General features: G+C 42.0%; 5 protein-coding genes across 12 annotated transcripts; all 5 read right to left on the reverse strand.

The window, feature by feature from the left end:
* Nucleotides 1-5,431: 5,431 nt before the first annotated feature.
* C3H3orf52 (chromosome 3 C3orf52 homolog) lies at nt 5,432-38,894 on the reverse strand. The gene is made up of 6 exons (XM_057764635.1): nt 38,757-38,894; nt 33,250-33,379; nt 19,530-19,657; nt 12,305-12,375; nt 8,390-8,571; nt 5,432-5,514 (listed from the first exon to the last, which is right to left on the reverse strand). Exons 1-6 carry the CDS (start codon nt 38,892-38,894, stop codon nt 5,432-5,434), a joined length of 732 nt encoding a protein of 243 aa, XP_057620618.1.
* Nucleotides 38,895-41,221: 2,327 nt separating this feature from the next.
* Nucleotides 41,222-79,268, reverse strand: Tmprss7 (transmembrane serine protease 7). 2 transcript variants are annotated; one of them, XM_057765462.1, is made up of 18 exons: nt 79,221-79,268; nt 76,806-77,013; nt 72,891-73,021; nt 71,079-71,146; nt 70,431-70,624; nt 68,622-68,660; nt 67,667-67,895; nt 66,339-66,469; nt 64,995-65,107; nt 60,673-60,779; nt 54,814-54,950; nt 53,177-53,284; nt 49,778-49,888; nt 48,879-48,995; nt 47,849-48,020; nt 46,006-46,274; nt 43,644-43,780; nt 41,222-41,418 (listed from the first exon to the last, which is right to left on the reverse strand). In XM_057765462.1, exons 1-18 carry the CDS (start codon nt 79,266-79,268, stop codon nt 41,248-41,250), a joined length of 2,490 nt encoding a protein of 829 aa, XP_057621445.1. In that variant the 3' UTR covers nt 41,222-41,247. The 2 variants fall into 2 exon arrangements, with proteins under 2 accessions (XP_057621445.1, XP_057621446.1); XM_057765463.1 differs by lacking the exons at nt 68,622-68,660; nt 76,806-77,013; nt 79,221-79,268 and having other exon boundaries at nt 70,431-70,621; nt 72,891-72,983.
* A 17,039-nt stretch (nt 79,269-96,307) lies between these two features.
* Tagln3 (transgelin 3) lies at nt 96,308-110,344 on the reverse strand. Of its 2 annotated transcripts, XM_057765112.1 has the most exons (4): nt 109,595-110,302; nt 108,318-108,492; nt 97,979-98,081; nt 96,308-96,779 (listed from the first exon to the last, which is right to left on the reverse strand). In XM_057765112.1, the coding sequence occupies exons 1-4, from the start codon at nt 109,772-109,774 to the stop codon at nt 96,638-96,640; spliced, it is 600 nt and encodes a 199-aa protein (XP_057621095.1). In that variant the 5' UTR covers nt 109,775-110,302; the 3' UTR covers nt 96,308-96,637. The 2 variants fall into 2 exon arrangements, with proteins under 2 accessions (XP_057621095.1, XP_057621096.1); XM_057765113.1 differs by lacking the exons at nt 96,308-96,779; nt 97,979-98,081 and adding an exon at nt 98,094-104,959 and having other exon boundaries at nt 109,595-110,344.
* Nucleotides 110,345-119,554: 9,210 nt separating this feature from the next.
* On the reverse strand, nt 119,555-129,948 carry Abhd10 (abhydrolase domain containing 10, depalmitoylase). The gene is made up of 5 exons (XM_057765852.1): nt 129,775-129,948; nt 127,027-127,210; nt 123,161-123,272; nt 122,536-122,673; nt 119,555-120,229 (listed from the first exon to the last, which is right to left on the reverse strand). The coding sequence occupies exons 1-5, from the start codon at nt 129,887-129,889 to the stop codon at nt 119,885-119,887; spliced, it is 894 nt and encodes a 297-aa protein (XP_057621835.1). The 5' UTR covers nt 129,890-129,948; the 3' UTR covers nt 119,555-119,884.
* A 2,504-nt stretch (nt 129,949-132,452) lies between these two features.
* Nucleotides 132,453-230,364, reverse strand: Phldb2 (pleckstrin homology like domain family B member 2). Of its 6 annotated transcripts, none has more exons than XM_057764104.1 (19): nt 230,216-230,364; nt 212,417-213,753; nt 193,923-194,306; nt 185,975-186,118; nt 184,842-184,979; nt 173,006-173,134; nt 165,969-166,124; nt 164,928-165,038; nt 161,499-161,588; nt 158,430-158,504; nt 157,606-157,791; nt 156,155-156,295; nt 154,802-154,901; nt 146,253-146,457; nt 142,611-142,701; nt 141,594-141,740; nt 139,334-139,553; nt 135,475-135,560; nt 132,453-134,155 (listed from the first exon to the last, which is right to left on the reverse strand). In XM_057764104.1, the coding sequence occupies exons 2-19, from the start codon at nt 213,737-213,739 to the stop codon at nt 134,015-134,017; spliced, it is 3,867 nt and encodes a 1,288-aa protein (XP_057620087.1). In that variant the 5' UTR covers nt 213,740-213,753; nt 230,216-230,364; the 3' UTR covers nt 132,453-134,014. The 6 variants fall into 6 exon arrangements, with proteins under 6 accessions (XP_057620087.1, XP_057620086.1, XP_057620089.1 ...); XM_057764103.1 differs by having other exon boundaries at nt 158,430-158,573; XM_057764106.1 differs by lacking the exon at nt 173,006-173,134 and having other exon boundaries at nt 158,430-158,573.
* Nucleotides 230,365-288,358: the final 57,994 nt, after the last annotated feature.

The raw sequence follows: 288,358 nt of genomic DNA on the forward strand, positions 1-288,358 counted from the left end.
AATTTCCCCTCACAATTGTTTTCCTTTTACGGTGCAGGAAGTCATCTCCAGAACCCCATCCATGCTAGGCAAGTGGTCTACCATGAAGAGAGAGTTCAAACGCCTCCACATACATCTCAGAAGAATCTACCCTGGTCTACAGAGTGAGTTCTAGGGCAGCCAGGGCTACACAGAGAAACCTTGCCTCACAAAACAGAACAAAACAAACAAACAAACAAGCAAAAACCTCAGTAGAATCACCACAGTATCAGAGAGTGATGGAGGAGAAAGGCCACCGACAAGCCTATGATCCCTCCATCTTTTTTTTCTGACTGGGAGATCATAATTTGCCCAAAGGTACTTTGTTAGCATTAATGCAGAACCTTATTCTAGCTTCTGAGTCTATGTTCCTGCTATATACTATATAGAGTAGAGTCAATTTCTCCATAACTAACCCAGAATGTGTGAATGTCCACATGGGGAAGATAACACACACACACCTTCTCCATGAGTACCTTCTGTGCCTCGCTTCTTTATTTTTACTCAGTTTTTCTTTAGAATTTCTGGAATTGCATCTACCCTACATTAGCCAATTCTGCATAACCAGCAGACAGACCAAATCTGACCTGCCACCTGTCTTTGGAGATAAAGGTTTACTGAAACATGAGCCACGTTGATTTGTCTGCCTACTGTCTATGGTTGCTCAACCGTGGTAGAGTTGATTTGCAACACAGACCAGGGCTTTGCAAAGCTAAAAATATCTTTAATTTAACCTAGTCTGGATAATTTTGCAGACCTTTGCCCTAAACAAGCACAGTTTGTGATTTACTTGAAATTTACTAGGTTTGGTTATTGAGGCGACCCTTTAGGAAGAGATATCAATGAAATGGCGGGAACATATGAAAACACAAATGAGATGTGCGAGACTAAAGCAATTATTAGCAAATTAGACTATTTCTACACTCACACCTGCATCCTCAAGGTGTTATTGTATTTACTTCACGGCCACTCTCCTAATTTTAGGGTTGCTAAAATGACAAGATGTTTGTTGAGACAAGCTCTGGATGCTATGTATTTAATAACTGCTCTGTTCTCCAAGCTGAATAATTTTCTGCTTAAAACGTCACAAGGCATTAGGGAGGCAGCTCGGTAGTAGGATCCTTGTCCAGCATGGACAAGGCATACACACACGCACATGCACACAAATAAATAGCTAAGGGAATATAAAGCAGCCCTAGTGGCCCCCTGAGAGTAAGCACAGCCGCTGACCGTCCTCTGCATGAGTTTGCTGAGCCGTAAGCCGGTTGATCCCCTGCAGCTGAGGAGCTGACCAGATCCCAGTGCCTTGGTCTCTTTTAACTCCCTTCTTCCAGTGATCTTGCACACAGAAGCCTAACTTTAGACTTTGGCCAGAAGTCCCTTGGGTCGCTCTACAAGATGCAGCACATGGCTTGTGGGAAGCAGTGTGGGCCAGAGACTCAAGATTCAAGTCTTCGTTTCTTTTCTGCCTCTGCCTCTGACCCACTTAGTTGAGGCTCAGTCTGTTGCACCCACACATTGGTGGGGTACACCTGACATATGGTCACCTATTCTAGTTGGCTTTCTACTGCTGTGATAAAGCAGTGGCAAAAATCCATCTGGGGAAGAAAGGGCTTATTTGGCTTATATGTGCCAGTTGTGGTTCATCAAGGCTGGAGCTTGAGGCAAGAAATAAGGTAAAGGTCTTGGTGGAATCTTACTTCTTCTCCATAGCTCTTTTAATTTGCTTTTTATACAACCCAGGAACAGCCGCTCAGGGGTGGCACTGCCCTAGTTGTCTGGGCATCATCAATCAAGGCAATGCCCCACAGACATGCTAATCGGTCAAGCCGATGGCAGTGATTCCTAAGCTGAGGCTCCCTCTTCCCAACTGACTCTAGTTTGTGTCAAGTTGATAAAAAATAAAAAAATAAAAAATAATAAAAAAAAGACTAACCATCATAACATTTATTAAAGACTCAGAGGAGAAACTATAGTAAAGGAATAAAGCCTAGAGCCCCCAACTTCCCTCAACAGATGGCTCTATGTTAGAGTTCTTCACGTGCATACCACACCTTTGTGGCTGGTAGGTGGGGAAGATATTCTCAGTACAATACTATAAGCTGTATTTGTTTGCACCTCATCCAGTGAAGCACTATCTGTCACCCAAACGCAAATATCTTTTATCAGGACCTCACTAAATCTAAATGAAGAGACGAAGAAGCATGGCTGTATGGTAAGCTAGAGGGACTGCACACCAGCCTGTCTGGACGGAAGAGTCGCTGGGGGGTTTCAAAACATCTGCTATGGATGCAAATGCAGTAATAGCTCAGGGAGTAAAAGTGCTTACTGGGCAACCCTGGCAACCTGGGTTCGATCCTAGGACTTCACAGTGGAGGTGAGGACTGATTTCTGAAAGTTGTCCTCTCTCACATACACACTCAGACACACATACACACAAACACACAGACACAGAGAGCTCTAACTGGACTTAGCACGTTATCAAAAATAGCATGAAATGGGTTAGATTATGCTGAAGAGTAGAAGGGGAAAATGGGGGTAAGAATTTTATCAAATGTATGGGGTTTTTTTGTTGTTGTTTTTTGGTTTTTTTTTTTTTTTTTTTTTTGGTTTTTTGAGACAGGGTTTCTCTGTGGTTTTGGAGCCTGTCCTGGAACTAGCTCTTGTAGACCAGGCTGGTCTCGAACTCACAGAGATCCTCCTGCCTCTGCCTCCCAAGTGCTGGGATTAAAGGCATGAGCCACCACCGCCCGGCTCCAAATGTATGTTTTAAATTATAAAAAAAAAAAAAATCCTAATGGCTACCACAGGCTGATACCACTGCCCTTTTCCACACATTTCAAGATTTCTGATGAAACTGTGTAGCCTTGCAGAAAGTACACACCAATATAGATGTGTGTGTGTGTGTGTGTGTGTGTCTCGCTTACAGAATCCCTGTTCTTGAGAAAGAAACTGAGGCTGAGTTTCTAATTTACTTTTTCAAGTCACAGCTATAACGAGAAATGCCCCTCCTTTGTTCAGGGCTTCAAAGAGCACACAGAAAATGGAGAGAGCCGCCGTACAAGCCATGGCAGGCTTTGTGGTTTCCGCTCACATTCACGTTAGCACCTATAAATAAACTCCTATTCTGTGAATAAATTCTTATTTAAAACAGAAGAAAGAAATAGGAAAGGGCGAAAACAAGGCAGGAAAATGTACCAGTGACAAATTCAAATGCTAACATGATTAAAACGGCCTCTTAAATCTCTCAGGATGGAGGGTATGGGGAGGGGTGGGATGGAGGGTGTGGGGGAACAGAATGGAAAAGCATGGGGGTAGGGGACAGGATGGAGGGCATGGGGGAACAGGCATGGAAGGGTAGAGAGAGGGGCAGGACAGATGGGAATAGGTGGGGAGGACTAGGATGGCAGACTAGGAGGGGACAACTGCATTTCCAGGTCACCAGAGGAGCCTACAGGGCAAACGAGATTCTCTCTTGCTGCACGTGGGTGACCCTTTTCCAAACCTAGCCTTTGAAATTCACGCATTTGACTAAATCTGAAGATATACTGGTTCAGCCAACTATTAAATGGATCAATATAAATCAATCCGATTCTTCTGATCTTTTTATTATCGATGTCTGGAGAAATGCCACAGCGTCATTTTCATTAGTTTTCTGCAGCCCGATGGCTACATCCGTCCATTCTTCTCTTCCCCCATCACTTGTGTCCGTGACAGATTCTCTGATGCTAACCAAAGCTGAACTGAGGATGCCCTCAGGGCAACCACCAGGATGGGTGGCCACTCATCATGGGTGACTACCCAGTGGGCTAGGCTTTGTCTTTCACAAACTGTAGGACCATAGATGATCTCTCTCTCCCTCTTCCTCTCCTCTTTTCCTCCCCCCCATCCCACTCTCCAGGCTTTGGCTTCTAGCTATAAAATGTGGATCTGATGTTGTGGATCATCGTCAATAAACACAGAAAAGACATTAAAGAATGCACAGAATACAGAATGAGGAGAGCAGCAACAGGGTCAAGGACTTTATCTCATGGTGGGAGAGAAGGGAGAATGGGATACTGCTCCCACTTTGAACTCTGGGTTCATGTCAAGCATCTGCATCTTTTAAATAGGTGCTGGAGACACAGTTCAGTGGTACAGTGCTTGTCTGACATGTGTGAGATCCTAGGTCCAATCCCCAGTACAGCAAAGAAACAAACAAAACCGTGTTAACTTTATCAGTCTAATGGGCAAGCCAGGCTTGGTTGCCCACGTCTTTGATCTCAGCACTCAGGAGGTGGAAGCAGGCAGATCTCTGTGGGTTCAAAGGTAGCCTGGTCTACCAAGTGAGTTCCAGGACTCTTACACAGAGAAACCTTGTCTCAAAAAACAAAACAAGACAAATGGGCAAAGGACAAAGGACAAACCTGCTTGTTCAAATCTCACTAGCACTTCGGGGTCAGCATGAGTCTACTTCTCACACAAAGTCTGCAAGCAGATGCCACCGGCCATTCTTTTCTCTGACCCACAACCCTACAGTTTGTCTGTATGGTTTACAGTTAAACCTGGCTATATTTTCTCTGCTGTTTCCTGTTTCATACACACAGATCCTGTTTCTCTAATAACATTAGCAACTTCTTTTCTTTTTTCTTCTTCACTGGTATCATCTATGCATGCACAAAACCATATGACTCACATCTACCGGTGGCTAGAGAGACGGCTCAGTGATTAAAAGTGCTTGCTCCTCTTGCAGGGGACCTAGGGTCAGTGCCAGCGCCACTGTGACTTTCACAACTGTCTACAATTCCACTTCCAGGAGATTCGATAACTTCTGATCTCCTCGGACTCCTACACACACATGGTGCACATACATACACTCAAGCACAGATTCATAAATAAAATAAATAAAAAATTTAAAAGATAAAAATTATCTTTGCAAGAAAATTAAATTGCAAATCTATAAAGGTGGACACCTGGCTAGAAGTTTTGTTGGGAGCAGGACAAGTGTTTCTACCCATAGCTAAATGACTTCCTGAAAGCAGCAGCTTTTCATCCTAAATCCTTCAATTATTTTACAGGTGCTTGTTGAACCTTATGATGCACTGGGCATTATTCCTATCATTAAGATATGCGGTGACTGCAAGACTTGCTTTCTATAACAAAACAATGCATATGTGCACGGGATTGTTTTTACCAAACATCTTCGTATGCTTTAGCCACCCATAATGTATTATACCCAAAAGCCAAACTTTGGAAAGTCTTCTCTAGGGTCAAATGGTCAAAATCAAAACTAAGTTATTTTTATCCTAGTTTCTCCTGGAAAAACAAAAGAGGAACAAAACCCAACCCCATCTCCATACATGGACAAACCCATCCTTCCAGCCCCAGCCAAGATGCAATTTCCTGCAGAAAAGATTTATTTTGGTTCATGGTTTCAGCCCATCGTCATAGGGAAAGCAGAATTAATGGCAGCAAGTGTGCGTGGTGGGGAGTGGGAGAATTCCACATTGTGGTGGACTGAAAAGCAGAATATGAAGCTTGAACAAAGTGGACTGGGCTACAACCTTCCAGTGGTTGCCTGTAGCAGTCTCCTGAGGTCAGTGAGGACCACCTCCTCAGGGTTATACAGTTTCTCCAAAGAGTATCACTATCTATAAACAAGTGTTGAACACGTAAGTCAGTGGGGGACATTACAGATTAATACTGTAACACTTTGCAGAAGAAGGACTGCAGAGAAACGAGAGGCCATAGCCAATCCCAGCCCAGCCTGGTCCAATTGGGCTTCATCTTATTCACACAGAAGAGGAAGCTGCCTCCACACACACAATCACTTCTACCCCCATTTTCTACAAGGCAAAGCCCACCTAACATATAGTGTTAGAGAGAGAAGGCCTGAGAGGCAGATAATAAAACAACATGGTTGCAAAAAAAATAATTTATTTGTAAATGCTCCTAAGGCATTATATATTAAAATTCCTCATTACTTTCCAAAAAGTACAGGCACAGAGAGGTTCACATTTGACGTAAAAAATAAAGGGGAAGAAGAAAAATCCACCCATTTCAGTACTTTAAGGAACTATACTGAAAATGAAACAATAAATTACTATATAGAAATTATTATTACTATAACATATAGTAGATAAATAAGAAAGCAAATTCACATTGTTCCAAACCCTACACTTGATGCAGACTCATACATAGCTATCTGTCAGTGACCTGCATCCATGGCTAATCTATCTGAGGTATTAGGCTGGGAAATTTCCCATTCCACAATGAAACTCTCTCCCCCAGAATTTCCAGAAAGACAATTTCCCCCAACAAAACAAATATTCTATTCCCTCATGACAGGCATTCTCTATCTGCAGGTGACTGATACAGTCACTAACTTCCTTGTGGCCTTCCAAAGGACAGGCATGCCTCTTTTGACAGTTTCAAAAGGACAGAGTCTCTGCTTAACAATCATCTGCAGTAAGACGCACAAGTACCAAGTCAAGAAACTGTGTCCTACAGACAGGCTGGTAACACCAGTCAATACAAAGCCAGTATGCGGTATCAGTAGCAGAAATTAAGCAGTCCTAATGATCCTTCAATGAGTTTTACATAAAACAGCAATGATAGTAATAAAAACCTGAACGGCTGGCAACCTTAAAAGATGACAGCATGTTCAAAACTCACAGACTTATGTTTTCAAAAAAAAAAAAAAAAAGATACTGAGGCATCTCAGGAACAATGAAGAGATGAGAAACAAGATGCATCGAACTTATTTCTGTAAGTAACACTCAGTGATATGGCTGAGCGCAGTTGTTCATACACCTAGGTATAGGTGGTGGAGGTAGATGAAGAGTTATGGTCCTTAGGTCTTAGAAACACCTTTCTGTTCCTCCCATCCTTTGCTTAGAGGTCTATCAAGTATAATTGTGAGGGGAGAGAGGGCTTGATTGAACGATTGACTCGGTTCCCCATCCCCTGACTACTTGCTTTTGCCTTGCCCCATCAACACAGGTTAACAGCCAGGTACTCTGCTTGTACTACAGGAAAAGCACCCATGCTCGAGCAGAGGCAGCCAGTGCTTCAAAGGCAGCAGGAATCTTGGGTTGTGGATCTTTGGTTCGCCCCAGACCTCATCTAGCTCCTGAATCCAGCTGGGACAGCTCTCACGAATTCAGCAAATGGAACCAGGCTCCCTATCTGTGCGGCATGAGTGGGAGGACTGTCTCCTTCTGAAACTGCAGAAGATTGCTTTCTGACACAGACCAACCTCCGCCACTTCATTCTAGAAAGAAAACAAAGACAAACCAAAGTTACCACCATGCCTAGCTTCCTCTGTCAGCTTCACCCAAACTGGAATGACCTGGGAAAAGAATCTCAATGAGGGGTTGCCCAGGCCAGCTTGGCCTGTGAGCCTGTCTGGGGGTGGGGGTGCTATGGTGACTGTCTTAATTAATGTGAGTGGACTCTGTCTGAAAGGGGGCAGCACCACTCTGCAGTCTGGAGCTCTTGATGGGGTAAGAGTAGAGAAGAGTTGAGCACCGAGTGTAAGCGCGTTCATTTCTTGACTGTGGTTGTGATAATAAAGAGAAACCTGAAGTTCCTGCTGCCCTGAGTTCCCTGCAATCACAAACTGGAACCTGAAATCAGGTTTTATCCCAGCAACAGAAGTGAAACTAGGCCAGTCACTAATTTTCAGAAACCAAAATAATTTTCAACATTTGTTGAAACATTTGGCTTTCTGGAGTATGTAATAGTAGATCAAATTGGAATAGCCACTAATTATGAATAGAGAAACTTTACTCTCTGTGTGCATGCACAAATACACACATGCATATCGGTAGAATGCATGCAGCACACTGGATCCTCTTCCAAAGGCAAATAGCATTTCCCTTTTTGGATGCTAATTTATTTGCAAAATAATTTATATTTTTATTTGCAAACTAAGTGGATATTCACTTATTTTGGCATGATTGGTGACAAATATGTGATAGTCTTTTGGATAGTGAAGGCATTTTGACATTTGACCCTTCTCTGTACTCCAACTGTGGCAATGACTAATGCATGAGCAACCCAAACCACCTTCAGTGTGCCAGGAGAAACGGACAAGGGACATGGTGGTTTAAGTGGAGGTCCTCACATTGACCCTGGTGGACACTACGGGGAGAGTTTGCTGCTCTGTGTGGGGTGCCCAGTCCCCAAGGCCTACTTTTCCCTACACTGCTTTCTCACCATTCTGTCTGCTTACAGGCTGTAAGCTCCAGAGAAAGAGACCGGCTTGAAGAAGAGTGAGTAGAATAATGACTTGGCACAAGACAAGGCGGCAACACTGCCAAGCCAGGTCATCTGTCCCAGTCCATTGGCTTAGCATTCCAGGTCCTAATTCTTCACTTTCTCTACTTACCATAGAGCAAGAGAGATTCTGGGTCCAGTCCGAGACTCTCACAACTAGACAGATTCTTATCGTGGAAATTCTGTCGCACAATTCCAAGCACCAGCTCTTCACTCATCACGAACTCCATGAAGCCATCATCCTCAGCCGGAACTCCGAACTGCAAGTGGTAGGTTACCGTGGAGTTTTCAACGCTGGAGGCCAAGTCATTGAAACAGACAGACAGACATTACAGTGAACAACTAGAATCACAGTGAGGCTCAGAAGCCACTTTTAGCATTAACACTTCTTTGGCTCCACGTCTTCCTGTAAGCAGCTTCCGAGGGTGCACTGGCCTAAGAGAACACACTGCCCTTGACCCCGCTTCCGCAGGCCATCACACAACCATCACCAACTGCTCACACTTTAGGGGTCCACCTTTGAAAGGGAGGGACACAGCCCTGCTATATAAAGAAAGACTGAGAGTTGACGCAGCACCCACCTACATCAGCCTTTCATCCTGTAGGGCCGAGCAGGAAGCCTGGCCTCTCCTCCTCCGCGATGCTCATCTCCCTGTTCTCAGTGTTGCCACTACGTGTATGCATCAGAGCTAGTCAGTTTAAGGAGTTCTTTAAAAAGGTTATTTATTTATTCTTTCATAAGTTCTCGCACACATACGCACACACACTTTGATCACACCCTCCCCCAGGTTTAACCAGTTAACCTATAAACATGATTATGGTCTGAGCCAAGGCTCATTACCCTGACCTAGCTCCAGACCTCATGATCCCCGCGCCCAAAATGCCCTGCGCTCCAGCAGTGAGTCCTACCTCCTGTGTTTGGGGGTAATACTCCCCTATATCCACTTCCAGAGCCCCCTAAGACATGATGACAAACTATTAATCCTTTATTAATGAGACCTAAGGAATTTCCAACCCCAAGGAGGCCCTAACCTTTTTATCTTTTAGCACACATTTTTCCCCAATTTTTTATAGTGAAAATAATTATAGGCCCTATCCTTAATTAGTAGCTTAAGCTGCCCTATAGAGGCTACCTCACGGTTATTCTAGTTATATGGTTAAGATGACCCCTATTAGGCTCAGCAATAAAAAAACCAATAAGCAGTCACATTAGAGAGATTCTTCTAGGCAGAGTATTATAGAGGCTTCAGTCTCTGGAGTTAATCAGGCCACTGCCCTGCTACGATAGGCAAAGAGCTCCCTCTTGAGGCCAGACGTCACATAGGCTACTGTCTGTACATTCTATAATGCAGGGGAGAACTCAGTTTGCAAACTTTCCCCAATAACAAAGAAGTGTGCCAAGCTCTGTGAACCAAATAAATAATGAAGTTTAGACTCTAACAAAGCCCAGGTATGGGATGCCACTAAAGGCAGTCTTAAAAGCCCGTTTTCTATCTCCAGTCCAGCTACCTGAGTTTGAGAGTGACCTGAATTATCCCCTAGCAATGTGATTTATCACGACAGAGGATGGACAGGCGGGCAGGCAGCAGTTCTGTATGCGCACTGCTAAGGACATGGGCTAGTTGATGAAAAGGGCCTGAGGTGGATTTCATAAGATCAAACTGCAAGGAAAGTGAGAGCATCAGGCTGCCCAACCCAGTCTGAGAACGTAATCCCTGCAACCCCTGTCTCCCCAACCCCAACTGCCACCCCTGACCCCCGGCTGATTTATAAAAGGCAGAAATTTGAGAGATGTTTTTCTGTGGGCTTTACCACAGCAGCCCATCACTGGAGTGGGTCTAGTGACTGATACAGCAAACAGTATTTTAAGGTTCCTGATGGGCCAGCCTGGTCGGAGGTAAAGAACTCTCCGTAGATGTAAATACAAGTACAAGGGACAGGGATGTCATTTCACACCTGCAAGGGCAGCAACCTTGAAAGTTGGATCAAGCCAAGTGTGTGAGGTCCAACTATGCAATTCTTCCTTTCCTGCTTGCATTTTTGTGCCAGTGACTTATGATTGAAGGCAATATAGTCAGAATTGGGCAGTGGGAGCCTACCGAGACTTATAAAGAGAGCACGAGCAAGGAACTCAGGACCGCGAGGGGTGCACCCACACACTGAGACAATGGGGATGATCTATCGGGAACTCACCAAGGCCAGCTGGCCTGGGTCTGAAAAAGCATGGGATAAAACCGGACTCGCTGAACATAGCGGACAATGAGGACTGCTGAGAAGTCAAGAACAATGGCACTGGGTTTTTGATCCTACTGCACGTACTGGCTTGGTGGGAGCCTAGGCAGTTTGGATGCTCACCTTACTAGACCTGGATAGAGGTGGGTGGTCCTTGGATATCCCACAGGGCAGGGAACCCTGATTGCTCTTCGGGCTGACGAGGGAGGGGGACTTGATTGGGGGAGGGGGAGGGAAATGGGAGGCCGTGGCGGGGAGGAGGCAGAAATCTTTAACAAATTAATTAATTAATTAATTTTTAAAAAAGAAGAAGAATGAGGATAGCCTTAGACTGTAGATACTTTCTCGTCCTCCCCCATCAGGTCACCACTGGCGTTAGATGCTTCCCACAGTTCTATGAGCTTGAGTGGGAGAATTTTAATAGATAACACTGACTTTGATGACTACCTCTCAGTGACACCTGAGGAACAATTGACAAGGCTTTGTCGCATAAATCTTGTTTAAAATACTTTCAGTAATCTCTGTGATATAAAACTATAATTAATTAACTGACTCCTTACACACACACAAGCACACAGACCCCCCCCACACACACTTTGGTCTATATCCCCAAACTATTAAAAATTTTATGTAATTAAAAAATGTATATATATATATATATATGTATGTATGTATATACATGCACACTGTGTATAGTAAATATGTACACAGAAAAAATCAAGACCAAATTGTTGGGGTTGTTAATTCTGTAGAAGTGAGTGTAATTAGTCATTGATAGCAGCACTAAAGAAAGGAGGCAGAAGGTAGACTTGACTGACAGGTTTGTCTTTATATTCTTAATATTAAATGAGGAGAATATAATCCTAGATCTCTTTTGTGGCACGTAGATCGTGTCACTTCTGGTCCATCACTCTCTGAGATTTATGCCTATTTCTGACCTAGATTTATGTCTAGGCCTGTCATTTCCATTTTTTCTGTGTTGTGAGATTCCAGCTGAGCTACGGGGTTTCCAGGACCTAGTCCAGCACAGCACTGTGATTCTTTTATTGGCCCCTTCCCTGCACCTCTTGGCAATCACTGTGGGTGGGTAAACAGTGATGGCCTGGGCAGGTGGATGGGTTTCTTCTGAGCAAGAGACCAAGTTCTGTGCTCTACCCTTGTGGAGGCTCAAAATGTGAGCCTGTTTCCACGTGGACCAAAGGTCAGAGGGTTGGAGTTTTACGCTAGTTCCTTAAAGGTTGTGGTGCTTCCACCTCAAACAAAGGTCCCACCTAGTTATTGAACAGAGAGTTCTGCTCTCTCAAGGTTATTGTCAATAGGTGTGGCCAATTGCCAGACCTTGTACTCCAGGAATAGAGAAGTAGATTTGTTCCTACCTCAAACAAAAGTCTAAGGATCCAACTAAGTTCCAGTTCCCTTTATGGAACTTTGGATTCCACCCAGGGAGTGGTTTGCCTGCAGAAATATTTTGGTCTAGGGTGTAAGCATGACTTGTTTTGTTCTAGCAATATAACGTTTAACTGTGAATGTAGCCCGTGACTTTCATTCCCTTGTATCATGTTAATGCAGTCTTTTGTCTTACTCCTACCTTTTGGGGTCAGGGGTATTTTAAACAGGAAATTACATGCGGGCAAAACGGGAGAAATTTAGTATTCACTGGAATTCCCTCTTGACACTATCCTATATGTTCCTCCATTTTATTATTTTCATTTGTGTCTTCATATTCTGTACTTCTAATCCGCACGCCTTTAACCTGGCAAGAGGTATTTTTGCTGTGGCTGGTCCCCAACATTACCTGAAGTCCACGATGTCAGCTGAGGTGAAATAACGACTCAGCGCCGGTGACTGTGTATACACGTCGGTGAGCTAAACACACAGCAAGAAAAAATACACAAGTCACTGGTGATCATCTCACAAGTCAGCTACAGAAGCAAAGGACTTCTGCATTCACTTATCTAGGAGCTCTAGACTAAGAGTAAGACAGTGGAAGCTGACCACAGATCAAAGCTCACTGAACTCAATAAGTTCAGTGTTCAAAATAGAGTCTCATTGAGAGTCAAGCACATGCCTATAATCCCAACATTCTGAAAGCTGAGGAAGCCAGACTTCCCAGGAGTTCCAGGTAAGCCTGATCTTCATAGTGAGTTCTAGGTCAGCCAAAACTGCACAAGACTCTGTCAAAAAAATAAAAAATAAAAATGGGCTTATTGATAAGGTCCGAGTAACTCACTGGGAATTGTCTACATCACTTAGGAATTGAGCTGACACTTGGTATCCTCAGTGGTACTATGGTCAGTGATCCTCAAGCAGAAGCTCACAGAGGCACCACAAACTGCTCAGGGAGTGGGTGGGAAGAAATGGGGAGGGATCAGTTCAGCACAAGCCACTCAGCACCAGGGACATCACTGGTCGTGGGCTTCTTTCTTTCTTCTGCAGAACGTCATTAGTAGGAGAAAGGTCTATCTTGAACATCAGGTCCAGCACTTCCCCAGGCAAGGGAACAAAGTGATGAAGTTCCAAAGATATGGAGGCTTTGCAGTAAAAATTGCATTCATCCTAAAAATGATAACGCCCATATTTCTGCCACCTGCGCTTCATGCCTTCACGTTTGCCATGCAGTAGTCTATGATTGTTTATTATTTCTTAATGAACCAATTCGTGGATTGAAATTACCAAAAGTCAGAAATATACAAATGAGGGTGTAAGGGTAGGTAGACGCTGCAAAACCAAAATGAGGCCCATGAGATTGGGCAAACGAATCTGGAAGAGAGAGCGGATGGGGAGACCAATAGAACACATGTGATAGGAAGGAGAAGGGGAGAATTCTAAGGACAGACCACTACAGCAATGATGGTGGCTAGGAGACAGGGGAGAAGAGCGAGTGGAAGAAAGAGACAAAACTGTGCATATGAAAATACTACTTTTTTACTTTGTATTCTAAATAAAATGGTCGAAATGCATTTGATACACCTACCATACTCAACATCTAGCCTTGCTCAGTCTACTTTAAAGATGCCCAAAATACTTTCTTTTGTTGGCCTACAACTGGACAGACCCATCTAACACAAAGCCCATTTTATAATAAGGTGCTATACTCATACAAATTGTCTAAGTATTACCATTAAACCCCAAACCAGTAAGGATGTATATGTGTGATTTCACACCACCAAAAGTCTGGAAACCATAAATTAAGAATTAGGCATTCTTGGGCTGGAGAGATGGCTCAGAGGTTAAGAGCATTGCCTGCTCTTCCAAAGGTCCTGAGTTCAATTCCCAGCAACCATATCGTGGCTCACAACCATCTGTAATGGGGTCTGGTGCCCTCTTCTGGCCTGCAGGCATACACACTCACAGAATATTGTATACATAATAAATAAATATAAAAAAAAAAAAAAAAAAAAAAAAAAAAAAGAATTAGGCATTCTTTCTCCCTTCTGTGGCACTGGCCAACACCCTGACATTGGTATGTATCCTTTTTTCACTTATGCTTGGAAATCACTACTTTTTATAGAAATTATAACAGCATTTTATTTATGTTCAAATACATTCTTAACAGCTTGATCAAGCTGGTCTCAGATTCCTGACTCAGTATCTTCCTGCCTCACATTCCCAGGTAATTGAGACCAGAGATGTATACCATTGTGAGAAAATTAAGACTTACTTTTTTTTTTCACTGAAAATTACATTGAGAGTCATGTCTAAGAAACATCTCATCCAAGGCCCTTCAGTCTCCCACAGAGACTGCATTACATCATTACCCCAGTTCATCCGTTTCCCCACTGATGGTCATGTGACTTCCTTCCATGTTGTCTTTACCATAAACTATGCTGATGCAATCATCCCCAGACATTTCTGTGCACCTCTTTGTTCATGTGAGAATCTCCCCGAGGCACATGGCAAGAAGTGGAACTACTGGTCCAAAAGCAGCTGCATCTTCAACTCAGCTCATTCCTGATGAACGTTCTCCATTTTCCTCTCCTCCATGCACTCATTCCTATTCAACTCCCCATACTCTTCCAAGCTTTGATTGGTCCTCCCATCAAGGTTCAGAGATACGAATCCTAACCCCTCTGTACTAGAGAACACATGGCAGATGAAATTTACAGTGTTTCTTCTGCATTTACATTGGAAAATTAAAACCTTGTTCCCCAATGCACTAGTTCTAGGGTAAGGCAGCAATGGGCTGGGATCTGGTACCACTCTCAGCATGAGCACAGCTCTGGAATTAAAGTCACAGCTACATCAGAAGCAAGACTGGACCCACTCCTGCTCAGCCCTGTTCTGGGCTTCTCACTTCACCAGTGGTGAGCTTGTAATGAGCTAGCCATCTCCAGGTATACCAGGAAGCCCTAGTGAGCCATGAATTTATCCAGTAGTAAGCACTGTAACATGCAACACGCAGTAGAACCCTATGAAGGTGCACACCTTCTTTCCTACTTAATCTCAAGGAGGTTGTACAACCAAGCACTCCCACCTAACTCAGTGGAAATCCAGTGGTACTCGGGGTGTGTATAGTTCTAATCTTAGAAATGGAACCTTTAAAAGAACTCCACATGAGAGGAATTTTGTTATTCCCTTTCTACAGATTAAGAACCAGTATTCCAAGAAGTTAAAAACTTGCCAGTTTCTTCACACACAGCTCGTAGATTTTGAGGGCCAAATTCACTTTTATATGTGATAGACATGAAGCCCGGGTGAGAGATGTGTCTTTCACTGAAGTATCAGGAAAGGAAAAAACAAAACACAATAAGAGCTTCGGAGGAGGGTGGGAAGAAGTCGTCTCAGCTCTTGAGCTCCAGTATGAAGAAGGTGGATGATGGATCAGGGGAAATTCAGGTTCTAGAAGGCAACATTCACTGCTCAGAATGAAGGGAAGGAGATGGTAGCTGGAAGATGCTACAAAGGATGTTTTCTCAAGCATAATAGTAACCAGATGCCTCTCTTTTTGTAGACTGTGCCTATCATTCTTCATAAAACTTAGGCATGTGGTGTGTGTGTGTGTGTGTGTGTCTATGTGTCTGTGCATGCACCTGCCTGTATGGAGGCCAGAAGTCCTCTTTCTCTGTTGCTCTCCACTCTGTCTTTTGAGCTAGTGTCCCTTCCTGAATTCAGAACTCACCAAACAACTAGACTAGGTGGCCAACAAGCTCTAGGAGTCTTCCAGACTCCCATTCCAGACTCACTCACCCCAATAATAGGATTATAGATTCAGGCATCCATGCCTGACTGCTTTATATGGATTTGGGGGATCCAAATTCAGGTCCCCATGTTTCCACAGCCACTTCCCCTACATTATTTCCCACCTGCTCTTTCCCTACATTCCTTCCGAAATCCACCCTAGAATCTAGCACTCTGCACATAGCAGATGCTCAGCAAAATGTCAAAGCTAAAATTATAAAAGTTGGAATGTGTGACTGGTGCACAGTTAGTGCACACTCTAAGGGTCTCTTTGCTGTTGTATTTAAGACATATAGTCATTTCCTAAGAAATTTCTGGGTAACTTCAGTAACACCCCTAATGCCAAGGTTCTAAATCTCACTGGTGATCTCTTTAAGAGAGATTGCATTCTTAATTTGAACTGATTCATTCCTCAGATGCTAAATGACAGAAATGCTAAACAATCAAGGAGGGTTTATTACCCTGGCTGGCGCTTCTCATTGCACACAGCTATATCTGCATTACAAAAACTCAGTTATAAAAATTAACAACAAGACTACGTGGGTCAGATAGGGAGACCCGTCTATTTCACTCTTTTATCTATTTGATTTTTGTGTTGTGTTCATAGGAGTCATGGTTACAGAGCATATTCCAAGCTCTAGGCACTGTCCACTTGATAGCTAGAATAGCAATGTTTATGGTGTACAATATCCTCTAAAAACTGTTTTTGTTCCTACATTCCTTCCTCCCTGTCTTCTGATGGGTCCCCCTGGTTCCACCTAATGCTTGGCTGTGAGTCTCTGCATCTGCTCCCATCAGTTGCCGGATGACATCCCTCCGATGACAACCGAGCAAGGTACCAATCTATGAGTATAGCGGAAGGGGTTGAAGATACCACAGAACATGCCCCACAGGACTCATAGAGGCTCACAGAGGCTGAAGTGACAAACACGGATCCTGTATGGGTCTGACCTGTGTCTTCTGCATATATCTTATGGTTGCATAGCTTGGTGTTCTTGTGGGACTCCCAGCAGTGGGAGGAGGGGTATCTCTGACTCTTTTGCCTGAGCTTGGGACTCTTTTCCTCCTACTGGGTTGCCTTATCCAGTCTTGATATGAGGGTTTGTGCCTAATCTTATAGTACTTGTTAGGCCATGTTCTGTGGATACCCCCTGAGAGACCTGGGGTTTTTTTTGTTTTGTTTTTTGTTGTTGTTGTTGTTGTTTTTTTAAGGGAAGCAGAGGATCTAGGGAAAGGGGATGTTGAGAGAGGAACTAGCAGGAGTGGAGGGAGGGGAAACTACAGTTGGGATGTAATGTAAGAAAGAAGAACAAAAGTTTTAAAGTGTTTTTGTTTGGATGTTTTTATTTCTTCAGAGTTTGTTCGGTTGGTTGGTTGGTTTGGTTTGATTTTGGAAAAAGGATTTCACTCCAGGATAAGCTGGCCTGAAAATTTACTATGTAGGCCAGGTTGCAATCTTCCTGTCTCAGCCTCCTAAGTGCTAGAATTAGAGCCATTAGCTATCCCATGTACCTACTCATAAGTTAAACACTTAATATTCTGCTGAACATCAAGTGAGCTATCCTTGACTGGAATGACAATATCAGAGAACTGGGTGAACAAGAAGTCTCCCGGAGCAAGGAATGATGTGCTGAGACCCGACTCTCAGAATGGCAACAACTGAGGGTAGCTCTGGTACACTGCTTTTGTCACACTTTCCCTGGAGTGGCCACCCAACCAAAGGATGAGAACTGTCAAATACAAATTATCTGAACGTAGCTTGAGAGGTTGCTCAGTGGTTAGAACCACTCACTGCTCCTGTAGAGGACGCAGGTTCCCAGCACCCAGAGCAGGTGACTCACAACCCATCTCTCTCCAGTTCTGGTGTCTGACACCTTCTGGCCTCCATGGACACTGGCATGTGTGTGATGCATATAAACTCACAAAGGCACATATGCATTCTCATAAATAAAATATTTTAAATAATTAAAAAGTTGCAGGAAGACTTTGCTGTTGTTGTTACACTGCTATGCAAGCTAAGACATCCAACCAAGGTCACCAAAGCCGGATTTCTACGCTACCAGGCTGAAACTAGACTGTGTGTCCAACTATCTGGGAAGTCAGGATTAAAGTGACAGCCAGACAGGCCAGTTTCAACTTGAAAATGATGTTCCCTCAAGGCTTTATATTTTCTTGTAAAAGCCAATAACCTGAACCAATCTATGCTTAACAAACCAGTTATTTTCTGCCATTCTCTCTCTGTGTCTCCACTTTACAAGGACGTCATTGTGGATGACCTAACCACTCTCTTCTCAGTACTCCCTTCTTCAAGCCCTTCTAGTTCTATAAAACCAAGCTCCTTTGCTCAGACCAGAGGATTTATTCCTTTATGAATTAAGGTGTGTCACATGTCTTGGAGAGGAATAAAGCCAACCAAGCTTTGCATGATGCATTTCTGCAGTTAGCACTGGCGAGCTTAAAACAGGAACCTGGCAACCAAGAGGACAGTGTGGGCTACATAGGAGACTCTGCCTCAGAATTTCCCTGGGTCTGGTATGAACTCCCATCTTTGATAGCCAAGAGTGACCCACAAAATTTTCAACCTGTCTGCAGAGCTTCCATCTTGCAGAAGATTCTTCTACATTTCCCATCCCACAGATCATGTAGCCAACCTTCCAACCAGGAGGCTGGAGGTACACTCTTCTTTACCCCTTTCCAGCCACTCAGTTCCTCTGAGTAAAGATGCCTTAAATCTCAACTCTTTCTTATCACCCCCAAGGCTGCCCCAATTGAAACTGCCTTCATTTCTCAGACGCACACTGCTGCACTATCTCAAAACTAGTCTCTTCGAGTATTGTCCAGAACCACACAGGAGGAAGAAAATGAAAATCTAGCCTTGTCAATCTACAACTTAAAATCTTTACATAGCCAGGCGGTGGTGGCACACACCTTTAGTCCCAGCACGCGGAAGGCAGAGGCAGGCGGATCTCTGTGAGTTTGAGGCCAGCCTGGTCTACAAGAGCTAGTTCCAGGAACAGGAACCAAAAGCTACAGAGAAACCCTGTCTCAAAAATCCAAAAAAAAAAAAAAAATCTTTACATAGTCTCCCCAAAGGTGGGGAGATCCAATGACCTACCCCCTACTTTCCTGTCTAGGTTAACCCCTATAATCCTCAATACAACATACTCTAGCCCAGTATACCACTGCACAGACCCTTGAAATAGATACATGTCCTGTTCTTCCATCTTCCTGTCCTTTATAAGGAAAGTGTGTGTGTGTATCCTATATGTATATATATCCTATATGCATATATATCTTGCATATATATCCTGTATGCATATAGATATTGTAGTATCTTTGCCCTTATTTTATAACTATCCTGAGTACCAGCTCCTTCATCTGCTTTCACCCCCAACTCACATAGTTTAGATGTACCTCCTTTGTAGATGTAGAATACTGTGTGAGAGACTGGGGAGATGACTCGTTCATAAAGTATTTGTTGCTTAAGCAGGAGAATCTGAGTCCAATCTCCAGAACTCACATAAAACATCAGGCATAGTAGCACCCGCCAGTAATCACAGTGCTGGGGAGGCAGGGACAGCAGGATCCCTGGGACACACTGGTCAGCCACCCTAGCCAAACTGGGTGTTCTCTGGGTCCCAGGGAGAAAGTCTATCTACACTAATAAGGTGGAAAGCAATTGAAGAAAAGACCTAACGTCAGCCTCTGGCGGTTTTGCCACACAGAAGACCCACTGGCAAGCATTTCCTCCTGCTGCTCACTCTAGAGCTTTGCCAACCGCTCTAACAGAGTTTATAATCCAATGTTAAGACCTCCATAGACAACACACAAATCATAATCACCCTTTTAGTGAGCAAGTGAGGCAAGTCCTCTTCATTAGTACACTCCTCTGGAATCTTAAGCATGACGAAGAATGTTTTGTTTGACGATAATTCAGGCATTTCATTCTCATCTTCATCGATGTAAGTTACTAAAGAGATTCAGGAGATAAAACGAAGGTGAGAACACGCATAAAATAATGAATTGAATAAAGACAGATGTGGTGATGTACACCTGTAATCCCAGAACACAGAGGCTGGGGAACGACTTCAAGTTCCCGGCCAACTTGATCTACAAAGTCAGCTCCCATGACTTCATGGTGAGACTGGATCTCAAAATATACAAAGCCAAGAAAAACATTACTTCTATAACTAAACATAAGATCTGTACTGATGGACGCTGAAGCCTAGACACAGTAAATACAAGCAGGAATTCTTTCTTTGAGCAGCAAAACAGAATAAAAGAGAGTTGCTTGTGTTTATTTTGATAAATGTTTTGTTGGTTTTAGGGCAAAGGGGTCTCTGACACCACTGAATATAGATCAGGGGAAGGACCAGGAGGAAAGAACTGGAAAAGCATCAAGTTTTTTGCAATGCTGAACCTGAAGGTTAGCTGGGTACTCAGGTGTCAGGACAAGGGCTAGAAGACAGCTTGGACCCATACAGGGAATGATCGCAAGCAGCTTCAGGGAACCACCTTCCATTTCAGTGCTGTCAAAGACCGTGAAGAGACAGTGATGTCACGGACAAGCATGGAGGTAAAACTAGAAAATGGGGATATGAGTCTATGTCTCCAAGCATTCTAAGTCAGGGCACGGGCATGAAGTCATCGCTCCAACCACAGAAGGGGGATGTTGACATACTCTGTTTGCAGAAAGGAAGCCAAACTTCACTTGGAGCCCCAGGGCCTGCAGAGCCACTCCTGGGACAATGAGCTCTGTGTAGCTTGTGTTCTAATGACTTGTGCTAATTGATTTTTAAACAGTTAAAGCTGGAGAAATGAAGGAATGCCACCCAAGGAGCCAGGAGCCAGAAGCTGGCACTGGTGTGCTTAATACAGCTCTCCTGGCTCGGGTCCAGCTTCACGGACTTGCTCCACACAGGGGGCTACCTCATCTGGCCTGTGAAAGGCGTGGGCAGCTGAAAAGCTAGGTGCTCTCAGGCGTCCCCCTGAAATCCTGTAGAGCATACGTAACCGACTCTGCCTCTTTTACTGGCCTTTGAAAGACCATGCTGGAATGGATTCAGTGTTTGTGACAGAAATGTGGATAAAATACAGGGTTGTTCTGTCTCAAAAAATCCAAAAGAAAAGCGATTGAAGATGACACCCAATGTCAAACGGTGGCTTCCACGTGGGCATGCACGCACACAAACGACACATGAACATGCTCAACAGTCTTCCCCAGCTGTTAACCCTGTGAACTACAATAGCGCCCAGTGTAACAAAATATGCCCACGGATACAATAGAGGCAAGGATGTTTTGGGAGGAGCCAACTGCTCTCTGATTCAATTTAAGTCCAGTCCACTAGAGAAAGCTTGTGCCTGGTATTCTAAAATCTGTCCAGGAGCCCATGGCTGGGGAACTCATAGGCCACAGGAGTAAACATACTACTATTACTCCGCTAAATGACCAGAGTCACAGCAAACTGCCTCTAAACTCCTATCTCTGCATTCATAGATTAGTGATGCTCCCAGACCTCATCAGAGAAGTTTTTTATGCAAGTGGTGAACACAGAAATTCAGACCTGATCACAGTGCAGAGAATGTGTCTCAGTGTTCAGCCACAACGGGAGCATCTGCATCTATCTCTCAACCCGCCACCAAAGCTCAGGGATGATTGTGGAAGAAGGATCAAGAAGATTGGAAGAACTTGGAATCACACAAGAATGAAGTGGTGTCTTATAGACATGACAGGATGGCTGCAGCCATGAAGTCATGGCCATTGTGGTAGTCTGCGCGAGGCCCACACGAGACCAAGCTGGTCAGCATTAACATGGAGGAAGGGGGGCTCAGAGCCTCCTCCCTCTAGGGGCTATTGGCAGTTAAAAGCTTCCAAGGAAGGGAGAGACAGATTTTTAAATTTCTTTTTAACTTTTTACTGATTTTTTTTGTGAATTTCACACCATGCATCCCAATCCCATTCATCTCCCTGTCCCCTAGTATCAACCCTCTGCCCTTGTAACGTCCCCCCAAAAGATAAAATAAAATATAAAAGAAAAAAAATCTCATCTTGGAAGCTATAGTGTGTCTCAGTGAATCACACAGTAAACCCTTCAGATCATATATCTACTTGTGAGTCTTCATTGCAATGAGTCATTGGTCTGGCTTGAGGCCTCTGGTTTCTGCTATACTGTCAATACTGGGCCCTCAGTGGGACTCCTCTTGCATATCCTGTTTTTGCCCTGTATCACAGAGATCCTGCAGCTTTGCATCTGCAGGACCAGCCCTTTCATGTGCTCTAGCAGTTTGTAGATGGGGTGGATGTTGGGGGGATGGGAGGACAACTCATAGCCCTGGTTCTGAGCCTAGGTGGTAGCTGGCTTGATCAACCCGCCAGCTCTCTTTTATTCTCACCACCAGGATAAGCTTTTCAGCGCTGCCTGGCCAGCTCTCCCAATATTGCAAGCAACAAGGGATGGGGCCACTTCTCCTGCTCAGGCCCTCAGGGCCAGCTCACCTGTACCCACACCACCAGGGCCAGCTCTGCTATGCTGCCAAGGTGAGGCGCAGGGCCCACTGTCCTGAGTGCTGAAACTTGCAAGGGACAGGAGCAGCCCCCCACTAGGAGAAAGAGTATTTTAAGATATAGCCCAAAGTAAGTCAAACATGCTTCAGGAGATGGTCCCACTTCTAGGAGTATATGATCTTCACGAATTAGACGTGATAGATCGTTTAGAAAAACAAATAAACAACAAAAAAGGATATGGAGTTGGGAAGGGTAGGGAGACAGCGATGGATCTAGGAGGAGTTAGAAGGAAGAGGGAAGGTGAATATGATCAAACTATATCGTATAAAATTGATAGAAATATTAAAATTGAAAAAAAACTACCACTTACACCTGAAAAAAACTTCTGTACAGTGACCCACCAAAAAGGGAATGTTCTCTCTGACATCAGACATCAATAATCATAGATTAGCTTTGCTTATTTTGAACTTTAAATAAACAGAACCATACTATAAAAGAAAACAAAGAAACCCAGCATGATGGCCTATACTTCTAATTTCAGTTCCAGGAGGGGACAGGCAGAGCTGCAGGGCTCATTGGCCACCCAGCCTAGCATACTTACTGAGTCTGAGACCAAGGTGAAAGACCGGCTGAAAAATAAAATGGAGGGCCCTGAGGAATAACAGTCAAAGCTATCCTCTGGTTTACAAAGACACACACACACGCACGCACACGTGTGCACATGAAGAATTCTGATAATTGCCAGTCAGCAGTGGCACACATCTTTAGTTCCAGCACTCAGGAGGCAGAGGCAGGGAGATCTCTGTGGTTCAAGGCCAGTCTGGTCTACATAGTGAGTTCCAGGATAGCCAAGGATACACAGAGAAACCTTATCTGGAAAAACTAAATGCTAAAAAATAAAATAAAAAGAACTCTGACATTTATTCTCAAGGAGACAGTACTGTGAGGAATTAAGTGCAAGAATGGTCCATAATTCTTAATTCATAATTATTAGCAAAGCTGTCCTGAGATTACCAGCCTTGGAAAGGCCTGCTCAGGGTGACTTCTGGCTAGCATCTGGAGCTTGGATTTGAAAAAGATTCCCATCAACCCCTGACTCATAAGGGTGACCACTGTGCCTCATCCACTTGTATAAACAGTATAGTCAACATCTCCTTTTCCTTTGAGAGTCTATAAATTTGGTATACTCAAGACAGAGGCTATGTAACCAACACCCAATGAAAGCCTTGGCACTAAGTATCTAGTGGGCATCCAGATGGATTTTGCACTCCTGTAAAACTTGAGTCCCAAGTACCCCGACTGGGAAAGAACTCTAAAACCTGATCCTAAACCCCTGTGGATTCTTTTATAATAAAAGCCTTTATTTAGTAGGTAGTCATAATTTTAAAAATGCCATGAATAATCATTTTAGGGAATCTCACACATGGATGGTGAGACCTGAATTCTTATTTGTTGTAAATATTGTTGAATATTTTTTGTCTAACTTCAAAATGTATGCCATCTTATTCCCCCCGAAGATAAAAACTACAAAAAAATGTAAATCAACCTAAAAATCCAAAGTACTCGTCATATCATCTGTTATGGTTTAGAACTGAAAAACCCTCCCAACGGCTCCTGACTGAGTGATGCTGCAATGGATATCTGGGAGCTCTCTACCCACCACACAGTCATCTCTCAGTGACTCAGAAAGGAACAGGGATGCTGCAAAATGTGTTAGAAATTCCAATAACTAAATGCTATACTCAAGATGCCACGAAGACACAGCGAGTTCAAAATGAACTCTCTAGTACCGTCTCTGATGACATTCACTTAACTTGTAGCATAGAAAGAATTCAATCTCGACAGAGACGTGGCTTTCCATTGTGTTCATTAAAATAAAAATAATAACAGACTTGGCCAGTCAGAATAGCTTTTGTACAACTAATGACAGTTGATCCAAGCAACGCTTTCCACGGAGATGACATGGAATGACTTTCCCAGTATGTAGGAGGAACATGATATAGATCTTCAGCTGGACGTAAGACTTGAAGCTGAAGAGGGAGCTACTAAATGCTAGGTGACATCAGGAGGTTGACAGAGCGCTGTCAGGAGCCTCTCTAGAAGAAGCTAGAGGATGTGCTTGTGCCAGAACTCACACTTCAGATCAGTTGGGACCAGAAGAGCCTGGAGACATCAAGGCTGCTGTGTACAATACTGGGAAACTTCTTTTGCCTGACAGTGCAGGAAAGAAGGAAGGAGGGAGGGAAAGAGGGACAGAGGACAGAGCTGGTTTATAGTTGAACAGACTTGGGTTTTCTTGCCAGACTAGCTACTTACTAGTCATTTGATCTCGAGGAGCTCACCTAAATCAACAGAAATATTAACACCAGTGTTGCAAGTGTAGGTGCAGATGAAGAGAAATGCAAATAAATTATACAGCACAAAACCACAGTGTCAGGGACTGTCGTTTTTAGGGTATGATTGGGAAGATTTGGTTACTACCTAGGGAAAGGCGAGAAGAAACCAAAATGGCTCTATGGTATCAAACCTGTCCAAGAAGAACAGCCACTCTAGTAATCATTAAATAAAAGAGCCTGCTACCATTTTATAGGTTTTACCTCATATCATTCCCATGAGCTCAATGCTATTGTGTTTATCTTAAAAGGCTTAAAGAAAATGTATATTTTTATTCAGGTCAATAGGTTAATATGTATTCTGACCAAGGTACGTTAATAAATTCAGATTTCATTTTTATTTTACTAATGTAAAAAAATTAAAAAATAAAAAGTCCACGTGATTAGAGAATTTGTCTAAAGCTACATACTCCCATGTTAGCAAAGCAAGAGTATTTGGTCTCCCCAGTCACCTTGAAGCTCTAAAAAGTGATAAGGGAGGAGCTATTCTGTGCTCTGAATGTGTGTGTAATCCCAGATTCAAATGTTGAAATTAGTTACTAGTGTAACTTATCAGCATGAATGAGATTACTGTCTTTTTTTTTCAAGCCCCAGAGACCTGCCTAGTCCCTTTAACCAAAGGCTATAAGGAGTCAGCTACCATTCAGAAAATGATCACTACTAATTAACATATCTTCTGACACTTTGAACTTTGACCTCTGAAACTCTGGTTATAAGTAATCAATTTCTATTGTTTAAGGTGATCAGGCTTATGGCATTTTGTTACAGTAAGCCAAGAAGACTGGGGGAGAATATAAATGTATACTAGTTTCACATAGATAATGATGGAAATGGTGAAAGTTCTTTCTAAGTGGAGATATCTTATGAAGAACTGATGGAGGTGGGTCTTGTATTTATATGTTGCTTTCATTGGTTAATTAATAAAGAAAACTGCTTGCCCCTGATAGGACAGAAAATTAGGTAGGCGGAGTAGACTGAACAGAATGATGGGAGAAAGAAGCCGAGTCAGTGAGTCGCCATGATTCTCTCACTCCAGACAGACGCAGGTTAAGATCCTCCCTGGTAAGCCACCAGCTTGTGGTGCTACACAGAATATTAGAAATGGGTTAGATCAATATGTAAGAGCTAGCCAATAAGAGGCTGGAACTAATGGGCCAGGCAGTGTTTAAAAGAATACAGTTTCCGTGTAATTATTTCAGGTAAAGCTAGCTGGGTGGTGGGCACGCCGCTCCTCACAACAAAGAACATCTCTAAAACTCAGCAGCCTGAGAAGGTGTGCACCAAATTTCTCTCCCAAAGGGCAGGCTGCTGCCCATGCTATCAATGGAGCTTTCCAAGTGAGAAAAATTAAGAATATGAAAGGTGAGAGAGTTAAAGAAAAGCCTCATAGACTCACAGTGCAGATACTGAAAGCAAAAGTAACAAAAATAACCCAGCTCCAAACAAGTGGACTAGCAATTATTTGATTGTGAAGTCTGACCTTTACCCTCCTTTGGTCCTATTTGTAGTGTCATCTCTATCAGTTGCGTTGTGCTCCCTGAATCTCTAGAACTCCATGACTACGTGCATACATACACACATATTCACTAGAGGATGGTATACCTTGGTATGATAAAACTATGGACAATAGGCACAACAGGTCTAGAAGTATTCAGAGAGCAGGACCCAAAGGAGACCCACAAGTCTATAATCTCAGTTCCTCAGAAGGCTGAGACAAGAGGATCATCTGTCTGGGCAACTTGGTAAGACCCTGTCTCAGAAAAAAAAAAAAAAAAAGGCAACCAACTGGCTGTGATGGCACATGCCTTTAATCCTAACACTTGGGAGGCAGAGGCAAGCAGAACTCAGCTTGAAACAAGCCTGGTCTATATAGTGAGTTCCAGGCCAGCAAGAGCTACAGATCCTGTATTAGAGAGAGAGAAAGACAGAGACAGGGACAGAGACAAACATACAGAGAACTAAGGGCTCGAAGATGTAGTAGCTCTGTGCTGCAGCATTTACCTAACATATAGGACTCTACATTCTCTAGTGCATATGTGTGCATTCTCTAGTGCATATATATATATATATATATATATATATATATATATATATATATAGTCATGGAGTCCTAGAGATTCAGGGAGTACAACACAACTGATAGAGATGACAGCTACAAATAGGACCAAAGGAGGATAAAGGTCAGACTTCACAATCAAGTAATTGCTAGTCCACTTGGTATGATAAAACTGTGGACTACAAAACAGGTCTGAAAATATTCAGAGAGCAGGACCCAAAGGCAGACCCACCTCTAAATTCTCAGTAAAAGAAGAGAGAAAAAAAACAATACTTCCATGACAGGGCAACTCCCATGAAGGAGAGATGAGGCTACTTCACTTAGAAGACCCTTTGGATGCATGGGATATTATGTAGGGAAGAGAAGTAAGAATTGAGTCTCGGGAAGGTGGAAAATCTCCAAAGATTTGGTGGAAAGACTGAAAAACAAAAAAGTGAAGTAACTTTAAGAAAGTGGGTCTAGGAAATAGCAATTAAGTTTCTGCCCTGAGGGACCTTTGTAGGTGACAGCTGCCAAGGATTTCCCCTGAGTCACCTGTACCAGGAAGTATCTCCCTGTGAAAACAGTATGTCAGGTTCATGTGACACCAGAAACAATGAAAGTCTCACCTTCTGCTGAAGAATTCAGTAATCCACTCAAGGCTGCATGGCCTAGAAAGTCTCTGCTTCAATTGTGTCACAGCATTCCTTTCTAGGAAAGGCCCTGCAAACTAAGACCCTGACCAGCTCTAATGCTGGGGGAGGTCATGTGGGGGTCATTCAGCCTGTTCTAACTTGGCATCACGTTTAAGCATGCACCTGTCTGTCACAAGGCATACCACAGTGTGGTGTTACTCTTTTCTAACCAGGGTCCCGAGTGAAAGGAAGCCCTTGAAGGTGCCTGAGTGGTCTCCCAAATTATCCACAAAGAAAATGACTCAGAGGGAAAGAGGAAGATGTTCTCCACATCCCCCACGTGGCACGGTGGTTTGAATGAGAATGGCCCCCATAAGCTTATATATTTGCATGCTTAGCACCCATTTGATGAACCATTTGGAAGGCATAGGAGCTGTGGCCTTTTAGAGTGAGACTTTGTTGGGGGAATGTGCCAGTGGGAGTGGGGTTTGAGTTTTCAAAAGCCCCTGTCAAGCCCAGTCTCTCTCCTTCTCTCTCCCCACTCCTCTCTCTCCCCGCCCCCCCTTTCTGTCTCTTTCTCTCATTCTCACTCTCTGCCCCAGATCAAGATTAGCTTTCAACTACTCCTCCAGCAACATGCCAGCCTGCATGCTGCCATGGTGATAATGAACTAAATCTTAAAACTGTAAGCAAGCCCCCAATTAAATGCTTTCTCTTCTAGGAGTTACCTTGTACATGGCATCTCTTCACAGCAATAGAACAGTGCTCAAGACACCCTTTACCCTTCACACCAAAGATTTTATAATTCTTCAGGGAGAAGGAAATTGTCTGATGTGGAATTCCCCCTCTGTATGCTGTGAATACCATTGGTTAATAAAGAACCTGCTTTGAACCTATAGCAATGCAGAGCAAAACAGAGCTAGATGAGGAAAACTAAACTGAATGCTGGGAGAAAGAAGTCAGAGTCAGAGAGAAGCCATGTAGCCCCACTGAGACAAATGCTGCAACTATACCTGGTAAGCCACAGCCATGTGGCAATACACAGATTAATAGAGATGAGTTAAATCAAATATGTAAGAGCTAGTCAATAAGAATTTAGAGCTAATAGACCAAGTAGTGGTTTAATTAATACAGTTTCTGTGTGGTTATTTCAGGTTTGAACAGCTGGGACAAGTAAGAGGCCTCCTTACTACAATTGTCCATTAGTAGAATTCTCTCCAGAGCTGGTACAAAATCAGTTAGTTCCCCAAATTCAACAGGCTTCACTAGTCTCCACCCATAAAATTGCCAATTTAGAAAAAATATGTCAGTGTCAGCTGAATCTTGTGGCATGATGGCGTCTTGTCCATATTATGTATGCAGGTGAGCTGCGACTCTGGATTACCCATCATTTCAGTGCACAACAGAGTAGAGAAGGAGGTGAGGCCACTCCAAATGTTAGACAATAACATGTGTTCAGTCTTCAGAGGACTGAGAACAAACATAAAACCAACCACTTTGCCTTAAATATCACCACATACAGGTGAGTGTTAGCAATGACAATCACACCTCTTCACCTGACGCCCTGCCATGGGTTCCTTGTTGCTCAGCTAGTTTCCCTTTGTGTGCAAGGTGTGCTCACTTTTTCTACATCCATTCCAACTGCATAGTTAGTTCCACCTCAATGTCCAGTTTGCCAGGGATCTAAAGAGTCTTGAGATTGGAGTTCCAGAGATTTGAGAGAAGAAAGCTTAGGGAAGGGACTGGGCAATATGGATACTGAGGAACCTTTTTGTCTCACTCAATCTTGACCAACACCTCTCTCTCCCCTATTTCCCAAACAGTGCCTTAAGTTCTGCAAATGTGTGTGTGATTCATATCAGTGGGCTTGGCAGTTGGGCAGTGGCTGATGATTGCCGGTTGTCATCCCAGAACTACTAGCAGAGCAGCTCTGGGTGTGGCTAGCACGACCACAGAGGGCAGACTGCTCTCTCACTCCTTTTTAATCTATTGTGGTCTACAACGACCCCACTCAAATTTAGCCCTGAATTTTTAGTGACTCAGCAAAATATTATCAAAGTGATCTAAAAACCTTCAAGAAAGGCTACTGTCTTCAAAATTGATCTCAGATTATTTCGAAATACAAATCAGAGATAAGAAAATATAACAAAGTATTAATCATAGATGTTAGTGTCTTCATTAGGATTGCTGTTGCTGTGATGAAACACCATACCTAAAGCATGAAAAGCAAGAAAAATGTTTTTGGGTTTGTTTGTTTGTTTTGTTTTTTAGGCTTATGCCTTCATAACACTGTTCATCATTGAAGAAAGTCAAGTCAGTGCAGGAACTGGGAGACAAGAGCAGAGGTCATGAAGGTGTGCTGCTTACTGACTTGTTCCTCACTGCTAGCTAGTCTGCTTTCTTCTGGGCTTTCTCCCATCAATTTCTTTCTTTCTTTTTTTTTTTTTTTTTTTTTTTTTTTTTTTTTGGTTTTTCGAGACAGGGTTTCTCTGTGGTTTTGGAGCCTGTCCTGGAACTAGCTCTTATAGACAAGGCTGGTCTCGAACTCACAGAGATCCACCTGCCTCTGCCTCCCGAGTGCTGGGATTAAAGGCGTGTGCCACCACCGCCCGGCTTCTCCCATCAATTTCTAAGAAAATGTCCTACAGGCTTGCATACAGCCTGATCTTATGGAGGCATTTTCTCAATTGAGGCTCAGTCCTCTCCAGTGATTCCAGCTTGTGTCAAGGTGACAAAAATGCAGCTGGCACATTAACTGAACATGTAATATTTTCTAATTCAAAGTCCTTGCAGTAGTTTCCATTTTTTTAGTCTATCATGATTCTCCCTGCAAGTCTTAGAGTCCAACAGGAAAGATTCCATGTAAAATAAGTACTTCCCAGAAAGGAGGGAAAAAGGTATTTATTTTGTAGGTTTCTTTTATAATTTTAGCATATGTTAAAATGCAAATTTACAACCAAATTAAAGTTTACACTATAATATTAAATAGTTACTTTGGAATTTTATAGTATGGCTTTTCACATCTCCCAAAAAATCTTCCATGGGAAACTGAATAACTCTCTGTAGATAGCTTTTTGTGGTTGAAGTAAGATGATTTCTAAAGAATAGATAGACATCCAATCTTGTGTTTCAAGCCCTGAATATTAAACCATCTGCTGTATGACTAGCTCTTTGGTTGCTACCAGGCAAATCAGTCAAGCTTCAGGATTGCACCAGGCACTTGAGACGGGAGGAGACTGTGTGACTCAGCTTTGGTTGCAGCATCCACCTTTGCCAGCTGATGTGGAGACAGCTAATCACAACAAAGCCATTGTCCTCAACGTGGTGGAGCAGGTACAGCACACCTCAGAGATGTTCCCTGCTTAAAATAAGCTCACAGCCTCAAAGATGTCCCCATCTCACCTAAACAATGTCAACTGAGTAGACAGGGTGCTTATCTGAGAAACTCAAAGGTGGTGAAAATCTTCCAGAAAGGAACAGGCAAATTGGCATTCTGGGAAAAAGTGTACAAGATTCCCTCTGGAGATACTCAGAGCTCCCTGTCCTTGTGACATTCTGTGACCACTGAGAACCAGACTCAGACCTCTTGAAGGTAGCACATTAGAAGAACCCCAGCTCTGGATGAGTGCACCCGTCCCCTCAACCACTGCCATGTACTAGTAAAACAATTCTCCCTCCACCCCCTATTTTGATGTAAAAATTATTTACCTCATGTAGTTTAATATCTTTAAGCATCTTAAAGCTTCAGGGAATAATTTTTAAAATAGTAACAACCTAAAGACTTTAAAATGCTGTAGAAGAATATATATACTGTAATCACTATATAGAAGACTATATATACTATAATCACTATATAGAAGACTATACATACTCTGATCACTATATAGAAGACTATATATACTATGATCGCTATATAGAAGACTATACATACTCTGATCACTATATAGAAGACTATACATACTCTGATCACTATATAGAAGACTATATATACTATAATCACTATATAGAAGACTATACATACTCTGATCACTATATAGAAGACTATACATACTCTGATCACTATATAGAAGACTATATATACTATGATCACTATATAGAAGACTATACATACTCTGATCACTATATAGAAGACTATATATACTATGATCACTATATAGAAGACTATACATACTCTGATCACTATATAGAAGACTATATATACTATGATCACTATATAGAAGACTATACATACTCTGATCACTATATAGAAGACTATATTTACTATAATCACTAAATAGAAGACTATACATACTCTGATCACTATATAGAAGACTATACATACGCTGATCACTATATAGAAGACTATATATACTATGATCACTATATAAGATTATACATACTGTAATCACTATAGAGAAGACTACATGTACTGTAATAACTGTATAGAGGACTGTATTACTAATCACTGTATAGAAGACGATATACACTATAATCACTGTATAGAAAACTAAATATACTATAGTCACTGCATAGAAGACTATATGTACTATATATTCTGTTCACAAACATTTTAATAACCTGTAAAAATTATCTTAATATAACATTAAAATCATGAGGATGGGCTAGAATATAAAACTCTGATCTCAGGTTAAAAGTGCAAATAAGAAAAGAGAAGAAGAACATTCCTAATAATAGGAAGGGGATGACTAAACTGTGTCGCTTTTAATTCAAAGCACAAAGCCATAAAGTTAGATATGATTTATAAAGTGTATAGTTAGTGTCCTGCAAATATGTTTCATAGACAAATTCAACACAGATATAATAGTTATTTCTAAGCCGGGCGGTGGTGACGCACGCCTTTAATCCCAGCACTTGGGAGGCAGAGGCAGGCGGATCTCTGTGAGTTCGAGACCAGCCTGGTCTACAAGAGCTAGTTCCAGGAAAGGCTCCAAAACCACAGAGAAAAGCCACAGAGAAACCCTGTCTCGAAAAACCAAAAAAAAAAAAAAAAAAAAAAAAAAGCCAATCAAACAAACAAACAAAAAATAGTTATTTCTAAAATAAGTTAAAATAGTGACAGCTTATTCAATAAATGGTTCTCAACCTTCCTAATTCTGATCCTTTAACACATTTCCTCATATTGTGGTAACCCCTATCCATAAAATTATTTTGTTGTTACTTCACAACTGTAATTTTGCTACTGTTATGAATCATAATGTAAATATCTGATATAAAGGATATCTTATATGCAACCCCCAAAGGAGCCACAACCCACAGGTTGAGAGTGACTGGCTTATTGCTACATACCTCAGTAAAGATGTTTTTTGATTCTCTCAAATATATTATTTATTATTTATCATGTGAGTACAAAATATACAAAATTATTTCACTGAACAAATTATAAGAAAATTAAAACAATCAGGTATTAAAAGGTAATAAAATGTAGATTAGTGTTCAAGTTCAAATTTTAAGCAGCAGAAAGATGGTTGAGGGTTAAGAGTGCTTAGGGCTCTTCTGAGGGCTCATGTTCAGTTCTCAGCACCCACACAGGGCAGCTCACAGCTTGTCTCTACAGTTACAAATGCTGCAGCACCCTCTTCTGGACTCCGCGGCACCTGCACTCATGTGCACATACCAACATATCACACACACACACACACACACACACACACACACAAAAAGATATGTATATATCTTACACTCACACAACATTATTCCAAGCCAGTTTTGTTCTATTTGATTTTAGCTTCTATTTTTGTTTATTGAGGCAAGGTACCCCCTAGCTGGCCTCAATCTCACAATATAGACCAAGCTGGTTTTTAACTAGAGAGGCCTTCTCACCTTGGCCTCTCAAGGACTGGGATTACAGGTGTAAATCATGCCCAGTTGCCCAACCCTTATTTCAATTCATGCTACAAATAGTAAAATAACAATGAGTACATTTTCCATTTCAGTGTAAGCCACAGCTTTTGACAAGGTCTTCAAGTGTGTCAAGAGAGTCAGTGGAATCCTTACCTCCTATAAGGCATAAGCTTATAGTGATCACTACGACGAAACACAGGAAAATGGTGACAATGACCATCCACAGTCTACACTGTCCAAACACCGTCTTGTTACAGGGACTCCAGGGACTTTCCTTGACCCTCTAGAAAGTAAAGAGAGATTATGAGGTAGTCATTAGGTTTCAACAAATAGTATCAAAGTCCAGCTAGAGACCAGTAATGCAGAATTAAGATCATCAGTCGCCTGGCTCTTCACCTCATGGGTTATACTACACTGAATCAAACTAAGAACAGGGCAAGATAGAGCCTCAAGAGGAAGTTAGTTAAAGGCCCTCTGGGGGTTCTGAAGAGAGACAGGAGACTGGAGACAGCATTTTCTTCTTGGAGTTTTAAAATTTTGTATTTCTTTTCTTTTCTTTCATTTGTTTCTTCATTTTCTTTCTTTCTTTCCTTTCCTGATTTTTTTTTGGGGGGGGGCAGGGTTACTCTGTGTAACAGCCCAGACTTTCTGGAACTTATTTTGTAAACCTGACTGGCCTTAAACTCACAAAGATCTGCCTGCCTCTGCCTCTCAAGCCCTCAAAGTGCTGGGAGCTGGGTTTAAAGGCATGTCCCACCACTGCCTGGCTTGTATTTATTTATCATTCACACAAAAACTGTATATATTTATGGAGTTCAGTGAGATAGTTCCAAACCCATGTGTCAGGTATAATGGTAGATCCATCAGCTCCAATGTTTATTATTTCTTTTGTGTTAGGAACGTGTAAACTCCTCTTGACTACCTGCTTTAAAATGTACAAGGCATTGTCAACCATCATTTCTCTACTGTGCCACAGAACATTGTGAAGCATTTACTCTGTCTATACCTATTGACCACCTGCTCCCCATCCCGCCGTTCCTTTCCCTTGCTGGGATAATGATGTTTCTGCTCTCTGCTTCTATAAAATCAACATTTCAAACTTTAGTGTACAAATGGCAATGTGATATTTGTCATTGTGTATAGAAGAAAGGGGTTTTGAAGGTATTAAAAACCCAGAAAACAGCATTTGCTGATTCATAACAGAACTACCTAAGGATTGTGATGAGGTGCAAAAAGAGACAGAAAATTGAGATCAGAGCGAAAAGCTAGCACCTATGGCAAAGCAGCTGAGTATTAGCTTTAACAAAACTTATCACAAAGATGTATTTGGTCTATGGTTTAATATTTGGTATTCATGGTTTGGGCCTATGGTCAGCTAACTCCATGGCAGAATACCACAGCTGAGGGAATGTGAGGTCTTCACCTCATAGAAATCAGAAAGCAAAGAGAAAATATGTCAAACGAGTTGGGCACAAAACATAACTTTCCGGGACAAACCCCAAAGAATACTCTCCTAGTACACTCTACCTCCTAAAGTATCCAGTATTTCCCAATCATGCCATCAAATTATGAATTGGGGTTGGAGAGATGGCTCAGGGATTAAGAGCACTTGCTGTTCTTGCAAAGGACCCGGGTTCAATTCCCAGAATCCACATGGCAGCTTACAGTTGTTCATAATTACAATTCCGGGGTACCTGACACCCTTATGCAGATATATAGAGGCAAAACACCAATGCACATAAATAAAAACTTTTAAAAAAGAAAAAAATATGAATTGAGCAACAGACAAGCCCGTAAGTAAATTCAAATCCCTCAGGATCCAATTATTTTCCAAAAGCCTTATCGCTATACATTGTTGCATTTGGAAAGCGATCCTTAAACGCGAGCCTAGAGTGATGGCTCAGGTCCAACAACTTAGGGTTTGAGTGCTGTTAAGGTTAGTTGGATCTAATTTGATGTGCACCACTGATCTGCTGAGAGGCCTCAGGCAGGTTCTTCCACAAGGTGCCTTCTATATATGCTTGCAAACTCCAACTTACATTCGGTGATTGCATTAGACAGCAGTGGAATTTCCGAGACTTTTCTATTATTACTCTACAAGAGATTCACCACCTCCCTGGGTAAGCTACTAAGCACGTGACATTCATATACGTTGGCAGGACTGTCTATCTCTGGTCCAAAAAAACTTGTCTTCTTCTTGGCTCAATTAAGAGCAGTTATTGTAAAGACTAGGGGTAAACCTGTGGGAACACGAGAGAGTCTGCATTTCCACCTCCACTGTGGCATTAAATCTAAACACAGCTTTCATCCGAACACAAAAGAATCGGTTGATTCTTGTACTCAATAGAACAATGCACGGTAATTGGGCTAATTTGTTAGCTCAAAAAAGCCTTGGTTGCCACAGAACACTCAGTTTACCTGGTTATTGTTAATACAATGAGGATGCCATCACTTAAGGCATCTCTAGATTGCTGAGTCAGGGCCCTAGTGGTGAGCCGTAAAAGAAATTCAGAATCATCTTATCACCTACAATTTCTTTAGTAATTTTTGCCCAGGGGTATCAACCTACGGTAACAGTTGACAAAGAGGAGTTCAATGGCTCACATTCCTTTTCCTCTACATTCCAAATCTAGATTAAGGAAGGAAGAAAAATTCTTCACATACTCTCCTAACTCACCTTTTCCAAGCAAAAAGACACCTACAGTAATGGGATGCTTACGATCTCAGTGCTATTCCCTGCCCATCTTCCACCTGCAATTCCCCCTCATCAGCCAGATCTGCCACGCTGGTCCTCATACGTCATTTAAAAAATAAATATATTACCTAACTGTATGTATTTATTAGTAATACAATTTGTAAGTGAGGCAACTATAAATGAAATGATATAAATCAGGTCACATGTATTTATCTATGCATGATAAGATCAGTTAGCAGGGGCCAGCAAGATGGCTCAGCAGGTAAAGGCCCTTGCAGCCAAGCATGGCACCCTGAGTTTAATCCCTGGGACATGCATGGTAGAAGGAAAAAATTGACTCCAGAAAGTCATCCTCTGATTTCCATATGTGCAGCGTGGCACATGTACACACACACATACACACACACACACACACACTGGCAGTAAATGCAATATTTTCTTAAAATTGATTGACAGCATAGACCTTGAGACCTTGGATCCCTGGGTCCAAACTTCAGGGGGCTCCACTAAGAGAACCTGAGCAGTTTGGCTGCATCTCAGAGCCTAAGATTTTTCACTTAGTTCTTTCATCTGTCAAACCGTGGAAACTAGCATCCCTCCTCCTCTCCCACTCCAGTTTCGCTTCTGTCACTCTAATAAACACTCTGAGCAAAAGCAGTGGAGGGGAAGAAGAAAGGGCTTGTTTGGCTTAGCCTTTCAGGCCACAGGCCATCACTGAGGGAAGCCAGGACAGGAGCTCAAGCAGGAACTTGAAAGAGAGTCCATGGAGGAATGCTGTTGGCTGGCTCCCACACTCACTCATGCTTAACCAGTTTTCCTATTGCCTAAGGACTACCTCCCTGGGAATGGTAGCCCCCACAGTGGCCTGGACCCTGCAATATCAATGGACAATCAAGACAATCCCTAGCAAACGTATACCAACCCGATACAATTACTCAACTGAGACTCTCCTGTCGGGTGATTTTAGGTTGTCTCAAGTTGTTTATGGTAACTAGGCCAGCTCCTTCTAAGTTGGTAATAATTAACCACATTTATGTGTTATGGTATTTCACATAAGACAGGTACAAAGCATATAGTATGGAAAGAAGGAGGACTTAAAGAAGCATCAAAGTCAGAACCTATTATCACACAACTTAAGACCTGAAACCTGGACTGGTGAGAGCCATTCCTTACTGAGCCCCATTAATTGACCTCTCATGCTGAAATGCATTTCCACCTGTTCTACAGAACCAGAGGATGATTGACATATGGCAGGTGCTGAGGTTTTGTCCACCCTCTCCTTGCTAAAATGCCACCATTCAGGTATTCCTAGAAGTTCTCGGGGAGCCCTTCACCTTTACTCCATTCCATGGGTCACTGAAACTTTACTATTTAGTGACCTACAAAGCCGTATTACAAGGAAGTCTAGCGCATCTGTACCATCTGACTAACAAGGAAGTCACTAGGACCTGAAAGCACAGTCTCCACAAGACAGGTGCTAAGCAATTATAAAATTCTAATACTCAGCATGGATGTAGCATGTTCTCAACTGTTGTCCACGGGCAGCCCAGGGCTCCCAGAAGCACATGGAGCCTATGATGTTATCAGCCTTGTCCCAGATTATGCTTTTTTTTTTTTTTCCTGAATGACTAAATCTTTGGGGTTGTGCTGGGCCTGACTGACTTGAGGCAATTAGCTCTAATTCCCATGCTCAGACCCTGCCCTGGCGAATTATACAGAAAGTTCCTGGCTATGGCTACCTGCACTTGCCTTCAGCCATATTTTCCAAACTTCATTCATCTGTGGTCCCAGTTCATACAAACCTAAGGTGCCAACTTCTTCTCCAAGGTACTTATGAAATAAGATATTGCCACTCTGTTTCCAGTAATCACTGTGGGCCAAGAGTAAAGTTTTCAGGCTTTGAATTTTCTACTAAAATCAGCATTTGGCTGCCGGGCGGTGGTGGCGCACGCCTTTAATCCCAGCACTTGGGAGGCAGAGGCAGGTGGATCTCTGTGAGTTCGAGACCAGTCTGGTCTACAAGAGCTAGTTCCAGGATAGGCTCCAAAACCACAGAGAAACCCTGTCTCAAAAAAAAAAAAAAAAAAAAAAAAGAAAGAAAGAAAAAAAAGAAAAAAGAAATAAAAAAATAAAATCAGCACTTGGGCACAAGAGGGATGAAGGTGGAGTGGGGTGAGAAAACCCAGGCTAAAATGATGCGTCCTGAGAGTTGAGTGAGCCCAATAAAACTCAGCTAACCTTAGGGGTTACTCAGAAGACAGGTTGCTCAGAATTCAAGCTCTCTGGTGTTTTACAAGTATTTGATCTGTGGATAAAGTTCAGCCACTGCCATGGCTGAATCAGAAGAGTTTAACAACCTGCACACCCCCCAAGGACTTCCTCCGAGATGAAAAGACAGCAAAGTTATTTCTGAGGTAAAACTTTGATATTATTTCCCTTTTTCTGAGCCGGTAAATTCGCCAGGGCCAACCCTCAGTTCTTTCCTCCTTGTGTTCTTTGCCTATCTCTCTTCCGGAGGAAGCAATGACCAACTTAGACGAAAATAGTGTGTTTGAAGGTGGGGGAGGGCGGAGGTGGTAGACAGTAGGCCCCCAGTGGTGGTGGTCGTGATGGGGAAGGGAGAGGAGGGAGAGATGGGAAACAGGGAGAGAGAGCGTATAGGATTCAATCCATCACTCTCTATACTTGCGAAAGAAAGAAAAAACAATTTTAAAAATTCTAAACTACCTCTACCTCCTAATCGTCCCTCTTCATTGAAAGGAGCAGCCACGCCCCCACTCCAAGATTCCTAAAGTGTCTCGAGGTGAGGTCCCTGTAGTGGAGGGGTCTAGCCTAAGCATTTTTGCTTTCTTTAGCCTGCCCCCTTCTTTGTGCGTCCTGGACACTAGAAGGGAGGAGCCCTAGCACCCTTAAACGGTGTCAGGCCCCTTTCCTGCTGTCACAGGCCAGAGCCCCAAGTCCTTACCTGGGCTGGGCTAGGGCTCTGGGCGGAGGAAGGCTGAATCTGGACGCTGAGAGGTGTCTGTTCTTCCTGCTCTCTCTCCAGCTCCAGCGTCGAGAGCTCCAGCTCTTCCCGGGGCGATGGGGCTCTGCCCTCTTCCATGGCAGCGCAAAGGACAGACGCTCTGCCGAGAGGCAAGACCCAGGCACCTAAGGGTGCAGAGTCCAAGACAGGGAGAGTCCTCAGCTCACGCTCCACCCACCTGGCGCGGCAGGTAGACCTGGGGCGGCTCCAGATCTACCTGTGGTGGCTGGCGTGGAGGGGAAGGGCAAAGCCAGTGAGAGGAGGCTCTCTGGCCTTGGACAGCTGACCTTACTCCCAAAAAGGTAGTTGCGGGTGGGACCCTGCTGCCTTGGGCTCCAGAACAGAGGAGGGCTGTTTTTCTGGTTTGTTCAGGGTGCTGCCTGCGACGCATTTCCCTGTATATGGACCCAGACTGGATCACATGGCCTGATTGCAAGCTGGACTGTGACAAGGAAGGGATAGGCTGGGCTGGGGGTGGGGGTGGATGCAGTTCCCGGTGAGCCTTCTCCCAGACCACTGTGTTGCTGAGACTTACTTCAGTTCTCACTGTCTAGTAGGGTGCTCATCTACCGAATCAACAAACAGGCATGAATAATCTTCTGTGTGTCGGGCAGCCTTTTGGGTTGTGAGCACAGGAAGATGAGTGATACCCAGCAGCATAATTCCCCTTGCAAGCTGATTCAGCCTTAGGGGCAGTGCCAGTATCGCTGATAGTACTTAGTTAGGACAGCCTATTTGGGAAGTAGCGACGTGTTAGTTCTCCACGCACAGGGTGTTACTCGGGGGAGAAGACAGTGACCGGCAGAAGCAAGGACTCATAAACGTTACTGATTTACTCATTATTGTTTATCTTTGAGAGGAGGGGCCGTAAACACACTCCATCTGGGGGAAAAAAGCACAGGGCCTTTGTCGGTAAGCACACCCATACACACAATGGCCTCCACACCCTATGCATAGTTTACAACTGGCTTAGTGAGTCTGGAATTACATTTGTACGTACACCAAAGTGTGGTTTGGGTGTTGGTCCAAAGACCTTGCCTCTCAACCTTCTGTGTAAGTCATTGCATTCCCTCATTCCCTTACCCCGACGAACACAATTACTAAGACCAATTTGAGGACTCCAGAAGTCTTGGGAATATATTTAAGTGTCGGGGTCCATCCCAGGTAAATGGTGTCTACCTCTGGGTTACAACCCTCGGTACCAGACAGATGCTGTTATTGTGATGCTTATCCTTAATCCCAAGGAAAGTCTTCTAAAACATCAAAATATGTCCTGTGAACTAGAAATATTCATGATCTCAGGGTAGTCGGGATTTTCCAATCATTTTTGCTAATTTGGAAAATAACACATCCTGTTCTCTCTCCTTTCATTTTTGAATTTTCTCTGCAGTTCTATGCAGTATTCTGAGCCCTATTTAATTTCTCCTTTGACTTTGTTTAAGAAAAAATAATATTTTTTTCTTCCATTTTGTTTGTTTGGTGCTATGGTTACCTCTGACAATGAAAATATTGTCCTAGGATATAGAAGCTCTCTAAATTAAGGTAAATCAAGAACTAGGATGTGTTGAGCAGGTACTGTAGACATAGTTATTCAAATCACTGCTAACTTTGAAAATAAAAGAAAATCTTGACAATTTAAATTTTACTAAAACAACCAAAAGCCAGGTGATAACATACCTGAAAAGTTTGACCTTCAGAACACTTACCAAAAATGCCTCTGGCTTTTGCTGTTGGCCACAGTTATCAAGATCAAAATTCCACAGGCGTATTTCCGTCCACCTCTGACCATACAGCTTTCTACCACTCTAGTGAGGATTGCAAACCCATAGCCTTGTGTGGGGTGGATCCATGCTTAGTTTTGTGCACAGGTAGATTAGTTTCTCTGTATACAGCATGCCCCTCTACAGCCATGGTCTGACATGATGTGGGCAAAACAAATTGGACTGGAAAGCAACACAGTCCCTTCCCCCTCTGTCAATTACTGAATTTTGCCTTATGTCTGTTTGTGAGGTACCATTGTTTTGTGCATTGAGTTTTGTGAGAACACTAACAGTCAGGTAAAACTTCCCTGAAGTATCTTAGCTGTGTACTATATTTGTCTCCATCCTTGCAAGCATCTCCACTTGCACTGGAACACATAAGAAGGACACCTATCTTTGTTCTCATTTTATTTTAAAAGCTTGGTTTGTGACATTACTTAAGTTTTCTTCCATCTATGAATCAATAACATGTTGACACCTTAGAATGAATATCATTACATCCTTGGGAAATTTATATGGAATACATATTAATTTGTTTACCTTGCAATGAATATCAGATGAGCTTAATCTGACATTTTTGGTTGAAAAATAGGATTAATTTTATTGATGATAATTACATTCTTTTTCAAGAATCAATCACATAAATCAGTTAAAAAATCCAACTTGTACAGTTACAAAAGAGAAGGGACATACTTATGGATCCAGGGAACAAAGTTTGACACCCTTGTGTAAACACCAGGAAAATTTGGTCTTCCACATCCATGTCCCCAGCTAACAATGCCGGTCAGAATCCATTTTCCATCACTCTTTCTTCGACAAGACAAGGGTCCACCTGAATCTCCCTACACAAAAAGATAATGTAAACATGAAGGCATATGTCTCATGAGCACCAAGTCCAGCATTTAGGTGTCAGATACATTGTGTTCATTCCAACATGGTTTTGCTTGTGTGACCACTATGAAGGAGAAAGCAATTCTCACCAGTCTTCAAAGAATTAACTACTAGTGGCCATTGCAGCAGCAAAAATAGTAGCGATCCTAGGGGCTGATATCTAATTAGTGATGGCTGTATGCCCAGTAGTGTCTGGGTTCATTTCATTATCATACAAATAGTGGAAGACTGACTTCCATTTGTGAACTATTCAGCTTCAGCAGTTGGCTCATTGACCCAAGGCGAAATAAGAAATGACTTAGTCATCCAGATCGACTTAAAACCACCCCAAGAGCTGCTGGCTGCCAAATGTTTGCATCTGAGGATGCCTCTGACATCTCAGTTCCACAGAGCAAAAGCTACAATAATTTAAGGGTCAAACAGTCCCTACATCATGGATCTATAAGTGTAATATCTGAGGTTTTGTGTTTCTGGTTTGGAGGATGGGTAAAGTTACAGCTTGGATATGAAGGTAAGAAAGTATCCCCTGTATCTCCATTCAAAAATTTCATATCTCCTTAGGTAGAGTCTGACTAGTAGAGATGGGTCATTGTTGTTGGTGGTGGCTCTATAGGTATGAGTTAATGCCCAATCCTGTACACTTGTGTAGAACACAGCTATGTAGTTGGCCAGGCACAATGAGCAGCTGAAGAACAGTAATGTTAGGATTAAGAAAAGGAAAGGGCTCCCATCCCACCCAGACACTCACGGTCACTGGCTGTGTAACCTGGAGGGAGGGGCTCTATTTATGCTCTCCTATAGAATAAGGATAAAAGGGTGATGTGAAGGAATTTATATACAGGACCTTGCCCAGTACTTGCTGTATCAGTATAATAAGATGAGGTGCTGGCATCGCAACTAAAGTCGGCAAGATGTGGAAAGGCCCCCACTGCTCTTTGTGCTCTACATCCTCGAGCTGCTCATTGTACATCATGAAGATATCTGCACAGATTGGAATTAAAGGCTCAAGGTAGTATCCTACAGCTATCCTCATTGCTCCCAGGGCAACCGTGGAGCCTGCATGAGTGTGCTCTGACTCGGCCTCCTTCCTCTTCCCTTCCCCAGAATATGCATCAAAATGAACCCTATAGCTTTGGTGCAAAGCGAACAAGTAACAGCACTGAAGCACTAAGTGTGTATCTATGTGTGTATGGTATTTTTTTTCTGTCTATTCTTTTATTTTGAAATTTATTTATTTATTTATTTATTTATTTTACATCCCAGCTGCAGTTTCTCCTCACTCCTCTCCTTCCAGTCCCTCCCCTCAGCCCCCTTCTGTTCCCACCTTCCAATCCCCTCCTCCATTTCTGTTTGGGAAAAGGCAGGTCTCCCATGAGTATAGACAAAACATGGCATAACAAGTTGCAGTAAGACTAAGTACCTCCCCATGTATTAAGACTGGGCAAGGTGACCCAGTATGAGGAGTATGGTCCCAAAAGCCAGTAAGAGTCAGATAGAGCCCCTGTTCCCCCTGTTAGGAGTTCCAGAAGAGGACCAAGCTACAGTTCATGCTGGAGAGGATGTGGAGGAAGGGGAACATTCTTCCATTGCTGGTGGGAGTGCAAACTTGTACCGTCACTTTGAAAGTCAGTGTAGTGATTTCTCAGAAAACTGGAAATCAATCTACCACAAGACCCAGCTATACCACTCTTTGGCATATACCCAAAGAATGCTCAATCATACACAAGGACACTTGCTCCACTATGTTCACAACAGCTTTATTTGTGATAGCTAGAACCTAGAAACAACCTAGATGTCTCTCACCTGAGGGATGATTTTAAAAAAATGTGGTACACTTACACAATGGATTGTTACTCAGCTGTTAAAAACAAGGACACCAGGAAATTTGAAGCCAAATGGATGGAACTAGAAAAAAAAATCATCCTGAGTGAAGTAACCCGGACTGAGAAAGGCAAACATGGTAAATACTCACTTATAAGTGGATGGTAATTTTTAAAAGCTGTTCTTTCTCCATGTTTCCCTGGTCTTAGGCAACTGAATCATAATTAGCATCTGGGCAATTCAGATGAAGGAAGGACAAGGCCTGCCCTAGATAGCCCCAGTATTGTGTAGATAAAATGTGAATGTGTTTACAGCAAGCACAACATGCTAGGCGAGGGGAAGGCGGAAGACTTACTTTGCAGGCATCGCTCTTGCCAGACATAACTCCTGCACAGAGCATCCGGGAAGTGATGATCCCGTAGGTGGAAACACAGACGGTTTGATCGATGAGCTCTACCTCAGCTTGCTGCAATACAGGGGAGCCTTTCTTATCTGAAAGACACATGGAGGATGGATATCGTGCTGATGGTAAGGGTTACATTTCTTCCAGGTTTCACTTGAGCAATCAGCACAGATTATCTCCTTGAGGCCTCAGTGTGAGTCTCTGGAGGTGAATTCTATTAGCCCCGTTTTGCTTCCAAAGAAATGAAGCCTTGTGAGATTCAAGTCTTGCCCAATGGTACACAATTAGCAAGGAATATTAAGACACAGCCAAAGGTCTGGCTTCAGCACCTTGGCCACTGAGCCACCGTGCCACTGTGTCCTGTGGGACTGAGCCCCAGCAACTTTTAGTACCTGTGTTTATAGTCCAGGAGTGCTCCTCAAAGGGAAACACACCGCTGATTCATGGGAATCTCCAAGGAAGCCCTAAAAGTGACTTGCTTTTCTATAGCTTCTTCCTTTCTATCTTGCCTGCCTATAATGAGTCAAAAAACATACATATACACTCGTGCTCATCACGACACCGTCTCGAGTGAGTTAGGTAGTCTCTTCCAATAGAGATAGATGACCAAAGTATTGGTTATATTTTTATCAACTTGACAAAAACTGGAGTCATCTGAAAACAGAGAACCTCAATTAAGAAAACGCCCCCATCAGACTGACTTGCAGACAAGTTTGTAGAGTATTTTAATTAATGATTGATGGGAGAGGATTCAGATACATCCTTGGGCAGGTGGTCCTGGGAGGTATAAGAAAGGCAGCTGAGGCCAGGCAGGCAGAGGCAGGCAGATCTCTGTGAGTTTGATGCCAGACTGGTCTACAGAGCGAGTTCCAGACAGCTAGGACTGTACACAGAGAAAACCTGTCTCAAAAAAATCAAAAAAGAAAGAAAGAAAGAGAGAGAGACAGGGAGGGAGGGAGGGAGGGAGGGAGGGAGGGAGGGAGGGAGGGAGAGAGAGAGAGAGAGAGAGAGAAAGAAAGAAAGAAAGAAAGAAAGAAAGAAAGAAAGAAAGAAAGAAAGAAAGAAAGAGAAAAGAAAGAAGGAAAGAAAGAGAGAAAGCTGAAGAAAAGCCCGAGCAGCAAGCCAGGAAGCATCATCCCTCCATTGTCTCTGTGTTTCGGTTTCAGCTTCCAGGTTCCTTCCTGCCTTGAATTCTTGCTCTCACTTTTTTAAATGATGATCCGTAAAAAATCTTAGTGCAGTGAAATAAACCCTTTCCTCCTCAGGTTGCTTTTGGTCATAGGGTTTCTCACAGCAATAGAAAAGCAAACTAAGACAATAAAATCACCAGGCACAACAACATGTAAGCAGAGTTACAAGTGTGTGAACAGCTGCTGTCCCTCCTTGGGACTCTCAGACCTCAGCAGCCTCCATTTGATAGCGAACATCATTACTTCCGTAAGTTCACAAGGGTGCTGAGAATCTGAGAAACCACCAGAGAGGATCTTTAGAGTACCACACCAAAGCTCAGGAGTAAACTGAAATTTTTCATGTACTATACCTGCCCTTTTGCCTTGGAAAAGACACCAAAGGGATCTGAGATCCCAGGAGCAATACTTGGGCACTAACCCTTGGGGAAACATTCAGGAGGCTTTGGATTCTCTTCCTCACTGCAATTTAAATTCAGCTACAAATCATGAGCCAGGGGAAACCTGGGCAAGTTGGATAGAGAGGCTTCCCAAACATACAGCTTGACCTTTACCTGCCGGAAAAAGATTCCTTTTCTGGGTGTGTGAAGAGATTGCAAAAAGCCATCCCCACTGGGGGCACTGATTCTAAAATGCTGTGATTCCTGGGTCAGAATTTGCAGTCTGAGGTGGCCCCTGGCTGAATTTCTTTCTCACTCCCATCCCTTGGTCGCTAGTCCTGGTGTGAGACATGCTTACATAACCTTCCAGACAGTTGTCTGGGTTGGCACAGTAGGGCATGCATATGTATGCTCTGTCCTTTACAAAATGAATCACTTTTTTAGATGAAAAGAAAGCCTAAAGATAAAGAAAAAAAATTGCCTAGAGTTTGAAACTCCAGAGTTTGAAAAGGGCCCATGACCAGTCCTGCCTTGCTCATAAAATTCCTCTCTCCCTTTAGTAATTGAGTCCTGCTTGTTTGAGGACAGGTAAAAAGGTCACAAAACACAAATAATCATACCCCCTTTCCAGGGGCTCCCTCTTCACTGAGATGTATACTCAGTCATCCCCGGGAATGCCAAAGCATTAGGTCAGCCCAGATGTCTTCCCTTTGTAGGCCAGGGGAGTGACCACCCACTCATACACACCTGCTTCGTGCCTTCGCCCCCAGCCGGTCACCCAGCACTTTTCTCCACCGCGAACTTTCTGGCCAGCTGGGGGAAGACATATTGGCTGAATGATCTGTTTCAGGGTCTCAGGCCAGGCTATACTGAGCTGAAGCAAAGCAATATCATAGTCAAAGGTTTGACTGTTATAGTATTCATGGACCACAATCCTTCTCAGTGGAGAGACGAACTTGGCGCTCCCCTGCACATACATCCCAAGGTGTGCAGTCCATGGAGTGGGGTCAGACAGCCTGGTAGAAAAGGATTGAAGCACAGGGTTAGTAACTGTTTGAAAGCAAGTACTTACAGAGCCATGATCAGGATGCACAGAGGAGGGCCTTACTGCCAAGTCCTGTTGTAACATCATCCTGGTTCTGTTCAGTGCCACAGCAAGGTCCGCAGCCTCCCTTGTCTCCTTGCTAGACACAGCCATGATGTAAGTTGTCTAGTAATAGCAAGTTATAGCTGTACTCCAGAAAATTCTTTCAGTGGTGTTTTGAGGAAATAGCTCAAAAGTTTCTTGCCCTCATGAACCAACCACATACAGGTCAAATATGGGTGACTTCAATTAATTTTTTACTCTTTTATTTATGCTAATAATATAGACACACAAGGACAGTAAGGTATTGTTTGGGGGCCCTTTTTTCAAATTCAAATGAAAAGGCTATCAACAGATTAGACATTGAAGGGCTTTAAGCCTGAGAACATTATTGAAAAACTTTCTTGTAAGCTATCAGAATTTTTGCAAATCAGTGTAGTGGTTGCTCAGACCTTGGCCAATCCATTTGAGAGGGGTACAGAACTCCCTTATAAGGTTTGGTCTTCCACAGAATCAGTGTTGCAACCAGGGAGAATATGGGCGTAGATGACATGGAAAGTTGGGAAGAAAGCTAAGGACATGGTTCAGAGAAAGACTAGCATCATATTTGGAGCAGTTATTTTACTTATTGATGAAGTTACTTCAATAATTAGCATGAATCCTGTAAGTTCCAAGGAAAGCTAAGATTCAAATTGTGTAACTTCACTGTGATACTCTATTTTAAATTTTGGATAAATTGGTGTTTTATTTTACTTAAGATCCAGCAGATCTCAGACAGGCTTAAGATTTTTGTTTGATGGTTTGTCTTTTTTTAACTTTTTGGTTTGGGGATTTATTTATTTTTGTGTTCACTGATGTTTTGCCTGCATGTGTGTCTATGTGAGGGTGCCAGGTACCCTGGAACTGGAGTCCCAGACAGTTATAAGGCATGTTGGTGCTGGAAAATGAACCCAGGTCCTCTGAAGCAACAGCCAGTGCTCTTACTGCTGAGTCATCTCTCTAGTCTTAGGTGTAAGGTTTTAAGTGAGGTTTTTCTTTTTCTTTTTTATTTTTTTAAAGTTTTGCCTTTACCCTTAGTTCAAAGAGAACCTGTCCCTTAATAACCCTATAGGCAAAGGCAAACAGAGCCCTTCTGATGCCAGTCCTGGCTTCTGGTACCCATGCCTCATCCAAAAGAGATCTATGCTCTCCAACTATCCTCCAGTACTGCCCTTCTCTACATTCCGTACACTGACTTGGGTTTGCCCCTGTGGTTTAAAAGCCAGAAAGTCTCCATTTCCTCAGCCTAATGAAAGTATCTCCAGCCTTGGTGATTCCTTTCTGTTCTTTTTCTTTATGTCAATGGTATCTAAAAACAAAACCTGCGTACAACTGGTTCCCCCCACCCAAAGACATAAAGGAACCCAACTAAATTGTTCATTTCCACTAGAAAGCTTTTTCCCCAAACTGGAGGTCAGATATATATATATATATATGGTTTTGAGGGTGAAGACTGGGACGGCCTACCTGTTTCCGTGGAAACAATGGGCTGCTGAGAGAAGCCACTCCCTGGAGATGACGGAGGCACCACAGTAGGCTGATCCAACAAAGTGGAGGCTGACTTGCCATGGCCAGGTCCCCTCTTGGGAGTCAGAACCCCCAACGATGCGGTGGAGGGAGGAAGAGCCCCTGCTACAGCCTTTAGGAGAGGAAGGGTCATATGACTGAAAGGCAGACAGAAACAGAAACACACAGAGAGAACCGGAAATTCAATCACATTATGGCTGTGTTGGGAACTGAGTCATCAAGCCATCAGTTGGCAATCTCCTGCTCATCTAGCAGAGAGGAAATCTATAGGTCTATCTGGAATCAGGGCCAATGCAGCACCCCTCCTTTGCTTCTGAGAGCATGCCCTGACTTGGAGTCTCTACGCTGATGCATACAGGGGAGGAAGGCCCTGTAGTAACTAACAACTGACATAATCAGCAGCTCGTGGAGTTAGGTGATGTGGGAAAGAAACAGTAACTTCCAAATCTAAAAGAACTGAGAATGTCTTTGAAGTTGTGCTAATTGGAGAGAAGGCATTTAGAAGAGAATTTGTAAGTCCAAGAAGCAGACAGCTACTGAAATTTAGTTATCAGAGCCCTTGCTTTTCAGTGTCAATGGCATTGATAAGGATGGATCATGAACCTGTTGCCTCATGATTAATGAAAGGTTACATGGCTGAGGAGGACATGTGGCATAAAGAACTTTGGTGTTGTCCTTACGGAGAGTCATAGCTAAAACTCATCCACTGGAGTCCACTGCTTTACACACAAGTGATTTCTTCCTTGATTGGGATCTTGTGTGTTAACTCATATATCAAGGAGGAAGCTGGAACAAACCTCATAAGTTTTTATTTCTTTGGAATAATGTCAGATTCAGGTCACCAATAAGTATTGTTATTTCCTAGATCCAGAGCAACCTCTGCTTGAGCAATGGTACTCGAAGGCCATGGACATGACCAGTGGATGAAGGAAGAGAGAGACATGAAGCAAAAGAAGCCACTGCTACGCACTGCAGCCTTCTTCGTCACTCCCGTCTGCACAATCCACGATCCCATCACACTGCGCATTTTGTTTCCGGAAACAGATGTCATTGCCACACTTAAAGGTCCTATTGGTGCACGGGATGCCTAAAAATGAGTGAAAAGAAGGAACAATTTGGATTTTTGCTGTTGTTGCTGTTGCTGCTTCTAGCCAGAAACAGATTTGAGGGAATGACATGGAACTCTGCGAAAAGGGTTATAGTCACAGCACCCCTGTTTTCTGCTCTGGAAAAGGCTGGCAGAATAACCCCACAGGGACATGTTTCTTCACCTAAGCAGATCCCTTGGAAGGCAGGCCAATAGCACACAGCTAAGAATCATTCCAACTGCCTCTCCACACTCATGGCGAACACAAGATAAATAAAAAAGTTGATCATATCAATGGCTTTGGGTCATGGCCTTTTAGCTATCGCTTAGTTTTATTCTCTAAGAAAAAAAAAGTCACACCCACATCACATGCTGTCCTTTTAGGAAAAAAATAATGAAGAGATACTCTGAATTACAACGCATTTGTTCACAACCTATGGGGTTAACTTTCTATAGCGGTATTAGCAGGAGTCCTCACAGTGTCTGGCAGGCTTCTCTATGACAGACCTTCATTGTCTAACCTACAGCTAGCATGAAAAGCCAGTAAAACCATGAAAACATGCCAATATTTGCACAGGAGCACATCCAATTCCACCCCACCTACTGTGAGCAAGTATGTCATTGTTTTTTAGGCTGGGTAGGATTCTCCAAACAAGAGATATCAGGGCTAAAACTGAGAACAGTCTAGGGAAACTGGGGCAAGATGATCTCTCTGAAGGCAACAGAGCTTTTGGCTCACTGAGGTGCTACAGAAAGAACAGAGCCCTGTGTGTCTTCCTCACTCCGAGTGCAGTTCTGCTCATCCTGGCCATCCTCACAGTCCCAGAAGCCATCACAGACCAGAGGGCCGCGCTGCCGGAAGATGCTGGCATTGCACGCAGGTTTGGCAGTCACTGTGGTGAGAGACAGAAAAGTCATGAACACAGGACATCGGCTGGTCTCCCTGACGACCAGCAGTGTCCCTCTAAAGCTGTGAACCTCAACGTGGCAAATACAGGGGAGTGACAGAGAGTGTTTTTTCTTGAAATGACACATCCCTGGAAGGAAGCAGAAGTTTAGTGTAACTCCTTTTTCAGGCCTTGTTTTTGCTATTGTGTAAGTGCATTTAAATCGGGTGGTTTATGTCACTTCAACTCATTGCATCATAAAGAATCATATTTTGTTTTCCTTTTGAGATAAGATTTCACTGCATAACCCTAGTTAACCTGGAATTCACTATGCAGACCAGGTTGACCCCTGAACTAGAGATCCTCTTGCCTCTACCTCCTGAGTGACAGGTTTAAAGATGTACTCCACCATGCCTGGCATAAGTAACCCCTTTCTAAGAAAAATAATCCTCCTCATCAGCTACAACCTGAGTTGAACTTGCCTACCCTCCTGAAGAAGGTGCAGGGGACTGAAATGGGAACTTTTCTCTCGTTCATTTCTTTACCTTGGGTCCCTGACCAAAAATAATAGATGTTCACAAAAAGCCTGGTGAATGAATTAATGTGAAACCCCCTTAAAGTTGTTTTATTCTGATAGATGTATACCCTAGACACCACCACTTCCTCTTTGACATGCATCTTGAATTACCTTCACAGCCATGGCAGGCACAGTGCACCAGCAAATGCTAGGCTTCCTGAGTCTCCTTATTCCCCAGGAAAGGTGAGTGTGCTATCACCCCATTCTGCAACCCCACAATGCAGGATAATCAGACTCAATAGGGAGTCAGGACAAAGCAGGAATTCAGTTTATTACTGTGAGCATCAGCTTATATATGTTAAGTAACATCCTGTGATTTGGGGGTACCTCCAGTCAATGAGAGGCAGCCAAACCCTCCCTCTGGCTGGAGGGGCATCTATCCAGTTTTTGCTGTCTCATCCTTACTCAGACTCGAGCCAGGCTTTTTTTCTGCCCTATAGTCCTCAAGGTATAAGCTCTGAGATAATTTTGACCCAGCATCAAGCACCTGTAGAAAAGACAGTTTTCATAGTGATTTCTGGATTGTGAAATTAGCACTTTTACTGTCTCTGCCTGGGTCACCAGAGTATTTCTCATCTTAGTCCCTCTGAAGAGTGAGGAAAGTACACAGCTACCTTGAAATAGTTGGTTGTCTCCAACAGGGCCCAGCTGACAACCGGAGGATAGCTTCAAAATTGATGCAGTGAAATACAATGATAAAAATATTAGTCCTTATAAAGCAATGGCAATGGCTTTCGTCTGGAGCATCAGAGCAGAGAGCAGTAATGAAGAAAAGAGAAACCTTCAACCACTAAAATTGACAGCATCTATTTTCTTAAAAAGATAGAAGCCAGGCTGTGGTAGTGCATGCCTTTATCCCAGCACTCAAGACATGGAGTTAGAAGGGTCTCTTGTGAGTTTGAGGCCAACCTGGAATCTCTGTCTCAAAAAGTACGTACCCCCCGCCCAAAAATAAAAGAAAGAAAAAGAAAACAAAGAAAGAAAAGAAATAGAATATTTTATACATTTAGAGTGCTAATAAGTCATAAATTAAAAAGATTTTTTTTAATTTAAAAGTATACAAAGGAGTTAGGCATATAGTACTCAGTGTTAAAGTACTTGCCTAGTATAAGAAAAACACTAGGCTTGATTCCAGTAACACACATATATACAAAACTGTAGAGAAATGGGCTATTTTTATGAACATAATTTTATATAGTTGCAGTATAATAAATATAATGTCTGTCCAAAGATATGGAAAAATTGCATACCGTCACTATTACAAGAATACTTAAACATGGACAAAAAAGTTGACAATAATTTTATTTTGTCTTGCAAGTTATCTTCTAAATATCATTCCCTGAAACTAGAAATAAATTCAAGGACAGGTTGCAAATGATAATGAAAAACTAAGCTATAAATCCTCTATCTAGAGTAGGACTATCTTGTATCCATTCCTTTGTCGTTACCAGCATGGTATCAGTGTATGTGTGGAGGAGGAGGCAGGAAGAACGTAAGACAGCAGTGTCTTCAGACACGGCAGGCCTAGTGCACATATGAGTTCACAAGACTGTGGTGGCAGGCACAGGACCTCCATAACTTCAAGCCAGACTGGATCTCAGCACTTAGAAGGGGAAATGGACAGGAGCTAACCAAGACGCTATCTCCAATTGGCATCTGCTTGCAAAGGAAAAATTATTTTACTCCAGCAGATTCTTACTGGGTCTATTAACTACATTTAAGGGCTGGCCACAGGCCTAACAGTAAATGGCCAATACAGAACAAACTCAGTGGAATTTTTGTAGATTTTTCTCTCCTATTGCTTTGTTAGGTATTTTTCTTTTTCTACCTTACCGATCTTTTGGTTGCAAATTATGGTTTCCAATTTTGTACTTTTATGAGTTTTATTTTTGTGTCTTTTTCTGTGTGTGTGTGTTTCTTGTGGGGGGTTTTTTCTGTTGTTTTTTTTATTGTTCTGTTTTCTTTGTTTGCTTGTTTTCTAAAGAGAGAGAAAGAGGGTAGAATTGGTAAAGAAGTGGGCAGGGTCTAAGAAGAACTGGGAGAGGGAAAACCTTTATCAATATATTTTTATGAAAAAACTTTTTCAATAAAAGAATAACTATAACAAAAAATATAAATAAATCTAGCTTGTTCACCATGTCTGTGTTCCAAGAGCAACCATACTGAATTTACTTCTTGCAGATTCTGAGCTCTTCAAGGAGAAGGATATGAGCATTCACATAGGATTGCGGTGGCTTAGGTCATTATCCACAAGATGTTAGTTCCCACGGTCAGAGTAATACCACAGCCCTGGGGTATACAAAGTGAATTTCCCTCCCTCTTGACTATGGACACAGCTATGTGACTTCTGAGCTATGGAATATGAGATAAACTTTTCAAACCTAGGCCATATGGGGAGTCACATGTTTCTAGTTACTTTTCCTTGCTTTTGTTACCACTAGTTGCTTGGCTCAATGAAAGAAAAGGCGATAAATACCAGCCATAATCCCTGCCTGGAAGGACTCAGCACAGAACGGCCCAGTGCTTGAACCTGAGCCACTCAGTTAAGCTGTGCCTATGCAACTCATGAAGATGAAGAATAAAGGATGGGGTTAATTACGCCATTGAGTCTTGGGATAGCTAGTGATTGCAGAGCAACTACAGACACTGGTGTCAGCCAGCCAGCAGCAAAGATTCCAAGGAGTGACTTCTTCGTAACGAAGTCATATTCCACCTACCACAGAAAAGCTCGTCACTTTCATCGAAGCAGTCATTTACCCCATCACAGCGCTGGGCCTGGGGGACGCACAAACCAGATGAGCATCTAAAAGACCCAGCAGGGCAAGCTACAGGCAATTAAAACAGAAGAAGAAGAAATAAAGATAAAAAGAAACAGAAATTCTTGGCTTGGTTCCTAAAAGTCATCAGACTACCTTAGTAAAGAATTACAAAGTATTAGTTGATTAGAGATTTGGCAGACAAACTGAAGCAATAATACAATTTCTCCATCCAACCAAGACTATGCATAACTCTTAAAGCATAATTTTCATTAGCAAAGAATAAAAGCGAATCAAAGCTACAAAAGTTAAATATAGGAAGACCAATGTCTGTTCCCCAAGCCCAGAGCTCCTGCGTTTTCCCTCACTGCCCATCGTTCCTTCCAATTTAACTAGGTTACTCATCAAAGATAAAAGCATTGAGCCAGAGCTTATGGGTAAGCATCACACCAATAATAAGTCCTCTCTCCTGTCACATTGAAGAACAGAGAACACATGTCAGATCAGCTACTTTCTCAGGGGCAGTGGGAAGAGTGGGTGGCCTGCTAGACCATCATCAGGGTGTGTGAATCCATTAGCAATGCATAAGCTTTGCTTCTACTGTGTGCCCACTGGAAATTCAACCACTCTGAGTATCAGAGTGCAGCACTGAATCCAGAAGCGGTATGTTTGGAGTTGGCAGAGTGGAACATGTTAGAAAAAAAGATTCTTCTCTTGTCATACCCTCGTGGCATCTCCACTGCATCACTTTTATTTGTCTCCTTTCAAAAGAGTCTAAAATATCTCCAAGTCATTATCTACACTCCGCAGCTTCAACCACTTCCCTCAAATGTTGCCTTTCCCAGGACCACTTCCTGGCTATGTTCTGTGGTTTCTTATACAAATTTTAACTTTCTGAAAGCTGACCTTTGAGTCATCTTAACTAACCATCTCTCCACAGTCACTGTCAGCCAAGGAGAATACAGAATGCCACTCACAGAGCTCCTGTATGTTTGTATAAACACTATGATCACATGGATCTATGGCTAGCACAGAAAACATTACAATGAGTACTGTGGAGGCCGAGCCAAGGGGATTGCCACAAGTTCAACACCAGCCTGGTCTACATAGGCTAACCAAAATTACACAGTTAGAATTTGTCTCAAAGGCAAAAAAAAAAAAAAAAAAGAGAGAGAAAGAAAGTTAGAAAGAAAGAAAGAAAGAAAGAAAGAAAGAAAGAAAGAGAGCAAGAAAGAAATAAAAGAAAGAGAGCAAGAAAGAAAGAAAAGAAAAAGGTGAGGGAAGAAAATTTTAAAAGAGACCAAAATATAGGCTTTTCCTATATTTTAGAAGTCAAATGAAAAAAATGTATTTTAACTCTAAGTAATATCAAAGGCTATTTTTCTATAATTTAAAATATATCACTAATAGATATTTTAATATATCTTTTGTTATTTTGTAGTATACATTACTTGCCTATTTTAGAAGATAAATAATAGCAAATAACAAAAATAAGACAGTATTAATTCCTTAAATTCTCAAGGCCTGAAGTAAAGAAAGACTAGCCTTGCTTTATCATTAAGGGCTCCTCAGATTTTTTTAACTGATCCCAAACTTACGTTGACTGATGTTATAGCTGCCATATTCTACCAAAAGAGGCTTGTCTGAAAGCCTGGAACTGCATCGGAGCTGGATGTGGACCAAGGGGCTGGGCACTCGGAAAATGGTCTCGTGATCCATGTAGGAGCCACAGTACCTGAGAAGACAAGAGTCAGGGGGTCCATGTGGTGTGAGGTCCCAGAGACTCTGTTCCATTCGCCAGTGGACATCAATGATGCTTTGGTCATTCAGGCTCCGTGAACAGAGAGGCTCCCGGCAGAGCTAAGAATGACAGCCACTTTGTGCTGTGGGACTGTGGTGTGGTAAGAGTTCTCCTTCGCTAAAGAGAACAAAGCACTGTTGACCTGCTGCTTTCATTATTAACACTGCAGATTAGAAAGACAATGGCTCCAATTCTCTTGAGTTTTCGTATTTTTACCATCAAAAATTCGTAACAAGAATGGCCTGCTTTTATCCACAAACTCCTCTGTAGAGTGGAGCAGAATCTGTGAGCTCAGGCTGAAAATATGCAAATACTCCCACCCACAGTTGAGACAAAAGACAACAACATTAATTCAATCTTAATTGAAATCTGATTCGCACTGCGGGGCTTGTCCTTGGCAGCATTTCAAAAAAGGAACAATTATCCACAGTGTTCCCTGCCTTGACTTTTTCTCTACTTCCCATCCTTCCACGTGAGCAGGGTTCCCAGGGTCCTCTTGAGTAAATGTCAACCTGGTTAATAATTCTCACTATGTGAGCATTGTAGCTAATGGAGCATAGAATATTACTTTATAGCAAGATAAGTTAGTTTACTGCCTGGTGTAGGCAAAGCTTTTCCAGTGGGAAACCTATGGGAAGTGTCAAGACTCTATGGGAAACACCCGATACAAGAATAGAGGGCGCGATTGCTTGGTACCTGTGAATGCCAAGCACTCTGGACTCCCAAGGCACTTGAGAACTACTAATATTCCATTGCTGTCAGGAGCACTATCTACAAATTTGAAGGCAAAAAAAAAAAAAAAAAAAAAAAAAAAAGACACCTATATTATTAAGAAATCTTTGGCAGTTGGCCGAAACTCAGGAAGTTGAGAGGATATAACCCGCTATGAGGACACAGAAAGAAGTGGCTATTGTGGGGTCTGGGAGACACCTAAGGCCAAGTCAAGCTGTTAGGAGCATACTGTAGCTGGTCATGTACACTGAAAACATGGCCATTGTCTTATCTGTGTCTCAGAGTGGCTGCTTGTGTTTTGTGCCTTCTCTTAGCATCTAGACTTTTCTTGCAAAGGTGAGCTCCTCTTGGTGTATTAGTATGGTTTGAAAGTGAAGGGTCTCCTACAGGAACATGCACTTGAGTAGTTGATCCTAAGATGGTAACACTGCTATAGAAGGCTGTAAACACTTAGGGGACAGGTCCCAACTGGAAGTAGATAGTTAGGGGTGGAGTCTTAAAGGGTACATTATCCTGGCCGCACCCCACTCCATCCCACCCCTGCCTCACCTTCTGCTTCCTGGTTGGTCTCTGCAATGTGCCTAGCTGCCCCATGCCACCAGACTGAGCCACTCCTACTGTGGTGACTCCTCCGTCACAACAAACTAAAATCCCCTGAAACTTGGAGCCAAACTAAATCCTTCCTTCTCTCTGCCTCCTATTTTGTGGAGATTAGCTAGCATACATGCTAAGGAGGAGCTCACGGAGAAGAAAAGCCTTTGCACCCATGCTAGGGCTGGAGTTTGAAGATTAGTGCACTGCAGGGCATGGAGGTGAGTTATAGATTAAAAGTGTAAAAAGTGGAAGATGGAAGAAACCCAGCAAGAGTCTGTTTATAGTCTGTGTACAGTCACATGACAAAGAAGTGAAGGGATTTGTTAAAGTTCAGACAGCAAAGATGTTTCTGCTGACTCAGATCTGTACACCAGTTGGCCTGACGCTAGATTCTAGCACTTTCTTAGACTCCCAAGGCCTGCTTGCTAGGGTTGCACAAAGGCCGCTCTTCACTGCTCTAGGATTCCAAAACTGCATTCAGCTCCCCTGGATACAATTACCCCACTGATGTTATCTGATGCTCCCCAGAGAACCTTGGATTTCTTTCCATCAACACTGGTTTTTGTTGTTACTGTTTTGTTTTTTGTTTTCTAGCTTCCGCATTGCAGACCACATTCCCTCGTCCCATTTCTCAGTTCAGTTTTGAAGAAACAAAGCAGAGCCTTTCTTCTCTAGATGGAAAGGACTGGCCTGGAAAGAGCTGGGGGTGTGCCTAGCGAGGGGACAAGCAGAATCGGATGAGTCTGATAGTTCTTCAGCTGGTCTAGAGGACCAGAAAGAAGCAACTCTGCTTCAGGGAACGTATTAGGGGCAGGAAGTTTTCGTGATATTGGTTGGAAAGAGACTCTTCTACTTGAAGCAAAATGTCCTGGATCATTTCATACTTGTTCATTCTGAGGGGGAAAGTCTTCTCTCCTTTTCTTTCTTTCTTTCTTTCTTTCTTTCTTTCTTTCTTTCTTTCCTTCTTTCCTTCCTTCCTTCCTTCCTTCCTTCCTTCCTTCCTTCTTTCTTTCTTTCTTTCTTTCTTTCTTTCTTTCTTTCTTTCTTTCTTTCTTTCTTTCTTCCTTTCTTTCCAGCATATCAAGTTGAGGCAAGATTAAGGCCCTCCCCCTAGGCTGAGCAAGGTATCACTCCATAAGGAACGGGCTCCAAAAATCCAGTTCATGTACTAGGGATAAATCCTGGTCCCACTGCCAGTGGTCCCACGGACTGCCCAAGCCTTACAATTGTCCCCCACATTCAGTGGGTCTAACTTGGTCTTATGAAGGTTCCCGAGCCATCAGTCCAAAGTCAGTAAGCTCTCTCTATCTTGGGTCAACTGTTTCTGTGGGTTCCCCCACCATGATCTTGACCCCTTTGCTCATATTATCTCTCCTCCCTCTCTTCTACCGGCCTCCAGGAACTAGGCCCAGGGCTTAGCTGTAGATCTTTCCATCTGCTTCCATCAGTTACTGGATGTAGATTCTATGATGGGAGTTGTGTAGACACCAATCTGATTACAGGGGAAGACCAGTTCAGGAACCTTCTCCACTATTGCTAGGAGTCTTAGCTGGGGTCTTTTTTGTGGATTTCCTAGCACCAGATTTCTCCCTAACCCCACAATGGCTCCCTCTGTCAATATGCTTCCTTTCTGCCCTTCCTCCAACTCAACCAATCCTTCCCCTTATGTCCTCCTCTCCCTTCCCTTTCACTTTTCCTTCCCTCCTCCCCTCCCAGTTTACTCAGGAGATCTTATTTATTTTCCCTTCCCAAGGGCATGCATGCCCATCACTCTTAGGCTCCTCCTAGATACCTAGCTTCTCAGGGGTTGTGGATTGTAGCCTGGTTATCCTTTTCTTTATGTATAACATCTACCCTTGAGTGAGGGCTTGCTGTGTTTGTCTTTGTGGGTCTGGGTTACCTCACACAGGATTATTTTTTCTAGTTCCATCCATTTGCTTACAAATATTAAGATGTGATTTACCACTGAGTAAACTTCAATGTGTAAATGTACCACATTTTCTTTATCAGTTCTCTGGTTGATGGGCATCTAGGTGGTTTCCAGGTTCTGTCTATTACAAATAATGCTGCTATAAACTTTGGTCCTGTCTAGCTGGTGTTCTGTAAACTTCTTGTACCTTCATAGGTGTGCCCTTATTTAGGTTAGGAACGTTTCCTCTATAATTTTGTTGAATATATTTTCTATTCCTTTGAGTTGGAATTCTCCTTCTTCTAGCCCTATTATTCCTAGATTTGGTCTTTTCATGGTGTCCCAGATTTCATGAATGTTTTGTGCTAAGAATAGGTTGGATTTGACATTTTCTTTGACCAGTGAATCTATTTTTTTCTATCGTATCTTCAATGCCTGAAATCCTCTCCTTCATCTCTTGTATTCTGTTGGTTATGCTTACATCTATGGTTCCTGTTCTTATACCCAGATTTTTCCATTTCCAGAATGGTTTGTATTTTCTTTATTGACTCTCTTTCAATTTTCATGTTCTGAACTGTTTCCTTCACCTGTTTGATTGCTTTTTCTTCATTTTCTTAGCTTTTTTTAAGCTGGCTGCTGGGGTTTTCTCTCCTTTTCAAGGCACAGTTTGTCCATTCCTAAACTCAAAGCTCCACAGAGGATGGGTATGAGCGTGTGTTCCGGGTCTTTACTTTCCTTACATATGAAGTTTGGTGCTCTTAAAGCTTTAGGGATACATTGTTTGGGGTTCATTTATTTTTATTTTATTTCATTTTTTTAGATGAGGAACTCTCACTATGTAGCTCTAGCTAGGCTGGAACTTGTTATGTAAATCAGGCTATCCTGGAACTGCTTTTGCCTCTGACATGTTGAAATTAAAGGCATGCACCACATACTTTTGACGTTCAGCTTGAATTCTTACATTGAATGCTAACAAAAACAAGTTTAAAAATAGCTGTAATCAAAAAGCGGTAATATTTTTCCTAGTCAATAAACTATTAGAAGGCAGGCAAGTTTTGAATTTGACCCCATATAAGAGATGCTTGAAGCTGGGCATGGTGGTGCATGCCTTTAATCCCAACACTGGAGAGGCAGACATATCTCTCTGGGGTATGTAGCCAACCTGGTCTACGTAGCAAGTCCCAGGACAATCAAAGCTATGTAAAAAGCCCCTGTCTCAAAAAACAAAACAAAAACAGAAAAAACATAATAACATAAACTTATTTCAAGCTGTATTTCAATAATGAATAAAGGTCACATTTTAATGATGGGATTCAGTTAGATCTCTTCCAGTGAAAACAGGAGCATGGATACTTTACAGATTGTCTCTCTAATCGAAAGATGTCTTGTTCAGAAAAACATCTTAGAGGGCTGGCCAGATGACTCAGTGGTAAGTGCTTCCTGTGCAAGCATGAACACCTGAGTTTGAAAACCAACATCCACATAAAAAGCCAGCTGGGATGAATATCTGTAATTCAGCAGTGGGGGGTGTGAGCACAGGAAACTCACTGAGGCTTGCTGGCCAGCTAGCCAAACCCACCCTCCCCCCCCCAAAAAAAAAACAAAAAAACAATAAACTCCAGTTCAGTGAAATGTGGTCTCCAAAAGATACAGTTGAGAGTGATAGAGGATGATACCTTATATCAACCTCCAGGCTGTCAGCATGGGTATACACACATACACTCTCTCTCACGCTGCACACACACACATAGACTCAAAAAAAAAAATTAAATTAAAAAAAATGAGGAAGGAGAAAGGCTTGTCAAAAAGGAAAGTTTCATTCAGAAAACAACAAAGAGAGAAGAACTGACTGGAAAAGCCTTTAATTCACAAGATACTTCTTAGAGTGCAGAGTGAGAAGCTACTCTGCCAAAAGAGATCACAGCTGTTTTTTGAATGCAGTTTTATGGTTTTAGGAATGAACCAACAACAATAATATCTAAGGAACAAGTTAAGATGTAGGATGATAGGACTTATGTGATGGATTCAGGAATCTCAGACACCTACATGTTTGAGATTCTTTCTGGCCAACCATTTCCTAGTGTTAGGTTAGCCATGTCAGCTAAGACTCTTCTACAATGCAAAGCTGGCTATAGTAGTCTCTTATTCTTGTATCTCAGTATGAGAGGCCCTTGTTATTCTTCCCAGTGGCTCCAGGATTCAACAGTGTCTTTGTAAGACACAGAATACCCTCAGGAACAGCGCAGCAGCATAGAGAAGCTGTGGGGCTGAGGATCTGAATTCTACTATAGCCACAGGTGCCAACTGTTTATGTATATGTTTCTGACCCGCTCTATCCTTAGCTCCTTCTCTCAGTAAACTGAAGACTCCCAGGGGACAAGGAACTTTCCATGTGATCCCTCACATAGGGAAATCACTTACATGTGTTCATTAATTTCCCACCATCCATGCTCACAGCCGTTCATACTCTTCTTGGTTAGTGAGTAGTTGTAGAATCTCAGGGCTACGCCAAGAGTTGCTAGGGGAGTCTGTAAAAAGCAAAAAGCAAGTCAGAAAATGCCTCCGTAGAACTCGTTTCAGGTTAAAATGTCCTTGCTTTCCCCATACTCATTCTTTTGAGTTATTGTTTTAAAGATGTTCTGCTCTTTGTGAGCACTTGGTGAGATGTACCATGGGTGGAGGGGGAGAAGGAACTTGGAGAGGGGAATTGTGGGAAGCAGGTGCTATAAAGTGGACTTGGGAAAAATAGGGGTGGAAGAACAGATAATGCAGGGGGAGAAGAAAGAGGGAGAGATAGGATATTCAATAATGTCATAGGGAAGTATTATTTTATGTTTATTTAAAAATACAAATATGTGCACATACACATATATGTATGTGTGTATATGTGTGTGTTTATGTATATATTTTAATGAGGTTACAGCACATGGGATGACAGTGCTCCTCCCAAGAGTCAAGCACTGTGTAACAAAAATTCCAATACCAGTCACAGAAAACTTTCCTTTGTCATTGCTGGTAAAGGAAACAAGATGGGCTATTTCCATTGCCCTTGATTCTCTTCCAGAACTTGAAGGTAAGACCCTATTATTGCTGAAGACTCATTTATCAGACAGAGGCTTGGAGGAATAGGGCGGGAACTGACTTGGAAGGCTCCTCCTTGAGAACCGTTGCTCATAGCATTGGAAAATTCTAGGAATGTTGTCAAAGGAGAAAAGAGTAGATCTACCCAAGTATAAAGTCTAAAAAGCACGAAAATGACTTGTTGAGCAATTTAACCCCCCCTCCTTGGTGCAATAGTGGTGCTTTTATCTTTGAGGTAACCAACAGCTACCTAATTTGACTGAAGGCCTGGTGGATAGCAGGGAAATTACACCTGATACTGTAACCTACACAACTATTCATGATTGGTGAGGTCATCGTCCCTGGAGGAAAGTCTACTGCCATCATTTTCCTATGCCAATATAATTTCTAGCTGTGTTCTAATTACTTATCCTACAGATAAGTGTAGTTCTCGCTCCTCATCAAATCAGCTTCTTTTTGTAAAGATGGATACTATTACATAGACACATGGGATCAAAAGGAAGACTGTGGCATGCCCAACTACAGCTGATAGGTCTGCAACTCAACCCCCATACCAAAGGCTCAGGAAAAACTGCTGAAAAGTGGGGAAAAGATGATAAGTGTGTTTGCTGCTAGACAGTGTCCCCTAGAATTACACTATGCACCCACAAAATATCAACATATGGTTGCCTGAAGAAGACCAGCATGATGACAATACCGGTAGACAGGATTTTGGTGACAATGAAAACTCCGCATGGTCCTGCCCATACGTGAAGAGGTCTAAGTGGTCAGTAGCTCCTGAGAGAGAAGAACAGTTTCTTCCATGGAGGAGCTCCTGCAGAGCTGTCCAGTTCAAAATGATTCATTCTGGATTAGCCTCGTATGTATACATGTGAAACACTACATAAACTCGGTAATTAAATAGACATAAAATAATAATAACATAAGAAGAGATCATGAATCTGGCTAGGGGCAGGGGAACACAGAGTAGAAATAAGAATATTGGCTTACTTTCTATTTTGCTAGAGGTTTAGGGTTGAGGGCTGAAGAAAAAAATCTTTATAAGGGAAAGGTCGTATCATACCAGGGAGAGGGGAGGGGAGAATGGAAGTGATGAAGATGAGATTGACAAATGATAAAATTGTAGGAAAATTGTAAAATTTTTAAAACTTGTAGGAAATGTTTTACCATTCAATCCTATTAGGTTCTTCTTTAGATTGATTTTATCCATTGGCATACTGTTCTGACAGATATCACATTTTGGTTATGCACTAGTGTGTGTGTTGTAAGTACATACATGTATACAGTTGCTTCTTTCTAATGTAAATATAGGCAGTCATTCATTATTACCCACTTTTGAGAGAGACTCACTTAGACATTTACTGTTCATTTTAACATGATAATTATTAACCTGTTAAGCCAGTAATATGATCCCCATTTTACAGAAGAATAAAAACCGTAGCTGACAGAAGATGACTAACTTTCTAGAGGTTAGGAAATGCAGACCAGAGAGTTAAGCTAATCTTTTACTTGCCACTTTCTGCACAATATATCATGAGGGACTCAAGTAGAATAGGAAATTACCCCAACTGAGTATTAGAAATTGTTGTGGCAAAGATGCCTGCACATTTTCTTCATAGAGGCAGAGAACAAGTGAGTCCCTTCCAAGCCACCCCACCAATTTCCTCTGTGAACTTGGAGAGGGGATTTCCATGGCTCACTGTAACTCCACTGAAGGCTGCTGGGCCTTGTCTCATGTCCCTTCTATGTCCCTTCCTCTATTCCTCACTCCCTGGTATGATATGACCTTTCCCTTATAAAGACTTTTTTCTTCAGCCCTCAACTCTAAACCTCTAGCGAAATAGAAAATAAGCCAATATTCTTATTTCTACTCTGACTAAAAATCACAAGTGTTTATGGATTTTCATTTTAAGTCTCTGGATTATTACAGAATCAAAATTTGTTCTATATCAAAAGAATTTCAAACATTTGGCAGAATTACAGGGAAAGGTACATTCCTTATTCTGGTTGTTGAATGAATTCAAAAAGATACGTCTATGTTTTGGAGGAATTAGAGAACGAAACTATGATATTTTCCCCTCTCCTCCTCTTTCCTTAGTTCTTTATCTATTCTCTCTTACCCTTTTAGCTACCCAATCCTCTGACCATCTGAGACACTAAATCCTGAAAATCTGGCAAAGGACAAGCAAGGATCAAGCTTCTTGTTTATAGATGACCGTACTATTAGCAACAAACAACTTAAGGATACTTGTCACCAGGACATTGAAGCAAACATCAGATTTGGTCAAAATAGTAAAATCATTTGAAATATTAAATTTGTATGACTATGTATAAATGATCACACATGTCGAATTTCCTCCTGCCTCAGGGTCCTCCCCTCAACTGTTCCCGTGACTGCAACACCCTTATCCTAGGCACTGATAGGGGAGGTCCGTCTTTTTCCTCTCAGCACCTCTGCAAATGTTCCCCTTGGTAATGAGGCTTTCCTGACCTCCTATTAACAAGCCCTCAGCTTCCTTCCCTTCACACTTCCAGTTTCCCTTCCAAACCCTCGCACCTCCTCAACTTCTTCATTTTCCCCATAGCACCGTGTCACCATACGACACACCACATAGAGTTGTCCCTTAGTATCTTGGAAAGATTGATTTATAGACCCTCCTCATCTCCAAAATCTAAGGATACTCAAGTCCTTTACATAAAAATGCATACTATCTGCAAAACTCACACATGTTCTCTCATATACTCCAAATATCCATTTTGTTCATACTGGCTAATATGATGCAATAATTTTTGTAAAATGCACTTCTATTCTATTGTTTGAGAAATAATATGCTATATATATGTTCAAAATAGGTGCACACTTGATGGAGTAGTTTAACTGAACCCATAGATGTGAAACCCACAAATAAGGAGGATTCATTGAGAATGTAGCTTGTTAGCATATCACCTGTCTCCCCCTACTGGAAGGCGCATTCCATGAAAGACGAACTCTTCACTTACTTTCTATTTCAGATTTTCTGTCTATTTTAGTACGTGGGTCCAGGCCCATAGCTATCATTCAGTGACATATTGATGAATTCAAATTGTATATATTTGTCATTTATATCCAGTCCAATTATGATGCCACACACTAATAATTTTATGCGTATGTACTAAGTGAGCAATAGTGACATCTTCCACTTCCGTATACTAGTATAGTAGGGAAAGAAAATTTAAGACCAAATTTAAGACAGCAAGCAACGCCTTGACAAGCAGAAGAGGGAGATTATGAATTTCATATAAATTTACATTTTGATTTACTCATATACCGAATATAAATAATCTAATCTAATTTATTATTTTATTAATCTCCATTATGAATAGCACTATTTGTAATAAAATAATTTGTTGATTCTGCAACAATATCTTTAGATTTTAAAAGATAAATATAAACAAAATAAATTGGAGAAATAAGATCAAATCAGTTGAGAGCAGTAGCTATCCTGACAGCAGAGGATGTAGACAATGGAAATTTTCATTTTCTAGATAATATATTTCAATAAGGTTTATATCTCCTAACATTAAATGATATTGTTCTTAAAATTTCAGAAACAAAGGGATTAAGACATATTTTGCTAAAATAGAACAATGTTCCCCCTAGATACTAAGAAGATCTAGGCTACCTGAAATTTCCAGGTACACGTGCACTTCGGAGGATAGTAGCTTGGGTAATACGGACTTGAAATTTTCCCTTCAAAGCTGTTGATCTCCTTGACCAGTATCGTGTTTTCACACTCTGAAAGAAGGTATCCACACACAAGGACCCGGCGTGAGGAGACGAAGGCATGGCTGCACACTTTCTCTACATGTGCACATTTACACAACTAATGAACTGGCGTAGTTTTGAATCATTATCTCTTCAAAGAAAGAACCCCCCCATAGATACTTAGCTAATGTCAGGTTAACTCCAGTTCCCAAAATACCCAAGGTAGTCCAGATATCCAGAAATGGGCTCCGCCTGGACTACAGGAGGATTTCTGGAGGTTAGATAGAAGCCAGCATTCCTCAGGAACTCTTCCCCCTCTATCAGAAGAAGTTATGTCTCTTATCATTGGCAGAGGGACAAATTGCTATTTGTGCCACTTAGCGTACAAAGGCTGCTGCTGGCTCCCTCAGTATGCAAGTACCCATGACACATTTCAAAGAGATGCTATCATCCTAGCTCTTCTAACCTCCTCCCCTACCCTAAACTCTCCCCTACTCGTTGACTTCTTTTCCCATAGCTACCCATTCCCCTTATAGCAATGCTGTTTCTCTCTGTGTCTGCCTCTCTCTCTCTCTCTCTCTCTCTCTCTCTCTCTCTCTCTCTCTCTCTCTCTCCTCCCTCCCTCCCTCCCTCCCTCCCTCCCTCCCTCCCTCTTTCTCTCTCCTATAATTCTGTTTCTCTCAAGGCCAGGTCCAGTCTGCTGGTCATGTTCCATCTACTACTGGCCCTCTCTGCTATGGACTCTTGCAGATGCTTCTGACTGTTGAGCTAGCTAGCTTGCTATCTCTTTCTCTCTATCTGTCTTATAACAAAAACAAACTTCGCTTTAACTATATCACAGAGTGATCATGTCAACAGTTTATACAGCTAACATGTTTTTCTCACATTCTAGACTTTTTTTCCAAGCCTCATTTTTGCACAGACTGTAGGACGTGACTACCTTCTTTAAAGCATGGTTCTGGATTCAGAGACACACCAGACCCCTTTCTCCATGTTCTCAATCACGTTAGTTCCAATCTTCTCTTTGCTCTTCCAAACACACTTTCAATTCTCCTTTGCCCTTCTGAGTTACCTAATCAACATGTTTATGCTAACAGTTCTTTACTGAATTTACTATGAACCTCTCTTCTGAGTCAGGGTTAAGGTCCGGTACAACTTCTTTGCCTGGCACAATTAATATGACAGCATAGCCTCAGGATAGAAAGATTACAGTATCTTCACAAGTATCTCAAGTGACGTCTTTAAATTGGAGAAGACTTACTTTGTTCTGGAATGACTTCAAAATATGCCCGGATCCCTGACAGCCTCCGCACATAAGGAGACTTCAGTGTCACCAACATAAGATTATTTGTAGAAACAAATGACATTAGTGTTCTTGTAGGTTCACAGAGTCTGCAACCAGATAACAACACATGAATAATTGCTTGCTTCGTCAATTGGTATCCATACTATACCATCATCTCTCACATTTCCAGAGCCATCACTCAGTTCTTCTGAGGTGGTCTCTGCTAGTTAGAGCTTCATCAGTGAGTAGTCACAGATTGACTACTGCAGACAGAATGGAGCTGGGAGAGATGCAGAAGCATTCCTCTAGTAATGACTACCGAGGGATTTTCTCAGACGGCCATCTGTGGGCTCTTCTGGAGAGCAAACAGGGTAGAAAGAGGATCAGCTGGATGAAAGATGATTGACAGTCAAACTATTAAATTTATGTAAGTTCCACGGTTCTTTCCTTGAAATGGTAAACACTTGCTCTGATGTTGCCCATTGCTCTGCAGTAAGGATCAAAAGGAGATAACAGTTCCATGTGTCTAGAAGGATGAGGAGAAGCTAACAATCACTGAAGGGAGACAGGAGTGAATTTACTTTTCATTGCATATTTTATATTGTGTTTGGACTTCTGATATGTACATTCTTCACCAAAATATAAATGCATATGCACACATATAAAGCACTATGACGCATGTAAATATTGTTAAAAATAAAGTAACTCACATGCCCTTTTAACACAGTACCTAAATAAATCTTAATCGCCATCATTAGCTTATTGATTATTAAGTGTCCACAATAGAAATTTAGTATTAAATTAAGAAATAGGTAAGTATTTGTATACTTAGTAAATATATACGAATGGATAGATTTATATGAAAGTGAAACAGAAATTTGCTGGAGGATAAAATTGTAAAGTAATTCTTATTATTTTTCTGGCCTCATTTTTCTTTATAATGAACATCTTTGTAATTAAAGAAATTTTTAATTGTTTAATGTAATCTAATCATCTTAGGGTATTTATTTTCATGCTCCAGTGATACAATAGACTTTACTGTATTTGAAGTGAAAGCCAAATTACACAAAATATCTGATGCATTTTTATATATCTTGCCCAAAGTCTTTCCTATGTGGACTCTATGAGTCTCGTGTACTACAAACGAACAACAAACGCAAAATCTGACAGACACTTGAAGTATCCGGGGTATCAGGGTCAGTCTTTGACATAATAAATACACTTAATTTTTTTAAGCAAATGATTTGTAAATAAAGAGTATGAAAACCTCTTTTCACCAGGCAACTAGAGAGCCTCCATCTTACCTGTAGAGGGTGGCACTCCGGATTGGCAAGAGGGAGTCGTAAACAGTCAGGGAGTCAGTGACGCAGTTGTCAGCTTCCAATTGGATGGACTCAATTGAGAGACGAATCAGATAACCCACTATGGCCACTAGCTTGAAGTGACACATTAGCTGTCCTGAGGTTGCAGAAACTTCCAGAGGGTAGCGGAGGGTCAGATGATCTGCATAGAAGTAGTGCGAGCAGCCTTTGTCTGTGGAGAAAGGCTGTCCTTAGTCTTGTCCCCTCTTTGCCTCCCTCCCACCCCCCCTTCTCTCAAGGCATGACCTCTCTAAAAATCTCTACAAAAGGGTAGTGAGCAAAACTCCCACACGAAGGACGTTTGTTTTCCTTGCCCATCTGGAGACTCCATGCTCTTCTCTTTCAGTGACTGACAGAGACTATCACTTTGAGAAAATGCCCCTACTTAGTCCATATGTTAGTTGGGGTTAAATTCACCTCTGATTTCCTAAGTGGGCACATAACCAGATTGGCCATTTGGTTCAGGAAGGGGCACATCTGCCAATCTACATAATGGGATTCAGCTCAGAAGTTCTATGGGAACTTTCATGAAGGTGTGCAGGAGTTCCCCACCATAACTGAGACAAATGATCAACGACTAACCCTAAGCTTTGACTTGCTACGAGAAGGGAATCTTTGCATGAGAGCAAAGCCTCAACATATGAAGGCAGAGATAGAGAGTCCTGCAACATCTCATTTTAGGGCTTAGTTCCAACCATGCCTGAAGTCAGCATATTCCATCTTTGTCTCAACTAGTAATACATCAGCCGATCAAGTTTCTTTTGTGCTAATGTCAGCCAAATCTCTGTCACTTGCAACAAAAGAGCATTAACAGATCACATCAGTAGAAAAAGCAAAGTATAGTCAGTATATATATATACCCACTAGAGAGGGGTAAAGAAGAAATTCGTGAATTTACCAGATCCTATGGTTGAAGAGTAGTCTGAGCGGAGCCCAGCTGCATTGAAACAGTATAGAAAGAAGACTGTTAGTTCCAGAAGTTCATTTGTTTAGAAAAACGTTCCTAGTCCCCTTTTAAAATAACCAGACACATCTGACATGGGTTGTACTTAACAATAGTCCAGTGAGGAGCAGAGTTATCTCAGTATTTAAAAGTAAATACAATAGCTAGGAGATACCAGCACTGCAGCTAAAGACCAAGGAGAATTCTACATACTATTTTATTTGTTTCCAAGCATTCATAGTCACAAATTTTAAATGATTTGAGGGCAAGAAAACAGCCATATAAATAATAATAATTAGTCCTATGACTGAAAGAGTAAACATAGTGTGGAATTTTGCACTAGAGATTTTCATTTGTTCAAACCAAATATCAGTTACCTACTATATGCCCTGTGTGTGTGTGTGTGTGTGTGTGTGTGTGCATAATTGGTACTTATACATTCAACACTTATATCAAAAGTGAAAGCTACAGAGACTTTGAGTAATACAATGTTTTGCTGTCAAGACAAATGACGCCACTGTGTTTCCACAGGGCTGAGGCACAGCCTGATTGGGAGCATTGGTGGAGACAAGGTGTTAGGGAATAGGACTTGGGGTGGTCCGATCTCAAATGCAGGCTCTTCATGAGAAAGTAGGAAGCCTCTAGACAGCTTCTAACTGACTGCAAAGCTGAAAAAAAAAAAAAAGCAAAGATAAAGTGGTGGCCATGCAATGAATTTACATATTTTTCTCCTTAGCTCAATAAAGCAAAGAAGATAAGAAAGTGTGCTTAGCTATTTCCACTCTGTCCAAACATACATCTTAATTCTTAGACCACACCTATGTCTGGTCACAAGCCACTGTAGTGTGATCTTCCATGAAGGGCACTAGACCTATAAGGGCAAAAGCAGGCATCTGGCCCACTCACTTGCACATGGTGCAGGATACATCTGATGCAACCTTTATGGCAGGATCTCCCACACTGAATACAGATGTGCAAAGACCTGAAAAGATGGAATCTGATTTTCACACGGTTAGGCTCGTTTTCACACACAAAATCCGTGTTGCCATGACCCCATCTTAACCTCAGAAGTCTCCAAAAACAACCACTCTGGAGCCAGCAAAAGTGTCTTAGCAGGTAAAGTCTCTTGATGCCAGTCCTGGTAACCTGAACTGGATCCTTACAGAACAGAAGGAGAGAAACACCTTCCACCAATGGACCTCTGACTTACACACATGTGCCATGGTGGACAGACACATCTGCAATTTGAGATGTAATGCTAAGAAAGACTCAGGAGAGTCAGTTCTCCTTTCCCCCTCCCTCTGTGCTCACTTCATCTTTCCATGTTATTAGTACTTTCCCCTCACTGAACGCTCATGTGGCCTCTCTTCTATTCTCTCTGGTTTACTTTGCCTAGGAGAGTCTTCTTTCTAGTTTCTACCACCTCATCCGGGACCAAACTAAACTCTCAGTCCCCAGCAACAGCACTCGTAAAATACAACAAAGAAAAAAAAAAAAAAAAACTTCTCTTCTGAAACTTTTTTGGAACACAGTCTGAAGGTGCCTGAGTTTCAGAAATGATGAAGGAACACACTTTAATAAGCATAACTGTGTTCACAAGTCTCCATTTCAGTCAAACTGTGTATAGCACTTAAGAATTTCCCTCACCAGCTAGTCCTCTGCTCCTGGGATTGTGGAAGAGTCTATATTACAGTATTACATGTGATAGCGGTGTCAGAAGTGATACAGGAAGGTATGCCTAAAGGCGAATTACCCAACAATCACCATTTAGTACCACAGAGTCCATATCCACAGCCAGTCCCTGCAAGCTTCCCACAGAGGTGCGGTTTATGATGCTGGTTTGGATGGAGTCCTTCAAGATGGCTGCCACACACTCCTCACAGAAGATGTGGCCCTTGGCGTGTGGCATGACAAACACAATCCAAAAGTGGACCAGGAGACCACCTTTGTTGTTACTGCTATAGAGAAAGAGAGAGAGGAGTGTTCAAGGATGCCACTTAGAAAGTAAACATTCCCAGGAAAATAGAAACGGACAGATTCAAGGCCATTGAGAGCATTCTTCGAATGAACCTAGTGCCTTTCTGCAGGTTGTCTTTGGTGCTGGCATAAGGACTGGAAAGGGAAAATTTCATGCTCTATCCTCCATCATCCACCCACCATGGTGGCCATGTTTGTGGCCATTTCCTCCAGAGGCACTGAAGTCAGGATTCCATTTGGGGGCAAGGAAGACTTGGTAGATATAAAAACAGACTTGCCGTGGCAGCCTGGCAGACGGCTGGGTCGTTAGTTTTGCTAATGGGATGTTCACCAACAGCAAGTGGTTTCTGAGTGGGGGAATCTCAGTCCTTTCTGGCTGTAAGCAGGGCGCATGGCAAGGATGGTAAGAATCCCAGAGCGAGAGTCACCCGTTACCTGACGTCTGCAACCACAGACTGCTTATAAAATTTGGAGAAAGCAGATGTTGTGTAAACCAGGTTAATCTGAAAATAAAGAGATTAAATTATATTAATTATTTCAAACTCAGGGTCTAATTCCAACGGTTAATAGTGGGGAAAGCAGGACTCGAACCAAAGGTTTCTAACTCCAAACCTAGACATTATCTCCTGAATTTAATTAGCTCCTCATTTCTGAAGCATCTCTTAGAACTCTTTTATTCTGATGTGAAGAATAATCAGTTGTTCTTACCTATTTATTTCTGCTTTTGAAGTCTGTCATCAAGTTTAACTTCTGAGTTCTTCCCAGTCCTATATTTTTCTCCACAGATAATAAATGTATTTATCACCTGTTCCAGATCTGGTAATTCCCAGGACAAATTCCAGTATTAGCCACAAGGTGGCGCGTGGTGACCAGGGTCGGGCCAACTGTCTCATCTCAGGTCAGCAGGTCCAAAATTTCATAATTGGCTCTCAAAGGAGACCTTTTCCAGTCAATATACCATCTTTGTTCTTGTTTAGCTTTTCTCCTCTCCAACCCTAAACGAAAAGCACCCACCTAACTGCCCAAATCTTAAAAATTTTATAATATTGTGGAAAAGAATATGAAGGTTAAAATAGCCCTACAGCACCAGAAATATTACGTAAACCTGCTGGGCAATGTTGGTTTGGGTTCACCCTGCCTATCTAGCAGACATAACTTGAGGTATAATCTGTGCACCTATATTTGAGGGGACGAATTTCCTGATGTAGCTATTGGTCATCAGTAGGAAGCCCTCCGAGGATTGCTGTCATTCTCAAAACCCCTCCTCCTTTCCCACTGCAGCCAGGTCCCTGCAAGCCCTCTGCATTGCTGCAGAAGTCCAAATGAGCAGAAACGTCCTCATACTCGCCCTGTGCCAGGAGCCCTGAATGGACTTTTTTCTAATAGACGCTTTTAGGAAATCATCTGGGGACGAAATCAGAGATATGCATAATTCATGGCAGTTTTGATTTTGTATTATGTATGATGAGAAAAAAACCTGGGGAACAGCTTAAACATCCATTAAAAAGGGATTTGTTAACTTTGAGACTATTAACACTTGCTTTTAAAAGAATAATGCTTGCACAGAAAGCATGAAATACAATGCTAAGAGAAAAATACCGCACTAACAGAATAGCTGATAATACTCCATTATTTCAGTGCCCTCGTGTCCTTGCAAGCCAGAATCAGAGCTTTCTCTGGAAATAACATTGAAAAATTGATGATCTTTTTAAAAATATACTTTTCTGAATTTTACTAATTTTCATAATATTTATTATTTGAATAAAAAGGATGTTTTGCTTTTGTTTTTTGTTTTGTTGTTGTTGTTGTTGCTTTTAAGTGAAGAGACGGCCAGTGTAGAGCTGGAATAAATATGTAGAAGTCACAAAATTAATCAGTGTGTTTGAACTTCAAAACTGAAGGGTATTTTAGAGATCACATGATAGTCTCTATTTTACAGAGGAGAAAAACGGGGGGGGGAGCTGTATTCTTTTAGGATAACGAAAAGAAAAAATGTGGCTGTATCTTACAGTGGACATGGGTTAAATAGAGGGCAGAAATGCCTATTTTAAAGCCCAGATGAACTCATCCGCTGTTTTCCTACAGCAGCTTTCTTTTGGGGCCTTGTCCTCTATTTCCTAAACTCAGTGAGCTAAGATGGTAGGCAGCCCACGTACACCCCCTCAGGCTCCGCCCTCCTGTTCCCGCAGGCTCCGCCCTCCTGCTCCCGCAAGCTCCACCCTCCTGCTCCCATGCCCTCAGCCTCACCACTTGCTGTACTGTTTTCGCCATGGAGAGAAATTCCCTGGACTCCTTCTGCCGGTACTCAGGAAGAAACTCAACGTTGGTGATGCGGAACATCCCAACAAAATAAAAGGCATCTTTGCTCTCTGTCTTACCTGCAAAACAAGAGAAAAAGGCAGGCAGTGAGAAGATTGTGTCAGCTAAGCAACACCTGATCCGAGTCAGCAGGACGCTCCTAAAATGATTGCATCTTAGGCAGATACACGCTCCCACACATCGTAACCTGTGAAAATGACTGCATCTTAGGCAGATACACGCTCCCACACATAGTAATCTGTGAAAGTCAAAATAACCCTAGTGACATCTCTCCCGTCACTGTAACACAAGTCTTGATACAGTCTGCCCTTCCTGTTTTCTACTGGCAAATACTTAAAAGCGCTGTTTAAAGGTAAAAAACTACACGTGTTGAACTTTATTCTAGTCTCTCTAGAGAGTTAAGAACATACGCAGATTTTGTGAATTCCATGTCTGCAAGGTGTCAGGTGCTAACACACACACCATCACCGTTTGGGGTGCAATTAGCATGATGAGGAAAGACAGAAAAAAAATCCCCTGACTCTTGGGAGCTTCCACTGAGCTGCGGGATGACTTGTGTGCCTAAGATTGAGGAGTGAGACCATGTTTCTGTTTCTGTCCAACATATGGCGCATTTATCCTTACCAGCATGACCTTCGGCTCAGCATGGACTCACTCCTACTCAAATCTGCTCTGAGAACTGTAAGGCTAGGTTTCTTGGCATGAACTTTGCTGCCAGATGGACAGAGACAAGGCTGGCGGCATCGGCATGGACTCAGGGTCCATGAGAATGAGGAATTGGAAGTGACTGGGGGAATCTAGTCCTCTTGCACCCCTCACAATATCAGGACTTGAACACTTGCTAGGCAAGCACTATAGCACCAGACTACAGTCTCTCTTCCTTCCCAAGGTCTCTCTCCTCTTCCACAGCTCCCCATGAATTTTTTAAATATTTGTTTATTCATTCATGCATTTACTGCGATGCTGGGAATCAAATTCATGGAGTCAAGTGATCGCCACTGCTCTATATTCCCATCTATATACCATCAGGATAATCTCACAAAAACAGCCCAGGCTCTCCTTCAATACCAAATCTTCCTGCCTCTGCCTCTCAAGTGCTAGAATTGCAGCAATGCACAGCCACGCAGCTTCTCAAAGTGCCTTGCAACCCTGTCCCATGTGGCAGTCACCTCTGAGCAACCCTTTCCAGCTCTCTGAGGGAATGCACAGTAAACCATTGTTTTACCTCAGCCTCCAGCATAGTAAGTTCTTGGCTTACCTTTGGACCTTAAGACGTCTGGTGGGGAAGAAAAAGATGGAGGGGTGCAGAAATGATAAAGAGACTATCCCTGTGCTGGGCCCCCAGAAAGAGCATACACCCTTGCTAGCACAAGGCCTACCATCAGGTGAGGCTAAATACAAGATGATAGGACTTAAAAGATGAACTCTATAGGAGTGACAGAAATCAGCCTCTTCTAGAGTCCACTTGGAGTCACTTTGGCCAAAGCAAAGAAGTGAAGCTGTGAAATGATGGGGTACACAAGGTAAAGGCAGGAAGCCTTTTGGGGAAACATATTTTGGTCCTCTGTTGGTTGGACTTTGATCATTCTGTTCCTGACTTTGGCAGATCATCTCTCCTTACCCTTATGGTGCCTCGCTAGATCTCACACTTAAAACTAGTAACTGTTTTTGGTTTTGTTTTCCCACAAAGACAATTTCTATGTACTTATTTATTCATTTACATATTATTGTTTTTAAATAATCAAGGGGCAGAACAGCAGTAATGCAAAAATGATCAGTTTAGCATTGAATCCAATTATATTTACTTAATACTTTTAGCTCAGCCCAGAGCAGAAGAGCCTTGATGCTTTCCCTGATTAACTGTCTACCTCAAGCCTCATGGCCACCTTCTATGACCAAATTGTATATGTCAAAAATAACCTGTGTTCTATTGAACAATTCTTATTCAAATGAGTTCTTGTTTCCTACTGTTGTTCTGTTTCCATGAAATGGCCCTCCCTGTTTTTTTTATACAAATAAGCTACTTTTGTATGTTTTTCTAAAACTTTAATAATAGGATTTTGCAAATATGTCAGTTGGAATGCCAGGAAACCCATTGTTCATATGAAGTGTGTTGTCTTTATTGCCCATTGCCTTAACTTGCCCCATCAGTCTATAGTATCCTTGGACTCAGAAATGGTGTCTGACTTACCAGTTCATTCCGTGTCTATCACAGAGGTCAGCTCACCTTGGCACACCCACAATATATCCAATGAACTTTTAGGAGACCATTCTGAAGGCCTTCCATCTCTAGACCCATTGAGTGCCCCCTCAGATAATTACAGAATAATCACTTCCGAATGAAAACATAACCCACGTCCTTTCTTGAACACAAATTTGTGGACTTTTCAAAAGTAGAAAATGCATCAGTAAGCATTCTGAAGATTGCCTGTGTACTTGGAATATGCCAAATTATTGAGCATCAATTTATAAGGATAAGTGAGTGACCCAAACTGCTCAAGAACATTCATGAAATCTTTTCCAAGAATTGTCTTGCCTTCCAATCACACTTTAATATCCTTGACAACAGATACAGGCAATGTGTTTCTCAACTCATAACATTTTTGACACCAGATGTGTGGGTTTTGTCTCTGCATCAAGCAACTCTCCAATTCTATACGGATAGCAATGAGTATCCAATGACTCTGTGTAACTTAACCAACTATACACTTCCAGCCTTTTTCACATAATAATGTTTTGACTGAAGATGCCAACTAGAAGAAGTGTACCCCTAAGCAACTTCATCTAGGTGAAGCCTAGACAAGCCGGAGCCAAGAAGCTCCTCTCCCTCTGAGGAATTTGGCTCCCATCAAATTCACCCACTTAGAAATCAGACCCCAATTTGGAGGTGTTTTTATGGAGGTCCTATCATGAAAGCATGATTGATTAAATTGTTAGCCCTTGGTGGTTGAATTTAATTTCTAGCTTCTCTCCTCTTTCCAATATGGCCAAGAATTGAAAGATACAGCCTGACAATGCCATGGATCCTCTGTCCATCTGGGCACTTTCAGGTACCAATCATCATTATGAAAAAAACCAAAACAAAAAAAAGCAATATTCTTAGAAGTTCTGTATTAGCAACGAAGATGAAATATGACAACAAAAGACACCCCCATCTCCTATCATTTAGGAAGTTATAAAAATGTCAGAAGCCCCATGTTGGAAAGCAGGAACTGAGACCACAGGACTGTGTCTTTCACTTTATATCAAATGTCTTACACACAAGGGAATGCCAATGCAAGTCAACCAGTACTGTGGTTACCAGGATGAATCAGTAAGTACTCCGTAGGAAAGAGTCTAGTTGTCACATCTGCCCCCAAAGGATCAATCAGCTTGACAAAAGCATAGTTACGGGGGCAAAAACAGAACTGGGAGACAAAGATGTTTATATGAAAGGGGGCTCCAGGAGCCGGAAATTTAAGGTTGCCTAGTAACAGGCTGTGGGTGGAACAAGGAAATAAAACAGCTTAGTGTTCCATTCATTTTTTAAGAGCTACAAATGCATCACATTTATGAGTGAGTCAACTCCCTTCCCATCCTCCACATCTAGGCATCCTCCACAGCTTCTTTCCCATCCGTCATCCCTCCTCCTTTTGTCCACTCATGGGAAGGAAAAGATGGCAATAAAGAAGAAATGACAGACAGTTATGGTGGCTTTCTTATTTGCATCTCAAATTCTTTCTTGGAAGCAATGTGTCTGTCTGGGAAAGAGGGGAATTCTATGGAAGTACTCAGAGATGGCCTAGGCCTGCTGATTTAGGCAGGACTCATTGTACCCCCAAAGGAATTTAAACTTTAACTTACTGATATAGAGCCACAGAAGTGTCCAGGCTATGACTGCCAGGATGAACAAAAACACCGTGAAGACAATGATCTTATTTTGAACGTTCCAAAGGGGAACTGTCTTCTTGGGTTGCTTGCGAGACCTGGGTTTGCCAATGGGTTTTCGAGGCAGCCTTCTCCCTGGAAGCTTCCCCGGAGCACTGACCACCTGAATGGAGATGTTGGATATCTTTCAAAGAAAAGACAAATCATCAATTAGAAGTCATCTCAAGCTTGGAGCGACTCATGCAGAAGACATTGGTGCCAAAAGGCCTATCAGTCAAACCTGTGTGAGTGCAGTAAGTGGTTTTGATCAGTTACAAAATGGAGCTCAGAAAATCTAGACATTAGGGCTGGCAAATAGCTCAGTGAGTAAAGGTGCTTGCCACTAGACCTGGTGACCTGAGTCTGAGTCCTCCAGGCCAGTGGTTCTCAACCTTCCTAACGCCACCACCCTTTAATTCTGTTCCTCCTGCTGGGATGGACGCCCCCAGTATCATAAAGTTATTTCCCTTGCTGCTTCATAACTGTAAGTTTGCCACTGTTAGGGGTGGTAATATAAGTATCTGTGTTTTCCGATGATCTTAGGTGACCCCGTGAAAGGGTCACTGGACCCCAGACGGATCAGGACCCACAGGTTGAGAACCACTGCACTAAACCCACAGCCACAGAAAGAAAGAAAATTCCTGAGAGTTATCCTCTGACCATACACATGCACACGCACTCATGTACTTTAAAAAAAAAAATGTAAAAAGAAAAGGAGGAACTAGACATCGTGTCAACCATAGAGGCAACCTACCAGGTCCTCTCCAACCCTACTGAATGAAGCCAAGGAGCAGAGGTCCGATCACATGGAGGCAAACAGACAAAGAGATCTGAGGATGGGAAATGAGGATGGTGTTCTGTTGCTTGGGTTGGCACAGCCTTCTTTGTGCATTTCTTTGAGGTCTTAGTTTTTAATTTGAGATTCAGAAGGGACTGGGCTTGGGGGCATTTGCTTAATTAGACAAAATCTCACCATGTAGCTCAGGCTGCCCTTGAATTCACAATTCCTCTGTCTGTGTCCTAGGTGTTGGGATTACATGAATGTATTAACATGCCCAGATGTTTTTATGACTTTTAAATGTGTGTGTTATCCTGCTTTTCTCTTGTCTCTTATTACTTCTGTCTCGTGGCAAGATTAAAAATAAGAATACAAGTAGGTTTCTCACAGAAATATATTGATTTCCTCATTGTAACTCTCTGACTGCTGGGCTAGGGAGAGAGAAAGGTGTGGTGATTTGTGTAGGCCTGGAGAATGGGACGCCAACACAGTTGCTTTGTCACAGACAGCCACTAAACTGATCGGTGACTCAGTTTCTCCATCATGAATAAAAGAATAATTTTAAAGTAAAGCAAGGAATGAAGCAGATGACTCATCGGCTGGTGAAATTGCTGGTGTATGTGCATTCTATGGCTTGAAAGGAGGAAAAATACATTATTTAACTCTACCCTTCCTCCTCTTTTATTTTCTCCTCTTTCTCCTGTCATCTGATTCTGTGAATTCTTTAATAATACATATGAGAGTTTAGCTTCTTAGACAAAGAGATTTATACACGTCAGGGTAACTAAACTCCAGTGATGAAAGAACTTTTAAACACACATTCTCTTAAAGGAAGCAAGGGGGGGGGTAATGAGGAAGAAATAAGCTTCCAACAGCTGTGTTAGAGTTTTCTCATCTTCTCACTCTCTCCTTTCTCTTTTCTTCAGAGTGCCATGTCTTCCCGTCTTTAATCCTGCCAATTAATGGGAAAATATGGGGCCAAGTACATTTTGCATTATTCATGATGCCCTCATTCTTTTTGCCAAACTCCTTGTCAATCCTTGGAATGAAATGCTGCTTGTGTCTCTCCTGGTGAAACTGAACTAGATAGACTTCATTTCATGTGGCTTCTTGAAGGGGCGAGTTTGTTCTTTTGGAAAGAAAATAAACCACTGTAGGATGAGTTAAGTGTGGGGTCAAGCTACTTTCAAGCATAGCATAACTCCAAAGGAGTAAAAGAAAAAAACAGAAATGCCAACACATGTAGAATACCAAGACTCGAGCTGGACCTCTAAGTACCAGAACACAGTAGAGGCAGTCTCATTGCTACTAGTAGATTAAAGTTTAAAGTGGAACTTATGTCGAGATCAGTACACTTTCCTTGGGGTTTTCTAAAAACAGGCACTAATCAATTACCAACTACAGTCTTTCAAAACAAGCTCACAGTCGCAAAATCCATTAAATACTGTAAAAAATTAAGCATTTATTTTTTTGTCCTCTTAATTTTTACAGCCACATGAGTGCATTTCACTAACAGGGTCAACAGTACACAGTGTTGACGTGGAGTGAGCAGGGGCTTCCCACTCTGCACTTACTTTCAGGTCGGAGGATTTGCAAGAAGCATCACCATTTTCTTTGTCCATTTTCAGGCATCTGTGTGTGACCACGTAGAGATGTCTGCAGGCCAGCCAGTGTTCACTCACTCCTGCACATGCTCGCTGGAGAAGAACTGAGAGACAGTCACTGTGCCCAGCTAGCTTACAGAGGAATGGAGTCAGCTTACCTCCCTGGGTCCAGTTCGGAAACTGAAGCTGCCTCCTTGCTTCACTGTAAAGTTAAAGGGACCTAGCGCTCAGTATTTCACCCACAACGGAAGGTTTCTGAATGTAAGTCTACGATGAACCAAAGGCTCAGTTCCCTACCAGGAGCTCAACTCAACAGTCCAAATACATCGATACACGTCATTAAGATTGAGATTAACAGAATAGACCTTTTCCTTTTGTCCTCTATGTGTCCTCATCTTAACCGTGATTTCAGAATGGTCATCCTGATGTTGTTTGCCTTTCTAAACCTGTAAGATGAACCTCTTGGCTCAAACAATCGGAGGGAAATTTAGTCTATTTATGCTGAAAAGTCTTTACTGATTATACAACAGAAAAATCAAGTAATTTAACTGGATGGAGTCTTGGGAGATAGAAACTGGAGGAACAAAGTTTGAGGATATCCTCAACTACATACGGAAACCTTGTTTCTAAAGAAAGTAAAAAAAGCCATGAACTTTCTGCCTGGTTAATATATCTCACGTGCTCCTGAAGGATCCCTCTCCTACCCTGCTCTCAGCTCTCCCACCCTTAGAAATCTTCTACCTAGCAGCCTTTCTCCCATCTCTCCCCTCATTGTTTGGGATCCTATGAAAACCTAGGAGCCTTTCTGATGTGAATCCCCTGTAGCCGTCTCTTTAATAACAATCTGGATTAGATCTGCGGATAGAAAGAGCAATGCTGGAAGGCAAAGTCAGAATTCCTTTTGTTGCTGAGAAAACTCAGACAAGCTAACACGTCTTTCTCGGAGAGCCCCATCTGGGCATCATGGGGAGGTTTTAGGCTTTATAATTTAAAGGCACTAGAAGGTTTTAAATTAGGCCTTTTTAGTGGTTCTTTCTGATTATTCTGCTTTTTTCTAGAATAATCTCATATTCTATTAATATAGGCAAAATATCCACACTAGGCAGTGATCCCTAAATAATGGTCCCTAGCAGTGGTCCCTAAGCAATGGTCTCTAGTGAAGACTTTATCTCTGACCCAAGTTTAGTCAGACTCTCCTGAGCTCTCTTTTTAACTAGACTTTGTTCTTGGACTCTGTCCATCACTCATCTATCCCAGTCATGGAAACAGACTTGCTAAGGTGATTCTGTGGAAATCCCCACATGCTTGATGTAGGATGACTCTTGATATTTAGCCACATTCATTCTCTATGCTTCTGTAAGCCTTGGGCTGCCTTGAGCAAGAATCCTCTTAGGTTAGTCTTCAAGGATCCCCTCTACTATTGATGAATTCTCTTAAGCATTTTCTATCTTCTTGATCCGCACTCTACTCATTGGCTCTAATGACTCAACTGTCTTTCCTATGGTGCAGTTGAGCTCATTTCTGTTCTGGTCTCTTTCCCTTGTGGCAATGGTGCCCAATAAAACCAGTCTTTGTAGCCTGAAATGAGTTTGTACTTGCAGTGGTGGTTAAATGAGAAGTGTTCCCCCATAGGCACATGGATTTGAACACTCGGTCCCTGTTTGAGGAGATAATGGAACCTTTAGGAATTAGAGCCTTACTGGAGGAAATATGTCACTGGGATGAACTTTGAAAGTTTATAGCCTTGCCTCGCTTCCCCTTTGCTCACTCTGCTTCAGGTTTGGGGTTGTAGATGTGATTGTTTGTTTTCCTGCTCTAGCCACACAGGCTGCCATGCCTTTCCTGCCTTTATGGACCCTTCCTCTGGAGCTGTAAACTAAAATAAACTGTATTTCTTCTTCACAAAATACTGTTGGTTTTGGTGTTTTATCACACCAATACTTTAGCAATATGAATATCACAATATCACAGCAATATGAAAGTAATGAATACACTGCCCTTCCTCTTTGACATGCCTAAGAGGGAGAAGTAGCAGCCAGATAAGAAGATGCTGCGCTGTAAGTGCCAGATGTAAAAACTATATGACCCCCCACGGCTGCTTTTCAATCATCGCTCCAACAACAGTCAGTGATAAAAAACATCCCATCCTGGAAATTTTTTGATTAATTTAATCTAAATTAATTGCTATCACAATTGAGTTTTTATAATTTGTATCTAAATATCAAGTGATTACATTAATATTCAAGCTTTAATAAATGATGAGTGAATGGAGAAGTTAATTTGCAGAATGCTCAGTTGTATTTAACAAGAAGTCTGTGACACATATTCACTTTAAGTTTTCTTTTCTCCTCCTTCTTCTCTTCCTTCCTCCCCTCCTCCCTTCCTTCTTTTCCTTCTCTCTAACTTTCTCCCCTCCTTCCTTATGTAACCGAAGCCCTGGAGTACAAGTATACACCACCAAGCCCAGATCAAGGATAAGTTCTTCAACTGCTGGAATCATTTCAGCTCACATGGAGCTAGGTGCTTATCTCCACCCACTCCTGAAGGACTTCACAGTCCCACACTTAAACAGAAGATTCGGAACAACTGTAGTCATAGGGACTGCAGAGACAAGAAAATGGAATTTAAATGATTTCATTTCTATCTTCCATGTGACCACTCAGGGTTAATTTGGATTAAAACTTCACTACAGTTATGCAGAGATTGAGCAGTGAGGTATTATGCTTTTACATGTAATTTGTGAGCAATATTTATTTTGTTAATTTTACTCTTACTAATATGGTAATATATACAAAGATGAATAATTTTTTCCCATTTTCTACAGACATTACTAGCCCATTGGAATATACATATACATATATATATATATATATATTGCAAAAGATAATTTCAGAGTATAGAGAAAGAAGGTGTTAAAATATAATTCAGTTTCAACGGATGCATCTACAAAACACTCCAGCCCTAATGCTCTGGGATCATTTACTCAGGAGCAGGTACCTGAGTAGATTTGGGCAAGGTGGCTCTCCCCAGGGAAGAGCACACCCATTGGTTTTCCAGTGCCAAATGGTCAGCCTTTAAAGTACACATACTTAAAATAACATTTTATGGACTCACAGGTTATATTTAGGAATATACAAATACATAAACGCATACAATAATAGTTGATTTAAAAAGGGAAAGACCACGAATTTGAAGGAGAGCGGGAATGGGGGCACAGAGTAGGCTTTGGAGTTGGGAGGGAGGAAAGGGAAGAGGAAAATGTTGTAATTAAAATACAACCTTGGATAGGCAGTGGTGGCGCACGCCTTTAATTCCAGCACTCAGGAAGCAGAGACAGGTGGGTCTCTGTGACTTCCAGGCAAGCTTGGTCTATAGAGAGAGTTCTAGCACAGCCATGGCAAGGCAGTGAAACCCTGCCTCAAAAAACCAAATATTAAACAAACAAGCAAAATATAATCCAGTTTGAGTGAACAGGTATATGACGAAACAAACATGGGTGGCTACATGCTAAGGATAAAAATCTAAGTGTGAATAGATTTATTGATGCTGTTAAGTTCTTTCAACGCAAAGTTCAAATTTTCTCTTCCTAAAATGTTGGTGAGGAAATGCTCATCTTTGGGAGTGAAACACACTAGACAGCCACAGAGCTGAAGAGAAGTGAAGGAGGCTGGGCTGTGAGGCAGACAAGCTTGCAGGCGTCTTGGAGAGCAAGCAATCTTTGACCTCGTTGTTTATACTGTTAAAGTTCTGGCAGACTCCCTTAAATTCCGGAACACATCACCAAAGACAATACAAGGATCAAATGCAGGCTAATGTTCCCATCAGAAGCAGCTTGAAAGACGGTCCTTGTCAGCAGCAAAGGCCCTGTACTGAGGGAAGCAGTACCTGCCAGTCAAGCAGACAGCACACAGTGACCAGAATCCAAGAAGAAATATTTCTCCACTGGAGTCGGCACTGGTCACAGAGAACAGAAACTTAACCTCAGTGTAAATTTGATCTGTGAAAACCTTGCAAGTGTTTCGACTTTCCCCATCAAAGCTACTGCGTGGTGAAGACTCAGAGACAGCACCAAGTCATTCATCCAGCACAAGAAAGGTTCTGAGATCTTGGCATGGAGGCTCCCAGCAGTGGGAGGTGACTCGTCCATCTTTGCCCAACTGCAGGAGAGGCCAGATTTTCAGCAGCTGAGAAGAGCTTTTCCTCTCCTCAAGCTCCACACCCCCCTGTTATGATAAATGCACACACAGAGAGCTGCCATCTGATCGGCACTCACTGCTGAGCCCTCGGGACAGGGGTGGGAGTCTCAAGGTTACTCAGGTCATCCGTAATGTTCTGTAATAAACTGCTGGCTTCCTTTTCCTTCTTATGAGAACTGTGATCTTAATGCTTTGTGTCAGATCCCATGGATCTGATTTAAAAAGCAAAGCATCTTTGATCTGGACTTCCCTGTCTCTTTAACTGGATTTCCTCCTCTAGGCCCCACCCCCACTGAAACTGACCCCTGTGGTGGTGTACTCAATACTGAAAAATTAAGCTTCCTAAAATGACTCCAGGGTCACATTATTCCTTCACAAACAGAAGTCCTTCTTATCTGTTCCACCAGCCTGCTGCTCAAGATCTCTCTTAGGGTGACAACAAAGCCCCTATCTGTGTCCTTCTGCCACAAACACTAACAGATTCGTGAAATCATGCATTTTCAGTCTTTACTGTCAATGCACTCAGCCATCCATCTGCTTATACATTTATTGCATGGCATTCGGGGACACATGTCAAATATTTTTAATGATAAAATATATCACTGTCCTAAAATATCTCTCAGAGGAGGGAAAGGCATGTAGGCTGCTGATTACATCCTGAAGCAATATGTCCAGTCTCAAAGATGTGAAGATTAGCCTGGACCAGAGAAGAGGACGGCATCAGCAGCCCTCCCTCCTGGCCTTGTGTGTCTGGCCCACTGTGCTTTCCATGTTTTAACCATGCTCTACATTCTGCTTGTGGCACTCCTGCAAATTTCTGCGTCCCAGCCTACAACAACCTCTTGTTTTTCCTGCCTCAAAAGCTCTGTGGTGCATCTTGTTGTCTGAGACATGTTATGATCATTCGTCAAGCAGTACTCTATGGAATCTCTGACATTGTCTTATTTACAGATTGTCATGTCCTCTGTCTCTTCAATATCCAACAACGCTTCATTCCCTTCAAGGCAAGGCTCTCTCGCAGTGTCTTCCATGCAATAACCTTGAAAGGGGGCAAGGAAAGAGAGACTTGGCAGAATTTTGTTGAGTCCGAGATTTGGTTTCACTCTATTTACAAGTTAGTAAATGAGCCTCTTACTGTTTCATAGGTGCTGGCAAAAGACATAAGAGTTGAGCTTAGAAAGCAGATTAGCATCAACTCATTTGTGTTGCTTCCCTTTGCCCCTTAAGTCACATGGGAGCATGCCACAACACGGTGCAGGTGGATGCTGCTGTCACACTATGTTCATCACAACGGAAGGAATCTCTACTTGGGGCATGTATTACTTTCCCAGGAAACAATAAACATATGGTCGAAGATGAAGGTAGCACCTAGTTCCCCGAGTTTCACTACAAACACACCCTGAGAAGTGAAGAAGATGGAGGTCAAGACTGGCATTCTTGGCACTCAGAGTGCACCGCCATCTCTAAACTTCCATAGCATCACCACCGCACACCGAGAGTTTGAAAAAGCCACCGCAGAGCCCTACTGTCCCACAGGACTTGAGGACAGAAATCTGACATGGAGCTGTGAGCAGGGCCATGCTTCCTCTGAAACTCTGGATTCCTTGCTTCTAATGGTTTGCCAGCCATCATTGGTGTTGAATTGTCACTGTCCCCATGGGAATCTTGCTGCTTCAGAAGGCATCATCCATGGTTAGCCATTTTAATCCTTGGAAAAAGGCAAAATGAACGTGTGGCGAGCTAGTAGCCCTTTTGTTCTGGTTTAATTGTCCCACTACAATGCTCTGTGTTTTTCTTTAAATTGTTTTGTAGGAGAAGTGCTCAACTCGGTCTGCTCATGTGGTTCGATTAAGGTGCACTGGGGTTCTTCTTATCGACCTGCTGGCTAAAATCAAGTGACAGACCTTGTGGCAGACAGATTCACAACCACTCTGACTCACAGGCTTAACCAGACAAACAGCTGGAGGCCCAGACTGATCCAGAGGAAGCAACAATCTCACAGAAAGCCATGGCTCTCGTAAGCTACATGAGACTGCTGGCTCACAGCAGGAGCTGAACTGGCTTAATCCTTGGCAAAGAAAGATACCTTCCGCATTAGAAAGTACTGATTTTGGAAATCATGAAAAGGTCATATTTTTTAAAGGGTAATGACAGGAAATGACTAAGAACATGAAAAAAAATGATGGAGAATGAAAATAGTTATGGCACAAAGAATGAAATGAAACATGAATGCAAATATGCTGGGCACAGAGAAAGGTCGAGAAAATGAATAAAACTATTCCTCTAGGAGATTGTAGATGTGTGCTCTGTGGCAGATACTAGCTTGGAGAATAACAGCACTATCAGTGAGGAGTCAAGCCCTGCTCAGCCTTGTAGTTGGCATTGCTAACAAGTTCATGGCCATCACACTGCTCCACACTCCCTGCTTTAGTGTGGTTGTCAGGACAACCATTCCATGGACTGTGTGCAGAAGCTGGAATCTGAACAATGCCTCATTCAGCTGCTTGCTCCTCACCCCCAACTGCACCCAGTTAATTGCCTCAACAATTCTGATGTAATTTACACATGGCAAGTAAAAAAAGCATCCCAATGGATATTCTACTTATTTCTTCCAAAGTCCAGATATTGAGATTGAAATTTGTATACCAGTGTCAGCCATGTGTGGAACAGATCATACTCATCCTGATATCTTTTCCCAAAAGATGGTCCATTTCAGAATTAAATTAGATCTTGCTACCATAAACATCTTTGGTTTTGCGGGCTTTTTTGTTTGTTTGGTTGGTTGATTTGGTTGGGTTTTTGTTTTGTTTGTTTTTGTTTTTATTTTGTTTTGTTTTGTTTTTCCCGCCTTCACTAAGAAGTCACATAAAACTTGTTAGTTTTTTTTGTTTTATCTTCGAAGTTATAGGTTCATCTTTGTTTCAGCCAACACAAACAGCATCTCTGTGAGGTTTGTGTTATGGCTACTAAATAACTTTTTATTCAGCCCACTGGCATCTCTTTCTAGTCTTGCCAAAACATTAAAATACCCAGATGAGTATTGACTTATAGGGGTCTCCTGGCTGTCTCGTGCTTGCTGTTCCCCTGAGAATCATAAAATAGGGTTGATTAACGTCATGGGCCTACCAACAAAAGAAGACTCTAGTGGAGTCTTGCTGCTTCTTCAACAGGCTTCTGTCTCTTGGGGGTGTTTGGTAGCAATCCTTCCACTTTCTCTTTAGGTATGAAGGGCATGTGCATAGATGTCTCTGCTAACTGATCCTTCACTGGATCCACAAGACCAGAAGGAAGTCTGATTTAAATGAGAGTTTTCCACTTTCACAAGTTGACTTTCTCTAGAAGTCACGGCGGCATCATCCACCCACAGCCACCCACGGCTGCCAAATCCCTTTACTCTGAGCTTGGGCTCTTGAGACTCACTCATCTTCCTTGGTGTTTGGGCAAAACAGCGGAGGAGGGAACTTGTCTACAAGGCTGGTGTCAAACCTTGAGAGTCATTCTTCAAAATGACTAGTCAGGAGGAGTGGCTGTACAGCAGGGGCCTTTACAGCCCAACTCTTCTCCTGACAAGTCTACACTAGCTAGGGGATGTCGTGTTCCTTATGCTATCTGAAGGGTAGCACAGAATCTGATGCAGACCGAGTGATTAAAAATTTTGGGTTTTGTATTAATTTTTAAACAGTTAGTTATTTTATACAACGTTGTCAAGATCTAATTTCATGGTCCTTGCTTCATTTTGCTATACAGAGGAGTGTTGCAGGCATTTGCTTCTCAAAATTAAATGCTCACTTATCTTACACCAATCTTCCCCTCCGGAAAAGATCCCAGAAGAAGAGATAATTTCCATAATATCTATGTAGCTTTGCAGGAATAATTCTGATCTAAAACCCTATGCTAAATTTTCTAATGTGTTAAAAGCTACATTAAATATTGTCTATTAATATGCACACAGGAAAGTCTTAAATTCATCCCTTGAGCTGAGTCCAGAGAAATGGACACATCTGATTTTTACGGAGCTACAGTTGGAAGAAGTCTTCACTGCGAGTTTACACTGAGGGAAGATGGAGTGCCATCCGAGTGTAAAAACCATGTTTTTACCCACGTACTCCCTAGAGCCCAGCTCCAGATCTAGAATGCAGATCTTTATATAGTGATGCTTATAAAGCTTGGGAATCACAGTATTCCCAATTCAAAATTCTGGGTGTTTTGTTGTTCTTCTTCTTTGTTTGTTTAAAACAGGGCCTCCCTCTGTGGCCTTGGCTGGCCTAAACTCTCTATGTAGATCACAGTAGCCTCTAACCCACAGAGATCTGTCTACCTCTGCTTTTTAAATGCTGGTATTAAAGATATGTGTCACCATGTCTGGCCCCCAAATTTATATTTATTCTCCTTTTCAAAAGAATCAAATTATGTAAGTATACTATAAGACCATCATAATTATTAAATAATGTGGATTATATAGAAATCTTGACATTCATCACATGCTAAATAAATATCTGCTATGGTTTGATTTGAATGCATATGTCACTCTTAAATCCATGTTCATATTCACACCATTGGTAGCTGATGGCTGTTAGGGAGGAAGAATTATTCTTTTTGAGGGTGTTCCCACTGGTAGGTATTCCGTGTCCCAGTAGACAATCCCACCCCCATGCACATAACAGCAATACTAATTTGAATTAATAAGGTTTAATTTTAAAAAATGAAGAGATGAGGTTTGTAGAGCAATGTGTTTTGGGGAATATGGAGAAAGTTGGAGGGAGAAAATGGGGGTGAATATGGTTATGAAATCATAGTATACATATGAAATTCTCAGGAGTAAAGAAAATGATAATAAAAATCAATGCTATTCATTAATGCTTATTACTTTTCCTGTAATAAAATTATATAAAAACAGAAAATTTTAAAAAGACAAAAAGAAATGGAACCTCCGAGATCTGGGAGGGTGAGGTGGTTGATTAAGTTTTCTTCTTGGAAAGGTGGACACATGAGCTGAATTCCCAGCACCTTCATAGAAATAGTACAGTGGTGCACATTTATAGCACTGGGAGAGACAGGAAGATTTCTAGGGCTCGCTGGCCTCCAACCTAGCCTAATTGAGTCCCAACAAATGAAAGACCCTGTAGATAGTATTCCTGAGGGTGACATTTAGGTTATCTCTTGGTTTCCACAAACATAGACACACACACACTCACACACTCACACACATGAGGCGGGGAGAGAGAGAATGAGAGAGAGAAAGAGAGAGAATAGAATGGGACCTTTATAAAGTGATTACATCATGAGGATTTTCCCTCAAGATGGCATTAATATTTATATTGAAAGAAACTTCAGACAGCTCCCCATTCCCCTTCATCTCTTCCACTATGTGAAGACAAAGGTTTGGTCCCCATCCAGGGGACACAGAAATAAAGCTCCATCTTTGAAGGTAAGAACAAAGCATTAAACTTCTAATACCTTGATCTTGGAGGCCCAAGCTCTACACCTGTAAAAATTATGTTTCCATCATTATAACTTAGCCAGGCTACGGCGTTTTGTGAGAACAGCTCCATCGGACCTATGGTATCTTCCAGGTGAAAGTCCCACAGCCAAATTCTTCTTAGTTTGTTCTGAAACAGGATCTCTTCACAAACCATAAGTCATTCTTGAATCTGTGTGATCTAAGACCGTTCCAAGACTGATGTAATACTCTCTCAAAGAAGTATTGATCCAAGAATATGGAACAGAATGAATCTTTAACTTTATCCTACAGAAGCCATTCAATATGTGTTTCATTAAAATAACGGTCAGTAGGGCAATACTTGCTCTAGACAAACGTGTACTCTGTGAGCTTTATCTTTGCCCTTCAAACTGGCATTACCTTCTTAACTCAAGGTTACAAAGCTGTCATATTTATCTTGAGAATATATTATAGGCCAGTGGGCACATCAGAGCCCTGAATTGTGTTGAGAGATAAATCAATTAACCACATTTCACTTAGGTTCTTTTGCCTAAAGCAGTCAAGCAGAATTCTGAAAGCAATAATTTCTCTTCTGGTGCCATGCTTTGTGGTCATTCTCACCAGTCAGTTTTTTTTCCCAACCCTGTCGTCTTCATGGGTCCTTATAAGCATGAATTGCTCACAGATTTAATGCCCTATGGGGCAGACATAAACAACACTGCAGCAGGGCAGTGAGCCTTTGGGAATTCCTCTACAGCTGCCTGTGGACCTCGGATTCCACTAATGCCCTAACTTGATGCCTTTTCAAATAGTCGCAGACTTTTAAAGAATAATCATTCTAATGGGAGTTGGAGAAATTGGTAGAGATAAACTTTGTGGGAGAATCTGTAAGCTGGAAGTGAGGATGCTAACTTGGTAATATTAGTCAACAATGGGTAAACAAGAGCCTCTACAAAGATATTTCTTATGGTTTGATTTTCAAGAGTGAAATCCAAAAATTAGAGGATTAAATAAGAGCTGACATATCCATTCAATGGATTTCCATTTCTGTTCGTATATTGTTTAATTTCAGTTTACTTTTTGAGACAGGGTCTTACTTTTAGCCGAGACTGTCTTCAAGTTCATGGCATCTTCCTTCTGCGGAGCGATGGGATTGCAGATGTGGACCACTGTGTCCAGCATATCGAGTGGGTTTTCAACAGTTGTGCAGTCGCTTCCATGTGGAGGTATTCTTCATGATGAACGGATAAGCTTCCTAATCTGATCTTACTGGGACATGGCACACATCACATTCATGCTAAGAACATGTCTGTGCTCCTTGTTCTTAAGAAGGCTTCCTGCTGAGCAGGTTGCAGCTGGAGGATACATACTACCAAAAGATCATGAGGGCAGAGAGAGTCAGGAGATGCTATGTGTGTTAGCTGAAGGCTATTAAAGTTTGGGAATTTATTTTGAGAATGCATTATATCCTCAGTGCCAAACAGAGCTTTAATTTTGAGTTATAAGCCAGTTAGCCATATTCCACATAAATCTCTCACTTAAACTATTCAAGAGGGATTACAGAAACCATACTATAAGTACACACGTGCTAGCATAGGTAAATTGTATGTACCAGTTATCCCAGACGTAGAATTAGTCTTCCATCAAACACAAATTACTAGATGACTTTGCAGAGTTCTAAGGCAATGGGCACAAAGTGGCTTCTAGAGACAAATGTGCTCTCTGAGGAGAATTAGCTCGGATTCTCACCTCCTGCAGGCTATACTATAGGTCATTCTGAGTGGTCATAGGCCAAAGTTTAATGTTAAATATAGCCAATGCTTTTTCTTCTCTTTGTTGCATATGCTAGAACTGCCCTTTGTTGATGTGAAGACTCCTATTTCTACAATTAGCAGCCTGTTGGCATTGCGCAGAAATCTGAGCACTCACCGCTCGTCTAACGTGTGGTTTTAGTGGCCACAGGAGAGGTATTACTGAGGACACTTGATGTTTGCATAATGATTCTTTAGAATTTACTCTCCAGTAATCACTACCACTTGCAATGGGAAAGGATGCATAGCATGCTAAATAAGAGTACAGTTTAAGAGGGGGGTAAAGATTGCTCTTTTAAAACATAGTCCTGGATCTGGATCTGGTGGTACAGGCCTGTATCACAACTACCCAGAAGCCTAGAGGAAGAGGCCCCCAAGCTCAAGGCCTTACTGAGCTTCAGAGAAATATCAAGGATATTCTGGGTATGACTGAGTGTGACCCTGTCTCAAAATGAAAAGTAAAAAGAAGGCTTGGGTTATAATTCACAAGAGAGTACTTGCTTAGCATGTTAGAGGCTTCAGCACTGCCAGAACAAAGGGCTTACGGGCATAATGCCTGTCGTAGTCAGTGTTCTATTGCTGTGAAGGGACATCATGACTAAGGCAGCTCTTTATAAAAGAAAACATTTAAATGGGGCTGGCTTGCAGCTTCAAAGGCTGAGTCCATTATAATCATGGTGGGAAACATGGGTGGCACACAGGCAGAAATGGTGCTGGAGATGTAGCTGAGAGTTACATTCTGTTCCCATGGCCAAGAGACTCTGGGCTGTTATGGACTTCTGAAACCTCAAAGCCCATCCCCAGTGACACACTTCCTCCAAAGACCACACCTCCTAAACCTTTCAAACACTGACACTCCTTGGTGACCAAGCATTCCAATCTAAGGAGGGGCATTCTTATTTAAGCCACCACAATGCCATAGGCCTGTAATCCCTGCAGTTGGTAGGTGGATGGAGGCAGGAAGATCAAGAGTTCAGGTTTGGCCTAGGCTGTATAAGAACTTGTCTCAGAAAAGCAAAATCAATCAATCCAAAAAACTGGAATACACTTTGGAATCCAGTCCAACAGCTGTATTTTCAGACTGAATAAATAGTCTTCCAGGAACTGGAGTCTCTCCTCTGAGAACCTCCTCATGCTTGGGAACAAAGCATCTTAGATGAGAGGTGGCAGGGCCATTGCGTCCCTCATTGTTTGCACAATAGGAAGACTCTGTGAAAGAGGACCCAGAATCTACAGCACGTCAGAAGTTGACCCTGCCCCCCAAGATTCCAATTTTTTGCCCAGCACTCTTGTCTACTTCCCATAGCCAGGAGGATAACTATATGTTTTTCCTTGGGTTTGCCCTCTTGTTTAGCTTCTTTAGGACCACATATTATAGACTCAGAGGCCCCCTATCCATAGCTAGAAACCAATTATGAGTGAGTACATCCCGTGATCTTCTTTTTGGGTCTGGGTTACCTCACTCAGGATAGTATTTTCTATTTCCATCCATTTGCATGCAAAATTTGAGAAGTCATTGTTTTTTACTGCAGAGTAGTACTCTAATGTGTATATATTCCACATGGGAGCCTAGACAGTTTGGATGTTCAACTTCCTAGATCTGGATGGAGGGGGGAGGACCTTGGACTTTCCACAGGGCAGGGAACCCTGACTGCTCCTGGGACTGGAGAGGGAGGAGAAGAGGAGTGGGAGGAAGGGGAGAGGGGTGGGGGGAGGGGGAGGGAAATGGGAGGCGGGGAGGAGGCGGAAATTTTTTTTTTCAATAAAAAAAATAAAATAAATAAATAAATAAAAAGAAGTTGACCCTGGCCCATTTAATAGGAAAATCAGCCTCCAAAATTTCCAAAGAAAACAGACATAACACACACACACTCGTGATAAAATCTTTTCCAGGGAAAATGTAGCCATACTTTAAGCCTTAATCTTTATGCTTTACAGTAACCATGACAACAAAAGGTCTGAAGTCAGCAGAACGGTTCTTAGTCTCAAGGACTGAATTAACAGTATTACCAGCTCGAAGTCATGGCAACTAAATGTATTAGGAATAGCACTGAATATATTATGCTACTAAAGCTTCCTGTGGATGGTAACTAAAGTGATGGAGCGCAGTCAAGTAGAGAGAAAAGCCTTATGAAAAGTGAGCTCTTCATTGTCATTGGCGTGAGACGGCCTCAGTACCACTTTTTGGTAGGTGGGGTGACTTGAAAGAGGAGAACCCTAGTCTAGTTTGTCTGCTTGGCACTAGGCTATTAGTTTCTCATTCATCTTTCTGCCTGGCTTACCAATGCAGCATGAAATAGGCCAGGTCCTCCCACTGCAGTCCGAGCAGCTGTTAGCAAACATTTCAGTTCCTATACTCTAAATGAACTTTGACCAAGGGCCCTGGACAGGGGAGGGACTTATAAAACTGAGAGTCAGGGTGTGACCTGCCTAAGCCTTTGGCAGATCTACAAACACCACAGTGAAAAGTGTTGCACATTGTGTATCTCATGCTGTGCTCCGGCCAGGCTTCTGGCACCAAGGCTGGTGGAATCCAGACTTTAAAAATCACTTAGTGTGGTCAGGCAGAGGTGGCACATGCCTTTAATCCCAGCACTTGGGAGGCAGAGGCAGGTAGAGCTCAGTGAGTTCGAGGGCAGCCTGGTCTACAAAGTAAGCCCTAGGACAGTTAGGATTGTTACAGAAAATCTCTATCTCAAAAATAAATGAATGAACGAATAAGTAAATAGTGACTTAAAAGCATGTAACTTTTCTATTTTGCTTCAAGATTCTGGCTTTTAGTCTTCCATGGTCCTTTATCACATATTACTAAATAATATCATTTTAGAAGTGGTATTCTAAATTTACATTGTCTAGATCAGCAGTTCTCACCCTGTGGGTCCAGACCCTTCCTGGGGTCAAGTGACCTTTTCACAGGGATTATATATCAGATACTATGCCTATCAGATATTTACATTATGATTCAGAGCAGCAGCAAAATTGCAGTTTAGATGTAGCAATAAAAATAATTTTATGATTGTGGGTCACCACATGAGTTACTGCATTAAAGGGTTATAGCATTAGGAAGGTTGAGAACCGCTGGTCTAACTAGAAAATTCTTTGTTGAAGCTATTACATCATGTACCCAAGGTTATGTTGAAAACTCTAAAGATGAACAAGATTCTCTTTTCTTATATGTGATGACCTTTACTCTTGAAAAGCTTTGGGCTGGAGAGATAGTTTAGTCGGCCAAACATTTTCTCTGCTAGCATGAGGAATTTGATTCCCAGAGTCTGGGTTTTAAAAGGTGGATGTGGTGGCATACTTACAATCCCAGTGTTGGGGAGGCCCAGACACGTGGATCCCTGAGGCTTGCTGACCAACCAGCCCAGCCTATTTGGTGAGTTCAAAGCTTGTGAGAAATCCTCTGCCAGTCTTATGTGCTCTGCACTCTTGTGCATGTGTGCACCCACAAACACACTTACACAAGCAGGCACAGACATACACACACATAGACAGACAGACACACACACACAGAGACAGACACACATACACAGACACACACACAGACACACACATAGAGACATACACACACAGAGACACACACATACTCTCTTAAGCTTTGAAAGTTTTCTTCTTATTTTCAGTGGTCAAACATTTTACTACAATGCTACTCATTAAAGCATTTATGAGTGTTTTAAAACAATTCTTGTCTTAAAAAAAAATCTCTGGTAAAGCCTTAATATTATTTCTTCAAATATATCCCTCTAGCATCCTGTGGCATGCAGACATTCATGCAGGCAAAACATCTGCACAAGAAATAAATAAACTACTTAATTACATTTTCTTCCTTAATTGGCTTTTCTCCTTTCTGAGACTCTAAACCCATGCCTGTTATCTGTTATTTTTACTATTTCTTTTGTATTCACCAGACATCTGTGAGTTTTCATGAGGTGCATTTTCTTGGTATTCTAATTTAGTAATCTGTCCTTGGGTTCCAGCCTCACAAGCCTCATTTTATTCTCTTCATTTTGGTTACTGTTCTATAATGGAGCTTTTTTTCCTCATAATAGATCACCGTTTTGTTTCCAGGGCTTCCCCTTGCCGCTGCTGGTGTATTTTTTTTACTCGGCTTATTCTAAATGATTCTCTCTCAGAGCAAAGTAATGCTTACATCCCTTGGGGGTCTCTACTTGCTCAATGAGTTGTTCCCTGAGGCCATATTATTACCTTGATTGACAGTGAGCACAAATTAGAAAGAGCAGAAAATTTTCTCTCCACAGATACCAGGCTTCCTTCCAACTGCCCCTCCCTGGTGGATGGTATTTCCCAGATCTCCTGAATCCACACTCAAACAGGAACCCAACTAACTTTCTCTTGGAATTTCCTCCTAGGTTTATTTCACTTTGGCGGGGCCTTCAGTTTCCCTCCTTTCTCATACGGCAGCTCCAAGGTGGGGTGTGAGGAAGGGTTTGCCCATTTAGATGGCACCACGGACAACTCAACAATAGATATGAAAGGGCCACAGGGACCTCCTGGGTAGTTGAGAAGGATCTCATAGAAACCTCAGCAAGAGCCTAGAATTGCAAAGAACTCAGTCTGAAAACCTATCACCCAAATATTTAAAGTGGCTATATATATATATATATATATATATATATATATATATACATACATATATATATATATAAAATTTATTTTTTTACCTTTTCTTATTAGTTGATGGTTCATTGTGTGAATAAAGATACTCCATTTCTCTTACTAGCTACATTTTTTAATTAATATATTTATTTATTTAATTTTGAGACAGGGTTTCTCTGTGTAACTTTAGCTGTCCTGGAACTTGCTGTAGACCAGGCTGGCCTTGATTCACAGAGATCTACCTGTCTCTGCCTCCCAACTGCTGGGATTAAAGGCATGTGCCATCACCACCTAGCTACTAACTGCATTTTAAAGAATAGGATGAACTGATAGTCTCCAGACTTATTTTCCCTGTTTTTATTCAATGGAGAAAAAAATGTTGAAAATTCATTCATTTTAGGCAGATATCGATCTTGAATAATCTTAAGAGTTTTAGGGGTTCGGGTTCTATAAACGATGTGTAGAGATCAGTACTACACATTGCATTGTTCCTGGTCGCTGGGTGGGAGGACACTGCGTAAATGTGAGCTTAGATCTGAGAGTCACCCTTAATGAAGAAAATTCATGCAATAAAAAACAAGCAACATAAAAACCCTCTCATTTAAAAAAAATTGTTGTTTGAGAAAACCATCCCTCCATCCATCCACCCATCCATAATTTCCTGGGTAACCATACAAGAGCTTCTGATGCTTTATCTTGTTTACAAAGTCTAACATAAGCACACAGTAGGTACTTAAAGAAACGTGGGTAGGTCAAAGGCGGTGTTTGTGGATGCCTAACTTTAAGATCTCTAGTGGGAAAAACTATTTCTAATTTTTTCCATTGAAATTACTAAGATAAACATAATAATCTCGCAAAAGCTTCCTCATAGCTAATCCATTTTCTATAGTCTATGCTAATTTCAATTTGTCAGCAACCTCTTGAGTGAGGCAGGAAGAAGCCATTCCAGCCGGCAAAGTACCTGACAGAGAATGAAGTTACACTCTGAAACACAGACTAATTTGTTTATTAGGTACGTTCTGTAAGTCAAGGAGAGAAATTTTTGGCAAATAAATAAATAAATAAATAATCAAACGAATGGAGATCCCAGGGCACAGAAGGTCAGAGTGAGGAAGCGGAGTCTTTGCATAGTTCTAAACGAACAAAGGGTGGCAGCAATAGGCAGCGTGGATTCCCAGCAGAAGTGCAGCACTTGCAAGAACAGGGGACAGAAGGCTTTGAGAAAGAGGAGAAGGTGAGCAGGTGACTACCTATTTCTTTGTCACAGACTGTGGTGCGGAGCATTCGTCCTCTCTACCAGGGTGGGCAAGATGTGGCATCTTACATGATCTGCCTGGGCATCCCGTACCCCGTCATGCCCGCCTGGGAGGCACCCTTGTTGCTGCCCATCTGCAGGCCTATGACGTTCTGTCCCTGGCGAAGTTGCTCCTCTGAAAATCCTCTCCGATTCTGCTGGGCTTTCCTGGGTAGAAAGAGTGAGATGGAACTATGTCATATGACAGTTCTAAATCCTCCTCAAGATGTGGATACACAGCTTCTATATGAGGCAATCAAACACACCAGCAGACCATTACCTGGGCTGCAACTCTTACTGAGCTCTGACCCAGCATGAACTACGGCCTACTGAGAGCTATGGTCTACTGAGATGTGGCTGACAAGTACATACAAGTTTTCTATCCCCTGGGAACCAAGATGACTCTTAGAATTTCTAGCAAAAATAAATAAATAAAAATAAAAAATAAAGAAAGGAGAACCCATAGCTGCCCTTCTGGCAAACTCAATCTCAGCTTCTCTTTTTCTCTTCCTCTTCAGAACACCTCAGTTTTTACCTTCTCACCCTCTCAGGTACCTCTGCTCACAAAACTAACTCTTTTTACAAAACATATCTTAAGCCCCGTTCCACTCTTTCCACATAGGACCAATGGTTAATCTCTGTTTTGCTGCCCAATCAACCTAGGAGCTTTCAAGGAGCAATCTTTATCTCCTGACCAGAGGCTGCCAAATTTTGGTAAAGAGCAGGATTATGAATAAATTTGGATTTGCAGCCGTACAGACCATGATGGATCATCAATAATTCTGAGACGAGGACCAGGATTTCAATTTGTTTCTAGGAGGAATTTAGGTCAAGGGCATCTAAAGAACATAAAGTACGTCCCTCTATACTTCTCCAGGATGAGAAAAAAGAATTACCGCGTAGCTGCTTCAAGCATTCCTGTCATCTGCCTCCAGACACCTCAGTTTGCACATCTCTGTCTCTACTCTCGCTTCCATAATGATCGCTTAAGAACAGTTCCTAAAAGGCCTAGTCTACTTCAGTAGACTGAAATAATCATATAATTTATTACCTAGACCAGGACGCTTTTGAGAGTCAAAGTGGGGGCTGTTAGTTAACCTGCTGGGTTACAAACCGAGATGGTACTTGGCAAAGGTACGAATTTATTCTTCCTTAGGTGCATAGGAGAGAATTAAAAAGATGAAAGAAGGAAAAGAACAAGGGAGAGGGAGATGCTACTAGCTAAGAGAAATCCCAAGCATCTCAGCCCTGATTGGGTGTCGGCTGGAATGGCAGCATCGGCCTTCCTTCTCAGTGGCTCTTGCCGTGGGACCAGAAGTGTTTGCTTCGTTGTAGACAGTGTCTGGCAGCTCTAGGGAAGGACTCACCTGTGAAACCAGGATGGCTCTCCCCGGTAGCAGCCGTCATCCTTGGTAACTGCCACGCTGCCTAGAGCCATCAGAGTCCTCTGCACAGCTGCCATGTCCTTCCCTGGAATCCAGTGAAGAGGTTAAAGTCCAGCGTGTCAGGGCCAGCGATTTCGGAAGAAGGGGTTTCTGCACCCGGGAAGAGCGCTAGATAGAGGAGGCTCTGGGTGACTACAATCACGGGAGAACTACTAAATAGCACTTCCCGGGGTGGCTCTGACATAAAACCCTCCCCAATCCTGCTAATTATTGTATTCACACAAGAAGGCCCTTTCTATTTTATTTAAGTGTATGTATAATAAACACTCTAAGCACTAGCCGCTCACATATGGATCCACCCCTAGCCTTGGGCCTGACCTTCATGGCTTTAGCCATGATCTGATGTGATCTGATGAGGAGGTCCTAGGTGACTGCCTGCAGAAGAGCACTTTCCTCATGAGTGGACAGAGAAGGGAAAAATGCAAATAAATTCGTTGCTTAGAGTAATTCTGCCCCAGATCCCGGAGGCTCCTCTCTTTTACTTTATCTGGGTTAGCAGGGTCTAAAATCATCGCTGTTCATCAAATTGAGTATTCGCTCAGTGCTCTGGTCCGCAGGCCAATGGAGAAAGAAATCAACAGAGAAAGCACTCAAGGCACAAGTGATGCATGAAAGGAACTGATGGAGACAGTACATCACTGGCCCATGTGTGAGAGAGAACAAAGCAGGGGAGGGGGCATTGGGTAGTCTCGCGTAAGGGGTGGGGACATGGTCACACGATTGCCCCTAGAGAAGGCAGCTGAGCTTTCCAACCAGCCAGCTCCTTCCGTCCTCTTCCCTCCCTCCTTGTCGGAGGAGGGCAAATCTCAAACTAGAGAAGGTGCTGCCGGTGTGGGTGGATCAAAGGTCTGCACAAAACAGAAATGAGGGAGCTAAAGGCACTGAACTAAAAGAGAGAGAAAGAGGCTGTGGGGGCCTGAGACAGGAGCAGCAGATAGACAAAGGCTCTGATCGGACCCACTGAGTGGTCTGTGGTCTCTTTGGTGCGCTTCCTGCAGCTCAGCCCCTGGGGAATACAGAGTTACAGGGGAAGGGCAGAGAAGGGAGCAGGAACTGTAATGAAATCAGCAATTATGGCCTTTAAGGAGGTCCTGTTCAGGATGCTCATGTGTTCCAAGAAGAAGGGCGAGAGTCTCCTTCCCTCACGTGCTTTCCTCCACCCTATGTCTGACACTCACTACAGGGCAATTGCCTGCAGCTTGAGGCCGGTGGGGATGGCTGTGGGTACAGGAAATTCTGCAGTGGAGACTCTCTCAGACTCATCTGCTGGGGTGATGGTGAGTGGAGTATCCACAATAGATGTCAAGGAAAGGATTTAAAAAAACCCACTAAGAATTTGGAGAGAAGAAAGGCAGTTAGGACAACTTTTCTCTTCCACACACGAAATTTTTTTCTATAAGTGTCACTATATCATAGGCTGCTGTGAAAGATAAACCTGTAGTCATGACATTCAAAGAGATATGGCTGGGTGTGCTCGCGCACAGCAAAGCAATCAAGGAGAGCCTAGAAGAAAGTGAGTAAGTACAAGAAGTATGAGCTAGAGTCTGCCAATAAGCCCACCTCTTACACAAAGCAGCAGGAATATAGTTCTGATAGGTGGAGGGTGTGAGTCTGACATGTACAGGATCTGGGGCAATGTGGAAAACACTCAGCAAGTCAGCTGGAAACATTCTATGAGCAATAGGTAGGACAGGAGCTTTGTTCCAGCACAATGGGGCTTCCTTCAGAAGGAGCTAGCTAATGTGCACATATATACACTCGGAAAGGATGGAGCCGCAGGCAAGGGTTAGAGATCCGGAAACCTAGAGACATAAAACCAACACCACCTACCCTCTTCTCAGTACTGTGGACAAGGAAGTGAATGTATGACTAAGCTAGGCACATCTAAAGGAAGGAGGCAATCTTTCACTTTTCTAAAGAGAAGGTTTCAAAGAAAGAGATCTAATGTAAATCATGGGCTAGATGTTTTATCACATGTGGTCTTAACATTATGGAGTGGAGACTTCTCCCCATCTGTGGACAACAAAACAAATTCAAAGAGATTTGCTAACACCCTCAAAGTCACCCAACAAGTAAACCAGAGCCCAACTCTAGCTCCTATTGGACTGAAATCAAACTTCACAATAGGTACATTCACTTCACTGTTATTCCCCCTTGCTCCTCCCCTTTGTGAAATTGGTGAGGAACCATGCTCCTTGGGAGGAAGCAGAGACCAGAGATAACCAAAAGTGTCAGGGTATTGGTAGCACAAGGAATCTAAATCTGGGCATTGATATTGGGTACCATAAAAATAAGGACACCCATCCCAAAATGGTCATAAGCCATTGGATGTTTTTGTCTGCAATAATTTTGCTATATCTTCACTTACATAACATTAAAAAAAATAAAACTATTTGTAGTCTACATGCTGACTAAGTTAGTTATTAGGATTCTAAGTAATTTAGTGAGTACAAATCTTCTGTCTTAGCCAGTGCATAGCTAGTCCATTTTATGTGTATATTTTTCAGTAGAGATATTTGTGAAGAATTCCAGAATTCTTGGACTGATGACGTGGGAAAGAGAGTTCTTGTCCGAACTGGCTTCTTTCCCGATTAGAAACTGAGATCGAGTGAGTAGTGCTAGATGGAAGAAACAGGTGGCATGAATTGGGGCCACTCCTGGAACCCGATCTGTGTCAACAGGGGTCAAATATGTAAATGTGTTATGAAACAGCAAGGCCAAAGAAGATCTGCACAGCGTGCTGGGCATAGGACATCAAAAACTAAGCTGCTGTGTCACAGCCCGCATAAGATCTTCCTTCTTGTGAAGCTTTCAAAATGATGCAAGTGCAAAAACTTGCCATGTCCAGCTTGCTTCAGAGCTCACCCTCACACTTTGTTGTTTCTTCAAGGAAATTTGCAGAAGAGGATGTCTCTCCACACCTATTATATGAATTTTGAATACTGAGAGGTTTTTCCCCATGAGAATTTGACTTGGAAAGAATCTATATTACAATAAGTTTTGTAAATAATACACAGGTGATAGTCTGAGAAATACAAGCTTTGTCTGGTGACTGTGATGTGCTGTGACCATCAGCAGCCTGAGCACCTGAATTCCAATTCTGGGGTAATCTCCCAGGACAGTCCTTACTTGATCAGATAGACCTGTAAGCCCCACTCTAAACTCTTGGTTCTAGCTGACAAGTGCTAAGAACTACATGCATTTTGTTAAGCAATAACTCCTCCCTTCAGAGACATCTTTCGCAAAGTCCAAAGAACAAAACTGATCATTAGAAGCGCTTTGATCCAAGCTGGAAGTCTGCCTCCTTAGCATCTCTTTGATTCCTGAAAGCCATCCTGGACACTTTGGCAAATGCTATGACTCTTCATGTCAGCCTTATTACTTCCTCTAAATACCATTCTCCCAAGAAAATAAAGAAATACAATCCTGAAAGCAGACTGTTCAGATGTTGACAGTTTTCCACATGCAAGCATAGCAGGAACGAATCAGTCCCGGTGATGATGTAAGAATTTGCCACTGTTCCTGAGAAGGAAAGTGACACAGGCAGAGGAAGGCAAGATTGCACCAACAGGCTGTCTGGGTTCTTCTATTTCTTTATCATGAGAAATTAATGGGTTTTACAGAGCTAATAGAATCTGAACAGACAGCACACAGCATGATGTGACATCTTACAAAGGGCAAAACCAGATAGACAGCAAGAGGAGCAGATCACTGGGACTGATAATGGAAAAAGATAAAATGATGGGCCACAGAAGATTTTTAGGGTAGCAAAAGTATGCTGCACAATACTATAATAATGGACACATTTGTCTAAACTCACTCAATGTACTATTATGGATAAGAAGAGGGAACCCTACAGAGTGTGGGCCTTGGGTGATGCAAGGCTTCGTTGAAGGTTTAAAAATTATACAGGTGGTATAATATCACCCAGATCACAGGATGACATGGAGAGGCTATGTGTGCATCAGGGCACTTTATACTTAACAGTGTAGGAGTCTCTGCTTCCGATTTCTCTCCCTCCACAACCCCCTCATCTATCTATCTATCTATCTATCTATCTATCTATCTATCTATCTATCTATCTATCTATCTAGTAGGGCCTCACTCTATAGCCCAAACAGACCTTGAATTTATGATGACTCAGCCTCCCAAGTGCCATCATTCATACTGTATCCATTCTGTATTATCACAAAATAATAACACCTCAAAATAGCCATAAACCCCAAACTGCTAATCAATAAGCCTTGAGGAATGGAGGGCAGAGTTCTGCCTTGTACTGTCCTAACTTGGTGCTTATAAAGTTTAAATTTACACTCAAGATATCTTATGCATGTCTTACATGGATCTACACCAGGTCCTGTATATGATAGAGAGAGAGAGAGAGAGAGAGAGAGAGAGAGAGAGAGAGAGAGAGAGAGAGAGAGAGAGAGAGACAGATAGATGGATACTGACTTAGTATTTTTATGGTACCCCTGATTGTGAAAGCAAGCAGGCCTCTGACTCTTATGCCTGCTTTGGGACTCTTTTCTTTCTATTGGGCTGCCATGTACAACTTCAATATGAAAGTTTTTGCTTCAACTTATTATATTTCATTTAGTCATGTTTGGTTGCTATCTCTTAGGTGCCTGATCGTCTGTAATGAAAGAAAAGGAGTGGCTCCAGAGGGGAGGTAAAGTAGAGAAGTAGTGGAGGAGTGGAGGGAGGAGAAGCTATAATCAGGATATTGTACAAAAAAACGAATCTATTCTTAATTAAAAACAAAAGAAGAAAACAAATGAGAAGGAAAAGGGAAAAATAAAAGCAATGCAGAAGTCACTTGAGTAGGAAAAGTGAGATTTGACACTATTTTCTATTCTATTTTTAACACGAAAGTCAGGCTTAAATTGTTTGTTTCAGAACTGCTATTTTTTATTAGTCTTGACCAACTCTGTTAACTCTTAGAAGCTGATTTTTAATATACACATCACAGAGATAGCGAGCTGTGATAGAAAAATCACTTCCCACCTCCCTGTGAAACGCTGCTGCAGCCCAGGGAGAAATGGCAGAAGATAAGCTGAGCAGTCTCTCTGAATTTTATGGATTTTTGTTGTTTCCATGCTGGCCAGTGGGAAGAGAAACTGTAAGGTAGGGACTCTCAAAGAGGGGCTCCCAGGAGAGCAGAAGCAGCGCCACCTACAAATTGGTAAGAAATGCACATACTTGTTGCAGACTTAACATGTCAAGGAGCATCTGTCAGTCAGATCACATGCCTGTGATGCATGCTGGAGATTGAAGCTAAAGGAAAAGGTCACAAAATACAATGGCCAGCAGCCCTTCCGAGTGAATGCAGCTGAGGGTGCTGCCATGGGAAAGGAGGGTGGAGGAGTGGGCATTTGTCATAGCTCAGGTCACTGTGGGTACCGTGCCGTATCCCCAAACCCATCTCCGGCTAGGAGAAATGAGTCTTCAGCTTCTGCTGTTGAGGAACAGCACACATCGTGACAGCTCCTGAGAGAGCACACGTGAACCTTCCAGGCTCTACCCTTCCGTGTAAACAACACCTCCCTAACTCCCATCATCAGGAGAAAAGAACAGACAACATAAAACCGTGCACCCATTATCCTCCATCAGTTCAATTGTTGAGAAGAATAATCAGGCTGATTGCTCTTTGAGTATTGTCTGCGCTGACATTTTGGAGTTCTTAACATCTGACACTAAGTGCTTATACAAATAGGCCCCAAAGGTCATTGCTGATGAGCTTACTGAAGCAGAAGAAAAGTCGACATTTATTAGGCAACTAGGAATCATATATTGTGCCGGAGAGTTAACATGTTTGTTCCATACAATTCCTTTAGGGGTTGGGGGTGCTAGGCCACTACACAGAAGAGAACCAAGACTCTAGGCAGCTGAGCACTGTAAACAGAGTCACACAGCTAGGATGCATTGGAAGATGGTTTTCAATGTATCTACTCTAAAACTCACGCTATTTTCATTCTACCGAGGGTTCCCAGGTCTGACATTGGCAATGCAATGTATCATGGGGACAGATGACAAATGCAATGTCTTCTAAGGGAAAAAGTCAATAAGGTAACCCGCATGAATGATTGTCAGGGTGACGGTCATCCAGGCAATCCTATCAGCATTTACGTGGGATAATTAATCAAATCCATTTATAGAGGAGTCTATGACCATCCAGTCCCCACCCTTCCTATTAACCCAGAAAGAGCAGGCCACTGACGATACTTATGCTATTCCTTGTCAGGTACCATCTGAGAGTTTCTAACACATCACTTCCTTTGTTCCCCAGACCAATAACATAAAATAGGTTCTGTTAGGCCCATTTGATGCAGGAGAAATTCAAGGCTAAGACACTTTAGCTGAGAAGTGATGGTGCACAGGCTCGGTCCAGGTTCTCTAGTTTCTGCTTTGGGAGCCTGACTCCACCCCACCTCATAGGACAGTCCCACTGCAGATTTTCTGACTGGACCTCAGACCAGCTTCTCACCTTTCCTTGTGTGTTTTCTCTCTCTTGTACACATACAGACTCGGTTTATTGTTGCTTCCTTTCTCCAGTCTCCCCTCTTGTACTCATAGCAAAGATGCTGCAGGCTTGCCTGTACTATCCTCTCCTAAGTCAGAGCTGAAACAGCCCCACCCCTGCCCTTCGCCAGCATCTGCTCCAGATCTAAAAGGAACCTGTCAGACCATTTACCTTTTCTCTTCACAGAGGGGCTCTTACCGTCCCCTTCCATTCTTTGCAGTGGCCCTTGCCTTTCCTGTCACCAACAATGAAGGTCACTCTGGCCCTTCCCCAGTGAAGGCTTTGGTAACGTTGTATTATCTCCATGATCAAGTTGTCACCTGGATATCTTTGTGAAGACCCTTGCGTCCTTGCTGGCCCCAGGTCTCTTCCAAACAATGTACCTAAAGGGGGTTCAAGAATGGTGGGGACTTCTGAGGCCCCACCTATATGAGTAATGGAAGCTTAAACAAGAAGGCATTTGGCAAGCCTGAGCTCTTGCAGCTTTGCTGATCTGCAACCTAGAAGCAGCTTGGGAAGGCACTGTGAGCAAAAAGAACCATATTTAGGAGACACGTGCCAAACAGAGGAAATGGGGTACTGAGAGCAGCCAGGCATAAACTACCTGCAGAGGAGGAAGGGAAGTGTCCAGGAAGAGTGGGGGCTGGACCCACAGCAGCCACAGCCCCGGCAACTGTGATGCAGGGAATTATGAAATAGCGGGAGGAACTGAAGTGTGAGGGCAGGATTGCAACCTCGGTCAGGGAGCGGAACGGTAGATGTGACGAGCTGTGCACACGGCTAGTCTGATGTCTGATATCTATGTGACAGAGAGTGTGTACATCCTCACGCAGACATGACACACAAACACACGCCAACCCTGCTCTTTGACTACAGCTTAGTCACCAACCACATCATGCAGAAAGGACCAGCGCCTCCCATGCTCAGTCCGCGATCTGAGCCAGCCACCAAGGCCATCCCACCCACCTCCCTGTTCAAAGAAACCTGCTTTCGACTCCTACACTCTTCAGTCCGGGAAACAGCTCTGGTCTGAGCTCCAGACAGGGATCCTGGGAAGTATCAAGTCTCTCGCCCATGACATCATCTTCAATCTCAGCTCCCCGGGGCTTCCAGCAAGTCATCTGGAAACTCCTCAGCATCTGTCTCCCTGCTGCCAGCTCTCTTGCACATCCCCACCTTTGTGTAGTTCTAAGTTTCTGTGATCTGTCAATCACAGTGCCCTGAGAAACAGAGTCTCCGTATTTCATTTAAAGTCCCCCTCTTCTGCAGTGGGGCAGGGATGGGTTGAGGTATGGTGAATGATGACTTTTCTTGTCTGTCGTACTTTTTATCTAGAAGCATTATCATATTCCAGAGCTATGTCTCAGGCTGCCCTGCTAACATATGCCTCCTAGCTTTCTTCTTTCCCCAGGAGTGTCTAACACAGGTTATGGCGGGTGTGTGTAGACTGCCACGCATGCTGTTCACCCACAAGTACTGCTCTTCTCTCTACCCTCTTTTAGAGACCCCCTCCCAAGTATAGAGCCCCTCTCCATGGTATTTGGATAAAGGAGGAAAGGAAATAAAGGTAGCCCTTCCCTAATGTAGATAGGTAGGCTCCCTTTAGACCCGACCTCCCAGGTACCTCCAGTGCCCTTCCCTCTTACGTATGTCCTGCACTTGAGTGCTCACCAAGGTTTCTCTCGTTTGCTCTCACACCCTATCTCTTGGTTTCACACGGCTTTCATTCATCATCCTCCATCCTCCTCTGCCTCCCTGGCATCAACAGTTAGTCACTGCCATGACACAGCAGTACATTCATGGTAGAAATGAAAGATGCTAAGGCCCCTGGCCAAAGAATGGTGTGGCCTGTTGAATAAGGTCTTCTGTTTTGGCTTCAGAGCCCAGGGTGGCGCTCAGGACTGTGAACTATGAATTCTGATGAACACACATAACAAGGGCAGGCAGGTGTCATTATCTATGCAATGAGGAGGTTGAAAAAAATTCCCTTCATAGTTTAGTTGGAAGAACTGTGTGTCATTGTTCAGAAAAGCTCTTATATGTGCTTCTAGAGAAGAGGGATATCAATGAAAAGAAACTGTATTAACTGTAGACAATCACCATTATCTTGACCTGGGAATCAAGCATCAATGGAGCCATCTCATGGAGAATTGGAGGCAGATGCCCATGAGGTCTGGTGGCCTAGCCAGCATTTCAGGTATCTGAGGTACTAGAAAAAATACAAGTTTAGACCCCTGGCCTCTTTGGGTTTGAACTGCTCACTCATGCAAAAAGCATGAAACGGAGCCCTCTTTGAATGGAGGCTTGAGGTCATTGTGAGGATGGAGGAGGTGATTTTTTTTCTTTATAATTATCTGAGCAGACTGTCCTCTGCTTAGAATACCCATGGCTCTTGATCAAAGTAACATTAGTTTACCCTCTGTGTCAGCAAAACCATCCAAGGGGTTCTGTGGGTTGCCCTGTGATGACAGCCAGTGACAATGGGTGTGTCAATCAATCTGGCAATTAGACAACCCCTCTGTGCCTCAGGCAGGCCTAGTGGTGGCTGTATGGACTAACATGCCCATTTTCACTAAAGGGGACTGGACGCCATATGGCTATTGGTCCCTCAGATTCTCCAGCAATACCTCTACTACACATCCTTTTCTCCAATCATGGTGGATTGCTAAATAGTTCCATAGCTAATCTTTGATCTATATAGCTTTGTGAGATATTTCTCACCAAGTCAATTCACAAATGTGAATGTAAAAAAACATCTGGTAGTCCCCCGAGTAGAATACACACCTAGAAGATACTATCACTGTGATCTGGATAATAATCATCTAGAAGATAGAGTCACTGTACTCTGGATAACATCCACCTAGAAGATACAGTCACTGTGCTCTGGATAATGCTCACCTAGAAGATACAGTCACTGTGCTCTGGATAACATCCACCTAGAAGATACAGTCACTGTGCTCTGGATAACATCCATCTAGAAGATACAGTCACTGTACTCTGGATAATATCCATCTAGAAGATACAGTCACTGTGCTCTGGATAATATCCATCTAGAGGATACAGTCACTGTGCTCTGGATAATATCCATCTAGAGGATACAGTCACTGTGCTCTGGATAATGCCTACCTAGAGGATACAGTCACTGTGCTCTGGATAATGCCCACCTAGAAGACACAGTCACTGTGCTCTGGATAATGCCCACCTAGAAGATACAGTCACTGTGCTCTGGATAATGCTCACCTAGAAGATACAGTCACTGTGCTCTGGATAATGCTCACCTAGAAGATACAGTCACTGTGCTCTGGATAGTTTAACAGAAAGATGGAGCTCTCTCTTGTTCTCCCTCAGATTGAATGACAGAGGAGCAGATGGCTTTGTCTGTAAGCCCCACTGCTGGTGAGTCAGAAGAGCACTCACTCACGCCTGCCTCCCTTCTTTTCCACGAAATGTGATTTGTTATGATTGGCTAACTAGAGGAAAAGACACCCGTGTAACCAGTTCACTTCTTCTCTGTGTACACTTCTAGTTTGCTGAGGTACTTGCCATATCCTCAGCACAAAGCACCACAAGCTGGAAGGACAACACTGCCCATGGGGTGACAACTGAGAACAGACTTTCCTCCCGCAAGAGGTGCCAGGAAGCCCTATGTAAGTGGCTTTTACAAACAGATGATAAAGAAAAGAGGAGGTATGGGAACGGGAGTCCAGGGGAAACAGACCCAAAGACAGAAGGACTGTTTACCTTCCCATAGATCCACTGTTTGAAAAATGTCTGTGGTCCTGACACCATAGACCTCGGCCGCTTTCAGGAACTGGGAGATTTGCTCCATCTGCTTAAAAGCCATCTTTGACTCTGAGATCTTGGGGATGGGTTCTTGTCCTGGTGGATATAAACTGTTTATCAGCTTGCACAGGACCTGAAGGGAACGCGGGGACAGAGAATCAGTGTTTGCCTTTGCAATAAATGTCACAAGTCAGAAGTGAATGGTGCATCTACACACACACATACACACACACACACACACACACAGAGAGAGAGAGAGAGAGAGAGAGAGAGAGAGAGAGAGAGAGAGAGAGAGAGAGAGAGAGAGGCAGGCTCCCACATTAAACACAGAAGAAGACCCCAGGGAGCCCATTCTCAGGCTACAGCTGACCACAGTCCTGCAACCGGAATCCGATTCTCTCATTGGAAATGATGCTGAGGGATGAGAACATGATCTCAGACTCTTAATGGAGGATGCATTGGAGGCTGGTGGGGAAGTGGGAGGATTGTGATCTGCTTTCTGGGATCTGCTCTCTTCACTAACTCATCCTATGTGAGTTTATGACGTGTGAAAGAACTGAGTTGGGTCTTCTCATGGACTCTGAGAAGACGAAGCCAAGCAAGCCTTGGTCTACCCAACACATGGATGGGATCGCAGTTATGTAACAGTAAATCACAAGCTGCCAGAAAAGACTGGCTTGCTCGACTGAGCTTAGCTGTTCTCCTGGAACCCAAACACACAGCATCTAGACAGAAAGGAACCCCACTATCAAAAAAGGATTCCCTTTTCCGCTCCAAAGCCCCTGAGCCTCTTCAAGGGGCTCAGCATCCTCGGAGGATAAGAAGTTGACTAGCCTGACTCTTTCCTTTGTTTCACCGTGTAACCAGAGGGTTCCCCTGGGGGTAAGAAAAGCCCCAGAAAGGCTGATGCACCGAGAAGGCAAAGGAGATCAAACGGCTGCACTTAGCTCTATTCTCCGTGGAAATATCCGAAGGGCTTCAATTTTGCTTACAGCTTAGCAGGAAGCTTGATACTCAGATGGGTGGAGAATCCTCTAAACTAGCTAGGGAATTGTACAGGGAGCCCTCATCTCACAGCCCGAGAGAAATAAAGGCATCCCCGGTCCTCCCGGTGAGACCCAGATCTTGGCAACAGAGGATTCCCCCCCACCCCCCCGGGCCCTCACATAGAAAGAAAGGGCCCCAGGAGGGCTTCTTTCCACCGTTCCAGCAGCCAATATCCCTGCCCGGCTTACCGTCCCGTCCATCAACCATTTCTGAAAATGGGCCCTGCCGGGGGGCGGGTGCTCTATATCCTCAGCACACTGCAGGATGATCCAATCCACCAGCTTGTTCTCCAGGTCCGCATCATACTTCTGCTCGATCTTCTCCTGCACCTCTCGGCTTAAGCCATAGCTCGGGCCCCTGTTAGCCATCTCTGGAAGAGAAGAGAGGACACGCGCGGCATCCACACAATAGCAGCCACAGCAGCCCCCGGGTTTCCTGAGAACCCGGCTGGGATGTGGCAGGGAGGCCGAACCCAGCAGCAGCAAAGCGGACGGAAAGCCGGGCGTGGTTTAAATCAAGGAGCCAATGAAGCCAATGGGGTTTCACCTACAAATGGGAAAGAAAAGCGCAGCCACGCGCCATGGACTCTAGAATAAAGCCCCGGCCGACCCAGGGGGGCTGAAACCCCCCTTTCAGTCCTGCCTGTCAGGCAGACTGGATGATGTACACGGACTCACTCGCGAGCCTGAACCCCCAGGCAGTCGGGGGCTGGGTTGAGGGTGGGCGATGGTTGCTTGCTCCCCCTCTCAGCAGCACTTTGCGTGAGATTCCCAGGGCAGGTAATTAACAGGCAGGAGAAAGGATGCCTCGACAATCGCCCGCTGATGGTGTGTGGAGTCTGGAAGCAAGGCGCTCTGATTTGATTTTCTCACGGCTGAGGCGGGTCAAATCAGGGCTGTTGCTAAGAGCCCTCCAAAGACAGCTCTCTCCTAGTCAGGCAAACCCGCCTGCCTCCCGCTGGGAGCCTCTTTCTCTGCACCACAATCCTTTCTCCTCCTCTAGGGATCCCAGCATTGTATCCAAGGCCCCACACAGCTGCCTGAGGGGACCTGGGTCTCTGGGAGGGTCCGTTCTGTTAAGTGCCCATCTGCCAGGAATAGTCAGACCACTTTAACCTTGTACTGAAATGACAGTTGTTACCGGACAGGATGGGGTGGGGGTGGGGAACACTGGAAGCTGCAATCATTTACTTTAGCTGTCAACCCAGTTTCATCCAGAAACTTCCAACCCGTGGAAAACCTCTGTGGCTTGGTTTGGCTCTATTCAAGAAATAAACCTTTTAAATGTTACTTTAAACTGAAAATATATAGGGCAAATTTTGTAAGTCAACACAAGTCAGTGAGTGTTCTAAAAGTTCTGGAAAATCGCAAAGTCTTTGTCTGTTTTAGATAAGGATGTCGAAGGTGCCAAGGACACGCATTTAAGAGTCACTTAACACTGGGGGAGGCAGACAAAACATGAGGAAAAATTATTTGGTTCAAGCTGGCCTAAGCATGTCTTAAGAGCTAAAGAGCCTAGCAGTTTGCTCCCAAGTATAAGGTGTTCAAAGGTAAAGATGACTTCTCACTTTAGCTGTTTTGTGTACGTCCCTGGGCATACCTTCAGTTAACAAATATTTATCAAGTGTTTAAGTCGTGCCAAAGATTGGACCTGAAAAAAATAATTATGGTTTAACAATGTGACAATAAATTGGCTCAAGACCATAGATTAAGTAGTTCTAATGAGGAGATGGTCATTGTCCCTGTGAGGATTGGTTAGAGCTAAACACAAAGTTACTCTCAGACAACACATGTACCCAGAAACATCTTCTGCTAGTTGAGGCCTGTACTAATGAAAACATCCCTGCTTAGCAGATAAGTGACCAGTTTCCTGGTGAGTAGCTGAGAGCCTGGAGAGAAAGAACTGGGAGGTGAGAAACAGACCAGCTTTTAGAACATTAGTTTAAGGAGAAAAAGCAAGCTAACGGATGCAGGCTTTGATGCTTCCTAAAAGCTCAATTGAAGAAGTCCCAAAGACACAGAGCTAGCTCTCTTAGAGATTTGGAGCTTGGGAGGAGAAGGAAATGCATGCTGCAAGAAGATCATCTGCAGAACCATGGAAGTCTCCAGTCCGCATCATGGGTGACAGCAATAATGGAAATTCCAACCTGGAACTCAGGGACAGAAGCTCACAGAGAAAGCATGTGTCTTTTCTTTACTCCTAGCTGCAATTCCAAAGAGAACAGTCTTCCTCATCCTCCTCCTGCTCCTCTTGCTTCTCCTGCTTCTCCTCCTCCTGCTGCTTCTCCTCTTCCTGCTGCTCCTCCTCCTCCTGCTCTTCCTCCTCTTCCCTCTACTCCTCCTCCTGCTGCTTCTCCTCTTCCTGCTGCTCCTCCTCCTCCTGCTTTTCCTTCTCCTGTTCCTCCCTTTGCTCCTCTTCCTCCTCTTCCCTCTATTCCTCCTTTTTCCCCTGATCCTCATCCTCCTCTTCTTTTGAAACTTTTGGGCAGTTTCCTTTATATGATAACCAAATAGTTGGTATGTTTTACGTGAATAATTAAGCCCATTGTTCTAGAAAAGATTCCATGCAAAGAGGAGGCGCAGCAGGATATAAGTGTCCAGATTCCTGGTGAAGCCTTCAGAGAAAAACTGCTTAATGCTGTGGAGAATGACAATGGAAATTAGTTCAACTTTGCATTTGCTTGAAGCCTATTAGCATTATAGTAATTTGCTTCAGTAATCTAATTTTTTAAAGACAGGTTCTCCCAGTGTAGCGCAAGCTAGCTTAGAATTTTGATCCCTGACCACTGGGATTACAGGAATGAAACCATGAGGTCCAGCTTTAACATTTTTAAAAAAACAGCTTATGTATGTACATATGTATGTATGTATGTATGTATGTGAGATGCAAAAAAATTAAATGAAACATACTAAGTAGGTCTAGCACCAAAGCTAACCTGAGGAAACGCCAGCCAGATGGTATGGTGTGTTTGGAGGAAGGGAATAGGGAGCTAGGGAAAATGACTTTAAGCACTGAATGATAAGTAGGTTATTTGTCAGATGAGTGCATAAGGCAGAAGAGCTGTGGATTGTTGCCGGTAGAGACAACTTGTTTATAAAGGTGGAAAAATGGGGCTGCAGAGATTGCTCAGTGGTTAAGAGAACTGGCTGCCCTTCCAGAGAGCCCAGGTTCGATTCCTAGCACCCACATGGCAGTTAACAATTTCCTGTAACCCGAGTTCCCCTTTCTGGCCTCTGTAGGCATTGTGAGCATGCATTGCATGCATGTATTGCACAGATATACATGCAGGCAAAACACTCATGCACATAAAATAAATATTTAAAGTTAATATTTATTTTTAAAAAGGTGAAAATGTTTTAGTATCAGCAAATCGTCGGTTTAATGGAATACACAGAAAACTGGGGCGGGAATGCCAGTCAGGCTCCCGGTAATAAAGTGGCATGATTACAAGGATCCAAGGTTAAGTTTTCAGGAACTTGGAAGGTCTGTTAGTAAACTCTTGCATTATTAGTTGTCAGATTACATAAATAATTATATTACAAAGATTAAATACTCAAAATTAATTGTTCTTTCTTTTAGCGACATTGCCCAATAATTGTTGTTTTCTTGAGGATAATTGTGTTTATGTTTCTACAGGACATAAACACTATGTGATTGTCTGCTCCTGGACACTTCTTCTCAGGTTTGCTTTCAGAGATGTCAGAGAGACAATTTGAAAGCAGTCTTGATGGGAATACATACATATGCCAGGGGTGGTGGCAAGTGCCAGCAGTAAAAAAGCCAGTTGTTAAAGCACTTACCCTCCTGACATTGGTTTGCCATGCAAAGGAGTTTGAGCTTCTTCCAGAGAAAGAAAACCACCAGATCTTAGCTGGGTAAAAGGAATGAGATTCACACTATCTGCTGTTGCAAAGTTCATGCTGCTGTTATGAACCGCAGAAGGAAGCACAGGCAGGGTAGCTTACAAAGGAGAGAGATAATAAAGTGTGGTCCAGCTGCTTCAAGAGTCCTCTGATCCATGGAGTTCACTGGGCAGTTGTTTTGTTGTTTTATTGGTCTGGCACTCAGGTAGAAATATGCTTGAGTCACCTGCTTGCAGGTAGTAGTTAAACCCATAAACCCGGTGATGCTGCTCAAGGAAGCAACATGAAAAGAGCACCAAGGGCAGAACTAAAGGAAAATTAGCATGACAAGCTGGGCAAGGAGAGGGGAGGACTGGGGAACTCAGCCATGTTTGAGGATAAATGATGCCAAGTCCAAACTCATCCGTGCTTTGAAAGCAAAAGTCTGGAATACCTGCTGAGGATTTCAAGACTGTATATTCTATCCACAAGGTACAGACACATGACTCTTACGACAGAGAACCTAGGAACTAGCCTCCTAGAAAAAGAGGGATGGGGCTGAGTCAAGGGCTTCCGAGAGAAACCGACAGGCCCCAGAGGCCTCAGACCTTGTGCTGCTGAAGACAGCTATGAATCAGGACCAAGTGAACTTCTTTAGTTAGGTGAAGAAAGTTAAGCTATCAATATCCTCCTGAAAATTCAGTATAACCAAGATAAAATGAAAAATAATATATTCCCTAAAATATATATTTAATTTAAAACTTGCTTGCATTTTTTTCTAGATATAGTCTTTATAACGTATTTTTTCATAAATCAAGGAATTCAAGTACTGCCTTCTGGCCTCCTCTGGCACTTGTATGCATGCGTTGCACATGAATTCATGCAGGTACGCATACATGAACATGAAAACTACCTTTAGGTCTCCAAAACAGATGGTTGGCCCTCCATTTCTAAAGATTCTGCATTCAAGATCCAACTAAAAATATAAAGAACAGCAACAAAAACAAAAAAACAGAAACAAAAAAATCAAGTCAAATCAAACCCTTGTCTGGAGCCTGGCATAGCAGTACAGTGAATGTCTGTAATCCCAGGATTAGAAGGTTGAAGCAGGACCACGAGTTTGAGGCCATCCTGAGGCAGGGGAGGGGAAGGGGAAGAAAAGAAGAGGTATTATATCTTGAAAATGTAAGTTTCCTTATTGTCCCTTAAGAGATACAGCCTAAGAATCATTTGTCTTGGCGCTGTGTTGGTCTAAGTACTCTAGAAATGAAGTGTTCTGGGTGATGCGCATGCGTTCTAGGCACTATGTGTAAACAGTTCTCTGTCCTCCCTGAGGGACTTAAGTCATTTGCAATTTTGATAGCCTCAGGGGGAGCTGGAACTAATCTCTGAAACAGCAAAACATGGCTGCAGTTAATGTTCACTTACTCTTTTTCCTTCTAGAAAATGAGTTTATACTCTTTTTCATTCTCTTCTTTTGTTTTGAGACAGGGTTTCTCTGGGTAATCCTGGCTGTCTTAGAATTCGCTCTGTAGATGAGGTTAGTCTTGTACTCAGAGATTCGCCTGCTTCTGCCCTCAAGTGGCATGTACACGACCACTCAGTGCTCTTTTCCATTTGGCATCCTCACTCCAGGGACTGCCCTAGGAACGGTAGCGCTTTTCCAGCTCTATCACCATGCTCACAAAACGCAGCCTTACTCAGGGCGCTTTCTTCCCCAGGTTTCTCACTGGCTGCTTAGAGACTGGCATACTGTATAGATTTGCATCAGGAAATATTTCAAAGGCATACATCTTTGACTAGCATTCCTGTTCTTGATAATTTGCCATATCCATTCTCATTGTCCATGTTCAAATTGTTTAGTAGGTGCATGCCACTTAAAAAATCACACTGAAATTCAAAATAAGGCACATGGAGCTGCTGTGTGTTCATACATTTCACATGCCATTGGATACACAGCACAGAGCAATTCAGAAAAAAAATGGTCTGAGTAGAGAGAGAGAGAGAGAGAGAGAGAGAGAGAGAGAGAGAGAGAGAGTCAGTCAATAATGGGCTACAACACACTGAACCCTAGTAATTTTTTATTGAAAGTATTTTTTTCACACGGTGTATTCTGATCACAGTTTCTCCTCCCCATCGCTTCCTAGACCCACATCTAATTCCATACTCCCCTTCTCTCATTCTCTCTTTGGAAAACAGGCAAATTAAAAAAAAATCCAGAATAATAAACAAAAATAAAGAAAAAGCACAAGAAACACACATATCAAACACAGGCACACAAAATAAAGTCAGAAAAATACAAAATTGGAAACCACAATATACAATCAAAAGCCCAGCAAGATAAAAAAAAAATGCCAAACAAAATAATAGGAAAAAAATCTACAAAATTATCATTGAGATTGGTTTGTGTTGGCTATCTATGCTGGGCATGGGACCTATACTTAAGTATGGTTTACATACCCGGTGAGATTCCATTGGAGAAAATGGATTTTTCCTTTGCAATCAGTTACCAATTGAAGACAGCTTTTTGGTTGGGGATGAGAGCTCATGTCCACTTCCTCTCCCACCCACCCAGTGCTGAGACCCTGTGCATACTACCATGGTTTCCAAGTTGTTTTATAAGTCATTCCTGCTGTGTCTACAAGACACTGTCTCCTTGGTGTCATTTGTTCCCTCTGACTCTTACAATCTTTCTACCTCTCTTCTAAATAATTGCCCAAGCTCTGAAGAGAGGGGTCTGATGAAGACACCCATTTTAGGACTGTGTCTTAAAATCTCTTACTCTCTGTACATTGTGCAGTTGTGGGTCTCTTTAATAGTAACTCTATTGAAAGTGGAAACTTCTCGGCTGATGGCTGAACACTTACCAATGGGACTAGCAAAATGTCATTAGGAGTCATTTTGTTGTTATGTTCCCTTAGCAGAACAATAGTTTGGTTTTCCCCTAGATACATGGCCTATGTAGTCTCAGGTTCTTGGTCACTTGAGCAGTGTTAGTCATGGCTTCTATCTCTTGGAATAGGCCTTACATCCAATCAGAGTGGTTGGTTACTCCCACATTTATGCCACTATTGTCTCGGTATATCACGTAGGTAGGTCACTGTTGTAATTTACAGGGTTTGTAGCTGGGCTGATGGTTTATCTATTTTGGTAGTGTGCAGCGCAGCCTCCAGTACCACAAACACGAGTCAGTAGAGATGAAGGCTCCAGCTAGGAGCCAGTTCAACTTCTCCATGTTCAATGAACTATGTAGGTGTTGTCATCAGCAGTGGGACTTTACCATGAGTTGTGGTATAGCGTTGGCAATAGCCTGAGTTGTCTCAGGATTTCCATGAGGCTCCTTTGACCAACAGTTCCTTTAGCTGTATCCTATTCCTAGCACTGGGCACACTGGAAGTTCCATTTGATGGTGAAAATATCAAGTTAACCTCATTTGAATTCTGTTATGTCAACTCCTGCCAAACTAAATTCTAAGAGGTTTTCCTTCTGTAAAAACAAATTTGGGGAGGTAAGTCATTGATTATTTGAACACACATGACAAAAATACATCAATTTAGGATCTTTCTGTTAGGAAATATCCTTTGGTTTCCTTGCTTAGCTCTTTTCTTCTCATAGTATTACGGGTTGATGTCCATCAGCTCCTTGCTGGACCATGTTCCGTGCAGAAGACAACATCAGGAATATAGTACCTCCTGGACATCACTGTTCTAAACACGCCATGCATCTTTACTAGTTCCATCTACTATCTAGGTTTATACCATTTTGCAGATGAGACAACTGAAGCTCAAGGGAAATCTGCTATTACAGATTTAGTCCATGTGCTGGGATGCAGCCGGTCTTAGTTTGGATTTTATTGCTGCATTGACACATGCTGACTCTGCCACTTTATTACATTTTGCTTAACCCTAGAGAACTCCAATGGGCAGGGACCATGTCCTTTCCGTTTTCCAATACTCTTCATGCCTAGCAATGTCTAGCCAAAGGTGCCCCCAAATGGCCCCACTCCTAGCTCAAGGAAACAAGGCTCACAGGATTCATGTTTTGTTGTTTTATGATTTTTCTCTGAGAGAAGAGATAATCGTGGATGAGTTCAATTGCATGGGTATCAGAGGGTCCTGAGACCACCCCAGGTGTGCAGACGTGCTAGAATGCACAGAACTCACCATACAGTTCCTTTCGCTACTGATTTGAATGAAAGGATCCAAAGCAGGGTGAGCAAAGGAAAAAGGCGCATGGGGTGAAGTCCAGGGAAACGGGGGGAGAGCTTCCAAGAATCCATACTGGAGTCACTCAGGCTGAAACTGGGTCTCCAGCAAAGAGCTGTGACAGCTCATGTGATGTTGTCCACAAGGAAGCTTGTTAATAGTGTCAATGGCTTTTATCAAACGACTCAGAGGTAGTCCCTCCCTCACATACACCAATATTCTGGGCACCTGGGAAGAAAGCAGGGTTCAGCACAAACCAGTGTTTACAGAGTTAATGCAAGCACAGAGAGCTACTGTGATCAGTGCTGGCCATAGTGGGAGTCCCTGAAACCCAAGTTCCCAGACAGCCAACAGCCAATTCATAAAGTATGTTTCTCAGGAGGATCTACTCACCAGCTCTACCACTTTCCTGCACAGGAATTTTAGCAACCTTTTCCAATAGCTATAAATACCCATTTCTTAAACTGTCCTTTGAACCAGGTTTACCATCTGCTGATTCTCACTAGTTTATAAGTCTTTATATACTCACTTTATGAGTCATGTGTTCAACTTAATAACTTAGACATAACTCATGAAGACTAAAGTCTAGCCAAAATTAGTAACTAAAAAAACTACAACTTAATATAAAGGCTAATATATATCAATATCAGTATCCCAGTGGCTATTAAGAAGCATGCTTTAGGGCTGGAGAAATGGCTCAGTGGTTAAGAGCACTGACTGCTCTTCCAGAGGTCCTGAGTTCAATTTCCAGCAACCACATGGTGGCTCACAGCCATCTATAATGAGACCCAGCGCCCCCTTCTGGCATTCAGGCACACATGGAAGGAATGTTGTACACATAATAAATAAATCTTTAAAAAAAAAAAAAAAAAAAAGAAGCATGCTTTATACTAGCATTTTCTGTTGCTTTACTGACCACACTTCTGCCACTTCTAACTCAGGTAATCACACGGCTTTACACTTAAGGCAGACTGCTAGAAAGTATTCTCGAAAACAGGACTAATACAAAAAGATCATTTTTTTCTTTTCAGTCTTACCAACCACTCTATAAAAGTAAATGCATCACTAGATGAATACCTAGATGAATTTAAATAGAAGGCATGTTTGCAGGAAAATGGGTAGAAATGAGGTTCTGTAAAGTGAAGTGTTTTTTCTCATACGTAGAATGTAGATTTAAATACACATATGAGATGGCTGGAGAAAGCAGACTATGTACAGAGAAGAGTCTAAAGGGGGAAGGGGAGCACGGAAGGGTAGGTGGGAGAGGGAAAGAGAACTCTCTTATGTTGTCTCTCACACAGAGACATGACTTCAGGGCAGGAGCCTGAGGAAAGGCATGGAGAAAAGCAGAGTGAGTCAGACAAGGCAGAGCAGTGGGATGTATATGAGTGAGGTACAATGACATGACAGTTGTGTCAGAAATTATAATGCCCATTATTTTACATGTAAACTAGAAAAATGTTAAAAACTGGACGACTTCCATAAAAATGAGAATTCAAAATTCAAGAATACCTTTAACATCATTATATAAGTTAACCTTAAAAAATTAAATAGTAATTTTAGTTTCAAATATAGCATGGTATCCTCATTTTTCCAACTATATTGTTTCAGACATTTTAGAATCATTTAAAATTTATTGCAATAAACATCTTTGTTGTGGGAGAGAGGGCCTGCTTTTCGTCCCAGCCACCCAGCTACCTTACACCCAAAATAATCACACAAAAATTGTACTAATTAAATCACTGCCTGGTCCATTAGCTCAAACCTCTTATTGGCTAACTCTCACATCTTGATTCAACCCATTTCTAATAATCTGTATGTCACCACAAGGTTGTGGCTTATTGGGAAAGATTCAGAATGTCTGACCTGGCATCTCCATGGCGGCTCTCTCTCATCTCTTCTTCCCAGCATTCAGTTCTGTCTACTCTGCCTACCTAAGGGCTACCCCATCAAAGGGCCAAGGCAGTTTCTTTATTCAACCAATGAAAGCAACATATAGACAGAAGAATCTCCTACACCACATCTTCCTCTATTTTGTGAGTTGCATTTTAAAATCAGAATTTTACAAACTTCCATATATAATGGTACCAAACAAAAACCAAAATATTCAAGCTTTATTGTAGTAGAAGGGAACACAAGTGCTGGCACCGCTAAAGTATGCATAAGAACGGTAAATATCTCTTGAATAAAAAAATAGGTACTACTTTAATGGGAAAAATATCAACGATAAAAGGAAGGAAGAAATTTTCCAAACAGCAGCTAATACTTTTGTCACAATTTGTGTAGCTGTGCAAAGACATCATTAAATAAATACTTATTGGATATTTACAAAATAAAAGAGATAAACCCTAATGTACCTGGGTCTTTGATTTACTACCATTCTTTCAATCTTCTGGGTGCATTAGAGTGCATAGCAATCACAAGTGTGATTCTAGTGAACTACAGTTGACAGCTTGTCAATCAAGTCATCAATAGTGCAAACAAGCAGATGAATATCTGCTTTTTCCTTCATCCTGTGGTCACTGTGTTTCCGAAGGATGACATCTACATCCGGGCCGACAATTCGGTCAGCGACCTGCAAAGACGTGTGCCAAGGCATTATGTTGTCCTTCATGCCATGGAGCAAGCGCACAGGGCAGGTCACAGGAATGGGGCTATGTAACAAGCAGTGGTGTTCCGCTTCTTTAATGAAACTGTATGGAACGTGGTAAAATCCTTCTTCATTGTATTTAGATGGTAAGGTCCACTCCCCTTTCATTTCTATTTCCTTTTGCGCCTAGGGGGAAAAATAGAAACATGAATATAAATAACCCCAGTAGCAGACTTGAAGAGTCTGAGAAAGGCAGTCCTTAAGCGAAAGAGCAGAGGCAACACAAGAGCAACAAGAGTGATCATCAAACATTAGGCCAGGTGGGGCACACACTTTTAATCTCAGCACCAGGCAGAAGCAGGTGTATCTGTCAGTTTGAGGCCAGTCTGTTCTACAAAGTTCAAGTTCTAGGCCAACCAGAGTAACATAGAGAGACCCCATCAAAAGAAAACAACAATTAATTACTGCATGCAAGGCACATAATTACTCTACTTTTATAAAAGGAATAAGGCTTACAGTTAAATGTCATATTCAATGTCCAAAGACAGAAAGAACTGTTTGAGCTAGCAAACTCAAACTCAGATTTCCCTACCATACAAGTTTTTTTTAAAGATTTATTTATTTATTATGTATACAACATTCTGCCTCCATGTATGCCTGCACACCAGAAGAAGGTGACAGATCTCATTACAGATGGTTGTGAGCCACCATGTGGTTGCTGGGAATTGAACTCAGGACCTCTGGAAGAGCAGCCAGCGCTCTTAACCATTGTGCCATCTCTTCAGCCCCCCACACAAGTTCTTATATCAAGGTCTACTTTACCCCAACTTGAAAGGGAAGCTGGAAGGGGAGAAAAGTACAGCAGTTTCTGGATATTGGTCCCAAGACAGTGATGTTTATACAAAGCAAATCTTAGAGTAATTGTTTTTGAAAGTTCAAAAAGATTACTCACGTAATTTAGGTTGAAATAAAGTTTTTAAACTACATAGCTTCTATCTGTCAACATTCTAGGGATGAGAATTTACTGGTTTTTGGATAACACATTAAGAAGCCTTAGAAATGCTCATGAAAGCTAAACAATAATACTTCTATAGAGTCTGATAAAATAAAACATTAACATATTATTTGAACATTTTTATATTATTTGTGTTCAATAATTTTTCTAATTAAAAATTGGAATTTGGGGACTGGAGGGATGGCTCAGCAGTTAAAAATGCTTCCAGATCTTGCATAAGACCCAGCTGGGTTCTCAGAACCCACAATGGGCACCTCATGGTCTGTAACTCCAGCTCCAAGGGATCTGACATCCTCTTTAGGCCGTCATGGGCACCACACTAACTGCACATACCTGCACACATATGCACTGGCACACACACAATTAAAAATAAAATTTTTCAAAAATTGGAATTTTCTATGCAAAATAGAAAACACATAAAAGTACATTAAAAATCACTATAATCCCACCTTATGGCTATTTCATTATTATTCTGATTTATTTTCTTCCAATAGTTTTCCAAATGTTTTTTAAAGTTTATAACATGTAAAACATATTATCAATTATATATTTACATAGTTTTCTATGCTTTTTACTTATTTAGTACATGTATGTTTTTTAAACTTCCAAAAAAGATTCTAAATGCTTATAAATTCCTATTTCCACAGTATTGAAAAAAATCAATAAATTTTTGTAAATCTTGTTAGTATCACCAATGCAAAACAAGCTTTTAAAGCAAAAATGATAGGTATCTTTTGACGGAGGCTGCTTGTTCATTCTCAGCTGCCAGTCCACGAAACAATCACTCAGAAACTATATTATTTGCATAGTTTGGCTAATAGCTTAAGTGTATTTCTGGCTAACTAATATCTTAAATTAGCCCATTCTATTAATCTGTGTATCGCCATGTTGCTGTGGCTTACCAGCAAGGTTCTGGCATGTCTGTCTTCTGTGGCAGTGGCTACAAGGTGGTGTCCACTGACTCCACCTTCTTTCTCCCAGCATTCAGTTTAGTTTTCCCACCTAGCTCTATTCTGCTAAGTCACGGGCCAAAACAGCTTTATTCATTAACCAATGAAAGCACAGAACAACTTCCCACACCAGTTATTCTCAAACAACACTGTACTGCACTCCAATAATGAAAACTTTGTTCCACCTATGCTAATTATGAACATACTCAATTAGTTAAGTTTCATTTTAAGCATTCCTGATCCCCACTTGTTATCTGGCCTCAAACCGAAGTTCATTTGAAGAACAAAGTTTTTTCCAATTAAACTTTAAAAAGGTTTGGCAATAAGTAAGATAGCATTACCCAGAGAATATAGTGATATTTTGTTTATTTTTAACAAATAAAGCTTGCCTGAAGATCAGAGAGCAGAGCTAAGCCACTAGAGGCAAGTTAGTGGTGGCACACACCTTTAATCCCAGGACTCAGGGGATAGACAGATCTGTTAGCCTTCTAACATTCACTGGGGTTGCCAAACGGCTCATGACTTACCTCAACAGACAGTGCACGGAACTGTGTCACCAGGCCATCTGCAGCAGTAGCTATACCAATAAGAGCTACGACCTTTTCAGGCCGTGCAATTGCAGCGTGCAGCATGAGCCATCCACCAAGGCTAGATCCGACCAGTATCTAAAAACAAATATGGACGGCTTTCAACAAGATTCTCATACTAATCTATAAAGAGAATGGCTTAACAGAAATGTATGGACTTTGTATTTTACATATCCATGTGGATCCTAGACTTTTAATATGGAACATGAAGTAAAATTCAATTATAACTACTGAAACAGTTCTTTGTTTTTCTTTTTTGTTTCTCCTGTGTAGTTCTTGCTGTGCTGGAACTTGCTTTGCAGACCAGTCTGGCCTGAAAATTATAAATCTGCCTACCTCTGCCTCCCAATATAACTTTTGCGAAGCCATTATGTCTATATGTATGAAAACAAACTTTGTTCAATGAGAAGTGCTTATTGCTTACTAGAAAGTAAAATAGAACAATTTTAAATCAAACTTGCTTATCAAAATCGTAACTGACAAAATATTATCAGTTGATATACTTAAAGAAATAAATCAAACATTACTTGAGTCAAAAATCATTCTACTCAACAAAAACAGTTACCTGTGGCCCTTCAGCTACATCATCAAGTATAGAGAGGACATCCTTTCTCCACTTCCCCACTGTGCATTCTGCTAAGTTACCATCTGAATTTCCAATTCCTGAGTAGTCAAACCTGGAAGAAGGAAAAATATATATTTATACCTAAATGTCTGTATGTGGACATTTGTCCATGCCTACTTCTTCGATTTTTTTTTGTTTGTTTTTGTTTTTGTTTTTTGTGACAGGGTTTCTCTGTGGTTTTGGAGCCTGTCCTGGAACTAGCTCTTGTAGACCAGGCTGGTCTCGAATACTTCATCGATTTTTAAAGCAAAGTAGGACATTCTTTATTACTACAGTGACAAAAGCACAGTAGAACATCACTCAACATGCATTCTAGCAAATCCTGCTGGTAACTTCCAAGTACCTCTCACGTCAATCACTTTCTGCTACCCCTAGTACATTATTATCTCAACTGTCATTGCTGTATTTCATCCTCATAGCCTATTCCCACAGTCAGAATGATCTTTTTAAATGAAATATCAGCAAAAATGTTTTGTATATTTAATAAAACTCAAAGCCCTTACCATACTTTCCTGACTACCACTCTGACCTCAGTTTCTAGAGCTCTCTTTCCCTTCCCATTGAATTCTCTCTGTCACTCCTGAAGTTAGAGGGGTGAGCCATTCACATTCCTGCATCATGGACTTTCACCTCTGCTTGGCATACCTCTACCTCCAATTGTCCATTAGATAATCCTCGAATCACTCACTCCTTCAGCTCAAACACTGGAGCTCATGAGAAGCTGCTCTCATCATTCCCACGCTAAAACTGCTTCTTTCACAGCTCTATGCTCTACTACTGTCTTCCTGTCTTCCTAGCAATTACTGCTACGTAGGACTAGAATCAACTTCATCATGAACTCTTCCTTCTAAATTTTCCTAAGGGTCCAAGTTCAAAGGCTGTCTAATCTCTGAATTTTACCTTTTCTTCAATAAATTATGAAGTGCCGTATCATGTCCCCAAGTTATCAAAATCTCGAGTCATTTGGAACTACTCCCAATTCCTGGCTGAACCCCTTTATAACTGTGAGCTTTTGCATGCTATTCCATTGCCTAGAAAACTCCCCACCAAACTTCTCCCCACTCTTTAAGTCACACCCCTTCATTTGGAGAACCTTCCTCATTCAGTTCCTGTGCTGGAGAGACAGACAGGTGGATCCCAGGAGCTCCCTGGCCATTCAGTCTAGCCTACTTGACAAGCTTCAAACCAGTGAGAAACCTTGTCTCTCAATAGGGTGAATGACTCCTGAAAAATAACAACCAAGGTTGTCTCCTGGCTTTCACATGCATGCACACAGGCAAGCATGGTCATGCTCACACATTTGGAAGGCTGCTTTACACTCACCACTATTATAATGCTACACAAAAAGAACTTATTAAAAAAATCTGTGGTGAAAGGGCTAAAGTTCATAAATGCATATTTATATAGCATCCAATATGCAGAAAACTACATTATGCCTGGAACTGGCTATAGCTCAATCTGAAATGGAATTCAAGAACTAGTAAGACAGTGATTTCTATTTTTATGTATGTTTTGCTGTATGTGTTCCCATGTGTGGGGGTGTACACAGCACATGCACACATTTGCAGGGGCCAGAGGCTGACATCCAATCTCTTCCTTGATCACTCTCCACCTCATACACTGAATCAGAGGCTCACTTTGCAGCTAGTTTGGCTAACCAGCTTGCTTATAAATGTACCAGGGATTCCTGGTGGGCGGCCACACCCACCCTGCTCTTCCGTGGGCTGGATTCAGAGAGCCCACACTTGCGCAGAATGTGCTTTATTCACTGAGCCATCTGCCCAGTCCTAAAATGCTCATTTCTTTTTTTTTTTGGTTTTTCGAGACAGGGTTTCTCTGTAGCTTTGGTGCCCGTCCCGGAACTAGCTCTTGTAGACCAGGCTGGCCTCGAACTCCCAGAGATCCGCCTGCCTCTGCCTCCCGAGTGCTGGGATTAAAGGCATGCGCCACCACCGCCCAGCTCATTTCTTTATTAAATTATTTTTCAGACAAAAAAAAAAAGCAATGACAGCAATATTTCTATTGTTTGTGTATTCTCCTCAGCGGTCTCTCTCCACAGACAGAACTGCCCTTCTACCCACATCTTTATTTTCTTTCAGAGTTCCTTGTCTTGTCCATCCATTTCCCTCCGCAGTGTCTCTCACCTTAGGTAATTTCTTCTTTTTTGAATCACATTCTGATGAGTACTTCTGCCTAATAACCTCCAAGTATTTTCATTCCTTGCTTAAGGGCAAGTACAATGTTTTAATAATAATTTATTAATATTAAATTAATATTTTAATATTATTTATATTTTAATATTTATGTTTTAATAATATTATGAATAATAGTAATATATTATTAAGCTCTAGTCTTCAAAGTAAGTTAAATCAAGAGATTTTAAAATATATTTGAGAATGGAGATAAATAAATTTGCTAGTCTGACCAAAGGAATTAGACCAAATTCCTCTGAAATAATTTCTGCAACTATACTGAACAGATAATGCCTAAAAGATTTTATTTTATTTATTTATTTATTTACTTATTTATTTATTTTGGTTTTTCGAGACAGGGTTTCTCTGTGTAGTTTTGGAGCCTGTCCCGGAACTAGCTCTTGTAGACCAGGCTGGTCTCGATCTCACAGAGATCCGCCTGCCTCTGCCTCCCGAGTGTTGGGATTAAAGGCGTGCGCCACCGGGCTTGCCTAAAAGTTTTATATGGAGGGGCTGGAGAGATGGCTCAGAGGTTAAGGGCACTGCCTGCTCTTCTAAAATTCCCAGAAACCACATGGTGGCTCACAACCATCTGTAATGAGGTCCGGTGCCCTCTTCTGGTCTGAGGGCATACACACAGACAGAATATTGTATAAATAATAAATAAATAAATAAACCTTTTGTTTAAAAAAAGTTTTATATGGAGCTGTATTTTCTAGAATTACTGAACGAATATTAATGAGACATTTTTAAACATTTAAATGAATAGATTTTTAGGATGTGAGCACTAGGAAAAAAACTCAGAAATTATCTTTGGTCCAGCTTTCTCTTATTGGATAACAAACATGTGTCTACTGTGTGTTACTGATTTGTTTCATCAGTTACTGAAAGAATTCTGCCCTCAATCCTTATTTCTTCAATTCTATGTCAATGTTTTCCCCATTAAACTATATTCCCTTCTTAAAATTAAAATATCAAAAAATTTGATAACCCTAAGAAATTTTGTTATATGAATACATTTTATTAAGATATCTGAGTGAAAAGGAAGAAATAAATATGAAATTAAGTTTTAACTAAACATAAACCTTGTTTATGCTCACATACATTTAGATAATGTAAGTAAAAGAAAACAGAAATGTAAATTACACAATAGCAATCTTACAATGTTATATTACTTTTAAAAATACTTTTTTGTGTGTGAGTTGTGCTAAGGATTGGATTAAGGATTTTGTGCTAAACACAAGCTCTAACCCTGAGCTATATACTCTCAGTCCTAAATATCTATTTTAGAAAGTAATAAAACAGTGATCAAATAAATTCTATGTTTTTAGTAGAAAATCCATCAACACAAGCAATTACAAGAAACCCAATGAGCATATATGTTTTTGCCACACAGATTACTGTATGTTTAGAACTTAGTTGGTAGTTCCCTTATGGTATGCTTTTCTGCCAATCTAGCCAGCATGCCACAAAGACCTTAAAGACCCTAAACTACAAGATGAAAGTCTGTACACTACTGAAATAAATTCATCTACTAAAATGCTGGCATTTACTTGAGTTGGCTCTATTATAATGCTAAATGGTAATATATTCTCTGATATGTATTGTTCCTACCTTATACAGGCGTGACCTAGAGATTTGCAAAACTCCTCAATTGCCAGTGCCTTTTTACCATTCATATCAGAAAGATAGCCCGGGATGAAGATAATTCCTGGGGTTTTGCCTTTTAGCTTCTTATAAGCCAGGCTTGGAAGGTCTGGTCGGTTAAGGAAACAGAGTGATACCTTTTGTCTGCAAGCTAAACAAAGTACACAAAGCATGAATTATAGTTTGAAAATTAATTTTGGAAAATCACATTTTCAAATCTTAACTTTAACTCATTGCATTTGATAGAAAAATCAAAATAGGCTTCAAGCATGAGATATTTAGTTTTAAAGTTTCATCAAAATTTACTTTTTTAGAGCAAGGACCAATCATACTTTTCCAAAGTACACAATGAGGCAGAAAGTTCAGTGAAACAAAAGACAGGCTCAACAAAAAAAATCTTCATGTTGGCACCACGTGATTATCCTGGATATTAGCATTTAACATTTAGATTTAAATATACCACTTAGCCTCTCCCTGAAGGGTTCTTTCTGTTTTGTTTTAACAACGTTTCAGCAATTTTACATTTTCTACTTTTGGTCATATAAGTGGGGGAAAAGAAGTGCATGCATGTTCTTTCCCTTTCCTTTGCCTTTACAGAATTATTTCAAAGATGAACTGGCAAAGCTCCAGGCACCCACAATGCCACGATTTGGGAAGCAGATGTAAAATACTCCTGAGTTGGGAAAGCACTTAGCAAGGAAGTAATGATGGCGGAAGCCCTGAGCAATTCTCCCCAGGCATGCCAGGAAACAGGGAAGAAGCCACCGCAACTTCCTACCACATGGAGTTTCAAAAGGTTGTTCCTTTAAAGATAACATTGGACAAGCAGCACTCTGGGAAAAATTCTTCTCAGACAGCTCTGTAATCGCTGTGTTTACTTTTGTTGGCTGTTTTTTCTGTAGGTGATACACAAAGGGTTATTTAAATATAACAGGAAAAATTGTGAATCTTACAGGGCTACTCTAGTTCATTGTTTTAATTTCCCCAATATAAAATCAACATTAAAAAAATCAAAGCCATATAAACACTTAAAAAAATATCACACTTTCTTCCTTCCAAAGACAGGCTTGAATATTTCTGAATAGTCATTTTCCCAACCAATAAATCTTTTATTTTATTTTTAAAAGTTTTTTTTTTTAAAAAATACTTATTTAGCGTCATATACACATACTATGCATATATAAGGAACTCAGGACATGGGCTCTCCCTCCACCTTGTAGGTCCAGGGTGCCAGTCTTGGTGGCAAGTGCCTTTACTTGCAGAGCTATCCTTGTTAGCCCTCGTTTTAAAAACAAAACAACAACAAAAAACAACAACAACAAAAAAAACATTAAATGACTTGTGGTTGATCTCTCTAATGTGTACTGCTAAAATTTTTTCCATTTTCAATTTGTCCAGTTTATATTTTGTCAGTTACTAGAGAGTGACAGTGCGCACTCACGAGTCACAGACAAGATGTGTTGGCTAAGAGTTCCAGGTCACCCTTTTCTGCACAGTGAGATTATTATTACACTGCACACAGAGATTCTATAGTGAAACCTTGTGTCACAAACACCAGCAAACCACACACACTTCCCAAGCACACATGAACCAATCAAAAGCTTTAAGCTATCGCCTTTACCTATCAGCCAGGTTCAAAGGTTCAGAGCATGGGAAAATATGCTGAGTTAAAACCTGGTGAAAAACAGAGCTACTGGGGATCGGTATGTGTTGGTCAATAGTCTATAACAGCAGCAATGTTCACTTCCCATTTTCTTAACTAAACACTCAAATAATCCTTTTATCTCCTTCCACACATTACTTCCGAACACATGAACTGCATCTTAGGCAGTGACCACTGAATTTATGTTTGTGAGCTACTAACGCAACATTCAATCTATAAACCATCTTTATAAAATATGGATCAGCTGAAAGCCTGCTGTGTACATATGGTCAACAAACACTGCTGAAGAGATAACAGAAGTTTACTCTTGTTAACGAATTGGCATACCATAGTTTGCTGAGATTACATAATACTCACTTTGTTTTTGGTGTGCGGTGAAAGTTAAACTGGTTATATACGTTAAAATTATGTTACTTTATATAATGACATTACTATTCCAAATACTATGCATCTGTTGACAGCTGTGTGGCAAGGAGCGAAAAGCACACCATGATATCATTCAAGGATAACAATATGTTTATATTATATATTGCTCATATATAACACACATATTAAATATAATATATAAATCATATATTGTGTGTATGTAATATTAATCCAAATTTTGGTTTCCAATGTAAAGCAATTACAGTTCTTTTGAGAAGAAAAATCAGATATTAGGTCCAAGAAGATGCCTCATTCTGTATGTTTCCTCGAGTCAACCATGGGCAGGGCTAAGCATTTATCAAAACAACGGTATGGAAAGCTCTAGAGGCAGGTAATAACCAAAGACATCACATGCATATCTGAATTTATTTATTTATTTTTTTGGTCTTGGCGTTTGATTCAGAGAACGCAAACGCTCCTTAAATCGATGTGTAAATCGCACTCAAGGACCTCTAAGAACGGCCCAGGGCCCCAGCAGAAAGCCGCCTCGGCCAGCCCTCCCCAGAAGTGCTCAGGGTGCCCAGAGAACCACACAGTTTTGAATGCAGCGCCAAGCCCCTCTCGGCGGGCGGGCACCGGACCAATGCCGAGCGAGCCCGAGCCCCGCCTTCCTCCCGGACACTAACCTGGCAGCCACCAAGCCCGTGGGGGCTTTCGAGCTAGCGAAGCGATCGGGCCTCGGTGCCGGCCGAAGGACACAGCCGCCCACCCCCACCTCCGACAGGGTACCCAGGTCGCCATCTTCCCAGCCGCCCCTGCGCCCGCCACAGGCTCGCGGATCGCGGGGACCCGAGGTCACACACGCGCAGTCCGCAGGAAGGCGGGGGGGGGGGGGGGGGAGGGTTACGCTGCGTCGCGCGGGATTTGCGTCTGGAGCGGAGCCGCAGGCGCACGGGGGTGTCTGCCGGGCCACCTTCTGTTAGGCTGTTTATGTCCCCAAAGGGCGTCTGGCTTGTGACATTGGGGCGGCCTTGGCCGTCTTTCTTCACAGTGAGCTGCGGAAATCTCGGCGAGGAGCCAGGGCCGAATTGAACGTTCATAGAAGGGAAACCATGTTATCATCCCGAGGACCCAAAGACCCGTGACAAGAATTGCTAGGCTTCTTGCATTACCAGTCCCCAAGGCTGCATTTCAGCCTGTGCGGGCAAGGTTTCCAAGAGGCGACCTTAATCTAAAATTCACATCACTGGAGTAGCATCGGGCATTCTTTGCTCTTCCCAAACAAACATTTACTCAGCAGATTGCCAAAAATTCAAATGAGGAGCAGCCACAAGCAAAGATACTGGAGACACAGGGCTGCTAGGTGAGTGGCTACTAGCCTTTTGCCAGGCAATCCGGTCATGTTTGTTACAACCCGCATAATTCCCCGTACTCTTTGAACTACCACCCAGCGCTTCTGACTGACCTAAATAAAAAGAACACGGGTTCCTAAGGTCGTGTTTACCTTAGACAGCACCATTTTATTTTACTTTTAAGATGAAAAACAAGGCAGGGAGCAATCAATGGCTGTAATTGAACAAACTGATACTAGGATCTCTGGAATCTGACATCCTTCAAAATAATATGGGAGAGGTCAAGTATCACTGTATATGCCTTATCTTGTGTATTCTGGTTGAAACTATTGTACCTGGTGCAATACTTCAGGTAAAACCATGTCTTGGTTAGTTCTGTCAGCTTCGAGCATCTAGGAAGAAGGAACCTTAACTGACAAATGCCCATGTCCATCAGATTGGCCTGTAGTCAGTCTGTCCGGCACGTTCTTAATTGCTGACTGATGTAAGAGGTGTAAGAGGGCGTAGCCCACTGTGGGCGGTACATCACCTGGTGGTGTGTCTGTGATGTTTTAAGAAAGGCGGCTGAATGTGAGCCTAGGAGCAAACTGGTAAGCAATATTCCTCCTTGGTCGCTGCTTCAAGCCTGTGCCATGATTCCCTGCCTTGGCTTTCCTCAGTGCCCTGTAAGCTAAATAAATTCTTTTCTCCCTTAGGTTGGCTTTGGTCATGCCATTTATCACAACGACAGAAACAAACTTGGACTCTATCCCTTTAGAGATTTGGGAGCAGTTATTGGTACCAGAGTTAAAGCCAGGCATGTCTTTGGAGTCTTGAGAACATGATCTGTTAGGACACACTGGAGAAGCTTAATAAAGACAAAGTAGATTTTTTTAAAAAAAAAAATCATTTGTTTTGCTTCACTTATCTATGCCCCATTCCTAAATTATCTAATTAAAGTCATCTTTGCCTGGAAACATGAGAAGACATTGAGGAACAGATCATAGCTGTATGTTCCCTTTTGAGGTTATAGAGACTCCTCATGACTGCGAACAGCATCGAAACATGAAGAGAGCTCATTATTGCATGAAGTAGCCAGGTACCCACCTGGATATGCTAAAATGAAACTCCCACAAATCCCATGGAATCTGAATGAAAGCTCTTCAGCTTCCACCTGACAGCTCGGTGTCAACAAAACTGTTTGCCGGTCACTGTCTCTCAAGTCATTGGTATGATCCATGGCCATAGTCAAAATGGGAGTTTTCACAGACCCATTTTGCCAGTTCAGATATAGGACCAGGACAGATAGAGATGCCAAAGAACTGAGTCAGAAAAGTAATGATATCCAACGAATTCTACCCCACTCTTGTATCTTAACAGCACAAACTTATCCTTGATATTGTTAGCCCATCCCTTTCTGCACTCTATTTTTGAGTGTCTCCTTGTACTTTATATGTAGCAGAATTTGAAAAATCTTGTGATTTATCTTAACGAAGGAAGTACTGTATATATACATAAAAGGTGGGAACCCATGGATTCCTTTCTCAATTCACTCTTACCAGCAAAACAAATCAGAAACCTAAGTGGTTTCGTGGCACTGTCCAAATAGTTTTCCTGACAGTAATGAGCTTGAAGCCAAACAGTTGTAAAGGTTTTTCTTGGTCATTGTTTCTTTCATCAGCATACAAAAGTAAAAGGACATTTTTTTTTGAAGGCAGCTTCTCTGTCTGACACCCAGAGGAGGTCCCCATCAAGTGAAGCCTCAAACTTTCCTTCATGTTTGCATTGCACCTTTTAGGGAAGCAATAGCTAATCAATACAAACGGATGAGAGTGACATGTAAGATGTTCAGCGTTTACCTCATTTTGTCAATGATAGGAATGTAATCAAAAGTCAGTGCATATCTACCGTTATGTAGATTCTACTGCTAGGTTTTGCTGATTAGTTCATCCTCTGTTATGTTACAAATAGGTTGAGAGAGAGAGAGAGAGAGAGAGAGAGAGAGAGAGAGAGAGAGAGATTACTTTCAAATGTGAAATCAGGTCAACACTTTAATCCAAACTCAATACATTTAGCACACATATCTAAAAGGTTCAGACATGCAAACTGATTAGAATACCCTTACCATCCTATGGGGAAAGTACAGTACAGAAAAGCTGTGTCTTTACATTAACCAACCAGATCTTAGCAATTGCATTTTAATGTTTTAGATCACAAGAGTTGAAGGGGACTGCTGCAGAAATCACAGCTGAAAAAATACCTCCTACAGTCATGATATCTCTTCCTCATTATTCAAGTAAAACCTGGCATCATCCAGTTGCAAAATCTTATTAATGGTAACATGTATACAGGTATAAAAGTACACTGTAAGTTTAAAAAAGAATTGTACCCAGTCAGGCATGACAAAGTTTTGTGGACATTTCTAATCATTTCACATGTACAAGTAAGTAATGGCATTATTTTCTACTTCTATCCATTTGGTATGTATTCGGAAAGAGTTCATTCATACTTACAAACACAAAACACAACAACTAAAATAAATGGCACTTGGAGAACAATTATAAAAGAGACTTGCCCGAAGTCACTTCATTAAAATAAAAAAATAGCTCTAGAAACAAGGCTATCTGTAGAGATAGAACTAAAAAGATATAGCATAGAGAACATTACTTTGCATTTTGGTTGTCTTCAAAATAAAGATATTTGAATGGTTCTGTTTTTCAGCGAACCAGAGATGGCTTCATAGTTATGCCATGTCAGGGTGCAGTTAACAGCTCTGCCCCATGAGCAAGAGGAAACGGGCAGTCTAAAGGAAATTGGCTGCTGGTTGCTTTTATTCTCAGCATCAGGAATGAACAAATCTTCAACAGAACAGGCTTCCCCCACTAAGCATTCTCCTTAATTACAACTGCCAGATATTGCTGCTTCCTGTTTTCTGAGACGGCCTTTTCTAAAAACAAGGAGCTTTTTTTTTCCTTTTTAAAAAGTTTTTTTAAGAACCTGGTTTACTATAAGCGCACAGTAGCTTCTATGGTGGGAGGCACTACAGATTGACATCACAATACCATGTTAAAGACTATTGAGAGAGTAACACTGATGTTAAACAGGAGGCAAGCCATGTCTTTGGTTTGGGGGGCAGTATTTAAAAATTAAGGCAAAATATCTAAAATATGTTGCCTTCTAAATTATTATTTGCTAATTTTTATAAAATGCTACTTCCTACAAAAAAGGCAGCTGATTACCAATGATAATGATTTGGGTGCTAAAATAGTATATTTCTAAGTACATATTTACAGACATCGTGTAAACCGTTCAGTGTATTTAACCAACATCAACTGATAAAAAGAGTATATGAGAAATTCGCATCTAAATGATGCTCATATGAAAATAGTGTTTTGTTTTATCAAGGGAGCTGCATTTCTGTCACTATGAGCCCTGGTTTCTTTTGTACAAAAGGCTTCCCAGTATGAAGAGTTCTGAGTGCACGCAGCTAAAGGGACGTCTGTTGGGCCGGCCTTGCCATCTGAGACTGGATATGGCTTCATTCTTGCGAGGCACTACTGCGGTCTGCCCTGAAGTGGACCATTGCCGGAGTTCATTACAACAGGAAGTGCGTGTATCCTTCTGCTCCAGTCACTATGACATCCATCCAGATCCGCATGGCCTCCGGGGAGGGAGCCACCATGTAATAGATTCTGTCGTGCGTCTTCACGCTAAAGGTGAGTAATGGGTTCGGACTCTGCAATTAAAACAAGAACAGAATGTCAGAGACACTTGGAAAGTTGAACATTAGCAATGGCATGTGAAGGTTCTTATGCTTTAAAAGCTGCCCTTGACAGAAATTTATAAAGGTATTTTATGCTACACTACAACCTTCCCCTCCGGAGGCCCCTTGCACCTTCCTCAGGATGGGCCATTTGTCTGGCTTTTCTGTAAGAAGTCTCATGCAGAGCTCGCAGATTCACTAACTAGTTGGTAAAGCATGGTGTCTAGCTGATGGGAGAATAATAAGGGTTATTCCTGACCTTTAAAAGGTCCTGATACGTTATGATTTGTCATATATATATATATGTATATATATAATATATAAAATAGTTCCCTCCAAATATGCTTGCATAGCAGCTTGTGAGTGTTTCCCAGACCGTTACATCCAGCACCTTTCCTTATGTCATCATGACTTTATCCCTAAACATCAACCATTTACCCAGTGTATTTTCAATTTTAACTTGCAGCAGTGTTCTGAACATTTTGTCCATCATGTGAGACCACAACCTCTAAATCATTTAAAATCCCCAAATAACCTACCTCGATTACATATTCAGATTACAGAAGTTATCAAGTATTAGTTGCAGATGTTCATAACACCACCTACTCAGGAGGCTGGCAGAAGTAAGGGTATTGCAAGTTCAAAGCAAGTCCAGGCAACAGAGTGAGATTATAGGGGCCCACAGATGTGAGTCTATTCCACCTTGACTAAAGGTCAGAGAGTTTGAGCTTATTCTTGCTCTCTCAAAGTTGTTGACAACAGGCGTGGCTGCAAACAAGAGATCCTGACCCAGTGTGTGGTTAACTAGTACTTTAAGTATAGAGGTGCATCTGCTCCACCTTGCTATTACTGCTCCTCAAGGAGATTTGCAGGAGGTTCCAGGGAGTGGCTGCCTGCAGGATACTTGGTCTATTCCTTATATCATGTTATTGAAGTCTGTTGCCTCCCCACTCCTCTTTCAGAGTGAAGTCTACAAGCGTGTGGAAAACAAACGCGGGCAGGTTCAGTATTCACTGAATTTCCCTCCCAGTGCTGTTCTGTGTTTCTGTCTCTTATTTCTCTCATATCTCTGTTCCTTTTGCTTAATAATTCTAATCCTTTTGCTCTACCCTGGAACATGGAAATTTTGTCGAGGCCGAACCCCAACAGATGTCACCCCAATGTGTGGCTTAAGACAGTGAGACCCTGTCTCAAAAGCAGAACATGAAAAGGGGCTGAGGATAAAGCAGTGGCCTGGAGTACAAAGGGCCCCAGGGGAAAAAGTTGCAGAAACCGAGGAAATTGATACGTACCTTATTAGCATTCTTGAGGTGATCATAATACACTTCTTCGATGGCTTGAAAGTATATCACTCCCTTTAATTTAGCCTCATGCTTGTCTGCAAAGATATATGAGTGTGAAGTACTTTAGTGCCACCAATGAACGGGAAAAACCTCAGGTTTGTGATTAATTATCCTCATTAAAATATTTATCTAACAATAAATTATCTTAGATTAATTCAGATAACCTAGGTGAGCTCATGTGGCTCCAGTGGACGGCTCCAAACCCCTGCTCACACAGATGGCTCTGGTTAAACTCAGTAGGTCACAAAATAAAAAGCCATGAATGTGGGAAGGAGATCAGTAGAGGTCAAGACAGGGTGAATACAGGAGCGAGTGATAGCAATACATCTCACACGTGCGTGAAACTGTCATGGAATAAGGTTAATGTTTTCTTTATTTTAAATGCATTTAGCCATTTATTTATTTTGAGGCAGTGTCTTTCTACATAGCCAATACTGCCCTAGAACTTACTACGTAGACCAGGCTAGCCTCAAGCTTCCAGGCCTGCCTGTCTCTCCCTGCTGAGCACTGAGTTTAAAGAACAAAACAAAATAACCACTGAAACAACCAACCAGTCAATCACCGCCACTCTGTGCCCTATTAAATGACCATCTTCTAAGGGTGCAGGTATGAGGAGAAGGGAAGCAGCTGCCCGCAGTTGTTGGGAGAGACCACTCCCTTTAGAGAGCAACCAGAAAAACCCAGCTAAAGACGCACAGACTCGAGTTTTATGCTTCAAAACTTGATTGCACACAATGTAGTCACAAGCAGCGGTTGCTCTGGGCCTGTGTTGACTGACACAGGAGGCCTGTTTGAGTCTGAACAAGAAACTGATGAATGACTGGCTAGCCACACAGTGGGATCACCTTAGCTGTTGAAACAATGGCAGTACCTGCACACATTCACGGGGAAATATCTTCCATGCTGTGACATGAGCAGAATGGGTAACTCTGGACTCAAACTGTGTAAAATCAGTTAGGAAAGTAACTCAGACTTAGCTTTCTCTAACAGTCAATGGCCATAAGGTTTTTAGCTTTAGCATAGTAAGAAAATCAAATTGCATGTGTGCACGTGTGCATATGTGTGGTGTGTACACAATGTATAGAATCTATTTTAGGTTTACCAGTGGGAGACCAGAACACATGGCAGGAAAGAGACTTTTTGTATGCAGGCTTCATTGAATGTTAGTATTTTTACTGAGTAAATGCCTCCCTTTCTCCACTAATAATACAGAGGTGGCTCATAAACACTGGCCCAGAACACAGACCTATATCTAAGTTACATTTAACCCAGTCTTCCCTAACATAACTGACCAGGGGCCATAGTTGCGAATGTTTGCTTTGGCTCTTCATTAGAAAATATTGTTTGTTTTAATTAATACCATGTTTGGTGGATTCCAGCCAGAGTCAGTTGAGAGAGAAGGTCAGCATAGCTTTCAAACATTTCTTGGAAAAGATCCTGCAGTTAATCCGAGGGAATACAGTAACACCTTGTTTGCTCCCAACACATGTAAGATTACAATCTGGAGACAAAGGTAAAATGCAGTGTTCCCCTGCAGTAGGCAGAAGGCTGGGGCGGGGAGAATGACGTTTCGTTTTCAGGTCATCTCGTCAGGGAGAACGCACTCTGAAAAAACATGAGCTTCTCACTACACTGTGAACTGGGGGATCAGCATGGATGTGGGTGAGACGCTTCAATTCACTATCTCTCTCAGCAGTTCACTACACTGTGAACTGAGGGATCAGCATGGATGTGGGTGAGACACTTCAATTCACTCTCTCTCTCAGCAGTTCACTACACTGTGAACTGAGGGATCAGCATGGATGTGGGTGAGATGCTTCAATTCACTATCTCACAGCAGCATTAGCTGGCAGCTTATAGACCTCTTCCTAGGCCTGTGTCCTCTAGAGGCTCTCTTGAAGAGCTGAGTACAAAGGGCAAGGTCACACATGGCAGAGGCCCTGTGCTCTTTAAAGGTTTTCAGCACACAAATTTGACCGTTTACCGAGGGGGTGTGGCTTTTGTAGGGTCAAGGCTAGCCTGAGCTGCATCTTTGTGAGTGGTTAGAGATGGATTGTTGCCTATGCTTGAGGGTGTTTGGAAAAGGGATGGGGGTAGGGCCATGTAGAGCACACACAGCTAATGATTGACAGCAGTGAACAGGGCCAAGGCAGCATCTACCCAAGGCCGTGCCACTGCTCAGTCACTTCCGATGTGAATGCAAAAGAGCTGGAGGAATCTATTTCTTTTCAGTTTGGGTACTAGGGCTTTGAATATGCCAGAAACTTGCTACTTAAAATAAAACAGAAAAATCAACTACCCAGAGTTTCAATAGAAGCAGGTCTTGCATGGGTTAGAGAGAGGGAGGTTAGTAGGGTCCCTGAACCCCACACCTGATTGATGTACACAAAACTGGAAACAGGCTCACAGACCAGAAAAATATGGGGTAATGAAGATGCTCTCTCTTCGAAGGCCTTTGAATCTTCTCTGTTGGAACATTCTGAGTGAGGCTGTCTATAAATACTAGCTTACCACACAACCGTGCCTCTGTGTTGATAGATGCTAGATTGGATTTCTTATGAAGCAGATGTCTTTCCTATTGCACTGAGGTTGCTACTGCCGACCTTTATGAAACTCTGGATAAAAAGCAGGCTACTATGAGGGCCAGGCCATTAGCTCTAACCAGCAACTTCAGAGCTAACTGGAGCCCCTCATTAAAAGGTATGGGTCTCGGGCTGCTTCTTCACTGCAGGTCTGGGACTCCTTGGGCAATATTTCCTTTTATCTATTGGTTCTGGCTTCTCATCCCATGCTCAGTACAAATTGTGATTCTGACTATGCTCTCCTAAGCGCTTCCACAGTGACCCTGAAATATTGGAACCGGGGTGGTAAACCACCCCTTCTTAACAGCTGAAGAGACTTAGACTATGCTAATGCCTGTAATGGGCATGTTTCGCATTCAGTGCACAAGTAAATAAGATACTAACTCATTTATTTTGTTGCTTGTAGACAGGGTTTCTCACTATGTAGCCCAGGCTGGCTTCAGACTCATCGTTCTGTTTTTATCCGTTGAGTGATGAGACTGCAATTATGTACGACTGTGCCTCACCACAGACCCTTTCTAACCAGTTATGTTATGTTTTCATAAGATTCAGTAGAGTATGCTTCCCATGGTTAAGCATGGAAGACTCCCAAACTGCTTTCAACACTTAATGAATGCTTTCTTATTCCCTAGTTTGCTGATGAGCTCTACTCTCTATACTTGAGAGGTCCGAGTACTTTACAAAGCACAGCTCAACGACAGGGCTGCTTCGCTCTGTGTAATCTAAATAGGAAATATGGCAAAAAGTAAATATATACTAATGGGGTATGTTCTCTGGCCTCGTGGTTTAAAGGGCAATAATTTAATGTAAATATACATTCCATTTAATATGTATTTGGGCTGTTATTTCAGAAATAGAATAGATTGATTCACATTTTTAAAGTCACATGATTTCTATTTGTAGAAAATAAAATTCATAACATATTCAACTGTATAAATATGGATACAAAATATAATGTATGCCTACCAAGCTATCATTGCCATTATTTTATATATCAGCCTTTTTTCCTTTCTTTCTTTTCTTCTTTCTTTCTTTTTCTCTTTTTCTGTTTCTTTTCTTTTTGAGACAGGGTCTCACCATGTTGCCTAGGTTGGTCTCACATTCATGGGTTCAAATGGATCCTACTGTCTCAGCCTCGAAAATTTTCTGGTTCAGATGATGAATTTCTATTTCCTTTTATTTTTAGTAGATTTGAATGCATTGCTTTAATTTGTTTTATCACTCACCTGCATAATAAGAAAATGTCCGCTTATTCCGGTCAAAAACAAACCAGCGTTTCTTCCACGTTTTAATTTTTCCACCCATTTTGATGAGGTACCCTCGGCAGGTCTTCTCTGTGATTGACACATGAAAACAGGTGTCAATATTGTGGCCCGCTGTCTCCACATGACTCCGCAAATCGAAGTCTTCCTTCCGGACAGGCAGGTAGCGTGTCAGAGGACGAGCCTGGAAAAGAGCAAAACCCGTTTTGGCTACCGAGAACTGTTTCATTTCAGATCACATATATTAGATGCGAGAAGGACGGGTAGAGCCAAAGCCTTAGGATGCCAAGTAATTCACAAGGACCCAAGGTGCCTGAAGCAGGCCTATTGATTCTATTCCTTGAGAGGGGCAGAAGAGAGGATGAAAAGACCTCACAAGCGGGAACGTCAAAGAAGTCAGCTGTGTAGGGAGTGAGACATGCTTCCATCCAGCTGCTCCTTCCCCCACCACAACACAATACAGTTCTAAGGTCATCCACACACGGCTTGATCGAACAGACACTGTATGGTAGGCATGACCCCCGAAAGATTCCGCGGAGTTAAGGTATATTCTTTGAAAAGAGAAGTTAAAATAAACTGAGGGTAGAATCGATCCTGGAGCTAAAGTGGGAAGCTGTATGGGCGCAGAGGCCCCAGGGAACGGACACAGATGTCTTGTTTTCCTAATGATGAGGGCCGAGGTTCACATCATCCAGGAAGCACAGATCACCACGGATGCTGCTTCCTAATGCTCTCTCTCTTTAAAATTCTGCTAAATAATTCCATGCTTTTGCCCTGGGGAAATGATCTAATTGTACAGTTGGAGGAAAAGCTTATAATCAAGTTTAAACTAGAATTCTGCCCTTTGGTTCGACTTCAGATGTTAAACAGGCATGGGTGACCTTCACTGTCTTGATGGAAGACCATCAGAGTTTAGCGGAGGTCAGAGTATAGTCCAATGAAAGGATTCATTTCAGTTCCCACTTTTCCTCAGTGTTTTACCTTCCCTGTAAGGCAGCTGCCACAGGCTTGCCAAAGTCCCAGTCCACATAAAATTTTAAAGACAGCAGCCAGGCGCTGTAGGACCAAATGGGCAGCATCCGGAGCGGATGAGGGAAATACTGCCTTTGAGTGTACTGGATGAATGGCCAACATCGATGAGACGAGCGTGAGCTTTACAGGCTGCAGTATTTTAAAGCTTTATCCTCAGGAAATAGAAATAGTGAAGCGGCTAGAGTGAAAAGAGCAGGGATTTTAAATCTACACCGACCCAGAAAGAGAGCTAAACCAAATGCATATTTTTCCTAAATTTGGTTGTTTGTTAACTGAAGTAGCAGTATTACAGATTGGTATAGGAAAGAGGACATATGTGGTTAGAGAAAAAAAGTGTGTGTATGGGGGATACTATTACCACACTAGGAAACTGGGCTGGTACAATTTAAGTTTATACTTTTTTGGAAAGTTTGCTTCTAGAGATTGCCTGATAGAATCTTTCCTCCATCACAGTTTTTAGTTTGCATGATTATATATATATATATATATATATATATATATATATATATACACACACACATATATATATGTATTAAAAGATATGTACACACATCTATGTATATATATTCTAAACTATCACCTATTTATACATATATATGTTTTTAACATTTTTAATTTGATTTTTTAACCTTTAACTGTGTGTGTGTGTGTGTGTGTGTGTGTGTGTGAATATGCACTTGAGTGCTGTTCCAGAAGAGTCCATTGGGTATCGGGCCTATTGGAGCTGGAATTATAGGAACAGGCAGTTTGTGAGCTGTCGAACATGAGCGCTGGCTGGGAGCAGAACTCCAGTACTCTGGAAGAGAAAGAAGTCCTCTTAACTGCCGGGCCATCTCTCTGGTCCCCGTGTGTGTTTTTAAAAACTACTCCAATAGCAATATTCAAAGCAGTACAAAACATATTCTCCTTTGAAATGCATCCAGAGAATAGATGGAAGTCTCTCTCTCTCTCTCTCTCTCTCTCTCTCTCTCTCTCTCTGAACAAGGGAATAAAACATGTGAGTCACATGTGAGTAAAGTGTCAGTTGCTTGGCAGTTCTCTAGAAGTTCTAAAATGCACACAGCCTGCATACTAACCCACATACACCTTAACCATTCCCTTAAGCTCTAGGTATTCAGACAAAATGAATGTCTTCTACAAAATGACCACCAGGGGGCAACCTGCACGTATGCATCCACATTGACTGACCAACCTGTGCCCTTTGTTTTTCTCTTATTTTCACTTCTTTTTCTATTAACTTCTGCCTCTGGCTGGTTTCTTCTTGCAGTCGTTTTTCCAGGATTTCCCGGCGTCGTTTTTCTTCTTCCAGCGCTCGCTTTTTGGCTTCCATTTCCCGTTCCTAATTATCATATATAGAATTACTTGCAGAAATGACACCTACACTTGAAGGGACCAGCTAATAAATACTCAAACTCCAATTATCATTAGACGATTTTCATGTTGTATCCTAGTTTCTTATACCCTGGACTAACATAAATCACGATCACCTTCTGCATAGCTCCCAAAGTCCTCTATGCCAACAATTAAATACTAGTCTTCAGGGAAATTTTGGCTTGTAAGTATACACAGGCATTTCGTTCTTCCTTGCAAACTGTCATGCAATATTAGCCATGCAGTTTGGGCTTTTCTCTGGGAGACTGTCCTGGGTGAAGGCCACAGGTCCTTCCAATTCCTGTTATTGCTCTGTAGCTTCCTGGCTGGAGGTCACAGAGGAAGCTTTGTGGGAAGTGGAAAAGGAAAGGAGGTGCCCTCGGGGCAGGATGCAAAGGCGTTGGGGGTGGGGGTGGATTCCTAAGGAAGTTCTGATTCTGGCCTGAAATAAACTCACAATAACGTGGGGGTTTTGAATTTCACAATAGTGAAGTCAGCATGAGTTGGGAAGGATAAGAGGACACATAAAGAAATGTCATTTTTCCAATTCCCTCAAGAAAACATCTACATGGCCACCAAGGGAGAAACATGGTAGAAAACACACATTATTGTTTTCGCTCTGCAAAAACACAGACACACACGTGAAGTTGCTGGGCATAAAAGCCCAGCAAAGGGCCCTGAAGCCATCTCTCTTGCACCTTTCCATTTGGATAGGAAAGGAGGCTGAGGACTACCCAAGTTCACAGTGCTCAGTCACGGCCCTGAACGAATGCTGCTGGAAGTGTAGGGCTCCTTGCCCCATGCCCATCACAAGCTCCTGGCAGGAGCTCTGCCTTACCCTGGATTCAAGTAGCCGGGTCTTTTCTGCGTGGGCCTGTTTCAAGAGTCTCTCCATTTCTTCTATCCTGGCAATATTGGATGTGCTGGCACTGATGCGAACAGAGAAAACCTCTTAAGAATATTTGCCAAAGGGACGGAATCATGGAGGAGCATTGTAATTAAAATACATTGTATGCATATGTGAAATTCTCAAAGAATTAATGAAAAAATATTTTTAGAAAACCACATTGTTCAGCCTGATAAGTCTCTCAGATACACACACTAAAATTACATATCAGGTATCTCCTTGTGTGTGTGTGTGTGTGTGTGTATGTCTCTCTCTCTCTCTCTCTCTCTCTCTCTCACACACACACACACACACATACACACACACACACACACACACACACACACTGAGCCAGGTTTCATGTCACAATCAAAACATACAATTTGAAGGACACATGAGTCATTGGTCTTAAGGAGTGAATCAATTCATCTCTGAAAAATCATAGCTGAGATTGATTGATCTCAGTATAGGAGTCAAAAATGGGCATGCAAGACAAGACCAGTGTAAACCGGTTAGAAGCAAAGAAGGCAAAGCTGAATCGTAATTACAAAGTATGCATCCAAAATGCAGCCTTTACATCTAACAGCGACAGCCATGTGAGCTTCCCTTCAGCTACTGACTTTCACATCATCGTACAAACTAGACTATCATCACGGTCTATGTAAATGATGCCTAATGTCTGAAGTCACGGTCTTCAGTGTTACCCCTGTAGCTTGCTGTACTTTGTATGTGTGGGCCTTTTCCTTTTTAAATGATACTAATGTCAAAGTGACTTGTACAGGTGCACTGAGTAAGGGGTGGTCAGTTTTGTTCAGAGCCTTCCCTCCCCTGTTAATTAATGGAGAAAATGCACAAAGGGATTCAAGAACTGTAAAAGAAACGCATCTTAGAAATGACATCACCCCAACAAGTAAAGGAAAAAACAAAAGAGTGCGAGCTGCAAGAACAGCCAGGGTCTAGGTCAGAGGTCGTATATCCAGATGCTTCATTCATGGAGAGCCTGCTGTGTCCTGCACAGTGCGCTGAGCTCACTCAAGCCCCTACCTTGTTTCTAGGCTCACTTGAGAATGGACAGACTATTTTGTTTGTCATTCATAGAAAGTGTATAAAAATAAAAGTTTGTACAATGGGGAATACACAGAGCCCGTCAGGTTATTAGAGTACGTCATATAAAGCATGACTAAATAATATATGTCCATGGACACCTCTGTGTGTGTGTGTATGTGGGATACATGTGTTCTGTGCATGTGTGTACAGACCAGAGATGGTGTTCTTCAGGAGCCCTCTACTTAGCTTTGTGAGAGTCCCACACCATCCTGGAGCTTCCCAATTAGACTGGCTGACTCTTTAATCCCAGAGATCTGGCTCTGCCTCTCCTTACTGGGATGCCAGACCTGTGCTGCCACACCTGGCATCTTTCTATGTATGTATGTAGGTAGTTATGTGTGTGTATGTGTGTATGCATGATCTATCCACCTATCTATCATCTACCTATCATCTCTCTCTATCTCCATCCATCCATCCATCCATCCATCCATCCATCCATCCATCCATCCAGGTTATAGGGATCAAATTCAAATCTCAGTGTTTTATGGCAAGTACTACATGGACTGACTCATCTTCCCAGGCCAGTATGAACCTTGAGTCACGGTCTCACTATGTAGCCTAGTCTGGCCTGGAACTTGCCAACTTCCTACCTTGACTTTTAAGAGCTGGGATTTATAGGTTTGAGACACCACATCCAGCCTCCTCAACTATTTTTGGCAAAAATCAAACATAAGAGGACTCCTATTCTGAAGAGATGAAGGACCCTAGTTACCCAGAGCACATAGCTTATCTTCTCAAAACTGCCATCCCACTAGGAGCAGACAAGGGAGTGGGAACTGCCTAAGGGACATTGGAATCTTACAGGCCTAACAACTGGATGCAGTATGTGTTGGGGCCAATTTTTACCCAGGTGCTTTACCCTGAGAAACAGATTACAATGACTTTATTTTTTTCTTTTCTTTTTTTCCCCTTTTACTACAGCAGGCCATACAAAGAGCATACAAATATATGCATATTCTGTGCTGCTTCCCATGACGACACTTGTATGACTGTGTCGCAAATAAATAAATCACAGTTCTTCAACCCCCCCCCCATTAAAAAATTAGGACTGGGACTATAGTTAAATGGTAGAGTACTTGCCTAGGATACATGAAGCTGTGGGTTTCATACTCAGCATCACACACACATACACAAAAGAAACTCACTAAAACTGACCTCACTTGTCACATTTTATACAATTTATATTCATTTAGATTTTATTATTTACTGTTTTTGTTTGTTTACTTGTCTTGTTTTCAGCTTTATTATGAGTGTAACCGACAAGTATACATATTTATGGTATAAAATGTGATAATATCATATTTGCATATATTGTAAAATGATTACAAAAATCAAACTCATTAACATATCCATCATTTCACATAATTTGTGTGTATCTGGTGAGACACATCTGTCCCTTAGATCTCTGTATGACAATATTCCTGCAGAGTTACCATTTCTGGTAAGTCATTGTGCACAGTCCCATTACTGTCCATAGCTGTTTTACCCAGGACTGGTCCTATTGTGCTGGCAGTTGCAGATAACTTTTGCTCATGGTCAGATATCACTAAGGGCTTAACTCAAAATGTCAAGAAAAAAAATGAACCTAAAGCAGAAAATACCAACAAAAGTAGAGTATAAAGTAGAATCCCATTCCAATGCCAATAACTACCTTGAAAGTACATCTTATGGGCTGGATGGATGGCTTACTGTTAAGAGCATGTTTTGCCCCTCCAGAAGACCTGGGTTAAATTCCCAGCACCTATCTTGACTATATGTAGTAACTGTCTGTAACTAATTAACTATGTATAGGCCTGCCAGTTACTCCAAGGTATCTGATGCCCCCTTGTGGCCTCCAAAGGAGTCAGGCACACATAGAATACAGATATATATGCAGGAAAAACACTCATATTCATAAAAATAAAAATAAATAAATCTGAAAATTGTAAAAAGCATGTTATTTTAAGGTAAGCTTTTACTCCTTATGCTGGAAGATACATGATGAAGTCCACAGAACAAAGCAGTACAGAGACTATCTGGAAGGTATTCTGTGAAGTAGGCCTTAGAGTTGTCTTAAAGCTGGTACACACAACAATCGAGGACTAAAAACAAAAATTGCTGTGCTGAGGATTTTTTTAAACTATGCATTAAAATATCCCAAAATTATACGTCTATTAAAGAAGTAATTCCATTCTGAAATTCTAGTGACACAAGCTTGGTTTTGTGGTTTATTATGTCACAAAAAGTCATGTGTAGAGTGATAGAGTTACTCAGTTGTGGGCACCTTCGCCTCTCTTTCTGTCGAAACATCATTTTCATGACTACCAGAACATGACTGGAGCTGGCATTGTCTTTGCTCTTTATTTAGACTGTCAATAAACACAAGGGTCAGAAAAAACAGGTCTCTAGTGTCGCACTGTATGTTTTATAACTAATTATAATATACATTATGTCTCAAACTGATGAGTTTATGTTTGAAACTGGGACATGGTTTTCATCAAGCCTTACCTAGAGATATTGTCTGGAGAACAGGCAGAAATGCTGGTCTCCATGCTATCCGAGCTGTCCAGGCTCAACGTGTCGTAGGCCTGGTCCTTGTAGCTGTGATCTGGGTAATGGAAACTATTCAAGTAGACATTTGACTCAGATGCTGTGCGGCTGTAAAATTCAGGTTTCTGTCTTTGTCCTTCACTCATCTGTTGGTGATTATAACCTAAGGAGAAAGCCATAAATATGTAAATATGTCTCATTTATCAAGCTCAGAACCCCACAACTCTACACACTCAAGCCAGCAACGAGAAACATCTGCACGTGAAATCTGGACACTGGCCTAAAATAGTCTGAAGTCAAGAAGATCAAAGAAACAATGTCATGCCCAGTGTGAGCAAGAATTTGAAAGAAGTGATCATGTGAGGGATTTTATTTGTCAGTGGGATCACTTGGCACTTCTTAAATCCCATCCCTACAACTCAGCAGAGCAATACATCAGGACTTTAAAAGACATATACACACATATGCATGCACACACATGCACACATGCATGCACAATCCCCAGAAACAGAAGCACAATTAAGGATTCAGAATCCTCTAGAAATAACTGTGTTTAAATGAAGGCAACATGATGCCCAGTGCAATGTCAGTGTTATAGGACAGTCACTCCTGCAATGGCATTCAGATTTTAGGAACATTCACAAAACAGCAAGTGGATTTTGCAGGGGTAAGGGTTGAAAAATGTGTGTTTTTCAGAGTGTCTGTAATGTTTTCATCTGTTTCAGATGCAATTGGCATTTGTCTCTTTCATAGTCTTTCTCTCTCTCTGCCTTTTGTTCTCTCTTTCTCCTCCTCCAATTTCTCTTGTCTGCCAATTACTTATTTAAAATACTCAGGGTGAGTAACCCTCGCCATGGACAGGCTCCTTCTCGCTGCCATGCTGCTTCCCTTTTTCCACTCTAACAGTCAGCCCTTAGCTAACCGCTGCTAACTGTTTGAAAATGTGTGTCAACAGGATCAAAAGCACCATAAATGAAAGGCATTTTCTTTCCCCTTGTACTCTGACAGCTGGCATATGAGGTCATTGCCTTACCAGGAGTTGTTGCTATAGCTACCTTTGTGTGTTAAACAACCACACTACCTTCTTTTCAATTCTCTGCCGTACATACACAGGAAGCAGGGACAGAACTGAAAAATCCCCAAGTTCATCAAAATGTTTTCCCATAGTTTAATCTTTTTTTCTGATAAGAGAAAAATCTCTTTCCCATTAGCCAGAGATTTAATAGCAGGCCTGTTAAGAGTTTACAAGACCACTTAATATGGCATCTTTTCCTGGGAACTATCTTTCGATGAGGATTTTAATTAAGGGGGAAAAAAGTGGCCTAAAGGAGACAAAAAGAAATAAAACAACAATACCACCACCACCAGCAGCAAAAACCCATAAAATAAACCAAACAAAACAGCTTCCACAAGTGCTGACCTACATTTGTTTAGAAATAAAACCCTCATGATGCCTTAATAAAGTATCATCTATTCAAAGGCTCTATATAACTTATGAGTGACATGAGTATTTCTGTGCCTTTGTATTTGTATGGTTCTGGAGGCCTATGTGAAACTGCGCTATTCAAACGATGTATCTCTAGGAAAATGAGATTTCTGCACCCGATCTGCTGTTATAAATTACAGACACTTATCAGGGACCTAGGGAAAGAGGTAAAGCACAGAGGCACACTGGGAAGCAGACACAACATCCTTACAGCAGTGATCAGTGCACAGAGCCAGGCATTCTTAGTGTGCCCTCTGTGTCACTGTTTCAAAGAAAGGCAAGGAAGTCATCACTCAGATATTTACCTTTTACACTTGAAGTTTTGGGATTATTAATTGTTCCTTTTACATCATTTCCAGATATTCATTAGGAAAGGAAGGGAAAATGACAAGAGAAATTATTTGAAAAGGCTACACGCAATTATTTCCTTATAACTTTTAGACAATACTGAAGCATAGAAAGCCTTCACACTGGTATCAACGACATGGAAGACAGGTCCTCCAAAGACATCCGTGTAATTTAGAGTATATGAGAATTACATCCCTGGCTTGATTTCTGTGCCAACCCCTCCTCCCACCCTCTCACAAAGAGCTTTCTTCAGTGAGGAAAAGTCAATCCGGAGGAGGAATTAACACATTCTGGGGACAGAAAAGAAAAGAAAAGAAAAGAAAAAAAAAAAAAAAAAAAAAGGAAGGGCTCGTTCTTCTCATGACTTGCCTCTCCGATCTCCAGAATTCTGGGTTTTGTTTTCTTCAGAAATATCACAGACTAAGAAAAAGAGTTTATACCTTCCGGTGAGAGAGGCAGGAAAGTAAAACACCCAGAGTTTTCAGGCATGTGCACAAGGAACAACTACACTACAATGTGAGCCACCCTGTGACTTGGAGGCCTCAGCTCCACAGACCAAGCCCAAATTTGCTGAGTTTTGCTCTGTGTGCAAGGGGCTTGCACAGTCATTCCAATAGCAGAATAGGGTCTTAAAGTTCTATGGCTGCTTGAATGACAAAGCCTCTGGATAATGAAACCGTATCCAGTGTGAACAGTAGGTTCACTTCACCAAGCTACTCAACATTGCCAACTGGCAACTGTCAACCTGAGATGGCGTTCTCTGCCAGACAATTTTCAAAAATAATACTCCCACCATTACAAATAAGGGCATGGCTGTGGCACGGTAAGTGTGTATCTGTAACCACAGCACTCAAGAGGCTGAGGCAGTACAATTATTGTGATTTCCAGGTCAACCTGGGATAAATAACAAGATTTTTTTTTTTAATAAAGGAAGCAAATGAGTCAATAAACGAGAGCATAGATCTCTCCCTTGTAATCTTAAAATTGTACGCAAGTGGGCTGGTTTGGGGACTGGAGCTCAGATCTGATCATCCAAAGGCACGGGTACTTTTTGTAGAGGAAACCAGAGCAGAACAGAGGTTGGAGCTTGAGAGAGTGGTGGCCGCAGGACTTCCGGGTCAAGAGAGGCAGTGGAGCAGCTGCAGACCGGCCTGCGCTTCCGGTCAGGGAGGCTCTGTGAGGGAGATGGGGGTGTCCTGCTCTCGGCAGAGCGTCTGCTTACGTAATCTGACACTGAATGAATTCACCTTTCATTTCTAAACTCCAGCTATCTGAGCACTCAAATCAAGCAGGAATTCGTCTCCTTTTGGGGATGGAGAAAGGAAACTTAACTTAGGAAACCTGAGAGGTACTCAACCCAAGTCCATTTGGTTTTGTGGTTGCTTTTTTCAGTTATATAGCAAGGACAATGTTTGGAAATGAAAAGAGCTTTTTTTTAAAAAAAAAAAAAAAAAAACACCAAAAATAAAAACAGTCTCTTGAACGTACTGTGTGGAGAGGTAGCTCTAAGGTCTGTAAAGCAAGAAGCCATGCCTAGGCTTGTTCCATAGCACAGAATGTACCAGGAAACAACCACCTCAGCCCTCTTCCTTGCTCAGGAAAGTCATCAGATTGGAAAACAAAGACCAGTCATTTTTATTATTTTTAATGCTAATTTCAATGAATTCTGACTTATTGGTGCCCAAAGTTCTTTTGTGAATTAACCTCACGGGATACGTAGTTTTCCCACCATATTTCAAACCCATATGATACATCTTTAGGGCTATCTGTGTCTTCATGTGAAAATCAGTATGATTTACGATTACAACCAGGGCTTAGGATGGAATAGTGTGTGCTTCTGACAAGGCCCCAGTCACAGCTCACCTGCTGAGGAATTCATTCTTCCTAAAGATAGTCCACAGCCAGAAGAATGGACAAGTCATGAGGGGAGGGAGTGAAAGGCAGAGAAAGGGAAAGATACAGGGTCAGAAAGGCTGACATGGGAGTTGGGAAGTATCCACCCCAACATGCACTCATAGACATATTAGTAATAACAGCAGATGAACATAAATGATAGTTACATTTTACATTCAATCTAAGATTAGAGAGAAAAACTGAAGATTTTTAAAAAGACTCATGAGACATGCACAGTTAGAAAATAAAGAGATTTGCTACAAAAGAAAAAAAATTTTACAAATATTCACCAATCAGAAAATAGTAATGATAATAATAATGAAAAACAAGATTATATTTATAAAATCATTTTTTTCTCAAGCAGACAGTAGCAAATAGTATTCAAGAACTTAGTGTATAATTTTTTATTCAAGCAGCTGGAGAGGTGGCTCAATGGTTAAGAGCACTGGCTGCTCTTAAAAGGGACCTGGGTTCCATTCCTAAAACCCACATGGCTGTTCACAACTTTCTGTAACTCCAGATCCAGGAGCTATGCCTTCTTCTGGAATCCTTGGGCATTAGGCCTACATATGGTGCACAAGAATACGTGCAGGCAAAAGACCCATACACATAAATATCATTAGATCAACCAAGATTTGAGATGCCATTCAGTTATTGGATGCACAGCCCATGAAACTTTATAACAAGTTCTTTCTTACCCTATGTCTTGCCCCCTAACCTCACCAGTAGCCAGCCATCTTACTTATTCAAGCCAGGTGTTTACGCTTTTCTTCACCCACCAAAGTCTTTCTTACAAAAGGAGCTTAAGTGAAACAAACACACCGGACTTTCCCAAACCCACTTGCCTGTATGTCCACCTGGCCTCTTATAAAGAGAGGTTTTGCACGGAGCCTGCATACATTTGATGCCCACTCTTGTCTCTAAGTAGCCCCTCCAATGAATGTCAGGCTACAGTGAACCTTACAAATGAATGCTGTCACAGCATCTGTGTCTCCTGCATGGTCTGAACTTGTTATAAAAGCCCAAACAAAAAGTCATGCAGCTGCCTTTGCAGGAACAACAGCTGCTATGAGCATTGTGTTCCTTAAAAATGTACAGCATTTTCTCCCTATTGGATAAAAGGAACAATCAGGCTAAACATCTACCATTGTAAACCTCAAAATCAGAGAGCAAGTCAAAAAGATGACTTGACAGTGACCTTTCCATATTTGTTGGAAACAAAAATACCACACAAGGAGGTTGTCATACCTTTTTTGGGCTTTCCTGCATGAAAAAAAAAAAAAGGAAGAAAAAAAGGATAAAAGTTTCATTTGTTCTAAAGTTTACAAAGAACAGTTGACAAGCTGTATAAAAAAAAGCCAATGACCTCTGCAACTTCAGGAGTCCAGGTCCTCAGCTCTCGCCTTTTGAACTCTGTTCCTTTCAATGTTCCTGGACTCACATTGTCAGTGCTATGGGAACAGTGCTGATTGTAAAAGGCTCATACTTACACCATCATCCTTGGTATATCCATTATGAATAGCAGTAAAAGAATGGTGCACTTTAGTTAATTGTGTACATCAAAAGTAAATGATGAAGTCTACTAAATTTGACATAATGAAAACGTAGTAGTTACAAATTTGTCCAGGCTGCAATTTTAATCGCATTTGCTATTTAAATGTCATCAACAAGTGCTGTGGAAACAATTCTAAACGAATGCATGATTCACCCCTCCTGGTCTCTCTGAGACACCCATATGGGCTTTGTGTAAACTCCTGCCAATTTTTACCATCTGCTGTGGCTTGAAGAAATCTCATCCCTGGCCATTCCTCCTCTGGGTAGAGGAGCAGGCTGAGTTCCCAGAGAACTAGGATCAGCACATGTACAGTACAGCTTCTTCAGCACCATCCCAGCAGAGTCTCATAAAGCTCTAAGCAGAACACTACTTCAGAAGTGCAGTAAAGCCTGAAGCTACAGTCCTCTCAAGTGCACAAAAGTCATGGCAAAGGAGAACGAGAACACCAAAGATAAATCAGATAGTAGACTTTGCAGAGCCTACGTCTGTAATATGACTCAGAGGGTTGACTTAGGTTCTCTTTACTAAACTATCCCATTATTTAAGGGAAATGCAGATTAGAAAGTAGACCAGAAATTTCCTAGCTTCATCACCTTCTCACAAGAACCTGGATGTATGACATTGCAAACAACTCTCAATTTCATGAATCTACTCATTTAGTACAAAACCCAGCTTTCCATGCTCTCTAATATATATATATATATATATATATATATATATATATATGCACACATATATATAGTATATAAGTATGTATATATTATATATACATACACACATATTTTTTCTTGGTACTGTGTTATGGAATATTAGTTTAAGATTGTTACATTCATTTATGCTGTAGAATATTTGTTTAATGATGCAAAGATGTGTTGCATTCTTTTATGTTGCATTTGTTTAACTCTGTGAAGCTGTGTTATGTTGCCTGCCTAAAATACCTGATTGGTCTACTAAAGAACTGAACGGCCAATAGCTAGGCAGGAGAGGGATGGGGGGGGGGCTGCCAGGCAGAGAGAATAGAGAAAAGGAGAAAGAGAGAAGAAGAAACAAAAGGAGGAGAGAAGGATGATGGGGCCAGGCACTAGGTCATACAATCAGACATGGAATAAGAAGGAAAGAAAAGACAGATAGAAATGGGGAAAGGTCCAAAACCACAGAGAAACCCTGTCTTGAAAAACCAAAAAAAAAAAAAGAAAAAAGAAAAAGAAATGGGAAAAGGTGAAAGCCCAGAGGCAAGAGGTAGACGGGATAATTTAAGAAAAGCTGACTAGAGATAAGCCAGGCTAAGGCAGGGCATTCATAAGTAAGAATAAGCTCCGTGTGCTTATTAGGGAGCTGGGTGTTGGACCCCCAAAGAGCAAAGAGCTAATGGTAAAAAACACTACTACAGAACTGGGAGTAGTAATTTCTAATCCTGCTTCACTCTCCTAGTGTTCCACCTTTCCCTAAGTCCCTGGAATACTGAGAGCTCATGCATATGCAAGATGGAAAATTCATGAATATGCAGAAAGGTCTCAGTTGCATAGCCAAGTCAAGCTTGGATTCCTTCCACTAGAGTGGGATACACATTTTTAAGGGCAGCCTATTAATATTACAGAAAAAATGGTTCAACAGAAAACAGAATTGACCTTCAAGTTAACAGAAATGAGTGGGAGCTAAAATAGACTTCTATGCTTATTGTGAATACTAAGAAATATTTTTATCGTCTTAAGAAATTATAATAAATGAAACAGAAGTCTAAACAAGTATATTTTCTTTAAATAGTACTAATATAAACCTCAAATGAACACTATAGCCTGCCTCAACCCTTTTTTGCTACCCAGCCCAGGCTGACCTTGAAATCCTGAACCCTCCTGCACGCCCCCCCCGCCCCAAGTGGGGAGATTACAGGCATATGTCACTTTGTCCAGCTTTATTAATTCCTTCTTGTAAGACAATGTGTCACTGTGTAGTTCAGGCTGACCACCAATTTGTGATCCTCCTGTCTCAGTCTCCTGAGTGCTAGAAATACAGGTGTTTACTACCCAGAAAAAATTTAATGTTTGCTCCATTAATTAAATGACTTCTAATACTGATTTAAAACCTCATTTAGTAATATACATATCACACGCATTATTTATATAAGCATATACATATATATGCATATGTAGTATGTATGTTTGTGTATGATGTATTATATACCCTAATACTATCTGCAGAGAAGCCCATCAATCAGAATTCAATTTTTTTAAAAGATAGTATGGGGAGAGAATTTTTCAGTGGGTACTGAAATTCAGCTACATTTAAATGGTTTCCAACTGTTTAAAATATCCCTGACCCCAAAAGGTAGGAGTCAGAATTCAATTTTAATTCACATAAAGGGCAAGATTTCAATCCATCAATTCACAAATGCATTTGCTTGTCAGATGTCTGCCAGCTTTGCTCTTGATATCGTCAACAGACCTCCAGCACTGTGTTTGACATTGTATTAAAGTCATCTGTAACATGTCTCCCTCCCTTCTCTCTATATCCCAAGCTTTTCAAAGTTAAATAATATGCCATTCATTTGCATTCTTGGTATCTAGGACAAATCCACTGAAAAACTAAAGCCAATATAATTTATTGATATAAACTACTGTACTAGCAGAGTAACTTTATTTCAGTAAGTCTTGCATCTGGAATGACATTTAGTAACTTCTTTCAGTCTCCCTTAAATACTATCTGATAACCAAATTACACATGTAATATGTTGTTTCAAAGAACTCATACTAAAACCTGAATATACAATCGAAGTGCTCAAGCTTATAACTAAAAGGCTCAACGAAATTCTCTTCTGGGCCCATTAACAATGCCAATCCATTGACTCAAGTGAAGGGTCATTTAGCATAGTGTGCCAGCCACAGAGGAGACTGCCAGTTTTGGTTAAGTGCCCTGGAAATTTCTCAACATTTCAGTGATTTCCCTTTTCTTTCTCTCAGTCAAATGGGAAGGTTAGTATTTCTTTCAAGGCCTTTCCAGTATGGAAGTTTGACTGAGTTTGTATAAACAGGTGTGCAAACAGGGAAGTATTACCTTATTACAAAGATGATGTCACACAATCCTTTCCCAAGGGCAATATACCAATATGAAAATTTAGGACATGGTTGATCATCCCTCTACCATCCCCAACTTTGTTCTCATCGCCTCTCCCTGGGGAATTCTCAGGCTTCAAAGAAGACCATGACATGTGATTTAAAGGCCACATACCTCTGAGCATCCTGCGAGACTCTGAATCCTTCGTCATGGTTGCCAGCGAGTGGGGGAGCACACTGCCACAGCTGTTGCTCTGTCCCAGAGGCAGGTGAGCCTAAGAGAAGCGGGGAGAACACTTCAGGCAAGGTAAACTGAATCTCAAGTGGTACTCCAGGACGTGGGCACACTCCTGGCTTCAACCTCCTCTCTAAGGGCAAAGGGCCGAGATGGTTGGTCTTAAGTTCTAATTCTTGATGCCAAGTGGTAAAGGCTAGTCACCCACTGTTACTCTCACGAAACTCTGCTGCGGACTCAGTATCAACAGCACGTCCTCCGATGGCAACAGTTCCTAAAGAGAAGATGGGCGGAGAAAGACACTGTCCACAGCCTCGTGAGAGCGACAGAAAGCTCCTCATGCAGAAGGTGCAGAGGGCAGGTGCAACGACAGGATGCATGCACACCATGCAAAACTGCAGAGACCAGCCATCCGTGCCCAGATGTTCCAGTTTCTCTCTACACTTCGCTATGCTGAAACCCACTAAGATCCACTGGCTTTAGCATGCTTTATAGGTTCTTTGCTTGTTTGAGATAGGGTCTGACTCTGTAGGCCAGGCAGGCCAGGCAGGCTTCAAACTCATACTGACCTCCTGCTTCAGCCTCCCGAGTGCAGGATTGCAGGTGTGCATCACCATGCACCGCTCTTATTCTTTTAAATTGTTAAATCTTTCAAGTGCATAAAGTCCATTGAAAACACCAACTTGTAAAATAGATTACAATAAAGTTACTCTAAATATGGATATGAGAAGGGCTGAACAGCTTCCCTTCTATCCCCCTCCCATTTCACGCCAGCAGAGGGTACATGCGTCAGGCCACCAGATTTCATATTCTGACTCCTCCAGTTTCCAGCTGAGGGATCTTGGGCTGTCACTTAGCTTCTCCTTCCTCTTCTTCCTCAGCTTACCCACTATTAGGGTAGTGACGAGTGAGCACTTACATAGTGGTGCTAGAGTCACACAAAGGGCTAAGCCTGGTACCAGGCACGCAGATGCCATCTGGTAACTACTGAGTACTGTTATTCTTGAAGCGCAGGATCTCTGTTGTGGGTACAGAAAATATCTGTCCCGTGAGTACGGAGTACAATACCCACCACCTGTACTGTGGTGACTGGAAATACACTCTTGAGTCTAGAATGTGTAATTCCAAATACCCTCAGAATGGGACAGAAGAAGCAATTTGGTTGCCACATCTGCCCAATAAGCAAATGTAATGGCACAGTATTCAGTTATTTTTGCATTTCAAAGGCTTTGCCTTTTTTGGCGACTATAAGATGTTACAGAAAGAGAAGGCCGTGGCTCTTCTGAGTCCTACCTTCGGGGTGCTGCTTCTCCCCATGGTGGCACTGCTGAAGTGTGGGGAGACGGAAGGAGTGGTTTTCTTTCGAGGCAAAGTGTCACTCAGATAGAGACCTTCTTTGTGCTGCTTTTTCCTTTCTTCCAGACTCCTAAAGTGCTTTAAATGCAAATGCAAAGCAGAACAGCAAAACTTGACTGACTGACACACATCACTGCCACAACGCAGAAGCAAGGCACTCAGATGAGCTTTGGAAGCTGGATTTTGAAGTTTCTTTTACACTGACAGATTAGAGTTAGCTTTTGATGTGATAATGGAAATTATTTATTTCTGCATCATGGTATTTTTCTTTAAGAAAATGCACCTTTTACTTCTACAGTGCTGTTTACAAATTGCCAGAATGGTCACCATTGCTGTGATGGTCCCACTGGGTGGAGAGAGGAACAGCAGGTGGACAAAGCAAGTTAGCAATTCCCCACTTCCTGTATCTAGAGAGTTCTATGTGGTGACACAGACCCCAGTCAGGGGGATGAGAAGTAGAAAACAGAAGAGAATGAAGAGAATGGGCAATAACAGGAAAGCTGATATAGAATAGTAACCCCATAATCATATATACTCCAAACCCAGCATAAGGCTTTCATAGATGCCTTCCATCTAAGTTACTTCCAGGTTAAAACCTCATGGCCAAGGAGATTTCTGCGTAATCTCTCATATTTAATGCTTCAATAGACTACATCTTTCTTTCTTCAGTCAGATTTCTAAGGCAAGATTTTTACCATCTTAAAACATGCAAATTTTGCTTGATCTCTCTACACTCCCTGAAATGTCTTGGATAGTAAAATGACTTCATAATAAAGTGTCCTTTGGATAGATCACTTTAGTGCTAACCTCAGCCTTTTGAAATACATAAAAACTAATGCATGCCAGTGATGTCTTGGATTTTAACTTTATAATAATATACTTCCAGTAACTAGTATTTATTCAGAGCTTCCTCCAAATTGCTGGGTTTGATGCTCCACATTCATGGTCTCATTCGACTCTTGTAACAATCCTGTGAGGTTGGTATTCTGTCTCTGTTTCATAAGTGAGGAATCTGGGTTGCAGAGACACTCAATAAGTTTGCCCGAGGTCCTGCAGCTAGAAGGTGGCATAGTTGGAATTCATGGTCAGAGAACCCACATCACCGTGATACAACCTCAGTGTTTGGATGATTAGTTTCTGATTTCAGTTAGAATCAGAACACTCTGTTTTCACTGTGAGCAAATGGGATAAATTCCTAGGCTTTGGTTTTCAGAATTTGATGAACTAAGTAAGACCCCCCATTGAAATTGGTCTGTTAATACTGGGCATAAGGCAACGGATTTGAAAACTGATTGCTTTGCCACCAAAGGTGTTGTCTGTTCTGAATGGAGCTGCTAATGAGATCACCATCACATTAAAAGGAAAGGTCTGTCCACCTTTCTAGTTACCTGTTGCTCCAGCTGCTGTTGCCTTCTGTGTTTCTTAGCTGGCAGAGGAGGAGGTGTGTCATTTAAAGGGAAAGGATCGACAGATGTAGCCATAACTTCAGGCCAAGCGGCTGATGAAGGTTGAGTGACAGGATGAAGAGAAAGGGTGGAAGGAAACAGAAATCCAGAACAGACGGCTGCTCTTTGCTTTATAGGAGAAAGAAGAGGGATACACAGACCAGTGTGCGATGAGAGGACAGAAGAAACAGAGGCAAGGAATCTGTAATCTCTTTGCTCGGACTTGCTGTGCATTGATCACAAAATCACAAATGACGCGTACCATCTTTCCATTTACCCTCCTGCTAAAATCCCACACCGCAGGCCATGTGATCAGTAGAAGAAATTTAGGCTGCACTTCACTGGCCACTCCCAGGAAGGCTTAACATGAAATGTTATGCTTAAAAAAGCATAACAATTAAAGCATGACTCAATATTGCCAAGCAAAATAGACCACAAAACCCATCTGAGAAAGGGGATTCAAACCAATGAGTTTGAATCTAATTAAAATTAGGTTTGGTTAGATTGCTAAGGCATTGACCTTACTTATTGGCAATTATGTCTAGCCCCCACTATTACCACACATTTCATGGTTTCTAACATTTTTTTTGTGTGTGTAGAACAGTGTTTTCCCATCCCCCACACCCAAAATGTGGTCTAATTCATAAACTCAGCATCATTCTGGCCCCTCGGAGCACATTTACTCGTTTTGCTTACTTTCAGTGAACTGTGGGTTAATTTCTGACATGAGAAAAAGCAGTGAATGAATGAAACACATGCCCACACACCTCTGAACTCTGGGGCTGGCTCACCAGCACAGCCGAGGCAGGCTCAGTGACAGCAGCGTCAGCATCAGCAGGGAACTGAGTGGAAGGGGATAGATTCGTGGAATTGCCACATGGCTCATTAATCTCATTTACACTGATATAGCCCTAAAAGGAGGAATTCAGAAGTTAAACACAAGGGAAGCAAAAGCTGAGGCATGCGAGAGTATTAATGTTCCCAGTACAATGAGTTAGCTGAGCGCAACACAGCCAGGTACCTGGGCACCACGCAATGTCTCATTAAGTGGATGATCAGCAATGAGAATGGATTTGCAGTGCTCAATCTTGGAAATTATCATTCAAAGTAGTAAACATAATTTCTGCTGAAATCGAGATGACCATATGATAAATGTCCAGAGGTCTCATCATAATTCTGTCAATGGAATGGCATTATCTCTACACATGTATTGAACAATCAGATACACAATAGACAATGTGATCACTCACTCTCTGATTGATGAGTCTTTTCCACAAAATATGCCTCACCTCTCTTTTCCGTCTTTGAAAAATTACAAAGTCAGATTAAGTGGGCTGATGGACTACTGGGTTTTCTATCAAGAAAACGTTTATAAAAATAGCAACTTAGTTTTAGTGGGTTTTAGTTCTGGGTATTTCAGTCCAGGAAGAATGAGAAGGATGACACTCTTAACATTCATGTGTGTAGACACAGTCCTCGGGCAGAGTTGCAATCTACCACTCAACGTAATTTCCCCAACTCAGGCTCTTGTTGCTAGGACAGAGACGGTTCAGTTGTTCTGAACTCAGTAACCCAGTTTCGTCTGTAGCTTAAAGAAAATGCCCATGAATCAAAATCCTTCAATCAAAACTCCTAACGTAACTTTGTGGAAAAGGCACTTAAAATGATTTTCATGGGAAGCAATTACACAAGTCAATCAAGATTTTTGCCACACCAATGAAACATATGAAGAAAAGAACAAAATAACAGTCTTTTGAAAGTGAAAGTGGGTTCAGTTTGGCCTTGTGGTTCTATTTTTAGACCATTAATGATGGAACCACTAGTAAAGCGACTCCATGCAGCAAAAACTCTAGCCTGGAAATGAAAGGCTGCATGGACAGCCCATCATTACAGCAGAGAAAGCAGGAGACGAGTGCTGTCAACCCATGTCCTAAAGTCTTACACAGCAGAAAGGGACACAGGTGAAGCTTTATGCGGTTCAGCAGAAGGAAGGAAGGGTTGAATTTGGCTGACCAGTTTCATTTTATCTGTGGTAATGGATCAGAAAGTATGTTAACATCTTTGAGTTATTCTTTAGCTTGTCTGATAGAACGCTTTTAAGTCGGGCTTTGAAAATTCCCTTTTATGAGTCTTAGACCATATAGCTTAATTGCTTCCAAAAGTTTTCTCTGTCAGATGTGGGCGCTCTGCAAAGAATCTGGTTATAAATTGATCACTCTTCAGAAGGAGGCTGGGGGAGAAGAGAGAGAAGAGGAAGTTGTAAGCAAGAAGATTGAGAATCGGGAAGTCAAAACATTGTACAAGTCAAGTCTTCTTGTTTAGAACATGCAGATACTACACAGATGTGGTAGAAAATAGCCAAAAAGTCAATAGATCTTTGACACCCAGGGGTCTTCAGAAAAAGCAAAGACCAACTCATCAACAGGACAAATGATTTTAGCCTATCTGGGGACAGACAGAAAGGACAAAAGATCCATATGATCCACTTGCTACCATAAGCCCTCCCTCCTAAGTGTGATTGGGGTCAACCTCCGAGTTGCTTTATAACCTACTCTTTCTTCATCTTCAGATACCCCGGCAAGAAGCATTAGCCATTCACCTCACCTGGAAATTGGGAACATGCATTGTTCTTGAATGTTCCTTTGTTGTCTCACCATATAATCCAATGTATCAGCAAGAACTTTCAATTCTATTTGTAAAATACACATGAATCCAATCAACTTTCCATCTCACCGGCATTGCTGGAATCTAAGCTCTGGCCTGGACCACTGTAGCAGTTTCTGACCCAGTGGTTTCTGAGTGGCCCAGAGTGACCTTTACAGATGGATATCAAATAATGTTGTCTCCCTACTTAAAACCACTTAGCGGCTTCTCAGAACGTGCATACAAGCCATGTTTTATTAACACAGCTCATAAAGCCCACCTCACACCTCAATGATCTAATCTTATGCCTGTAAGTTTCATTCACAACCACATTCACCTCACTGACCTTGCCAGTTATATGTTCCTAAATGAAATGGTATGACCTAAAAAAAAATCTGCTATAAAAATATTTTTCAAATGCTTCTAAGATACAAATATGGTCGCACTTATTGTGATGAACATTTTATTTCATATATCTTCACATGTATGAATAAGTGTGCATGCACACGTACACACACACACATACACACACAGTTTTCTAGCTATGAATTCCTCACTCTGCTTTCTTATAAGTGAACGCATTCTTTCTTTTGGCTAGGCAAATTTTTAAGGTAGCAACAACCCTTTTCCTTAGTTTATAAGTCATTATAGAGAAAGTGACTTTATTATTGGCATCATTCTCTTTCAAAGCAGAGTAAAGATATCCTATCAGTGTAGCTCTGGGAGAGACTGTCTGGGCAAGAATGATACCGGGGATAAGAGGATGATTGTTAAAGAGTATGTATGGTCAATGCAAACGGCTCCATGTGAAGGGAAAAGGTAAACCAAAGGGGGAGAAAAACAAACCATCTTCTCAAATTCTCGGGGTCATTTGCATATTCTATAAGACTCATGAGAAAAAGAAAAAGAGGGAGAAAGGATGAGGAAGGGAGAGGAGAATGCAAGACTCAAGGGACCTCCCAAAGTCACTGTCAAGACAAGCAGATGTGTCTTGACGCACACAAACATGCATGTGCCTTACACACACAGATAACATCTAGACTGCTTGATACATAAATAAGGAACAGCAAGAAACTTATCAAGAATTATGAGTTTTCCCAAGTTACTTAAGTTAAGGTTTTTATTAGTTGATTTATACAAAACTGAGGTATAACTGACTTCCAAGTTGACATGAGTGGACTTAGAAAACTTACCTCTTTCAAAATATTGGGGTTAATAGGAAATCCTTTCCCTCCAGTGAGGCTGGAGTACTTCTTTTCCAAATGACAAAGATTCTCTTTTTCCTAAAAACATACAAAATCTATTACGCTGGAGACAAACATAGAAATCCCAGACACGCCCATTTCTATTTCAGTAAAGGCTTGTCATTACAGTTCTCACCTGCCGTATGCTGATATGATGTATGAGCAATTTCCCAAACATATTCAGTTAGATAGCCCATCATTCAAGATGAATGTTGTCACTTTTACAAAGTGACAGTAGTCTTAAGAAGACAGAATGTGCTAATTGAAGCAGAAAATGGCAAGAGGAGCCAGGTTTGGTGGTACTGGCCTGTAATTGCAGCACTAGGGAGGTGAAGGAAGGAGGGTCAGGAGTTCATGGTCAGCCTCGACTATATAGTAAATTAATGCTAGGGTAGGCTACATTAGACTACTGAAAACAAACAGCAACACAATGGAAGGAGGGATGCTCAGTTCCTCACGGCCTTCTCAACCTTCATCTTTTGGGTATTTTCTACACTCAAAGTTTCATTTCCCTAAGTAACACACACTCATGTGGCCTTTGACAATATAACCTCATAATCCATGGGTACATTTCTTTTGAAAACTTCACAGCATTCATTTTTTTTTTTTATGTTAAGGTCCACAATCCATCTTAGGTTAATCAACCATTAACCTCTAGAAAAATATTTATGAGGTATATTATTTTCCATGGTATAATTTACATAACAATAAAATTCAAAGACCTTAGATATATAACTGATCATTTTAAACAAACAGAATAGCACTGCAATCAAGATAAAAAATCATTTCTATCACCCTAGACACATTCATGGCCCCCTTCATCCAAGCCCAAGCATAAACGTAAAGCAGTGCTCTGGTTTGCTTGGCTCATTGCCTTCCTTCTTCTCCAGCATGACAGAAATGGAGTCATTCAGTATGCACACTCCTGTACCGGCTTTACCCCACAGTGCCAGAGCTTACATAGTTAACCCCTACAGCGTGCTGAGGAGGACTTTAGAACATGCATGATATTTTGTTAATTCACAGTTCTCCTGATGGTTATTTAGCTTGTGTTTGAGCAGAATGATGGGTGTGTGTGTGTGTGCAAAATCTACTTCAAGCAGTTTTGTACACATCTTTGTACACATCGATTATAAAGACATACTTTCATTTCTCCTGGGTAAATATCCACTAGGAATCCTGGGCCCAAGGTGGATACACATTCAAAGTTGTAAAATAAACTTGGAGGGAATTCTCCTAAGGTGCATCACCAAGGTGTGGCTGCTTTTACTCATCCATGTTCTCATTGGCACTTGAATTTTTCACGGTTTATGATAATGACGGGAATCATCTTAGGTGATGAGAAGTTGAGTCACACTGTTGTTTACATACCAACCCCAACCTCTTCCTCTGTCTCCTTTCTTTCTAATGTTTTATTTCATTTATTTTATTATTGTTTCACATGTGGTGTGTGCGTGGGTGTGTGGGTGTGTGTGGTGGCATGAGCCACATGCTGTGGTGGATGGACAGAGGTTAAAAGACAGCTTTGGGGAGCCCATTCTCTTCTTCCTACCTCTTCATGACCTCCAGGGATGGGACTGTGTTCACCAGGCTTGCACCAGCTCAGCCAGTTCAGTGTCCTCTTGTTAAGTTAGTTTTGAGGCAGGATACGGCAATGTAGGTCAGAATCAATATGGAGCCCAGGTTGACTTTGAGTTTACATTTCTCCTGGTTTAGGCTTCCAGATGTTAAGGTTACAAGTGTACCACTATGTCTTATTTAATGGGAACATTTCATCCATTTGTCAAATTGCAACTTGGTTTTGTGTGTGTGACTGTTTGAAATACCTTAAGTGACACATTCTTGTTTCATTCACACTTGCCTGGCACCCAACAACATTATAACCAGTGTCTAAAATCAAAATGTATAGGACACCCAAATATACCACAGTCTTCTGTTCTTGGGGGTGCTTGACAATACTTTAGCACCATTTGTGAGCCCTTTCAACAGTAAAGTCACCAACAAAATACACACACACACAGATACAGACACACACACGCAGCATTAAACAGTACACAACGACACTTGCTGAGCATGAGATCTGACTGAGGCAGCAGGATGTCTTTCAGGTTCACCTGGGAATGTGCACATTGGGCTGATTCAACGTGCTTACTGTTCTGGGTCTGTCTGTGAATGACTATGGAAATGCTTCTAGTGCATTTTAGCAAGAAGGCCAAACCACAAATGTGGCATTTATATTAAGGAAAGTCAGCTTAAATTTTAGCCCAAACTTGTTTCCCATTTCTACAAAAAGAAAAAAGTCTGTTGGAATGTTGACTGAGATTGAAAGGTACTTACAGATATAGTCATGGGGTTCTTATTACTTATGAACCATAATTTTCATAATCAGATTAAATTTTCTCTATTTTTAATGAGGAATTCTGTTATCTATGAACTCATTTGCTTATTTATAAAAAATCTACTATTTAGGTATTTTTGGTTTGGTTTTCTCCTTAAAATTTCAACAACCACTTAAGCATACATGATAGTGTGTAATTTAAGCTGTGATTCTGAATATTGTGTACAAAGGGAACAGTGGTTATGGATGGCTGAATGGAGACAGAGTCTGACCCACAGAGCAGGGCAGGGGAGGGGACCACAGCACCATTCAGGGTTTGGGGGAACTGAAAAGAGAAGGAAGAAGCTTCTAGTATATAAGTGGGATACAGAGTTTCCACTACCCCAATATCACGTCCCCAGGTCGGGGCTCTGACCTGAGACTCCATCAGCTTTGGTATTTGGTATTTTGCTCCTGAAATTATACCATGGGTCAGGTCCAAGTTGTGGCTACGGCTTTTGTTTGTTTTTTTCTTTCTCTTCATCCTAGGAATCCTTTTTATGAGTCACTTTACTGGGACAAATAAGGATATGGGCCTAAAAGAGGATGCTGGTGCTCTTCTAACCAAGCTAACAGAGTACCTCCAGCTAAGTCAAACTAACTTCAGTGTGACATTCATGAGGAAGACCCCACACACAGATAATTGCAGATGGAAACACTGGAGGACTTGAGCCAAAGTATTCAACAGCAGGATAAAGAACATTTCCCCTTACATCTACCATGAATTATTGTTAGAATATCTTTAACTACTTGATGAGAAGTAAATAAGAGAAATAAGAGAAAGTGCAGATTTGCCATAGTTCTTTCAGGGATGAAATGACATGAGGAAATCTCCTTGCTTACTCTCTGAGTTGTCGGCAATCATCAGCGAGCATTGCTGCCAATGTGGAAGAAGGCATAGAAATGTAAAGGCAGGACACCGGAAACGATAGCCCTCCCCCAGCCGGAAGCTATGCTTCCACCGACACCGCTGTCACCACCAAGCAGCAGGAAGGACTCACTCTTTGGAGCATCATTATTAGGTTGTTCTTCTCTTTTACGAAGTGATCTTGTTCCCTCTGAGCCTGCTGAACAATGTGACTGGCTTGCTTTTTCAGTGCGGAAATCTTTTCCTGGGAGACAGAAGTCATGGTAGAGAGACACACATGAGACAATCAAGGGCTTGCCAGTTTTTTCCGGGCAAGGAAGAAAAGGGGCTTTAGAACCCGAGTGGCACCGCCTACACTTTAATTGACAGTGGACCACCATGACCACCTAAGGCTAAGAAACGTTGACTTTGACTGACCAAGCGCAACACTTCCTGACTTACAGCCAGTGCAGGTCATATAACTTGAAGGATTATTCTTAAAAATCCAGAATTCAATAGGAAGGAAATCCTGTTTTAGACCATGAATTGATTTGTTTTTAACATACTGGTGAAAAAAAACAAAAGAATTTCTCTATTAAAGCAGAAATCACTTTTTCTGCCCTTTTTTCTTCCCATCAACTTTATCCTTCAATTTACCAAATTAGTACAGTGTCCTCGGGTATACTTATAAATTCTGGAATAGATGCTAAATTCTGAGCTAGGGATCTAGGTGCTGGGCCTGGGTGGAGTCCACAGTAATCAGAATGATTTTCTACTGGTCTGTTGCTAATAGTAACAGGCTCCCAGGTAGCATTGGAGATTATTAATCAATGGAGAGAGAAAATTTCAAAATAGATTTTGTTCACAGAATTATTCTAACTCTAGAATTAGAATAATTCAACTACCAGAGGGAGGGATTTGAAACAAATGGCTGGTTATCTGTGGCTTGGTTTTTATGTGAGTAATAAAAAAGCTTGTGTGTGTTATCCACTAATACCTCCATACCATTGTAACAGCACCTGTAACATGTCTCAATTCATAGAGCGCACAGCAGCGTCTGTTGCAGGGCAAATGTGATTAACAGAAAAGGATTCTCGGATGTAGCGGCAGACAAGGCGTATGAATGACCATGATTACTGCATCACGGGAAAGACTAAACTTTCACTGTTCACATCAACATCACCCAGCAAACTACCTTCCTAGCAACGATGTTCCGTTGATACTCCGCCACCTCCCTCAGGAGCTGTTGCGTCAAGTTCTCCTTTTCCTCATCCAGACGGCTCTCACGCTCAAGCTGCTGGAATTCCAAGTCTTCAAAGTGTTTGCTCTCGACATCCAGCAGGTCAGCATCCTTTGGAGAAAATGGAAGGGAAATGAAGCCCACCAGAGTGGCTGCGGCCTTCCCAGTATGAAGAAACAGCAATGAGAAGTGCTCATTCCGGTGCAGATGTCTGGTTACAACTACATGGGGCTAGAAGGAGGTGATGGAAGCCCAGCAGTGGCTGGTAGAGAAAGTGGTGGGCCTATGGTGCAGAGGGCATTTTACACTTCACCAATAGTTTTTGTTTTTCTGTGTATGTAAATCTTTTTCTTTAAAGCCACTAGATGGCTTCAGATGGACATTGAAATATAAAAAGATTTCCATAAACAACCTAGATGTCATTTGCAGACCAACAGTCTCTTAAGAAAATCACTGTTAGCCAGGTGGTGGCACATGCCTTTAATCCTAGCACTTGGAAGGCAGAGGCAGGTGGATCTCTTGAGTCTGAGGTCAGCCTGGTCTACAAGAGCTAGTTGGGACAGGCTCCAAAGTTGTAGAGAAACCCTGTCTGAAAAAAACCAAATAAACAAATAAATAAATAGATAGATAAATATTCTCTTTTCCACAGTTTACATATGAATTATAAAATAAACTAATAAAGTAGCTCACAAGTTAGTCCAGAAGTAGTTCAGAGACCTTTAAGGGGACCCCAAATGTGGTAGCATAATCCACCGGAATATAAGGAGAAAACAGTAAATCATTTTAGGTTTATTGTTTTTTTTTTTCAATTTTGTTTCCTCTTATATCTTCCCATTTCTTTTCCTTTCTTTGCCCTGCCCCCCCCCAGGTCTCTCTCTCTCTCTCTCTCTCTCTCCCTCCCTCCCCCCTCTCTCTTTTTCTCTTTTTTTTTTCTCTCTCTCTATCTGAAGAGGGTCTCTCTCTATAGCTCCAGTTCACCATAGCTCACCATCCTCCCTCACCCTCCTCAGTCCTAGGATTACGGGGATGTGCTACCATACCCAGCTGAATTTCTTAACAAATGTTTTCTAATGTACACACAAGTAGAAAAGCATATATACATAAGTTAAAATATATAAATGTTGAGCACCCATGCAATAAATGTTTGTTATATATCACTATGTAATTGACTACATATTATAAAGGAGGGTTACATGCTTGAGAAATTTGACTGAAAGGAGCAACCAGCAGCACCTGAACATGAACTCTGTTGAGAAGGCAGTAGTTTAGGAAGGAACAGTAAAACCGAGGCCTACACCTGTATGAGGCACGAAACATGTGGGAAGCCTCTGACTGTTCTCAGTTTTGCTGTGAGCATACAACTCCCTAAAATCTCATTTGGTGTGCTGGAAGGATTGCTCAGCAGGTAAAAGCACATGTTGCTCTTCCAGATGTCCTGATTTCGTTTCCAGCACCCATACTGGGCAGCCCACTTCAGGGAGATCTAATGCCCTCTTTGGGCATCTGAGTGCACCTGGACTCACATGCACACACCCACACAGAGACATGAATAAACATACACATCATTTTAAAAAATACATCTTAAAAAAAAAAACAAACGCATTTGGAGAGCAAGATCCTTTCACCGAGCCTTTAAGGATCCGTTACAATTGTGCACAAATTTCTTGGCTGCAAAGAGCAGAAGCCGAGCTCTCAATGGGGACAGGGAGATTGTGCTGCTGGCTTATGTCCGCATGATACAAGTTAGCGTCATCAGAGAGGAGGACCCTCAACTGAGAAAAATGCCTCACCAAAACTGAGCTGTAGGCAGACTGAAGGGCATCTTTTTAATTAGATATTGATAGGAGAGGGAACACCCTTGGGATAGGGGAGGGAACACCCCTCGGCTGGTGGTTTTTAATTCTACAAGAAAGCAGACTGAACGACCCAGTAAGCAGCATGCCCCCAAGACCTCTGCATCATCAGCTCCTGGCTCCAGGCTCCTGCCCTGCTTGAGTTCCTGCCTTGGCTTCCTTCAGTGAACTGTGACTTGTGGCATATAAACCAAATAAACCCTTTCCTCCCCAAGTTGCTTTGGTCACGGTGTTTTAACATAGCAATAGTAACCCCAACTAAGACAGAGATTCAAAAAGTTAGGCACCACTGCCCCATAAATAACGTTGAAAGCAGTTAAGCGAGCTCAGAGATGACGAAAGGAAAAGGTGTTCCTCAACCTCTGAATGTTCCTGCAAACAGGAATGTACTCACTCTCTGTACTCGGATTGGGACACATTGTACAAATTCTTCCTGAGTCCATTAAAGAAAACAATCCTTTATTCTGAGTGTCACTAACAGAATTACAAATGTGGTCTGTGTAGCACATTTTTAAAATTATAACCTAAAAATATTTGGCCAAAGGGAAGAGGCAGCTGGACAGTGTGGCTAACGGCTCTGCAGAGCTGAGACATTCAGGGCATTCCTTGATGCTGCTGTTAAATTACAGCATCTCAGAGAGAAACGCTGCATCACTAACTCATCCTCCTTCCGGGTTTCATTCACTGATAAAGTACGATGTTTTCTAGTCAGATTGAAGGTTTCTGTCTCTGCAGTAAATTATACTCTAGAGACGAGTCACAGAACGGTCCTGGTTGCCATGAAATTACAGACAGAACCATACCAACAAGGTTAATATGCTGATGCGCAGTGGCTAGGACGCCCAGGGGAGGAAAACACCATCTGAAAAACATTCCGAGTTGGGTGTGGTAGCACATTTCTATAATCCCAGCACTCAGGAAGATGAGGCAGAGGATCTTGAGTTGTGAATCTCTCTCTCTGCAGGAGGTGGGTATGTGTGTGTGTGTGTGTGTGTGTATGTGTGTATGTGTGTGTGTGTATGTGTGTGTATGTGTGTATGTGTGTGTATGTGTGTGTGTGTGTATGTGTGTGTGTATGTGTGTGTGTGTAGGATGGTAGGGGAGAATGATACTAATCCGTCTAGGCCAAATTTTAAGAAGTACACTATGAAAATGTCTTAAGAAAATTTGAATACATATACACACTCGTTGGTTTTCCAAGGGTATCTCAATATCTCTATGTCTAGACTTTGATTAATATTTTCAGCTTATCAGAATTGTTTAATTACAGGAATTAATTAAGGGAGAATTAACATGTTGATCTTGAACACAATGTCCGCAGTCTTGGAATAATGTACTAGATGATACATATACTTATTCATACAAGGACATATAACTCAGTTTTCAAGCTCTTCCAATTAAGCTTAATTTGGGGTTAAAGAAAATTAAGACAAAAAAATTGAAGCCCTCCTGTTGTCTTAGGAATCTTCTTTAAAGCACACATATGGCTCACAGTACACACTCTTCCTCCACATGTGGTTACTATAGAACATGTGTTGTAACCCTGAAAGATAGCAACAGCGTCGCCCATGGGTTTGTGGGGAATATTTAAAGCACTGAGTGAAGATCTAAGCTCAGCACCCAGGGTCCCTGAGTGTGACCATCTCCTCAGGCAACTTAGCGTGCATATAAATGCTGGACGCAAAGCTTTGGGGAGGGGGAATAAAGCCTTTAAAAATTCAGCTAGTGAGACATTGGGAGTGGAATTTGAGACAGGCATAGTTTGAGACGGGGAACAGATACGGGCAGCTCTCAGTCAAGTACATGTGCAGCTGAATGACAATTGGAACAAAGCTTGCACTCCTCGGAAGGACAGCACTTGATGGCATCCCTTTACTGGCTGGCAGCTGAAAGGGCAACGGAGACATGCAACAGCTGCATCCCGAAAACACCTGGTGCCAGCCCGTTTTTGTGGAAGAACTTTTGTTTTGTTTTGTTTTTTTTTTTTTTTTTTTTTTGAGTTTTTAAGGCAGATTTTTTTATAAGTAGATCTTTAGGTTTTCATTGCCCAACAGGGGGACAGAGTGAGAACAGATGTGGTATGGCTGGGTGTGGTGGTAGAAAAGCATCTCACAATGGGTTAAGTCCAACTCTGGAGGCAAACTGAGATGGGGCACAGGGCGAGCAGCCTCTCTCCATATCATGCGGTGGAGTCAAACAGCCTCCCGTTCCGCCGAATGGAAAGGGGCAAGCATGTCAACTCTCCGTCTCACACAGAAAGGCCATGACGGCCACAGAAGCTAAATGACTTTTCTTAAGACTATGGAAAAAAATTTTTTTTGAGCCAGTGATGGAAAAAGGCACTTCCAGTTATAGGTGCCACTGCATACAATTTTTAAAGTCAAAAAAACCAAAATCACCTGTCTAGACCAGTAATTCTCCATCTTCCTAAAGCTGCAACCCTTTAGTGCAGTTCCTCATGTTGTGGAACCTCCAACCATAAATTTATTCTGTTTCTACTTCATAACTGTAATTTTGCCCCTGTTATGAATCATGATATAAATATTTGCTATACAGAATGTCTGATATGTGACCCCCCCCCAAAGGGGTCACAACCCACAGATTGAGAATCTAGAGGAAGGACTACTATAAACAGCATTAGAATACCACCACAGCTATGTGTCTGCCTCAGCCACCTTAACAAGTAAAAGGCACTCTTAATCTCAGCTTTCTCCTTGTCACTGATAGCAGCCTGGGACTGGCAAGCCTCTCTGGACTACGCAGCCAGCAGGAGCCACCCGCCATCGCCCGCATGTTTGGCTGAAGCAGTGGTTTGCCGATAAGATGTCCGGAGTGCACAAGTTACTCGACCAAGACAGTTCAGCCCGAGTTTTCTAGGCAGCACACGGCTTAAGAAGATGATTTTACTTATCCTCTTTGTCAGAAAATAGACTATTGACTCTAGTTTTATGCTTCTGGGAAGCTTTTGTGGTCTGAAGAGAAATGTGCCATGACAATACGGGAGGTTCCTAATAGGGATGAACTTGGGCAAATTTCCACTGGTCAAGCCAAGAAGCCAGTGAAGTGTTACACAGGCCTGAGGCCTAGGCAACGGAATTATGAGATCTCTGACTCTGAGGGGGCCACATGCTACCACAAGCTAAGGAAAGTCGGCCTATGTTAGGTGTTTTCCTTCTGTTGGGAGAGGATGAGGAAGGAATCTCTGTTTTTGGTTGATGGCACCACTTGCATATCATTTCCTTCCTTCCGTGGGCCGTGATTCCTAGAGCACAGATAGACGTAGGAGTTATTCTACAGACTCAGATAATATGAAGTCATTATTGATAGTAGCAACTTCAAGTTCCTAACAGACTCGAGAAGCAAGGCTTATGAAGAACACAGATACATGAGCAACTAAAGGAAAGAAAGAATAAAATCCATACCCTAGACAAAAATCATGAACACAGTGCTAAATCATCAGCAAAAAGCAGGGGTTTTTTTTGTTGTTGTTTTTTTGTTTTTTCGAGACAGGGTTTCTCTGTGGTTTTGGAGCCTGTCCTGGAAATAGCTCTTGTAGACCAGGCTGGTCTTGAACTCACAGAGATCCGCCTGCCTCTGCCTCCCAAGTGCTGGGATTAAAGGCGTGCGTCACCACCGCCCGGCTCAAAAGCAGGGTTTTTTAAAACATAAAAAATGAAGATAAAATCCAGCATTCCCATCTCTTATGTGAACGGGCATAAACATAATTACAAACTAAAATATTAGTCTTTTTAAAATTATTTTTATCGAAAAGTACTATGATAGCAAAGAACTATGATAGCGAGGAACAGGTAAGTTTTTTGTTTGGCTTTGTTTTGCTTTCTTGGCAGTGAGTTCAGTTTTACAAAAGAAAAATAAGTGAAGGAAAAAGATGGCTTGTTAAAACATCCTTTACATACGATTGTAAAACAAATGCCGTGTGCTATGGTGTAGTTCAAATTGTCAGCATCGGATACATTTTCATGTGTGTTTGAGACAAGGTCTTGCCATGCAGCTCCAGCTGGGTAGAATGCACTATCAAGACCGGGCTGGCCTCTAGAGTTCTAGGCATACAGCACCATACCTACCTTCTTAAAATAGAACCTCTGCAATACTTGAAACAGTTTTAACTCTGATTTCTCATTGCCTAACAATGTTCCAATAAATATCAAATTTTTTTTGTAAAAAAAAAAAAAAGTCACAGAACTTGTTTCAAGTGTGCTACAGTAACTGAATTTTCTTCTCACTCATTCTTAAAAGATAAAGGGAAGTTTCTTGTCTACTCAAGTGAAATCATACATTGTTACTCACTTAAGACTAATTCCTATTCCTGTGATTCCTTGAGAGGCACAAGTTTGCTAATGCCTACTTCCCAGGGATCACTGTTGATTTGAGCTGCTGGTTCAGAGATGACCCAGTTGTCAAGATACTCTGAAATAATGCGTGGCCGTGCCAGCGTTTGTGAAGTCATCCACTTACGACTCTCTTTCCGGAAAGTAATCTGCAGGCTCCTTTCAACCCTGCCTGCAGTAGGAATAGGAGAATGAGCTGGTAACATTCAACTAGCAGGCCCATGCTCCAGGACCCCTTCAGCAGTTAAGATGTCGAAGGCATCTGTAATACTCTGCATCTTTGACAGTGGTGTTTGTTTTCACCATACTAATAAGCGTGATGTCTCTAAACAGCAGGAAGAAAAGTGCCAAGGGGGTCGTGCAAACAGCTTAGGATAATTTTTAAATAGAGCATGAAATCAAGCTAAGAAGAAAGACATTCAAGGACAAACAGTACTCACGCTGCAGTAGAGGAAGATGCCACTTGATTTAAATGCTACAATCTTCGTGACATTTACAAGTCAGGAACGATTTCTCATTAGTTACCAAGAAGGTCTCCAGAAGCATGTTTGCGTTATAAACTGGAGACAGAAGTTCACCAAGGTAATCTTTCAACTGATTGACACTAAACCATACACACTGTTAGCACGCATATTTCTATTTTCAAGGACCTAAAAACTAGAACTTAGGCAAACGTACTCGTGAAGTGGTAAGTCACAGATAAGCAGACTTAACAGCAAAGGAAAAAACAAACAAACAAACGAAAAACCAAACAAAGCAAACAAGCGGTGCATTCCTGTTTGCTACTGACCCTCTTGAGTTGTTGCTGTAACTGCTCCCTCATGGACTCAGGACAATTGTCCAGCTGGGTCTTCTGCTCGGAGTAAAGCTCCTGAAGCCTCTCTAGCTTTTCCCTCTCAGCATCAAGCTTTACCTTCTCCTGAAGTTCAGAAATCAGAAAATAGAAGAACGGACATTAACCTTCACACCCCAGGCAGGTGCTAGCGGACATCCCCCGGTGGTAACAAACAGGCACAAGTATACACTAGGAATGAACAAACAAAGCTTGTTAGTGGTTACGGCAAGGAGATAAAAGCAGAATGGAAGACCCTGCCTTCTTCAGCCGGCCTCCTTCACTGGGTAGTGACGATCGCCTGTCATTCTTTCTTCCCTCCTTCCTGCTACCACATATGGGGGGCAATGGGAAGGGTGAATGCTGGTCAGTGGTCCACAAGGAACAAGAAATGCCAACCACGTCATATGCTATCCCGGCCAAGAGTCCTCTGTCAGAAAACTGGATAAAAGAAGGGGACCATTTATTACCTTGAAGTACTGTCATGGTCTGAACTGCTAGAGCATTTGCTAGACAGCTTGGGGAAACTACTGCAGCCTGTTCTCTGGCTTTAGACGCACTCCTGGCAGCCTCCTCATATGAAAGGGTTCTAGCAATGGGGAGAGCTCAGAGATAAAATGAGAACATCCAGAGAAAAGATCTAATGAAGACACTGAGAGAGGAGAAACGATTGCCAGACTGACTCAAGCAGTGATGGAGGAAAATCAGGCAGATTGGACACAAGGCTGAGACCCCTGACCCTGCAGACACAGGTGTCCTTACAGTGATTCCCCCACACACACCAAAGAAAAAACAATGAAGGCACAGACTGTGAAATGAAGGAGAGAGCCCAAGAGCCAGCAGAGAAAAGGAGGAAGAAACAGTTAAATCCCTCTGTGTCACACATGCCAAAGTGACTCCATGATCTAACTGGCAGATACTGTATGAAGCGGTGGTGTGGCTCCAAGCAGCCCCTCTTGAACTGAACACTATTTGAAGGGAAGCTTCGGCAAGATTCTCTCGTGTGTGACTTTCAATGTAAACAAATCCCCTGTGATTTAACCCTCACCAGTCAGGTATAACGAAAGGTCCTTTACAAAGATGAAGATTTGAAGTAGTTCTGTGACAATGGCCATTCTGTAATTTTTTTTATAAAAATAGCCACGATTTCCTCCATAAACACATATCTAGATTCTTGAGAAAGATGTCATAGTTCAAATCTAAAGTGGGGTAACATTAACATCCATCTAGATTCAGGTGAGTCTCCACTTTTTTTGAGGTGATTTTAAGTTTTCAAAGGTATTTTATGGAATCATTTTATTTTCCTCAAAATAATTGAAGCAGGAAGTCATAAACAATCTAGGATAATTCTACAACCATGGTAACAAACTGCAGGGTCCACTGGCCCGCTGCGTGTCTAGGAGAAAGCCAGGGCACAGGTAAGAGAGAAGCTGTGTACGAAGAGTATAATGTACCAGGACATGCTAGGTCCACTCACTGGTTTCAGAATCAATATCTGTCCCTTAATAGAAACAGCAGCACACAACGCTTGCTGATTTCTAGCTAAGAAAATGTTATTTATTTCCAGTGAATCAAAGCCAATCTGATTCACACAGCAGAAGTGTATCCAAAGAGTTCTATTTCTAAATACTGTGTCATTAGGCTGGTTCTACACAGAAAGTTAAGAAAATTAAAAAAAAAAAAAGACTACACCTTATCATTAAATATCAAAGGGGAAAGATCTACAATGTAAAGCTATTCTGGTAGGAAACAGTAATGCTATATTAAGATATTGGGTGATACAGGAAGAAAACCACTGCTGGGTAACACAAGTCTCAAATCCGAAGACACTACCAAAGCCTTGCTCTACGTGCTCAGTATTCCTAATGGTTAATAATAAACACAAATAACTTGTGGAGGAAAAAGAGAAGTACCTCATATTTACATAGTTTCTTCTGTCGGAGATGCTGGAAGCGTTTCACAATTCCATACAAGGGCGCAGTTAAGAGAATGATGCAAGCAGGCATCATTTGAGCCTTCTGCAGCTTCTCCCTGTGAGCCAGTGCTCTGACTACTAAGTTGCTCCCAGAGCAGAAGTTCAGTGGGGCCAAAGCCAGGACAGAGGAAGTGAGAGAGGGGAAGGATGCAGGGAGGATTAGTGGCAGGTGGGCTCAAGCTGACTGCAGGGATGACATCACTCCCTGGGAGCTCTGGGTAGAACAACTTTGGGCCAGAAAGAAATTAATATTCCTCTGTTCTATTGATAGTGCAGGAAGTTTTCAAAGGAAAATTATTGAAGGGACTTCATAACTAGCACATCACCTTCCACAAGGAAGGAAAGAAATAAATATTCTGGAGTCCGGGAATTTCTTGCTTTCCACATGCAAATTATGAAAATGGAGGGTTATTCCCTTTCCCAGGCTTATGAGAGTCCTATAGACTAGACCCCTATTCTACAGACAATATACATAGTTGTATTTTCCAAACATCAAAATAGAAATTAATATGATGTTTTTTTTAAAAGGCTTAGTTTTCATTTGAGATTTAAGTCGATTTTAAAGAAATAAATGACTTTAAAATGTAATGAATTTTTCTTTGTTGAAAAATAAGGTTATATAAAGACAGGCTATTCTCCAGCAAAAACCCAGTTTACAATGAGACAGTCGTAAATCCAAGAACAGAATAATATGACCTCAGAGGTTGGCTGCTCCTTTAGGGACCATTTTCTGTTCTGGGTTGACCTTGTTTTCTGGCAATGCAGGGGCAAAATTTAGTTGGGTCAATGCCCATTACTAGGTCCTGCCTGTATTGAAAATTTAAGGCAGCTCTTTCTGAAGTTTCTACTTGTATAAAGTTAATGGTAAGTTATTCACAGATAGTAGAAATCATTGCATGAATGCTGGCCTGTGCAGTTGTCCCTCAATACCTTGAAGAGATTGCTTTTGGGATCACCAAGGTTAACGAAGTCCACACATGCTCAAACTTTTTACAAAATGGTGTAGCATGTGCATGTAACCCACTCGATCCTTCTGCACAGCTTAAATTACCTCTAGATTATTTATTATATTCCATACAATTCAAATGATATGCAAACAGTTGTTATACGGAATTGGGCGAGGAATAATGACGGAAACTCTACGTGTGTTTAGTACAGATGGCTGCTGCTGTTTTTAGTATCATCGACTCTTGGCTAGTTGAATCTGTGGATGTGGAATGCAAGGATGCAGACAGATGACTGTATTTGTTTTTGTAGAGGACTTGTTCATTCACTCAGTAAAGATGAAAAGAGAATGGAAGATGGACAAAAGAAGACTGTTCATTCTCTTTTCACTGCAAAATGCTTTTAGCCCTGTGGTTCCCTGCCCTGGTTACTCCATGGAATAGTACAGTAAGGATTTCCAGATCCTATTTTCAAACCTCAACTCAGTCAGAAATTGAGATTTAAGACAGACTGAGAAACATTTTTAAATAATCTTTCTGCTTTTCCTCCATGTTGCCAGATGGAGAACTTCTGGCTTAGTCGTCTGGAACTAGGAGAGGCAAAGGCATTTACAACTTTATTTTTCTAAGGACACCAGCCAATAATTCAAAATCAATCAAATATCATTCGTATGGGCTGGGGAAACAATTCAAGATTGAGGTCCCGAGTCTGAGTGTCCCAAGCCCACTTGAGGCGGATGTGATAGCATGTGACTGTAATGCCATCACTCCTCCAGAGAGATGGAAGGTGGCGTCTGCAGTAGCCCAGGGATTGATGATGATGAAAACCCAAGGTAGCCTTCTGATTTCACAGGAGAATCATGGTACACATGTAACCATGCTCACAGGATCACACACGCAAAAAAAAATAAATAAATAAATAAAAATAAATAAAAAAAATAAAAAAAAATAAAAAACTTCCTAAAGTAATTGATCCTGCAGTCTGAACTTCAGAGCATAAGAAACCTCTCTGGGACATGGGGAGATGACTCAAAGGTTAACACCACTGACTGTTTTTCCAGGGTTCTTGAGTTCAATTCCCAGTAACCACATGGTGGCTCACAACTATCTATAATAAGATCTGGTGCCTTCTTCTGGGTGCAAGAGGAACACTGTATATATAATAAATAAATAAATCTTCAAAAAACAACAAAAACCCAACAACAACAACAACCAAAAAAAAAAAAACCAACAAAAAAAGAAGACTCACTTATGAATAAATCCCAAAAGAATGAATTATGACAGATCCTACAGTCCAGTAACATCCAGGAAGGAGGGTAGAGTTCAAGCTCAGGTGTCAATGACTATTTCCAAATCATACACATGACCAGGAGTCTGTTTAAGTTTACTTTAAACAATGTGAATTCATATGCAAGAGTGGCCAACATTTGTTAAAGGAAAAAAAAAAAAACCAATTCAAAATTCACATAGAAGTCTTTATCATGATAGGTCTTTTGGTTAAAAGTTGTCCTCTTCTTGGCTTTATTTTTGAAGAGGGAAACTGAAATTTAAGCTGTTGACTTTCTGTAAATTCTAATGGCATACCAAAAATATCCTAAGTACAATGACAAAGATCATTGTACTACACATGTAAGCCTGCAACTCTTCATAAGCAGGTGCTTCCACATCACCCTAAAAAGATGCCAGATAAAATAAAGGACATCCAGTTACATTTGATTTCAAATGAATAGCTCAGATTTTAGTGTAAGCATGATTTAAGATTTGCCGGAGGAATAGATTAAAGATATTCTCGATTTACCTGATGTTCAAGCATAATGGATTTTCTGGTACTTAAATTTACTACTTCTTCCCATTCTACTAGCTTTTAAAAAATGGTATCAAGTGTACATGGACTTGGATGCCCACAGAAGCCGGAGGAGGCCTGGCACTGGCTGTTGTGAGCTGCTCCGTGTGGGTGCTGTGAGCTGGAGTCCAGTCCTTTGCGGGAGCAGCAAGCGCTCTTAGCTTGGAGCCACCTCTGCAGCCCCATATCTTCCTTTCTAAAAGTCCTATCTCATTTCCAGACCCTTGAGGGTTCCCCAATAGTTACCATCAGTTTATACTTGAATTTCTCTGTAGTGGGATATCATAAATTCTCTGGATTGAACTCTTTAAAATAAAGGGGGAGAAATGGTATCAAGAATTAAATTCGCCCAGCAGTGGTGGCGCACGCCTTTAATCCCAGCATTTGGGAGACAGAGTCAGGAAGATCTCTGTGAGTTTGAGATCTAGTTCCAGGATAGGTTCCAAAGTATAGAGAAAGCCTGTCTTGAAAAACCAAAAAAGAATTAAAGTCCACTTCTGTTATTTTCAAATGTCTCAGCTCAGACCACAGAACACAAGAAGGTGCTCAGGCTGCATTGGTATGTGGCGCTCCTGCTCAGGTTTCAACTGATGCAGCAAGGTGTTAAACCTAATGATACCTAAGTCCTACATGCTGAGGGGAGGACCTTCTATAGCTTTCCTCAAACACCCTGAGCAGCTCTTTCCTTCCTGTTCCTAAAAGCCTGTGTTGGCTTGGGATAGACTCACAGCTTAGCCAACAGATGAGCTAAGGTTTCAAACCTGCAATCACTTCACAGTTAACAGTTAAGTATTATGTGTATAAAAACAGGTAAATCTCAACAGAGGACTTCTGTAATCAAAATCACTAGGAAAAAAAAAAAAGACCTATCTGGAATCCAGCTGGTTTAATCCCCACATCCCATGATCTAATTCCACTTCCTTTAGCCAGGGAGCTGACTTTGAAATGTAAGAAAGAGGCCCTGGAAAGGCCAGTTCCTCCTAACCCTGACTGTGACCTGGCAAATGTGCTGTGGTCCAGGCATTAACACCTCAGAGGAATGTGAGCCAAGCCTGGCTGCCTTCTCCCCCTCCGTCCCCTCCCCCAAGGAAAGGCAGGGAGGAAGCAGCAGGTACTTTGGCAAGATAATAATGAGAAATAAAATGCACTTCATATGCAGCAATATTTTGTAGAAAAGCTAGGCCATCAAAGCTTTCGTTGTCATCCAGGAGTAGGCCATGGCCCACACCTCAGCTCAGAGCTCAATGCCACAATGTGGGCACCAATGCATGAAGAGACAAAGGGTCCGTCTTCAAAGGGAAGGACGGCTTGAGTTTTATGGTTACCATCTGGGTAATGGAGAGACTTTAAGAAAAGGAAGTGTGGCCTTCCCTTTAAAGACCATGTTTGATTTTACACCCTCATGACTATTGTACTTGTTATAGTCTAAGATACACAGATGACACACAGAAACACAAGATCTCCAAAGAGAGGAAGTTGGGAAGTTATTTTTAATATAGTCAAAAATAGACAAAGATAGAAGAAAAAAACATATATAGCAGACTTCCACACTTTCTCCTAAATCAAGCTTTGCTCTTGAAGAAGGAATAGAGAAAAGTAGAATTCTCAACCTTTCCAAACCCAACCTGGTTTATGGGGAATGTAAGAGCTTGGGTATAGGGGGCGCGTAGCCTCCCCACCTTGTTGTCAAGCTAAGCAGTCTCCTCCCCTTTCTTAATGAGATGCAAAAAGAAACGACAGTCTCTTTGCTTATTGCCTTACTAAATAAACATCCCTTCTGAGTTCCTGTTGAAGTCAGGGACTCATATTTGTTCAGGATTTATCCATGTTTATAGTGACTGTGTGTGTGATATGGTTACTATCCCAGAATAGCAAGAGGCAGGGACCTTTATCTCGAGAGTCACCAACAAACAAACTGACCATGGTTCTTTGAGAGGAGTGAAAGGTAGACCAGGAAGCAACAAAAAAAGTTCAGTAAATGTACAATAAAATATATTATCCATATTTTATCATATATGTAGAATTACATGTACATTTGACATTTTATGTAGTGACATATAATAGTCATGCCTAATATGTACAATTTTAAGTAAGTAAAATAAAACAATAGTCCCCAAACCGGGTAAAATAAATAAAACAAAAGACCAGTCTCGAGGGCCAAGGAAACACTGTAATTTCATATCAAGATCCGAATTCTGTTATGATATTAAGCAGTTTTTCTGTGTTTCTAGGCCTCCCTTGTCTGCAACAAGCTAGTGCAGGGGGCTAGAGAGATGACTCTGTAGTTAAGAGCATTGACTTCTTCTCCAGCGGACCAGGGTTCAATACCCAATAACCACACAATGGCTCACAAACATCTATATAAAACTCCAGTTCCAGGGGGATTCTGATGCCTTCTCTGGACTCCATGGGGACTGCACACACCATGCACAGACATATATTCAGACAGAATATGCTATACATGAAATAAAAGTAAATAGAATCTCAAGAAAGAAAATAGAACAGAAGAGATCAGAATGAGAGGATGTGCTGGGAGCATCTGAATCAGAGTTTGCCCACTGGGGATATCTTTGGGTTTTACTTTCCTCATTCCCCACTTCATGTCTGAGCAAAGTAACAGGTGTGTGGAAAGGGAAACACAATCCGGAAGGGCAAAGGCCTCTTCCTCCTTCTGTCTCACACTCTGGCTCGCCTGGCACTGTGAGCACAGGCCTCTGGCATGCGCACCTGAGCAGCCGATCCCAGCTGTCTTGACACTTGGCTACACGCAGCTCTTCAGCAGGTGTTTGGCTCAGTTGCCTTTTGTCATGCCCAGCCTGGACTGGCTCTTAGCAGGGGAGTCCAAGGACAATATTCCCAGAGCACACTGGGCAGCGCTTTGGAAGCTACTACAAGCTGGATAAACAGTGGTAACGGTCCTTCTCCTGTCTAGTTGGCTGGAGAGGGAAATAAATATCTAATAATCCCCCCAAATGCAAATAATAAGGTAGGATGATAAAAGGAATAAAAGAACAGTAGAGGGAGGGACGAGCTCGACTAGAGACTACGGGGAACCTCTCTGGAAAACTAACAGTAAAGCTGTATCCTTGAAGACAGAAACAAGTGCAGACTGTGGCGAGAGAGATCCAGGTGGGGAAGCAGCTGAGAATGGCCTGGGTGGGGAGGGGGTGAGGCGGAGGGAGGATGGAGCTCAGAACAGTGAGGAAGCCCTGGTGAGAGTGGTGTCAAGTGGGGACGAGGGTGACAGTCCACAGGGAAATTTAGGTGTGTATAACAGTCCCCATGCTACATCTCGGTGTAATTTGGATTAGATTGAAAAGAATTCTGTGATCTAATTTCTATTTAAAAACAAAGAACTAGTATGATTAGCATGGCTGATAGATGTGAAGGGAATGGGCTAAGAAAGGGAAGGAAAGGGGCTGAAGAGGTAAAAGACAAAGGGCAACAAGAAAGAGAATGTTGCCAGGGAGATGTAAAGTCTCTGGTATTTGAGAAACGCTGTGGTCATGGGATATGGTGAAGCAGGGCGTTAAAGTCAGGATCCAGGTTCCTGCTGGAGCCGTCAAACAGGTAGAGGTGAAAGCTTAGATTCAGAAAGCTGGAGGATGTGTGTGGAGAGGACATGTGTGGAAGGGCCGCAGAGGTGACCCGCAAGGAGTAGATCAAGAGTCGCATGGTGGAGGTGTGCAGTCGAAAGCCGCTAGGCAACACCTGTGGGGAGTGTCAGGTAGACTATACGAGTTCAGAAAAGAGGTATGGGCATGCATGCATGTCGGTCACTGGCATTCCAGGCTGTTTGAAGCCGTGGCCCTCTTAAGAAATACCAGGATAAAAGAACTGAGTTCAGAACATAGGTAGATATTAGATAGATGAGAGTAAGAGGAGGGAAGCCGAGGAAACATCTCAGTCAATAAAGTGTTTGCCATGGAAAACAGAAGGATCCCCAAACCCACATTTAAAAATGTCTGTGTGTGGTGGCACACTGGGAAGGCAGGGACAGTGATCTCTGGGGCTCCCTGGCCAGCCAACCTAGCTTAATTGATGACTTACAGGCCAGTGAGAGACCCTGCCTCAAAAAAACAAGGTGGGAACCAGGGCGATGCCTCAGCAGGCAAGGGCACTAACTTCCTGTTTAACCCGATGACCAGTTTTGTTCCCGATAATCCACATGGCGGAAGGCAAGCACCACTCCTATAAGCTGTTCTCTGACCTCCACACACATGCCATAGAGTGTTCACAAACAGAATAATATTTTTAAAGAACACGGCAGACGGGGCCTGAAGAACAACACCCAAGGCTGACTTGTGGCCTCCACAGGAGTCTGTACACATGTGCACTGCCCCCACCCCCACCCCCAAACATAATGCAAGGGAAAGAATACCAGAAGAGGATGAGCTACAGGGCAAAGCTGGAGAAGGCGGGGGTGAGGGTGGGGAAGCTAAGAGAAAAAAATTGTCCACTGTATGGAATGCCAGTCAGGGGCCTAACCACAAGAGTCTGAAAGGCCCAGAGTGGGCTGGGAAGAGCTGAAGTCCATGAGAGTCTTAAAAGGAGAAATTTGATGGCGTGGTGGAGGCTAAGCCAATTGGAATGGGAAGGATGCTGAATCGGCAAATAAAGAGGAGACACAGTGTCTGCTGGTAAAATTGTCTGAGAAGTTTGGGATGCGGAGTGAGGGTATCTATTTTAACTGATGCTATTCTAAGATAATAACAGCAGTATGCTACCCGTACAGGTGTGGTAAACTGGCAAGTTTTGTGCAGAAATGCTGAAGACTTGAGTGGTAGGAGGGGTCGGCTGAACACAGAGGTCAGGAATTCCTGTGTCAGAAAATGCTGTTCGGCTGTGGCTGTTTAGAATGTGTAGTGTCACCCATCTGGTCCAGTCTTTGTTTCCTGTCCCCTGCCCCCCAGTCCTCTTTGGGAGCCCCTTACCCAGTTTCTGACATTTTTCACATCATGTGGTTAGAGACAATAACTCCACCTGCCAAGGCCCACTAATCCCCTAACAGCGCAGGATCTGCTCCATGCCCTGAACTTCCTTCTTGAATAGCTTGGCAGGAGGGATGGTGGGATGAAGCGGCCTTCTGGGCTTGTTTCTGCCAATGCTCTGGGATTTTCACCTCTACCTTAGGTCTCAAACACAGCCCAGCTTTCCCTGGGAAGTCAGAACCAGCATCAGCCCAACTTGCTTCACTTCTGTGAGTCTAATGCCAATGACAGAGGAAGACATGTGATGTAGAGACAGAGGCTGTAGGCGAAGCTGTGCACAGATAAGTCACACTGGTGGGAGAGGCAGAGTGTCCACAGGGAACACAATGCCTATTCTCAGGACCCCATGAGGTTTCCATCAAACTGCAGTATGATTAATTACTACAATCAATTTAATTGATACTTTCAAATACCAAAACAAGGTATTTGATACCACCAACACAAGTTTCTGGATATCTCAGTACAAAGGCTGGGAATGAGAAGATAAGCCATTAACTGAGACTGCCCATACACCTCCAGTGTGTGTGTGTGTGTTGGGGGGGGGCACTCACATGCCATGGCGTACATGTGGCAGTCAGAGAACATCAGCTGTTAGTCGTTTCTTTCACTTTGAGCCAGGGTCTTTCTTGTTTTGCCACTGTGTTGTGGATTCCAGGCTACCTGGCCCAAGAGCTTCATGGGGAGTCTCCTGTCTCTGCTTCCCATCTTGCTAAAAGAATGCTGGTATTACAGACACATGCCTCCATGTCTGCCTTTTCCCTTGGGTTCAAAAGACCCTAACTCAGGTTGCCTAGCTTGTACAGCTAAGGCTCTCCCTTTCCGAGTCATCCGTCTCGCCATTAGGTTCATACACTTTGATTTGACTATGAGTTAGAGAAAAACATGCCCACTACCCAAATAAGTTCTTTGGAATTTCTAAGGCTGGTCGTAGAAGAAGCGTTTGTAGAGTTTGAAAGGAAAAGGCTGTGCAGTAATTAATTTTGACATCCAGAAAATCAGAAAATGAAGTGGAATGTGTACACCAGCTTCCGTTCTCATCAAGTGATTCTGAGCTCAGCCTTAGATCCAATGCCCTTGTTTACAGGTCTCAAACACATAGGGGTCTTAAAAGGAAGTCACTGTGCTGGGGAATTCCTTCCACACGTGAGCAGTAGAACTTACTCAAATTGAAACCTTTTGTTGTTGTTGTTGCTATTTTTCTTTGCCTAATAGAGAACTCGATAGACAGGAAAGAATGTGTCAAATGTTGTTCCTTTCTTGCTAACCCAATTTGGAATTTTAGGCTTAGTCCAGGTGTTCCTAAATCATAATGGAAGAGGAATGCATACTATTTCCACTAGGGGGAAATTCTCCACCAACAAACTAACACTTTTAATTCTAAGTTCTGCCAATTATTTTCCATGTTTTCCCTAGTGGCCATCAGCTAATGTTCAAGTTGCGGCCTGAAACACATAAATAAGACCTTAGCAGGGTGTCACCTGTGGCCTGCAGATCACTTGGCAGTGTGTGGGGACCGCCCCTGAAGACAGCAGCACCTTTGTTCAAGGAACAGTGCACTTGCATTGGTGACAATGGCAAGGCCGGGAATTTGAGATGAATGGGAACCATTCATCTTATTAATGAACAGAAAAGTAAACAGAAATGAGGAGCCACTGTTTGACCATGCCCAAGCCACCCTGGAAGGGCCCCAGTGATATACATACTCGGTGCACTAAAAATAATAAACAGTTAGAGCAAACAAACAAACAAACAAAAAACAGTAGAATCAGAAAAGGTTAATGGGGAAAAGGAACTTACTCATACTCAAAACCAGGCTGCCGTGACATATCAGGGTTTCTCAGCATCTACTGCCTGTTACCTGGCACGTCTTTGCTTTTTTTTTTGGTTTGTTTGTTTGCGTGTGACAACAGAGGACCTTAGAACTTTTTTCTAAAGCCACGTTATTCAGCCCAAATTATGCAATTCCATTTAACGTTTAAATTCCAGTAGTCGGAACAGCTGCCTTTCCCATAGAAAACGCGTTCTAATATCATCTGTTTACCTTGGTCTTTTCGCCTACGATGTTCTTTTCCAGTTCTGTGATTTTCCGGTTCAGATGATCCAGAATCTCCTTCTCCTTCATGAGTTCAGCCGTCTCGGATTTCTGCTCTCCATCCAAAAGAGCACATTCCATATCCAACTAAAGACATAAAAAAAAAAGCTCAGAAACATTTCACCTTCAGGAACAGCTGCCCACCGCTGGGGTGCAGGTTTAACAGATTCTCAACAAGTGTTACTGACCAGTCAGACTGTGGGGTTCAGGCATGAAATCTGGGGTGCCTGCCTAAGAAAGCTGGGGCAGCCCACTATGTATTGGCTTAAAAAGCTAGTCCCCTGACCACTTCACTTTTCTATGGCCACCTCTCCTCAGTGATATTTGGTCTAATTGCCTAGGCTTTAGCTCAAGAGTAAGCTGCCCGGAGTACAGCCAGCTAGTCCTTGTCCCTGGAGTCGGAGGAGTGAGCGTTATCCCAGCCCCATAAGAGAGGCTCACATTCCTAGAAGATTGGGGGGGGAGTACAGGAGATGACAGGTGAGGAGTCCAGCCCCTCACTGGGCACCATCTGTGAGTGCTGACTCCGCCTCTCACGCCAGGCAGGATTCCATGCTTTCTGCCACTCCATACGATGGCAATATTAAGTGTGTCACTACCTTCTCCTTTTACTAAATGAGCGAACTTACCTCCTGTTCTGCAAATCTGTAGAAAGTTGGCTTCCTGTTTAATTCACATGTGAAGTGAATCCTTTAATAGTACCCACATGATACTAACGCATAGTAAGAATGCTCAGAAAATGTTAGCTGAATACTTCATAGATAGAGGTTAATTTAGTAACTGGCCTTGCAAATTGCAAAAGCACATATTGTAACAAATCAAAAAGGTTTGCCTAAATATAAAGTGAATTAAAGCTGGCTTAATGGCTTAATATGTTTATGTCACCAGATTACATAACATACACACACTCACACACACAATGTGGGGCAGGGCACTCTACAAATGATTCCCACTGAACAAGCATTTGCTCATGTTGATATCTGTGAATTCACTTCTCAGGCTTCTTCCACAACGAGAACTATCTAAGCTGATGGGAAAAAAGAGAAAAGGGACAGAGTAAACGGTGGGATCCCAGCTTATACCTCTCTGGAGGACTCATCCATTTGGTCATTTATATCTTTGATTTTCTGTTCAAGTTCCTCAAGGTTGTTCAGAATAACCATCCGGGCATCTTCCATTGCAGCCAATTCCTGAGTCCTCTGTTCCTCACCTATATCCTCTGGGGTCTGTGATCGAGCAAAAACAAATATGGGTTATCCACACTTCAGTTCTAGAATTTTCCTATTTGACTGAAAAAGCAGTTGCATGGCTTAATGTGTCCATGTTGCTCCACGTGGAATGCCTGGGAGGGCCAGCCTGAGTTACATGAAATCTTTCTCTACCAAATAAAATATATCGGTCGAAAAGCATTTTAAAGAGCACCTGGAGCAGTTTCATTGACCCACGATGTATTTTCTCACAGAGACTACGCTGCTCTACGCAATTATATACCCAGAAGAAAGTCAACAAACCAACTTCCATTCACAAATGTATATCCTTTTACAGCTCAAAGAACTAAGAGGCTATCCAGACCAGGAAGTGGCAGAAGGCAGAGGTAGCTTCTCCAGTGTTATAAAGTTCAACACACGCAGCAGGGAACCAGAGATGAGGCAGGGCCTTTGACACCCTCCTTCAGGCGATCTGCTTGTTGCTATGTTTCTGGTTTCCTTACAAGCTCTACCTGTAGCAGCCACACCGCTAGGTCTTGCTATGCGGGCTGCCTCCGAATAAATATTTGTACTTATTTATTCTCTTCTAACACAAGGTGGACATCAGTTTTGACATGGCCATGCCACACAATGTCAAGCGGCATATTTGATACTTCTAGTGGATGCCTCGTGTGTTGTGTTAGTTCACTCTTCACTAACCTCGTCTTACAGACAATCTTCTTACACGGGTAAGACATCAACGGAACAGAAAGTAAGACACTGGTTACCATTGGGTTCATGGGATAACCCAGGATTCAAGGAAAGCAACGAGAATGTCCAACACATGGAGGGACAGTGTATTTTTATGGTCTCATCCATTCAATAGTAAATTGGGGGTAGGGGAAGAAAGGAATGCTATAGATGATGTACAAAGCCCAACATGCCCACAGCTTAAAAAAGAAAACAGACTGTATCAAAACTGCCTCTTCTCCCTAGGACTTTGGATTAGCTATCTTGAGTGTCTCCTGGAGGAGATAGAAAACTTTACATATGAAGAGAGATGCCAGGGTGTTTTAATAATATTTAATTTTTACATATCTCTTGGAAGAAAGCGATTTTTGGATGAGTAAGTTGTGACCAGATATTCCACAACTCAAAAATGCAAACAGAAGCCCAATTCAGTAAATTCTTCATGAGTCTTCTTTAATAGTTAAAAGGACCATTCACAGGACATGGTGGCAACCCCAGGATGAGGGAAGAACTGTTGCTACTTCCTGAACAGCCTGATTCACACACCAAGGATGGGGACAGCCAGAGCCACATAGCAGACCCGGTCTCAGAAAACCAAACCAAACCAACCAACCAACCAACCAACCAACCAACCAACCAACCATCCAACCATCCAACCAACCAACCATCCAACCAACCATCCAACCAACCAACCATCCAACCAACCAACCATCCAACCAACCAACCAACCAACCATCCAACCAACCATCCAACCAACCAACCAACCAACCAACCAACCAACCAACCAACCAACCAACCAAGCAAACAACGGAACAATCAACCAACCAAACAACCAAGCAAACAACCAACCAACCATACAAACATCACAGTAATTAGGGTATCCAGACAATCACTGCACCTAAGAGAACTTTACTGGGTTCATTTAATTTGTTCCCTAATCCTGATATAACTTTTAAAAATGTCTACCAAGTCATATTCCACATTATTCACCCATAGTCTTAATTTCATTACCCTATTTTGTAGTTCCAAAAGGAAACTGAATGAGTAAAAATTAAAAGTCTTGGCCCAGTATGGTGGTGCACATCTTTAATCCCTGCATCCTGAGGCAGAGACAAGCAGATCTCTGTGAATTTAAGATCATCAGTCTGCTCCAGTGAATTGTAGGCCAGCTGTGACTACAAAGACAGACACTACCTCACTGGGACACACACTACAGCTTCCATGACAAGATGATATTTCTTTTAAATTTTATTTTTGGGGGAGCTTGCAAAGGAAGAGGGAGGATATGAAAGAATGGGTAGATGAAGGGAATCGGGGTGTAAGATGTGAAATCCACAGAGAAACAATAGAAAATTTTTAAAAAAATATAAAATCTATATCTCAGTAGGTTAGAACAAAGACACACAGGTTTTTCGAGCTTTGACATTTAGTTTTTGTATTGTCGTTTTAAATCCACTATCTCACCAACAAATTAAACAACTGCTGACCTTTCCATCACGAAGACTGGAGTTTGTTGTCTTATACTCAGGCGCTTGGTTAGGGCTGGGAGGAATGTCTAACACTGAAGGGCGCCCAACATCACTGCCTAGTAAATGCAGCAGGAAAGGCCCTAAAGTATCCTGTCGGGCCAGCACTGCATATTAGGTTTCTACTTCCAACATGGTTTAAATGTATCTGTCACCAGTGGAAGCAAAGCACTAAGAGAAGACAAAACAAGCTCACAGTCTGCACACTTTGTAGGGCAAGGAGGGAAGATAACTAACAATAGAAATGCTAAGTGTTTACATGACTCAGAGATTTTAGAAACTCTATCACAATGGACATATTTAGAGGCTGCTTTCTGCAATAAGGGTACAAACAAGGATTTTTTGGAAGCTGTTGGGATAAATTCAAGAGGCATTTTAAAACTGAATGATTTCACTTGTTTTTGAAGATTTTTTTTTTTATTTGTCTGTTTTGCCTGAATGCATATCTGTGCCCAAGGAGACCGTCAAATCCCCTGGAACTGGAGTTATACCAGCTGTGGGCCATCTGAGGTGGGTACTGGGAATCAAACCCAAATCCTCTGTGCGAGCATCAAATACTCTTAGTCAGTGAGATAGCTCTCTGGCCACCAAACTGAATGCTTTGTGACAGAATGGAAGGAAAGTTTTATTGCAATCTCATTAATTAACAGAATAAAGAAAATCAGTGGAGAACAAAACCCGAGACAGGAGATGGATAGCTTTAATTACAGGGTAACAAAGAAATGAAATTTGTAAACACATTACCCTCTATTCAATTATGGGCTATATTTTTATGTATTTTATGTAGGTTATACATACATATATATATATATACATATGTATACATTATGTAGGTTATAAAATATAAAAAATATGGGGGCCTCCTGTATGTGCAGAAGCAAAGACATCATCTTGGAGGTAACTTGATCAATGGAGAGAAGAAGAGAGGGTAGGAATAAGACGATTTCTTCTCCCGCCACGCCTTGTAGACCTCGGGCAGCCTGCAGAGGTGCGTTGTTTTGCACTGTAGATGGAACAATTCTGAAAAATAGGTCAGGAACTGTCTATGAGTCAGCTGCCTCAGACGGTGCTAGATAGCGTCACAGAGAACATTCAGATGAGTGTATAGCTAAGGACACGAACACTTTTCAGTGTTAGGGAATCTAAGGTCCTGACTGGTAAATTTCAGGTGTCCCAAAGATCATAAAAATCTTTTTCAGGACAGATTTTGAGTGGTTTTTTTGTTGTTGTTGTTGTTTTGTTTTGTTTTGTTTGTTTGTTTTTTAAACGAGTCCTCTCTTGTCAACTTTCCCACCTACCAGTTTAACAAGCACCATACTTCATGAAGCAAATAATCCAGGAGCACAGTACTAGGAAAAGAAGGACAGAAACCCCACATTGAGGGCCAGGAGGTTTGTCTAAGTTTCTTGTTTCTGCTCTTGAGTTATCACACGCCTGTTTTTGAAAAGCAGATGAACCTACCTCTTGGCACCCATTCCCCTCTCATTTGCACCCTAATGTGCTTGGTAGCCATCTGAGATGAGTTCCATGTTTTCTGTATCTACCAACATAGTCTGAGACAATAGATCCTGCAGCATCTCCAGGGCCTCCAATTCCACAAGACCTTATCTGAGCAAATGAAAACCTCTGCCAGGATCTATTTGATTAGACAAGCTTGTCAGAGCCTTCTCCCAGAAGACTGCCTTTAGAGTGCACAGCTCAACGATTTTAACAAAATCAAGCCACTCTCTATAAAGGAGAATAGGAAACGAAACAGATGGAAAGGCACAAATCTGTAAGGAAGTGACTGATGACAATTGTCCAAGGTCTCAAAGGGGTCGCTTACTTTTCCTGAGTATCCAATAACTTTTTCAAAAAATATATTAATTTATGTATACAGGTGTTTTGTTTTCATGTAGGCCTTTGTACCATGTGCATATAGTATCCATGGAAACTGGAAGAGTACATCTCATTCCGTGGAAGCGGAAAACAGAAGACTGTTTCCTGCCACGTGGATGCTAGTAATCACACCCAGGTCCTCTGGAAGAGCAGCCAGTGCTCTTAAACACTGAGCCATCTCTTCAGCCCCAACACACTATCTTTTCATTCCTCGAACCTCCCTCCATCTTTTTGCTAAGTTTCAGCAGGAAAGCCAAACATGCTACTGAGAACTTCTCCCTTCTGAGAATTTTTCTAAGATAAATATGGCACGAGAAGGGAGAAGTGACTGATGAACACCATGCATGTAATCCGCCACAGTCCTGACATGTAGCCGGAGGTGCTCAGTAATATGTAAGGAAAGTATTGCTATATAGTTAAACTAAAAAAATAAAATCACACATATGAGCTTCTTTAAATCCATGTGAACACTAGTTTTAGGACTTAGTACCATGATGTCAAATCCTAACGTCCCTTTACCAAGTCAATACTGCTTCTGTTAATATTTGCATTTTTGTTCAGGGTTGGTCATGTGTACGTGTGTGTGTGTGTGTGTGTGTGTGTGTGTGTAGGTCTTCTTTTTGTGGGTAGTGCTGGACATTAAACCCAGGGTTTTGTGCAAGCCTTTTAACCACTGAATTATACCCCTGGTGTTTTTCTTAAAGAACCAATATTGGGCTGGAGAGATTGCTTAAGGGTTAAAAGCGCTTCTTGCTCTTATAGAGGACCCAGGTTCAATTCCCAACAACATGGTTGCTGAGAAGCATCTGTAACTCCAGTCCCAGGGAACCAATGCCTTTTAATAAAGGATCATTTGTTATTATTATTCTGTGGCCATGAGGGACACAATTTCAAGATGGCATGTTATTAAGACCTACTTTAATTAGTAAACCCTATTTGTTTTTAAATAAATAAACCTACCTCATACTTGTGGTAGCATTTTTCCCTCTTATTTTGGTATTTTAATTTAGCTAAATGAAATGTATCTTTAATTCTAAGTAGCTTCTTTGTAGAAAAGATGATAGAAAATTTTTAGAAACCACCCTAGAAAACAAAAATTCTTAATCTATGGGAAAAAAACAACACTAAGAAAGTCACAGAACTTCATTTTTAAAACCCTCAAACTAGGAAGATATTTGTAAACCAATATACAATCAGAAGACTAGGTAATAGTTATGACTACCAGTAAACATTACATTTCTAAAATGGGTCATGAATAAAACCACAGGAAAGTCCTCTCACAACAAATGCTAACTTGCTACCAACAAGCATTCCTTATAATTCAGTAAAGCTTGGACAAGTAAGTTTTGAAGACAGAGGACAAAATGAAAAATATTTTAAAATACAAAACGGTGCCTATTTATGCATAATTAAAGATAAATTTAAAACACCTATTAGTTGGAAAATTGAATAACTGGCAGTACATAAACTTCACAAAAGCATAGGGAATAAATTGTGTCCATAAACTAGTAGTGAAAGTGTGCACCAGAAGGATAATTTTTTAAATTTTTGAGATTATAATACAATTATAGCATTTATTCCTTCCCTTTTCTTTTCTTTTCTTTTCTTTCTTTCTTTCTTTCTTTCTTTCTTTCTTTCTTTCTTTCTTTTATTTTTTGATTTTTCGAGACAGGGTTTCTCCGTAGCTTTTTGGTTCCTGTCATGGAACTAGTTCTTCTAGACCAGGCTGGCCTCGAACTCACAGAGATCCACCTGCCTCTGCCTCCCGAGTGCTGGGATTAAAGGCGTGTGCCACCACTGCCCAGCCTTATTCCTTCCCTTTTCTACCTCAAACCCTCCCACATGCCATTCCCCACTCTCCTTGGAATGCAGGGCCTCTTTTCTCACTCGTTGTTATTACATACATATATCTATATACAGATACAGCCTTAAATGTAATCCGTTGAGTCAGCATGATGGTGTGTGTGTATGTGTGTGTGTGTGTGTGTGTGTGTGTGTGTGTTTCAAGACTGACCATTTGATACTGGGCATGTGCTGTTCCCTGGGGCAGACCACCTCTTCCACTCCCAGCTTTTCCCAACTGCCTCTATCAACTATATTCTTAAAGGAGTACAAGCTTCGGTATGTTCATATATAAAACAAATAATGTACAAGCCAGACATAGTGATTCATATCTGTAACCCCAGAACTCAGGAGACGGAGTTTTAATTTTAGTCATTCCATTTCCAGTAAATGACCCAACAGACACAGGTATATAAAATATGTATCATAGAAAATGATTACATGCAAACTTTATCATTCCAAACTGGGAATTACATGCATGGTCCTCCCACTAATCCTAATGCAAACAATAATGTATCAGGGAAAGCAAAGTTTAAAAAGTATATTGGCATGCTTTCTCGCCTGTCTCGGAAAGTCTATCATCAAGGAGACATGGGCTGGCAAGGGTGTGTGGTGAGCTGGGGGAGAAGAGAACTTATCCATTGATGGTGAAATGTAATTTAGGACAGCCACTACAGAAATCAGTACGGAGATCCTCCAAAACATTAAAAATACAACTTCTCTATGATCCAGCAAGACCACTCCTGAGTATATACCCTAAAGATTTCAAGTCAACAGCCCACAGAGATAGCTTCACATTCGTGTGTACTGTCTCACTGTTTAGTACAGATAACTTAGGAGTCAGGCTCAATGCTGATCAACAGATGAAAGTATAGAGAAAAAATATATATACATATTTAAGTACACACACACACACATGCCAATACAGCATCATCTAGCCACAAGAAGGAAAGAAGTTATCCCACCACAGGACAACGGTTGAAACTAGAGACCACCATGTTGAGTGAAATAACTCAGTCTCGTACGCTTTCTTTCATACATGAGATGGGAGGAGTCAGAGAGTAGACTGGGGACTAGGAAGAAAGTGGAGTGAGAAACTGGGGAGGGACAAGGAAAAGGAAGGGTAACAGAGGAGAGGAATATCGCAGCTGTGTGTGAAAGTTTCATGATGAAACTCGCCAACTAAAGCATGCTCAACAAAAAATTTTAAAGATCCAATGCATAAAAAATTTCCACCAGGATTTTGAAGAACAAAATAGGTCCATGCAGTAGACACAGATGCCCCTTTAATGGTGGGAGGCCAGAGAGAGCAGTGGGTATGTGTACAAATCGATGCACAGGCAATCTAACAAGCCAACAAGACACATAGCTGCACTTCTGAAGGGTACAGCTGAGAGGCGGGGAGAAGATGCAGGATGGACGGCCACATCTTCATAGAGCCAATGTTACTTTACACCAGTGGTGTTCAGCCTTCCTAATGTTGTGACCCTTTAACACAGTTCTTCATGTTGTGGTGTCCGCCAACCACACAATTACTTTTGCTGCTGCCTCAGAACTACAGTTTTACTACTGTTAGGAATTGGAATGGAAATATTTGTGCTTTCTGATGGTCTTAGGTAACCCCTATGGTGGGTTCTTTGACGCCGCCCCCCCAGGTCACGACCCACAGGTTGAGAACCACTGCTTTACAGTGCTCTCTCTAATTTGCTGCACCCTGCCACCTAAGTACCTCTTCCATGGAAGCTGTACTCCAATGTCAAGAAAATGCCCGTGAGCAATCTCTCACACCCCTGCGAAAGCATAGCACTGTCCTAGGTCCGAGTTGTGATCTTTCCACCCAACATTACCTTCGGTAGGATACTGAGGTAGGAGGATTCGTTGGATGTTTTCAGAAATGCAGATGAGGATGGTGGGGGCATCCTGGTGAGGTCACCAAGCAGTTCATCATTCCTGCTGCCCCTGGGAGCCAGGAAGCTGGCGCTGTGACTGAGGCTCCCAAAGCCCGCAATGTCAACATCCTGGAGAGAGCCTTTCCGATGACACCTGTACCTGGTGTCGGGGCACAGCAGAGCCTCCTCAAACACAGACTCCTCATCGGACAGCTGCAGCTTCTCCAGCTCCTTGTTGATTTTCTGCACATCGGCCACGGTGGTGCCAGCGGACAGGCGTCGGCCCTCAGGTTTCGTGTACTCAGCACACAAACTGAGGATGGTCTCCAGTCGCTGCCGCTCCTACAGCATGGAAGGAGGAAAGGTCACTGAGGGTGACAGAAAGGAGACAACTCCAGACTGACTGTGGGGCTGGAGGGCTTTTTCACATACTGATCCACAGATGTCCTTCCTCCTGCCTGCCCTCCCTCCCTCCCTCCCTCTCTTCCTTTTTGAGATAGGATCTCTTGTTGTATATCCTTAAACTCATAACCCTCCCCTCTTGAAGGATGGGACTAGTATGGACATACCTGGCTTCCAACAACTTCTCTGGCTGCATTTAAGGACTAGACAGAACTCTTTGTGGTTCCGGGTTTCTCCCCTAAACACGGAGTCAGCTGACTGCCCTTGCCGGTATATACCTTGGCTGAGTATAGCATACATCAGATTCTACCAAGCATCCCCTTGGTTTATCACGCCTCCAATTGAAGAGCTTTCTTTAAACCTCAATATCCTACGCAGTGTTATTTCCCTCCTTCTCCTAACCCACTGCTAACAACAACTAGCTCTTCCAACATTACGGGTTTACCACTTGGGCTTAAGGCAAACACTGTAACTTCACAGCGAAATGTTCTTTTACTGTTAGACACACCGAGAGAAACATGGCCTTTAAACTCTCTTTCAGTGATAGTCTTTGTCTGTGTCTTCATTTCTTTTCTTACATCGAAAATTTCAAAGCTTTTAATAATGACTGGTCACCATGTAGAGGTCTTCTTTATTTTTTCATATGAACAAAACTATCTTTTAAATGTATGGCTGGGTTTAGAGGGATGGCTCAGCCAGAAAAGGACTGACTGACCAGTCGGGTGACCTGAGTTCAATCCCTAAGACTTCCATGATGAAAGGGGAGAACTGACTTTTATATTTGTGCTGTGACATGTGTGCCCACTTGTGTGCTCCTGAACACACACACACACAGTCAAATAAATAAATAATATATAATTAAGATGTATAATTGTTGCAATAAAATAAAGAACATTTCCATCAGGTCCAGATAGAACAACATCAATATAGCTTAAAATCCAAAATCATTGAAAGTGTGATTCATGTAGCTGGAAAATAAAATGATAATCTACTTCAAAAAAAAAAAAGGCCACAGGCCATCAAGGTCTCAAATAATGCCACTCACTAGCTGGCCCCTCACCAGATTCCATATAAGAACATAGACATTTATAATTTTAAGCAAATTAATAACATAGTTATGAACAGCAGGAAATAATTTACCAAATGGTTCTCATGAGCCTAGACAGCCTCGCCTGCGGTGGGGAGCCCCACATAAATCTAATGCCACAATGGAAACAAGAACCCAAACCGAAGACCATCTGTTGCGATTAAATTCTACCACATTGGAAAGAGACTTCAAAAGCCCCCCATAGGAAAACACTTGGCAAACTGGCAATCGGTGATAAAATAGGAACATATTCTGCACGCCGTGCCGCTTATTTTCATTCTAGTTGCAACTGATCTGGGAAGGCAAGTTCAGAGTTAGCTCTTTCTTAGTCGCGGTGGCAACAAACAGAGAAGTAACACACCGCGGTGGCTCCCTGGTTTTCATTCAATGCAGTAACTGACAAAAATCAGAACTCATTTAAAGTGTATCTGACATACGTATGCTCTTTGAAGTAGCCCCCTCCCTCTAAAAGAGTAATAACTAGATCAAAAAGTCCATTGAACTGGTCCCTGGGAACTCCCACCTCCCTGTCACTGCTTGGACTTCTGGGCTCCAGCTGCAGGTCTGTCCTCATGGCCTCTTCCCAGGCAGACACTCATAGCTGTACAAGCCTGCCTTCTTTCATCCAGGAGCCCTGGCCGTTATTTATGTCTGCAGCTGCCACCAACTGCCAAGTCCTACCCAACTCGGCCCTATGGAGACATAGCATCTATTGACTTACTTTAAACTCCCCCGACAATAAAGAAAAGTGTACACATAAATCCATAAAAAACACTCTGTGAGAGCTGAGATAAGAAGAAAGAGACAGAGGTTAGTTTTCTCTTACCCTTCCTCTACAACATCTGTACCGGGGACTGAATCTCCGGAGAAAACCCCCCTTTCTGCAATTTGGGTTTAAGTTGAAGCATCTAGACTCAGTCTCGGTCTTCATAGACCACACAGGATGCTCACAGTAGCCTTGCCACTGGGATTATCTGATATTACCGATTCGCATTTACCAGGACCCTAATAAACGGTATGATCTTCAGATGAAGAGAAGGTACTCCTGCCTAGACTAGGAGACACAGCAACATTCCGCCGGCATCTCCTTCCCAAAATAGTCGCCTCTGCTGCCTGGGCTGTTGCTTAATTTCAGAGGGAATAAATGATCCCATCCCTAAGATAGATGCTATTTCAGACAGTGAGAGGGAATATTCAAAGGCTTGTGCACAGGAAGTTTGGTCTACTGGTATGTGTCTCGCTTTTCTTATCACCCCATTCACAGCCAATCTGTCTAGATTGAATCAGACACACATGCCGCACTGCTGCCGACAAACCTAAAAGCGATCCATGTGGTGCCGAGACACACTGGCCCCTTAAAAGCTACACCGAAGAAAAATAATAAGCTGATGCCGAGAAGTCAGAAGGGAGCCGGCAGAGCGGTTCAGAAAGCGCTCCAGGAAGCCTTTTAAGGAAGGCCCTGGGCTGAAGTGACCCTCTAGAAGATTCTCCCTCCAGCTTGATCCATTCTGGTGTCGGGTTCCACACTGGTCATCTCATGGGGATCCTCCACCTTTCCTGTATGACCTCAAGCCAGGGCACAAACCCCTATCTGAGATGCGGTCTTCCTTGAAGCTTTGCATTGCAAAGTGCAAAGCTGGGGGTGGCCTGCTTTGAGATCTCCAAGTCACCCTCCCCAGGGTCCCACATCAGTATTCTCCCATTCAGAAGACTGGTGGCTGCTAGCCCAGATGCCAAAAGTCACTGTGATGTTAACTATATAGGAAGCAAAATGATTGTAAAAACATTTTCTCTCTCCTTTCTTATTTCCATTCTTCTATCTCTGTAACCCACGTATAACAAGGATGTTTTGAAGGGGTCCTAATAGTTTAGAAAATGCAATGAAAATACTATTGTGCAATTCTTTGACCAGAGACATTAACATGTTTTGAGTGTCGGTAATAAATTTTTACTTCCAAACTTTCTACTTCAGAAGATTATTTCTGACATTGCATACCCTAAATGGGATAGTAAAAAACCACCCATTCCCCCCTGAAACCAACATCTGCTGGTCTAGCCCACAAGACTGGGAAAATACTGAGTAAATAAAGTATGCAGAAAACCAGCTACCAATGCATAAAACAGGAATGAAATGCCTGCTAGATGATTTGTTACAGTATGCTGGGTCAATTATTTCACAAAAAAGTGTCATCCTGTGCAGTTACAAAAGAAGTTCTTTTCTCTCTTCTTTTTCTACCTCTTTGACAGGTAGGTATGGCTCACTTCTCTCTCTCGTTCTCTCTCTCTCTCTCTCTCTCTCTCTCTCTCTGGCTCACTTCTCTCTCTCTCTCTCTCTCTCTCTCTCTCTCTCTCTCTCTCTCTCTCTCTCTCTTTTTACTGCGAGGCGTTCACTGTCTCCATATCATGAGTTTGGTAAAAATCTATCAAGTTACTTGCTTCCTGTTGGTGTATATACGATAGGCAGGTGAAAAAGAAGAGGAGGCACAAAAAAGTGACCAGCTAAAGAAATAGCAATCCACAGAGACTTATGCAAAACCCTATGGATTAAGGATGGAAACGTAGCTCAGTGTCAGAGCATAAGAGATCTAAAATGACTGGCAGAATGAGAAGAGGTGGAAGAAGTGCCAGGATGCCAGGAGCACATGCTAATACCTTAATCAAGTAGGCCTGCTTGGGGATTGAAATAGTTACCTCTCTCTCTCTCTCTCTCTCTCTCTCTCTCTCTCTCTCTCTCTCTCTCTCTCTCTCGTGTGTGTGTGTGTGTGTGTAATCCTTCCTACAGTTAAATCCCTTGAGGTTAATAACTGGGAAATTAACACTTTCTCTTTGGGACCATGGTCAAAATGGTTTTTCTCTACCATACCACCAAATAAATGGCCTTCAGATCTGATGAAGTACAAGAAGCAATGAGTGGTTGTCCAGTACGACAAGCAGGAGAAATTTTTTGCACGGCTTCCTTAGCTATGGCACCCTGACCCCACCAGCTAGTGCTGGCTCCATCCGTCTTAGTCCCATGACAGGGTGGAGCAGAGGTTTTAATCAACCCACAGTGGCTATGAAGTATATATAGAATAAATAGCTCTACGTTATTTTAAACCTCTGACATTTATTGCATCCTTTTTTCCCCTACAGAAATTCATTACGACTGATAATTTATGCTTCATTTTATCAGGAAAACTGGTCCAAAACTTGGAGAGAAGAGACACAAGGATCTTGGTAAAGTATCCTCAGTTATTCACTAAATAAACATTTAGCTTTGTCCAAAGAGCAACCTTTGTTTAGGGTAGGGTTAGTGCTTTCTGAGGAATACAGGACGAATGTTGGAGACTGCAGAAAGACTAGTCATGTGATTTTCTTGGGAAGCCTTGGATCAGGGTCCATCACTCAACAAGAAGACTGAAACTCTATGGCCAGTCAGTCATCAATGAGCATGCCAACATGACAAAGACACAATACAAATTTTGTGTGTGTGTGTGTGCTGCCACCTACCACTGTCCAAGGCTCGCAGAACAGTGCATCCTGACTCGCCTTGGAGAGAATGTCCAAGTACCACTTTGTTACCCTCTGCACTCTGCCCTGTGGGCTTCTTCCTTTGGCTGACATCTATTGATTACATTCTCCAATGTCTAGAACTGTAACCATTATTACAGAGAGTTCTGTTCTGTGAGAACTTCTAATGAATTATTGAATATGATGCTGGCTTAGGAACTCCTGGACCTGCAGGTTGTATAAGCAATAAAGCACTGTGTAGAAAAAGAATCATTTCACCTTGTAACTGGCCTTCCCATTTACCCAAACTTGCCTTTCTACTCTTCTGCTCAATTTGAGACAAATCATCTGATTAAGAAGCTATTAAGATATAAGTACCTTGTTCTTGTTATTTGGTTTTATAAAAATACCTTCAGAACTAAGAATATTAAAGACCATCTGAGAAGTCTACTTTCAGACTCAGAGCCAAGGAAGTACCTTATTCTACCACCTTAGCTTTAAATAGAATTGACTCTGTGCTCAGTAGTAGGGCTGAGCTGGAATGGGGCACATGAGCAGGGATGAGCTAGAGTGGGACACATCAATGGAGTCGAGCTAGAATCTGTGCCCATCAACAGGGCTGAGCTGGAATGGGGCACATGAGCAGAGCTGAGATAGAGTGGGGCACATCAATGGAGTCGAGCTAGAATCTGTGCCCATCAACAGGGCTGAGCTGGAATGGGGCACATGAGCAGGGATGAGCTGGAGTGGGGCACATCAACAAAACGGAAGTTCAATAATAGCTTTATGTGGTTGAGTTTACTTGGGAAGCAATTGAAGGTTTTTGGAAGGTGGCAAATACTAACTGATCACCAAACGCCTGTTATGTGCAAATTACTGTGAAGATTTTATTTTAATGCACTTATTCTCCTCCATAATAATAATCATCATCATGGGAATAAGACATAAACAAATAACTAAGACATTTAACTCTGATTTTCAATATTCCTTCAAGATACTAAGTACACTGAAATAAAAACAACCCATTGCCTAAGGGGATGAAGACCATCTTGCTTAAATGTCCTAATATTTTGGCCCTAAAGTTTGAATTCTGGTTCTGGTTCATGAAAGGCATAAGCCTTGGTTTCAGCTTAGTGTTTGGAACAGGATAACTACAGAGTCACACTACAGCGCTAGGCTGAGACGTCTCTCCCACCGTTGGAGTAAACTGAAGGAAATCGCTGAAACACCTCACTGATATTCGCGCCTCTACTCTCACCAATACAGAGGAACATTTATTTCCCGCAGCACGTTAAATCCAATGGAGTAGATTTGAGAAAGAATTAGTCTTAACAAAATCCATTTTCTAATATACAGTCCATCCGTGACATAAAACCTGGGGTGCTACTCACATTGCCCTGGGCTCTGCCTTAAAACCTCAGAGGTCGGTTGAGTAATCGCATCATGCAAAAGCCTGAGCAGTTTGTCACTTCCTGCCTTTGCTTATAGGCAGAGACATTCAGCATCTCGTCACCACACAGCTCTCCAAACACGCATTTTAGTCTTACACATGTGAGCTATGTCTCCCTCAAACCTATTGCCTCCACTTCTCATTCTAGCCCTGTGTTAGAAGGGCTAGTAATTTTAAAAGAGGTAAATAGAAAAACACTTTAATTATTAAAAATGTATTTAATTATTAATACATGTAATAATGTAGTATAGAACTATAGATTTATACTAGATACATATACATATATGCTGAGGGAGTGTCTGATTTTATTTTCACACATATCAAACATGTCTATTGCAATATAATTAAACTTTTCCAGTAATTTCTACTCAGCAATTTTTTTTTAGCTAACATTTCCATCTATGAGTTGTTTGTATTTTGTTAGGCAAACTCATTTTAACCTTGGCCAGAGAGTTTTTTAACTAGGATCCTCTTGATCCCTATCTTTTTGAAACATTTTGTCATTTAAAGTCAACCAGCAAGCACGTGGGTTGTGAAGTTTTATTTAAAAAAAAAAAATAAAGCTAAGGTTGAAAGATCCTGGATATTAAAATATGTTATTCAAAAATGCTAGGAGAACTGTGTAGCTTGGTGGGGATGGGGGTGGGTGCGTACATGTGAGTTTCCTTACTGAAGCACTAGTTCAAAACTAAAGAAAATCCGTGACAGAAAAACAGGACATGAGTCGTGTTCAAGAAGTTGAGTGGGGGCTCCACTCTAGCGCCAACATGACCATTATCTCCCTGCATCTTCACTTTGGCTTGGTCAAATTCTTGTTTCTTCTGGAAAGAATACAGTTTACAAAACATAGATTAAAAGTTATTTTAGAAGTTTTCATACATTCTATTTTGTTCAATGAAAACTAGTTTGTAGTTGGTATCCAGATGATTAAGTCTTTACATTCTAAAGCTCTATCCTTGGGTCCAGAGAGACAACTCAGCAGTTAAAGGCAGCTCATCTTAGAGGACCTGAGTTCAGTTCTCAGCACCCACATAATGGCTCACAACCATCTGTAACTCCAGTTTCTGGGGATCCAGTGCCCTCTTTTTTGCCTCTACAGGTGCCAGGCATGCATGTGGTACACATAAGCACATGCGGGCACAAATTCGCACACATAAAACAAAAATAAGTCACTAAAAAGCCCTTTATTTACCCTCTCTTAAAATGTAGTAATTCTTCACGCATGAAAAAGACAAAGAAAAATGTAAGAAAACTACACATAAAAGGAGAAAGTGGGCTGTCACCAAGAAAATCATTGTAATGTAGTTAATGAGCCACCAAACATGAAAAATGCTCTTACGTTAAAATTTAAAAACTTCTCACGATGTCTTAGACACAGGAAATGCGTCTGCATTTGGGAATGTTAGGAACGTGATGGCATTTCCCTTTCTGCAAGGGATACTTGTGAAACTGCAGTCTGCCTAGCGTGTCTCAGAGCCCAACTGCACCCACCATCTGCTAAAAGCAATTAAAAAATAAATAGATAAGCAAACAAATAATAATAATAATAATAAAAGGCGCTTTTAAGCCAGCTCAGCATTTTCCACAGATTCTGTCTTTTCTCAAAGTCCAAATGACAATCCCAGAGCAAGGGTATGATTGTAGCAATGTTAAATGAGGAACATCAACTCATTTAAAACAAATTATTTCAATAGAACATGCCACACAAACAGATCCCCCTAAAGCCAAATGGACTTCATTTGAGCGAAGCCTGTGGCTGTTCCGAACTTCCTGAAGCTAATCTTCCTAATTTCAGCCCCTGGGAAAAGGAAAGAGACACACTCTTCCCTATTCCTCATAACTTCTGCGTGCTTTATGTAAAACGAAAAGGCCATGGAAAAGAGGACAGAGGAAGGCAGATTAGCTAGGGACGTAGGGAATGGTGTGGGGTGAGGGAGCACAATAATGTAGCCAGTACGATGACACCTGTTTCAAAACCTGCGTTCAACACCCAGGACCCACATGGTAGAAGAGGAGACTATGACTCTTACAAGTTGTACTCTGACCTCCACAGACATGATGTGGCACAAGTGCAAACACACACACACACACACTCCACAAAGTTAGCAAATAAAAATGTATCTAAAATTCTTTAATGAAGTTACTTTTTTTTTAAGACAGAAATGAGCTGGGGGGTGCGGCTCAGTTCTCACAGTGCCTGTCTAGCCTGCACAAAGCTCTGAGTTTGATCCTAAGCGTTGCATAAATTAATCATGACGATGCACACCCGTGCTCTCAGCATGTGGGAAGTAGAGACAGGAAGATCAGAAAGTCGGGCAGCCTGGGCTACATGAAACCCTATCTGAAAAGAAAAGGAAAAACAACAACAGAGTTCGGTGTGCTGGTGCATGTCTTTAATCTCAGTACTTAGAAGGCAGAGGGAGGTACATCTCAGTGAGCTTGGGACCGGCATAGTATGCATATCAATTCCATGTCCGCCAGGGCTATATAGTGAGACCTTGTTAAGCCAAAATCCTAAGTATGAGTCTGGGGTTCTCTTTGCCTCCTGCGTTACTGTAGGGCATGGAGAGCAACAGCATGCAAAGCCATGACTCGTTCTCCAGAGAACAGGGCTAGGCGACAAAAGCCAAGCCTGTAGGTTGCAGACTGTAGTCATTATAAAAAGCTACAAGTGGATACGTGATTACTAAGAGGGGAAATGGGTACGGTTTGGTTTTTTTTTTTTTTTTTGGTTTTTCGAGACAGGGTTTCTCTGTAGTTTTGGAGCTTGCCCTGGAATTAGCTCTTGTAGACCAGGCTGGCCTCTAACTCACAGAGATCCGCCTGCCTCTGCCTCCCGAAAGGCCAACATGGCAGAGCCTGCTGCAGTGCCTTGCCTGCCTGAATGCCCTGTCCTCCTATGCTATTGCAAGACACTTTGGAGAAAATTGAGTAAAAGATAAACCAGAGCTCTATATTCTGAAATTTCTAATAGTAGAAATTTTAATATTTGCATGTGAATCTACAATTATCTGAAAATTGAGCGTTCAATATTTCAAATCAGACCCCTTCTGGCAGATCTGAACCTGCACAACGAGATGACTGAAATAAAAAAACTCCTGTGTTGGTAAGAATTTTGTCAACTTGACACAAGCGAGCGTCATCTGAGAAGAGGGGACCTCAACTGAGAAAATGTCCCCATCAGGCTCGTCTGTGGGCAAGACTGTGGGGCAGTTTCATGATTGATGACTGATGTGGAAGGGTCCAGCCCACTCTCGGCAGTGGCATCCCTGGGCAGATGGTTTGGAGCTATGTAAGAAAGCAGGCTGAGCAAGCTATGGAGAGCAAGACAGTAAGTAGTATTCCTCCGTGGCATCCTCAGGTTCTGTCTCAGGTCCTTGCTTGAATTCCAGTCCCGAGTTCTCTCAATGAAGTAGTGTGTCTGCATAAGCCAAAGAACCTCTTCCTCCCCGAGTTCTTTATCGCAACAATAGAAACAAACTAGGGAACCGCCCATGAGTGAACTGACGAATGCTTTTCTATGGTGATACTGGTAAGTTTCTTTGCTTCTTAAAATATCAGTCTCAAATTTTAGGAACAATGTCTGTTGTGAAACTTCCCGTGAGCCTTTCTAGAATGGGAAAAGATTAGTAAGCATTATCACATTAGCCCGAAGTCACTGAAACCTATTTTCCTAGAATAGTTTCTTAAAGGCAGATCCATTTAAAAAAAAAAAAAAAAAAAAAAAAAGCTTCTAATTTAGATACACTAAGCAATTTGCCAATGATTGTGGAAGTCACACTTCCTGAAAAGTCAACAGGCCGTTCTCAAGAGCTCAGGTAATGTATTTTCAATTTTCTTTTAACTTTTGCACACTTCGTCCATGAATTTTCTTTTTCAGGAGCTTTGTTTCTTATTTAAAAGTGTTTCTTCCATAACTGCCTTCACGGCATGCAGGGCTCTTTTCAGTCAAAGCAGCCTGCTGTCTTTAGCAGACAGCCAAGAGGGAAGAGCTTTGATGATTCAGAATCCTCAGTGCTCACCTTCTGAGAAACATTTCTGAATGCATGGCACCATCAAGAGGCCAGAGCTTGTACTGCCACTGTAACAGATGAACCTAGGGTTTGCTGTCAACCATAGAGCAGCCTGCTTTTAAAGGTCTCTGCCACAGCTTACTGCAATATAGAATTACATAGGTCTTAGCTCGGCGTGGCCCTCGTGTGGCATCATTAAATTCATGCTGACCGCTGTCTCCTTCATACGCCTTTCCTGCACGTCTGTCTCCAATAGGGGAGGAAGAGAGGAAAGGTGTGGCAATTCTTTTCCTTTCAGTTCACAGAAGAAAATGGGTGGTCCTAGTTTCTTAATGATCAATATTTAATGAATGCCTATGTATATGTCATTGATTTTCCATTTAAAGATGAAGAAAGCTCTCACTTTGTCCTCCAGTGGACTAAGTTGGTTCTATACATTACCCAGCGGTTATAGATTCGTTTATTTTGAGACCAAGGAAAGCTGTTTGCTTAGGAGCATAGCTTATTTGGATATAGACAGAACTGTCAACCTAATTCTGTTCTGCCCAATGCTGTATACTCAGTTTCACCTACTTTTTAAAAAGCTTTCCTTAATGTAAGAAAGTTTAGAATGACTCTTTGGCGCATATTTATGACTTGCATTCTATTTCTAAGCCGGCTCCAGCAGTGCCTGAAAGTGGAGGAAGACGAAGAGTGGTGGGGAATCACGGGTGACTTCAAATGCAGAAGCTCAGGAAAGGTTCCGCAGAAATCACTCAACTCCGTTCTCAACCTGCCCCCTAAGAGTGATGGCTAGTCTGATGGCTAGTCTAACTCAGAATACAAAGACAGTCAGCATCTCTGAATGTTGCTTTAAGAACCCCAAGCCACTGAGTTCATTTGCTTCTCAGACCAGCCTCTCGCACCCTTTGCAGTTCATCCGGCTAACTTTCCAAAAAGTACAGTCAGGATGCGGCAAGCAGAAGGGCCACGTCGGGAGGGAAAACTGTTTCGGGGGGGGGGATTGGGAGGACAAAACCATCTTCCACACTTAAGCTTGCTTTCATGTTTCAAAGACCCTCTTGGTAAGATTAAAAAAAGAGATTAATGCTGCAACAAAGCAGCAATAGCCATTCTCTTAGAATCAAAGCCTACCTCTTCTCCTGTGCCACCAAGAAACATTGTCAAATTTAATTCAGCTCTGGCACAAAGTCATGGATGCTTTGAGCTGTTTTGCCAGGTATGGAGTCACAGGAAGCAGGGAAAGCGCGAATAAGAAGAGATGCACAGAACATCACAGGTGACATGGATTTGGTCTCCCCGTGCTCCCCAGCTTTGGATTACTACACAACTATGTCTTGGTGACCAAATTGAATAACGTTAGCTCTGATCTTTAAAACAGTATCCGTGTTTGCATTAGAAGACTGGAAAACAAGCAAATGGATTGTATAAATATAAACATTTCTTAAATATGCCCAATCACACTCTTATTTAATTTTGAAAACATCAGATTTATGATCTGACCAACAGTGCATACACAAGTTCTGGGACCCGCTGGGATCCACAGCCTTGGTTCTCATAAGACCCAGGAGAGCACAAATCCTTACTCAAAACAACAACAAGGAAACAAAGACATGATAGTTTGGTTCTCAACTCGATTGAAATGGGATGGCATGTCTGGCAGTGTCTCTGTAGGCTTGGGGGTCCAGTGGGACAAAAAGCTAAAGAAGGAAGAAGCCAGTCAGCTGAGCTCTGCTCTTCCCGGGTGGGAGCATCTATTGCTGTTGTCATCACTCATGGATATCAGATCCCAGCTTCTTCAGCCTTTCAACAGGGCCTCACACCAGCGACTCTACAGGAGAGCATCCAGGCCTCACCCTCAGACCTACACTCTCCATTAGTCCCCTTATCCTGAGCCTTCCACTCCTCTGACTGAGAAGCTACCAGGTTGCAGGGCTCAGCAGCATGCAGGGGGCCATGAGGGGAGTAGGCAACCTCTGGTCATATATATAAGCCGATACACTCAATTCGTGTTTGTGAGTGTGTGTGTGTGCGTAAGATTATAAGATAGATACACATACTTTTTATCATTTTAATTATGCATGTGGGTATATGCACAAAGCACATGAATACAAGTGCCCACAGATGCCTGAGGTAAACAGTACCCCCAGAGCTGGGGTTACAGGCAGTTGTGGGTGCTAGGAATGGAACTCAGACACTCAGAAAGAGCAGTAAGTGTTCTCTTAACCACTGAGCCATCTCTTCAATTCCGTTCTCTCTCTCTCTCTCTCTCTCTCTCTCTCTCTCTCTCTCTCTCTCTCTCTTCTGTTCCTACATGAATTTTATTATGGAATGCTACAAAATTTACCAAAACATGGAAAAATAATTCTTTTTATCTTTTTTTTTTTCATTCGAAAGAAAAACAACTCATATTGTCTAGGGACCAAGTTGTAACCAACAGCTACAGAATGAGGAAAACTGGAATAGATGTCAAACTGGACAGAAAAAAAAATGGATTACTCTCTAAAAAAAAAAAAAGATGTGTATGAGACCCCCCAGTACCCCAGTCATCAGACTGTGAGGCCAATCTCAGCAGTAAACAAGACAAACACCAGCCTAGCCACTTACAGACGAACGCTCTTTCATCGTAAAGTGCTGGAAGAGACACTACAATCACAAAATACCTTCCACGTACCAAGGAACTGCTGACTCGGACATGTCATATGATTTATGGAAATACCGATATGTAGCTTTCAGACAAACAAATCTTAGCCTCGGGGAGTCTCATACACTATGATTAAAAAAGAATCCCAGCAAACCACATTTCATGGTATGCCTCAAAGAGCGCTGGCATTCTATTACAACATGTTTAGGAACCAAGCAGCAAATGTGGCCCCATGCAGTTCAAAACCACAGCAACCCTGTTTACCAAGCCTTGCAAATGACTACCATCAGCCCAAAGGAAAACACTGCCCAGCCACAGTGCAATCTGCGGAACCCACTGCTCCTCCACAATAGGATGCAGATGCTTTGGGCGATGCTGCCAAACAATGCACTTATCTGAGACAGAGTTAAGTATAAGCTTTTAATTTTCTCTTATTTAAAATACCTGGGCCATCAGGGGCCATGGCTACATCTGGATGACTAAGAACATGCAGATATCAAACGGATGGAATCTAATCACTTAATAGTGGTTTTGCTAGCCTGGGGAACATCTTATTGGTCAGTCAGCATCCCAACTCTCCTTGGACCACAGCTCAGCAGGAGAGGATTGAAATGCCTACTGAGCAGCTGAAATGGCTGTCTCAAGCTCCACAGCCTCACATGTGCACACTTGGTGAGAAGAGCACCATCCTAAGACCTCACAAGCACACAGAGCAAAACAGTTTAACCAAAGCCCTTTACCTGGTTTCTAAAACACACACACACACGATGCAGAAGGGAATGTGTAGACAAAAGCAGGAAAGATGCTTAGAAATGAATAGGCAGCTAAGAACAAGAAAGATGGAAGAAAAAATATTAAAATCAAAACTTCTCAAATAACATGACAGTTTGGAGGCTATTTAATACAGAATTGGAGTGTTTACATTTCACTAATAAGCCCTTAGAGGTTCATAATTATGGTTTCATCTTTAATGATAACTTATCTTGGGTTTTCAACCAAAATTGAACAAGTTAGAAAAAAAAAACACAACCAAGTTAAGAATATTAGTACTGTGCTTGTGACCCCACTTTCTGGTGCATGGTTTCCACAATAGTGGGCTAATTAACTCGTCAGCGTTTACCCACTCTGCGTTCAGATCAGAGGGTGTTTGCTCTCTGAGACTGCAGCCTTCAAGTGGATTCGCTCTGGGAGTTAATTGACCCTCGATGCTCATAGAGCGAGCACATGGCATCAGCTGGCAGACCAGGCCTGTCTTTTTTTGGCTTCTGGAATAAATTTAAAAGTCAGTAAAATGTTGCCTTTACTGATTGTGAAATTTTCATTTTCCTGGTTCTCCACTATTAACTTTTTTCCTTCGGCTTTTTAAATAAATTTGATAGGCAACAGGCTGGATCTTCCCACAGCCAATGGCTATCTCCATCAGTGGTTAGCAGTATTCCGGCTTCTGGTTTTTGCTCTGGTCATTGATTTACTGTCACTTAAGATTGAAATCCAGCCTGGACCGGTAAGAGATGGCAGAGTGTTTCTTTGTAGTTGTGATTTATAATTTGTCTGTATCTAACCAGGAATATATTTTTGTGTCAAATAAAAGAACACTGGGCCTTAAAGAAGAGATATTTTCTGTGTCGCTGTGTACTCGGGGCTTGTAGCTGAAGAAGTAGAATTCTTGTTAAGCCCTTGAGAAAGAAGAAATTGCTGTGTGCAGGGAAACATTTTTCCTGTCTCTCAAGGACAATAAAAAAGACCCCAGGAGCCTGCTGCTCAGATTGGTTTATAGCTACTAAAGAGCATCTAAATAAATCCAACATTTTCAATTTCCAAGAAAACAAAGTGTGCTACTTTATTCTTCCATCTTAAGCAAAGCCCTTTCCCACCCAAACTGCTCATTCGCCAGCATTGTTCTTCTCTGAGAAAGTGAGATAGTCAAGGCCAGGCCTGGTCATGTGTGCCTCTAATCCTAGCACTTGTGAGGTAGAAGCTTTGGCTACATGTGGAGTTCAAGGCTGGCCTATGTTACACAAAACTTTAATCTCTGCATATTTAATCCCTATATACTACAATCTCTAGTGTATTTCAATTAAATAGTTTTGCTTCTATGACCTGGCCTGGTTGTTCCAGAATTTGAAAGGAGGTAATAAAGGTCAGAAGTTAAAATTGAAACTTAAAATTATATGTTTGAAGCCCAAATCATGGTTCCACTGGTTTTTAATACCTGAAAATTCTGTCTATGAAAAAACAATACAGAGCCAGCAAGAAGGATCAGCAGGTATAAGCACTTCTTCCAAAGCTGGGAGACTCAAATCAGATCCCTGAAGCCCTAATAAAAATGCAAGGAAAGAAGCAACTCCACAAAGTTGTCCTCTGATCTACATGCACATACACAAACACACACTTTACAGCACATATGTACATCTGCATGGATAACATACATACAATAATAACAATAATTTTAAAGGAAAAGTAATAGAATGTTAATGTTCAGCAGAAAGTATACTACTTTGAGAGTGGTGTATATGTGTATGTGTGTGCAATGTGTACAAGTGTGTATATGGATGTGCATGCTGCGTATGTGTGTGTGGTATAAGTGGTCGCATGCAAGCAAGTATATGGAAGTCAGGGAAGGATGCTAAGCGTCTTCTTCAGTGACTTTCTGCCTCATTGATGAGATAGCATCTCTCACTGAAAGAGAAATTAACCATTTCAGTTGGGTGGCCAGTGAGATCTCAGTACCTGTCTCTGTCTCCCAGGGCTGGGGCTACAGCAGGCAAAGATAAGCCTAGCTTTTTACATGGGTGCTGGAGATTTGAACTTACTTTCTCATGTTTACAGAAGAGGGGCCCTTCCTTACTCACTGAACTATCTCTCCAGCCCAAAGTTGAAATATTTTTATGGTTTTCTCATAAAGGCTTTTTTTTTCCACCATAAAGAATGATAAGTACACTGTTTGATAGAAAACTCAAATTTGCCCTGGAATGAGACCGATTTTGACGAAGTTTAGTTCATGCTTATAAAAAGCAAAAAAAAAAAAAAAAAAATTGTGTTCTATGTAAATGCCTTTGAAGCAAGGATTTAGTACCATGAAAAGTAATTTTCAGGCTTAATGCTGATGGAGATATATCTTTATGTATTTTAAAAGACAAAATTCTACCATTTCTTTATGAGCTGAATTTATTTTTTTTTTAGTATACAAAAGAATCAGTCCTAAGCATCCCAAATGTCCCAGTGTTTAAACTTATGATTAGTAAAAAATCAGAGCTAGAACCTTGTGAAAGAACTTCTAGTTGGTGGGGTGTGTCATTGGGAGAGGATTGGGGGACCCTGGTGTCTCCCTCTTTTCATTGCATTCGGTCCGGAAGATGGGCAGCTTTGCTCCGCTATGTTCCCTGCCGTGATGCATTGCCCAGAAGCAATGGGGCAACTGAATCCAAACCTGGAACTGAAAATGACTTTGTTTTTTGTGGGTTTTTTTTTGTTTGTTTTGTTTTTTGTTTTCTAAACTAGCTTTGGATCCTGTCCTGGAACTTGCTCTGTAGACCAGGCTGGACTTGAACTCACAGGGATCCGCTTGCCTCTGCCTCCCAAGCGCTGGGATTAAAGGCATCGCCACCACCGCTTGGGCTGATATTGCCTCTTTATAAGTTACTTCAGATATTATGCAAAAGTAATAGAAAGAGCATTCAGTGTGGTCCTTTGTGATAGATAAGTCTCATTTTTGTATAACAAGGAAAAGGGATTACAAGTAGTATTCCTAACAATATCATCAAGACCACCCAAGAAGTTATCAAGTTCCAGCCTTTCGAGCAACAAGTCAAGTCACTACTGGGACTGTGAGGAGCCTTAGATGTGGGGAATCTGGAGAACAGAGAAAGTCACCAGCATTTACATATACTGAAGATGAAACTCAAGGCATATCAAATTCCTGGTTGGTTTTCCATCCTCATAAGAGTCATTATGTAGGCTAAAGGAAGATCTCCAGAGTGAAAAAATTCACAGGAAAGGCTCTTCTAAATTCCATAGTAAATTACCAATTACTAAGTTGCTTAGCACAGTACAGATTCATGTACAAGAACCCATTTGCTAACTGAATAGGTTTCTGAATTATATCAAAGGATCAAGCCTAGGCACAAAGCTTTTTTGTGATCATGGGTTATCTCTAGTGATGATTTCTGACAGCAAAGAGAAGGTCCTACTGGAGTGCTGCTTAACTGATATCCACAGTGAACATTTAACTACCCAGAGGTATGCATATGTGTTTTTACCTACTAGTCTTAGCCAGAAAGAGCATAAACTTACCAAAACTTTGAGTGACAAGTGATTCTTGTTCTGAAATATCAAACAAATGTGGCATAGTGTAGATGGTTTTTGTCCCTACAATTGTAGGCACAAATCAATTTTTCCATGTGATTGAGAAACCTTATTCCAACATACTTTTTTGAGCAATTAAAAGACCTCTGATGATCTTACACTTTTGTAAACCATGCCATAGTTTCTCTCATTAAGGAAGTCATTAATCATTAGCGAAGCAAAACAGTCTCTGACAGGAACTCATTCTAAAATAAAAACCCACTAAAAGAGACCAGAAAAATAACCCTTAATGTTCCCGTTCATCAATGGGGCTACTGGGGAATCTTTCCTCTCATCCCAGTCCTTTTACTTTCAATGTATTTTTCACTTTTAAGCATAAGCTCATTTTAAATTGAAAAAGGGAGTGAACTCAGTGCATTTTGTGTTTGTAGGAGGGGCTGTGTGAAGAAACAGCATAGCTGAAGAGAGTCTGGTGTTATGTGGACAGTGTGGGGAGAAGAACCTGAGGTTTACTGCGGCTGGGACACCCTTCACCTTTCCAGATGACTTGCTCTACAAATTCTTAGGCTATTATCTCACTGACTACTTCTGTCCTAAGTACATACCAGAGAGTTTCATGCCATAAGTACCACTGTCACTTCCTCACAGTCTCAGAAAAATTCACAAGATAGGAGACATTCAGCAAAATTCACAACTAGACATTCGCTTTTCCCAGAATGTCTAGTGGTTGTGCAAGTCCTTGGGTTCCATCCCTAGCACATGAAAAAAAGGGGGGAGGTGATGATAAGGGAGAGAAAAGAAAAGGCAAAGGAACAGAAGAACTCTGCAGAACTAAATAAACAGAAGGCTTTAGCTTTGGTGGGCTTTGGAAATTTTAAAATGCCCACAGATGTCCCACAACAGTAGCCAAGGAGGAGTTACGTGGGACAGAGTGCAAGAGGCAGTATGAACAACAGTGGCTGGCTGGTCCATATTCCACACCCCTACATGTAGCCTGGGATTCTGTCTCCAACCCTGGGGATATAACTCAAGGCGAGAGTGAGGTCAGAAGAGAAAGATTACCAGGCGCTCCATCTCCTGCTCCCTGAGTCTCTCTTCCCTCTGTCGGCGGTGATAATCCATCAGATCGTCGCGGCCTGAAATGGAGCTGATGCTGCTTTTCCGTTCTCGAAGGACAGGTTGGGGAGTTTCTGAGGACTGTCGTAGGCTTTCCAGATCAGAATCATCCAACTCCATAGATCCACAAGAGAAGTTCCTCCTGGCCAAAGGCACTCGGTCTGGTTCTCCAGAGATGAAGGAATGACTCGGGCTGGTCCCTGAGTAAGAAGCCCTATCAAAGTCCTCTGAAGAGGTGGAGGCCAGAAGCATCTTCCGAGCCACTCGAGGGCTGGCAGGGACACTGAGGGTGGAGCTTACATAAGGATTTCCCTCTGACAGAGAGGTTTTATAGGGTGAAGCCCCTGAGCTTAGAGAAGAAAAGTTAAGGTAATTGTCATTATCCACTATGCTATGAGGTAGATCCTTTTCCCCTAACTGACCTCGTTTGGAATTGCCCAGGGAATTTCTTGGAGGCAGGCTGAGAGGCGGCATCTGGCTGTCTGTGGCTTTATACAACCTGGGAAGCGATCGGCTATAGGCACCCATGTTACTGAGGCTGCTCCCTGAATACTTCCTTGTTCTCACACTGATATTTTCAGAGGCTGGCTCCTTGTGCCGGCTTAACCGGGGTTGAAGTGGCAAGTTGTCCTGTAAGTTCATTTTCCTAGCTTGCTTCGGGCTTGAGGGCATGCTCGCTGCCCCAGATCTGCTGACGGGTGCGGAGCCAGCGCTGCACAAGGAACCTCCATTCCACATGGTCAAGAGCGAGCCGGAGGCTTTTCTTCCTTCCAGCCCCCCGAGAAAGTAGACGTTGTCATGTGATTTATTCCTAGAGCTGTATCTGGAATAGGGGGGCTTCTCTGAGAACCTGGAGGACCTCTCACTGTCCCGACCACAATAATGATCCAAATCTGCTCTCCCGAGTGGATAACCCCCCAGAGAGGCTGCGGAGCTGAGGAACGAAGCAGGAGGCTTCATGGAAACATTTTTATCAGTTCCATCACAAAACTGTTTGCTTCCCTGGAGTTTGACCAAGGAGGGGCTGCTCCTAACACTGGTGCCCAAAGGAGAAGGGCTTCTCTTGGTGGACACAGGTTGGGAGAGGGTTAAATATGAGCCAGAATAGTCCCCGTTGGCTTTAAACTTCAGACTGGATGAATATTTCCTCGGGCTTAGGCTCTCCATCATGTTCTGCGGCTCCATCTCCGGGGAACGTACCACAAATCCTTCCTCTAAGCTACCATTTTGTAATTCCAGCTGCTTCTGTATGTGGTTATCTCCTGCCATGATATTGCTGGACCCTGTAAAAGGGAAAAGGAAAAAGTTTTAGATAAAAAAATATATGAAACTGTACTAGAAGCTGAAAAATAAGCACCACTGATCAGGGATGTATATTTTTGGTACAAAAAAAAAAATAACTCAAGATGACAACAACAGAATTTGAGGGAAATTAATCTCTAGTGAGATGACAGTGCAGGATTGAGCTGGTATGTAAAGGCGGCCACTTTCCCCACTGTGAGCTAGTCTTAGGAAAATCATCTGCTTCCTGAATGTCTTGTGTATCCCTAAAAGAAACACTCAACAGCTCTTCCTTTAGATGTGTCTGCTAAACTCATTACCAGCTCAGTCCCGAAAAAACAAAATCCGTATCTTGACAGAAGAGGAAAGTTTGTGTTACGCAGTGATCCTGCAGGAGAGGGCTGAAGAGTGGTTCATTGGAGGGACAAGATGGAAGTTCACTTCTTAAGCAGAAAGCGAGAAGTTCCTGTGCCCGACAGAAAGAGGCAAGACAGACAAGACCAAAGGGTGCCCTCGAGTTGGTTGTCTCATGGCCAAAACCCTACATTATTCTATGCTTTGAATTCCTTGGTACCCCGAATGTGTTGTGCTTATCCTAGATAGTGAGCCCTCTTCTCTAATAGAAGGACACTGAGCCTCTGGTCCACCTATCAAACACCACCCATCACTCAAGAGACAAAGTAGGATTCTATCTTCCATGAATAATTTTTTTTCAAAAGGAAGTATATGTTTTGAGTCGTAGATTCAAACATTGACATAAAGTTTTAATCTATGAAAAGATTCTTGAATTAAAACTAGCACTGAAAATGAAAAGGTTTATAATTCTGAGTGATAGGAACTATTTTTAGATACTAAAAATGAAAACACAATTTTAATAAGTACATGCAGGGCTAAGACTTTCCTCCAGCCTTTAGAGACCTTGGACGCCAATGTTCGATGAAAAGGATGTCAGGAATTTTTATCTTATAGTCACCTGCTAACTCCCATTGTTCTATAAGCAAGAAACTCAAAATATCTTTCAGTCACATCCATCCTCAGACCATAGGGGGAAGACTTCATTCTCTTTGTTTAGCCTCAGATTCCCCAAGCAAACTCAAGCAACTCAGCATGGAACTACTTCTTACCCACAGGCTGAGGTCAGGAGAATTTCCCTACTTCTTCCGGATGATCACTGGATTTGCCTATACAGAGCTACAGTCCCGTGCTCTGCCCCAAGAAATTCTACCTTGGATTCACTATCCTCAAAGCTTTATGTTAAAATGTTGTATATTTTTAGATTTATTTATTTGTTATATAAACAGTGTTTTACCTACATGTATGCATACATGTCAAAGGAGGAACTCTACGATCTCACTCATGTGACTGCTGGGTATCGAACTCTGGACCTCTGATAGAGGAGCCAGTGCTCTTAACTGCTGAGCCATCTCTTCAGCCCTAAAATGGTGTGCTTTTAAAGAATTGCTAAAAAAAATTAAAAATCTCATAAAGCACTGAAGTTATACTTAAAATTTGGTTCCCAATGGCCCAGCTGTCTGGCTCCTACAGGTCCTTCATTGCCTGTGGACAGTGTCCATCTCCCACAAGACAATTCCAACCTTGAAGGCAACATTAGTCTGGGTTTAGACATTCCTTGCCATGGTCCTGGGGACGTGACAGTAAGACAACCCTTAGCCGTGGTCTTTTCCAGAATTCCCTTCACCCCTGGTTGGTCTGTCATTTAGAAATCTTAGTAAGCCTTGGCCAGTTCTCCCAACTGAATTATCTCAGGACTGAGGAAGTAAGAAAAGAGATGGGTCCTGAGGACTTTCAGTGTTATTTATTATATAGGAAAAAGCACCCTAAATGCCCAGTGATGTGTGGAACAGCTACAGTTAATCACAGGTATCAAAATGTGCAACACGTTAACACCTGCACTCATTTAACGTCATGAACACTACATTTAAAGTATATTTTATACTACAAAGTATATTTATATAATATGCATCAAATCATTCAGTGAGTATAGTTAGTTTTCCTAACTACATCCACAAACATTAATTATAAACACAGGGACCTCCGGTGCACAGCTGACAGTTTTCTTACAGTGCTCAGGGCAGAAATTGGCGTCATCGTGGTCTCTGTCATGTCTGCTTCTCTCCTCATTGCATCTGTCAGCAAACCCAATCAGCGCTGCTCTTCATCCATATTCCAAACCTTATACGTCTTGCTGCTCCACTGTTGCACCCCAAAAAACCAGCATCTTTTGCTCCCAGTGCTTACCCTCCTCCCACACTAGAAACAATGGACTGAAAATACTCCCACCAAAAGTTACTACTGATTTTACCTGGGGTGGTAATATTACTAGTGATTTCATACCAATTTACATTGTATGCATTTTTAATTTTTTGACAATAATCTGGCATAAGATATTGGAATATAATACCATCTTGGCTTCTTTGTTTGATTTGGTTTTGTTTTTGAAGACAGGGTTTCCCTGTGTAACAGCCCTGGCTATTCTGGAACATGTTTTGTACACCAGACTGCCTAGAATTCACAGAGATCCTCCTGCCTCTGCCTCCCTTTGGGATTAAAAGCATGTGTCACTACCACCCGGCACCATCTTGTTTTTAACTTGATCAGATTCTTGTGTGTTTGAATACTTGGTCACCAGAAGTGGCTCTATTTGTGATGGTTGTAGAAACTTTAGGTGGTAGAGGAAGTAGCTCACCGTGGGAAGGGTTTTGGGGTGTCCCACTTCTGGTTCACTGCTTCCTAACTGGAGATCAGTGTGACCCACAGTTTCTCATTCCTACAGCGATACTTTTCTCGCGATGATGGACTGTATCCCCTTAAAAAAAAGCCAAATGCACCTGTCCTTCCTTAAGGGGATTCCTGTCAGGTATTTTGTCACATAAGTAAAAAAAAAAAAAAAAACAAATACACTAATTTTAAAGATTTATCATCTGATTCAAATAATTATTTCATTTATTTGTTTTTTGAAACTGAGTTTGTCTGCCTAGTTGAATACATGTGCATATTTACCTGAACTTGGTACCTCTTAGTCCTGAATACCAACTCCACCCTAAAGGAAATCGTCCAGACAGATGGTCTTTCTAGATGCATGAGGAACATCAATAGCTGTAGACACCTCTCTCCTACCTGCATCCAGAGCACTCTTCATGTGAGGTGTGATCCCATGACCAGAGGCCTAGAAATAGGAAATGACTATAGGCCAGTATGGTTGCGGATAGGGTGTAAGCAAGGGCCTGAGAGGCAGGCTGGAGACCCAAGTGGGGATGTTTTGATGAATTCCCCAAGCAGTTGAGGATAGGACTGCAGGCAGAATGCATCAGAGACTACAGTTAGGTTTAAGGGGGAAAAGGAAGAGTTGGGCTAGTGGGAGAAAAAGATGAAGGCTGCAAGGACACCTCACCAAAGCAGCACAAACAAGAGAAAGGAGAGGGACAGCAAACACATAAGAGAAGAGCTGAAGGAAATTCTGAGTTTACAGCCATCTTTATGTTCAATGCTGCTGTGTGCGCTTGGGGTTTCCTGAACATTTTACGTGAACAAAGACAAGGTCTTTGTGAAACTGTGGGATCCCTGCATTGTGTTATTGAGAAAGCAAAACAGACCCAAAGGATGTGATGGTTACACACACTCCCCTATACATAGCCACAGAAGGTCTGTGAGCCGGAAGGAATGCATCTGGTGCCCATCTGAGAGAAAGGACAGCTTGGGGAAGTCTAAACAGGAAAGCAGCTAATGTATGCTGAAACGCTTGCATTTACTTTCTGATCCATAAGTTTAATCCCTCCAGTACTCAGGCTACCTTAGCACCTAAAGCACACATTTCATCTTACTGTCAATCAGAAAATACCAGAAAGTTAGGGCGTAGCTGCCTTTTGAAAGATGTTACAGAAAAACCACAGCACTTCCCCCCCCCCCCAGGAGAAAATTACTTCAACCAGGTGTCTAAAGGAACGTTGTTAAATGTTTCTTCAGAGAGTCGTTTCTCTGCGGTATGTTTAAATTGTCTTTTAAAACAATTCTCTGGTTCCTCTCACACCAGATGACAATGTAGCTCATCTCACTCAAACCGTAACTCTCCAATTGTGAAGTTACGAGGTAGCCATCACCAGAGGAATGTGCATTGTCATATTTCCAGCTAAAGAAGGCACACCCAGAAAGCCAGGCTTTTTAAAACAAAGGGCTTGCTGTGCTGTGAGATAGAAGAGGACTTAAGGTCTGGCTGACAGGTGAAAGTATCCCACTGGTTCTTGCCAAGTAAGTGACTTTGGAGGATTCCTACGATACATAGCCACCTCTGAAGATCACTCGATACAGCAGGAACCGGTCCTAGAAACGCTGCAAAGGTAACGACAGGGGAACCGTGGAAACTGTGCCATACCATATTTGGTGAGCAGAAGGAACTTTATGAAAGCCAACTTTTAAAAGTCCACAAGGTGTAGGCCAAAATGTCCATAATATAATGGCTTGAGTTTATCCCATGTCCTGCCAGAGCTCTGGAGCTGGCGATGGGGCGGGGGCTGGCCCTGTGTTTTGTGGCAGACTGTGGTTAATGCCTGGTATGAAGGCTCTCCAGCACGCTGGTGGTCCAGAGGCAGGCTTAACTGTCAGCACTGATGTTTACGGTATGGCACTGTTAGGATTAAAGCATGTACTGATGATTGTAATTGAATTCGGGGCCAGTTAAGAAGCCCCTCAGAAGCAGGGCCCTTCCTCATAGGAGCTTTATGGGTTATTTCTGTGGCAACCATTGACAGTTAATAGGGCCTGGGGGAATACTTTGAGAGGACTGAAGGGAAAAGCTGAAAAGTCTATTTTAAACACAGGGCCTATGCTTTATAAGGGAGAACAATGGACACACGAAGCTCTCCCTGTCTTTCTCCTGATGGCATCAGAACATGAGGAAGAGTGGACTAACTAGAGCAACAAACACTTGCTCCTCTCCCCTAGTCCCCTTTCAGAAGGCAACCGCTGCCTAGCAACCCTTGTTCTCCATTAACTCTTTGGTCTTCTCAGTGCCCCGACTACAAACTTTACAAATCACTATTCTTGGCCCTGAACCCTTCTCCTCTATCTCTGCAAACAAGCCTCACCTCTCCACATGTCCCCACAGCCATTTGTAAACACTCCCTCCCAGCAAATGCTCCCAGGCCTCTCTCTGGGGAGAGCTGCATTCATCCACAGCCACAGCCTGGGCCTTCCCATTGTCTGTCTCATCTCCACAGGACCTGGCTTTGTTTCTTCCTAATCCCGGCTTTCAAACCTCTACTCCTTCAAACTCCTCCTCCTCAATCATGATTTTACATCCCAAAACAGAGGATGAAAACATTAGTAGACATACTGTTTTTTTGTTTGTTCGTTTGGTTTGGTTTTGCCTTTCAAGATAGTTTCCTTGTGTAATTCTGACTATTCTATACTCGCTCTGTAGACCAGGCTGGTCTTGAAGTCAGAGATCTGCCTGCCTCTGCCTCCCAAGTGCCGGGATTAAAGGCACACGCCACCACTGCCCTGCTATAGACATAGTATTCTTATTGTTCTGTTTTCTTCAACAAATGGATTCCAACCCTTTCCCTTTGTATCACATTCTTTGCTCAAGAATCTGGGTAAAATAACCATTAGACTCACATAAGTAGGCTGATGATCTCCAATGAAGAGGCTTCATTGTCTCTCGGAGATCCAAGAAAAGCAGTCCCAAGGGGGGGAATGTATTTTTAATGACTGAACAAAGACCTTGTTTTACTCTAGAAGACTGTACCTTTTACAACGAACAGCTGCAACCCTTAGTGTGTACACACATACAGACAAGAACTCATTGTCCACATATCCACAGCAGCCTAAAACACACAAAGCCTTTTTGTAGCACCCAGAGACGATCCTTCTGAAACCAGACTTGAAGCATCCTCAGGCACAGCCAATGTTGAGGGGATTAACACCAGGCCTGGGGAGAAGGGGTTGGGCCACCAGGGGTCAGAATGCTCAGGGGATGTCTCCACTGACTACAGGGTTTCTTTCTTTTACCTTTTTTTTTTTTAATTTTTTTACTTTATCATTTTCTAAAGCTATCCAAGAGAAGAATGATGATTAAGGAAAGAGAAACAAACATGACACACGACTCTACAACGAAGAGAAAGGAATGGAAGGCAACGGGAGACAAAGATAACATTGAAGACGGACAGAAGAAACCAGGCCACAAGGGGAAAGGCAATTTCAGTTTCTTCTCGTCACCACAGAGGAACCTAACCTGAGGTTACCACTCCTTCCAGCTCCCTCTAGGTGCCTCTTCGTACTGAAATCTAAACTCTGTAATGAACACTGCAGATAGTACCCAGAAAAGTCTAACAGGGATCACAGTCTACAGCCAATGTCCATACTACAAGTAAGGCTCTTTCTCAGATCAGAAGCAGCTTACTCTGGATTGTTGTATTTTATCAATTCCTGGGACCAAGGCTTGAGAACTTAGAAGACACAGTCAAAGAGCTACAGGGCCAATTAGAGGTTTCTTTTAAAAAGAGGTTTTGTGCTAGTCCCTTCAATAAAATGCTTGTTTGTAGGAACTTTACAACATTCCTTAGACTATCCAAGGAATTTGGCTGCTGTTTCCTGTGATAAGTCTTTGTAGTGGGGGAAGGAGACAGAAGGCAGATTTGGCCTCAGAAAATGGGGGAGGGAGGTCACTGAAGATCCCTCCCACTGGCAAAATCCCAAGTTTTACCTAAATTATCAAGACATAAGTTTTTTCAATTAGACTCATATGTGGGTTTAAACAGTTATTAAAGAAATTTTAGCAATATGTGAAAAGATAGCAGATTCAATGAGTAAATGTATAATAAATTAAAGTTCAAGATTATTCAAATTAGAAGTATGCTGTCTTTCACTGTAGAAATCACGAGGGACAAAAGCATGCTCTTTTCAGTATTGCTGTTTGTGTGCATACACGCAGGATATGCTGGGGTGCTGTACATTCCACAACCTGCACAAGAAGATTAGATGATAACTCTGTAAAAGCAAGCATCTTTACCTGCTAAACAACCTTGCTCAAAAGAAAGCTCTATTAAAAACACTAAAGACCTCCTATGGCAGCACACATCTGTAATCCCAGCAAGGAAAGCCAAGGTAGGAGGGTCATAAGTTCAAGGCCAGCCTGGTCTACAAAGTGAAATGTCTCAAAAACAATCACATCAACAAAATCTTACCATGAAAATGCATTCACTTAATTCTAGAACACTAGAGGGTATAGTGGGAGAAAGGACCAAAACAAAAAACATGTGTTCAGTCATAATGGGGGAGGAAGAGGGGAGAGAATCCAGTCTTGAAAAGGAGCTATTCCAGGTTAAAAGACCCAAGAGACTTAACAATGAAATGCAATGGGCATGCACAGTTTGCAGCCTATCCATCTGCTTAAAAATTGTTAAAAAAAATGCCTGATACAACCAGAATTAGAATGCTGACTGAAAGTCAGACGCATTGTTGTTTTCAAAGGTGCAATGACATGTTTTTTAAAGCTCACAACTGCCTAGAGCCACAGAGTAAATTATTTATAGATGAATAGCTAGGTGTTGGGGACATGGTTTGTAACAATCCATACTCAGAGGAAAAATGGGGTCTCCACATGAAACCAAATTAACAAATGAAAGCAATCTGGGCTCTAGGTGTCAGGGTCACTATGATATACATTTGTTTTTTCAAGACAGGATTTCTCCGTGTAACAGCCCTGGCTGTACTAGAACTCATTTCGTAGACCAGGGTGGCCTCGAACGCACAGAGATCTGCCTGCCTCTGCCTCCCGAGTGCTGGGATGAAAGGCGTGCACCATCATAGCTGGCTCTCACTACACTATACATTTAGTGTGTGTTTTACATTTTGTGTATGCTTAAATTTTCTACAATGAGCCGGGCAGTGGTGGCACACGCCTTTAATCCCAGCACATGGGAGGCAGAGGCAGGTGGATCTCTGTGAGTTAGAGGCCAGCCTGGTCTACAAGAGCTAGTTCCAGGACAGGCTCCAAAGCTACAGAGAAAACCCCGTCTCAGAAAAAAAGAAAAAAGAAAACCTACAGTAAAATATCTTTCCAAAAAGTTAAAATATGTAATTTTTATACACATGCATATATATATATATGCTGTAGGCAGACTAAATAAAAATAAAATCTATATACTGACATAAATTATAATGGCTCACTCTATACAAAAAAGGAGTGGGTCTCAGCAGCTTGCATGAATACTAGCTTATTATATTAAATCAAATTCTTTTAAGGATGATTTCTTTCTAAAGCACCCAGGAGAATTTGAAAGCAAATGCATTGCCAAGATTATAAATAAGTAGGCTATTTTATTAAAGACTCTTACAAGATAATGCCAGATAGAATACCTAAATTTCAGCCACATCTGTGCCCATTGCCCCAAGCAGGAGGCGACGAATCAGAGGCTGGAGGATCTGAAGTTTGCTGTCAGCCTAGGCTTCCTAGGGGAGCCTGAACTATACAGTGAAAATAAAAACAGACAGGGGCTGGGGTGATGGTTCGGTTGCCATGGCAAAGTGCTTGCTGTTCAGATCCCAGCATGCTCTTTCCAAATAACATTCCCCAGATTGAAATTTACCTAATATTATGATCTGGCAATGGTTAGAGAATGCGTAGGTTCTAGGAGAGGGAACAAATGGAAGTCAGCTCTGTCTCCCACAGTGGGAATGCGTTTAATGCCACGCTATCCCTGGGCTTAGAGATCATATTTAAGGTTTTAGGCATGATCAACCAATGCTCTACCACTATGCTTCCCCAGCCCCGCCCCACATGTTTTCCCTGTTAACTCAAAAACTGAGGTGGATGAGCTTTAAAAGGATGTTCGGTACTTCTCAACAGTAGAGACACATTCTGAAAAATGCACAGATATTTGATTTCATCACTGAGAGCATCACAGAATGTGGCCTCATGCAGGTAGCTGGACCCGCATTACGAGGCAACTTAGTCTTATTTGACACCGTCATGCAAGAGGTCAGTTGAGTGAGATGTCACTCTGTGGGCCAGTGAGACAGCTCAGTGGGTAAAAGTGCTTTCAGTAAAGTTGAGAAGAGAGAACAGAGAACAGCTTCAGAGTAATTTCCTGACTTCCATATGCACCCCATGACAAGCAGACACCCACATACCGGTTCCTCAACCTTACCCCCCTAGGTTAATTTTATCAGAGAAGAAAAATCACTGTGAGGCTCACAACCTAGGTTAATTTTTTCAGAAAAGAAAAATCACTGTGAGGCTCACAACCACACTACAAAACAAAAAGTTACAGTGGTGCCATAATTTCTTCATTACTTTAACAGTTGATTGTGTAGGGTGGATGTTGTAAGACACCCATCTTTTTCTCCTTTGCAGCCTGCCTTTCGACCCCTCGCTGCAGGAAAGGGGGAATCCTTGACCCTACAAAGATCAGTAAACACTTGGCTAAGTTCAATTTACTTTTAACCAGTGCTGTGTTTTCAAAACCTTCACATTTATTTTTACTTGTGTGTTTGCATGTGCAAGAGAGAGAGAGAGACAGAGAAAGAGACAGAGAGAGAGACAGAGAGAGAGACACAGAGAGAGAGAGAGAGAGAGAGAGAGAGAGAGAGAGAGAATAGCTAAGACGCATGTGCACATGATTCAGAAGACCAGAAGAGGGCGTCAGAGCCCCTGGAGCTGGAGTTAAGGAAGATGTGAATCAATTGCAAAGGGGACTGGACCATGGGTATTTGATTGTCCAGAAAGGCAGGAAGTGCTCTTGATTGTTGAGCCATCTCTCCAGGCCCTCAATGTTGATGTTTGTTTGTTTGTTTGTTTGTTTTAATATCCCTACCCAGAAGACCTAATAAAGGAAATGGTTACTTTCAGATGTTCCTTTTATTGACATGGGTAATCCAGTACAGAGAACACTGTACAGCTTACCAAGGACAGGAGTCAGGAGGTCAGACCTCTGTCTGTGTCCACCAACTAAAAGCAGTAATACAGGGACTGACTGAGTCTGACTCTGTCTCCGTCTTGTTGAAGCAGAAGTTTGCCAATGTTTGACATGCTGAGAGTGAACTAGACACTGATTGCACCCCAAGGTTCTGCACTTCCAAAGATTACTGGTTAAATCGCCCAAGTGTGCCTGTTACACAATGCAGGAAATGGAAATGACCACAGAACACAAGTATGTTTTAGTGATAAGATAGCAGCTACCTAACTCGGCAAAGCTTTCCCCACTCTGCTCCCCACGGCATGCCAAGGGCATGGTAAATCATCTCAGTACAACCCAGTGAGTTCTGGTCAAAACTACGCTAATGCAGTATCGCATAGAAGCTGGTTCAGCATCGTATACAAGACATATTTTGTCTGCATTCCTAAGTCTTGTAATTTCCTTAATAAATCTGAAGTTGTTTTTGAAAACCTACTTCAGCAATGACGCAAGCAGTGTGGCAGCCAGACACCTCTTCCCAGCCCTTTGGAATACCTCTTGGCTACTCATACTGGGTCTGAGCCGGGCAAAAGAATGAAGGAGGCAGGTTCCATTACTTTTATCTGCTCTGAATTTACCCGTGCAAGGGGGTCAAGAAGTGAATCTTAGAGAACTCTTGTAATTTCCTCCTTTTCATAATTTGATAGGCTAATTCCCGATCACCCAACCAATCTGGAGAAGTCACCAGCAGTGTGCAGACAATTGTTCTAAAACGATAAACACCAGCTCGCCTTGCTCTGTACAGTGGCCGGTCTTAGAAAACGCTGACCCCACTTAAGGTAGCCATACTAAATACTGGTTTGTGCAGATAAGGAAACACACTTCATCTAATAAGATCAACTGGGCACAATTAAGAAATAGTTCTTATACGTACTAAAACTGTCTATAAAGTTTGGCCTATTGTCTTGTGCTATTTGTCTGCTTCTTCCCAGCAAGCTTCGGAAGTCCTTGGCCTTCCCACACCTCCATGTGATGATTTTTACTCTTGGGTTTATTTCCCTGACCACTGACTACCAGAATGCTTCAGAAATCTTGCTTTTAAAGTAGATACAACACAAAGCTGGATTTCGGCGATGTGTAAGATGCACCCCTAAACATCACAGACCTATCGATTTTGCAAATTAACCCCTGGAAGATTAATTTCCTATATGAGACAAACACAAATTCTTGCTGAAGGTATTTGAAAGACGTGAACCACTCCCTTTGCCTTTATTTGTTTTTAAAAGACAAGAGACACATTCTTCAAATCCTAGGAAATATTTTCAGCCACTAACTTTCTTGTCTTAATTGCTAAAGTCTCCTGTCGTGGCAGCATATCAGGGCTGGAAAGGGGGGTTGACAAGAATGACCAGTTAGAAGGTGAAAACTAAAAGGTTGCTACCTCACTCTAGTGAAGAGCCTGCAGGGGGCAGATCTCCTGAGAGCCAGTCCTTTCAGAGTTCATCCTAAATGTCTCCATATGTTTCTCTTTGAGAGTCACCTCTTGGCTAGTCGCCAGCATAAGACCATCCCTTAACAGCTTGTGGCACTTTGACCTCCCCCAAGAAAGGCACCCCCAAACCTTTTCTGTATCAACCGAATCTCCCATATATGAGGATCAGAAGGACCACTTAGCACCCAGGACTTGAATCCATAACCACAGGCCTAATATCTAGCACTAGTAATGTAAACCAATTAGTGGGTGTTGCCATTTGTAACTGATACAGGCCATACAGGTACAACTTTTCTGATACCCAAAACCTCATCAAAGACACAGGCAGGGTGGTTCATGCCTGTGATTTCAGTTTCCTGGAGAGTTTGAGGTAAGCCCGGGGCACAAAGTAGGATCCAGGCTAACCTGGGCTACAGAATGAACCCTTCTCCCAAAGCAAAGCAACAAACAAAAGAACAACAACAGAGGAAAAAAACTCACTGAGATAATTCCTTTCTAGAAACGGAGTCATTCGGTAATTTCATACCCACTAAACTCTAACAAGAAGTTAGCAATAACTTTGTATTACTACCAAATCTTTACCACTAGGAAAACAGATGGAATGGTAGACACTATGTGGTTCAGGATAAGTGGAGGAGCAGAGGTCAGAAAATCCCTTCTGTCCTGTCACTGCCAAACCCTATGTAAGGCTTGGGGTAATGGCTTCAGATAAGTGAATTCTGTATTTTAGAAAGAGCCTCTCTCTGCCTGCCTCTGTTCTAGTACTCACTGTCTAACTGTGGTGGTGTGAATGAAAACGGCCCCATAGGCTTATTTATATTAGCTCCCAATTGAAGAATTTGGGAATGTTTAGGAGATTATTAGCCCCGGTGAAGGAGGAGTGTGGCTGGGGTGGGGCTTTGAGGTTTCAAAAGAACATTCCAGGACAGTCTCAGTTTGCCCCACACCCAGCCCCCACTTCTGGCTTCCGATCAGCATGTAAACTTCTCAGCTACTGCCCCAGTACCCCAGTGCCCTGCCTACCAGCTTCTCACCATGGACTAGTCCCCTGAAACTGTAGGTGAGTCTCCCTAATTGAATACTTTCTAAGAGTAGCAGCGGTCTTTCGCGGTTCTGGCGTAGCAATCCTCCTACCTCAGCTTCTTTAATCCTGAGATTACAGAAGGGGACCTACCAAACTGCAAGTAAGACACTAAGTGTTTTGTTTGTTTGTTTGTTTGTTGGTTGAGATAGGGTCTGATTTGGTCCAGGCCAGCTTTAAGCTTGCCACTCTTCAGGTATGACCTTGAACTCCTGGTGCCCCGGCTTCTACCACCTGACAGGACTGGAATTACATACCACCACCCCTGCTTCTTTTGCGATTCTGGGAAGCAAACCTAGGGCTTCCTGCATGCCAGGCAAGCATGTTACGAGCTGAGCTACATCCCAGCCTGGTAAGATTTCGAAGGTTCTTTTTACTCCCACAATTATTTTCCCCAGCTTGCCCCCAGTGGTCAAGCTTGAATTGTCTTCAGATTTCTAATCTGAGTTTGATACAAGTGAATGCATTGTACACACACACACACACACACACACACACACCCATCAGCTTAAGGATCTCCCCCACCTACCCACCTACCCCTCAACTGCTCCGAAGCCAGCTCACTTCCATAGCTGCCAGACATCTTTCCCCCTCCCTGCTCAGGAAGCTTCTCCTCTCCCTTTCTGTCTGAGATAACCCTACCCATTCACGTGACCCAAGCACCACCGTTAACACTGCCGTCTGGTGATTTTTAATGGCTTTGTTGTGACATGATACCAGATGTTTAAATGTCTGACTCAGGTCTGGGATAGAGCTCACTGGCACAATGCTTACCTATTTTCAAGACCTTAGTTTTGATTCCTAGCAAAATAAAGCTTCAACTTAATGAATTTTAGTAATTTTCTAGAGTTTTGTAGCCATCACTACAATCAACTTTAGAAACTCTATATACTAAGGTGCACTGCTGTATGATATCAAGTACTGGAGAGGCTGGGGCAGGGGGAGACATTCAGATGCTCTGCTTTGTGCCTGCGTTCAAAGGCAGCATCTGCTGTGTCTGTGGGACCATCTGTTGCTCACTTTGACATAGAAAAGATAGTGCAGGCCTCAGGAGTGGTGTCACAGGTCACACACACCCTGACATATGCTCCATAGTCACCAGAGCTTACATCATCACCCTGATCCAGGACTTTATTTTCTCGTGAGGAATGGTATTGCTAAACTCTCACAAAGGGTCAAGTCTGGTTGGTTTTTGGTTTTCTGCTAAAAGAAAAAAACAACAACAAAAAAAAAACGTTTGTTATAGTTTCTTTGTTTTTTAAATCTGGCTTGCCTGAATATCAATTATTAAATTCTCTAATTTCAGGCTCTAACTAGAGCTGGGTCTTCCCCTAACTCACTCAAGGTCTTATCAGTCTTTATGGGCATATCACCTCTGCAGTGAGAACTGAACGTTGATCACCCAGGCTCCCTTGCGCTCAAACTCAACTTTAAGCCAATTCAAAAACATCAAGAAAACCCAACAAGACTCTTAGTGCCGAGGACAGGAGGGGCCACTGCAGGTGAAAAGGCTTCTACGACACAGCCTGGGTTGAGCACCAAGAAACTGGGTGAAGACCCAAGTTAAATGAAGATCCCTAATATGCTAACATTTGGCTGACTTGCGGAAACGCTCTAGAACAGGGCTTGGTCCAGACAGGCCTCTGTGTGTTCTGGATGTTGCAGGATATTCAACAGCATCCCAGATCTCTATTCAACGGACACTGGTAGCATTTCCCTACCCTCAGCTGTCATAACCAAAATACACTGCGCCAGCATTGCCTGCAGACCGGACGCCATCTCCTCTTCCTGGGAACTACTGCTAAACACACTGCAAGGATTTAAGAGAAACACATCACTCAGGAGGGGGAGGCGTCTGTGTTTCAGATGGACGGCATTCCCACAACTAATAGTTAAGCACAGAGAGACTTAGTGACACAGGTATCCTTGGAGGCCGTATAAAGCTCTTGTCTTTCCCTGTCACCTGTGTCACTGCCTCTCTGCCAAAGGCTGAAATGTAGCATCCTGTGAGGTCACCTGCCATAGCCACAACCCCGGCTGCTTTTAAACTTATGCAAAACTCGTGAGGACTCCTGACATGATTTCTACATTATACTGCACAGCCCACCATGCCCACAGTCTTCAACACTGACGAAAGTAGTGAAGATCAGAGTTTGGTCAAATCGAGTTTGGCTTTTTCCTCCCTGTCCTGGGAACGCCAGCTAAAGTGGTAAGCTTTGACCAGAGTGGTTGAAGAGGTGTGTTAAATCTTCACCCACCTTCTTATCTAGCTTTTCTTGCTGCCCCCCCTCCCCGCGCCCCATAGGATCCAGCAGACATCTCTGCAGTCATTCTCACCCCAAAAGAGCAGCAGCTGCGAGCTGCAGGGAAACCGATTGAAGCCTGAAAATCGACTGCGAAGATGACTGCTCTTAAGCAAACATCTCATTTTGCCGCTTGTGAGAGGGCTAGGGTTTGCAAACTTCCCTGCCTCAGGAGTAAATGCTACATTAGCTGAGAGCCAAAGCCGACTCCCCTCCCCTTTAAAGGCCTTGGTCAAAGTTTGGAGACACTGCACAGAGTTTCTTAATGATACCCGATGTTTAAATTCCACAATAAATTTATCATGAAAAATAAACAAATAAAGATCTTTTAAACAACTAAGTCCGAGATATGAACCAGGGAACCTGGAAAGACCCAACTGTTGCTTTTCAGAGAACCTTAGCTCTCTATTAAAACAAATATTTACCCAATTGAAGCCAATGGCACTCGGCATATTCTGTTAAAACACTAGGCCAATCTAAAGGTTTATTTATCCCAAATCCAACTACTCTGTTGCTATCCTACCAAGAACAAAGAATTCAAGTGCTCCAAGGGCAAAAGTTTAACCCTATGGAGCTGTGGACCATATTTGGAGCCTCCCAGCTAAATCCAGACGTTTGAAGCCCCGGGGGGGGGGGAATCTCAAACGTCCAAATTAAGCCCACGTTGGAAGCTTAGTTACAAGCATCATAGTTGAAAATTTACATCTGTAACTCACACATTAAGATTCTGGAGGGAAACGCGGCTGGCAAATATTTATACTAACGGACTCCACATTTTATGTCTCTTCTAGACCCCCTCACAGCTGCGACTGGCTATAACTAGCATCCTAGAAATCTCGAGTTATTTCAGAACCACAAAAGGAAGACTTCCAGGGAAAGGGGCTGGGCGGGGCTAAAGGATTTCCAGCCTTAGCCGGTACACAGAAAAGGCTACAGGAGTCTATCCCCCTCACTTAAGAGAGAAAGGTAAGGGAGGGACCGCTGGAAGGAGATTGGATTTGTTAAGCTTTTCCAAACAGGAAATCCCAGTCCGGGAAGGGACAGCCCGTCAGCCTTTTAATTTCCTGGCGGTGGCAGGAGTTAGCCAGGTCCTTGGTGCTTCAAGTGCTGATAGCTAAGGCAAAGTTACTGAGCGCACCAAGAACAGTTCGGCTGCTCCCTGCCGTGAAGGGAGCTGGTGAAACTGAGGCTCGAAATGATCCCAGGACTTAGGGCTGCCTGCCATCAACGTTTAGGGAAACGATAGCTGAATCGCCATCAAGGGCTCCTGGTGAGAATCCCGGTCGGGAGGCTCACCCTGCAGCCTCACTCTAGAAACAAAGTACAGCTAGAAGCCTAATTCAAAAAGGTCCTCACGGAGTCCCGTAATCTAGCTGTGGACTTCTCTTTCCCCGGGGTTCACATCTCTGCCTAATCAATCTAGAGTTTCCGCGAAAGTTACCTTCGGGACCCTTAATTAAACCCTGCCTTTTCGCCACAACCACTTTGGATGAGTTATCCCTACTGGACACCCCTTCCTCACAAGCCCTCCACTCCACATCGTTATGCATAAGGGGGGGGGGGCAGAGTATCCTGGGGTTGTTCGGTTTGGGCTTTACCGATCCCTGCCCGGGCTTTTGTCCCTACAGCCTGCTTCCCTTGCAAAGAAAATCTGCGCCCAAGGCGCCCACTCACCAACTCATCTTTCTTTGGAGCCGCAGTTCTCTCCACGGGTTCCGCTGCCCTTGGGCCTGGCCCTCGCCTGGGTCCTCCCTCCCTGGAGTCCTAGTCCGGTTCCCCTCCCGCAGTCGCCGCAGCCGCCACTGCCGCCACAGCCTTGCAGCCAGCAGTTTGGAGCCGAGCACCGCGCACTCCAGGCGCCCCTCCCGGTGGGGGCGGCCACCGCCTCCTCTCCGCCCCCGACCTCCGCGGAGCGACAGGCGGCTACCAACTCGGCTGCGGGGGAGTCTGTGTCCCCAAGCAGCCACCAGGGTGCGCAAGAGCAACTCAGCGCGCTCCTCCAGGCCCACTGCAGACCCCTACTCACTTGAGGTGACAAGTCCACCGAGGGCCGGCGACTACAGAAGGCAGACGCACCGCTTTGCTCTATGCCTCACTCAGCAGCGCCCCTCGGATCGCGATGGTGGACTCCACGTAGCTCAGTTCGGGCCCCGACCCCCTTCTGAAGCCGTGCAAGCGGGTTCCAGCTGGGAAGTCCCGGAGCCTTCCTGCTCCTGGACAGCAAAGTGGTTGCTGCTTTTACTGATGCAGGAGTGGACTGGCTGTTCGTCCCATCATCCGGCTCCACTTTCTCAAAGCTGTGTTGGCAGCACTGTAGTGGAAACCTTTGTACTTGGCCTCTCTCTCTCTCTCTCTCTCTCTCTCTCTCTCTCTCTCTCTCTCTCTCTCTCAATGGACGGGAGAACACACGTCCTTGGGTGGTGATTTCCTCCCCAATGATGAAGTTTCTGCTCTGGGAAACTCCAGGTGACCGCACCTCTGCCAGACACTGTTCTCCCCCCCCCCCCCCCCCCCCCCGGGCAGGTTTACCTGATGCATCAGAAAAGCAGCTGTGCCAAACAGCAATGGAACAGCCTGGGATCAGGAGACTTCAAACTCCGTGGTACTGATTTCTTTGGCATGGTGTCTCATAAACGGTTCTGTGTTTTCCATATAGTTAACATAACCAGTGAAAACTAATGTAGACTTTTTCCACCATTGCTTCCCTGGGAGGTTACGGAACAGACTGGGATAGACTGGAGACACCCACAGTCCATGTTGACACGTGCAAATGTAGCTCTTTGCAAAGTGGGGTTTCAACGATGAAAGACAACCCTGGAGGAACTCACAGGGTAAGGACAGCACAAGGACCCGCAAACTCTAATTAATAACCATGTAGCCTGGACAAGTTGTTTAGCTACCAGCAAGGATGTCTCCAAGAGGGTAGCATAGCAACAGAGGTACCGGTGATGCCCGTGCCACGAGGCAATTAATCAGCCTCTGCTTCGTGTATGCAAAAAGTCTGAGCTGTGAGTACACTCACTCAACGAAACGTCTATTTAAAATGTTACATTTGTATAAGAAAAAGTCTGAATTTTTAAATTAAATATATTTTACTATTTATACGTATGCGTGTTTTGTGTATGTGAGTGCACGTGAATGCAGGTAAGGGGGCAGCGGGGGAAGAAGAAACGGTTGTGAACCTCTCCAAGTGAGTTTTGACAACCAGACTCCGAGGATCCTCTACAAGAGCGGGTGCAGCTCTTAGTAACTAAACAACCTGATCAGTCCCTAAAGTCTGACTTCTAATTTCTGCTATAAGAATGGTTAGCATTTTCGAGTATTCTCTGCTCATCGCCACCCCAGTAGCATTTGCTTCACAGTAATAAATTCACATCAACTTAAAATCACTTATCACATCTCAGTACAAATGAGACACTCTTGCCTTTGTTTATGTTTCTACTCACTTAAGGCTTAATGATAACAAAACGCCTTTCTAGAATTAAGAAACTGTCTCCACTTTCTGACTTCTCATTTACCCCATTCAGAAGTTGTGTCCCCTTGAGCTTGAAGCTCGCAACTGGAAGATTGCTCCTTCACAGGCGTGGTGGTACCTGAGGGTAATCCTAGTCCTTGAGAAGCTGATGCAAGAGCATCAAGAGTTCCAGACAAGTTTGGGCCTCATAACAATTTGGGACCAACCTGAGATACATAGTGAAAACCTGACTCAAAACACCAAAGACTGCCTATTGAAATCAATATGGTGGTTCCTCAGAAAATTGTGAATAGATCTACCATAAAATCCAGCTATACCACTCTCGGGCATATACCTAAGGGACCCTCCATCCTACCACAAGGATTACCCTCAGCTATGTTCATCGGAGTTTCATTCAAATATCCAGAAACGGAAAACAACCTAGATGTCCTCAATCAATGAATGAATAAAGAAAGTGGTACATTTACACAAAGCTGTATGACTCAGCTGTTAAAAACAATGACATCATGAAATTTGTAGGCAAATGAACGGAACTAGAAAAAAAATTCATCGTGGGTGAGGCAACCCAGACCCAGAAAGACAAACATGAAATGTACTCACTTAAAAATAATTATTAGCTGTTAAGTAAATGGTAATCACGCTACAGTCCATAGTCCCAGAGAGGGTAGGAAAGAGGAGGGCTCTATGGGGGATGCATGGATCTCCCTGGGAAGGGGAACTGGAATAGATTTTGTGGGTGGACTAGAGGCAGGACAGATGGGAGTGGAGGGATCAGTTGTGTGGGGGAGAGGGGACACCAATGACTGCTCATGTAACTCAGTAAAAGCAAATTCCAGTACTGCTTTCTTAGCACTGAGGGTGGGCGGACACCTCTCACTCCCATGCAGCAATTACCAGCTGAAATCTAGTTCCTTCCGTCTTCTTGTTTCCGTTGGCCTAATCGCTGAGTACCCAGAATTCAGATTTGGGATCTATATTCAAAGTGCTGTCTTTCTGCCCCATGGAACTAAATTCCATCATGTGTCCAGACCAACCCTCTCGCCAGACTCTCGGGCCCTGGCAGCTGCCCACGTGGCTACCTACTGACCTAGTAGTTACTGTTCTCAATGCTGATGCCCTGAAACGTTTTCCCCTGTCTCCAACCGCTCTTTTCCAACTGACGTCATCACCATATCAGATCTAAAACTTTACATCATCCTCAAATTTAATTTCTCTCCAATGCCTCAGGAAGTCTTTCCTGCTTTTTTTTTTTAAATAAATTAAGAATTCAGCTACTGACGACCTCACTGCTAATCTCGTCTAGATCTCATGCCATACTGTCTTGGCTTTACCCTTGCTCCCTTACAGGATTTTGTCAGCCCAGACACCAGGGTGATCACTGTAAAATGTTAGGCGACACAATCTACTCCTTTCCTTAAAATTCCACGGTGACCCTATTCAGTTCAAGCAAAAGCCATGTGGGGGCCTAGAAGGACATTGTTGACCCACTGTTCTCTAACATCACCTCCTGTTTCTCTCACCCAGTTTTCGACACCATGTCCTCCTTGATATCCCTGCCTTTGTTTTCTGGAAACTGCATCTGCCTCAGGATCCCTGAGCTAGCAGCCTGTCTGTCCCAAGCTCCCCAACCCTCCACACCACTGCATCTGTATAGCTTGGCCCCCCACTTCCTTTTCTCAAATTTAACCATGTTACTCATGCCTTTCCTGACCACTCTTCTTAAAGTTTAAGGTGAACTTTGCATATCAACATGTTTCTCCCTTTTGTAATTGTAATTTGTAGTCTCGTGTGTCAGTCACCTTTCTGTTACTGTAACGAATATCTGAGATGATAAACTCATAAAGGGAAAGGTGTATTTGGCTCCCAGTTTTGGAGGTTTCAGGACAAAACTGACTGGTTCTGTCGTTTTGGGTCTGTGACAAGGCAGTACATCCAATTCCTCACCTCTTTCCTAGGAACAAGAGGGTGAGGCTGGTGGCTGATATTACTAGCTCTTCAGTGACTTCTACCTTCCATTTTCTTTTTCTTTTCTTTTTTAAAAGACATTAAGATACGGTCATTATATTTCACTGGCTGGCCTAGGACTCCCTGTGTAGACAAAGCTGACCTGAATTCAGACATCTGCTTGCCTCTGCCTCCAGAGTCCTGGGATTAATGCTGTACAGCATCACAGTGGACTTAGGGTTTTACTTCTTAAATCTTCCATCTCCTCTCAACAATACGGTAAGCTGGAGACCAAGTCTTCAGCCAGGGGGCTTTTGGGTAACATTCCTGATCTCTAGATGTAAAATGTAGAAGTCACAAAGCATACTCCTAAATTAACATTAGTATCTGTGGTAGTCTCACTGTAATAGAAGTTCCAGACAGACAGGGATTTTTATCTGTTCCTCCACATGCTGTATCAGCAACACACCTAGAATGTTCCCTGACATAGAGTACCCATGCATGAATGAATGGCAACTTTGACCCAAGGCTTATAGATGTTTCCCTGTTGAAAATGCCATAACTAACATACTTAGCGTAGATAATTATTCAGCAAGGAATATATGCACTAACATAGTATACACAAACAAGCTATATTTAAATTGCTAATATTCATGACTGAGAAAAATATCACTGATATTTATTAAAACAACAATTACTGTATGGCTCATTCTTCTAAATATACGGTGCTATAGAGAAGTGCTCTATACCATAATGGACACCATGCTACTGTGTCCACATTGTAAGGGAGAAAAGGAGACACCAGAAAGTCACATTTGCCCAAGCATTTGAATTAGTAGAGGCAGAGTCTGAGTGCAGACAGCAGGAGTCTAGAGTGCCTACACCCTTAAATGCTACCTCACCTCTTCTCCAGCATGAATACCATCAGAGGAATGTCTGCAGAGTGACTAATTCCTAATCAGTAGACAAAGCTAATGTCCACCGTCCTGCTGTATCTGATGATAGCTACATTCCTCACAGGACAAGGGGTCATTTTATTCATATTTACATGAATCACACACTAGGGCTGGGGAGATAGAGAGAGGGGCTATCAGAAAGTACTTATTTCATGTGATTTTTCAAGTCACTCAAGGCAGCAGAGCTTCTCTTGATGAGTCAGTGTGGTTTTCCCTATGTTTTATAATACCAGGGCAGCCTGAAGACAGAAGAGATCCACCCGAAGGTACAAGTGGTAAATGAAATTAAATTGAGTGTTAAAATGAGATCTTTAATCTCTTAACACATGCGGGGGAGGGGGTCACTCAGTGTGAATAACTACTGTCAGCAGCAGTGTCAGACTCACTTAGAGAAGGCCCTAAACTCGCATCTTTTACCTTTCCATATTCTGAGTGCCATCTTATATTTACTTATTTATTTTATGTAACTCACTGAAACTGGTTTTGAACTTCTAAACCTCACACCTCCGTCTTCCGAATGCTGGGATTGCAGTCCCTGTTATACCCACTCTATGGAATGCTGAACATTGAGCCCAGAGCTTTGGGCCTGCTAGGCAAAAGTGTTACCAACTGTGCTACGGGCCGCAGGCTGGAAACTGCACAGCGTTCCTTCCGTCATTGTTTACCTCTCTGGGGTCAAACTAATTATAAAATTTGTTCTTATCTGACTGTGTCCTTCAACTTCCCAAGTGGGGAAAAGTAAAGTTTTGTCTCTGTCTCTGTCTCTGTCTGTCTCTCTCTGTCTCTCTGTCTCTCTGTCTCTCTCTCTCTCTCTCTCTCACACACACACACACACACACACACACACGACAGCTAAAATAATTCTAACAATAAAAGAATGACTGGGGGCATTGCCATTCCTGATTTTAAGTTATGTACAGAGACATAGTAATAAAGACAGCATGGCACTGTCATAAAAACAGACACATTGATCAATGAAATAGAATTGAAGACATGAACATAAGTTCACATACCCATGGACACCTGATTTTTAATAAAGAAGCCATCTTCAACAAATGGTGCTGGTCAAACGAGATAGCTGCATGTAGAAAAATGCAAACAGATCCAAACTATCACTTGACACAAAAATCAATTACAAATGGATCAAAGTCTTCAGCATAAGACCCGCTAACACAAATCTGATACAAAAGAAAGTAGGGAATGTGCTTAAATTCATCAGCACAGAAAAGGTCTTTTTATCAGAACCCTGATAGCACAGACAGTAAGATCAATAATTAATAAATGGGACCTCATGAAACTGAAATGCTTCTGTGTACCCAAGGACACTGTCATTCAAGCGAAAAGGCAACCTATAGAATAAGGAAAATAACCTTTACCAACTGTACATCTGACAGAGGTTAGTAAGTAAAATATATAAAGAACTAAAAAACAAACAAACTGAACATCAAGAAAACAAACAATTTAATTTAAAAATGGGCTACAGAGCTAACGTGAACTTTCAGAAGATAAGACACCACTGGCTGAAGAAAACTAAAAAGTGTCAGTATCTTTAGCCTTCAGGGCAAGCAATGTTAAAACTACTTGAAGATTTCATCCAGTCAGAATGGCCAAGATCAGTAAAACAAATCACAGCACATGTCACTTTGCTCCTGATGGGAGAGCAAACTGGTACATCCACTATGATAGTATATGTGGAAGTTCCTCAGAAAGCTGACAACTGATTTATCACAAGATAGAGCTGTACCAAAGACAACTCCATCTTACACAGAGAAGTTTGTTTATCCATGCTCACTGCTGTTCTACTCATAAGAGCCAAAACTGGAAACAGCATGGATGTCCATCAGTCGATGTGTGGGTTATGAAAACATAGTATTTTTCACAATGGGATTATTTGGGGGTTAAGGAAAATGAAATTATGAAATTTGAGGTAAATGAATGGAGCTAGAAACAACCATTCTGACTGAGGTAACACGGACCCAGAAAGATAAGCATGCATGTTTTTTCTCCTATGTGGACGTTAGCTGTGTGTTTTATCTAAAAATCCACAGAGGTTAGGTAACTAGTAAGGGACCAGAGGGGAAGGGAGAGTCTTCCAAAGCAGGGAAATAGAACATAAAGTTACAGAAAATAAAAGGCAAAATAAAACAGCAAGATTACACAGAGTGGGAAATGGTAGAGAAAGGTAGAGGAGGAAATACGGAGAAGAGCTAATACTAAAGACTTGTTGGAAAGACTCCTAGAATAAAAACATTCTCAAATGCATAAATAAATGGAGTTTATGTGGAGGTAATCCTATAATGGGAAAGATAATACCACAACTAGACATCATATGTAGAAATACCACCAGCTCCATCCTTTTGAGTTGTTGGCCATAGACTCCCTGGCCAAATATTAAAGATCATTGTCAATACTATTAGTTACCCCCCACAGCCTGATGGGTAGACCCTACTGCTAAAGACACCACATCTTTATGACACAGAAGACGGAGAAATCGGGCTGCTGCTCTACCAGAGGCTTCACCCCTACTGACTGTTGTTCATAGAGCTGGAAGGTGCTATACTGGTGGGTAAAAGTAATTATCAATTTCACCCTGTTACCGACTCTGTGAGCTATAATAGCTTCCTACCTGCAAGATGTGCCTTTCTTAAAAAAGCAATCATCTGTTTTCACATGGGAGTTGAAATCACTGCTAAGGAGAATTGTGTAGGACTATTGTAAAAGTGGGCATATCGTACATAACAATGATATGTAATACACATCAGAGTGGTGCATATATTATGAGGATAACTAACCAAGTTTTGATTGGATTTAAGGTATTCTTCATGAGATGGAAACCATTCCTAACACAGTTAATGAGGCCAAGAATCTGAGGCTAGAAATACTGATCATGGACCCTAGGGGAAAATCTCCTACTATTATTCTGCTCAATGAACATAGCACTAAAATGCTCCCTAATAACACAGTGCTATGCCTACAAACCATTGTACCACTCAGTTCTCATCAGAGAAACTTCTTCAAGCAGTAGGTGATAATGAACAGAAAGATTCACAACTGAACAGTGGAAAGAAAAGAGAGACAGACCTTGGAGCACTCAGTCATCAGTAGATTGTAAGAGTCAGAGCGTCCAATAACGTGTCTTCCAGGCAAAACAGAGCTGATGTACATATGAACTCACAGGGACTGAGATAGTGCACACATAATGCACACACATTCAAGCCAGATGAAATTCCACCAGGGAGAAAGTGGCATGGGCACACTGATCCACCCTTAGCCAAGAAACTACTTGCAAAGGATAGTTGCTGAGAGGGAAAATCCATTTTCTTCAGGGGAATAAAACCTGGTGTATCAACAACAGTCTAGGACAGGTCCCCACAATTTAGGTGTTAGTGACCAACACAAATTCAACTTTATGTCTTTTTGTGTATTTTTTAATTTTATTGTGAATTTTGTAGAGGAAGATCTGGGAGAAATTGAGGAAAGGGAAAGATTATAATCAAAATAGATTATATGGAATTCTCAAAAAATATTAAAAAAACTATACATGGATTATTCCACTAGGAATTTATATTTTTATTGTTATTGACACAATCTCACAGAGTCTAGACTGTCTTTAAGTCCATGATCCTCCTGCCCCAGCCTTCCAATGTTAGTATTGCAGACATACAAGAAACTTTGAAATGCTTGGAATAATTTTGCAATTGCTTCTTGCCATTTACAAAGACTATTTGAAGCTGACTGGAATTTTACATCTTGACTTAGTATATCTCTTCCTTTCTCTGCAGTGAGAGCTACCAAATCTTTACAGCCTTGAGTCAGCCTCCAATACTTGCAGCAACTGTCTGGACTGCTTTCTCCTTCAACGTTACAACTATCTCAAGGCTCGTAAAACTTTTCAGAGTGCTGAAGAAAGACAGTTGATCTGGGGGCAGGCAGACCTAGGTTTAAATCATGATTTGTTACTAGCTAAGCAATTGGAATGCATTGTTTACCATCAGGGAGAAATAAATGACTATTCAAAAAAAAAAAAAAAACCAGTCCTCATCCTATGATCTAAGATGATGATGTCCAGACCATCCCCCCCCCCCACACACACACAGACGATAGCACAAAAGGAGCAATCAAAAGAAAAGTCTGCAGTCACCTTGCCCTTCTGTGGAGCTGCCGCTTATGGCATTGGCCATTATGACGCACATTGTCCTGGGTAAGCTGAGTGCCACGTCATGTATTCCTTTTAGAACATAGTGCCTGGACAATTGGTCTCTCTTGTTAAAATGTACATACTTCCATTTCTTAGAAAAGCTGTCACCCATTTTCACACAAACTTGCAACCAGTGTTAAGAAGAACTACTTAAACAAATGGTTCTTTTCATACCAGGATTTCCAGGAAGCACAGAGGCAAGCTTCTAGTATATCATTCTATAATAATAGTAAAGATTTTTTTTTTTACCTCTTTACCTTTTCTGTGTCTTTAAAGTATATTTATTCCAAAAACTTTATTGGATGTTTAGATATTTGATTCTATATTTTCAAATACATACTTAAATAGGTACACTATAAATAACATACTAGTTACCCAGGCTAACACCAGAAAATAAACCAAAATTAAAATAGAGTCAGTTTAACCTATCAAGGGCACAGGAAGACAAATGCCTTGTTTTTGTTTTTGTTGGGAGGAGGGGTTGGAATTCTTTTTGGGGGTATGTGGCTCTTTTTTGAGACAGATTTCTCTGTGTAGCCCTGACCACCCTGGAAGTCACTAGGCTGGCCTCAGACTCAGAGATCCACCTGCTTCTGCCTCCTGAGTGTTGGAATTAAAAGCATGCATCACCACTGCCTGGCTAAATGCCTCATTTTTTTTTTTTATCTCTTTGGAACATCAGATAATCATGCTCAAAGTGATGCTTTAAGTTTAAGCTATTACAAGATTTGTCTTCTATTTAAAAGAAAGGTTTAAATCCAATTGCCCCGACAAATGTGTGAATCAAAGTGGTTTATTTTTTGTGTCTTGATCTCATTTTTTCCTGTGAGTTTATGTTGTAGTGATGCAGGAAAGGGATGCCCCCCTCTGTGTGTGTGTGAGAGAGAGACTCTGTGTGTGTGTGTGAGAGAGAGAGAGTGAGTGAGAGAGAGAGAGAGAGAGAGAGAGAGAGATTACTAATTAATGTACCCCAACTGCATTTATTTTGGCTCACTTTTCTCATCACAATCACTTTTCACACATGAACGGTTTAAAACAAAGAGGTGGGTTTTCCTATGTTATTTTTATTACAGGAAATAAGAGCCTTGTGTTCCTTGATATCACAGGGAGCACAGATTCTCTCCTCTCTTATGGCCTTTATTCTTCCTCCATCTGAATTTTGCCATCTGTCAAGCTATCTCACACCACGGATTCTAGTTCGTCTGAAATAATACGTGCAATGCCCTGGAGACTTCTCATAGCTCAGAAGACCAGACCAGGGTTCAGAAGATGAGAAGTGTCAAAAGAAAGTCAACTTTACTGAGCAGCTCAGAAGTGTGAACGATGACATGTCTCTCCATAGAGGTTTTCGTGACCAACATATAACTAAATAAGGGTTTAAAACATGACAGGAATGCATATTGATAGCAGAGCTTCTGGGGCCAATGAATTCATCAGAGAAGACAACACATTTGACCTTCATCTTACAGGAAACGAGATTTCTAGGCAGAGTTTGGTGTGAGCAATATAGGAAGACAGTAGGTCCCAGGGAGTTTGGAATATGGTGAGTAACAGCCTGTAGAGAAAATGAAAGTGAGGGAGAGGGGGGTAAAATCTAAGAAGTTGGGAGCAGATTTGGGAGTGGAGGTTGGGGAGATATGAAAGTGAAATTCAGACTTCACATCTAATACCATTTGAGTTACATCATATCCTTGTTCTAAGTTGTTCTAAGTTTTTCTTTGCCTGACAAACACTAACTATAGGAAGGAGGACCTATAAGAAGGAAGAGAAAGGATGCAAGAGAAAAATGTGTTCCAAACTATAAAATTTATACTCCAATAAAACCCTGGAAATGCTATTTCCTGTGTTAAACTAGAGGTGCTTCCGTTATCAAGAATGCTCAATTAGACATTCTCAGGTGCACAGTTTGGACACTGAAATTGATCCCACCATCTTATTGTTCTCATGCTATAATGACTTCACAGTTAGCGATCTAAAGTTCTTACAGAAATATGCATGAAACAGGTCTGATTGAGTTTTTGGATCAAATGTCAGTTTGGTGGTTTGAATGAAAATGGTCCCTGAAGGCCCACAGGGAGAGGCATTATTGGGAGGTGCGGCCTCGTTGAAGGAAGTGTGTCACTTCAAAGTCCAGAGTTTAAACCAGGCCCAGAGTCTTTCTCTTCCTGCTGCCTACAGATCCAGATGCAGAACTCTTAGCTACCTCTCCAGCATCATGGCTGCCTGTATCCTGCCATGCTTCCTGCCATGATAATAATAACAAAGCCTCTGAAACTGTAGGCCAGCCCCAATACAATGTTCTCCTTTATTAGAGTTGCTGTGGTCAAGCCAGGTGCGGTGGTGGCACACGCCTTTAATCCCAGCACTGGGGAGGCAGAGGCAAGCGGATCTCTGGGAGTTCGAGGCCAGCATGGTCTACAAAAGCTAGTTCCAGGACAGGCTCTAAAACTACACTGAAACCCTGTTTCAAAAAAAAAAAAACAAAAAAACAAAAAGTTTCTGTGGTCATGGTGTCTCTTCAGAGCAATAGAAACCCTAATTAAGACAGGTGGGCTGGAATTTGGGGATATACTCAACTGTGTCCCTAGAGGCTCAGGCCTGCTTGCTTGACCATTTTCAAATGTTCCACTTTACAGGGATATGTTCAGTGTTTCTCTCAAGGGATTGAGAAATCCAGCCATTCAATCCATCATTATGTGGCCTCTATCTCTGAAGAGAGATGAAGGTTTAGTACCCAATGTGTTTCAGTAGATTAAAGAACTGATTCCAATACTGACAATGCTACCACATTTTTAGACTTACTTGAATTTCTAACTATTATCAAGAAAAAGAATTTCTGTAAGTTACAAGTGATCCCTGAATAAGATGATTAGAATACATTTATTGTGTTTAAATGAGAACATACACACACATGAACAAAAGTTCTTTGTAGGACATTCTCTTATTTCTGATCTCCAGAGATTGACTCATTAGGTATCAGTATTATATTTACAAGACTGACATAATTTCTAGAGAGACTGACATGGTGGTACAGAACTGTAATCCCAGCATGCAGGAGACAGAGAAAGGACATCATGAGTTCTGGGTCAACCTGGGTGACATAGTGAGACCCTGTCTCACAAAACAAAACAGTCCACAAAGCAAAAACAAAACAAAAGAAACAACCAAAAGACATCTCTAGAGCTCTGGTGTAATTATAAAAAGGAGCGATACCTTCATGATTAATATTAGTATTACCATAAGTTTCACAACTTAATGTATAAGAGGGAAGTTATAGACAGTGGAATGAATTTGCCATTCAAAAAGCATATGTGAGTATGTCTGAAGAGTGCACCAGAATTAGGATAGAGTTTTCTGGGGATCTATTTCCTCTAAAAAATAAATCCTAGATACGGTCTGAGGACCTCCTCTATTGCCTCCTCGCTCCACAGCTGAAGTGCTGGAGGAGAAAAAATATAAGAGTCTCACCCTCCAAGTCGGCTGGGCGCTAATGAGCAATCAACAAAAGTTCTTAGGCGGTTTAGTGTTCCTTGATGAAGAAAGCTGCTTTGGTCCCACATCCAAAGGTTATCAAAGTGACTATCCATGTGGAAAATTCCTTACAAGGCAGTTTTGAGAGGTCCATATCCATGGAGTATAATGCTACCCGTGATGAATAATTCACTGACAATTACTTCCCAAAAAAAGAGTTGTAGCTTTCATGGGCCATTAGCATTTCTTGCAAAATGTTCAGTGACTTTGCAAATACCTAACTCTGTGGTCTATTGGTGATAGCAAGCCTTTCTTTTCCACTCAAACCCCACAGCTCTCAGTTCAAGAAAGAAGGATGGCAGGAGTGCATTGGAGGAGTGTGGGGGGTCAGGCACTGCATGTGCCAACATGCATACCCGTTGAGCATAAGGGGACCACACAAATGGAGGTCATTATCGCGTTCCCCTGGCCCACCCCTGGCCCCTTCTTTGTTGTGTTCTGCAATTAATTAATGGAAGATTAGCCTCATATCTAGTCACCCAACTGCTCGATCTGGAAAAGATCTTTATTCTTTCTAACCCTCCGTAGCAGCCTGTTGCTGAATCACATCCGCTTCTGTCACTGATTTGCATTTGTTCATTTGGTTGTTTAGCAGCACTGGGGCGAGAATCTGTCGCACAGCAGCAGATGCACTCCGTCACCAAGCTACACACCTCAGTTTGACCTCCCGCATATCTTTCAGCAGTTCTCTTCTCTCTATCTCACTTTCTTCACGGATCATTTGTTATTTTAACACCTACTCCTTCCTTCAGATGGTTAGGATAAATCCTAAGAGCAAAGGGGTAATGGAACCTCACCTGGCCTGGAGATGGATGGACAGTGGATGTTGATTGAGTGCAAGACTCAGCGAAGCAGGGAAAGATGTGAGACTCTGAAGGGGAAGCTAACATCCACAGGTTGGGAAAAAGACTGGATGTATCAAACCTAAGATCCAAAGAGTCTTTGATCTTAGATGTGAGCAAGTGTAGGGAGATCGCTAAGGAACTGCTCAAGTTTGTTTGTTTGTTTGTTTGTCTTTAAAACTATATGATATAGTTTTATACGTATATATACATATAAAACTATATATAGTTTTATATGTATATATATAGTTTTATATTTATATATATATGTATATATACTTATAAAACTATATATATATATTGGATCCAGAGAGATGGCAGTGTTAGGAGCATTTGCTATGCTTTCAAATGACTCAGGGTTAATTCCCGTTATACATGGTAGCTCACAACTCCAGTTCTGGGGGATTTAATATTCTCTTCTGACCTCTCACATCAGGCATAGGCAAGGTGAACAGACATTCAAGCAAGCAAAACACTCATATACATAAAATAGAATAACAAATCTTTAAAATTTTCATGTATTTTGTGTGTATGCCCACGCATTCATGTGCACTCTAGGACATGAACACACATGTGAGACTGTGCAAGTCAGAGGATAAATTATGGGAATTGTTTATTTTCCTTCTACCTTGTGGGTCCTAGGGATGATACTCAAGTCTTTAGGCTTGTCAGCAGATGCCTTTAAGAACTGAGTCATATGGGGGCTGGAGAGATGGCTCAGCGGTTAAGAGCATTGCCTGCTTTTCCAAAGGTCCTGAGTTCAATTCCCAGCAACCACATGGTGGCTCACAACCATCTGTAATGAGATCTGGTGCCCTCTTCTGGCCTTTAGGCATAAACACACACAGACAAAATAAATCAAGAGTCCTCAGTGGAGCCTGAGAGTAAGGGCATGGAAGTAAGCCTCTGGTTATTCCAGGTTATCTCCTCCCTAACAAACTGCCATATTCTCTCTTTCCTTTCTACCAATAGGAATTCCACCCTCAGAGTGAATTGTTCACACACATCCCACTCTTCTCATCTTCAGAATCAATTTACCCAATGCTGGCCAACTGAAAAGCTGTCTTCTTCAGAGAGGTTTTGCCAGCTCCATGTCTGGTCTTGGCTAGGCAGCAAAGTATCAAAATACTTCACACTGCCATGCTGCAACCTTTCTCATTTATCCTAAGTCTCAAGATATGCACTCCCTACGAATTACAGACTTGCAGACTCTCACAGAAGAATAAGAGGATCCCCTCTGTTAACACAGAAGTGCAGTCAAGGAAAAGAAAGAAGAGAAAGGAGGAGGGACAGAGAAGGTGAATATGAACCTATATTTGCTTTCATTTTCTTTTTTTCTGGAGAACCTTAGCATAGAAGCTTTACATTTAACACCTTGATTCTAGAGCAATCCAGAATGACTAAATGAAATACTGAATCTCATTTGAAATTAGTTTCCTAACACAAGGGGATTCTGGAGCACAGAGATGACCTCAGGGGATACACATGCTACCTCGTGTATCTCCAAATCCTGTAGTCACTTGATCACTTGATACAGAATAAAATTAATGAAGAACATACACATTTTATGAGTCCATTTGTTGTTTTCGAATAGTGGAGAATACTTTTTTGGGATTTTACCCAGTACTATAGCCTTGTGAGCTGGAATGATTTGAGTACAGCTTGACCCTTCCTGAGAGGAAACAGCAGGATCATTGTTCTGTTAGGGCCAATTCCTGGTGCCTTTCTCTGTACCCATAACCCAAAATACTCCTTTTTGTGTGAATGTTGATTTAAAAAGACTGATGGATATTCCTTCTCTACAGTAGCTACCTTGATTTAAACTTATCTTCAACATGTTTGTGGTGATGTAGGGAACTGACCTGTAAAATAGCACTTAACTAAACCTGGGTTTGCCTGCCTGTGGCTACTTTCCATATTTCTTGTACTTGCTATATTCTTGCAATTTATACTTCAGAATTCCAGATAATGGTGGTTTGGATGAGAGTGTCCCCAGTGGACCCATGTATGTGAACCCTTGATTCCTAGTTGGTGGCACTGTTTGGGAGGTTTAGGAGATGCAGTCTTGTTGGAGGACTTATGTCACATCAAAGGCAGAAGTCCTTTTGAGTTTAAAGACTTGAACCATTGCTAACTTGTTTTTTCTACTTTATACTTGCAGGTCAAGATGTGAGCTCTCAGCTTCTGCTCCAGCTGCCATGCCTACTGCTTTCTGCCAAGCCTCTGTGCCATGATGGACTCTTATGCCCCTGGAATTGTGTGTGCAAATAAACTCCTTTTCTCTAGAAGTTGCCTTGGTCATGATACTTTGCCACAACAAAAGACAAGTAAGTAGCATATAGTTCAATCCTAATATGTGTTAGTGAGTCAAGAGAAGCATTGAAGAACTATGTGTAGATGAAGACAGTTCTCACCAAAGTGTTGTAGGTCACCAGCTCCATCATCCTTGGCCTCCTCTCTTGGTTCATCTTCTTCTTCCATCAGAGTCATGTGATGATTCTCAGAGGAGATCTTGGGATCCATGTCTACCTGTTCTCACCAAGAAAAAAAAATAGATGCTATGATTGGGAAGTTGAAAGCTGAAGTGACCTATAGAAACCGCAGGTCAACAATGCTACATTGTGAAGCCCAGATGTTGAATATCTGGAAAACTCTAACCTTTGTTGGAGTTGAAAAGCAGACATCCTGAGGTCAAAGTGGTACCTTATCACTGACTCTTCCTTAGAACATCAGCATAAATAGCAGCCTCATCACCATCAACAAAAGCACAGACTTGGGGTAGAGTAGTTATCTTCCTTTAAAAGTGGACACCAGCAAACAGATAAATAGCTCTATTTTACTCCTTAGGGCTACACTCAAATGAGCCTTATGGAAGCCTGAAATGTAGATAGCACCAAAATCTATATATGCCATAAAATTGTTAGTAATATTAAATATTAAAGTAATAAAAGAATGATATAATTTAACAAAAGTTACGTGAATTTTTTCTCCCATTCTAGAAAAATCACTTATTTCTTAGCATCTTTGCTATCTGATTTTAATTTTTACTTTCTTATGGAGTTAAAAGCAAAGGTTTTTCCTTGGCATATCATAATTACCTCATCCCAGTTTTGAATGTTTTCGTCATCACATCCCAGCATTTCTAACACAGACCACTTAGGAGGAAGAATTTATTCTGACTCATGGTTCAGGGGATTCTGTCCATCATGACAGTGAAGAGGCATAGCAACATGAACAGTTCATTGCCATTGTAATGAGAGTATATGGTAGTGTTCAGGAAGAAAAGAAACTGTGCTTGAAGCTCAGCTGAACTGCGATGCTTGGGCTCTGACCCCATGGCCCATGTCTACCAGCTAGGCTTCAAGTCCCGAAGGTTCCTCCCATAAATGGGCTACTGACTGGGGACTAGGTGGTAACGTACATGCTCCTGTGGGAGATATTTCACACTTAGAACATAGCAGTCTTCTCTCCACAGACTATGAGTGAACAAAATAAGAAGTATTACGATACAACAAACACCAGTCTAACAAAGACAACTGCTAAGTGGTTAGTGGAGGGTAGAATATGCACTGTGGATGCTCTGGACAAAGGTTCCTCTCAAAGGCAAGATGAAATTTGATGGAATGTGATTTTTTTAATGTTTGTCTGAAGGGAGTGAAATTCAAAACATATGAGTTGTTTGTGAGGAGGGTTTTTCATTTAGTATTTTCACACCACACTTGACTATGCGTTTTGAAAATCGTGGGAATTGAAAACTTGCATGAAGGGAAATGAACAGAGAGAGCAATAGTTAGGTCAAGTTCCTTGGGTTAGCTGTTGCTTTATTTCCTACTTTTCATTCTATGTTTAGTATTTAACACCCACCCTCTTAGGTATTTTGTTTTATAGTGCTTCTTTTAGCTTTTGCCAAACCTGGTGTTTCAGAGAAGGAAACTGGTATCCTTGTTCTAAAGGACTTGCTGAGAAACTCTTGACTTTCAGTCAGGATCCCATAGTATTCATGTGCCCAGCATTCTCGTCAGACTGGGGGAGATGGAGGGATTCTATTAGCACAGAGTGGCTCCTATTTTTATGCACACATTGTGCAAAATAATTTCTCATTTCATTCCCGCAATGACACACTCCAGGCTCGGCATTACCATGTACATTTTACACAAAGAGATAGGGGCCAAGGGAAAGTCACAGGTTTGTCAGAAACCACAGAACCAGAAATGTACATTATCTCATAAAGTACATTGAACCCCTATCTCCAAATCAAATGTTGAAAAAGCAACAAGTTTGATTTCAATTCTTCTTGATGTAAGAACTAATTTTCAATGGCAGTAGAACTGGATGTAGAAAATTAAATAGAAAAATCTACAAATTGTAAAGGTGAGAAGCTAAAAAAAAAATGAAGCTGGGTACTTATTGAAGAAAACAAGACCCATGGCGAGAGAAATCTGGCTCAGTGGTTAGGACTGTGTACTGTTCTTGCAGAGAACCCAAGTTTGCTTCTCAGCACCAACATTAGGTGGCTCACAACCAACTGTCTGCAACTCCAGCTTTAGAGGAATCCAATAAGTTTGACCTCCACAGGCACCAGTACTGTGCACTCACACATGCATGTGCGCCCACATACAATTTACAAAACATTTTTTTAAAAGAAAGCAATCATAGACTGAGATACACAGGAACTAAAATTCAATAAGGCAGTGTGATGCATGATTTATTGGTACTGATAGGAGGCACAAAGGAAAACATTTTTGTAATTTGGCTAAGTGATAGATGAGGGGACCATTATCTGAGAATAGAAATACAGGAAATGGAACAGATGAGAGAGAGAGAGAGAGAGAGAGAGAGAGAGAGAGAGAGAGAGAGAGAGAGAGGAGTTCAACTTTGCACCTACTTAGCTGTATGTATCTGCAGAATGAAGTGAGGAGTAAAGATGGTTAAGATGGTTATTAGAGATGTGTGTCTGGAGGGTGTTGACCTTGAGATGCTCCTTTTTTCTTGAGATGGGAGTGAGCAAATCAAGTTGAGGGAAGAGAAAGATCAAGAAGAACAACCAAGGAGAGAAGATAAAGAAAGATCCTGGGAAACGAGAGAAAGGAAAAGAATGGCTGAGAAGAGAACTGGTGCGTTGGTCTTGATCAGCACCACTTGCACTTCCAGGAATGACTAGAAGGAGAGGGAAAGAGACAGCAGGTAGACAAGGGCCTGTGTCAGGAAGGCTCAACAGTGGGAGATTTCCTTTTGTCAACGAGGTACAAGGACAAACTTCAGTGGAAGTCCACCAGGCTGAGGACTCGGCTGAGGACTCTTATTGCCTCTCACAGGAAACAAATGCTGACCTATGAACTTCCATACATATTAAAAAGAAATGTGCCAAACCCCTGTCCTGCAAACAATTCCAACAAAGAAGGGAAAAACACAGCCTCTGAAGAAAATATTGGTAAACCACACATCCAATAGGAAATTTGAATGTATACTATATCAAGAGTTTTTTGTTGTTTTTTGAGACAGCATTTCTCTGTGTAGCCCTGACTGTCCCTGATTTTGCTCTGTAGATCAGGTTGGCCTCGAACTCAGAAATCCATCTGGTTGTGTCTTTCTTGGGCTGGAATTAAAGGCATGAGCCGCTACTGTCTTGCATAAGAGCCATTAAAGATCAAACTCTTTCAATGTTATGGCTATACAAAGTTTTTAAGGAAAAGGTATGGACATCCAAGAAGCACAGAAAGAAATGCTGAATATCATGACCTATATGGGAAATGCATATATGTATAATACCAACTCTCACACGGCATGATTGCTATAATGAAGAAGATACCATATCTAGTGTTGGAGGAGGTGAGGAAATTTTGAGATGAGAATACTCACATGTTCTTTGTGTAGATGTAGAGTGTGGGTGTGTACAATAGCAGGTCAACTTCTTACAAAGCTAAGCATAGATGGGATATGGAGATAGCCTAGTGGTTCAGAGTGACTCCTGTTCTTCTAGAGAACCCAAGGTCAGATCTCAGCATCCACATCAGGTGGCTCACAACCACCTGTAACTCCAGCTTCAGGGAATTTGAGAATTTGATGCCTTTTTCTGGTGTCTGAGGACATCCACACTCATGTGATACACACACACACACACACACACACATGACGCACCACACATACATAAAAGAGAGACAGACAGACAGACACAGAGACACAGAGAAAGAGAGTTTAAAAGATCTATATTTAAGAGTTAAACACAGCTTCCATGGGGTTCAGAAGTTCCATTCCTATGTACACACTCCCCAAAAATGAAGCATTCTGTACAACATCTTGGATGTAAGTGTTACTCTCATTACTTCCAAAGGCCACATAGTGTAGGCAACCCAGATGTCATTGCACAGGTATGAATAAGTCAGATGTCACTGTCAGCCAGAAAGACACAATATCACATTATTTTTATTATGGCTGAACCTGGGACACTTGATGTTAAGTAAAAGAAGATAGTAAAGAATGTGACATATTTTGTGATTCTATTTTTTTCATTTAATTTTTAAAAACATTTATTTATCTGTGAATGCATGTGGGTACATGTATGCCAAGGTGTGTATATGGACGTCAGAGGACAACTTGCAGGACTAATTTCTCAGCTTCCATCATATACACTGAGGGATCAAACTCAAGGCATTAGACTTGGGTACAAGAGCTTTTACCCATGCAGGCACCTCCCTGGTCCTATGTGATTCTATTTTAATGAAATGTGCATCATAAGCAAATCAGCAGTTACAGGATGTGTGTGCTTTACAAAGTTGAAACTGCTCCAAAGTAGTTTTAAAAAGAGAAGGTTGAGGTTTCAATAAAATTGGCAGAGGCAAGAGGTAAATACTGTCATTGGTCAAATAATAATATCAGTCATCAATTAGATCCTCGGGGTCTATGGGACTTAAAGTCAGGCCTCTCTGTCTCTATATAATCCTCATTCCTTTGTCTTCTTATTAACAATCCTCTTTTCATGGACATTGTTGTCCTTAAAACAATATGGCTGAAACTGATTGTAACATGTAAATATATTTACAACTGATCATCAGACACCACTGTAAATACTACCTAATAATTAGATTAACTTTTAGAACACAGGATCCATTTGTACTAGAAGATCTGCCATGGGGCTAGAAGGATGACGCCAAGGTCAAGAGCACTGCTCTTGCACAGGATTGGAGTTTGGTTCCTAAAACCCATGTTGGTCCTCTCATAACTACCTGACTCAGCTCACTAGGTTCCAGTGCTTTCTTCTGGTCTCTGTGGGCACCAGCACCATATGCACACACTTGCATACAATTGCACAGGCACACACAAATACAATAATAAAAGAGAGGGATCACAACAAGGTAGGATTTGCTGTCAAAGTGCAAGAATGACTCAATATGGCAAAAATCTGTTCATCTAAATATGGTAGAAAATATATAAGATACAGAAATAATCATATGATTATCTCCAGATGTATACAGAATAAAATTTTTGATAAACATATGACTCTGTTCCTGATTTTAGAAAAACACACCCAAGAGAATAAGAATTGATTGTATTTTCTAAATACAATGCCTTGGTTCAAAAGTAAATGCTATAGGGAAGTAGTAGAGGGGCTTCTAATTCAGGTTAAAAAGGAATGGTGTGCTCACTACTTCTGCTGCTTGCCTGGGCATTGCTCAAGGAAACAATAGGAGTAGAAAATAGAAACCAAGAAACAAAACTATATCCAATAGATGAGAGCTGCTTACATTGAGAACCTGAGAAAGTCAATAATAAATCATGTAAATTACAAAAAAAGCCCAAAGATTTTTTTTCTCCTCCTGGAAATGAGCTGTGCACATAGTGCCCAAGACCCCTGCAGACTTTAATGTGTAACCCTTCAAATGCACACACCAGACAACCACAGATGAAGGATCCAAACAGGAAACTATCCCTGATGGAATGGCTTAGAAAGCCCAAGTTTCATCAATTGTCCCAGTCATCTCCAGTCTAGAAACACATGTCCCATTTGGATGCCATGTCTCTTTAGCCTTTCCTCAGCCTGGAGGAACGCAGCATGTGGCCTCTCGCAGACTTCTTCATCCTCCTTCCCTCCGGTGCCCAATTAAAAACTCACAGAAAATGCAAACACAGAGACCACAAACAAAACCCCATCTTGCCGGACACATAAAATGGCTAATTAATTGAGCGTGGAGCAGAACCTGGAAGTGATGTCATGCTTTTATCTTATATGAAGCATAAAAGCTTTGAAGCCGGCTATAAAGATTGGAATATGTTAGTCCACTCACTCTTCCCTGACTCTTTCTAGATCCAAAGCTCAACTGGAAAATGGATTTCAGATCTGACTCGCTTCCAAGTAAGTTTGTCAAAAAGTCTGCCCTTCTAGTAAATGCTAGCCAGACTTGCTGGGAACACAGCTGTTCCTTTTGCGCTAGTGTGTGTTCCTTGGAGGTCACTAACCTATTGCCTCAGGCTCAGTTGACATTTTCTACAAACCTGCCAGATTATTACATAGAGTGCTTGTTTATATTTCTTTAAATGCAAAGCCTGCAGATATTTTGTAATTTTTTTTTTTGGAAATGAAATCATTAATTTTCATCCATATTGACTCTGAAAGTTGCTTAAAGTGTATTGTTCCATCAATAACCAACTTTCTCAGCCTCTGGGGATATAGTTAAAGGGAAACACAGCTCTCATCTGTTACTCTTAACAGCCTAAGAAGGTCCCCTGAGCAATGTACCTCAACCTGTAGGTTAGGACCCCTTCAGGATGGGAATGACCCTTACATAGTGGTCACCTAAGACCATTGGAAAGAAAATACAGATATTTACACTACAATTCATAACAGTAACAAAATTGCAGTTATGAAGTAGCAATAAAATTAATTGTATGGTTGAGGTCCCTACAGCATGAGGAACTGTATTAAAGGGTGGTAGTAATAGGGAGGTTGAGAACCACTGTCCCAAGTTTTAGGAACTTCAGCTCAGACCAAACCAGGGTTCATAGTTTTGTTGACACAGAAAAGAATTTCAGGGAACTAGCCAGTTTATGAAGCCAAGTTAGAAATTTTATGAAAGATATTCTAATATAAGCGTAAGCATGAAGCCTAAGAGAAAAAGAGGTGCACAAAGTAGGTGGGGTACGTCCAAGTGTGAGCGCTGAAGAAAGGGTTGCAGTCGATCCCACCTCAACGTCATACACATTGGAGCCTACAGCCTGGCTCTCTGCCACTTTAGCACAAAATGCCTGTGTATGAAATAAGCATGAACTCTGTGCTGGCGGCCTCCACAGCAAACACTGGTGATTGTTCTGGAGTTCTGCTTCCCAGCTAATGAGAAAGCTTCAGTCAGATTCTGGGAAGACAGGCCCCTTTTACTCTCCTGTCCCCCATAAACTCCCTTCCTATACTACCTCATAATCGTTATGACTTATTGGAGAGTATTTATCTTTATTACATTTTCTGAACAGTCTTTCCAAAATATGACTGGGTATTTCCCCCCATCTCCTTCAACAGTGAGCCAGAATAAACACATCACATCGAAAGTTCCCATTTCTCTTTCTATGGAACAGTCTAGATTTCTCAGTCCTCAGTGCCCAGGCTAAGGAGGCACTTAAAAATAACTGACATTCTATTTCCCAGAATCCTTTTCATCAGCAGAACCTGCTACCTTTCTGCTACTGTTATTTTTAAAGTAAAATAATTTTGAACTATTTTTGTTGGCATGCATTCACTAAACACAGTAACGGACTCGCAGAGACATTCTAGCCCAAACCGCTCATGTCCTGGGGCAATATTCTCCATCCCATCCCAGTTTTCTACTCTTTGCTGCAGGTCCTCATTGCTCCTCCAAACAGTTTGCTTCTACTTGCATGTCATGTGTACCCAACTGATTTTATGTAACTTTTGCAAAATCTAGAATCCGCAAACAAGAGAGAGAGAGAGTAAACATTTGTCTTTTGGGGTCTGACTCATTTCAGTGAAAGTCTCCGGTGGCATCTGTTCTTCTGAAAATGACGTGGTTGTCTTCTTCTTGATAGTGGAGTAAAACTCCACTGTGTTTCTGTCCCTCACTTTCTTTATCCGTTCACCTGCTAGCTGACCTAGGCTGATTCCTTAACTGGGTGTTGTGCTGTAGTAGATGTCTGTACACAAACATGGCTGAGCTCCATTTGCCTTGAGCTGCATCACATGGGAGGTCCATTTTTAGTTTTCTGAGGAACTTTCACACTGACTTCCACAGTTTAAATTCCTAAAAGGAACAGATACAGCTTTCTCCCTTCCCCCTCCCCCACCTCCAGCTTAGAGTTAGCATGGACTAGATGAGTGAGCCAAACCAGATGACTTCTAGACTTGCCCTTGAATGACTCCAGCTGATGTCTGGTGGGACAGACAAGATGCTTCCTCTGAGCAGACCTGTGAGCAACTCAAATGTGGTCATTGTTTTAATGCTGAGTTGTGGGGTGTCTTTCTTAAACAAAAGAACTAGAACTTTTAACCAGCTCTTGTTGGGGGTCACTTGGCACAAAGTACTGGTGATACTGGGGAGAAAAACCCTATTCTCAAGCATCACATACCCATCATTCTTTTCAAGCTTTAGGCCTTTGTAACACTTAAGGAAGTGCTTTCCTCGTGGCGTGTGTTGTCTAAACATTTGTTGGCTTGAACTGAAATAGAGTCATGACACGCACTAGCATTCAGATGTGGCACTTGGCCTCTGGCTGTCACAGCTGTGTAGTAGGAAGTATGCCATCTCCTTGGTTTTCAACTTCCTCCTTTTGGAAACTGATCATCAGACCAAATGCTATAGCATAACAATTCTCATCCCGTGGGTCACGGCCCCTTCAGCAAATCTCTGTCTCCAAAAAAAATTTACATGATGAGTCATAATGGTAGAAAAATGACAGTTACAAAGTAGCAACAAAAAATTCATGGTTGGGGATCACCACAACATGAGGAACTGTATTAAAGGGTGGCAGTGTTAGGAAGCTGAGAACCCCTGCTACAGTGTCTCAGATTGTATGGTTCATGGTTGGTTCTCTCTGCCTTTTTCTGTCTCTCTGTCTCTGTCATCCCTCCCTCCTTCCCTCTCTCCCTTCCTCTCCCTTTCTTCCTCTATTCTTTCCTTACTCTTCCCTCTCAGTTTTAAACAAGAGAAACCAGAAGAAAAGTAGGTGTCCAGCTCAATTGAGAGGATCTTGAGTGCACAGCAAAGAAAGGCTCACTTGGCACTGAGAGCCCAGAGAACCTTACAGACTCACAGAAGGTTAAGTTCTGAGAGGGTTGATATAGCAGTAATGTGACTGGATATATGAGAGACCGGATATGTGAAAAGCAGTCAGGAAGCTAAATCCAGGATATGATGAACCGAAAATAAAATGTAGCTGGATGGGTGTCAGGTCAGGAATAAATCACAGGCTGATACTACAAAGGCAAAGAATGTTTAGAAGGCCTTAATAGACTCTTCTGGAACGCTTAAAGGACATTTTACTAAAAGAAAGAAATGTCCAAAACAGTTTCAGTAATTGGAGAACATTTATTAAAATTTGTTCACATAGGATACTTTATAATTGGGCCATCTCAGCTACACAATGCTGTATTAAAAAATGATAGTCAAAGTATATTGTGCTAACCAGAATAAAAAATTGATAGCCTTCAATGAAACTATGGTAAAATGGAATACTGTGAGACGGGATATGACTGTTCCCTCTGCTGAATTGCGAGACTTTAGTGAAAAGAGCCAAGGTCAGCACAAGTCATGACATGTTATTTTTTTCTTCATTCAGCTAACATTTTGGATGAGCACATGGAGTGATGGATGGGCCTCACCATGATGTCCTCTTCCACGTGTCATTACACTTTGTTCTACTACTGTATCCCCATCCCCACACCTCACCCGCAGCAGTTAGGCCCCCTTCTGCCCTTTTATTACATGACATCTGATATTTGCTAGAAGCAGAAGAAAGTCTAAATGTCATAAAAGAATAACATAGATAGACACCATACTCTTCTGGATACTAAGAATAGTGTAACATTAAAATTCCCACACTAATTTATTCGTATAATTCTTTCTCTCTCCTACTCTCTTTCTGTGTGTGTGTGTGTGTGTGTGTGCTAATGAAAAGGTGAGAACACATTACATTTTCAAATGTCAAACCATTACAAGCGAATCGCGCAATGGACAGAAAAGTAACATCTGCACAAATTCCTGGATTCTGGGCAAAGCTGGAGACTAGAAGCAGATTAACTGTATTTGGTAGTAAGTGGGGGCTGACCCAATGCTTTGGATTGTGGGTAGAGCTGCAGCAGTTGCTGGCAGCAGCCAAAGATGTCCTCCCGGCCAGGCTTTCTAGGCTTTGGTTTTTTTGTAAGGACTCAGGCAAGAGATGTCGTCAATGTGGAATGAATTTACTACAGCCTGAGTCATAGGGTGAGAGCAAGGTTCCTAAGTCAGCAGTGTGGGTACCGAACCTAGATCATCCTTCCTGGTGTCTGATCTCAGGACTGGAGGAAAGGTCTCTCTAAAAGGAAGTTTACTTCCCCATCTGTTCTACCAATACCCACCTCTCGGCTTTCCACCCCAATATGAGAGCTGGAAAGCAGTACAATATCCTACTTATGATATCAATCCATATGATCTCATCTCCCGACTTTGGACTTGCTCATATCTTAACTTATGGTGTATGTGCACTTACCATTGTAACTATATTTATTGCATATTCATTTCAGCTACATCTGTTTACATAGATGGCTATAGATGAATAGCTCTATCTGTCTATTCTTATAAAGGACACTCGTATTTATTGAAATTTGTCCTTGAACAGTTGTATACTGGAATATATTAAAGAGAGTGCAAGCGTATTATAGAGATCAGTCCCACATGGGGTTACAGTGTTGCGCTATAAAGCAGTGTTTTATTGCAGACTGCTGATTGCTTCTCCAGATGGATTTAAATTGATGCTCGTAAGGAAATGCTCGCGAAGGAGGCCCTGTTAGCTCATCGACTCTAGAGTATGCTCCCAGTAGAAGCCCTTTAGCTTTATCACTGCAGATGGCGTTGAGGAAAAGAAACACGTGGAGGTTTCACTACATGAACGCTGTCTCCAAAGCCTAACAAGACAATTTTGAAATGCGCAAAAGCCTCTTTTTAAATCCTGCTCGGTATTTCATTTGTATTGTGTGAGATAAGTGTAAGTGACTCCTTATAGATGATAAAATGCATATGCGAATTGTTTTGTAGAGTCCGTTGTCTCCATGATTCTACTGTCTGCAGTTTCCTTTTATGCAGATTTTTAGTAATATAGGGATTTTTTAAAGTCCTCTCTCCCTCTTTTCAAAACTAAGGATAAAGCGTGATTTCCTATGCTCCCCACAGCCCTTCATACTCACAAGCACGTGGGCTGAGTTGCTCTCCCCATTTCTCTCATTCATGACTTTTAAAAACAAAGGATTTATACAAACTCATGAAACCATATACATTCTTTTCAAAATCACTGCTCATAGGCAAGATAATGTCACAATAATAGAAAACAAGCTTGGTTTGTTTTAATATTTTTCAGTCTTTCCTAAAAAGAAAACTAGCCTCAGTTTCTCTTCATGGACTAGTGGTGGCCAAACAATTATAACCAGTAAATGGGAAGTTCCTTTAGAAATGACTTTGTGCTTTCTTTATTAACCTCATGGAAGCCTGGAAGAGAGAGGAGAAAGGGTGAATGCTATCTCTGACCGTTGGAAGCAATGCAGAAAATATAAAGGCCTTCCACGAATTTTAGTAGCTTTATATGTATCATATAATGTGACTCTGGGGAGGGGACAGTATTATTAATCCATATTTATTCATAATAGCTTAGCTAAAACCTGCAGTTGGGCTGGGTGGTGGTGGCACAGGCACACCTTTAATCCCAGTTCTCGGGAGGTAGAGGCAGGGAGATCTTTGGGAGTTCGAGGCCAGCCTGGTCTATAGAGTGAGTTCCAGGACAGCCAGGAGTACACACAGAGAAACCCTGTCTTGAAAATCTGGAAGAAAACTAATTCTATAGTCGGTGATCAACCGTAAATCTGAATCAAATTAAATATTAGAGTCATATGCAAGTCCCATTTCTCTTAATAATTCTGTCAGTTTAGTGATGAGAAGATGTAAAATACTGTGTAATAAAAGTTTAACTATTTATATTGTGAGTTTAGGATTAATAATATGAGCAGTCTTTTTGACTTCAGATAAATAAAAAAGTAGAATTATGAGAAATACAAGGATTAATTTTTTTTTTCTTTCAGAGACTAGAAGATGGAGAAAACTGGGGATTCCCTGTCAGGAAGAGAGCGAATCCCTCTGCTGCCTTGGTTTGGTTTTCTGTGTGTTCATGGATTTGGACAGTTCTTCCAGCCTTGTCCAGTTCCACCCTCTGCCAATCAGAGACTTTAGGGTGATGGTGTCAGAGCTGAGAGAAGAAAGAAGACAAGTGACCCTGCCCTGAATCCACGACCTTTCATAGTTGGTGTCTTGGGTCTATTACTAAGGACAGAGGTCTTAAACTATGGGTGGGAAGTCACATAACTATTAGAAAAAAAATTTGAAAATTAGAGAGAAAAGCAGCATTATAAATATTTGTCTGCTGTTCCTTTGATCTGGCCAGCGGTCATGTTTCCGTTTCTCCATGTGAGAGAAGAGGATGCTGCATGCTTTGGGAACCAGGAAGCCAGGAGTCTTCATTCTCTGGGCGTCTGAGGCTTGGCTGGGGAGCAATAAGTATATTGTAGGTTTACTTGAGTAGAGTAAAAGAGGATAGTTTAAGTTGTCTAGAAGTTAAAGCCATTTGAAAGGCTTCAGAGCATCTTACTCAGGACCGCGAGTACAGCTCAGAAGTAGTGCCCGCTTGCCTAGCACGTAACATTCCTTAGGCTCTATTCTCAGAACCAAGGAGGAAGATTATCTAAACATCCTGGGCGACCTGTGTTCATAGACCAGCTGAACAGGAAAAGTTAAGAGAGAGGAAACCAAACGATGATCTATCGACAGACGTGACTTGGGGGTTTCTTTGTGATCCAGTTTTCCTGTCGCTTGTGGGACAGTGCTGTCTTCTAAATCGATCTGAGCATGTGCTGTGTGCCGTCGGGGTAGGGCAGAGCAGCTTCTCTTGGCTGTGTGTTTACAGTAAGTGGTCTTCGTTGCTGTTGGCTTCTCTTCCCCACTTGACTCACCCTGTCCTTGAGAAGGGTCAATTGTCTCATTGTTGTGTTGGAAAAACAAACCGATTCTTCATAGCTGGGAGCCAGCTGACCATAGAGCTACAGTTGCTGGCTGCCTTTTACACACGAAAACCTTCCTGGACAGGGGCAGGTGGCTGTGAGCGCCTCGTTCTGGGGTGCACTGTTCACAGGGCTTCCTTGTCATGTGCCCAAGCTGTGCCAAACTTTGTGAGCTTCTGAGTAATGGAGATGACGTTTTTATCTCCCTCTGCCAGATGTCCGTGTCTATCTCCTCATTGTTTCCAAGCATGTTTGGGGAAATACTGCTTTTGGTGTCTTCAGCCCCTTCAAGCCCTGCAAAGGATCGATCCTAATAACATGATTACATTTCTGCCCTCAGTCACACAAACTGAACACATACTCTAGGGCCTCTGATGCTCTTCCAGCATATGAGAAAACAAGGCTTATGGAGTTAAAACTCTTCTGAGGGTGTTCAGCTGGCAGGCAGCGAACAGGGGAGAAACTCAGGCCTTTCTGACCAGTTCCCATTCAGATAGTTCTGGGCCTTGTTAAAAAAAAAAAAAAAAAAAAAAAAAAAAAAAAAAAAAACCAAATAAAACAAAACAAAAAAACTTCCTACCGCTTTACAAAGCATTTTCTTAGACGGCGTCCGTCAGCCGCTCTAACCGAATCCTTGGGTTAACTTTCAGTTTGTTCCAAATAGTTGCTTATTCTCATTTAAACCACCATCGAAACAGTGTATAACACCCTTTGCAATCTCAAAAGACAGCTGGTATGTAGATGACCAAGCTAATATTTCCTTGGCCAAATTTTAGCCATATAAATACATAGAGTGAGTTTCTACAATGTGTATTTCAACTCTCAATTTTATTTTTGAGATGAGAAGATTCCCCTCCCTCCACGTCTATATGCCGGGTGTGTGTGTGTGTGTGTGTGTGTGTGTGTGTTCATAGGCCAGAGGTTGACATCAAACATCATCTTCTATTGCATTTCACTTCCTTTCCCAAGGCAGGGCTCATCAGTTCACCTCGTCCAGCTGGACAGTCTGGCCCTGGAAATCTCCGTCCTTACCTCCTGTGCATTGGGGTTATAGGAAGACTGCCATGATTGCCTGCCTTTTCCATCCATTCCGGGAATCTGAACTCGGACCCCACACTTAAACAGCAAACAGTTTATCCACTAAAGCCACGCCTGCCCCACCCCCACAGCTTCATAGGGTAAATTTTAATTTTAACCTTAAATAGCCTGGAAAAATCTAACTAAAATTATCACGGCAGAAATTCATTTTTGTTATACCCTTTGCTTTGGATCATTCATCGTTAATCAGATATTGACAATGCATTGTTTATGCGTGATTCCTTTTAGAAGGATGGGAGGTTGTAATCAATAACTTCAGGGTGTCAGCTAGCGCATGACTGTCTCTGTGCTAGCATTCTTGGGGGGCAGAGAGTTGCTTGTAGAGTGACTAAGCCGACAGAGAAGGAAAAGGAGGTGCACTATATAGACTCAAGCATCATATGTCAATGCCTTAAGTTAGTGAGCTTTAGTCCTTGAAACCGTTCAGACATAACTTTTACCTGTCCATATTAATAAGGTAAAGGGGATTCCATCGCTTTATATTCATTTAGAACAAATAAGCAGATATCTATCAATTTAGAATTGTATTTGAACACTTGTGTTAGCATTGCTCTTTCCAAACCTAGTTTTGAAAGGAAACCCACCAGTGCTATTTTTCTTTGCCAATGTACGGGACTTGCGCTTGTAAGAGATAAAGGGATTAATGACAAAAGGTGATTCCAAACAACCAAGCAAGTCTTGTCTGGATGCCATCCTATAATTAGAAAGGCCAGCTATGCAGTCTGTTTGCATCCAGAAGTAGTCTGCGTGTTGGAATAGAGACATAGAGCCCTCTGCCAAAAGGGCACTGATTCGGCTGATTGGCTCACACCCACTCCATCACCACATGACCACACCTCTCCAGGCAGCACTGAGGAAGGAATGTGGAACAGCAGAGCTGGTGCATTCCTACCTGGGCGTGGAGCACACTTAGGACATTCCTGCTGGTCTTCAAGGGTTTCCCCTCTGTCCTACTAAGGATATTATGTTATTTTCCCCTATGCAGAACTCTCCATATTTGTGGGGAAATGTTGGGCACAATTTCTTTTGAAGTTGCCAAAATTCCTCAATGTTTAAGCAAAGAAACAAAATGCAGAAGTACTTACCTACGTGCCTTGGAAAAACATTTTTGAAATACAGTGTTTTGTGAAATACAGTGTCTTGGGCTTGAACCTCTGACTAACTGAATGACTTCAGCAACTTTCATATTGAAGGAGTTTTATCTGAGTATATATTTTGATGTTTTATTTAAAAGACTTATTTGATCAGATCATCAAATACTTAATATTATGATGTATTAATGTAAGTAGTACTAAACATAATGAAAAGAAGTGAGTGCTGCTGGTATTGACCGATGAATGAAATTGAAGACAGCTCAAGTTTTATTCCAAATAATTATTTTAAAATTTAAGTCCCCAAATCACAGAGCAGCTGACCACACTCCAGCCTCCTTTGCTTTCTCAGTTTTCTTCCAGGATAATGACTTCAGTGAGCCCAGAATGAGAGCATCAAGTGAGAAACAAGATGGAGCACTTGGGACTTACTAAAAATAGGAACTTTAGCCTGCATGTCCGGTCAATGGAGAATATCTACTTCTCAACTCTCTGTTCCATGCCTGAGAGGTATGCTTTTCTGAGGTGTTCGTCTACACGATGAGTTTTTTTTTTTTTTTTAAAAGTTTTTTTTAATTTATTTATTATGTATATAGTGTTCTAGGCACCAGATCTCATTACAGATGGCTGTGAGCCACCATGTGGTTGCTGGGAATTGAACTCAGGACCTCCGGAACAGCAGTCAGTTCTCTTAACCTCTGAGCCATCTCTCCAGCCCCACGATGAGTTTTAAAATGGTGGAATCTTATGAAAAAAAATATCTTAACCTCTCCCAGTCCTTTCCTTTTCATAGTGTAAGAACCTCATATTTTAGCAAAGTAGGCATGTATTGGCAGTTAAGAAGCTGGATATGATTTAGGAGAAAAGAATCATAACCTTTAATATGTTTGTCTGATTGTTCTAAGGTGACTTGTGTCTATGGTGAAAGCCTGAATAAGGAAATTTGTAGGCTTATACAAATCTTTATTTTTTTTTTTAGTTTTTATGTTCTGTGTGTGTATAATGCATGTATGTATATGTGTTCAAGTGTGTGGGTATGTGCATGCTCACGTACACAAGTGTGTCTGTGTGGTATGCAGTGCATGGGAGGTGTGTGTGGTGTGGTGTATGTGTATATATGGTATATGTGTATGGTATATGGGAGGTGTGTGTGGTGTGGTGTATGTGTGTGTAGGTATATGTGGTCCGTGGGGGGGGTGAGGTGCCGTGTGTGGCTGTGAATCATGCTGGGGTTGGGTGGGTGTTTGCATGTGAGGAGGCCAGGAATCAACACTGGATGTCTTCTATAATTTCTCTAACCTTGTTTTCAGAGACAGGGTCTTTCTCACTGGACCTGGAGCTCATCCCTTCCGCTAGACTAGTTGGCCAGAAGCTCCAGGGATCTATCTGTCTTTGCATTCCCAGGACTAGGGAGTTTTCCTATTTCCTCAACTGTAGACTATTAATAATGTTAAGGGTCCAATGTTGAAAACTGGAAACATTTCATCTGGGCTACACCATAGACCAGTCACACTTTGGATTTACAGACTGAATACTTAACTCTCAGAGATTAGAAAAGACCATCAAAAGTTGATGTAAAGACAGAGTCTACAAGAAAAACCACCAGGAACACTTCCTCCACAGGTTCAAAGACAGCCAGAAGCAAGGAATTGCTGGTGTCTCAGTAAATAAAAGATTGTCTCTGACTCTTTTGCCTGCTTGTTGGACCCTTTCCTCCTACAGCTTTGATGTGACCAGCCTGGTCTTATTGTAGCTGTCCCTGGGAGGCCTGCTCTTCTCCGACAGGGGTGGAGTTGGGATCAACTTGGGGGAGAAGGGATTGGAGGGAGAGAGACTGGGGAAGGAGAGGGAGGGGAAACTACAGTCAGGATCAGTAAATGAAAGATGAATAAAAGATAAGTAAAAGGTTACATTGCTCAGGCATTTCCACATAGGACACACTTTTAAATGCCCAGGTAAAGTTCGCAATGGAAAGACACTGGTTTCTATTATGGGACATCATAGATTCTTTGGGATTTTGGTTAATTTGCCCTGAAAGTTTTCTGTCCTTGCTCTTTGTAGAACTCAGCTTTCATCCTCAGAATGGTTCTTCTCACTGCTGTATGACAGCTGTCAGCTGCAACACAGGACAACATGCTTCTACGTTAGCTTCCAGTGTGGCAAAATCTCCCTTCCTGAAGTGTCCCCAAGTGCAGAAAGCTCTTTACCTGGAAACCCTATTTTGTTTTAGGACCTGCACCAACTCCAGAACCGACTGTGGAAAACATAGTGAGATTACCCTTCAGTAATTAGGTCATTGAGAAATGTAGCCTGAGTCAGGAAGGAGGGAATACCCCAGCAAACTCACAACTCTGTTGACAGGGCAATAAAAGTAAAGGTCCCTGGAATGCTGAAGGCCAGGAGTAATGACCTCCTATACAGTAAGTGCAAATTCACCATGTGTCTTAGCATATATACTAAAACCAAGTCACTGAAGGAATCAGATAATTTGTTTGCAAGGTGTCAAACTCATGTTGGTTCCTTGAGACCAGCATGACTTAAAGTGCATCTGTGAGGGGTTTCTGACCCAGTCTTCCAGAGGGAAACTGGAGGACAACCACTGGGGAAGGACCAGAGGGCATGGTAAGAATGCCCTCCTCCATCAAGGACAAGATGGTTACCTGTGTCCAGAAACCAGGAAGCAATAGAGCCAAAGCCTTACTACCCTACTCTCCTGTATCTTTCATGTTGGGACGTTTCCCTCACCACAAAAAGATACACAAGATAATCCCCTGGTGTACACAAGGCTTGGAATTGTCGGGGTAAGTGAATGACCAAGCTTCTGCTCTCCAAAGTAGAAAATCCGAATTTGCCACAAAGTGTAAGTTTCAAACACTGGAAAATTTGTTCTGTGGGTGTTTTGAGCTTTTTAGTTTTTGAGTGTGAAATATATCCTAAATTTTTTTTTCATCATTTTTCTTTGTCTTTTCTTTAACCTACCAGTGAGTGCGCTTAGTGGTTTGGATTGTAGAGTTTTGGAAAACAGAATTTCTGAATCAGATAGGAAAGGAAGACGCAAAAGCATGGCCTTTTGTGTCCTGCTGGATTTCCCGGAGGAGAGAGAGGACGCAGGAAGTGGTCTGCAGGTCTGGCCTCAAGATTGAAAGGTTGGTGCTATATACAGCAACGTTATGGGGACAAGAACCCATTGTTTGCCCCACTTCTTGCTCGAAGTGGAGGCTTCCTCCCAGGAGATCCCTCTTCTATCCTGGATGGAATAATGGCTTCCCAGAGTTGCTACAACGAAGGTCCATAAGACGCTTGTCTTAAAAAACATGGAATTTATGGTTTCATGGTTGAAGCTACAAGTCCAACTTTGAGGGACTGGCAAGGTCGTGCCTTCTGTGCTCTCTTGGAAGTCCTTGACTTGGGGCCACAGTACCTTAGACGGTCTCCATCGCGGCACGATATTTTCCCTTAGTGTCTTTTGTCTGTGTCTTTCTCCTCATCACTGTTGCTGTTTTGAGACAGTCTCGTGCAGCCCAGGCTCATGAGCTGAAGTTAGCAAGTTTAGCTATAAATGATCTTGACCTCTCAAGCTTCTTGCCTCCAGCTCCCACACGCTGGGACAACAGGCTTGTACCACCCTGCCATGCTTTCTTTCTTTCTTTTTAAAATAAAGACATCAGTAATATTTGGAATAAGGACCCATCTTACTTCTATTTGACTTTATCTTGATAATAATATTTTTAATAACTCTATTTCCAAATAAGAACACAATCCAAAGTATTGAGAACTACAACTTCAGCATAATTCTTCGTGGGGATGCAAATCAAGCCAAACCTGGAGGCTACATGGAAGTAAAAACAGTGGAGAATAAACTGAGACAACACGGAATTGAGCAATGTCTCCAAGAAGTGTAGACAGACTCAGTACTCCCACTTGTCCCAGGAAAAGTTCCCTGACGCTTCCCTGACGCTCAGCGTCAAGGCCAGTGACCCCAGAGCTTGGAATTCCAAAGCAAACCTGACCTGTCAACTGTGTCCGGGAGAAACTGTGATAGACCCCAGATGGGGTTTGCATCTCTGGTGAGGACTCAGGAAGAACTGGGTCATCAGGGGAAATTCCTGGGCCTAAATGAGCTGAGAAAAGCACACTGTAAATTACAAACGCAACCAGCTGCAGCCTGCCTTCAGCAGCAACGCCAGCACAACAATTACCAGAAAACAGTCCAGATCCACCACAGCATCAAAGAAGACAGAAAAGACCTGCAGGGCACAGCCAAGGTTCTAGAAATATATTTTCCCCAGGCTACGTCAAGACAGCCAGCTAGTACACCAATGGTTCTCAGTCTGTGGGTCATGTCCCCTTTGGCAAATCTCCGTCTCTAAAAATATTTACATTATGAGTCACAACAATAGCAAGATTAGTTATGAAGTAACAATGAGAATACTTTTATAGTTGGGATCAACACATCATAAGGAACCAGAGGGTCACAGTTTTCGGAAAGTTGAGAACCACTGCTCATACCATCCTGGAACTCTGTCTAGAGAAGGAAGGGTGCTGAAAGGTCCAAGATGAAACCACGTGACATAGGGCCAAGTAAGACTTCACCCCCTGCCACCTCTGCTCCTCCCTCACCTCCACTCACTGCACAGCTACCTTGAGGCCAGGGGCCTGGTTAGGGACATCAGAACAGTCTTAGAGAAATCAAGAAAATACATTTTCTTTCAGCTTCTTAATGACCGGTGAACTCATCATACAAGTGTACATTATGCAATGGTTAGGTTATCCTAACAATTCAAAATATGTTAATAAATGCATACGGATTGTGGTTTTCACACCCGTCTCCAGTTTCTTTGCCAGGAATTTCACTCTCTATGTTCAGGTGTTAATACGTAGTTTTGCGTAGTTTGTGAAAGTCCAGCAGAGTATTTGGTCAGTGTGCAAGTGTAAGGGCTGACCCGGGGACTTCACAGACTTGCCCCACAGGGTGTCTGGCTTCTCTGAGAGGGCTCTTGAAATCAGAGATTAAGGGTGTTGTTGGACTTACATGCTCATCATCCTCAGACCCAGGAGTTTACATTCAGTGATTAATACCTTTCTGTGGACAGTACAATGTTGGACAACTTCGTTTGAAACTTTAAGTTGCTAATTAAAATGCAAAATTATCAAGTCTTTAAAACAATGACAGAAGAAGCTTACAAACCCAGGACAAATGGTGTGTACATTTAGAAGACCCCTTCACCCCCACTTTGACCCCATGGAAACTCTCGGAACTACTGATCCTTTCAATGACTGACTCTGGTTCCAAGGAGAAGGGTACCGAAGCGTCTTCACTACTGCCACGACCCTTTCAGACCCTAGGTCCCCAGGCTTGCAGCTGCTCTGAAAGAAACCCTGACTGAGCAGCCAGCATCCCGGTCATCCTACCTGCCACTGGCCACTGTGGTCATTTCTCTGAGCATCTGTCATATGACATCAGAGGCTCCTCCCAGGCAAGACAAGTGCTTACTGCTTCTGAGGCCCCTTCTCTGCACATATGCCACTGTCATATAAATCTAGAACTTCCAACTGTGTTACAGATAAGAGTACAGCCAGATCTCCACATCATGATTAATTGAAAAATATTTGGAAAACATTGTATCTATATTGAGCTCTTTGTGCTTGCTTTAGTTGCATCAATGGCATAGTATGATTATGTATATAGCTGTGTATTGTTTCAGGTATTTTATGTAATCTAAAAAGTACACAAGAGAGTATATATAGGTTACATGTAAATTGAATAGTATATTATAAAGGGATTTGAGCAAGCTCAACTAGTTTTCAGGAGCGTTGTCCTATATAGATAATCTTGAACCTAAGAATGCATTCGTTGGAATAGAGCCTGTGCTGATTATTTTTATACTATGATATGTTTAGTTAACTTTGAAGTTTGGTACTCACAGGGAGGCCTAGCAGGGATACCTAATGATAATTATATTTGTTTTTATATCTAAAGCTAGAGTTGATCAAAGGCAACAATAATGTCCCTTATATATTTATTTGTAGTACTATGTCTGAGATATGGTATGTAAGAAACACAGTCTTTTTGTGACCTTGGTGTTGTCTACATGGGTGAACTTTCCATAAATGATGGAAAAGTAAAGACAAAAACTCAAGTCATTTGAATTCAGACTTTTCCTTCCCCTTTGTCACTGTTTCTGAGAACTCAGAAGAGATCCTAGGCCTTGGCTTTGATCCCTTGCCTTGGACTTCTGTTGTGATGGTACACATAAAACTAAACTATGGTGAGCATATTGCAGACACCTGAGGTGCCACGGTGACCGCTGAAGACTAGTTTCCATTCAAGCAACTGAGGCCGCTCTGTAAGTTTAGAGAAGCTCTCCGGGCTCCTCAATACCCCAGAACTGAGAAGCCCCCAAGGGGCACCCTTCTTAACCCCCTGCCATTTTCCACAAGGAAATCAACTGCTTGAGTCTTGGCCTCTTGGGTTATTGTCTGTGATTCTATGGTAAATAATATAAACATTGGCAATGTTATAGCAATAAATGGCCCCATCTGTCACATTTAAGTAAAACCGATGTATACATAATCCACCTGGTATTGTTGAATACATGCTATTGTTATCATTTTTAGAGTTACCACTTCCCAGCCTATACATCTATTTCTCTTATCTTCTTTAATAAACTTTTTGTGAGTTCTAACTTGAGTGTCTACAGAGCTTGGCAAACTTGATATAAAACCGTTAATGAACCACGAATTAATCCAGATGGCACACAGACAAATATGCACACATAAGATATCATGTGTAAGTGAAAAGTACCTTTTAAAAACAGATACTTTCCTTTCTAATGGAAAGCGAAGAAGCCAGGAAAAGTGCTATGTGAGAAATGAGTATGTAACTTTATGTCCTGAGTGTCTGGCCTCAGAGAGTGGTCTGGAAGGGCAATCAGCATGATTATAAGTAACCCGACTTGCTTTTATTTATGAGGTTTGGTTCATTGCCCCAATTTGCCAAATACAGAATGTCCTGACAATTGGCCTCGTAAAGCTGCTACCTCGTGGGGGTTATATGACACCTCAGCACAGGGCAGTTTGCCTGCCAGCAACCTGGGACAGAAATTAAACCTGGAGCTCCTGCCCGTGGCTCTCTCGGAGGCTAGCCGTATTTTCCTAGCTAGAGTGGAAAGATGAACGCATGCAAGTACAACTTTAAAAATGTGAGAACACTTGGCAAACACAGTCCGAGTTTTAGTAGAATTACCTGCTATTGCTTCCAAGAACACTTTAGCCGTGATGCCCACGATGGTTAGCCTCGTGAGTCAACCTGAGGAGGACAAGAAACTGTTTTGTCAAACACTAGCTTCGATATTGCTGTGAAGGAACCCCTTCAATGCATTTAGCATTTAAACTTTTAATAAGGACTTCTTCCAAAGCAGATACATTCACAACAACTCATTCAATTAGTTGGAGGACCTGAGGGGAAAATCAGGGATTTTAGCCAGCTCCGGGGCTTGATCTGCAACTGAAATGTTTCCATAGATTTTTAGCCTGCTAATTTACTTTGCAGTTTTCAAATTTCTAGATCTCATCAATATGTGAGTACATCGTTTAAATTTTCCTCTCCCTCCTTTCCTGTTTCCTTCTCTTCCTCTTTCCCCTTTCCTCTCTGTCTCTTTTCTTATCTCATTCTGTCTCTCCTATTGGTTCTGTTTTCCTGGATTTTCTTGAGTAATACACAACTGTTCTGCACTCTCCACTTTACGGACTTGGAACCATGGAAGAGCCCGTCTCTCAGGCTCCTGGGCCCAGGTCGCTAGGTATTGGAAGATTTAACAAAAGGCATGTAAAGTTCATGGAGGTGATGGGCTCCGTGTTTCTTTTGGTTCTGTCTCATTATGTTTCTTTTGGTCCTGCTGTAATGGCATTGACGAAGCTGATGTTGTTCTCAGATTCACTTCCATTCTCAGACTGAGAAGCAAACCTTCTCTGATGGCAACAGAGAAGGAGACATTCTGAGGCCCTCGGAAGAAAGCTTTGTTACAGAATTTGGAGTTTCTCAAATGGCACTTTTTGGCAGCAGATGTTTAGAGGAGGAATCTTGCCTGGCTCTGGAATTTGTCCTACTGATATGCTGCTATTTTAATTCTAAAGTGACTTAGCAACCTGACAGCTCTCGCTGTTGACAAACTAAAGCACCACCCTTGTACAGTCATCTCCTGTTATCGCTGAGGACTGGTTCCAGACTCCCTGTGATCTGGTCAGAAAAGGCCAACCGAAGAATCTGGGTCCCAAACAAGGTTTTAGGCTAGGGGACCACCCCCTCCCCATGTCCCCTGCCAACTCTGATTATGACTGTGATGGCTACATCACAGAAGAATATTATTCAAAGCCACAATTGTGTGGATACTCAAGGCCCTTATATATTGCAAGAGTGTTTCTTTAAAGCTTATGAACACACATCTGTGTAATAAAGACATTTCTAGCTTATTTATAATATATTGTATATGCTATATATAAGTATATAGCATATGCTACATAAATAATATAATTCTTGATGAATAATGATAAGAAAATTATATATATTCAAGGAAAATGCAATTCTTTTGAAATATCTTTGATTCATGGTTAGTTGGCTGCGTAGATATGTAAAAAGGAACGGCGAGGCTTGAACCAAAGGCCACCTGCCTCAGCAGTCACTATGAGAACTTTATACTGGTCATGCTCCTCTGGCTGTCCTTTCATGGTGCTACCCTTTTTTCTGACCTATCTTTCCTCCAAGTTGGGGATGTTAAAAGAAGAAATCAGAGTCCTACTTTCTGTTCAAGACCTGAAGGGTCTGTTTTCTCGAAGGGTATTTACAGTTATAACTGAGGGATGGTTGGAAGTCTACTTGTAGCCAAGATGGGGAAAGCTTCAGATGTGAAAGTAGTATATGTTCAACCCATGCAAGGCACGGTGGGGTATAAAATGTGTCTAATACTAACCTAGAAAAGCTTCACACTAAGCCAGGCCTAATTTTCCAAACATTAATATATTCTATACAATTCCAAGAAATTTGAGAATTCTAAATCTGAGTCTTATTTGCACGGTATTAAAGTTATTTTTTAATCAAAGTTGGAAGATACCAAAATGAGGTTTTAACCATGCTTAAACCTCATTTTAACTTTTAAGAATTTAGACACAGTATATGGGCAACCATCTGTCTATGGGCTCTAGACCATCTGTCTATGGGCTCTACACTATCTCTGTCAATCATCACAACAAGGAAGGGATATGGAACTTACATAAAGGCTGACTGCCAGTTCCCCTGGCAACCCTGATTCTACATGTGATAAAGGCAAAAAGATCAGGTTAAATCCTTTCCAGAAAATTCAAGGAAAACAAAGAAAAGTCACCTTAAGCCACTAGAGCAAGGGCAGTTTGACATAAGTCCAATGTTTCTTTTGTCCAGACTGTCTACTTGAATATTACTTTTCTCCAAAATCATGTGACCATTAAAGTCTGCAAGATATTTCATGCTATGCCGGTTATGGTTGCTCAATGAGGTCTCTAATTTGGTTTGATATCCAACTTAAAAATTTATTTGATAAATATAGATGTGTCAAGAGATGCATGAGTCTCATTGACATTTGCTTATCTTTGGGGAAAATAGATAAAAGAAAATCAATATGATATGAGACAGGGGAATCTTCTGGAGGACAAACACTGAGGTTGAGAAAAGTAGAGAGTGTCTAGAAAAAGTATAGTATATCTGTAGAAAAAGTATTAATGCTATTTTTAGGACACTTTAGTTTGGGTGTATTTTAGCTAACTTCTCAAAATACTCTAAGGCCTAAGATCTCTTAAAAATTAAAATAATATAATCCTCTATGTTGAAAGGGCAGCTTTCTTACCTAATGTTATAAGGGTAAGGACAATCAGTACAGAAAGAGAGAGAGAGAGATCTCCTATTCCATCATGCAATCAAGGCGTAGATAGGTCTTCCACGACTCATGAAAAAAATGAAGGACCATGGAATTCCAATGATGTCGATCCTGGACTTTTAGGGATGTTGCAGAACAACTTACTGGTTACTATTCTCCATCTTCCAAGTTAGGGATATGTATCACTGTGAACTAAGGTATTACATACTAAAGTTTGTTCTCACTAATTCTTATGCTCAGTCCCTAATTTCCCATGGGAAGTGGGGTGCTTAGGGAGATGTTTAGGCTTAGCTGAGGTAACGAAGATGAGAGTTTCATCATACAATTAGTGTGTTAATAAGGAGAAACAGGAGAGAGCTACCCCTCTCCACAATCTTCTTCACTTCTGTCTCCTAAGAGCACAGTGAAAGAGAAGCCATTCTTAGCTGAGAAATGATCCCTCATCAGATGCCAACTATGTTGGCACTGTGATCTTGGAATTCTACCTTCCAGACAATAGAATAAATACATTCCTTAAATGACCTACTTCATGGTAGTTTGTTACGGCAGTCCAAATTAAGACAGGTGGACATGAGTACTGGAAAGAACAATGAAGGAGCCACAAGCAAAATTTGTGAGGTAAAGCCAACCTTACAGAGCGCAGTCAACCTTGAACTAAGGTTCGAGACTCACCTGTCTGTAATGTAGTGCTCAAAAGCTAAAGACAAGAATCAGGAGTTAAGGCTAGCCCGGGTTAATTGAGACTTTGTCTCAAAATAATAAACAAACAAAAAAATCAATAACAAAAAGATTTATAGTGATGCTTGTGGTACAACGTGGCACTAACAGCAGACCTCCGTAGGACTCAGCTAGTCTTGACTAGTCTCAGGCTTACAGAGCATGTCCCAAGAGAATAAACTTTCACTCCCTACTGGGATTTTTCCTCTAGTGTCAGGAAGGCTCAGGCTATTCAGGACGTTAGCATAAAAAGCTTAGATGTTGCAAGACCATCTTCAACCGTAACAGTGAGAAACCATCACAACAGTGCTCTGTCTTAAATAGAGGAAGCTGTCCTAGGCTATTGGAGACAAACTCAGTCCCTAGAGCTCTTGGGCAAGAATGGCAGGACACTTATAGAAGATCCCACTATGAGAAAATGCATGCTGTGATAAAAGCCCATATTGGGAACTGGGCCAAGTAAGCCACAAGAAACCCCAAGTTAGATTCTGATGTGGTGCCATATCTCACTTTTTGAAAAACCCTGGCTTGGCCCACCTTTCAGTTGGGCTCAGACTGCGTATATGTGAAGCAGACTTATGTTTACCACAGCACACTGTGAGAGTCTATTCAGATCTCCCTTGAAGCAAGAACATGGAAGGAAATAGATAGCCTGTGTCTTGGGTTATCAGACACACAAGTGGTTTGAGCCCCTTCCATAAAAGTCTACAGTCTATAACTAAGTGGTTTAAACATTATACTCACAATACATGGTAGACGTAAGAATGCAATAATTATTTAGTTCAAGAACTGGTGGCAAAGATGAAATCTCAGCACGGTGAAATGCATGCAATTTTTCCAGCTGTTCTGTGGCTAGAGTAGTTTCTGCCACTCTTTTCTGTCCTTGCCTTCCAGCTGTTCTGTCTCTGCATAACTTTTAGTTTTGTGTACCATTCTGTGCTGTGGACTTTCACGCCTAACGTTTACATCTTCTTCCTTCTGATAGCTGGAGAAGTTTGGAAAAAAACTCATGTCTAAGAGGTTCGCTTGGGCTGTAAGTCATTAACTTTCCTGCTCCCAGTTAGTTATTTTGTTTGTTAGAGACTGACTAAAAACTAAAAGGGAAGAAAGTCCAAATAAATGAAAAACGACCTTTTTCTTTCCCTGTTTCAAAACAAACAAACAAAAAACTTCCCGAGCCTCCAAAATATCGAGTTAGACACATTAGATCACTGATCTTTAATTTGGCAAATTAAAAGCTTTTGTTTATCATGTACAATATGAGTTTTGAAATATGTTTGCATTGTGGAATAACAAAACAGCTAATAACATATGCATCACTTCACCAAGTTTGTCATTTTTTTTTTATTGTGAGAAGACTTAAGACCTAACCTCTCAATAATTTTTTAGAACAAAATATTAGCGATTGAGAGTGGAGAGATGACTCAATGCTTAAAAACACTTGTTCTAGGAGTGGTGCCACATGCTATTAATCTCAGCACTTGTGAGGCAGAGGCAGGAGGATCTCTGTGAGTTCGAAGCCAGCCTGGTCTACAAGAGCTAGTTCCAGGACAGGAACCAAAGCTACAGAGAATCCTTGTCTCAAAAAACTAAAACAAACAAACAAACAAAAAACGAAAGAAAGAAAGAAAGAAAGAAAGAAAGAAAGAAAGAAAGAACTCTTGTTCTCACAAAGACCTGGGTTCAGTTCAGCACCCCAATGGTAGCTCTCTGAGGCCTGTAACTCCATTTCCAGGGGCAACTGATTCTTTCTTCTGGCCTCTTGGGGTACACATACATGTATATATATGAAACACTCATATACATACTTTGTTTTTTTATAAAACAGAACAGAATATTATTAATTATAGTCACCATGTTGATAATAGATTCTTCAAACTATTCTTTCAAGCTCAAAATTTGTGACTAACCTCTAACTGAAAAAATAATACTTGAATGGAAATTTTCCTTCAAGCAGAATACAAGATGTATTCTTCTTTGGAGATGTTCTTTGGAGATGTTCCAAGTATATTGAAAGAGAGATATATGTGGCTGATGAGTTGGCTCAGCTGCTAACGGCTCTTGCTGATGGATGATACAAGCCAGATGACATCAGGTTGAACTCCAGAACCCACGTGAAGATGGAAGCTGAGAACCAACTCCAAACCAACAGAGTTGGCCATCCACATATGCGGTAGCATGTGAGCACACATCACACACACCTACACTCTCTCCCCCTTTCACCTGCCCCCACTAAATCATGACCACAACTTCTTTTCAAAGCTATCACCTCCACCCCAGGTTTCCCACAGGAAAAGCTGCTGTCTGTTCTGTCTAGTAAACCATTGGTACAAGATTTGAAAACAGATGGAGAGATGTAAAACATTAATTTGTCTGGCGTCAAGCTATCTATATTCATTAACTTTCTTTGCAGAAAGACAAAAACCAAGTGTTATTTGGTGGTCTGCCATACCCCCAGCTGTGTCCTTCCCTCAAGGACAGTCTTCTCAGGTACTGACCGTGGAAGTAAAATCAGGGAGGAACTATTCTAGAGTGACTTATAATAAGTGAGCAGACCCTGAGTTGGAAGAAAACTTCCTAGAATGCAAGAGGCCCACTGAGAATGTCCTACAGAGGTCGTTATTTCTCCTTTCTTCATTGCTTCCTTCTGAAGTTGAACAGCTCAATTACGAAACTACCCATTATGAAAAAAGAATTTCATTGATGTTTGCTTTACACCACTGGTTTTCTAGAAATTCCACTGGGGTAGAAGGCCCTTAGAGTTTGGTCGGGTTGATTTCTCATTCTCTAATGTGCATATGTGTTACCAACAAGTCCAAAGTGGTTGCTACCTTCTGTTCACGTGGTCCAATCACCGTAATGTCATCCATATAGGGGACCAGTTTGATATTTTGTAGAAAAGACAATCAGGATTCCCTTCAATCTAACTTATGACACAGGGCTGCAGAGTTAGTATACCTTTGAGGTAAGTCTATTAAGGTATACTGCTGGCCTTGCCAGCTGAGATCAAATGCTTCCAATGGTCCTCATGGCCCAGCAGTGACAAAAAGGCATTTTCTAGATCAGTAGCTGTATACCATGTGCAGGAGGTGTATTAAGTAAAGGCACTTTGCCTCAGTCAAAGCACCACTCTGGCGCAGCAACTGCAACCAGAATTACTGCTTGATTAAGCTTTCAATGGCCAACTGACTTTCTCCTGGACTCTGCACAGGTTAGCTAGCACAGTTAAAGGGAGTTGTGGTGGAACCACCACCTCTGCATCTTTCAAGTCTTTTATGGGGGCAGTAATTTCTACAAATCCTCCAGGAATGCAATACTGTCTTTAGTTCACTGTTTTCCTTGACAGCGGTGACTCCAGCGGCTTCCATTTGGCCTTTTCCAACCATAATAGCCCTCACTCCACAGGTCAGGGAACCAACGAAGGAATTCTGCCAACGTCTAAGTGTATTCCAGTTATACATTCTGGAACTGGGAAAACAAGCACAGAATGGACTCGGGAACCCACTGGACATACTGTGAGTTAGACTTCAGTCAAAACGCCATTAATCATCTGACCTCCGTAAGCCCTGCCTTTAACTGGAGGGTCACAGTGTTTCTTAGGGTCTCCTGGAAGGAAGGCCAGTTCAGGGACAGTATTCAGTCACCACCAGACAACTCAAGCATGATTATGTTGTCCTTCCACACTTCCCTTTTGAGTATGGAGCTGATAAAATACTAAGTTTCGGTCATTTAACTTTCATAAATTTACAACCTGTGTGCAGAGCCTCTGTCCAAGGCATCTGTCTTGAACTCTGTTCATGTCATCTGAAAACAATGGTCACAGCAAGGTGTCTTTGACACACAAATGATATTCATATCACCTGGCAACACCTTCAGAGTAAATACAGTGCTTTGTGAAGAAAAATAAACGTTTCTTGTCCAAGTATTCATGGCTTTGGAAATGAACTTGGAGGTAAGCCATATCAGTGAAGTACTTAGGGGTTTCTAGTTTTTATCTGGGTTTTGGAAATCAGGTTCTGAGCAGGAAGAAGAGAAGGAGAGCTGAAGGATTTTAAAAGAATGGCAGAGAACATTCCAAGCAATTTTCTCTTACCCTAGGGCATGCTTTGAACACACACTGATGAAAAAAATCACCAGCCTGTGCAGGTTAAAGGCGACAGCCTTGAAAACAGCTCAGATGAGATCCTTTGCTCGCTCCCGGCCTTTTTATGTTCGTTTTATCAGCTGGTTGCATAGTGTAAGCAAATAAATTTGTTTTGAAAAAACTGCTCCAGATGCATCGAAAAGCAGGCCTAATATGCTCTGCATAATTGGGCCTTAAAAACCTGAAACCGCAACTGGTGAGATGGCTCAGTGGGTCAAGCGCTTATCATGCCAACTTGAGGACCTAAGTTAAACTCAGAAATTTATAATGGAAGGAAAGAACTGATTCCCTGATCTTACGATTCAAGGTGATGGAGGAGGGGCTACTTGTTGTCCCCTGGCTGCTTAGCCCTGAAATAATCACACAGAAACTATATTATTAAAAATACTGCTTGGCCCATTAGCTGTAGTTTTTAATTGGCTAGCTCTTACATCTCAATTTAACCCATTTCTATTAATCTGTGTATCTCCATGTGGCAGTGGCTTACTGGCGAAAGTTCTGTCCAGCTCCAGCAGGGCTCCATGGCTTCTCTCTGACCCGCCTCCTTTCTCCCAGCATTCACTTTATTTTTCCTTGCCTAGCTCTATTCTTTTGCCCTATCACAGGCCAAGACAGTTTCTTTATTCATTAACCAATAAATAAAAGCAACACATAGATAGAAGGACCTCCCACACCATCAAGGCATGTGAGTGCCCACACATGCACATATGCATACACAACCATAACAACTCTTTCTATGATTATGAATAAAAATTTACAACATCAAATTATAACTTAACTTCCCTGGCAGGAATGAAGATATTCTAAAGAATGATAATATACTCCTTCCTTTGGCTATCAGACTATTGGAATAATGACCCCAAGAATTAGACTTCCATAGGAATCTCATGCTAGGGATGAGAAAGGCTAAAGTCCTGCTTGCTAGAGGAAGAATCTACCTCTCAAGAAGTCACCCTACCAAGTTCTGAGAACTTGTTGGACTGCTTTTCAGCATAGACCCAAGGGAAGGCAATGATGGGCTGGACCACATCTTGACCAGGATTAATTAATTATGCATCCTATTGGCCTTCTATTTAAATCTGTACCTCATATCAGTGCCCTGAAGATGGACTCTGGGTCCCTGGAAATCTTAATCTCTTCCTTTTCCCACAGTGGCCGCATTGAATTAAGTTTCTTTTCTCTGCCTTTTGCTATCATTTTTCTCTTTAATTAGCATGTTGGACAAAAGCGGTCAAACTTTGTTTATTGAGACTATTAGTAGCCAGGCTATGACCCTACAATACCAATGAGATCTAGAGAAGAGAACTTTTAAAGACTTCTGGGTCATTGTTTCTCAAGGGGTGTATGTGTGTGTGGTGTGAGGGATAGTGGGCGTGGAGGAGGGAGACTATAGGTCAGTAAACTTACACTGAAAATAAACTACATAACTAAGTCTTACCTGTAGCAGAATTTGAGATTCCCAGCCCCAGTTCTGTCTCATTCAGTGGTGAGGAAACCAAACTATGTCTTCAGCAGAGACTCTGGGTAAAGGCAGAGTCCTTCTGACTTTAGCCCAACAAGTTCTTTTTATCACTTGATGAAGGGGCTTGGAGTTTCCTATGCTAATGACTACATCCTGCTTTCTGCAAATACCAGGCCTTGCAAAGCCTCCTTAACTGAGGTGAAGTTTCTGGTTTTGTAGGTATTTTGATTTTTATCAATGAGTGCTAAGGGCAGTGCATTCCTAAGGGTGCTGCTCTAACAGGCGTGGCCAGTTGCTTCAACCCTAAGCACTGCTCTGATGATTCAGGATGGCCCCTGGCTCAGTCTCCTCTTTCACATGGGTCACTTTTGAATCCACTCTGTTCCATGGTGACAGAGAAGCGGCTGCTCTTAGAGACAGACTCTGTAGGTGTCCGGGAGTGTGTATTTGTGTCATTCACCCAGGATGCCAGCTCTTTGGGAATCTTTCATGTGTCTTCTCTGATTGCTGGTTTGGAGAACCTGCGACCATCACCCAAGCAAGTCACCCAACCCCTCATCTCCCATTGTTCTCTCTCTCTCTCTCTCTCTCTCTCTCTCTCTCTCTCTCTCTCTCTTCTCTCTCTCTCTCTCTCTCTCTCTCTCTCTCAGTCCTCACTCCTTTTCTTCCTTTCTTTTAATTACATACTATCACTCTTCAAAAAAATTAAACATGGACAAAAGGGTCTGTTGTCAAAAACTGGGCCTAGTAGTTTAGGCTCCTAACTCTAGTTCTCAGAAGGCAGGCAGTGGGATCACAGGTTCAAGACCAACCTGATTTCTATGGTGAAATCCTGTCTCAGAATAACAAAATAATAATGATAATATAATAATAGTAATAGTAATAATAAAAGGCATTTGTAAAGTACTTTTAAACATCTGTTGCTTGTTCTGGTTAGTTTTATGTCAACTTGACACAGACTAGAATCATGAGAGAGAAAGGAGCCTCAATTAAGAAAATGCCTCCATAAGATCCAGCTATAGCCATGAGGTGGTGGCACACACCTTTAACCCCAGCACTTGGGAGGCAGAGACAAGCAGATCTCTGTGAGTTCGAAGCTAGCCTGGTCTACAGAGTGAGTTCCAGGATAGCCAGAGCTGTTATATAGAAATAAAATAAAATAAAAGGTCCAGCTATAGGCAAGTCAGTAGGCATTTTCTTAATTGGTGATTGCTGTGGGAGGGCCAAGCCCATTGTGGGTGGTGCCATCCCTGAGCTGATGGTCCTGGGTTCTAAAAGAAAGCTGGTAGAGCAAGCCAGTAAGGAGCATGCTTCCATGGCCGCTGAATCAGCTCCTGCCTCTGGGTTTAAATTCTTGTCTTGGCTTCCTTTAATAATAGGCTACAGAGTAGAAGTGCAAGCCAAATAAACCCTTTCCTCCTCAATTTGCTTTTTGGTCATGGTATTTCATCACAGCAACAGTAACCCTAACTAAGACATTGGTTTTGAAGAATGAAACCATTTTTGCCTTTGGGCATCATCTGTGTGGCTTCCTATGTCCCTACTATGGGCTGAACGTGTATTTCCCTTAATTTCCATCTTGAAGTCCTACTCTTCAAAGTGACCAAGTTTGAAGAGGACTTTTAGATAGTCATTAAAGTTAAAAGAGGGTAGGTAGGGTCTTTCTCCTGTAGATTTCATTATTTTCTGTTTGTTTCTGAGACAAGGTCTTATATAGCCAAGATTAGCCTTCAACTCATTAGCCAAGATAACCTTGAGTCCCTGACCCTCTTGTCTCTACTTCTCAACACTCATACTAGTCACACATGACACATGTGACCTGTGGATTGGTTCATGAGCATGGACATGGGCTTGCCACGTTATAAAAAGAGCATCATCAGGAACTGGCCTTGCTGGAACTCTGACCTTGGACTTTCCAGTTGCTAGATCTGTGTGAAAAAGTTTTCTGCTGTTACAGCCATTCAGTCTGTAGTATTTCACCATGACAGACTAAGCTGACTAAGGGAGCCATGAGTAACAGTAGTGTGGCCCCAATAAGTCCCCTCCTGGGACACAAATTTCCTGTCTCACACATTCAGTGTTCGGTCAATGGGAATAGCCTTTGTTTGAAGAATTTTTCATTTGACTCTTTTGGTTTATAGCTTCTTCCAGAGTGCACAATACTGGAGTGATAGTGATGCACCAGGGAGGCTTCCCTGGGATTTTCAGCAAATGATCTGACTCATCAAACCCTGCTTTATTCTATTCTTGCTATCTGTCTATCTATCTATCTATCTATCTATCTATCTATCTATCTATCTATCTATCTCTCATCAATTTATCTACCTATCTGTCTATATCTATCTGTCTATATCTATCTATCTATCTCTCTGTCTGTCTGTCTACCTTTTCATTTGTCTGTCTGTTTATGTTGACTGAACCTGGGCCACATACATCCTAGGCAAGTGCTATACTATAGGACATTTCCAGCCCTGCCTTACACATTTTTAAAAACACGTAACAGAATTTCAAATGCATAGCACTGAATTGTTAACTGTAACCCCAGAACTACCTATCTTACGGTGTCTAACAAGGACCCTATATTATCGCCCTGAGGCTTTGTTTAACTTCCTGCATTTGAACACTTTCTTTAATTGCATCATTATTGCTGTCCTCAAGCCTCTGCAGCTGACTAGACCAATAAATTCAATTCCCAGTGACTCTTACTTCATGTATATTATCTCACTGACCCAAATTTCCTGCAACTCTAGCAGCAATAGACAGCAGAGCTGCCCATCTGATAAGCTGAGCCTTAGAAATGTGGAAGGGGGAATCTCCTTCAGGTATTTCAGGGGTAGAAACCTGACATATAGTTGTAGTTGGCATTAAATAAGAGAACTCATTTTTTAAAAAGAGGGACTTAGTGAGTGTATCTATGTTATCTACGGTAAAAATGGGCAAGTGTAGTCCAAGTGTGGCTTGGAAGAGGCCCGTGGCTGAATGCAGGCAGACTCTTCAGAATTATTGACATACCGCAAAACCACAGGCTCGGAGACAGCCTTTTCATAGGGAAGAGGTTGAGTACAGGTCACCCCCAGGCAGAGGAAAATATTTATTTTACTATTTAAAGTTGTTTTCCTTTCTTTAAACAAACTCTCCTTTAGTTCCACAGGAGAACTTTCTTCTGGCACTTGGAGCTATGTGAACCGAAGAGAGATTTTCCCAGGGATGCACACATCACTCGGGTCTACTGATCATTTCATCGAGTAACAACTAATGTCATGCTCCATTTTATGATAAGATAGTTGGTCAATTAATAAACCAATTAACTAGCCAGTATTTTATCTGTACAGACTAATGATTTATCAATGTAGCAATTCCTTGATTAGATAGCTATCAGTTCCTTCTACAAAATATAGAGAGCCCTTCCATTTCCTGAGAAGTAAAACTTAAATATGCCACTCAAAATACATTATTTACATGTCTGCACTGATGATTTTAATAAAGAATGAAATGCTTACTTTATGAGATATGCTTTTCTTTTTTCCCCTTGTTTAAGCACTAGCAATAAAGTTAACAACAAGACCCTGAGTAATTTTTTATTATTATATTAGTCATGAAAATTGCAACATTGTAGTAACTGGAAAATTCCTTAGCATTCATAAGATAAACTCTACTCGTTTTATAAACCGTTTGAAGACCAAGGAGAATAAGAGACTTGAGGCTTGTCTGGGCTTCATAGGTAGGCAGAGCTTTTAGTTAGAGGAACAGTCTGTTTTGTCTTGCATTTCAGACTCACGAGAGATACACTTACCACTCCAGACCATGGATTTAAACACCTAACTCTGACTGTTGGCAGATGAGGCATCAGAGGACCTGAAGGTGAAGGAAAGCCTTTTTCCAAATGGAAATTGTCTCTGTCACTCACAAGAGACCTTCATGCATGATCATATAATCATCTTACCATTAGAAAAACAAGAAAGTTATGACATATCTGGGTCTTGCAGCTGGTGTCTTCCTTCGATGTCAGAAGTCGTGTACTGTGAGGCAATCTAGTCTACAGTTGAGAGACCATTGCTAAAACCTCCTAAACAAATCATGTTTTGATTCAGTCGAGGGCTCTGTGTAGTGGTTAAACATTACTAAAACCAAGGGAAGCTTTGAAATCCTCCTTATCCAGTAACTTTAAGTAGTGAATCAGAATTTCTGGGCTTAGGCCCAGGCATGGGTAATTTTTAAAACACTCCCTAGCTGATTTGAATATTTAGGTATAACTGAGAAATACTGAGTCAGACTTAAAATTAGGCAAACAAAAAGCCCAACAAACCAACCAACCAAAACCAAAATCAAAACCTAGAAAAAGATAAAAGAAAAGAAAAGAAAAAGGAGTGTCCTTAGTCTAGCAAGGAAATGGAGCAGCGTTCAGCTGAATGCATTGAGCAAAGCAGTCTCTACAGTGCATCTCTTAGATTAAAACTTAATGGCATCAGTGTTTGAATTCTATTCTTCCGTTACCATATTCTCTCCTTATGTTATTTATCTCAAAATATGCCTTAAATGACTGTCTAGCCAAGAGTAACCATCATTTGCTAATGATGGCGAACAGCCATTTCTAAAGTTTGTCTAGCCTGTGTCATGCACTTTGTGTATTAATTTATTCTTCACATCAGAGCTATGCATTGGGCATTGTTATCCTCATAGTATATGAGGAGAACAGCTTCAGAGACATTTAGTTGGTTGCCCAGGCTACATAGCTAGAGATAGCAGCATCTCTGATGCCCATGTGTGGCATCTCTGCACTGGTTCTCTGTGTCCTCACAAGGTGGTAGGATCGTGGACTACTGCCTTACTGAGGACCTGCAATGCATGCTCTTCCCTGGACTTAGGGCTGATGTGAGTCTCTAGCGAGTCCCTCACTATTTTGACTTTGGTTTTTTTCATCTTAAGAATTCAAAAAGAAGAGAAAAGCTCAAAGGATAAAAGCAAAGCTGTTAATCATATTTTTATAGTAAAGCCATAGGGCATGTATTGGCAGTTGTTTAGTGTTGGGAGAAGGATTACCTGCTACGGAGGCATGAGGGAACACATTTTCTGGAACATTCTGAACTGGAGTTTGGGGATAGGTACATAAATATATATACATTCAACAAAATCAAACAGCTGCTTATATATGAAAAGAGTATCTCAACATGTAGACAGTCTCCAATTTTGATGGTTCAACATAATGTTTCAATGTTACAATGGCATGAAAATGCATTCGTATGACCATCCTGACTTTTGCTTTCGGTATATTATTCAATGAACCACGTGGTACAGACACTTTACTATAAAGTAGGTATTGATTTAGATGATTTCGTTTAACTCTAGGACAGTGGTTCTCAATCTGTGGGTTGCAGCCCCTTTTCAGGTCAGATATCCTGCATATCAAATTTTACGATTTGATCAACTTATGGTTTATAACACCAGTGAAATTACAGTTATGAAGTAACAAAGAAAATAATTTCATGGTTGGGGTCACCACAACCTGAAGAATTTTTTAAAGGGTCACAGCATTAAAGAAATTTGAGAACCACTGCTTGAGGCTAACTTAAATCCATAATAGTCCTAGGAAGAGAAATACTGTGTTTTCTCTCAGAAGTGGCTCCTAGGTTATATATAGGCTCCTCATATAGCTATATTAAGTCATGTACATATTTGTGATGTGAAATTGCCTAGGGAGACAAAAGAGACTCTCCAGTGTGAGAGACAGGGGAGAGAAGTGGGGTGCTGTGGCATGGTATTGGGGGTATGCTCAACATACAATGTGCATTGCTACAGACTTAAGCAGAAAAAGAATCCGGCCTTTCCCTTCTTGTATCCTCCCTCCCCCAACACCATATCCACTGATTGCTGATTGGCAAAAAATGGAGCCCCACTCAGTTATCTTGAACTCACTGAAAACTCTATTCAAAGGCTGGTGTCAAGACTTGAGATGTTCCCACAGTTCCAATTCCTGGCTGTCTAGCTAGTGGTGGTGAGACGATTTCGGAGCCACCCCAGAAGTTCCGCAAGCAAAGGAGGGTGAGCCCTGGAGGGAGGCTCAGTTAGACCAGACCAGAGAGGACAGGAACCTTAGAAGTCAGGATCCAGCAGAACTAGTCTGGGGATTGCAGAGAATTCATTAGTCACAACCTTACATTCCATTCCATAGCGATCACTGGGGCAGAGGCATTCTGATGCAAAGTTTGTAGAATCACCGAAATGCGGGCTAGTTGCTGCTCCCCTCTCTACTTCTCAGAAGAAACGTGGGCCTTTTGTCCTCCGTGCTCTCCACTCCCAAGTAGCACAGGGTTGCTTATTTCAAAATCAGAACATTCCTTTTCAGACCAAGGACAGAGGCCACACTTTTGCTGTGCCTGGTGGTAGGATTCAGGCATTATACTACCCTGTCCTGTCATCTAGCGGGAAGCACTCAGGCAGGACCCTGGCCAGTCCAGGGTCCTAGTACCCACCTACAAAAGGTCCCTTTAAGAGACAAGTCCTGCCTACTTCCTCTCTCTTCCTTTCTGCCATTTTCTCTGAGGAGGCAACTTTTTGTCTGTCTTTCTCTTCCCCCCTCTCTCTGTCTCTCTCTTCCTCTCTTTGACTCTCTTTTCCATTCCCTTTCCTCCCGCATTCCCTTTATCTCAGCAACCCCCACCTCAAGCTCTGTCTGTATGGTGTATTTGTCTCCAGCCCATGCCCTCACCCGCCAGAGTCCCACTTGTACGGTATTCATAACACCGGGAAAGGGGACAAAACTCCCTCCCTGAAAAAAACTTTTACAACCGAATCTCTAGCTTCTGTGGGGGCTCCCTAATACAATATTCCTATTTTATGTTATATTTCTTCCCTTTCTTTTTTCCAGGGTCAACCACCATTTTAACCTTGAAAGCAAACCTTGAAAGAGGGACCTTAACTTTTACCTTTTCCTGACAGGACAAAAAAAGCCCATGTTCCCATAATCCCCCACCTCCCACCCCGCTCCCGGCAAGAAAAATAAGTCCAGGAAAGATTGCTTGATTCCTTTGAAGGAGCAAAAGAGAATAATTAACTAGGAGCTACAAGGTGGAAATTTAAGTGCTATGGTCATTTCCTTTCCTTCAAAAGAGATAAGTGTATTGTTTGCCTCCCTCTACTGCAGCAAATGAATGCCCGTGGAAAGGAAAAGAAATCTTAGAACTGTTCTGTGATCCACAAATAAGGACACGCTGGGATTGCTCTATTTTGCATTAGTCCAATTAGTAGGAGTTAATGTTTCCCCTGAAGGACAAATACCAGACATTTCCCAAGAGGTCACATATCATCTCGCTCTGTGTTGGCTTAGAAACAAACTCAACTGGAGAAAACAAGAAGTGAATATCCCAAGGTCTCCTGCAGCACTACCGAGACAGGGAAGAGGCTGCGAGGCATTTTGGTTTCTAGGCAAGAGCTGGGATGCAAAGGTTACTTGGATTGTATCTAGGATAGCAGAAGAAATGAGCTTTCTGGAAGGTTTTCATCCTGGTGGTTCCTCGGCTTTATACAGCATGTATAGTGGTTAGAGCCACTAGAAATGAATGTAGCTACTGGTAGGTTTATGCTTCCGTCTGAGAGGTTTCTTAGACACGTGATCAGTACTCTGTGGAAGCTTGCAGGTGGAGATGCCCTGCAGAATTCTGGGAGGTCACTTCCAAGACTGGGAAAAGCCATATTCAGGAGCCAAGAATTTGGTGTTAGGCTCATGCTCACACTTACTCAGAAATTTGATTTTTTTCAAAAGCATGTCACTTGTATGTCTCAATGGAAGCTTATTGCCTTACATTGAGGTATAGTTCTCTTACTGTTAATAACCACACTTTAAAAATGAATGGTCCAGTGATTTTTAGTATTTTCACAAGTCGCGTAACTACCACAAATCTAATCTATCAGAAGGTTTTCATCACTCTAAAAACACCCAAACCAACCATATGAATATGTCACAGCAGCCCCTCTCTGTGCGTGCGTTCTCCCAGCTGTAGAGAGAAACCCCAAATCTGCCTTCTTTCTGTATAGACATGGCTCTTTGGATGTTTCATGCAAATGGAATGATGTAATCCCCGATCTTTCTCGTCTTGTTTCTTTCACATAGCATAACATCTCCCAGGTCCATCTGGGTTGCAGAATGGATCATGGTTTCCTTTTTATGGTCAAATACTGCTGTGTTATAAATTGCTATTGAGAAGTTCACTTGCTCTCTGATCCAACCCCTGTTCATAACCACACTGGGAGCCGGCTTTGACCTCTGTGAGTCTGAGACTGTAGACTTGCATAGGCCTATTGTCCTGAAACTCTGAATAATCCTCCTTTTTTTTCCCCCCAAAAAGCTTTTCGTTTCAATTTGCACTCCCTCTGAAAATTACCTAGATGGATTGGAGGAACTGTGTATGTCAGTTCTGCACTGGCCCTTTAATGTGACCTCATACTTCAACTATTTAAAGTTTTATTCATTGCTATTATTGAGAGTGTGCATCACATGTGTGCACAAGTGTGTGTGTACACTTCCATATCACATAGGCAGAGGGCAGAAGACAATTTTATGGATTAGGCATGCTCCTTCCACCTTGGATTCTAGGCCATTAGACTTAGCATCAAGCACCCTTCCTCCCGACACATCTTGCTTCCCCAGGCTCCACTGCCTCTTTTTTTATAACAGAAAAGTGCAGAAGCCTGCTCTAGATCAAGCTTTCAGAAATATGTCTTGTTTTTCATTCTTCTATATCATTATGTTATCGTAGCTTGGCAGCTTTGGGAAAGCCTTTCATCCTTGGTGAGCCTTCGTTCTGGTGCCTGTAGGTTTGGGAGATTTTGCATGTCCATGCTTTCTGAGATAGTATGGAAACAGGAATGAGCTGATGGAGGCTGGTTGTGGAGGCTGTTTGCGAACATAGTTGTCACATTACAGAGGTATCCCAAGCATCAAAAACGCCCCAAATAGGACAAATTTTAAAAAGACATCAAGGGCAGCAAATATAGAGCTAAGGCATTTTTGCTTTTGTCTCATGACATGCCTTATGTAAATTCACACATGGATTGAATTGCTTTCAAGTATGACAGGCAATGGTAATATGAAACAGAAAGGTTCTCTCAATGGCTGGACCTCTTGTTACCCAGTGTCTGAGATGAGAATTGGGACGGAGTGAGGCTGCTCAAGAACCTGCTGTGACTACTGGGGGTGTGCCTAAAGAAGACTTAAACCTTGCAAAATTCCACCCATTTTTATTCATTAATTGTTCAGCTCTCTATAATCTGGTAGACCCTGGCCATATGTGGGCAATGTTTGGAATACAAAAAGTGAATAGATAATCACATAACCACATAGTCAGTGACAAACTGACATTGTGAGAAAGATCAATTAAGGGTACAAGAGGAGCTGGATCAAGACCACGCTGGCCAACAGTCAGTGAAAGCTTTACTAAGGGAGCAGCATTAAGACGTGAGGTATGAATAGGAAATGGTTAGGAAAGATTTCAGCCTGAAAGGTACGAGAATTCTGAGATTTTCAAACAGGTTATTTGTCTTGTGATTGTTTATGTGGGGCTTCTCTTTCTTTTCCTCCTCCTCCTTTTTCTTCTTCTTCATCTCTTTTTTCTTTTTACTTTTCTTCTCCTTTTTTTTTTAACCTTACAGATCCTTTATGTATATATTACAGCTTCTAGTTCTGAATTCTTTATGGAATTTTCGTGTGTACCAGTCTGTCTTTTTATGTGTTTCGTTTCTTATATTTTTTATTTGTCTGTCTTTTTTTTTAATTTCCTGTTAGTTCGTTTAGTTATATTCTAATTTGCCTATTTTTGTTTTATTTTGTTTCATTATTAATTCTTAAATGCCTGTTTGTTTTCTAATGAGAGAAAGAAAAGATGTGGGTTGGGGTGCAAAAGGAGTTAGGGAGAAACTGGGAGGAGCTGGAGGAAGGGAAACTGTAATCAGAATATATTGCGTAAAAATATTTCCAATGAAAGAAAAAATGAAAGAAAAATACAGATAAGCATTTAGAATTAAAAAAATCTTAAAATTGCTTAAAAATAAAAACAGGAGCTAAGTGTGATATAAAAATCAGCAAATGTGCTCATGCAAAGCAAGTAGGGAAGAGGAGTAGGGGCTAAGGCTGGGAAGTTTGTGATTCTGCAGAGCTCAGGGTGGAGATTCAAATTCTTTGTTTACTTCTACACTTTGATTTGTATTTTAAACATTTCCCACTAGTGTAGAAACTGTGAGAAGTTGGCAGGTGTGGATGTAGGAGATGTGTTTGAGTAGATGTTATGAACCACAGGCTTGGGCAATGTGATTATCTAACGAACTGGGTTTCCTAGGCAGCACATCCTCTCCTCCGTCATTTCTCTCTCATGTTAGTTTTGGGAAAAAGAGGCTCTTCAGCATTGCTGAGATGTCATTTCCCATGACAAGAATGGAGACAGAACTAAGCTTTCTTTTTAAAACTAGCAGACTATCTGAGGGATGGGGTGCTATGCTGGTTTATATTTGGTTCTTATGACACCCTAAACATTTACCAGGCATTATTTGGTTCTGTTCATGGCGATGGTGGTAGAGAACCAGTAATACTTAGAATAGCAATGAAAAGAAGATGTGATGTTCAGAGGGCTGTGGCTGAAGTGAACAGAAAACAGCTGGAGAGCTTGTGGTCCATTCTACATCTGGAAACCATCAAAGGCAGTGGTGGTAAAGGCATTCCAGATGGCTCTTTAGCCACCTCCCTGTGCTTCATAACCCATCTCCCAACATCAGATGAAAGTGGGCAGGCCTTAGGCAAAGATGAGCATGGCAAGTATTAACCATATGCTTTGCCATTCACAGCCTAGAAACGGAGGCTTCTCAGCCCAGAATATCCCCTTCCATTGCTTCAGATGGCTAGAACGATTTAGGTCACAGGGAACTAGGCACTCGTTTTAGTGAGAATATAAATTGTTTAATCTTACTTAAGGATAGATCCAATGATGTCTATAAAAGGCTTCCAAACATTTATATCATCTTCTCTCTTAATTGGATTTCTGTGCACTGAAGTTACTTAATAGGAATCTTGACTCATTGATCAATAATGAGAAAATCTGCCAATATGCATTGTTGCAGAGGCTAGCCCTGTGCATTTGCAAAATGTACGCGTGCCTAGATGAGTTAGACATTAGCAGGACTGACCTAGGAAAATGGTGCCATCATCATGGAGCCACTTGTCCAAGACC

Source organism: Chionomys nivalis, chromosome 3 (genome assembly GCF_950005125.1).
Source record: "Chionomys nivalis chromosome 3, mChiNiv1.1, whole genome shotgun sequence".
NCBI classification, from domain to species: domain Eukaryota; kingdom Metazoa; phylum Chordata; class Mammalia; order Rodentia; family Cricetidae; genus Chionomys; species Chionomys nivalis.

Excerpts from the sequence above, each read along its gene's own strand:
- C3H3orf52 (XM_057764635.1), bottom strand. The coding sequence starts at position 38,894 with ATGGAAGAGGGCAGAGCCCCATCGCCCCGGGAAGAGCTGGAGCTCTCG. Across the intron at positions 33,380-38,756 it reads AGAGCCCTAGCCCAGCCCAG|AGGGTCAAGGAAAGTCCCTG; the intron begins GTAAGGACTTGG and ends TTTACTTTCTAG. Across the intron at positions 19,658-33,249 it reads AAGCTTATGCCTTATAGGAG|TAACTTACATCGATGAAGAT; the intron begins GTAAGGATTCCA and ends GAATCTCTTTAG.
- Abhd10 (XM_057765852.1), bottom strand. The coding sequence starts at position 129,889 with ATGGCGACCTGGGTACCCTGTCGGAGGTGGGGGTGGGCGGCTGTGTCC. Across the intron at positions 122,674-123,160 it reads ATGTAGCTGAAGGGCCACAG|ATACTGGTCGGATCTAGCCT; the intron begins GTAACTGTTTTT and ends ATTTGTTTTTAG. Across the intron at positions 120,230-122,535 it reads TCCGTGCACTGTCTGTTGAG|GCGCAAAAGGAAATAGAAAT; the intron begins GTAAGTCATGAG and ends TTTTCCCCCTAG.
- Phldb2 (XM_057764103.1), bottom strand. The coding sequence starts at position 213,739 with ATGGCAGGAGATAACCACATACAGAAGCAGCTGGAATTACAAAATGGT. Across the intron at positions 166,125-173,005 it reads TACAGCAACAACTCAAGAGG|GATGCTGACCTGCTGGATGT; the intron begins GTCAGTAGCAAA and ends TTTTCTCCAAAG. Across the intron at positions 156,296-157,605 it reads AACAGCAGCTGGAGCAACAG|CACTTTAGGAGTCTGGAAGA; the intron begins GTAACTAGAAAG and ends TTGCATTTAAAG.
- Tmprss7 (XM_057765462.1), bottom strand. The coding sequence starts at position 79,268 with ATGGACAAAGAAAATGGTGATGCTTCTTGCAAATCCTCCGACCTGAAA. Across the intron at positions 54,951-60,672 it reads TGGGAAATTAATGAACACAT|GTACTGTGGCTCCTACATGG; the intron begins GTAAGTGATTTC and ends TTGTCTTCTCAG. Across the intron at positions 48,996-49,777 it reads TGAGCAGAACTGCACTCGGA|GCATCCCGTGCACCAATAGG; the intron begins GTGAGGAAGACA and ends ACTCATTTTTAG.
- Tagln3 (XM_057765112.1), bottom strand. The coding sequence starts at position 109,774 with ATGGCTAACAGGGGCCCGAGCTATGGCTTAAGCCGAGAGGTGCAGGAG. Across the intron at positions 98,082-108,317 it reads AACAGTGGATCTATGGGAAG|GGAAGGACATGGCAGCTGTG; the intron begins GTAAACAGTCCT and ends ACTGGATTCCAG. Across the intron at positions 96,780-97,978 it reads GAGCCATCCTGGTTTCACAG|GAAAGCCCAGCAGAATCGGA; the intron begins GTGAGTCCTTCC and ends CTTTCTACCCAG.